This window comes from Schistocerca americana, chromosome 5 (assembly GCF_021461395.2).
Source record: "Schistocerca americana isolate TAMUIC-IGC-003095 chromosome 5, iqSchAmer2.1, whole genome shotgun sequence".
Taxonomy (NCBI): domain Eukaryota; kingdom Metazoa; phylum Arthropoda; class Insecta; order Orthoptera; family Acrididae; genus Schistocerca; species Schistocerca americana.
This window is the reverse complement of record NC_060123.1, coordinates 447,827,938-448,032,383: the sequence shown is the minus strand read 5'-3', so window position 1 is coordinate 448,032,383 and position 204,446 is coordinate 447,827,938. Positions and strand designations below refer to the sequence as shown.

General features: G+C 40.4%; 1 protein-coding gene across 4 annotated transcripts; it reads left to right on the top strand.

The window, feature by feature from the left end:
* The first annotated feature begins 54,870 nt into the window (after positions 1-54,870).
* LOC124615480 lies at positions 54,871-162,307 on the top strand. Of its 4 annotated transcripts, none has more exons than XM_047143407.1 (14): positions 54,871-54,894; positions 69,119-69,467; positions 75,345-75,508; positions 85,548-85,677; positions 93,087-93,794; positions 107,725-107,939; positions 114,430-114,583; positions 119,962-120,121; positions 120,210-120,406; positions 134,586-134,773; positions 137,871-137,979; positions 141,390-141,505; positions 146,746-146,962; positions 162,089-162,307. In XM_047143407.1, exons 1-14 carry the CDS (start codon positions 54,886-54,888, stop codon positions 162,277-162,279), a joined length of 2,907 nt encoding a protein of 968 aa, XP_046999363.1. In that variant the 5' UTR covers positions 54,871-54,885; the 3' UTR covers positions 162,280-162,307. The 4 variants fall into 4 exon arrangements, with proteins under 4 accessions (XP_046999363.1, XP_046999361.1, XP_046999360.1 ...); XM_047143404.1 differs by lacking the exon at positions 54,871-54,894 and adding an exon at positions 55,045-55,617; XM_047143408.1 differs by lacking the exon at positions 54,871-54,894 and adding an exon at positions 56,778-56,916.
* Positions 162,308-204,446: the final 42,139 nt, after the last annotated feature.

The window sequence follows — 204,446 nt, the reverse complement described above, 5'->3', positions numbered from 1 at the left end:
TAATCTCAATACCTCAATAATACCTCTTCAATACGTCGACACATATAAACCTTATCGCCAATATCATTTCACTTCCATAACAACTCTTTCCTCTAGTCAGTCTCCTCGAACAAGTACAGATAAAATCCTAATGCCAACCTCATCATCCCATACAATCCGAAGACACACTGTCAACACACAACCTCTGTGTAATCCATCTGACCCAAATCTTCTACTCATTATAAATTATAAGATGGATTTTGGTTACCTTGTCCATCATTAAATAAAAGAAATGCATACATGACCTCTAACAGTCTTTAGTTCGAATAACTCTCAGTAATTAAGTACGATTACGGAGTGTGAATGATCATAATATTTCACAGTGTGTACACCACTTCAAGAATTATGGCAAACAGAAGCAAACATGTGGAGTATTTCTTGTGTCAAGTGTCACTTCCTATTTCAATCGCTCACGAAAAATGCAGTGTAATAACTGTCAATGGTCTAAACCTAGTTTTGGTATGTCATGTCGTTAGCTTCCTTCCTATTAGCATAAATTTATACAGCTTCCATAAAACCTCCAGCTCATGTGACTTCTATGAAGTTTCTTGTACTAATGTCGTTTATGTCGAATTACAGCAGTTCATTTTCCTATCTTAAAAATATAAGGCACTGAGCGTAAGCAAAACATGCAATAGCGAGTAAATATACCAGTAGAGAACAGAATGTCAACAAGTGGATGCAGCACAATTCTTACGACGAGGCTCTGCCAAGCGAACAATCTATAATTAATACCATAATGTGACCTAAACTCTATGTTTGTACACAGTATATCAGCATTTCTATATACCAAATTAAAGAGTAGTTATGACAACAAACAGAAATGTATAAATATGCAATCCATACGCATAGCAGCAAACATATATCTTACGTAATAAATAGGTCATTAGCATCATATCAGCATAAGCAAATAAATGTTCATATGTCATCTTAATAAGTAAACATGAAGGCGCAAGCAGATAAATCACAAAGTATAACTTACATACATATCAGCACAACTAATCAGGTGACAATTATAATTAAAATAAATAAGCACAGCAGACACATAATAAAAAAATATGACATCAGTGAAAAAGCATTGCAGCCAAGCGATGCATAATATATACAAATAACAACCCTGTTCATTAATAAAACATTGACAAAAATCAGCAAATGTACGCAAGCACGTCGCTTCACAAGTAAATTCATAGAACATGAAATTAGCACAAAGTATGAATCACGTAATTGCGAGCAGCAAATTACGTCTAAAGTACGTACCTAAGTGGAAATATTTTACCTGAAAAAATAAACTCAATTAATAGTTACCTTTTTAGTTTATTAGTTTCTTCTTGGAAATTACATTCTTTCTGAAATTTTCTCGATAGCAAGTCCTCTTAACGTCGGACACACACAGAATTTACCTGAAGTTCTTAAATATTTTATAGAACCGTATCCTGAAAAATACTGAACGTTAATAACATAATTCATCAAGTCACTATAGCTTTATACTGAATTTAGTCGGAGAAATTAGACTGTGTATTTGTTTACGGCTGTCAGTGCATTCGCACTTAGCGCTCGATCAGCTGTAGGCGCGTGACGTAGGAAGTAATTGTTTGCGGTCAACGACTGCCTTGTGCGGCGCGCAGACTTGACTGTTGCTTTGAGTATGTGCCGCCGCCAAAACACAGCGCGGTATCCTTGTATTCTCTGCATGTTTACGTAAACTGTTGGTTTCTCGAAAGTGTGTCATTCCACAAAAATTTTAACGTTTGATATATGATGTATTCCCTTAGAGCGTCGTGATTTAAGAGTTTCTACTTCAACAGTGTCATCATGAATAATTTTGCGAATTCTATATGGACCGTTATAAAGCAGAAAAAATTTGCGACACAAGCCTTTTCCTTTGTGAGACAAACGATGAGACTTAATTAACACCTTTTGGCCAACTGACAAAATTTTTAAACGACCAGGATGTTTAGCTGATTTCTCTCTTCTAGCAGCCGCAGATGCAATATTTTGCAGAGCCATGTTCACAACTTCAGAATGCCGCAGTTTCCGTGAAGGCGGAAAAGGAACGATTTCAGATATGCGATTTGTCGGTGTTTTGTTTTTTGATATCAGTATAGGCGGTAAAGAAGTTGAGTCATTAGGAAGTTCATTCAGAATATTTTGAAAAATATGAAGATACTGATCCCACGTTCTGTGATTCTGATGACAATAAAGACGACACAATTTATTGATTTCCTTCATCCATCTCTCTGAAGCGTTAGATTGAGGGTGAAAAAGTGAAATGAAAATTGGTTTAATTTTACGACGCCGTAGAGTACGAAGCCAAATTTTAGAACGAAACTGTGATCCATTATCTGATATAACCTTATCAACATGACCAACTTCTTTAAGAAAATGGTTAATGAAAGCATTAGATACTGAATGAGCTGTTGCTTTGCGTAAAGATGTAAAACACACATATTTTGATGTCAACTCCACTGCTACGAAAATGTACGCAAAACCATTAGTAGAACGAACCACTGGACCAAACAAATCGACTGCAGCCATCTCCGTTAATTTCGCTGGAATGATAGGAAACAACGGTGCTCTGTGAGAAATAGTTGACGGCTTAGCCTTTTGACATAATTTGCATTTGGCCAGAACAGATCGAATACGTTTTTCCATATTACTGAAGTAGCAACTTTTCCGTAATTTATGAAAGCATTATCTGGGACCAAAGTGTGCATAACTGAAATGCGTATACCAAATCAGCTTATTAACCCACTCATCAGGAATACAAACTAACCAAACAGAGTTGTCGACCGATTTTCGTTTAAAAAAAGAACTTTCCAGACAGATCGCAAAAACGAGGTGTGGCCAAATCGTCCAATCTAACAAAGCGTCTAAGAAAATTACAGACACCAAGGAAACTACGAACCTCACGTTTTGTGGTAGGAACAGCATAATTACGAATAGCGTCTAATTTTTCTGGATCAGGAAGAATACCTTCTGTAGAAATAATGTGACCGAGAAAGTTCACCTGAGAACGACCAAATTCAGATTTTTCCAAGTTCACTGTAATGCCAACTCTTGCAAAAATACGTAATAATGAATCCAAAATTTTGTTGTGCTCACTCCAAGAACGTTTAGCAATAAGAATATCGTCAACATATGAAGTAATATTGTCACGAAGATAAACAGGTAAAATTTCGTTTAAGCTACGAATGAATGCTGCTGAAGATACAGTAAGTCCCAACGGTAATTTCCGAAATCACTTTTGGGTAAATTAGTCATATCCGGTTATTCTTTAACGATTCTCTAGATAGATTGACAGTCGAAGAGTTGTTTTGACAGATGCAAAGAATAGTAAAAGAGTAGGCAGCGGTGCAGAAAACTAAAAGGGAAATAGCACCACTACAGCTCGGGGCCCTATGCACGCTACGGCACATATTCACTTAGTGTAGTGAATCCCCTGAGGACTTTAATAGCCGCACATAATTTCCAGTTTGTGACTTAGTGGCCAGTTTCGTGGAAGTGCGTACATAAATTGATCTAACCATGCACATGGATGTATCTCATTCTTAGAATTACGAAAGATCTTAAATTTCCGAACAGTCAAAAAGTGTTTATAGTCAAAGTTTTCGCCTCGTGGCGACAAAGACCTACCACGTCTGTCCCAGTCCCAATGTTGATTATTGTCAAGTTCGCGCGCCTGGCGCTCTCTTGTTGCATCCCGTAAATGAAACAAATTATTTTCTTCAAACCCCTCTGGTATCTGTGATTCTAAATTTCTTTTGCTGTCTTTTCCTACGATATCGCCTTCAATTTGCTTGACTTGCTTTCGTAATGCCTCAACTTCCCTTTTAACGCGTTCATTAAATTTTCCCTGATTTTCAACATGCTTATTTATGTTCTGGTACTCTTCGGTTTCTGCAAATGGCAATGGTGCTGTATCATCTGAATCTCTGTCCCCATTTAAACTAAGACTTGTCAATTTATCTGAAATCTCCTCAACTCTTTCCGTTAAATCACCTATTTGTTCTTTCTGTTTATTTACGTCTTCCGTAAGTGTCGTGACTCGGGTTTCAGTATTAACACATTTGGTAGTTAACTGTTCATATTGTTGTGTTAGGTTATTTAATCTGTCATTTGGTACGGATTCCTTGATTCTCTCAAATATTTCTTCCTTATCTTTTGCACGTTGTAAATTTAACTCTGAAAATTTCTGTACTATCACGCGATCTCTTTCTCCCTGTTCTCTATCCTGTTCCCTTTGTCTAATCTCTACTGCAATTAATCTATTATTGTGAGCATTCAAAATCGGTTGTACTTCTTCTCTGATTTCTTTCTTTCATTCATCTTTCATGTTTTTGAAACATGTCCCTATTCGTGAATCTAACCGTGTTTCCATTGTTTCCATCTCTGTTTTAATTGTTCCTGTTTGTGATCCCAGTGAGCTTAACCGTGTTTCCATTAGTGAGTCTAACCGAGATCCCAAATTTAATATTGCACTCATCAGCTGCTCCATATTAACTTGTTCGAAATTCTTTTCGCCCCTAACATTTCCCGCAAAACCAGTTTCCTTCGTCATAGCTGTAAAGCTATCTGTGTTCGATACTATTCCAGAATCTTCTATCGTTAATCTCGTATTCTGTGAATTTTCTAATTGAGAAAAATTTTGAAATGGTTCCAGACTATTTTCCCGACTTATTAAATTGTTTTCCACTTCATTATTCATCATACTGTCCCCTGTGTTGGCGAGTTCGCCATGTCAACAATTTCGTCATTCTGACTATCCATCATTTTTGCCTTTTTCATCGATCGCGTAATCATTTACAAAACATACAAAACTCGTCACTGTACGAAAATTACACACAATGACTCTTTATCTCCAACAATACCATTTTCACGAAATGTTTCCCTCAAACACGATTAATCGAACAATTGAAATAATTGCCCTAAATTGTCAAACGCGTATACAAGACAATAAAATTAAATTCTGAAATACCATTAGAAGAATGACAACTACCAAATCTACACATGCAATATAGACTACAATTACTAAACTACAAATTACTACATCAATACTACTGTCTACTATTTTTACAATCGGAAGAATTCCAAGGGACGATCCGAAGCAGCGGTCGCCACGTGCATGGGGGCTTATTTATTAAATTTGAAAATCATTTTTATTTTTCGTAGCTGTATGTCCGATTACGCTGTGTCTCGTAAACGGTTGGCCCTGACTAGTATTATTACGCAATCTGACTGCATAGAACAACAACAAAGAATGAAATGAAAATTTTCGTTAACATAATTAATTAATTAAGTCCCCAGCAACTATAAAACCTACGAAACCAAAGCACAAGTATAACTGTTCTGTGTGTGGAAGTATGACTCAACGTACACATCTGGCACGGTTCTTCTTCAATAAGACAAGAAATTTCAAATACCATTTATACTGACGTGATAAAAAAAAATTAGAAATACTATAATTGCGAAAGAAAACCAGAATTACACTCTAATACAAGAACACAAGCCAGATGCTTTGTTGACTGAACCTGTAATGACGCATTATTCAGGGCACTGAAATAATGAGAAAAAAAAAGAAAAGGAGTTTGTTACCTTCATTTATATTGATGAAAAGCACTCTAATCATTACAATATCTCCACACCGACTCGCTACTACCACATCTCAACAAGAACTGACTACTACGACCTCACGACAAGAACTCTTCACTACAACATCTCAGCAAGCACTCACTACTACAAGTTCTCAACAAGCACTCTGCCCTCCGCAACTTCTCAATAATCACTGCCAGTGGAGGCGGCGAAACAAAACTCTCTGGCGCTGTGGCTCAGTGTAGCCACCTTTCACCAGACGTTTTCAATTGGTGAGAGATCTGGAGAATGTGCTGGCCAGGGCAGCAGTCGAATATTTTCTGTATCCAGAAAGGCCCGTACAGGACCTGCAACATGCGGTCGTGCATTATCATGCTGAAATGTAGGGTTTCGAACGGATCGAATGAAGGGTAGAGCCACGGATCGTAACACATCCGAAATGTAACGTCCACTGTTCGAAGTGCCGTCAATGCAAACAAGAGGTAACCGTGACGTGTAACCAGTGGCACCCCATACCATCACGCCGGGTGGTACGCCAGTATGGCGATGACGAATACACGCTTCCAATTTGCGTTCACCGCGATGCCGCCAAACACGGATGCGACCATCATGATGCTGTAAAGAGAAACTGGATTCATCCGAAAAAATGACGTTTTGGCATTCGTGCAACCAGGTTCGTCGTTGAGTACACCATCGCAGGCGCTCCTGTCTGTGATGCAGCGTCAAGGGTAACCGCAGCCATGGTCTCCGAGCTGATAGTCCATGCTGCTCCAAACGTCGTCGAACTGTTCGTGCAGATGGTTGTTGTCTTTCAAACGTCCCCATCTGCTGATTCAGGGATCGAGACGTGGCTGCACGATCCGTTGCAGCCATGCGCATAAGATGCTTGTCATCTCGACTGCTAGCGTTACGAGGGCGTTGGGATCCAGCATTCCGTATTACCCTCCAGAACCCACCGATTCCATATTATGCTAACTTTCATTGGATCTCGACCAACGCGAGCAGCAATGTCGCGATACGATAAACCGCAGTCGCGATAGTTTACAATCCGACCTTTATCAAAGTCGGAAACGCGATTGTACTCATTTCTCCTCCTTACACGAAGCATCACAACAACGTTTCACCAGGCAACGTCGGTCAACTGCTGTTTGTGTATGAGAAATCGGTTGGAAACTTTCCTCATGTCAGCACGTTGTAGGTGTCGCCACTGGCGCCAACCTTGTGTGAATGCTCTGAAAAGCTAATCATATGCATATCACAGCACCTCCTTCCTGTCGGTTAAATTTCGCGTCTGTAGCACGTCATCTTCGTGGTGCAGCAATTTTAATGGCCAATAGTGTAATTCACGTCCGTCTTCCTATCCTTGCACCAATGCCTCTCCACTACTCTCCTGCTGGCAGAAATAAGTTCTTCATGACCTGCAAACACGTGATCATGTGGCTCCTAAGCACTTTATTGCTTAGCTCTGCTAATACTACTACTCGAGGAGCCAACTTGGTTTCTCTGGATGGCAATCCATCCTACATACAAAATTGTGATTGTTTAGTATGCCGCTTATACTCGCCATCCGTCTTCTGCATTCCTTAAGCTCATTACCATCTATTTGCAACACTGCTACTTTCCTACATAAGCCATCTGCGTTCCCATGTTTCTTTCCAGGCTTATTTACAATTTCAAAATCAAACTCCCTCAGTCTTACCACCCACAGAGTCAACCAACTAGAAAGGTCCTTCGATCCCAGCAAACAATCAATGCCTTCTCTGCACGATAGCAATGGAGATACTATCGAAGACAGTGCTGCCAAAGCAGAGTTACTAAACACAGCCTTCCGAAATGCCTTCACAAAAGAAGACGAAGTAAATATTCCAGAATTCGAATCGAGTACAGCTGCCAACAAGCGTAACGTAGAAGTAAATATCCTCGGAGTAGTGAAACAACTTAAATCACTTAATAAAAGCAATTCTTCTGGTCCATACTGTATTCCAATTAGGTTCCTTTCGGAGTATACTGATGCATTAGCCCTATACTTAACAATCATATACAACCGTTCGCTCGACGAAAGATCCGTACCCAAAGAATGGAAAGTTGCACAGGTCACACCAATATTCAAGAAAGGTAGTGGGGGTAATCCACTAAATTACAGGACCATATCGTTAACGTCGATATGCAGCAGGATTTTAGAACATCTATTGTGTTCGAACATTATGATTTAACTCGAAGAAAACGGTCTATTGACACACAGTCAACATGGGTTTAGAAAACATCGTTCCTGTCAAACACAACTACCTCTTTATTCACATGAAGTGTTGAGTGCTCTTGACAAGGGATTTCAGATCCATATCGTATTTTTGGATATCTGGAAGGCTTTTGACACTGTACCACATAATCGGTTTGTAGTGAAATTGCGTGCTGATGGAGTATCGTCTCAGTTACGTGACTGGATTTGTGATTTTCTGACAGAGGTCACAGTTCGTAGTAATTTACGGAAAGTGATAGAGTAAATCAGAAGTGATTTCTGGTGTTCCCCAAGGTAGTGTTATAGGCCCTTTTGCTGTTCCTTATCTATATAAACGATTTGGGAGACAAACTGAGCAGCCGTCTTCGGATGTTTGCAGATGACGCTGTCGTTTATCGACTAATAAAGTCATCAGATCAAAACAAACTGCAAAACGATTTAGAAAAGGTATCTGAATGGTGCGAAAAGTGGCAGTTCACCCAAAATAACGAAAAGTGTGAGGTCATCCACTTGAGTGCTAAAAGGAACTCGTTAAACTTCGGTTACACGATAAATCAGTCTAATCTAAAAGCCGTAAATTCAACTAAATACCTAGGTGTTACAATTACGAACAACTTAAATTGGAAGGAACACATAGAAAATGTTCTGGGGAAGGCTACCCAAAGACTGCGTTTTATTGGTAGGACACATAGAAGATGTAACAAACGTACTAAGGAGACTGCCTACACTACGCTTGTCTGTCCTATTTTAGAATACTGCTGCGCGGCGTGGGATCCTTACCAGATAGGACTGACGGAGTACATCGAAAAAGTTCAAAGAAAGGCAGCACGTTTTGTATTATCGCGAAATATGGGAGAGAGCGTCACAGAAATGATACAGGATTTGGGCTGGACATCATTAAAAGAAAGGCGTTTTTCGTTGCGACCGAATCTTCTCGCGAAATTCCAATGACCAACTTTCTCCTCCGAATGCGAAAATATTTTGTTAACGCCGACCTACATAGGGAAGAACGATCACCAAGATAAAATAAGGGAAATCAGAGCTCGTACGGAAAGATATAGGTGTTCATTCTTTCCGCGCGCTAAACGAGATTGTAGTAATGGAGAATTGTGAAGGTGGTTCGATGAACCCTGTGCCAGACACTTAAATGTGATTTGCAGAGTATCAATGTAGGTGTAGAACGTTTTAACGCTGCATGATCCTTCATCATTCGGAACTTTTTGCCATAGAGATAATACTTGAAGTAGGTGATTCCGTGGATAAGGCTCAAAATCTCCTTTTACGTCGTGGAGTAATTCCTCTCTGCAGTCCGCATGCTTAGCTAGTTGGTAACGTGCTTGCCTCCCCTGCAGCGCGCCTGGGTTCGATTCCCGGGTTGGAGATTTTCTCCGTTCGTGTACCAGGTGTTTTGTTGTCCTCATGATCATTTCATCCTCTTCACCGGCGTACAAGTCGCCCAACGTAGCGTCGACTGAAATAAGACTTGCACTTAGCGGCCGATCTTCCATGGGCGGGGCCTCCCGGCCAACGATGCCATACGCTCATTTCATTTTCCTCTCTGCTGAGTTCAATTCATTTCATTTTCCTCTCTGCTGAGTTCAATTGCCTTAATGCATAGGCTACCGGATGCTCTGCGGTATCTAGGCAGTACAAAGCCAAGTGCATGATTGGACACATCGCATGACAGAATGAATTCCTTGCTGAACTCTGGAATCGCAAAAAACTTGATGTTTAAGCTTCTCTCAGTCTCTCAAAAGCGCGCTGTCTATCCTCTTCAAATTTTAAATCTTTCTTCAGTAATTGCGTCAACGATTTTGCAACGTCAACAGAATCCTTTACTAATCTTCGGTAATAGTTTGCGACTCCAAGGAATGATTGAAAGTCACTCACTGACTCAAGCACAGAAAATTCACGTAATGCTTTAATCAATCCCACGTACGTCTTAACCCCATCTTTATTTACCATGTGACCAAGTTATGCCATTTCATCCAGCATAAAATTACACCTATGCGCACTCAACGCTTCAGTCCGGAACCGCCCTGCTGCTACGATCGCAGGTTCGAATCCCGCCTCGGGCTTGGATGTGTGTGATGTCCTTAGGTTAGTTCGGTTTAAGTAGATCTAAGTCTAGAGGACTTTGAGGCTTAGAGCCATTTGAACCATTTTTTTTCGTACTCACCGTTAAATTCGCTGGCCTCAATCTCAGGAACACTTCCCTTAAACGTTGTATGTGCTGTTCTATATTACTCTTGTAGGCAAACATTGACGTGGTTTCGGTTCTATGAGAACTCCGTCAAACAATCCACGAAACGTCGCAGGTGCGTTCTTACACGGTTATGTAAATAATCATAAAATACGAATGAAATTCATTCAAAATTGAATGTGTATAGTTGTTTATACATTTGTACTAAAATCTGATATAGAAATCCAGTACGAGGATGGTTACATCTAAAACACCGACGTAGCAAAGCACAGGGAATGAGAGACGGCAACTACGGAGTCCAGAGATCATCTACTTGCGCTGCGATCGCTGCGATCTGTACGCTACAAGACTGACTGAAGGCTATCCAGTACAATGAAGTGATTATTGTAAAACTGCAATATCGACACATGTTTGTCGAAAAGTATGGTTCCTAACGTATTCAACGTTATGAGGTAGTTAGTTCGTTCTTGACCATTACACACTGCAGATCGTCCTAGCGATAGGATTTGGGTCAAGAATTTTAAGTTCTGGAGCGGTAAGCCTAACTACGCATATGAAGGTATGGTTAGCACGATCTAGGAACGAATTTGCTAGTTGTAAATTTTTATCTGATTCCAGGAGAACAGGCTCCTTTTGTTTATAATCGGGAATGCTGGTGCATGATAGCTCTTTCTATAGTTAGGAAGATCTTTGTAAGCATTGATGCGAATAAGCAGACAAATACAAAAAGTTTAGCTTCTGCAGTTCTTATTAATTTTCGGTGTTTTTGGAGTTTTGATTGGTATTGTGGATTCGGTCAGACAGAGGAGCCGATGTACTTCCTTTAAAGTAAAGCTAGTGGAACTGTTGGTCCACGCAAAGGAAAATGAGTGTGAGGTTTCTTTTGATTTGACGGTTGATGGCGGTTTCCTATTACTAGAGCAAGGTGACATCTCAGAGTTGTGTAAGTGGTTATTGTATTTAATTTAACAGTCCCTAGCAATGAGTAAATTAGGAAACTTTTTGATGAAAGACTGCAGAAAGTTTTGAAAAGTGTTACAGCGATGACCTTCCCTACCTATGATAATAATTTTCCCTTGAAATTTGGAACCACATCAAGAGACTGCATGTCTGCTACAATTTGGCGACTGGTAAAGTGACGAGTGACCGTTTATTTTGAGTTTATTTGTGGGATTCGCGATCTGTCAACGCCCGAAGAGGCTTAGCTTAGTCCATGAATTGTCCTAAGGTTAGTGTACAGTGGCGGTGACAGTTAGGATTTTTGTTTCTCTTTCAATTTCAATAGAGGGGATTAAATTGATTTCCTGACACTTGGCCACTGTCTTTTGTAAAACACAGACAAAATTAAGTACAAACACAAAAAAGAAATACCTTATAGGAATCAAAAACCCCAAATCATTATTCTTACTTCAACCCATAAGATTTAATGACACACTACAAAAACATTTGTGTGACTTCTTTAGTTAAAACTAACGGACTCACATGGAGAAAATCGAATATCTTGAGAGATACCAAAACAAGATTTTTTTACGATTATTAATCCTGAATAAGGAAACAAACGAAATTTCATCATTTTTTAAAAACGTTCTCGGTGTTCATTGATATTATTGGTCCCAATAAACTGAAGTACCGAAATGTACTCGTATCATCGCTAAGATAAACAAAGAGCAAAGAGATAATTTTCATTCACAGAAGCTCAGTCTTTCTACGAAGCTACCTAATATTATATTACGAAAAGTAATCAGTTTACTACATCGGTCCCAAAAAGGCATAGAGTTTATAGGAAAAGAGATTGAATTTCTTTGTTTATTAACAACAGAGATTAATAACTTACGATGTGGTCATTTAAACTCACTCAAATACTGAATACTCACTAATAAGGGGGATTTATTTTAAAGTTTTTATGTGATTTTTGAAGTGAGAAAAACTGTTGTAGATTTTGCAATAAATTGATAGTGACTGTTAGTTGTTACCGTAATTTCATTTGGCGTAGGCTAATCATTCGCTGAGTAGACATTTTTGAGAATTTAAAACTATTCGTCTACTTGGGATACTTTGCATTCTGTAGTGACAATTCCACTGAATATTAATAAGCGTAACGAATTCTGAACGTGCAATTGTAACAGCAAGAATAACGAGAAACAACAGATTAAGAATCCTCGACTAAATCCATATCAGAAACTACAAATTGTTCTACTATGTAACCTATCAGGCGCCCTTGAACACATTATTTATTAAAGCATTTTTTTCCTTGTGCACATGTTGCGTGTTATGCAACTGAATGGAGTGTAATTATTGTTCGATAATATTACTCTCCTCAATAATCCTCAGCTGCTGATCGATAGAATCTTTTAGAATGGGATAAAGTACCTCGGAACTCTGCATGATTTAAAGTAAACTAATGATTCACTTCCTGTTGGCATCCAGTGATGTGTAATACGCGTAGCTGGCAACAGCCGAAATAATAAATCCCTAAACTCCAAAAGTAACTCTTCCAATGCTTCCTTAATGCTTTCGTTTAGGTGCTTCACCTTTTCTCGTAATGCAGTTTCACTGGCGTTTGGCGATTGTCCGTTGCATACCATTCTTCCTCCTCTACGGTATCCATATTATTGATCAACTCCCCCTTCATTAACCGTAAATCCTCGATGCTACAATTATCCACGAATACAGGTATCATTTTCTCACCATTTACCTCTCGTGCGTGTACAACAGTTGTGTTTACTAAGTAACCTGCCTGATTCAATACTTCATTTATTCCAATGATTCCATCACATATAAAATTCCTACCATTAATATAGACCCGTTATTAACCCAAATCAATTTCCCAGCACCTTTAGGTACATAATTGTGTGTATCAAGTCTTAGTGTGATTGTTAGCAGTTTAAATGGTTTGTCTTTCGTGATGGACTCACCTTGTGACATTGCTACATTGGCAGGGGTTTCACCTAAATGAAACATTTTCCCATCAAGCTCTACCATATGCTGCCAAAGATCGATATGAGCACAATAGTGACACAAGAAATTCAATCCCAGTATTATGTCACAGCCCTCACTCACATGTGGCACAGTCTCTACACATTTCTTAAATTGAAACACACCCAGGCAAAAGTCTACATCCACCGATCCAAATGGTTTGACACATTTACCCCCAATCCAATTAATCTACACCATGGCGGGTTCCATTGCTTATGTTCCATCAGTTTATCACTGGCAACAGACACATGCGACTCTGTGCCAAACAATATCCTGCAATTCCTCTTTCCTACTATTCCTCTAATTATGTGATTTTTGAAGTGAGAAAAACTGTTGTAGATTTTGCAATAAATTGATAGTGACTGTTAGTTGTTACCGTAATTTCATTTGGCGTAGGCTAATCATTCGTTGAGTAGACATTTTTGAGAATTTAAAACTATTCGACTACTTGGGATACTTTGCATTCTGTAGTGACAATTCCACTGAATATTAATAAGCGTAACGAATTCTGAACGTGCAATTGTAACAACAAGAATAACGAGAAACAACAGATTAAGAATCCTCGACTAAATCCATATCAGAAACCACAAATTGTTCTACTATGTAACCTATCAGGCGCCCTTGAACACATTATTTATTAAAGTATTTTTTTCCTTGTGCACGTGTTGCGTGTTATGCAACTGAATGGAGTGTAATTATTGTTCGATAATATTACTCTCCTCAATAATCTCATCCTTCAGCTGCTGATCGATAGAATCTTCTAGAATGGGATAAAGTACCTCGGAACTCTGCATGATTTACAGTAAACTAATGATTCTGCTTCGTATATCTCTGGACTAAATCCTTAAATTCGTCAAACATTATAGTTCTCTTGATAGTCTCTGTACACCTATCATTACTTTTTCTTTTCCTGCTAATCTCAATTTTGCTATTCTTAAAAGTTCTATGTGAGACCATCCTTCCATCTCAGTAAATTCTTAAGATTTTCTATATATGCATGCACATTCTCAGTTGATTTCCTAGAGAACGGAGCAACTGAACTTGCGAGCTGACGATTTTGTATGTCGCTATGGCGATTGCGACTCGACTAGACCACGTAACTATGTATAGTATGCTGTCAAATACACTACCCCTTCCAGTAATATGCTAACTGCCTCTGATTGTGACACACGTTATGTCTTCGACTGCAGAAGCCTTGCCCTTCTCAACATTAATTTTGAAACGCCAATATTCCCAAGACAGACGAAATACAATACACTGAAGAGCCAAAGAAACTACTACACCTGGCTAATAGCGTGTAGTGCCCCTGCGAGCACGCAGAAGTGCCGCAGCACGACTTGACATGGACTCGACTAATGTCTGAAGTAGTGCTGGAGGGAATCCTGCAGGGCTCTCCATAAATCCATAAAAGTATGAGGGGGTGGAGCACGTTGAAGTCTCTTAGAGATGCTCAGTAATGTTCATGTTTGGGGATTTTAGTGGCCAGCGGAAGTGTTTAAACTCAGAAGAGTGTCCCTGGAGCCACTCTGCACCAATTCTGGACGTGTAGGGTGTCGCATTGTGCTGCTGTATTCCTTAAGTCCGTCGGAATGCACAATGGACATGAATGGATGCAGGTGATCAGACATGATGCTTACATACGCGTCACCTGTAAGAGTCGTATCTAGACATATCAGGGGTCCCAAATCACTCCAACTGCACATTTGCCCCACCATTACAGAGTCTCTACCAACCTGAACAGTCCACTGCTGATATGCAGAGTCCATGGGTTGATGAGGTTGTCTACATACCAGTGCCCATCCATCCGCTCGAACCAAATTGAAACGAGACTCGTCCAACCAAGCAACATGTTTCCAGTCATCAACAGTTCAATGTCGGTGTTGACGGACCCAGGCGAGGTGTAAAGCTTTGTGTCGTGCAGTCGTCACAGGTACACGAGCGGGCTTTGGGATCCGAAAGCCCATATCGATGATGTTTTGTTGAATGGTTCGCACGCTAACACTTGTTGATGGCCCAGCACTGAAATCTACACCAATTCGCGGACGGGTTGCACTTCTGTCACAATGAACGATTTTCTTCAGTCGTTGTTGGTCCCGTTCCTGCAGGATATTCTTCCTGCCGCAGCGATGTCGGAGATTTGATGTTTTACCGGATTTCTGATACTGACGGTACAATCGTGAAATGGTCAAAGGGGGAAATCCCCACTTCATCGATACCTCAGAGATATTGTGTCCCATCGCTCGGGCGCCGACTGTAACACCACGTTCAGACTCACTTACACCATAATAACCTGCCATTGTGTGAGCAGTAACCGATCTAACAACTGCGCCAGACACTTGTATTATGTAGGCGATGCCGACCGCAGCGCCGTATTCTGCCTGTTTACATATCTCTGTATTTGAATACGCATGTCTATACCGGTTTCTTCGGCGCTTCAGTGTATATTAACCTAGTTTCTACGTTCAATCACTAACCATTTCGAATTTCTGAACTGCCTAGTCATATGCTCTTAGCGTTTATATGTGAAACATGCCACTGATACTGATTCTACGCACGGTGCTGAGTGACGTTCTGAGTTACGCTGCCTACTTCTAACACTTACTAGCCCATCATGACTCCCATTACCTCTGAAGTGTGACAAATCTCACTGTTTAGTTGCAACAAAATTCACGTTACAGAAAGCACGACAGTCAAGCCTCTTTTTCACGACCAAACATTGAACGACAATTAAATTTTCTAGATTCACCATACCGCAGGCTTTAGATTCAGATTGCTCTAGAAAGGTGACATCAGTGGCCTGACACCAGTGAAATAGGACTGGAGTCAGTAAATTTGTTTTTTGTTTTAAAATCCCTTTACTGTGGCTCTCCCCTGGAACACATTTCAAGCAGCGGCAGTGTAGCTGAGGCATCCAGTTGGCTCCCTTGTGTGTGCGCGATGTCCTGAATTGCAGACAGAATGCAGCGTGGCTGAGTGATGTCATAACTTCGGCGACGTCCTTCGACCCCGGCAGCCAAGGCAGCGGCGGCTGATGTCTCCTGCACTGTGGTTGTCGTGACCCACCGAAGGGGCGCTGTAGTCAACGCGGTATGTCCCAAGGCTCTGAGGGCCGCGCGGTGGCAGTGGCTCTGCGTCTCGTGTCTCAGGGCAAGCTGTTCTAATGCAAAGTCGAACTGCAAATCCTATACAGCATTCCAGGTGGCGCCCAAGTGTCACAGCCCTGTGACAACAGTGCTGCGATACTAATACAAGAACATCTCACAACAGAAGTGGTAAATGTAAATGTCATGTGACTAGGGCCTCCCGTCGGGTAGACCGTTCGGCGGGTCTTTCGATCTTACACCACTTCGGTGACTTGCGCGTCAAAACAAAAGTGTTTAGGTTAGGTATTTATATGCTTGGGCTGTGCTTGCTTGGATTTTGCTATGCCTTGCGACACATAATATACACTAAACATTTCTGCGGTTTGCTGGCGTACAAAGGCTTCCACCTTCTTCCACTTAGGTGCTTCTGTGTCAACTACGAGTATTTCCACATGTCACCTGGCCGGCTCACCTCGCAACACGCGACAGCTGCGCTATGTTTTGTAAGGGGAAACGTGCACGCTTGCCTGCGGCTGGTTCGGCTGTGATCTGCTTCTGCCTTTGTGCTTCTCTGTCTGAATATTGTATGCTTATGCCACAGCTTTTTCCAGCCCTCGAAACGCTTCTGAAACTCGTTCCTAAGGTAGCTTTATGTCCTCTCAGCGATGTGTTTTTAATCTCATCTCTTTTACTTACTTACTTACACGTCAAGTTCCGTAGGACAAAATTGAGGAGCAAATCTCTAAGGTCAGGCAGCGTGTCAGTGCATGAAATGACTACGTAAAAGTAATAACAGATAAAAAATAAAATGTTTATGAACCCGAAAAAAATCAATCCATAAGTTTAAGTAAACGCTATCAACAATACAAGACGAGTCAGCTTAATTTTTCAAGGAACTCCTCGACAGAATAGAAGGAGTAACCCATGAGTAAACTCTTCAGTTTCGATTTGAAAGTGCGTGGATTACTGAAAACATTTTTTAATTCGAGTGGTAGCTTATTGAAAATGGATGCTGCAGTATACTGCACACCTTTCTGCACAAGAGTTAAGGAAGTCCGATCCAAATGCAGGTTTGATTTCTGCCGAGTATTAAGTGAGTGAAAGTTGCTTATTCTTGGGAATAAGCTAATATTGTTAACATGAAATGACAGTAAGGAATATATATATATATATATATATATATATATATATATCTTGAGAGGCCAATGTCGAAATACCCAGACTCGTGAACAGGGGCCGACAAGAGGTTCGTGAACTTACACCACTTATTGCCCGAACCGCCCGTTTCTGAGCCAAAAATACGCTTTTAGAATGATTGCTCTCTAAGGCTTTCTTTAATTTTTGGTCCACAAAAAGTCACCATGGGTCTGTGTCTGGGGAATAGAGAGACTGGAGTATCATTACTGTAACTTTCTGGCTTGTTTGGCATGAAATCCGCGTTTAGTTTTCGGATTCGTTGAACTTCTAAGTAGTACTCCTTTTTGATCATTTGACCTTGTGACGAGACCTCATGGTGCGCTATGCTGTTGCAATCGAAGAACACAGAGAGCATAGCTTCACATTTATCTGCACATGTCCGAGCTTCTTTCGGTTCTGGCGATCCAGAGTGATTCCATGGTGCAATGGAGCCTTAGTTTCGACTTCACATCCATAAATACACATTTCATCGTCTGCTATGACACGTTTCAGTAGTTCAGCGCTAATGTAGACTTTATCAAGTGATTCACTCTGTTGGAGTGCAAGCAGATGAAACGCTGGATGTTTCTTGTAAGTCAGAAATGAATATTGTTCCCAGCTTTTGTTCACAAGTTGGTCTCACAGAAATATTTATTGGGTTTCAAAATGTTTCTACAGACATTATTGCTCAGGGTTTATCAGAAATAATTGTACTCTATGCGCTTGATGTTTGGGTAGTCATTGACAAAATAGTGAGTCAAACGTATGATGTAGCCCCAGTAATGGCAGAAGACATGGAATTGTCCAAAATTTTGTTAAACAAAAATGTGAATGAGCTATATTTTTGCACTGTTACGCTCATAAGCTTAATGGAGTGCTGTTACATTGTTATAAATATATCAAAGAAGTTAGGTTTTTCATTTAAAATCTTGTGCCAGTACATTCATTTTTTAGCAAGTCCTCAAAGAGAACACAATTATTAGTAAATGAAGGTTTCAGATTGCTCAAACTTGTACTACTCTCTTAAATTTCAATTCATGAGCTGTTCAGACAATAGATCTTAAATACTATGAGTTGAAAGACCTTCCCAAAATATCACCACAAATGACGAAGACTGGGATGCAGAGTCGTTCAGCAATGTTTTTAGTTTGGTTAGCATTGTTAATACATCTTAATTCCTTTTCCTGCTTTACTTTGTGAAGAAATTTTTGTATTTGTTGACCATCTCTATATCCTGTCTCAGGTTTTTTGGTTAGTGTTTGTTTAATGATTTTTCTGATGTTTCGCCAGCAGAAGTGGCTTGCATTGTCAAAAGCTTTATTCTTCATCGCTGGTGATTTTATGACGATTCTGAAGATGACAGATATTGTAGGTAATTATAACACATTTACTGGAATTTCGAATTGGTGATATATTGAAACATGTAAGAATTAATAGGCTGCTTGCATAAGTTTGCTATTTATAATTCGTGTAATATATTTTAGTCTTCTAACGATAATACAGTTTATCCAGTTGTACATATGATTTATTTATTTACAGATGGAGTACTTCAGAACGATATTGACACGACGCCACAACAGGAAACGGGTCCAAAAGATCGTGAATTTCGGAATGGTAATTACTGCCAACCCCTGTCTATGATTATAGACAATATATAGACTGGAAAAAAGTAAACAATTTTGGCCAGTGTTATGCAATAACTTGCTTACGTATTGAGGTAAATCGTGAATTTCATTTTGAATTATTTGAAATTTCTTCTAATAATTTCCGGGTATGCAGCCGGATCCCGTCGACATTCTGCCACGATATTTCGGCCCAGAGACGTCCGGCCATCATCAGGTGAGTACACAACTACTGAAGAGCCCGCAGACGCAGACGCACAAGACCGAGGGCTGAACCCTCTGCTGGGGGCGAAGTACTAGCGCTTTATGCGCTTCACCTTCTTAAATGATGGGGTGAAGATGTGGGATAACATGGTGGGTGTTTTTTGTTACTTGACGTTTGTGCTGGTAGATTTTTCTTTTCTTTTTTTTTTTATAGAAAAAGAAAGATTAAAGGACAGTGAGAGGGACAGTGAGAGAAAGGGAAAACGAAAGGCCTAAGTGACTGGCCGGTGGTTATGGTGAGTCTCCGCTACGCCTGATGGTTGCCTAGTGTGTGTTCATTTCTGAACTTGGCCCTGTGATTTCATTTTTTTCCTGACAAATATGTCACCGGGAAGCTTCTTCTCTCTCCTACCCGACCGGGCCTCTTCCCACACCCACGATTCTATGACGTCGACCAGGTTGTCCCATTGGGGGGGGGGGGGCGTAAATATTGGGTAAGAGTTGATGATGGCTAACTCTTCGTCCGTGGCTGCTTCCGCTAGTATGGTACGCCATCTATATGTCCGTAGGTCGAGCGGTTGATGGGGGAGGGGAGGCTTAGACTGGCCGGGTGGGGTGTAGGGGTATGGGAGGTGTGATTGGGGGTACGACCCGCTCTTCAGTGACGAGGCAGTGTACTTGAGGATTTCCTGCACATCGTCCATTCTTGGGAATGGTAGCCGCACCTTCCTCCTCTTCTTTGGTTGCTCGGCTTGCGAGCAGTCAGGAGGCGCGGTAGCACCCTTGCTTGTGGCTGCCACCTTGGAGGGGGGCAGCCCGGGCGGCACTTCTTCTGTTTCCATGGGCGCCACCTCCTGCATTGCTGCAGGAGGGGGAGCGGTGGTTTGCGTGGCCGCGTCGACCCCCATCGGACGACTCACGGCGGGGGTGGCGGCGGGATCTGGCGGCTGCTTCTTGATAGCCCGCAGCTCGTCGCGCAGCTGCTGGAGCTGGCGATGCACAGCTGCGAGCTCGTCCTTCAGTGCGGCCCTTTCGGCCGCGAAGACGGCTTGGAAGCCGGCCATAGCTTCGTCGGTGATGGCCTCAAGGCGGCGCGGCTCGCACCCCTCGCCGAAGCGGGGGGCCGGGGCGGCCGTCGAGGCGCCTGACGTCGCCGCAGGGCGTGGTGCGGCGGGTAGACGGCGTGACTCGCGGAGGTAGCCGCAGCTACGCGAGTTGGCGGCGTGTGGTCCGCCGCAGTTCGCGCAGACGCAGGCTACCCCACGAGGCTTCGTGCAGCTGCGGGTGTCGTGAGCCGCCGCGCACTTCAAGCACGCGACGGCGTTCTTACACCCGCGCGCGGTGTGCCCCAGCCGCTGACAGTTGTAGCACTGGAGCATCGTCCTGTCCCGCTGCGTTCGCCTACGCCTTGGCTGCCATTGGCGGCCGCCGGTGAACCCCATCGCGTGGATGAGGGCCTCCAATGCGGCGGCAATCTGCTTCCCAGCCATGGCGTTGCGTGCGCGGAGACGATGTGAGTCGCAGCGAGTCGAGCGGGCTGAAGAGCCCAGGTGCAGTCGCGGTATTTATGCCGAATCTCGCGCATGCGAAATGTACTGGCATCCTACAGCGCATGCGTCAGGTGTTGACATGCGCAGCATAGCCGAGTTGTACGTGCTGCCCTCGGTGGTGAAAATAAAGGTTCATCTCGCATGCGCTGTAGGATGCCAGTACATTTCGCATGCGCGAGATTCGGCATAAATACCGCGACTGCACCTGGGCTCTTCAGTAGTTGTGTACCCACCTGATGATGGCCGGACGTCTCTGGGCCGAAATATCGTGGCAGAATGTCGACGGGATCCGGCTGCATATCCGGAAATTATTAGAAGAAGAAATACGCCGGGAAAGTTTCAAAAGTCACATATTTGAAACTTGTAGAATAATTAGTAATTGCAAATACCTACTTCAAACAAATAATTTGTTCGCTTTTCATGCATGACATATCAGATTGTAAATAATAAAATCATGTTAGCAGGTCCTACATATGACTTAATTACTTACAGAAACTGAAGATCAAGTTGGTGATGTGGAGACACCCCAGGGTGTAGAGCAAGCTGTTCTTTATCATGGAGTTGAAAATGGTAATTATTCTCAACCTCATCTTTCTCATTATCAATAAGAATACTATTGATTTAGGGAGAAATTATGATACTTAATTTTACAAATATACTTTCACGTTGTCAGTTTAGATCATCAACCAAAACCTCGAGCAGCCAGTTGAGTGTGTTGATTTGGTATGGGACCAATTCCTGTGTCTGCACCTCCTGTAAGGAACATTGTTCATGGAGAAGTTCCAAGAATTACGGTTCTACTTGATGCCACATAAATTGAATTTGACTTTTTTGAAAACGATTTCAACAGGGATATGGTGAAGCTTGTGAAACAAGAAAAAACAGGTATGCTGCAAATACCATTGTAAAACTGAGGCATACCAATCAGATCAAGGAACACAGTTTGTGGTCACGTAGGAAACCCGTTACCTTGGCAGACGTTTATAAATTTTTTCCATAGTAATTCAGAAGTGTATGGTGAAGAAGTCATCCATAGCAAATTACTGGTCTACAGCTGCCATTCTTCACTCCACACTTTCAGCTAGACTGATGTTCCGAGAACGTTTCAAGTCCGTTTTGGCAATGCTGCGTATAATTAATAATGAAACACACATACCACATGTTCAGCCAAATCATGGTCTTTTGCATAAAATCAGGCTATATTTTGATTATCCTGTGCAGAGCTTCAGAGCCTGACTAGTGCCAAGTGAGAATTTGATCATAGATGAAGGAGTGTGTGCCTTTAGAGGCAGGATACATCTTAGAGTTTAAGTCTAAATGAGGAACAAACTGTTCTTTGTGTGTGCCTCACACTCTGGTTATGTTGTCAACATGGATATTTTCACTGGCAAAGGTGATGACTTCACAATTATTCCATTGTTTGAACGCCTACTTTCACTCTACTTATCTAGTGGCCACGCTGTTTACATGGACCAGTTTTATACTAGCCCTAAAGTCATAGACTTTTCATGGAGCAAAGACGCTTTAGGTGTTGGCGCTGTTATGCTAAACAGGAAAGAAATGCCTAAGAGTCTGAAAACAGCTGTACTGAAGAAAGGTGAAATGACATTCAGACACAGACCGTAAGTGGCTCATAAGTGGAAGGACACCAGGGACGTAGTAGTGTTGTCTTCAAAACAGGGATCAAAAGTAACTGAAGTAACTATCAGCGCCAGAGGTTGCAATGTAGACAAAATCAAGCCTGCTGTAGTCCTTGATTATAATATAAACAAGACAGGTGTTGATCAAAGTGATCAACTTGTTGGTTACTATCCCTTCAAAAAGAGAAGTATGAAATGGTGGAAAAAGCTTTTCTTCCATCTTTTCATTCGAGGTACAGTAAACAGTTATATTACGTATAAAATGTCACATAGGCAACCTGGTTCTCTACATTAATTCATGTCTGTTTTTGGAGAAATACTGGCCGTGATGCCAAGAGAGGAACAAGTAGGAGCGAACCCTTTGACTGAAGGCAAGAGACTAACTGGGCGACATTTTGGAAGAAAAATTCCTCCAACTAACAACAAAGTGAGGCCGTGCAGATCTTGTAAAGTGCGTGGTGACAAAGCTAAAAAGAAACTGGAAAGTGGAAAAGGAAAGAAACAACATACGGTTCTCCAACACGTGATATTGTGCTGTGCATGCCAGAATGTTTTGAACTATTTCACATGAAAGCCAATTTTGTATAGAAAAAATTTATAAAAAATAGTAATCTAATTTAGTTGTAGATTGTGATTTTTTTAAATAAATACCTTTCAGTATGATTTTATAAAACATAATCAAGAGCAATATTCTTTCTACATACAGTAAATCCTACTATAAAACTTTTTTGTTTTCCTCGTTTCAGCTAGAGACTTGTGATAACAGTGTAAATTTAAGTGAAGTTAGTAACCATAATGTGTTACTTCATTTTGAACTTTGAAGTACTGCGGTTATCTGTAACTATTCCTGAATTACAATCTTTTTGAAAAGGACACAAAAACTGTCTGATGTGCTAGAATATCGTACTAAGTCCCAGGCCTCCGCTGCAGTCCTTGTGTGTTTTTTTTAGGGTGGTTGGCGTTGACAGTTAGCATTGTGGGTTGAAGAGAAGTTTTTTCTGGGTTGACATCTGATCTGTGTGTATGTGTGTGTGTGTGTGTGTGTGTGTGTGTGTGTGTGTGTGTGTGTATGCATCTGTAATATACTGTAAAATCGTTTCTCAAAAAGAATATTGGAAAAGAATGAACAAAACGCTAAAACTTTATATGTATCGCTGTTTCACCCCACCTGTCTCTCTTTTATCTTATTCGTATGGTCTCTATGCAACAATGCGAGGGCTGATGTTGAATCATTGTGCAGCCTATATAAAACAAGATCCCTAAAATTACTCAGCAGAGTTTTGGAATCTTGTCGCTCTTCCATACAATCCTATTTCTCTGCGGACATAAGGAACCTGTGTAGGGACTGCATATGCATATGTACAAACAGCTGTCTGTTTGAACTGTGAAACAGACAAAAAAGCTCACAAATCCCACATTGGTCAAGACTGGAATGGTGGAGATATATTCTAATGATGGTTCGATGAACCCTCTACCAGGAACTTAATTATGAATTGCAGAGCAGTCATGTAGATGAGACCATGTCGCCTCTTACAGTTACGACACCTAAGTTTAGCGTACATATTGAGACTACTGATACAATCACATTACTTGATTGGTTGTTTTCTGCTGCCTTCTTCCACACATTAGAATCCTTGCTGTTCTAATGATGCAGACACATGAAGTATTATAATTAGGGGTGAAAACAGTAGAACAGTCACACATCAATCTGTATTTCATTGCAGATATGGGTAGATTTCAGCTACGGTATAGCTCTCATCAGCATGTTTAATAGTGAGTCATAAAGATCCAGAAAGCTTGTAGTGGCCATGTTGTTAATACCACCTGATGATATCTGTAGCTCAATTCCCACTCAGTATGGAGAGCTTAGGGTCATTTTAACAACATGTGCACATACAAGGTTTCTGGGTCCATATGACTCGCTACTAAACGCACTGATGTTGGCTATACTGTAGCAGAAATCTAGTTAGATCTACAATAAAATACAGACTGACATGCAATTCTCTGCTCTATTCATCACTCATTATAATCAATTCACAGTCGCTCAGCACAACTGTTCCTAACGGAATCAGACCTGAGGATAATAGCAGGCTCTATGTGTTGTAGTCGCATTATGCCATTGGTAACATGCCGCTGTAAACAGCAGCCTAGTTATTTTTCATCTGCATTGTGCATTTTGGTAAATGACTTCGATTTTCAGGTATTTTACTGTATTGGAGGACTTTGCTGTTGACAGTAGTATGTTAAAACATTTCATTTTCTGGAAATACCCTTGAGAATGAGAGAGTTTTGTAATAAAAATATATTACTGTTGTTAATACTGCTTACTTTCTCCTCTTCTGTGTGCTTCTGCTGATACCGACTTGTCTGCCTTATCACATTCTCTACTTCTGTGATGTAGGTGTGGGTAGATGAAGGGTGTGGGTTGGCGGTGTATGGTGATGATGGGGGGGGGGGGGGGGGGGGGGGCTCTCCAGCAGAGGCTGAGGCAGGGGTGACTGCTACAAGCATATTTTTTAGTTTATTCTTAATGAAATGCATTTTTCTACCATTTTCTATCCAATTCTCTAGGCAGTGGGCTCTTTGTCTATGGAGTGGCGTGTGAGCACTGAGACAATTACACTTGAATCTCCACATCTTTTTAGGTAAAAGTGCAGTTCCTTTATCACTCCTCTCCTATAGTGACTTTAATCGCTTCTAGAGAGGAAAGAGGATTTGGGGGGGGGGGGGGACATGAGAGCGGGTTGCTTATTTTTTTATTGGCTCAGGAGGAAGTGGAGGGATTTCCTGCCTTTTTAACACACACAGAGCTTTTATCACGAACGGAGTTTTGAGTATAGGTGGAAGGTGGCTCGCATGGTCGTGTATGGACACGAAAAGGGTTTCACGGCATGTTTCTTAGTTTGATTTATTTTTTCACAGTCCATTTCCTCTGCCATTCATGTTCTAAGCTGGCGAGATTCTTCAGAGTGCAGTAACTCCTTGGGATGCTACACCGCACTCCACCAACTTGGCATGCTGACACCACTTGCTGCCCTGCTTGCAGCTTGGCACGAGGCAAGGCAATGTAGCGGTGCGGGATACGGTGTCCAATGTGCAGTGATCCAATTTTCGTCCAAAGTGCTGGGCAAGTTCATCCGTTTGTTTGGAAGGGGAGGCCGACAGTGTCTGAATGTCTGAAACCTTTCCGCCAGTCGGCTATTGCTAAATCAGGGTGCACGCTCTGCAACCTTTCTCAAACGATTTTAAAGAAAATATTTCGTAAAAAAATCATTTTTGCTTTACTTGTAGCTTTATATGTTAGGTTCGTGGTGGCGTGCCCATCATTTCGTTAATGGTCATAATTATTGTGATATTTACTTGGAAGTAAGACTCTGCGCGTAATTCGAAAAAGTTGTAATGAAAAATTGAGGTCGCTAAGATTTTGCGTTTAGTGCATATTACATAATATATTGCTCTGTATTAAATTTAGCTAACATATTGAAATTTTTTTAGACTTGGCAGGCGGTCTCTATCTGTCACCAATTTTAAGAAAATTGATCTGACATAGCACACTCACTTGCGATCGCACCGTGTCAAAGATAAAGCCAGAGTGAAATATTTAGGGGGGGGGGGGGGGGGTGCTCAACATCGAGGTCATCAGCGGTGAAATATTTATAACGTTTGTCACATTTCATATTTCCTAAACTATTTGAGGTATCGAAATGAGATTTTGACAAATAATAACACACAAAGAGAAGAGTATTTTACGATTTGGTTATTATACAAAACTGCATTATCTACCGTTTTATTCCACTAACTACAGACTTTTTCGATGTAAGAATGCAATTTTTAAGAGCCATCAATAGTTGATGAAACGATAAATGCTAAGATGAAATTAGAATTAAATCAATAAAATTAGCTGCTGATGGGCGTTGATATACATCAACGGGAACAGTTGAAAATGAGTGCCCCAACCGGGACTCAAAACTGGGATCTCCTGCTTACATGGCAGACACTCTATCCATCTGAGCCACTGAGGGCACAGAGGATAGTGGGGCTGTAGGAATTTATTGCTGGCACACTTCCTGTGAGACAAACATTCTCAACTTATAGTCTACACACTACATTCGTAGTGCCCCTGCCATTATAATTCAACGTGGCAGCCAGAGAAAGGCGTAGGTTTTATTCAAAATTCGCCATTCATGATGCTCCTCTGAAAGTCATAAACGGTTAAAAAGCCAGGCGAAAATAAATTGCTGCATTTTTGGGGAAATTCGTTTTAGATACTAACCAAAGCAGAGGTCGACAGTAGATCTTTCTGAGTGGGCACCATGCAAGTGTGGACGTGTAGGGCCCCCACTTAACATTTAGAGAAAATGTGAGCGTGCACTTCAGTTTAGAACGGCACTACCCCTCCAGTGCTCGGCATTTCCGCTACAGCGCCAGCCCTTAACCCCCCCCCCCCCCACCCTCCCTCCCCCCCACCCCCTCACAGCCAACTATCGCTCTCGCCACGCGTGCCCTGCCATCTGCACATCTAGTTGCCAAGGTATTCTGCGCGCACTATAGTTCGCGATAGGTCGTGGTCTCACTGTGGCACGATAGTGGAGAGTGGAAGTCGGCAGAGACAGGGTGGGTGGCTGGCGGAGTGTTGATTGTGCTATTTGTTTATTGTGGTACATCAGTGTATTTTCTTTAAGAATGTTCTGCACTAATTGTTCATTGATGTATTCACATTTGTCTTAGAATGATAACTTAGTTATTTGTAGCAAATAGCAATGGTAGGTGCGAGTGCTTGCAGTAAATGTCATGCCGTCATCATTATACAGGGTGTTACAAAAAGGTACGGCCAAACTTTCAGGAAACATTCCTCACACACAAAGAAAGAAAATATGTTATGTGGACATGTGTCCGGAAACACTTACTTTCCATGTTAGAGCTCATTTTATTACTTCTCTTCAAATCACATTAATCATGGAATGGAAACACACAGCAACAGAACATACCAGCGTAAACACTTTGTTACAGGAAATGTTCAAAATGTCCTCCGTTAGCGAGGATACATGCATCCACCCTCCGTCGCATGGAATCCCTGATGCGCTGATGCAGCCCTGGAGAATGGTGTATCGTATCACAGCCGTCCACAATACGAGCACGAAGAGTCTCTACATTTGGTACCGGGGTTGCGTAGACAAGAGCTTTCAAATGCCCCCATAAATGAAAGTCAAGAGGGTTGAGGTCAGGGGAGCGTGGAGGCCATGGAATTGGTCCGCCTCTACCAATCCATCGGTCACCGAATCTGTTGAGAAGCGTACGAACACTTCGACTGAAATGTGCAGGAGCTCCATCGTGCATGAACCACATGTTGTGTCGTACTTGTAAAGGCACATGTTCTAGCAGCACAGGTAGAGTATCCCGTATGAAATCACAACGTGCTCCATTGAGCGTAGATGGAAGAACGAAACTAAAATGAGCTCTAACTTGGAAATTAAGCGTTTCCGGACACATGTCCATATAATATCTTTTCTTTATTTGTGTGTGAGGAATGTTTCCTGAAAGTTTGGCCGTACCTTTTTGTAACACCCTGTATAGTAGTTCAGTCACACATAGTCAGAGTATTTTACCTCTCAATGAATGGTAATTACAGTCATTTTCTGAGTACATGTCTAGGCTGTGGCTAAGCCATATCCCTGCAATATCCTTTCTTTCACGAGTGCTAGATCTGCAAGGTTCGCAGGAGAGCTTCTGTAAAGTTTGGAAGGTATGGCGGAAGTAAAGCTGTGAAGACAGGGCGTGAGTCGTGCTTGGGTAGCTCAGGTGGTAGAGCACTTGCCCACGAAAGTCAAAGGTCCCGAGTTCGAGTCTTGGTACGGCACACAGTTTTAATCTGCCAGGAAGTTTCATATCAGCGCACACTCCACTGCAGATCAAAATCTCTTTCCGCAGTTTCTAAGTAAGCTAACTCTGCTACTGATGATCCCTCACTACAGCGCACAGAACACGAATAGCAAGGCTCAGAGAGAAAGAGTGGGGAAGGGTTTTTGGCCTTTTTTAAGACATGTAATTGATGCTGTGACCTGGTCCTAGATTGTTATCTGTTCTGGTGTTGGTACAGTGTATGGATGACCTTCAATTTTCTGCCTTCACAGCTATCCGAGGTACATGGCCCAGCCACATACCAGGAAGATGGGAGGAGTGAGGATCTTGGTAGACTTATCAGTAACATTGAGATAAGATCATTGTCTGTCCCAGTTCCCTCTGTGATGCTTTCCTCTCAGTATCTACCATTTTGGCATGTGAACGACTATTGAAACGAGGAAAATTATTACAATCTTCCGCATCAAAACAATTTCAGAAGACAGAGTGTTTCAGCCTTCTGTCTACGATCTTATGTTTCCGTACCAGTATTGTTCTTGAGCGTCTGAACAGATGATTTTGGCCTGTTCACTGACCTTACATAAGGCGAAGACTACTTGTTGTTGTGGTCCTCAGTCCAGAGACTGGTTTATGCAGCTTCCATGCTACTCTATCCTGTGCAAGAATCTCCCAGTACCCACTGCAACCTACACCCTTCTGAATCTGTTTAGTGTACTCATCTCTTGGTCTTCCTCTACGATTTTTACCCTCCATGCTGCCCTCCAATACTAAATTGGTGATCCCTTGAAGCCACAGAATATGTCCTACCAAGCGATCCTTTCTCCTAGTCAAGTTGTGCCACAAATTTCACTTCTCCCCAGTTCTGCTCAATACCTCCTCATTAGTTATGTGATCTACCCATAAAATCTTCAGCATTCTTCTGTAGCGCCACATTTCGAAAGATTCTGTTCTCTTCTTGTCTAAACTATTTATCATCGACGTTTCACTTCCATACATGGCTACACTCCATACAAATACGTTCAGTATCGCCTTCCTGACACCTAAATCTATACTCAATGTTAACAAATTTCTCTTCTTCAGAAACGCTTTCCTTGCCATTGCCAGTCTACATTTTATATCCTCTCTACATCGACCATCATCAGTTATTTTGCTCCCCAAATAGCATAACTCATTTACTACTTTATGCGTCTCATTTCCTAATCTAATTTCCTCAGCATCACCCGATTTAATTCGACTTCATTCCATTATCCTCGTTTTGCTTTTGTTGATGTTCATCTTATATCCTCCTTTCAAGACACTGTCCATTCCGTTCAACTGCTCTTCCAAGTCCTTTGCTGTCTCTGACAGAATTACAATGTTATCGGCGAACCTCAAAGTTTTTATTTCTTCTCCATGGATTTTAATACCTAATCCAAATTTTTCTTTTGTTTCCTTCACTGCTTGCTCAATATACAGATTTAATAACATCGGGGAGAGGCTACAGCCCTGTCTCACTTCCTTCCGAACCACTGCTTCTCTTTCATGCCCCTCGACTCGTATAACTGCCATCTGGTTTCTGTACAAATTGTAAACAGCCTTTCGCTCCCTGTATTTTACCCCTGCCACCTCTGAAATTTGAATGAGAGTATTCCAGTCAACATTGTCAAAAGCTTTCTCTAAGTCTACAAATGCTAGAAACGTAGGTTTGCTTTGCCTTAATCTTTCTTCTAAGATAAGTCATAAGGTCAGTATTGCCTCACGTGTTCCAACATTTGTACCGAATCCAAACTGATCTTCCACGAGGTCGGCTTCTACCAGTTTTTCCATTCATCTGTAAAGAATTCGCTTTAGTGTTTTGCGTCCATGGCTTATTACACTGATAGTTCGGTAATTTTCACATCTGTCAACACTTGCTTTCTTTGGGATTGGAATTATTATATTCTTTTCGAAGTCTGAGGGTATTTCGCCTGTCTCATACATCTTGCTCACCAGATGGTAGAGTTTTGTCAGGGCTGGCTCTCCCAACGCTATCAGTAGTTCTAATTGAATGTTGTCTACTTCCGGGGCCTTGTTTCGACTTAGGTCTTTCAGTGCTCTATCAAATGTTCATGCTGTATCATATATCCTATTACTTCTTCATCTACATCCTCTTCCATTTCCATAATATTGTCCTCAAGTACATCCCCCTTGTATAGACCCTCTATATACTCCTTCCACCTTTCTGCTTTCCCTTGTTTGCTTAGAACTTGGTTTCCATGTGAGCTCTTGATATTCATACAAGTGGTTCTCTTTTCTCAAAAGGTCTCTTTAATTTTCCTGTAGGCAGTATCTATCTTACCCCTAGTGATATACACCTCTAAATCCTTACATTTGTCCTCCAGCCATCCCTGCTTAGCCATTTTGCACTTCCTGTCGATCTCATTTTTGAGGCGTTTGTATTCCTTTTTGCCTGCTTTATTTACTGCACTTTTGTATTTCTCCTTTCATCAGTTAAATTCAATATCTCTTCTGTTACCCAAGTATTTCTGTTAGCCCTTGTCTTTTTACCTACGTGACCCTCTGCTGCCTTCACTATTTCATCTCAATGCTACCCATTCTTCTTCTACTGTATTTCTTTCCCCCATTCTTGTCAATGGTTCCCTAATGCTCTCCCTGAAACTCTCTAAAACCTCTTGTTCTGTCAGTTTATCCAGGTCCCTTCTCCTTAATTTCCCACCTAAGGTTTTTTATTGCATCAGCTGACACAATTTTATTTCCGAATTCATTGAACTCTTTTTGCTTTGATTTGCTTACGCTCATTTAGATTTTGTTTAACTTCTGTGTTATAACAAGGCATTTACTTTCCTTTAATCTGTTATGTAGCTTTTTTGTGTTAGTAGCTGCTTTCTGACACGAAGTCCGCCCCCGGTAGCTGAGTGGTCAGCGTGACAGACTGTCAATCCTAAGGGCCCGGGTTCGATTCCCGGCGGGGTCGGACATTTTCTCCGCTCCGGGACTGGGTGTTGTGTTGTCCTAATCATCATCATTTCATCCTCATCGACGCGCAGGTCGCCGAAGTGGCGTCAACTCGAAAGACCTGCACCAGGCGAACGGTCTACCCGACGGGAGGCCCTAGCCACACGACATTTCATTTCCTAACACGAATATTGAACCAACCGTCACACCATTGCTCAAGACATACTGATGTAAGGTGTTATGATACCTCCGCTGGGGGCGACCTTCGGCGACTCACAGCGCCAGAGGTTCAGGAGTAAGCCGGACCCCGTGTGGTGAACACCTAAGGCGCACACAGTGGAGCCATTCTGCAACCACAGCATTTAGGACTTAGAGGGCCAGAGGCCGTTAATGATTACACTCCCGTGACACCCCAAGCTGCCCATAGAGAAGACTCGCTGCAAAAGGAACATGATACCATTCAGAGAGAGACTACACTCAAATGTCATGACAACAAGCGCGCCGAGATAACGACAGAGGTGGAAGCTCGAGCCTCCACAGCAACTGAGAGGCTCATATGGAGCAGAGAATGCGAAAGAAATTGAAGAGTGACTGAGAAGCACTGTGAGATGCGCCACGGAAATACGAGTATAGTGTACTCCCACATGCCCGTAGTAGAAAATATTGTTGTTCTGTTCACAGTCGAGAAATGTGCAAAAGTAAGACGTTTTCGGAGAATCGCAGGTGTTTCCATGCGTATCGAAGTATCGAGAAAAACTGATGAAGTCTCACTCGAAAGCAGTGGACACTGCAGACAACACCGAACGCTTAAGCTGCTTAGACGACGAAAGCGAGGTTGCGGTAGCCTAGGAGCACAATGTCGCTCAGTAGAGTACTGTACAGCAGTAGCAGAATGGACAGTTGTAGGTGGCAGTTAACAACACGTTGAATTCTGCAAATAGATTGTCTGTCGTAGTAATTAGCGGGCAACACGCAGCGCAAGGCTGAGAGCAGCTGCTCGCAGCTGAAAACATGAGGCTTGCCGTAGCGCGGGATTATCATGCAGCCCACACAGGGGCATTACCGTTTCTAGGTACGCTTTTGTATGTTTGTTGTGTATACTTAATTGTAATATTATGTGTACATTTTTTCGTGTTATTTTACCATAACTCAATCATAAGAAGAGAATGAAATACGTGTTGACGGTGAGGACCAAACATGCAACAATATTTAATGAGTTTTCAGTTGCAGTGTACTGAGACGCACAAAAGGTACCTCACGGTCAGCGGAGAAGACGTTTACCTTTCCAAATTAGTGCACGAAACGTCGATTGAAATATGTTAAGGTTATTTTTTATGTTAGAATTTAAGGGTAGGTTAAAATAACTACAGTGGATAAGTCACACACATAGTCCGCAGATGACGAAGAGATTGATGAAATGCATGATGAGATAAAAGAAATTATTCAGATAGTTAAGGGAGACAAATTTAATTGTCACGGGTGACTGGAGCTCGATAGTAGGAAAAAGAAAAGAAGGAAACATAGTAGGTGAATATGGAATGGGATTAAAGAATGACAGAGGAAGCCGCCTGGTAGAATTTTGCACAGAGCATAACTTAATCATAGCTAACGTTTGGTTCAAGAATCATAAAAGAAGGTTGTATACATGGAAGAAGCCTGGACATACTGGAAGGTCTCAGATGAGTTATATAATGGTAAGACAGAGATTCAGGAAGCAGGTTTTAAATTGTAAGACATTTCTGGGGGCAGGTGTGGACTCTGACCACGATCTATTGGTTATGAACTGTAGATTAAAACCGAAGAAACTGCAAAAAGGTGGGACTTTAAGGAGGTGGGACCTGGATCAACTGACTAAACCAGAGGTTGTACAGTGTTTCAGGAAGAGCATAAGGGAACGATTGACAAGAAGGGGGGAAAGAAATACAGCAGAAGAAGAATGGGTAGCTTTGAGAGATGAAATAGTGAAGGTAGCAGAGGATCAAGTAGGTAAAAAGACGAGGGCTAGTAGAAATCCCTGGGTAACAGAAGAGATATTGAATTTAATTGATGAAAGGAGAAATTATAAAAATGTAGTAAATGGAGCAGGCAAAAAGGAATACAAGCGTCTCAAAAGTGAGATCGACAGGAAGTGCAAAATGGCTAAGCAGGGATGGCTAGTGGACAAATGTAAGGATGTAGAGGCACATATCGCTAGGGGTAAGATAGATACTGCCTACAGGAAAATTAAAGAGACCTTTGGAGAAAAGAGAACCACTTGCATGAATATCAAGAGCTCAGAGGGAAACCAAGTTCTAAGCAAATAAGGGAAGCAGAAAGGTGGAAGGAGTATATAGAGGGTCTACACAAGGGCGATGTACTTGAGGACAATGTTATGGAAATGGAAGAGGATGTAGATGAAGATGAAATGGGAGATATGATACTGCGTGAAGAGTTTGACAGAGCACTGAAAGACGTAAGTCAAAACAAGGCCCTGGGAGTAGACAACATTCCATTAGAACTACTGACAGCCTTGGGAGAGCCTGGCCTGACAAATTCTACCATCTGATGTGCAAGATGTATGAGACAGGCGAAATATCCTCAGACTTCAAGATGCATATAATAATTTCAATCCCAAAGAAAGCAGGTGTTGACAGATGTGAAAATTACCGAACTATCAGTTTAATAAGCCATGGCTGCAAAATACTAACACGAATTCTCTACGGACGAATGGAAAAACTGGTAGAAGCCGACCTCGGGGAAGATCAGTTTGGATTCCGTAGAAATATTGGAACACGCGAGGCAATACTGACCCTACGACTTATCTTAGAAAATAGATTAAGGAAAGGCAAACCTACATTTCTAGCATTTGTAGACTTAGAGAAAGCTTTTGACAACGTTAACTGGAATACCCTCTTTCAAATTCGGAAGGTGGCAGAGGTAAAACACAGGGAACGAAAGTCTATTTACAATTTCTACAGAAACCAGATGGCAGTTATAAGAGTCGAGGGGCATGAAAGAGAAGCAGCGGTTGGGAAGGGATTGAGACAGGGTTGTAGCCTATCCCCGATGTTATTTAATCTATATATTGAGCAAGCAGTGAAGGAAACAAAAGAAAAATTCGGAGTAGGAATTAAAATCCATGGAGAGGAAATAAAAACTTTGACGTTTGCCGATGACATTGTAATTCTGTCAGAGACAGCAAAGGACCTGGAAGAGCAGCTGAACGGAATGGACAGTGTCTTGAAAGGAGGATATAAGATGAACATCAACAAAAGCAAAACGAGGATAATGGAATGTAGTTGAATTAAATCGGTTGATGCTGAGGGAATTAGATTAGGAAATGAGACGCCTAAAGTAGTAAAGGAGTTTTGCTATTTGGGGAGCAAAATAACTGATGATGGTCGAAGTAGAGAGGATATAAAATGTAGACTGGCAATGGCAAGGAAAGCGTTTCTGAAGAAGAGAAATTTGTTAACATCGATTATAGATTTAGGTGTCAGGAAGTCGTTTCTGAAAGTATTTGTATGGAGTGTAGCCATGTATGGAAGTGAAACATGGACGATAAATAGCTTAGACAAGAAGAGAATAGAAGCTTTCGAAATGTAGTGCTACAGAAGAATGCTGAAGATTAGATGGGTGGATCACATAACTAATGAGGAGGTATTGAATAGAATTGGAGAGAAGAGTTTGTGGCACAACTTGACTAGAAGAAGGGGTCGGTTGGTAGGGCATATTCTGAGACGTCAAGGGATCACCAATTTAGTATTGGAGGGAAGTGTGGAGGGTAAAAATCATAGAGGAAGACCAAGAGATGAATACACTAAACAGATTCAGAAGGATGTAGGTTGCAGTAGGTACTGGGAGATAAAGAAGCTTGCACAGGATAGAGTAGCATGGAGAGCTGCATCAAACCAGGCTCTGGACTGAAGACAACAACAACAACACACATAGTTTGTTTTTGTGTTGTTGACGTCATTCGAGTTCGTTTGTACGGTTCACATAGTTGACCCGATTGAATTTTTATTTTTATTTTCTTAGACATTCGAGTCCTTTCATGCGGCTCCCACAACTGACACTATGCAATCTAGTAAAAAAGATGGAGACCTCCCAAAGATCGGCACCGTTAGTAAAAATGTTAAGGCGCTACCCACCCAGTCCTATTATCCCATGGCAATCCAGTAACGTATGCCATCAAAAACTTATTGTGTTGCATGACTAAGTGTTTGGACGGACACCCATTCTGTAGCGATTTTACAGAGCTTGATGATGAATAATAATAAGTCTTAGTGTCTTGTATGTTTCCTGTGTTGGCATTTCTGACGTATAACTCTTTGTTAACCCCTTAACGAGGAGTGTCGCTAATTCACATGATACCAATGTGAGTCTCATAGATGGAAGGCTGTTTCCGAGCGCCAGTTTCAGTAGGTACAGATTCTCCGGGAGGCTATCAACGCTTCTGACATGTGCTGCAACCTTGTGAGCGTTTGCGTTACAGCTAGAGTGACATAAAGTTTGATTATCTTCAAAGAAGAAATTTATTCAGGTATTAACGGGATAGACATCATTGTGGTGTACAGTTCATTTTTGTTTCACTTGTCTTAACTCTTTGTGTCGTGTAGATCTATATTATTCTCATTCAAGAAACTGGTATAGGAATGGTTATTCAAATACAGAGATATGTAAACATGCAGAATACAGCGCTGCTGTCGGCAACGCCCAATATAAGACAACTGTCTGGCGCAGTCGTTAGATCGGTTACTGCTCTTACAATGGCAGGTTTTTAATATGTGAGTATGAACATGGTGTTACTGTATAGTCGCCGTACAAGCGAGGGGACACAGCATCTCCGTGGTAGCAATGAAGTGGGGATATTCCCGTACGACCACTTCACGAGTGAATATCAGGACCCCGGTAAAACATCAAACGTCCGACATCGCTGCGGCCGGCAAAAGATCCTGCAAGAACGGGACCAACGACAACTGAAGAGAATCGTTCAACGTGACAGAAGAACAACTCTTCCGCAAATTGCTGCAGATTTCAATGCTTGGCCATCAACAAGGGTCAGCGTGCGAACCATTCAGAAACATCATCGATATGGGCTTTCGGAGCGAAAGGCTCGCTCGTGTAACCCTGCTGACTGCACGACACTAAGCTTTATGCCTCGCCTGGGCTCGTCAACGCCGACATGGACTGTTGAGGACTGGAAACATGTCGTCTGGTCGGACGAGCCTCGTTTCAAATTGTATCGAGAGGATGGACGTGTACGGGTATGGAGACAACCTCACGAATCCATGGACTCTGCGTTGCAGCCGGGGACTGTTCAAGCTGGTGGAGGCTCTGTAATGGTGTGGGGCGTGTGCAGTTGGAGTGATATGGGACCCCTGATACATCTAGATACGAGTCTGACAAGTCATCCGTAGGTAGGCATCCTGTCTGATCACCTGCATCCGTTCATGTCCAGTGTTTATTCCACGGACTTGGGCAATACCAGTAGGGCAATGCAACACCCCACACGTCCAGGATTGCTAAAGAGTGGCTCCAGGAACACTCTTCTGAGTTTAAACACTTCTTCCGCTGACCATCAAACTCCCCAGTCATGAGCACTATTGAGCGGATCTGGGATGCCTTGCAACATTCTGTTCAGAAGATATATCCACCCCTCGTACTCCTACGGATTTATGGACAGCACTGCAGGATTCATTGTGTCAGTTCCCTCCAGCACTACTTTAGACATTAGTCGAGTCCATGTCACGTCGTGTTGCGGCACTTCTGCGCGCTTGCGGGGGCCCTACACGATATTAGGCAGGTGTAGCAGTTTCTTTGGATCTTCAGTGTACATCTCTTTGGTGAGTAGTATTATTGTGTATGGTTTGTTTTTGATTTCACAATTCTTGATTACATATTTAATTTGGATGTGTCTCATATATGCCTGTGACGTTATCACCCCATTACGTGTGATTTGTGTTCGTTATGTATCGTTTACTTGTTGTGATCTTTGTTTGTTTGTGCATGACCTGTATCTTTTCATCAAAGTCAACCGTTTGTGTAAATAGTCGACTGAGTTTGACACGCTAGGACACAACTAAAAAAGTGAAACTAAAGCACTGTGAAAGAGGTCAGCCTGCTTAAAAATATGTTTTCCAGACAGGAAGGATGTTCCTTATAAATCACGAACGCCAGCAGGCTATAAGATGAAGTACAAACGTGATATATTCAGGCTTCGTGCAGAGTGTGCCGTTACGAAGAAGTTTCACGACAGCTTAGGAATGCAGAAGGACATCGAAACAATGAGCGACCAGTGCTGGGAACAACCTCGACAGTGAAATCGTGAGAAAGACCCCAGTGCCCGAGTCACATGCCATCCCACACAAAATAGGAAATTTCCACCCTGTACAGAGAGCCGTGGTCATGAAATGGCGGTCAGTCATTGAGCAGCATGCAAATTTAGTTCACAGATGACAGTGTCAAGAGGAGTAGCTGAACTGAGTTATGGATGAGGAGTGAAGAGAGGAGTCGGTGAGACAGCACGGAAGCTAGAGGACATGGCTCTTCCTTCCACCACCAACATTCGCCTTCCGACAGCGTGGTAACGTTGCTCCGGCTACGGCAACGCATGGCGGCGACCTGTAAATGCGGGCGCCGTTCCGGACTCCCGCTGCACAGCTGTGGGCCACCGTGCAGAGCGGCTGACTCGCGCCGCACACTCCCAGACGACGCGCCGTCCCAAGCCACCACATGCCGCCATCATCACCACATGACAAACGTCCGTGAAGAATGTTGAGATGAATCATTTCTCCCTCCCACTCCTTAGTAACTGAATTGTGTCCACTCTCAACCAAATCGGATCTGGGATTTGCAATTTTTTTGTTTTGTTTTGTGTGCGAAAGTTACTGAAATACGAGAGTCACTCCATTCCGACTACGTTAACGAAACATGAAGGGGCGCCAGACACTCACCACGTGGCGTAGGACAAAGGGCACACGTTTTCAAGCTAGGAAGACATAAATTCTGAGTCGAATTTTACACAGGAGAACTGAAAGAGCTACTGTCGGACGAAGTGGAAAAGTGAGCATGAATGTATGCACTTTAGTGCCGTACTGCAAGCTTCTGTGACCAACCAACACGTCTCGCACATTATGCCCGACTGTATAAGAAAAACCCTACAGTCTGATAACACGGAAAACATTGCATAAACCGTAATTCAAGGAGCGCACATCAGTACAATGACCTATAAGGTTCCCTCTGGGCCGCAGGGCAGACGCAGACGCACAAGACTGAGGGATTGTACCCTCTGCAGTTGGCGAAGTTATAGCGTAACTAAGACGCTTCTTCTTCTTACTTGAAGATTGGTGTGGAATGTCATGGCGGTTGGATGTTCGCTTGACCTTTTTTTTTTTTTTTTTTTTTTTTTTTTTTTTTTTTTTTTTTTTTTTTTTTTTTTTTTTTGCACGTCGGCGCTCATGCTTACCGAACTTCATCTCCTGGAAGCAGCACCTTCGGCCTCAGGCAGTCACACTAGCACTGACTACTGCCCCTTGTCCACTATCCATCCACGGAGGGCGGTTGGCGCCCGCCCGCGAAAAACGGGCGCGCACCTGAACCGGCCAATCATATGGCCGGAATTTCACAGGGAGGCGACCTCGCGACGTTAAAGTTGAGAAGAAATATCAGTTACAAGGTTGGTAAGGCAGGTTGGGGAACTGAGAGCAGGAGAAACTTTGGCCACTATTGAACTTTTAAACGCCACCACGTGCTACCCTGGCGATCGGAAAAAGGATAGGAAACGGGGAGCCATCATGGCTGCTAGGAAGACTGCTGCCCTCGCCCATAAATAAATGAAATTCCTGGCGCCAAGCTCCTCTCGCAGATCAGTGTGAGACAAGCTGTAAATATCGTCAAATAAATCAGGCAACCCATAGAAATGATTAATACTACCTGAATTATTAGTTTACCGAATACCAGAATGCGTGGATTAGAAATATGAAATGCGAGCACTGAATGGTGAATGAAGTGCACGTCTTTCAACTTGTTTTCCCCAAGGCTATTATTCATTCAAATGTGTAAGTCTTTTTTTTTTTAGCAGTCAAGTAACTTGTGGTATTCAAGATGGTCAGTAACATCACACTCACTCACACACACACATACACACACCACACACGCACAGTGCTTCTCCTGAGTTTAAATCATCCAGTTCCCCATAGTTTAGTTCTTCCCAGTTTTGCTACACTGGGAAATGATGGGAAGTTTGTATCCTTATTTTTAAAAAAGACACCACACCAAGAGGAGGGGCCTCTGTGCTACCCCATGCCCTATTTGCAGTAACAGACCTAGTGCTAAGTTCATGTGATATTTAGGCACAGGTATTGTATGTCAACACACTTTTAATAGAATCTAAATGCACTCCTCATAATGGAAAGGGTGTGTGCGATACAGATGTGTCTGCCTGTTGTAAAAATTGAACACTTTATGCAGATATGTGAGTATGCATATGGTAAAAAAAAATTGAAGTCTAAAGTCCCAATTATTACAGAAAATATGTGTGCAATACAGATGTAGCTGCATTTGGAAACACTTATGTATGACAGGTTAGCCGGTCGTGGTGGCCGAGCTGTTCTAGGCGCTTCAGTCCGGCACTGCACAACTGCTACGCTCACAGGTTCGAATCCTGACTCGGCCAAGGATGCGTGTGATGTCCTTAGGTTAGTTAGGTTTAAGTAGTTCTAAGTTCTAGGGGACTGATGACCTCAGATGTTATGTCCCATAGGGCTCAGAGCCATTTGAACCATATGACAGGTTAGAATGAAAGAAAATGAACGACTTGAGTTTAATAAACTAGATTTATTAGTTTGTCAAAATAGATTGCTGATCTGTGTGTCCCAAATGTTACATTAGCTCATATTCAAATAATATATATATATATATATATATATATATATATATATATATATATATATATATATATATTTCAACATAGAAAAAACCATGTGCCTCACATGTTACATTTATATATTTGTTTCAACACAGGAAAAAACAAGATATATATATATATATATATATATATATATATAATATGTTTCACCATATGGTTTCCTCTAATTTTGAGGTACTTTTAATCTTCCATAGCTTGAAATAGTCATAGGACAGTTTGTAGAGTTTTAGTACAGTTAAAATACACACTTTATGCACAACACTTGACATGGAATATTTATTTACAATTCCCGATTGAGATATAGCACTGAAGTAAATAAGATCTAATTCTTCACGTTTTCGTGACGACCTGATGACATCTTTGAGGTGTTAGGTACTCTGCTGGATATCAGCATCGTTCTTACATTATGTTTCGATAACGTAATTCATTATCTTCATCCAGTTCTACCTGAAACTGATGCTCGACTGGAATCAGGTCTACTTGAGGATCAATCTCAGATAGAACCTGATGTTATTGAAATATAGTGCAGAAACTGCTGCTCGACTGGAACAGGTCAACTTGAGGATCAATCTCAGATAGAACCTGATGTTATCGAAATATAGTGCAAGAGCGATGTTTATGTCTGGTAGACTGTGGAAGACACCATCCAGGTTCATCCCCAATGTGAAACATATCATCAGCTTGGGATGGTAACCATTTCCCAGAACTGGCAGACAAAGCGGCAGGTCACTGTGCACACCATCAAACTAACAGGGTGCGTTAGATCCGGCTCTAAAATGTAACTCGTTACAGAATATTCCAGTATATGTTTGATTTTTTTACCCAGCCTTGCTATTCCCTTATCAGACAGCCTTTGAAGCCCTTTAACTGGTAGAGGCTGTTGTGGGGGATGCCCTCATAAGTTGTTTACATCTAAGTACAGATGTAACTTAAATCATCACTTGCACTGAATGGTTCATGCATTTGTAGGTTATTTGCCTTGATGTGGCTATACACACGTTGCCAATGTCCCCTTGAAACCCTTGTTCCAGAAACAACAATATGTCAATGTTGGTGAAGAGTTCCATATTGACACATGTCTTTTTTTTAAAGCTCAAGCAATCTGCATGAGTATCTCAAATATATGAATCAAAGTGATAAATGCTAGTATCATACAAATATACAATTTGTTACTCTGCTGCAAAAGGTATATGCCATTTGGTGAGAGTGGTATGAATAACAGTAGGGTCAACCTCACAGGCTGACATAGGAGTGGAAAGATATTCAATGTCAGTGTATATGATAAAATATATAGTGTAGGCATTTCTGCACACACCAGGTCCTTTGTAGAGCAATCCAGCAGATACTTTGTTACTCACTCACTCATTTGAAAGAGCAAAAGTGTCACTACTTGGTAGGAGAGAAGGTAGGGCATACCTTTGATCCAGCATTAGTGTTGTTTCTCAACCTCTAAGATTAAAAACAAATCGACATGTGGAGCACAACACCCAACAACTTTATAAACCTAAATGGGTCCATCGACTTTGTGTGTAACAACACCATCATCTGAACTGCATTCCCTCAGGCTATATACATGCATAGAAATGTAGGGGCTCCAGTTCTCAAATTTACTGATTTCCCAAGGGCTTGGGAATTCAGTACCTTCATGTTTGTAACACACACCTAATATCAACATGGTATTGTTCTGGACGATAGGCATGTTTCTTATAATCTCTTTTGTACGCCACAAATTACTACAGAAAGCAGTACTGGTCTTTATTTCGGACATTAATAAGAGCCTTTTGAACAGCTTTATCCTTTAGTAGGCAGATATCCAAGAATACCCCCAGCCCCCCCCCCCTTTTTGTACTAGTCTATGAACATGTGAAAGTCTAATGCATAACTCTGTGGCAAGCTTTACTTGAATCTCTTTGTTGTAATCCAGAGAGCCAGGTCTGTATTGACTTCAGGGTAAAACCATCAAACCACTTAGAGACTGAGGTGCCTTACGATATCTCGCCATTTTCACCTCGCTTACCTATAAACACACTCTTAGAGGCACCCTCCTTATGTAGGAGAGTGAACTGACAGCATATCACAGTGCTGCCCTTAATGGCAGGACACCGCAGATCATTTAAGACCTTTGAAAGTTCCCTTTCTAGATGCATTACTGATGGGGTAAATAAGCTCCAGTCTCTAAGTGTACGTTGAATCACTACAGATGATAATTCTGGATGGCATTCCTGTAAACCCTCATCTTCATTGTCTGAATGGCCAGAGAGGCTGCTGCTGGATGATAGCTGATTACCATTAACAACACAAAGACCCCATCCTGATGGCCCAAGTGCCACCTTGTGGCAGTGATGATGCTGATATGGATGATGCTGCTCCCACTTGCGATGGGCTGGCTGTGTGCTACATCATGGCCACCATTAGCACAGGCGTGGCCACTTTTGGCTGAGGAAGTTGAGATGTTGCTGCCAGTGCTGCTGCTACTGCTCACAAGGGGCTGGCCATGTGATTTGCCGCGGCCTTTGCCATCAGTGCAGATGACATTCCAGGTGTTGGTGATAGGGGTGACAGCTCCAATTTGTCAAGCACTTCTTAAACAGCACAGAACAACAGTCTATAAGTACCAGAAAATTTACACACACACAAGTACAGATAATGGATAGACGTGTACTTATATAGAAATTCTGCCTTGCCCGACTGAGTCAAGAGTGAATATCCTTCCTCAAACCTGTCATTTAGGTCATTCAAGAGCTCATCATCTTCAAGTTAGGTCACCTTATTGGGGCAAGGGTGATATGGTTGTGTGTGTGTGTGTGTGTGTGTGTGTGTGTGTGTGTGTGTGTGTGTGAGTGATATGGTTGCTACCTCCACAGCACTGAACATTTCTGAGAAGAAAAAAAAACAATGCAACAAACTATGGGTCCCATAAAATTTACACATAATCACACACAAATAAGAGAAATACTTATGTAGAGACTCTGTGTTGTCATCATCATTGTCATCATTACCATCAGTTCACTAGGAAATATCCACCAACTTATTAGTAAACCCATGCCACACCTTGTTGTATCTATCTAACTAGAACAAACAAAACAACAACAATGTTTTGTTAAGTATACATGGAAACATCTGAACTCAGCATGTACTGGTTGGCGATACATTGATCAATTCTGAAACAGCAGCTAAGCAAAAAGGAAAAAAAAAAAAATACAGACACTAACACAACTACATACAAAGTGTAGTGAGTATAAGTGCAGATAGTTTATATGTGGTATCTTAATATGTACACACATCAGTGTATTGTTTTTTTTTCTCTGTATTGAATAGTCTTCCCACAAACACATCACCACTAAGTGAACTACACCAGTCGGTATGGACCACTTGTTTTGCTTCCAAATAGTGACCCTTCAACAACTCACCTTCTGCCCATGGATATATAAGCATTAGGAAGTACTAACAACCTAAATACATAATACTTCTAATAGCTAAAATTATAAGTCAGCAAATGAAGTAAATACTGACATAATGTTGTTCAGTACACCGTCCTCAGTCACTAATAAAAATGTCTACTCTTATATTTGTTCCACTCTGTATATGAGATACAACCTTAAGAAGCGGCACCACCATTTAGGATAGGGAAAGTTAGTTTTGTGCAATATTCTGAGCACAAGTTACAGCCAGGTGTGAGCCGGATTGCAGTGAGTTACACATACCAACAGTTGCAAAGTAGAATACAGGGCCATCACATTGCTGAAAGAGTGTACATAGCGGTTTTGCATGTCACGAATCACAGGCAGAAGGGGCCCACTGGCCAACCTTGCATGATATGAGTATGTGACGTGAAGTTGCACATCTGGCAAAACAGAGGCACACAGCCGCGTATAAATAGGTGCGGGTTTCTAACGAGATTCATTCAAAACAGCAGGACGTGTCACACCAGCAGCTACACGCAGCAGCAGATGGGGCGCCAGCGTTCCAGTCCATGGCAGGTCGCTGGTTCGAACCTCTGAGGCCGACACGGCGCCCGTAGCCAGCCAGCAGCAGGCCACTCCACAGCTCACTACCGTGGGCATGTGTCCTGGCTTCCAACACATGCCAGAGGCATCCCGAGGCGACAGCCGCAGATTCGGACGCTGGATCACTGGCGCTTGTTGTTGCCGTGATCTCAGCCAAGCCGGTGAGAAGCGCGCAGTTGACCGCCTGCTGCTCACACCAAGCAGCACTGTGTCGGCAGGGATGCAGACCACTGAGTTAACTGACGGCATTCTGACAGCACCACACCTCCACTGGCGTACAAGGCCGACACGCAGTGCGTGCACGGGTCGCTGAGGCAGCCATTCTGCACCAAGCCATTTCACAGACAGCAAAGTGGTATCCTCAGCATTGCGGGACCTGGTGACACAGACCAAGGGGAACATGGCACTGTAGCTGGAAACACTAAATCACTTGGAAAGCTTGGACAATTCTTAATACAGTGCGTTCTACTTCTTCCCGCTACATTTAGTCATCCTGATACATTCAGTGGCAGACGTTGCCACTGCACTTAAATGGTGTAGCTGCCAACTCAATGCAAGAGGTGACGTTTACCTACCCCCTTCTGATACCATCATAGCTGTGAACAATATGGCAGCTGCAGTATTATACTGCTTTATTATGGGTGCCAAGGCTGGTACAAACATGACCTTCGAATACTAGGAGCACACATGTGCACTGAGCCTGTTTGGCCATCTTAAATAGGCGCAGCCTGTGGAGCAATGATGGGGTAGATTTCAGTCAGTACTGTTCCAGCATCCATCAGGAGCGGATGCAAGTAATGGTGGCTCTTAGGGTAGAGTGCTAGGGGTGTATTGGTGAAGTAAGATGACGTGAAATACAGTTTTAAAGTAATTTATTTATAATCTAATTAAATAGCACCTTTATGTTATCCAACAATTCGTCTTCTTCTTCTTCAATCTAAGGCAGTACAGTGAAGGACATCTAAATCCTTATAGATCACTAACAGAGGCGTTCTTGTAAATATCATGTTTCCAGAAAGATCTATCACTGCCTTCCATGTAAAAAAGTGAGTCTGTATATTCGAAATTTCGAATATACATCTTATGTCTTCATCCCAGTCGATGCCATGATAATATTGACTTAACCATAACACACATTTAAACGTTTTGAGACAGTTAATATCTTTGAAAGCCTTACCTGGAGCTGCTATTGTTGAGAGCATTGTGGCAACGCGCTCTGCGTTTGTTAAGACGATACATGGGACATCTTTGATAATGAAATGTCCATGTTCATCGAGGAATCCTTTGACAGCAGTTATAATGTTAGCACTTTGAGGTACCATAATGAAATGGTTTAGTTAGGATACTATACTTGTTACGGTAATTTATACAACTCTCTACACAATTCTGGTAGGTGGGCTGTAGTTGATGATTGGTCCTGCAGTATTAGTGCGAAAGCTGCTGTGTTTTCTGGAAAGTTTTTAGAGTCTTCAACATCAATATGAACATCAACAGGACTACGCATCTTGACACTTTTTGTTCGTAGCAATCTATAACGACAGATAGAGCCAGCGCCTTAAATTCCCTTTGACTGAGCATTTATTCTTCGTTTTCTTCACTCTCAAAGCGTATGGGACGAAATGTAGAATACATATTAAGAAGCAGGCTGTGTACATTATTAGACCAATCTTGCTGTAGCCTGTCATTTTGGTGAAATTAAGAATTTAAGTAAACTCTGTCGTTTGTTAAATTACAATTGTTGAATTCACTTGAATCACATTTGACGTTCACTTCCCTGTCAGTTTGAAATTCAAGGATGACAAATCGATATGTTCCTAATGGAACTTATGTTTTTATAGTCCATCATTGTCTACATGAGCTTGGAAGTAGAGGATATTCAAACATCTCCCATGATCTGAAAGTTAAGAGCAGTGGAACTGCAGTTATGAGTGTTTTTAAATGTTTCAGACATTCTTCATCAGTTACAGAGGCATGACGCACTTTCCAAATTGATCTCACAAGCACAGCCTTGTTCTCTTCTTCACTGACACCTTGGATACATGCGTTACCATCTGTTTGACTTCTTACGAATGCAAGTACCTGCTTCATGTTAAGTAGAATCCTGCTCATATGCTCAAGGCTCCCAATAAGCAGTTTGGGAGGTATGCATGCAATATATCGCTTGCGCTCATCTGCTGATGGTGGTTTTTCCATAGATAATCCAGTATTTTCTAATCTGTGCAATCCGATTTTGATTCTAAATTGTATGTTTTTAAGGTTGATGTGATACCCACATTTCATCCGCAGCAAATCTCAGAACCTTTCAGCTCGTATTTTATTTCATAAAATAGGAAAGCAAGTGTGTTACATGTAAGATGAAGGGCTGCTGACATGGGACTCCCATCTTTTCGTTAATTTATCTTCCAAATGTAAGAAACTCCAGCTTGGAATGGTCAAAGCATGCTAGTGTTCGTTCATAATGCTGACCTCGTTATTGTTGTCTAACATTGATGAAGTAAAAGGTTTGTGTAAGAAGTATTCCTAACGAATTATTCGTCCATCAAACTTGACTGGAGTGGTTATACAGAGTGATGACATTGTTCTTGCGCAGTTTCCAGCTTAGTGATGTAAGGAAAGGACGGTTCGTTGGTGTAATGTTGTGTTTAGATTGTAAAGTGCCGCTGCCAGTGTGTGTTGGTTTTATTCTGTACGCCCATCCTGCTTTCACGTGACGGTGCATCACAATCTCTTCACCGTGAAAATCGTCGTCCTGGTCCACAATCCTCAACTCAAGAATATCTAATGTCTGAACAGTCGCTGGACTATAAATCGTGTTGCTTGGTCTATCCACAATTTTATATTCTTGCCTGACTCACTTTATTCTTGAGAAATCAATTGTTTGAAATATTGCACTTGACTCAATTTGTGTCAACTGGTAGTATATCCACTGAATGAGCTGACCCGTGAAATTAATTTGAACTGTTCTGCAAAAATTGATCCTTTGAGAAAACTAGTAGCAATCGTATTGAATTTTTCTTTGTAAAGTCTCTCAGTACTCAGTCATTCTTATTTCAGTTTTAAATGTTTAATAAAATAAAACCTTGTCCGTTGTAGACTGTATTGTGCTTTATTAAAAACGTGCTATTAGCATATTTCAGCCTTGAGCCATTATCAAACACATTTGCTATGTCACGAATTACATAAGTGTGTTAATGTTTGCATGTAACTTGCAATCTGGTACATCCATTTTAAATATTCGTTTAAATCATGAATGTCATATGCGGTGTCAGGTACTTACACAGCTTTACTACTTCCCAGATGTAGACTGCAGTTGGATACTCGGATAGTAGGAATGGTGTTCCACATTTCTACACCTGTCAGTGCAGTACTCCAATCCAGTTTGCTTAGGTCAACTGGTGGGAATTAATTCACTCTTAGTACCGACAGTAGACCATTTACAGCCAAAGTGTATGACCTCGGCAGCCAGAGATAGTAGTATGTGTGTGTGAGCTGTGTTTATGCGAATGTGTGTGAGTATGTTGTCTAATTCAGAAGAATGCCTTGTTACTGAAAGCTTACTTGTTTCATAGTCTTTTTATCGTGCCTGTCTGTGACTCAGTATCTCCAATGTATGGTGAATAGCAATCTATCCTCCTCATAATATGGTCAACGCACCAAAAGTTGGGAATATCATAGAGTTTACTACAATGACTTCTTACAGCACTCCCATTGAGGTTTGTACAATACCGTATTAACAAAATAAACGTAATTCTTTCTGAAAACAAGAACGACTTTGGTTTACAAAATATTATTACAAAACAAGACCGGCTCTCTCCTAAGTGTACATCTTGAAACAAAAACAGTGAAAATCTTATCTCATGATGATGATTACCAGTGGGTTGTATTGTTTGGGTGAGGAGACCAGACAGCAAGTGTGGTGTCACCGCCAGACACCACACTTGCTAGGTGGTAGCTTTTAAATCGGCCGCGGTCCATTAGTATACGCCGGACCCGCGTGTCGCCACTATCAGTGATAGCAGACCGAGCGCCGCCACACGGCAGGTCTAGAGAGACTTACTAGCACTCGCCCCAGTTGTACGGACGACTTAGCTAGCGATGCAACACTGACGAAGCCTCGCTTATTTGCAGAGAAGATAGTTAGAATAGCTTTCAGCTAAGTCAAGGCTACGACCTAGCATGGCGCCATAGCAATTGATATTTATCGTATGAAGCATGTCTCATCAAGAACGATGTATACAAATGATGGATTAAAGTTAAGTATTCCAGAAGCTACGTACTTTTCTTTATAGCATTCATTACGTATCCTGTTTCCGACCTCACGCCATCCTGCGTGAGCTAGTAGCGTGCATTTCGGCCTTCTCTAGCTATATAACAGCAAGGTCATTAGTCTGATCGCATTAGGGAAGGACGGGGAAGGAAGTCAGCCGTGCCCTTTCAAAGGAACCATCCCAGCAGTTGCCTGGAGCTATTTAGAGAAATCACGGAAAACCTATGTCAGGATGGCCGGAAGTGGGATTGAACAGTCGTCCTTCCGAATGCGAGTCCAGTGTGCTAGCCACTGCATCACCTCGCTCGGTTATTATCAGTCTGTGGTAGTGTGTCCTTCCCAAACACATACGATTTATCCCACTTGGCGAGGCATGCACCGGATGAGATCATCATGTTTGTCTTGAAGTATGAGGTCGTCTCGTCAATGGCAGCTTCGGCGAGGTCCTGACGATTGTCAGCTGGATTCGGACACTGTGCAATGGCCTCCAACAGATTTCATGCATGCTCAGTTGCATTCGTGTCTGAGGACTGCGCTTGCCAAAGCAGCCGGTTGATGTTGCATCTTTGAAGATACCAAGACACTGCCAGAGCATGCTGTGATGTTGCATTTTCATCGATAGGATGAAGTTGTTAACGACTTCACGTCTGTAGAGCCTTACAATCTTTTGTAGGGCCTCTTGAAGGTATCAGGGACCAGTCAAATTGCTGTAGGTGGTAAGTAGAGGGGTCTGCCGTCCCATCATTATTATCACCCTGAACTTTACACTTCTGCCTTCAAAAGGATGAACTTCCTGACGATCCTGGTGCTGTCTAGGCATCTCCAAACCCTAAAAGTCTAATGTCTGGTCGCAAACCAATCCTGCTACCGTCAGAAAAATGGTATTATTCCATGCTGCAATGATGATGTGCAAGAGCCCAGACCCTTCGATTGCGTCGGTTATGTTGGTTCAGCCAAAAACTTTTCATTGGCCTTCTGTAACAAAGACCACGCCGATGCATCTTCTAAACACTGTTTGATCTGCAGTACGAATCTCTGTTAGCCAGGAGAAGTCATTTCCAATATTCCTGGCAGTTGATGTTGGGCGCCTGCAAGCCAACAGTTGGATGAAACGATCCTGCATTGGTGTTGTCATATGAAGACAACACTCCGTGGCCTATCGTTCACATTTGCTGCCTCTCTGTACTTTCTCCACACCTTAGATGCACCACTCTCAGTCACATGTAACTGACCAGCAGCATCTTGATATGTATGACCTGCCAAAAATAAAGCCACTATCCTGACTCTATCAAGGTATTGTACGCCTCTATATGGCATATTACTGCAGTGCTGAACAGAAACTGAATGAAGCTGTTGTTGATACTAGACTGCTCACAGTGTTCCACTGTGGCAGCAGTATGAGTGGGAAATGTACACAAAGCATGCCAGTAGTAAACTCAGGCCGGTATATGGGCTGTAACTGGATAATGCATGAAGTGCCTTTCTCAATGAGACCTCTAGTATTGTAAACTTATATGTACACACTGAGGTGACAGAAGTCATGGAATGCCTTCTAATATCATGTCAGACCTCTTTTGCCCAATGTAGCGCATCAACTTGACATGGCACGGACCCAACAAGTCGCTGGAAATCCCCTGCAGAAATATTGAGCCATGCTGCCTCTTTAGCTGTCCATGATTGCGGTGGTGTCGCTGGTGCAGAATTTTGTGCAGGAACTAACGTCTTGATTATGCCCGATGAATTATATCAGTATTAAAAACTACTTTCCTACCCCTAGGCTTCATTACATCAACCTCTTCTAAAGCTGCTGTGGCTGTTACAGTCTCTTAAATCTATAAGGGAACTCCATATATACTTCACGTGACATCTCAGTAGGCAATCCTCACAAAAACGCATCTAATTATCATTTATCTCCCTCCTGCAAAATAACTTTATTGGTATCATTATCTGTCAATTCATATGAGTTAATGTTTATGTTCCTTATGCAGTCCACAAAACTCTCCACAGATTCTTCCTCTCACTGAGTTATCCCGTTAAGTTACTTTCGATTGCACCTAGACATGTTCTTTCTTCTGAAATGTTCCACTAGGATTGAGCACTTCACAACTTTTTGTCACACATTATATATAATCTGGCATCACCTGCCAATTTTAGTTGAGCTGTACTTAACAAATGCTCACCATTCCAATTCCCTAACTTTTTGGCTGTATGTTTATTATACAAAAAAAGCCCTTCCCAGATTTACATTAGAATGGAGTCACTATCGATGTGGTGCTTGCATCTAGGACAAGTGCAGATATCTCCCTTCTTTCCTCCCTTAGCTTGCTTGAATCCCTACGTAAATCCTGATTATCATTTCACATTTGAGATAAATGAATCAGCAAGTTTCCTGGGTTGACGTTTTCTCACTAACTGCCACTTTGCATATCTATTACTATAAGAACTGTAAACTATACTCCAGAAAAAAAGGAAAAAGGAAACATAGGAAGCTACTGTACAGGTCCACACAGAATAAAACACTGAAAGTCACCACTTACTTGCACATTTTCATAGAACGTCGCTATTGTACTGCCCTACAACTACTATCATTATTTTTATTCCAAGCCTCCAACAGATCTTCTGACACCACTTGTAAAGGTGTGTGCTAGGTGTGGGTGAGTGGTTCTCTCATGGAGGTGGCGCTTTGGTAAAGAAGATTTGTTGACATCTGGGTTGGATAGGTGTAGCTTAAGTGTCCACAGGAGGTGGTTGTCAGAGATTGGCATCCCAAATTGGGATGGCAGGAGAGGAGGTGCAGGTATCAGAGCTTCTGTCGATAAGGCATGGTGGTGACGTTGTTAGCGGTGCATCATTTGGCCCTGTGGTGCACCAAGAGGCTTCCTTATGCTCTCATAAATGTGATTGAATGGTGCAGCATTTGTCTCCAGCATTGGATGGCAGTGAACTGGGATTGGACCTGGGGCCAGTGACAGATGCGGATGCAGGCACTGAGGCCCTAGTGGCCGGAGCTGATGGGACGCTAGCTTGACCCCTGGCCCATCCAGACTGCAGCTGGCCCCTAGCAGGAGGTCACGATGAAGTGGTCCATGAATATTGTCCATCTCATGGCGGAAGATAGCATACAGCAGACGTTGATTCGAAGACCAGATATGTCTGGATGGACACCCTGCTTTTATAGAATGCAAGACCGGTCTTGTAGTGGTTGAGGTCACATATGTGGCCTGTCACGTGACGTCGAAATGCCTCGAAATGCTGTCATTGGTCCAGCCCCTGTGTCGTGATTGGATACCAACTGGCATAATGTTGCTCAGCTTTCAGGCATTGGCGAGCATTCAGAGTTTGACATTGGGCCCGATCTTGTGCTTGCACCGCTACAATAGGCAAACTTCTCATGTTAGCAGATGGTGACACAGTCCCCTCCCCCCCCCCCCCCCCCCCACCAACGTCAAGGTCAAAACTTTCTTCCCGAGAAACCTTGACGGTGAGGTGATGTAATGTTCTGTCCCGTTGACAGCCTTTGTGAATTCCACCACTAAAAATGTTAAGAATATTTTGACGTCAGGTGCGGATGATCTCAAAATCTTACTTGAACTGTTCGGTACTGGATTAATCGAATGGTCGTTGTGTTGGCGTGTTGGCGTGTTGGCGTGTCGTCTAGTGTAAACACATCTCCATTTGACTGTGACGTTGCCCTCTTGTCCTGTGCGCTCCGTTGACATCTAGTGTGAATCGATCATTCACTGCACCACATCTCATATAGATTACTTGGACTTTTAAGATGTACCATCGTAGCAGCTATGATGCAAAGAGTGACTGTGATAATGATATATTCAAAGTTTTATAGAATATATTACAGTCACCTTGTTTACATATAGCTTCCACAACGGAATTTCGTAAACCCATTTCCCAATACTGCTTTTGGGTGGTCATGCAAACACTCCAAAAACGTTTCTGGAAATCCGCTTCTAGTTGCCAGTTTCTGATTCTGCACTCGGTTTTCGCTCCCATGTAAACGCAACCGATTTTGGAACGTGCTTGAGCTGTCATATTGGTTTTAAAAATTTATAGCTAATATGGACAGAGTGATTTTTTGTACAGTGAAGGATAAGCTGAAATATTTTTTTTCTTCATTGTGATTTTCAAACCTTTACATAAAGGTAGGCCGGCAGCGGCCTATCGATGCCACTCTTCGGCCATAGAAAAACATACATTAAACAGGAAGATATAAAAACAAATGTACATGGAGGATAAAAACAGGTGATATACATATTAAAATAAAGGAAGGCGTTCATGGACGCACTGGTTATGTAAAAAACGTTCAGCACTATACACAAACGGAGACACAGAGTTGCACACGTGAACGTAAGAGCACTGAAGGAGAGACACAGATGATCTGATGAGAAGAGAAACACTAGCACAGTGGCGACGAACTTCGGCACACTAAAACACACTGTTTGCATGAAAATTTTTTCCCTGCCATAGGGAAGAGGAGACGGAAGGAGGGAGGGGGTTGGATGCCAGTGGGAGAGAGGAAGGGAGGAGGAGGGGAGAGGGTATGGGGATGTGGAAGCCCAGGAAGAGGGGAGGGGAGGAGTAGAGGAGAGGGGAAGAAGTGAGAAAGGAGAGAGGGGAAAAGAGGGAGCCCTGGGAGAAAAAACAGAAACCACGTTGGGCAAGGGTATGGACTGTGATAAGATGGAGAGCAGGTGGGATGCAGGCGTACAGGTGCGGCAGAGGACGGGGGTGGGAAAGGATGGGAGAGACAAGCGGGTGAAGGGGATCAAGTTTACGGAAGGTGTAAAGGATCCGTATCTGGAGGTGTGAGAAAGGAATTAAGTCATAGAGGATCTGCATGGGGGATGGGAGGGGGATGTGATAGGTGAGGCGGAGTGCATGGCATTCCAGGATTTGAAGGGTTTTCTAGAAGGTAGGAGGGATGGAGATCCAGGCGTGATGGACATAACAGAGGATGGGGCAGATGAGGGATTTATAGGTGTGGAGGATTGTGGAGGGCTCCAGACCCCATGTGCAGCCAGAAAGGAGCTTGAGGAGGTGGAGTCAGGAGCGTGCCTTGGCTTGGATCGTCCGGTGATGGGGGGTCCAGGATAGGCGAAGGTCAAGGGTGATGCCAAGGTACTTGAGGGTGGGGGTGAGGTTGATAGGACGGCTGTAGACAGTGAGATAAAAATCTAGGAGATGGAAGGAAGGGGTAGTGTTGCCTACAATGATTGCCTGGGTTTTGGAAGGATTGACCTTGAGCAGCCACTGGTTATACAAAATGGTGAACCGGTCAAGATGGGATTGGAGAAGATGCTGAGCATTGCAGGGTCAGGGTGAGGGCAAGGAAGGCGGTGTCGTTGGCATATTGGAGAAGGTGTAAGTGCGGTGTAGGCAGTGGCATCTCCACCATGGAAAGACGGTAGAAGAGAGGGGAGAGGACGGAAGCTTGGGGCACACTGGCGGAGGGGTGGAAAGTGTAGGAATCCGTGTTATGGATGGTGACATAGGAAGGACGGTGAGAAAGGAAGGAGGCGATCAGATGGACGTAGTTAATAGGAAGGGTGGAGGTTTGGAGCTTGAAGAGGAGACCGGAATGCCATACACGGTCGTAGGCAGACTCAAGGTCGAGAGACAGGAAGATGGCGGAGCGACGGGAATTTAATTGTTCGGAGAGGAGGTTAGTTAGGTGAAGGAGAAGGTTATCGGTACACAAGGATGGCCGAAAGCCACATTGGGCAGAGGGAAGGAGGCGGTGCTGGTGGAGATGCTGGTGGATGGGTCAGGTGAGGATGGATTCCAGGAACTTGCTGAAGACCGAGGTAAGGCTGATGGGACGATAGGAGGAGACAGCGGATGGCGGTTTGTCAGGTTTGAGGAACATCAGGATCCGGGAGGTTTTCCACAGGTCAGGGTAGAAGCAGGTCGACAACACCACATGTCTGGCCAGGGTGGAGAGGAAGGAGGCGGGAGCTTCACGGAGGTGACGGTAGGTAACATGGTTGTGACCGGGAGCAGTGTTGCGTTTCGCGCGTTGTGTAGCTATGATATCTTAAGTGGTGATCGGGATGTTGAGTTCAGTGTGTGTAATGTTGTCCAAGTACTGGAAGCCAGGAGCGTGTGGAGGGGCATAGGTGTCAGTTCGATCACGGTCATCAGGGAAGAGCGAGTAACAAAGTTGAAATATTAGACTAAAGCTATTTACAGCTCGTCTAACTGAAGAGAAATAGCGAGTGTGCTAACTAAATCAGAAACTGTAACAGCTGTTTTTCAGGCGCCATATCCATCTGGGCTGGCATGACCGCTTCAGACCTCAACATGCAAACACGACAGCGAAAAACAGTTTCCGAAATTCCGTTTTCTTCTTCCGGAAGATGTGTCGCATGTAAACCTTGTGATTGTAAATATCGCATCTCGGTTTGATTCGAAATGGTCGATCGCCATATCGATGGAGACAACAAAATACGTCACAGAAATATACAATATGGTGGATAGGTGAGGTGGGTAGGATGATAAGGGTTCCGCCTAACATTTTGCATCGTTTTCTACATTACAGTGAACTTAGCACGTAATAAATATCATATAGAGACTACGAATGTCACAGGTTTTCAAGCAGCATGTTTCTTGCACTGACATAGCTTTGTATTATAGTAATTGATGTATGAAATTGTCTGTTTTCCTTATCGCAACCAATTGGCATTAAGGACAGTGACAGCTCTGTGTGCGTGTTTATTTCTATTAGTGAACGATTTTCGAAAGTTGTGTCATAAGCATTTTGTCCAGTGATTAGCATAGAGGAAGTAAACAATTCTGTCATAAATCGGTGGTAGCTATTCGCATAGTGTTAGGGATACAGTACCATTGTCACAGTGAAATGCAGGAAAGTATTTATATAGCGAGAACGAATTTTGTTTCAAAAGCTGTAGATTCTGTTGAGAAGAATGTTTCCACACGTGTTATACGGATGGGCACTGTTGTGAAGATAGTAACTGTTTGCGAAAAGAACGAAAGTGTCAATTTCGTAGTCAAAGGGAACGAAGATGAATCACACGAGTGTGTTGTGTGGAGCAGTGAGAAAAGTAACTTCATCCCATTGTTAGATGTTTTATGGCAAGCGTTTTGTGGTGTTCCATCACCCTTGGACCGCGTTCGCATAGCAGACAATTCACGACTCTGTCATGAACTAGCGAGAGTTGATGTTGGAATGGTTGTGAATCTTCTTCCTACCCATGAAAATTCAACTGACTTTCCTGTACCGTCTATCGTAAGATACAAAGGTCCCGTACCAGAGATGGGGAGTGGATATTATTTTGGCCTCGAAATATTGGTAAATCATAATGCAACGCCTGAAGTTACTTCAGTAGCATTATTTTGCAGTAAATTTGTTCATTGTTATTGTCGCAGTTATGTAGTCGTACGAATTCTACTGAAATATTCGTCGAATTTGTAGAGAACTTCGTAAACTGAATAACTGTAATGTATATTGTTTTTTATAATTACTTTTTTGTGGGAGCTTTTGTGAGAGGTAGGGTAGTGCTTACGTTAGTGAAAGACGATAATAGCGATTGCCAAATTGAAAATCCAGAAACGTAGTTTGTTTTCTTATCCAAAAAAAAAAAAATGGTGTGTGTCTTTGTTATCCCCAAAAACACGATCTCGCGCGAAATTGATTGTAGTGGAGCTGCTAGTGCTTACAGTAACAACTTTCGGACAATACTTTCGAAGTGTCGTAGCTAACAGTAGAATTTGAGAACATTGTTGCAGTCAGTGTCTCGGAAAGGCCTCTATTGTTGATTTCCACTTCTTGCTTACAGACTTTTCATATGATGCACAAAACAGTTGTATTGACGTAGAACATATAAAATGAAATATTTGCACCGTTGAGGTTAAATAATCTTGAAATATATTATTTCATAGTGTACAATTGTGTAGACAGTGAGTGTTATTTGGTATTACAAAGTTGAGTATTATTTTTGGCTAGGTACATGTGATACTCTTATTTTGCCACAGTAATATTGCACTATGAGGGAAAATGTGCTATAGACAGTTTGAGTAATGTTGTTAACGAACACTGCCTTTTTTATATAGAAAAGCGTTGTTGCCAGATGTGCTATTTTTTATTTAAGAAGAGATATTAAAATAATCAAATGAGATGGTGAGTTTGATGTGACAGTTTGTTATAAGCAGAATCAATTTCCCACTTACATGGGGAACTTAGACAATGTAATTATTTGCTTCATAGACCATTTTCATGATAAATGTTGATGGTGTGTAATGAGTACAAGGACTGCTCATATGTATAAAAGAAAGTAACACTTGCCCATCTAAAGGTCAATTGACTACATACGACTGTTGATGGAATTGTTTATAATGAGGAAGTTGTAAGGAAGAAATATGTTTAATTTGGTTTAAAATTCAAATTTCTTTTAGTGTTGTATCAAACATTTGCTAGGTACATGTGATACTCTTATTTTGCCACAGTAATATTGCACTATGAGGGAAAATGTGCTATAGACAGTTTGAGTAATGTTGTTAACGAACACTGCCTTTTTTATATAGAAAAGCGTTGTTGCCAGATGTGCTATTTTTTATTTAAGAAGAGATATTAAAATAATCAAATGAGATGGTGAGTTTGATGTGACAGTTTGTTATAAGCAGAATCAATTTCCCACTTACATGGGGAACTTAGACAATGTAATTATTTGCTTCATAGACCATTTTCATGATAAATGTTGATGGTGTGTAATGAGTACAAGGACTGCTCATATGTATAAAAGAAAGTAACACTTGCCCATCTAAAGGTCAATTGACTACATACGACTGTTGATGGAATTGTTTATAATGAGGAAGTTGTAAGGAAGAAATATGTTTAATTTGGTTTAAAATTCAAATTTCTTTTAGTGTTGTATCAAACATTTTGTAATGTTAATATTAATTTACTGCATCCATCTGTTGATGGAATTGTTTCTAGTGTGGAAGTTGTAAAGAAGAAATATGTTTAATTTGGTTTAAAATTCAAATTTCTCTTAGTTCTGTATCAAAAATTTTGTAATGTTGAAATTAATTTTTGAAACAGCTTGTAGATACCCACTCTCCCTTTCATGTGTGGTATTGACTATTGTTGTCAATCTCAAACTGGAAAAAGGTTGTTGGCAGCTTATCAGAGGATACAGCTGTGCTTTGTGGCTCCCAGTATTCAACATAGCTTCAGTATGTGCCTACGAGATTTTAGTGTTTGGCTCCCCCCCTCCCCCCACATGCAGTTGTAGTTAATAGAGTGCTGGAATGAGGATTGCTAAATGATTTACTATTATTCTTATAGAAATAGAACGTGAACTTCATAGATTTCTTCTTTGCATGTGTGATTAAGTGTCAGACCATGAATCAAAAGGTCTGTGATTCAGACCCTGATTTTAATCAATCGTGTATCACCTCTGGCAATGTTGGTTATGTGCTAAATGCCAAGTTACGCCATGGTTCTGAGTCCAGGTTAGTCTGAAGGTCGCCCTATAAGTTAATGGGGAAGCCAGTTCAGAGATCAGAGGAAGGTGACTTTTAAGTTTAAGGCTAGTACTTTGTCTATCTTTGCATGCCACTTGGCATGATTGAGAAGAATAAATCACCCCCCCCCCCCCACCCGGATTATTATTATTATTCCCCCCCCCCCCCCCCCCCCCCCAAGAATGATTGTCTATCGAAGTCACAGGGTCCAAACGATACATGTCGAACGTGCGATCTTAAGTTGATTATGTGACTCTGGTGGCAGGTGTTATGAGTATGTTTACAGTGGTCGCTAGTGCAATGACAAAAGAAGAGCATTACATAACTATTTGTAATTACAAAGGAGACGGCTTACCTTACTTGTCGTTGGTGTTGTCATTGTGTGAAACTCCTTGTGATGTGTACGCTACGGGAACAATTCTGTTTTTTCCATAGCCTTGGTAGACTCTGCCAATATCGTGCAAGAATATGGGTAGTGTGTCACATGTGTTAACTTTTCCCTGCAAACACAAGTTGTGGAAGTAGAGGTCCTGAAACAAGTACAGTTCGTCTCTTTGTCCTAGATGCCTTTTACTTTTAATGGAAGACCTCACAGATTTCCATAGCTGATCGATGTTCTGAGTGTGCACACTGGGGTCACCCGAAGAAGTGGACTCTACAGAGTGGTTGACGAACTCGTGGTTGAATCCTTCTGCTTTGAGTGTCTTGTAGGACTGAAACCCGTCTGTAATGACTTTACTACCAGGGAGTATGAAGTGCTTTATCAGACACACTAAAGGGACCTTGTCTCTGGGCAATACTCTGACAACAAAACACTTCCGGGACTCTCTTTCGATTCCACCGAATAACCAAATGTGATCGATTTCACTCTTTGAAGCTCGTTTTCTCTGGTTCTTCCTTCTTGCTATGAGAGATTTGTCCACTTCAACTACTTTACTCGGTCCACCAATTGGTACACTGTCATTTGTCAGTACCACATAACACAGTTCTCTACAAAACCCAAAATAGTTGCACACGGTATTAGCAGATAAGTCATTTTTTGATGCTGTTGCTTGTAAGGTGTAGTCTTGAATCCAGCAAGATAGAAGAATTACGCTGGTGTGGATGGATAAGTTGGAAGAGTCGAACTATGTATTCTTCCTGATACTCATTCGTTTTCCCCACTGTCCGCAATGAAATTGTAATGCTATTTCAGCATTGAAACTCTTCTTACGAAGTTTTACACCATTTGCACCACCACAGTCTACACAGTCCCTCCTTTCCTTGTCCGGTAGTACTCCATATTTGCGACAAAAAGTCAAACAATTTTCTACACTGGATAAGCTTGGAATTAGATTTTTCCATGTGCGAGAATCCGTCGAAGAAACGTCAAACACCAGATATCCTACTCACTACCGACATAAATCGTCTGCGTTTCCCTACCAACTCACAAATAATTCACGGAGGTACGTAATTTAGAGCAACTAAGGGAATGATGGAAAACAGATTATAATGACAATCACAAATAATTGAACATAATGTCCGCCACCAGAGTCACATAATAGTTTTAGGATCGCACGTTCGATATGTATCGTTTGGACCCCACAACTTTGATAGGCAGTCATTCTCGGAAATTACCCATTTTTTTAGATGAGGGGAGTTGTTTGAGCATTGTTTATTCTTTGAACCGTGGTGTATATGTTGCATAGGTGGATTTTATGAGGTTTTTATTTAGATGGTTTTTTGTGTGTGTGTGTGTGTTTTGGTTGCAGGGTCTCATTTAGTTTTTTCCAGATGGTGGCCCAAATTATGTTGTTTACTTGAGCTATGTAGGCCTAGTAGAAATGGTGTGTGTATTGTAGATCACAGTGCTTTCATTCTCCTTTGGACAGTGATGTGACTTTTTTTTTTAAATGACGGATATTATTACAGACTGAACTCTAATGTAACCCAAGGTCAGGTTTAGTCTGGAATGTGACTTGTCAGTTTGATTTACATTTGTGAAGTCGGCTAATGTGTCCTGACACTCTGTTTATCTTTTCTTTCTGTAGTTATATTTACATCTATGGTGAAAATGCTTGTGTTAACGGGGGTCTGAAATATTCAAATGTTCCATCTGTTTGAAGGTATTAACAGAACTGATGCAGCTGATATCACTAGTTCTTTCCCTTTCCTTTCCATTCCTTTCTCCCTCCTTCACCCTCAGTTTGCATAAAAAGTGCATACTTCAAAATCTTGTATCCCTGCGGAGGTCCTGTTTGTCAGTTTTTGTTTTGCTAATGTTTTTGTGTTGTGGATGTCAGTTGTGACGTTGTGTTGTTAGTTTCATTAGTGATCATTTCTTCAAGCTTAATTCTGATGTTCCAGTAACGTCATCAATCTATGGGCATGATGTCACGCTGCTTACGAATCCCAGATTTTACTACTTGCAGACTAGATATAGCCTATTTATTTCAGAAGGGAATTTCAAATGAACATTAATTTCACTAATTTTTTTGTGTCTTATTACACAAGTTTACTGCCTTTCTTTGTCTAGTGAAGGTTTCGAAACAATTTTCTCCTTCTGCGTTTAATAATTCTCAGAAATATATGGCAACATATCTATCTTTTTGAATACTTTTTAAATGTGAAAAATACTTTGATACTGCTGCACTGACTCTCGACCATACTGTCACCTTCCAATGTAACCTAGACCACACACTACACTACAGATTGTGCCGCCACTGCAACTGGTATTCCAAAAACTAATGTACATACAAAAGAAATATTAATTATTCTGTTCTTGTATGTGCGCACACACACACACGAGGTGACACATCACACTATCATTACTTTATGGAACAAAACTGATATCTGGCATTGATTTGAAGCTACCATTGCCAGATAATAGCTTTGTCTTGTGTCGTAATGTTGCTGTGGAGTGCGTGAGAAGATAACAAAACACTCACAAAAAAATTTTCTGCTGATATCCCCAAAGTACAATCTGGGGATGGATAACAATAGATCTAAAAGATCTGGCACAATAACATTGGATCATGTGTCCTTTGTCCTTGTCTGATGACTCAGATGATGACAATTCGTATGATGGTATGGATGTTGGTCTCTGCCTGAGGGAACTGCTGAGTCCCACAAGTCACCCTCTTCCATTGCAAACTCCTCATCACAGATGAACAAGAAAGGGAGGAAAGAGAAAAGTCATACCTCTATGGTGGCTCCCATCATTTCAAGACTTGTGGAGAAACACTTCTAACTCAGGGAAGACCAATGTAGGTGTCGCCAGGTGACACTTTTTAAAAACTAGAATAAATTTCTTTATTTCAGTCTATGATAACAAAATTAAGTCCTTAGACTGCTAGTTTTGGTCTGCAATGCCCTTTTTCAGATCTGTTTTAAACATTTCCTAACATAATGAAGCTGCAGTGGCATTGTCAAAAGATAAAACACAAACAGTGACCATTTCCAGTTCTGTTTTTAAACATTTCCTAGTATAATGAAGCCATAGTGGCACTATCAAAAGATAAACACAAACTCAGCTTAGTATTGTGTGGTTCTTGTGATGATGCCACTGTGGCTTTGTTATATTAGGAAGTAAAACAGATCTGAAAAGGGTCATTGCTGACTGAAACTGGTAGTCTAAGAACTTAAGAATTTTGTGATCGTAGACAGAAATAAAGAAATTAATTCTACACTTTTCTCAATCACAGTTCTATTTGCGACCATGTCATAGCGTGTGAAACTTTTTTAAACTACCTGATGCCCCAGAGCTGTGTGACTACAGCCACCACAAAAAGTATGGTATTAGATGGGACAGAGGTAAAGGAGAAGTGGCTAATTTTGTAATCAGTGCGTATGACTCATCACCACTGCCACTCACAGTGAAATACAGAGGTGATGATGCTACAGTATGGGGGTGTTTTTTATGGTTCGGGTGTGGTCCCCGTGCTTAAGAAAACACAATCTGAAGGATATGAGTCAGAATTGAGGTTGTAGCAGGCTGTCGCTATGAAATGAATCTATAAGGATCAGGATTGCCAGAATTGAGGCTATATCAAGCCATTAGATTTACTGGCTTACATATAAAACGGTTGAAAGTGCCAAGTGGTATACACACAGTATCCCCCCTGCGGGTCCGGGGATTAGAATAGGCCCGAGGTATTCCTGCCTGTCATAAGAGGCGACTAAAAGGAGTCCCGCCCCCTCAAGGGGGTCGTTAGCGCCTGCGTCCGGAGACGGACGGTTCCACGACCTCTATTTGCCGTCATTTTGCTTTTTCACTTCTCGTTTCTTCCTTCCTTTGGTTGGTTCCTTTCTTTGCTCTTCTCCACCTCACTGTCTTCCTTACTAGTTCCCCTGCAAAATCTCCTTGCCTTCTTCTCCTTGCCTTCTCATTGCATTCTCTCATTGCCTTCTTCTCCTTGCCTTCTCTGGTCTCCGCCTCGGCATTTGAGACAGTCTGTCCTCTCTCTCTCTCTCTCCCTCTCTCTCTCCTTTTTCCTCTTCTTCCTTCCTCCCTGTGCGCACCTGAAGGCCGACCCACGCGTTCGCACGCGTAGCCGGTGACGGGGTAACGCGTAATTCCCCGCCCTGGGTAGACATGTAAGGCACGCGCGTACCCCCTGGTAAAGGCAAGGCCCGGGGAGGGGTGATTGCCTGAGCTGATACCTTCTGACCATGCCGATTGGTCCCTTCGTCTGTTTCTCGGGAGGTGTGACCTGAGGTGTAAACATTCACCTAAGGCGGGAGTGCCCTCTGAGAGGGTCCCCACAAGGAAGGAGCGCGCCATCGGAGACACTGGCAATCATGGGGGATTCCTCCGAAATGGATTTCACTCCATCTCTCTCGACTTCTGCCCAAAAACGGAAACATGACCAGCCACCAGTGACAAAAGTACTACCGCCTGCCCCACAGTTCCTCGTCGTTTCTCGATCTGAGGACGGAAAGGATTTTTCCTCTGTCAACCCTTTCGTTATCCAGAAGGGCGTAGATGCCATAGCCGGATCTGTCAAACCTTGTACCAGGTTGCGTAACGGTACCTTATTACTAGAAACTGAGAGCGCCTTTCAGGCACAAAAACTGCTTCGGGCCACACTCCTGTACACGTTCCCTGTCCAGGTGGAGGCTCACCGAACTTTGAATTCGTCTCGTGGTGTAGTCTATACTAGCTCCCTCGACGGATTGACTGACGAGGAGATTCAATCTCTCCTCGCTGAGCAGGGCGTGACGGCTGTCCATAGGGTCATGAAAAAGGTCAACAATGACCTTGTACTGACCCGGACACTTTTCTTGACCTTCAATAGTGTTAAGCTGCCATCGCGCATCAAGGCGGGCTACGAGGTTATTTCTGTTCGCCCCTATGTCCCGACACCTACGCGCTGCTACCAGTGTCAGCGTTTCAATCACACTTGACAGTCTTGTTCCAATGCGGCTAAATGTGTCACTTGTGGCAGGGATGCCCATGAGGGTGACTGTCCACCTCCGTTTCCTCGTTGTGTGAACTGTCAGGGTGACCATGCCGCATCCTCCCGCGACTGTCCTGTCTATAAGGAAGAACGCTGTATCCAAGAAATTCGGGTCAAAGAGAAAGTGTCCACCTCGGCTGCTCGCAAGCTATTGGCTAGTAGGAAGCCCACACTGCTCCCAGCAGGGAAATACAGTACTGTCCTCGCCTCTCCTCGGACTACCAGGGAGGTGGCAACCCAGACATGCGATCTGACCTTCAGCACCACGGTCGTCCGTTCGGCCAGTGCTAAGATCGCGCGGTCGACGTCATCTCTTCCTCCCATCACCCCACGGACACCAGCCCCTTCATCAGCTTCTGCTAAGACGACGACCCAGAAGTCAGATGCACGGGCCTTCAAGAAGGAACCGTCCCGTGCAGACTTCCTACGTACCTCGACCTCCCAGCCTTCGACCGGTACTTCCACCAAACGTCCTTCCAAGAAGGCTCATAGAAAGCACAGTTCTCCTTCTCCGCCAAGGCATATTTCTTCTCCTGCGCCACCCAGCGGTTGCCGCCCCAGGCCGTCATCCGTTTCGCCTGGCCGCACCGCTGGTAGCCGAACATCTGGCCGTTCACCGGCGGAGGAAGCTCCCCCTCCCGGCCATCTTCCCAAGATGGCCGATGAACCTATAGACCCAATGGACGATGACTGACCGCCTACTGATAGCGGCGGCAGTGCTCGCTCGAAGCCAGGCCCTCAGCGGCCTTCGAGGTGACCCCTTCTTTCATCTTCCTTTTCTTCTTACGATGGCACTTATTCACTGGAATATTCGCAGCATTCGCTCCAACCGAGAGGACTTGAAGTTGCTGCTCCGCTTGCACCGTCCGCTCGTCGTAGCCCTCCAGGAAACAAAGCTACGCCCATGCGATCAAATTGCCTTGGCACACTACACCTCTGTGCATTTTGACCTACCCCCTGTGGTAGGTACCCCGGCTCATGGAGGGGTTATGTTGCTAGTCCGGGATGATATTTACTACGATCCCATCACATTGCACACCGGCCTGCAAGCAGTTGCCATCCGCATTACTCTCCCCACTTTTACATTTTCCATTTGTACCGTTTACACTCCATCGTCATCTGCCGTTACCAGGGCAGACATGATGCAACTTATTGCTCAGCTACCTGCACCATTTTTGTTAACTGGAGACTTCAATGCCCACCATCCCCTTTGGGGCTCTCCAGCATCCTGCCCGAGGGGCTCCCTGTTAGCAGACCTTTTCAACCAGCTCAATCTTGGTTGCCTCAATACTGGTGCCCCTACTTTTCTTTCGGACACATCTCACACCTATTCCCATTTAGACCTCTCTATATGTACTCCCCAACTTGCACGCCGGTTTGAGTGGTATGCACTTTCTGATACATATTCGAGCGACCACTTCCCGTGTGTTATCCATCTCCTGCAGCATACCCCCTCTCCGTGCTCCTCTAGTTGGACCATCTCCAAGGCAGACTGGGGGCTCTTCTCTTCCAGGGCGACCTTTCAGGATCAAACCTTCACAAGCTGCGATCGTCAGGTCGCACACCTCACGGAAGTCATTCTCGCTGCTGCTGAATATTCCATCCCTCACCCTACTTCTTCTCCACGTCGCGTACCGGTCCCCTGGTGGACCGCAGCATGTAGAGACGCTTTACGTGCTCGTCGACGTGCTTTACGCACCTTTAAACGCCACCCTACAGTGGCGAATTGTATCAATTATAAACGATTACGTGCTCAGTGTCGTCGTATTATTAAAGAAAGCAAGAAAGCCAGCTGGGCTGCTTTCACAGGCACCTTCAACAGTTTTACTCCTTCTTCTGTTGTCTGGGATAGCCTGCGCCGGCTATCTGGCACTAAGGTCCACTCACCAGTTTCTGGCTTGACGGTCGCGAATGACGTCCTTGTGGCCCCTGAGGATGTCTCCAATGCCTTCGGCCGCTTTTTCGCAGAGGTTTCGAGCTCCGCTCATTACCACCCTACCTTCCTCCCCCGCAAACAGTCAGAGGAGGCTAGGCCACCTAACTTCCGCTCCTCGAATCGTGAAAGTTATAATGCCCCATTCACCATGCGGGAACTCGAAAATGCACTTGGCCGATCACGGTCCTCCGCTCCAGGGCCTGATTCTATTCATATTCAGATGCTGAAGAACCTTTCTCCTGCGGGTAAAGGTTTTCTTCTTCGTACTTACAATCGCATCTGGATTGAGGGACATGTTCCCGCATGCTGGCGCGAGTCTATTGTTGTCCCGATTCCTAAGCCGGTTAAGGACAAGCACTTGCCTTCCAGTTATCGACCCATCTCGCTTACCAGCTGTGTCTGTAAAGTGATGGAGCGAATGGTTAACTCTCGGTTGGTTTGGCTGCTCGAGTCTCGACGCCTACTTACCAATGTACAATGTGGATTTCGTAGGTGCCGCTCTGCTGTTGACCATCTGGTTACCTTGTCGACCTTCATTATGAATAACTTCTTGCGGAAGCGCCCGACCGCGGCTGTGTTCTTTGATTTGGAGAAGGCTTACGACACCTGTTGGAGGGCGGGCATTCTCCGCACCATGCATACATGGGGCCTTCGCGGTCGCCTCCCTGTTTTTATTCGTTCCTTTTTAATGGATCGACAGTTCAGGGTACGTGTGGGTTCTGTCCTGTCAGACACCTTTCGCCAGGAGAATGGGGTGCCACAGGGCTCAGTTTTGAGCGTCGCTCTCTTCGCCATCGAGATCAAACCAATAATGGATTGCCTCCCAGCTGATGTATCAGGCTCCCTTTTCGTGGACGATTTTACCATCTATTGCAGCGCGCAGTGTACACGTGTCCTGGAGCGCTGTCTTCAGCGTTCTCTTGACCGTCTTTACTCCTGGAGTGTCGCCAATGGCTTCCGTTTTTCTGCCGAGAAGACGGTCTGTATTAACTTCTGGCGCTACAAAGAGTTTCTCCCACCGTCCTTACGACTCGGTCCCGTTGCTCTCCTAATCGTGGAGACAACAAAATTTTTAGGTCTTACGTTTGACAGGAAACTTAGCTGGTCTCCACATGTGTTATATTTGGCTGCCCGTTGTACCCGTTCTTTAAATGTTCTCAGTGGTATGTCGTGGGGAGCGGATCAAACCGTCCTGCTTCGTCTATATCGGTCGATCGTCCGCTCCAAGCTGGATTATGGGAGCTTCGTATACTCCTCTGCACGGCCATCCATCTTGCGCCGCCTCAACTCCATACAACATCGGGGTTTACGACTTACGATCGGAGCGTTTTATACTAGTCCCGTAGAGAGTCTTCATGCTGACGCTGGCGAATTGCCACTCACCTACCGGCGCGATATACTGCTTTGTCGGTATGCCTGTCGGCTACTGTCAATGCCCGACCACCCGTCTTATCGTTCCTTTTTTGACGACTCTCTCGACCATCAGTACGGGTTGTATGTCTCTGTCCTGCTACCCCCTGGAGTTCGCTTTCGTCGCCTCTTTCAACACCTTAATTTTTCACCCCCTGCAAGCTTTCGAGTGGGCGAGAGCCACACGTCACCTTGGCTCCAGGCTCAGGTCCGCGTTCACCTTGACCTCAGCTCGCTCCCAAAAGAGGTTACCCCCAGTTCGGTCTACCACTCCCGTTTTGTTGAACTTCGTTCGAAGTTCATCAATATGACCTTCATTTATACAGATGGCTCCAAGACCAATGACGGGGTCAGGTGTTCTTTTATTGTCGGGGCACAAAGTTTCAAATACCGGCTCCATGGCCATTGTTCGGTCTTCACAGCTGAGCTCTTTGCCCTCTACCAGGCTGTTCTTTACATCTGCCGCCACCGACATTCTGCTTGTGTCATCTGCTCCGATTCCCTGAGTGCCATCCAGAGCCTCAGTGATCCGTATCCGGTTCACCCTTTCATGCACCGGGTCCAACGCTCTCTTCAGCAGCTGGTGGACGTCGGTTCTCCGGTTAGCTTTATGTGGGTCCCTGGCCATGTCAGTATCCCTGGGAACGAAGCTGCAGATGCCGCGGCCAAGGCTGCGGTCCTCCAGCCTCGGACACCTTCTTGTTGTGTCCCTTCATCAGATTGTAGCAGGGTCATTTGTCGGCGCATTTTATCGCTGTGGCATGCCGATTGGGCTGCACTTACAGACAACAAGCTTTGGGCCTTGAAACCTCTTCCCGCGGCTTGGACGTCCTCCTCCCGCCCTTCTCGGCGGGAGGAGGTCGTTTTGGCCCGGTTACGCATTGGACACTGCCGATTCAGCCATCGCCATCTGCTGACGGCTGCGCCGGCGCCGTTCTGCCCATGTGGGCAATTGCTGACAGTCCGCCACATTTTAATGTCCTGTCCGGATTTTAACACACTGCGTCTAGATCTTAACCTGCCATGTACTTTGGATGCCATTTTAGCGGATGGCCCACGAGCAGCTGCTCGTGTTCTTCGTTTTATCAATTTGACAAACCTCTCTAAGGACATTTGATGATGCTGTTTTTTAATCCTATGCCTGTCAGTCTGTCTTTTATCGTGTTTTGCCTTTTAGTTGTTGTTTTAAACTTGTGCCTCGCGGTGCATTCTTAACGTAGTCAGGGCGCTAATGACCATTGACGTTGTGCGCCCTAAAAAAAAAAAAAAACCAGTACATTTATATAGTTGAGTGATGCATAGAATGTTAAACATGTTTTTACTTGGTGCAGATGAAAGTGCAGTAACAAAAGCACACAGGAAGAATAGAGCAAAAGAGGATATTTTTGAACAGATTCAGTTAAATAGTGAAACTGGACCAATAGATCGAGGTATTGCTGAGGAGGAGGTGGCATTGGCCATCAAGGTGGTGGTTGCAGGCGTAAATGGAAAGATGCACTAAACATGAATTGGTTGCAGCATGCTGTACATGTCTAGTGGAACTATATTTTTAAGGAAGAGTAACATGAATGGAGATGAAAGTCATCAAGCTTGCTTCATGTACTCAAATGCTCAGTGGTTCTGATATTGTAATTGATGGGGTTTTATATGATTTCCCTAAATCACTTAAGGTGACTGCGATGACTATTTTCCTCTTCAGTATTAAACGTAGCTGTGGTGATTCATTATACTCATATTGACTTCCAAGCTATGTTGGTCTCATGGTGAGGTGCACTGAAGAAATGCACATCTTTGCAGAAAGGTGTAAAAGTATGAAAAATACACAAGGAATAGCTTTAAATGGCGAATAAGGAGAAAAGATTGCCAAAAATAGCAGTTATGTTATGGGAAATGCAAATTCTACTGTGCAGTTTGTTTAGCAAGTGGGTGGTCTGTCACTCTGAGCAACAATTTCATGGGGTTGGAAAGAAAGGTGATGAGTTTTATCAAATTAATAACTTCTGTTCTTCATAGTAATTCGACAAAGTTGTGCTCTTAATGTGAGAATAAGCAGAAAGGGTGCTGAAATATTCATCACGCATCAAGTAAACAAATCAGTATGTAATGTTGATTGGCTGCATGATTGAGCATAAATTGTGACTTACCTCTTGGCTTCAAGCATTTTTCACTACTTCCTATCCTGCACTGTACTCTGTAAACAAACTAGTGATACTGTAGTGACAGAACTTAACGTTATCTGAATAATTAATTTATTAGTAGTATCTTGGCACTGCCCCTAAACTTTTCATCAAATTAAGGAATTTTATTTTTTCAGATACAGTTTGCAAATGCTTAAAAATATTCCATATCCTATGTATGTAGTATCTTGACATGAAAGAATACACCTCCTTTAGTTGTAGTTTGGTGTAGACTGCATTGTTTCCATGTATTTCTATTTCTGGAATATTTACGTAACAGTTGATTGGAAAGTATTCTACAGTTGTAAGGAACTACCTTTTCAACTAATATTTTTTCCCCTTATGCACACACTTGTTTCATTGCAGGGCAATAACCGAGGAAATTGCGATGGTACGCTACGTGGAAAGACGTACTTCTCCTGCCAGAAGTACAAAGGTGTTTTTGCAACACTGAACAGAATATATCCAGGAAACATAGAAAAGACTTTAGGTGGAATGAACACACATTCGGATGCAGTGAAACTGAGTGAAATATTTACTGATCGGAATTACACTTATGAATCCTTGTTATCAATGCCGTCCAGTGACTATAAACACTATAATGCAAGAAACTCCAACTATAAAACTACCCTTGTGCTTCATCTGAGAGAAGAGAGCAGTACAAGTATGTCCAGAAATATACCACCTAAGGTGGAAAACAAAGAAAAGTTGCCAGGTAAGATCCCTGGTTACTGGTATGCAGTTAGTAGGTTTGAGTCACTGGAAGTGTCAGATTCCACCCACCTGCTTCGACCCATGAAATAATGGTGTTGTGGTGTGTGTCATCACTGTGGCGCAGTGCTTTTGTGTTGGTTTGTGTTTGTAGAAGTTGTGTTGTAGAATTTGGTGGTGTGCTTTTGTGGTGGATTTTGAGGTTTTAAGTTGTTTGTGTTATGTTTTGTGTTTGGCTCTGGGTAATCATTGTGTTAACTTGCTGTCGGAAGAGTTAGTGTCATATGTGTTCTATGGAAGGGAATGTAATAACATTACTTTTTTATGTTAGTGATGGATATGACTGATAAATTCAACAGTTGTCTCTCCGTGTTGTATTGGGCGAAGACGGGACTGCGGTTAACTTCTTACAGCTGTTTGGATTGATTTCTGATTATGTGAGGTACCATGCTTGTGGTGAGAGTATGAAGTTGACCAGAGACTTGGCCTCTTGTACCAGGACCGTATACACGTGGACATGTCAGTATAAGATTTGGAGATCGATTCAGTGTGGAATTTGGCTTGAGAGATCTTGGTTGGCCATAAGTGAGATTGTTTTGCTGACTTATTGTTTTTTTATCAGTTCTCTAAATTTTTGTGCCCATGAGACTGAAGTGACTGTGAGAAGTGTCTTCTTTTCGTAGGGAAATATTTTTGGAGTATGTTAAGTATAGATGGAAGTTGGGGGCATAGGTTGGTAGTGGAAATAAACGGGTCACAGTTTGGGTAGAAGAAGTATGGGAGAAGTAGTTTGCAGGTTGGTTTGTGGGAGGGGGGGGGGGGGGGGGAGCTGTGTTTTTCGGGTATAGTGAGGTCGTACTAAGAGGGAACTTGTTTGGTTGATTGAAGAATACATTGTGGTTGGAGTACCGTGATATTGGATGAATTTTTGTTATTTTGGGGTCTGGGGTATAGAGGGTATGAGAATATGGTTGTAAATAGCAGTTTTGAATTTAATGATTGTGACGCCTAGGATTGCACAAATGCGATACACCATTTTTTTGGGGGGGGGGGGGGGCATTAAATCTATGGTAGGGAAGGGGGAAGAAGCACTCTTCCAATTTGCAATGTCAGTTAGATTAGTATTGCTGATGGAATAGTGCCTTTGAGAATTATTGTGTTTTTTGGGTCTTTTTAGGACAGTGTTGAGGATGTACAGTCCAAGGCTCGTGAGTTGAGGAGATGGGATTTTTGGGAGAGGGGGGGGGGGGGGTTATTGTTGGTGTGGTTTGTGTGGTAATGGAGCAGGTTTTGGGTGTGTGGAGTGTGGGTTTGAGAGTTATTTTCTTTTCTTTTTTGAGGACTGCTTTTCTGTAAGATGTGAAAATTATTAGGCTTTGTTTGTTCTATTCCAATATGGATTTTGTGCTATGGAGTGGTATTGAGTGGTTTCTTTCTTCTTCTTCTTCAACTTATTTTTTTTTGGGTTGGGGGTGGGGGTGGGGGGGGGGGGGTGCTCGGGACAACTTTTTCTGGCCAAAAAACCAAGAAATTTTGGCACTTTTTTCAGGGTTTCACCCATTACTCAGAAACTTTGTATCCTACTGAAAGTCTTACCCTTATGAAAATGGAAGAGCATTAAATTGTGCGTTGAATGACCTACTTAAATCTCAAAATCAGCGCAGCCATTTGGCCACAATCAATTGTCAGTGTTTCCTTCATTTTTACCAGCTTAACTAGAAAGTCCCCTCTAATGCCTGTAACTCAAAAATGGCTACTCCAAATGAAAAATGTCAAGCTATCAGAGTTGAAGAGCATGAAATTTCATGTTTCAAAAACATCTAGTTTCTTCAGTTTTATGCGCTAGTAAGTGTTCATAACTTGAAAGTCAGAATATTTCCACTTTTTCTTTTTAATTCAGAGTTATTCAATTAAATGAAATTCCTAATACAGAATACATAAATCTGCCCCTCAATTGACATGACTGAGCAGGTGGCGCAGTGATTAGCATACTGCACTCACATTCAGAGCGATGATTCAAACCCATGTCCGTCCTTCCTGATTTAGGTATTGTATGATTTCTCTAAATCACACCAGGCAAATGTTGGGATGGATGCTTTGAAAGGGCACGGCCGACTTCCTTCCCCATCCAAAGTCCACGGCCGACTTGCTTCCCCATTCTTCCCTAATCTGATGGCGCAGGTGACCTCGCTGTTTGGTCCCCTCCCCTAAATAAATCAATCAACCAACTACTGAGATGTTGTAAACGGCTGTGGCTGCCATTCCCTCTGTTGTTTTGTTATTGTTTCCACTGTTACGACTTCCAGTCTTCCTGTGTTGTGTGACAGACACGTTCAAAACTCCTTGTGTCTTGGAAAATTCTTGTTCTTCATTTGAGGTTACTTTTATTTTCTGTCAGTACATTTTAAATGAGTGTTCCAAATTATTTGGAGGTGTGTTTTATATGTGACAACAATTTGGCAGGTGGTGATGTGGTTAAAGTGAAACAGAAAGGACTGGAAACGCTAGTACAATCCAGTAAGGATAGAAAATTGCAGCACATCGTAAATTATCAACTGGTCTGGGTGAAGTTGAAGTGCACAGTGCTTGTCAGAAGTAGTGCAGTAACCCAAAACTGATTCGATCGTCTTTTGCAAAAGGCCCTGCACCATCAACATCAAATCTTCGATCATACAAGAAGGTATTTGATTTTAATAAACACTGATTTTATTGTGGAGAGGAAATTGATGCTAATGGGAGAAACTTTGTAGACTTCTTTACACAAAGCAAAATATTGTTCTTAAAGTTATGAAACTTGAATTAACAGATACTGTTGTGGGATTGCTGAGAGGCGAGGTGATGACTGGGCTCACGAGTTATTGGAATGTATCCACAATACTCAATGTCATAGGTTTTGTCAAGGGTCTTTAACTGGCCAGTCAGGGGAGGAGGAAAACGAGGAAGTCCTGGATCCACACACAGATGAAGCAATGGAAATGATGTCTTTCTACAACGAACATTCAGAAGAGTGTCAGTTTATTTTGCAGGAGTTAAAGGACCAAATCACGAATGGCTGGTAGTTTTTGAGTTGCAGGTGTTGGAGTCAGTTTCTTGATGTTTTGGCCACAAAAAGTTGTCCCGAGGGGTTTAGAGGTTGCAAACTTGGATTCAACATACTCTCAACTGCATACAAAAGATAAAATAAAATCTTCTACCTCGCCCCCCCCCCCCCCCCCCCCCCCCCCCCAAAGCAAAAAATACCCCATTACTGGACTAATAAGTTATGTGAATTTTGCGGTACCAAGACTTTTGACTTGTGTTTGGGTTCTAGGTGTTGAGGGCTTTGTTTGTGCTATGTTGGTCAAATGAAGTCACTGTTGCCATGTTTTGAAGTTGCAGTTGCATGTAGTGATTTTTTGGTATAGCGGGCTTCGTTTGAGCCATGTGGGTCAAGTGTAGTTTGCGATGCCTCGTTTGGTGTTTTTGGTATCGAAAGCATCATTTGAGCTATTAGGGAAAGTTAAATCTGTAACTCCCATGGTTTGTCGTGTTTGTAGTGTTACGTCGTAGTTTCAGAATTTTTTTGTTTGATTTTCTGGATAATAAGTGTTTTCAGGTGGTTCTGTTTTATGTATTGTTGTATGTTTAAATTGTCACCATGCTAAACCCCCTAGCAGTTGTCCCATTAGTTTGTCTTTGGGAATGAAATATTTGTGTGTTTTTATTCTTGGTCACATGTCTATGCAGTCATGTTTTGGTTACTGTATTAGATGTTCTAGAAATAGGACTGTCTGCCTTGTTGATGACATCATGGGTCAAAGCAGACAGAAGGAATCGGATACTTCTGTAATGTCATAGGTCTTAGATGTTATAATAAATTGATTGTGTACTGATTTGTACTAAAAGTTTCAATTTTGTGTTGAATAATGACTTCAGTCTCATTACCTAATTGCAGGACTACTAACGATAAATTGGTACATCTCTCTGGGCCATTCCATGTCAAGTGGTCTAATTTCAGAAAAAGTTCGTACATGACCATCATGGATTTTGTTGAAATTTTGTGTGAACATTTGCACAGGTACCCAATGAACATCAGTACAAAGTTTTGCTTTTGAAAATTGAATACTTGCAGAGATTTATTCATTTGTTTGACCCCATAGTGCGGCAATCAACAGTGCACCCATGAGTTTTTGGTGACTTTGAGACATGATATGCCCTTGAAAGGAACAAAACTAGGCCATTTTGTACATTTTTTTGCACTCTCTTAAAGGGGGGGGGGGGGGGAGATTTCCTGAGTGATTTTGCATTTGTATAATTTGTAGCAAATAAAATAGCTGCTTGAAAAAATGTAAAGTTTAGCTTTTCATATCTCTGAAAATAAATGCGGTATAAGCCGAAACTTTGCACTGACTAATACAAGGTTTTAGAATATAAAATTTCATATTCCTACTGCTTTTCAATAGTTTACATACTGAGGGCAAAAACGATGGTTTTTCAAAAAATGCCATAATGTCTAATTTTGCTCCACTTTCACAAAAAATGTCTTCTCTGCAAACTCTATTAAACCATTTTCTTAAGAAAGACCATTTTTTAAGCCGCCTAAAAAAACTAGGCCTATATTTGGTTTTGCAGTGCAAGCAAATAAGGCCCTAAAAGTTGGCATTGGAAATGGGCACATATTCTGTTTATACTCAAATTAAATCCGACACCTTTTATAACATTTTGCAGTTGTTAAGTATTCTCTGTGGAACATAATATCAAAAGTCATGATGGCTAGGAAATGAGCTTTAGTCACAAAAACTAAAAACTGCAAGTAAGTAGTCTCTCTCTCTCTCTCTCTCTCTCTTAAGTTGTCTCCACAGCATCCAGCTCTACAAAATTCTCTTTATAAAAAATGAAATGGAATGAGTATTCTCATAAAAAGAATAGTTTTCTCTTTTTTATGGCTTTAATAATGTGAGGTAGTCACATTTTAAAAGATTTTTTAAGCTCTGTGTTAACGAAAATGCTCTCAAAAGATCCCCATCAGTGTTATCATCTGGCCAGCAGTATAGGATTCCCCATGACATTCTACACCAAATTAATGAAACCTGTAAAATTAGATTGAGCTTAGGATCCTTAAGAGGTCTCTTCTACCTTCGGCCTGTAACATTTACAGAATTTTTTTGTCAGTGTGGGATCCTATGTTACGAAACACTGATCAGGGTTGGTTATGCGTGATAAAAAGCAACTTATCCATGGCTGCTGTACCACAGCTATTTGGCATGGGGCCTATGGTGATGGGGATGCTGATTTTCTCACTTTAAAAGGAACCAGTAGTGGTGGGACAATAACGCCTTTATACAATTTTTCATCAGTACACTAAAAGTTCCGCATGAACCGCAAACTGCGTTAACACAGAGTGCACTATAACTGAAACAAGAATTAAACTATCGAATGAACAGAATTACACAATAAAAATATGTGCTGATAATGCTGTATAACATGAATCCATTCCAAAAAATGGCAGGAAACCTAGAGAGAATTTGACTCCCCCCCCCCCCCCCCCCCTTTTTCCCCTTTTTTGTGTTACATTGGCATGTGAGCATATTTCATTTTGGGTATGAGGGAATAAAATTTAACATCCCATTGACAATGAAGTTATTAGAGACAGAGCACAGACTCAGATCAGGGAAAGAAAAAGGCCATATGCTTTCAAAGGAATCGTCCTGCACTTGGTTTAAGTGATTTAGGTAAATCTAAAACTGATCTAAGTTTTTAATTTTTTAATTTCGTGTATAAAATAATATTTTTAGAAACTTCTTTTTATTTTAAAATGCCGTATTCTGTTGTTACTTTGTGCAGAACTGAATAATTACACGCATTAAATTGTATTTCTGCAATGAAGATTATGTATTTGCAGGCGTGGAGTCAAGCAACCACAATGTTGGTTCAGGTAACCCATTCTTGAAAGTTGGTGATAGAGTTGTATGGGTAACGGATTCTGGTCCTGAGGTTGGAATTGTTCGCTGGCTTGGAGATCATACAGAAGATAATTTGACCAATGTGATTGTTGGTGTTGAATTTGTGAGTACAAAACCAACAAAGTAAATTTTCTTCTGGTATTTTATGTGATTACTTCTGCAAAACTTGTCATGAGATGTGTAGGGAATGTAAAAGAGGGTGTCACAAGCTGCTCATAAATAGCTGAACAGAAAGCAGCGGAAAATATAGTTTTGTGGCAGTAAGTTTAAGTAAGTGTGTGAAATTCTGACTGGAATATAAGCACAGACTGCACAAGGTGTATGCTAGAACACTGATCAAAATTCAGAAATTTTGCTAAATATTCACCATAAAAACGTAGTTCTGTGGCAAAAAGTTTAGAATGAAAGTTATAATGCATTGCAATTTGTTATATGCATAACCTGTGATCACTGACTGTTCTCACAATCATTACTTAAACTTTTCAGTAACTGTAACAGAAGTATTTCTCATGGCACCTCCTCTCACAATGAAACATCATCCAGCTTAATCTATACCTTGAGCTGCACTACACATTAGTCTTCCACTTCAACCTTCATTCAGAAACGCAGTAAAATTATATTGAACATCAAACTTTTGCAGGATTTAAAGTTTTTATGTATTTTTACCTTATTTATCTTTATGTAGGCATTGCCACCTTTACTTGTGCACATATATACAAGCATACTTCCACTTTTGTCATAAGAAGCTCTTGAGTTCAGTACTTAAATGCTTTATGACTTCCAAGTAGGTAGGTCATGACAGTACATAAATAGGCTTCTTAAAACAAGCACTGGAACTTAAGTGGCACCAGTGATATAGCAACTAGCCTATGTATCTCTGCGTGTAGTTTCTAAAAGCCAAATGTGTATTTTGGAATAAATTTATCATTTGAATTTTTATGTTTTTGCAAACTAATATGAATGCTACAGTAACAGACATGCTCCCTGCAGTGAACAGTTTTATCAAACATAAATGCCAGATGCAAATTTCTAACCTGCTTATGAGGTGCTTTTGAAAAGTCCGTGCAAGAACTTTTTACGTGTTTGGGGTAAACCTTTTTTATTTTTCGACATAGTCTCCTTTTAGAATTATACACTTCGTCCAACGCTGTTCTACTTTGTTGATCCCTTCTGAATAATAGGAATTGTCCAAGTCTGCAAAACAGCTATTAGTTGGTGCAATCACCTCCTCGTTTGAATAAAATCTTTGTCCCGCCAGCCATTTCTTCAAATTGAGAAACAAATAGTAGTCCGAGGGAGTCAAGTCTGGAGAATAGGGGCGGATGTGAAATGAGTTGGAATCCTGTTTCGATTGATTTTGCTACCATAACTGCTGAGGTGTGTGCTGGTGCATTGTCATAATGGAAAAGGACTTTTTTGCGGTCAAATCACTGTCGTTTTTCTTGCAGCTGTTTTCAAACGGTCCAGTAATGATGAGTAATATGCACCTGTAATAGTTTTAACCTTCCCCAGATAGTCGATGAGGATTATCCCTTGCGGATCCCAAAAGACAGTCGCCATAACCTTTCCAGCCGGAGGAATGGTCTTCACCTTTTTTTGTGCAGATTGTCCCTTGGTAAGCCATTGTTTAGATTGTTCTTTGGTCTCAGGAGTATAGTAATGTATCCATGTGTCTTCCACAGTGACAAAAGAACGCTTAAAAGTCATGTGGATTCTTCCTGAACAGCTGCAAACCATCCTTTCAATACTTAACACGATTCCGTTTTTGGTCAATTGTGAGCAATCACGGAACCCGTCTTGCGGATAGCTTTTTCATCTCCAAATGTTTATGCAAAATATTATGCACCAGTTCACTCGAGATGCCCACAGCACTAGCAATCTCACGCTCCTTAACTCTTCTGTCATCCATCGCCATATCATGGATTTTATTAATGGTTTATGGAGTCATAACTTCCACAGGGTGTCCAGAATGTTCAGCGTCACTTGTGCCCATATGGCCACTCCGAAAACTGTTGTAATCAGAGGTGCAGAGTGACCGTAATGTTTATCAAGCTTCTTTTTAGTCTCCTGAGGTGTTCTGCCTTTCATAAAGTAATGTTTAATCACCACAAGAAATTCTTTTTCATCATTTTTTGACAGTCACATGACGTGCTTGATTCACACGAATGCCAAACACAAAGAAATAGACCAATATGGCTGAAACTGTGTGCGTTCTTTCCAAAGATGCTACTAACTAAACATGACCTCGATACGCGCCGGTGGTGCCATCTCTCGGAGTTTTCAAACGCCCCACGTTTATGTTGTTCCCTGGTCCAACAGCTAAACTTGCCCAGTGGGGCATGTTTCTACAATGTTCTGTTATGTGAACCTGTCACTCATTCACAAAGCCACTGGTGTGGATACTGGCTGTTACTCGAATTAACTCTCATCAAATCTGCGCTTTATTTTCGTGTGGCTGACTGGAGAGTTTTCCGAGTAGACTGCAGTGTTTTCCAGTGAATGGCATATAAAAATTTAAAATGATGGCAAATCCTTGACATATGTTCTCTTCCATTAGTGGGGTAACATTATCTCTTATGTATGCAAGTGAATGGTGGTATATATCTAAAAACAAAGATGATTTGACTTACCAAATGAAAGTGCTGGCAGGTCGACAGACACACAAGCAACCACAAACATATACACAAAATTCAAGCTTTCGCAACAAACTGTTGCCTCATCAGGAAAGAGGGAAGGAGAGGGAAAGACGAAAGGAAGTGGGTTTTAAGGGAGAGGGTAAGGAGTCATTCCAATCCCGGGAGCGGAAAGACTTACCTTAGGGGGGAAAAAAGGACGGGTATACACTCGCGCGCGCCCACACACACACACACACACACACACACATGTGGATGGATATGTGTGTGTGCGCGCGAGTGTATACCCGTCCTTTTTTCCCCCTAAGGTAAGTCTTTCCGCTCCCGGGATTGGAATGACTCCTTACCCTCTCCCTTAAAACCCACTTCCTTTCGTCTTTCCCTCTCCTTCCCTCTTTCCTGATGAGGCAACAGTTTGTTGCGAAAGCTTGAATTTTGTGTGTATGTTTGTGGTTGTTTGTGTGTCTGTCGACCTGCCAGCACTTTCATTTGGTAAGCCAAATCATCTTTGTTTTTAGATATATATTTCCTACGTGGAATGTTTCCCTCTATTACAACCATATCAAGTGAATGGTGGGTGACACTTATGCACTCTTATGGGATGGGCTTGGCGGGATTAAATGAAGTGTTCATGAAAGAGGTGGGAGAGAGTAGGAACAGTGGATAGGAATGTGGCAGCCAGGAAAGTTCATTATTCGGTCCACTTTTTGTTGAGTTTCGTTTGCGTAACACAGATCTACGTTAGCGTGAGTGTCTTCTTTTCATGTAAGAGTGTATTTCAAGCTTTCCCTTTAATTGTCTGAACACATGTTATCAACTGCACTTGTATTTTAGTTCTCTACTACTTCTGGTCACTGATCCCCCCCACAGTTTCCTTATGTAGTTACTGACCAAAGTGGAAGGATAGTCAGACACTGAACTCTGAGGATGGTGGTTCAATTCCACCTCTGACTGTTTAGGTTTTCCGTGATTTTAAGTATTTGTCAGCAAGATGTAGTGTTATTTATAATGTCAGCTTGTGCAGATGCCATGTTACTGGTTTGGGTAGTGAAGGTAGGAGCTGTTCCAGACCTGTGGCGACTGTCCCTGCATCCACATCACATTTGTGACTCCTTACCAAAGTGAATGGTGTGAATAAGTTCATAGAATATAAGGTATTCATTTGGAAAATATTGGGTGGCATATTGCTGACAGTATGGGGACTTACGAACATAGCTTCAGGATGCACAAGGAAGCCAGAGCGTTTACCAACTAAATAACGACCTCTCGATAAATATGTCATTTAGTGGACCACGTACCATTTCTACAGCGCAAATAGTAAGTTCCCAAAACTGACAAATTGGTCCCAGTTTTGAAAGAGAAGAGAAACGTTTTGATCAGGCGCTGGGCTTTACAAAAGATTGGTTGTTATGTATTGCTTGGAAGCAGAAAAAGTGAAAAAAAAGATTTGTTAACAGAAAAGATTTCAAAGAAGGGCTGCAATATTTCCAAGCCATTGAAAATTACAGAAATAGTGGGAGGTCTGTTATGTACGTTAACAAGATTTGTGCGCACACACACACACACACACACACACACCAGTCTTGGAGTAGTGATAACAAGAACTATTACTGAGTTGCTGGTGGTGATACGAGGTTTATGTCAAAAGCGTTATTAATATTTGAGCCTGGGAAAAAGTATTGTGGTGATGCTTATCACCACACTAAAAAAAATCATAGGGAGAAGAAGAATGGACAACTCTCAGTTACATTTTAACTACACAGATTTAGTTCTTGTTATTAGATACAGTTTTATCTGAGCCCTGTCTTTGAATTTGGTATATGTCAGTTGTAGGATGTTATCGTCTGTTCAGCCCTTTGTAGACACCTCTGTTGCAATCATCCAGACAGGATAGGCATGCAGTGTATAGAAAACAATTGAGCAGACTGAAGACATGGTTTTTGAACTTATTAATCTGACTTGATCAGTTACGTCACTGTATTGATAGTTAGTTCCTGATGTGATGTGTGTTCCTCCACTGCTATTAAAATCAAACCAGTAATAACGATATAAACATGTTTATAATCTCTGGACAAGGAGATGAACAAATTTGATGGGGGAGGGTGTGGAGTGGAGAAAGCAAGCTCCGCCCATGTTCTCTGGATACATTGACTGCTGAGGGTAGAGAGGTGGTGCAGGGGAACAAGCTGCACTTACGTCACACAGTGCTGGTGCTACACTTTTGCTTACTTATTAATTTATGCTCCAAGTGACCGGATACAAAACCTCTTTGGTTTTGTTCTGTCCCTTAACCTTCTCCAAGGATTGGAAAGAGTATGTGGAATTGCCTTTGAAGAGACAAGATCTGCTTCATCACTCACCAAGAGGTGCAATAATTTGACACAACACAACACGACATGACATGATAAACACTTTGCTAAGTTCTGTATCAGATTACTGAGGCTGGCAGCAGCTGGACACACAACATGAGTGGGCCAATGTTGACTGCCTTCTGCCATTCAGAACTAGGGAGCCATTGTACATCTGTCTGAGGACAGACTGTGTGAATGACAAAATTTCTATAGCAAACATTATGTCCTCTGTCCATCCACAAATTTAAGACACTTTAGCAGCAGCTTGAACTAGTGACAGTAAACAACAGATATACATTTGACGTCTCAATTGCGAGCAGGCAGCGTTAATACTGGACGTATAGCAGTAGTGTATCAAAGTTGTGTCACAAGTTGCAGTGGAATAAGGAACTGAACATCTCTTAAATCAAGTGTTCAAGGCATTCTCCATAACGCTTTGGAGAAAAGTCTATGCAAATTTTGTCCCACCTAGATTGCTGAAGAGAGAAGACAATGAGTGGACATCTTCCATGACTTGGTTGAAATGAAAAACACAGACAATTCTTTCTGGAGAAAATCATTGCGGGAACAAGACTTATTCTTGTTGAAATGAGCCTACCATAAAATGACAGAGTGTGCAATAGGTCTCTGATGGTTCGCACCAAAGAAGGTATGACTGTGATGTGCAAGTTAAACAGAATACCAAAGAGGGACATTTCTGACAGTTTCAAATGGTTCTATGAGCATTCCTTGAGGTGAGGGAGGGGGGGGGGGGGGGAGATTGTTTAGAACATGTGAGGCATTAAAACCACCATCTTAACTTTTCTCTATTTTTTATTACCCCAGTCTCGAAACTTTTTTCGACTGATGGAGTACATCTTTCAAATTTTGTGATACTACTTACAGAAGGTCGTCAACAGTATCAAGAAAGTGTCACATGTCCAAAATTTCATTTAGTAGTTGCTGTTGTCAATCTCTTGTTCATATCACTTGACTGTTATAATTACTTGTGATTAATTTGTAAGATTTTGTCACATTTCCATTCACAACCTAATCTTGAATGCTTACAAATTTGTATGGTTGTCAAGTTTTTTTGTTTTTTACCCCTTAACATAAAACCCCTCCCTCCATGAACCATGGACCTTGGCGTTGGTGGGGAGTCTTGTGTGCCTCAGCGATACAGATAGCCGTACCGTAGATGCAACCACAACGAAAGGGTATCTGTTGAGAGGCCAGACAAATGTGTGGTTCTTGAAGAGGGGCAGCAGCCTTTACAGTAGTTGCAGGGGCAACAGTCTGGATGATTGACTGACCTGGCCTTGTAACACTAACCGTAACGACCTTGCTGTGCTGGTACTGCGAATGGCTGAAAGCAAGGGGAAACTACAGCCGTAATTTTTACCAAGGGCATGCGGCTTTGCTGTATGGTTAAATGATGATGGCGTCCTCTTGGGTAAAATATTATGGAGGTAAAATAGTCCCCCATTCGCATCTCTGGGCGGGGACTGCTCAAGAGGACGTAGTTACCAGGAGGAAAGAAACTGGCATTCTACGGATCGGAGCATGGAATGTCAGATCCCTTAATCGGGCAGGTAGGTTAGAAAATTTAAAAAAGGAAATGGATAGATTAAAGTTAGATATAGTGGGAATTAGTGAAGTTTGGTGGCAGGGTGAACAAGACTTTTGGTCAGGTGAACACAGGGTTATAAATACAAAATCAAATAGGGGTAATGCAGGAGTGGGTTTAATAATGAATAAAAAAAATAGGAGTGTGGATAAGCTACTACAAACAGCTTAATGAACACATTATTGTCACCCAGATAGACACGAAACCCACATTTACTACAGTAGTACAAGTTTATGTGCCAACTAGCTCTGCAGATGACGAAGAAATTGATGAAATGTATGATGAAGTAAAAGAAATTATTCAGATAGTGAAGGGAGACGAAAATTTAATTGTCATGGGTGACTGGGATTCAATAGTAGGGAAAGGAAGAGAAGGAAACATAGTAGGTGAATGTTGATTGAGGGGAAGAAATGAAAGAGGAAGCCGTCTGGTAGAAATTTGCACAGAGCGTAACTTAATCATGGCTAACACTTCGTGTAAGAATCATGAAAGAAGGTGGTATACATGGAAGAAGCCTGGAGATACTAGAAGGTATCAGATAGATTATATAATGGTAAGACAGAGATTTAGGAACCAGGTTTTAAATTGTAAGACATTTCCAGGGGCAGATGTGGACTCGGACCACAATCTTTTGGTTATGAACTGTAGATTAAAACTGAAGAAACTGCAAAAAGGTGGGAATTTAAGGAGATGGGACCTGGATAAACTGGCAGAACCAGAGGTTGTACAGTGTTTCAGGAAGAGCATAAGGGAACAATTGATAGGAATGGGGGAGAGAAATACAGTAGAAGAAGAATGGGTAGCTTTGAGGGATGAAATAGTGAAGGCAGCAGAGGGTCAAGTAGGTAAAAATACAAGGGCTAGTAGAAATACTTGGGTAACAGAAGAAATATTGAATTTAATTGATGAAAGGAGAAAATATAAAGATGCAGTTGATGAAGCAGGCAAAAAGGAATACAAACGTCTCAAAAATGAGATCGACAGGAAGTGCAAAATGGCTAAGCAGGGATGGCTAGACGACAAATGTAAGGATGTAGAGGCTTATCTTACCAGGGGTAAGATAGGTACTGCCTACAGGAAAATTAAGGAGACCTTTGGAGAAAGGAGAACCACTTGTATGAATATCAAGAGCTCAGATGGAAACCCAGTTATAAGCAGAGAAGGGAAAGCAGAAAGGTGGAAGGAGTATATAGAGGGTCTATACAAGGGCGATGTACTGGAAGATAGTATTATGGAAATGGAAGAGGGTGTAGATGAAGATGAAATGGGAGATATGATACTGCGTGAAGAGTTTGACAAAGCACTGAAAGACCTGAGTGGAAACAAGGCCCCAGGGGTAGACAATATTCCATTAGAACTACTGACGGCCTTGGGAGAGCCAGTCCTGACAAATCTCTACCATCTGGTGAGCAAGATGTATGAGACAGGCAAAATACCCTCAGACTTCAAGAAGAATATAATAATTCCAATCCCAAAGAAAGCAGGTGTTGACAGATGTGAAAATTACCGAACTATCAGTTTAATAAGTCACAGCTGCAAAATTCTAACGCGAATTATTTACAGACGAATGGAAAAGCTGGTAGAAACCAACCTCGGGGAAGATCAGTTTGGATTCCGTAAAAATATTGGAACACGTGAGGCAATACTGACGCTACAACTTATCTTAGAAGCTAGATTAAGGAAAGGCAAACCCACATTTCTAGCATTTGTAGACTTAGAGAAAGCTTATGACCAGGTTTATTGGAATACTCTCTTTCAAATTCTAAAGGTGGCAGGGTTAAAATACAGGGAGCGAAAGGCTATTTACAGTTTGTACAGATACCAGATGGCAGTTATAAGAGTCGAGGGACATGAAAGGGAAGCAGCGGTTGGAAGGGAGTGAGACAGGGTTGTAGCCTCTTCCCGATGTTATTCAATCTGTATATTGAGAAAGCAGTAAAGGAAACAAAAGAAAAATTCGGAGTAGGTATTAAAATCCGTGGGGAAGAAATAAAAACTTTGAGGTTTGCCAATGACATTGTAATTCTGTCGGAGACAGCAAAGGACTTGGAAGAGCAGTTGCATGGAATGGACATTGTTTTGAAAGGAGGATATAAGATGAACATCGACAAAAGCAAAACGAGGATAATGGAATGTAGTCGAATGAAGTCGGTTGATACTGAGGGAATTAGATTAGGAAATGAGACACTTAAAGTAGTAAAGGAGTTTTGCTATTTGGGGAGCAAGATAACTGATGATGGTCGAAGTAGAGGGGATATAAAATGTAGACTGGCAATGGCAAGGAAAGCATTTATGAAGAAGAGAAATTTGTTAACATCGAGTATAGATTTAAGTGTAAGGAAGTCGTTTCTGAAAGTATTTGTATGGAGTGTAGCCATGTATGGAAGTGAAACGTGGACAGTAAATAGTTTAGACAAGAAGAGAATAGAAGCTTTCGAAATGTGGTGCTGCAGAAGAATGCCGAAGATTAGATGGGTGGATCACATAACTAATTAGGTGGTATTGAATAGAATTGGAGAGAAGAGGAATTTATGGCACAACTTGACTAGAAGAAGGGATTGGTTGGTAGGGCATATTCTGAGGCATCAAGGGATCGCCAATTTAGTGTTGGAGGGCAGCGTGGAGGGTAAAAATCGTAGAGGGAGACCAAGAGATGAATACACAAGCAGATTCAGAAAGATGTAGGTTGCAGTAGATGGGAGATGAAGAAGCTCGCACAGGATAGAGTAGCGTGGAGAGCTGCATCAAACCAGGCTCTGGACTGAAGACCACGACACCAATGACAACAACAACAACAACATAAAACCCCAATTTATCTCATTTTTATTATTTTGACAGAAACTTGAAATCCCAAGTATACTTGGGCCACTTTCAGGGGGGGGGGGGCTGCTTATATCCATTTCAGCACTGATAGGTAGTGTTCAGCCACTAGAGGGCATGTAGTACTGCATTTTTAGCCTGGCTGTCACGTTTTGGTTGAAGTTGTTGCCACTAAATATTGCCCTTACTATGTGCAGCTTTGCTATCAGACACACTCCTGTATTGTTGGTTTGGCAATGCTTTCAAAAAAAGAATGGCTATAATGATCCTGAGTTTGGCAGTGAATTTAGTGGCTCAGAAAGTGAAGAAGAATGTGATGTTACTTCTCTAGAGACTGAAAGTGATGACATTTTTTCAGTTGAGTGGCAAGTGCTTGGCAGTGGTATGAAAAAAATACATGCACCGCTCTCCAGCCAGCTCCTCCAAGATATGTGTTCACGGGAAACCATTGTGAAATACATGGTTAGACTTCATAGCTACACGGAAATCTAAGTGACTTCAAGTTTCAGGATATTTTAGTCAGAGTCCAGTGCATGAGTATATTTGGTATTTTATTATTGGTGGCCTTCAAAATTTAGTAATTCATCGTTTTGAGCTTCAATAGCTGTCTTTATATGTCTATATGTAATTTCATTCATTATAGGATCTTTTTTGGAACATAATTTGGAAAAAAATTAATTTACCAGGTGAATGTACCCTTTAACACATTCTGAGAAACTCTTCTTCACACAGGAAAATCCAGTTGGAAGTGGAACTGGTTGCTACAATAATAAGCAACATTTCCAAACAGAGCCATCACATGGTGCATTTTTGCCTCTTCTGGAGCTTATGAAAGCAGATGACTTCTTTTCAAAACCACAAGGTAAGGGATTGGAATATTGGTGTTGTTGAAGTAAACAATATGTTCATTAAGAAATGTTTCAAATAATTTATGACTACATTGTATACAAAATCCTCCTGCATTGTCGTTTTACCTTTACAGTACATTACCAAATGTTGATTTTTTTTTTATTTTTAACTTGACTTCACTAAGCTGTTTTTAAGCAACATACATACAAGATATCTGCTACCAGGAAAAAAGTGGTTAATGTACTTATATAGGTGTGGACTAGCCATTGATTTTCTTGATGAACAACTATAAATAATCTTTATCAGCATAACAGTACATCTTGATTTGTTCACACAGTGAGCTCCTTAATCTATATGAACTTCTAAAAAAAGTATTGCGGCATCCTCTTTAAATGTGTACTTTACGCTTTCTTGAAATGGAACCTCCTTCTCAGTGATCTCTTGACCACATCTCAGGGCAGTTCGATAGTGTGTTTGCTGCCTCTTTACTTATTACAAGAACAACACGGCTTGTGTGCACTGTTTGATTGCTCAACACGCCTTGCAGGGTCATTTCAAGCTTAGACTGTACATGCGTTGTCACTGTATGGCAACAAGGACTCTGAGCATTCAACTGGTAAAATGAAACATTGACGATCAGCAAAATAGTAGTCACTCAGTCAACATCAGTGAGTGAGTGTTGCTTAACAATTATGGGTCATAGGGTCCTTGAATAGAATGCAATAGAATCGCACACTGCCTTTTTGAAGGCAACTGGGAGAGCTGATTCAAGCTAAATATTATGCAGCCATTGCCATGTGATAAATTTTACATCAAGGGAGCTGTTAAAAACAACAATTATCATCCTGCACCAAGATGCACAAAGAATCTGTAAAGGGATCACCTGGAATTGAGTTAACATCAGTGATTTTTGATTCCATTCACTGATGTGTGCAGGATTTGTGTCACAACTGATGATTGTTGAAGTCAGTGGCTGTGACCAGGTACATATTCACATGTGTGGCATACAGTTCCACAGGTTCGAGAGGGAAGTTGGTCAGTAATGCTTTGGCCTTGTTTGTGCAGATGTCAGAACACGTATTACTTCCATCTAGGATAAACAGTTGAAGGTTGTGTAGTGTTGGGACATGGTCCTTCTACCCTGCTGTCAATACTACAATGATGTGCTCATCTCTCAAGATGACGGTGCATGAACACACCATACGACCTCAAGGACATTTTCATCCGTAAGGCATAATTCAACCAAATGGAATGGCCTGTGTTATTTGCAGACAAGCATCCAATTCAGCATGCTTGGGACTAGATGAAACTTGAAATGTGTCATTGCTGAAACCCTGCTCACACACCTGACAACCCCAGGAGGGCTGATAAATCCCTCCTTTCCTTGTATTTAAAGTCATTCAGGTTCTGGCGCAGTGGTTAGACACTGGACTCGCATTCGGGAGGACGACGGTTCAATCCCGCGTCCGGCCATCCTGATTTAGGTTTTCCGTGATTTTCCTAAATCACTCCAGGCAAATGCCGGGATGGTTCCTCTGAAAGGGCACGGCCGACTTCCTTCCCCATCCTTCCCTAATCCGATGAGACCGATGACCACGCTGTCTGGTCTCCTTCCCCAAAACCAACCAACCATTCAGGTTCACAGATGTTGCACCTCTTGATGTGGTGTTACGGTTACCTAACTTCCTGTATTGGCCTCAGTTGATGTGGAGATGCTTGCCTCAAGCTGCTGTGGAGAGAATTATTTTCACAGCAAGATTAGCCTCTGATGATGTGGAGATGAATTGTTCTGAGGCTGCTGTGGAGAAAATTTTCTTGCATCAGGTCTGGCCAATGCGTTGCTGACCTGTGGTGGTGGTGGTGGTGGTGGTGGTGGTGGTGGAGGTTGACCTGGCTTATCATAGAAGTCATAAGCAGTCTGTCACATTCTGTCCTGCACCAGTGGGGGGTGCCTGTTTCTTTTTGCAGAAGATGAGTTGAATACAGACTAAGAAGGCACAGAGTTTCAGAGCTTGGTTCTGCACCCTCTGCAGTGCCATGATTTGTGAGTCAGCGCCCTTTCGCAACACAACAGCTATGTACTTTTGCTATAGCTAGATAAATTTTATATACACTCTTCTTCATTATCACTTATTCTGCTGTACAAATAACAAAACCCATCTGTTACTTATAGTGTCTCACTTCCTAATTGTATTCACTCAACATCAACCGATTCAATTAGACTACATTTCATTACCCTTATTTTACTTTTTTTGGTGTTCGTCTTATACCCTCTTTTCAAGATACCATTCTTTCCATTCAGCTGCTCTCCAAAAGCCATTTGCCATTTCTGACAGTTGAAATGTTATCAGGAAATCTCAAAGTTTTTATTTCTTCTCCAGAACTTAAATTTCCATTTCTTATTTCTTCTTCATTTCCTCCACAGTGTGCTCAATATACAAATTGAATATCATTAGGAATAGGCTCCATCCCTGTCTCACTTCCTTCTCAACTAATGCTACTCTTTCATGTACTTTGACACTTACATCTGCAGTCTGGTTTCTGTACAAGTTGTATACAAGGGCTGTTCAAAAAGTAAGGTGACTTTTCAAATTGTGCGGGCAACGTACATTCGACTATCGATCTTTTTTATGTTGCTTCCACCAATCTACTAGTAGACTCAGCAGAGTAGCAAGGTGTTTTGCTACATATCGCAGCACCAGTGTCATTCATTATCGGCCTAATAGGAACCTCTTGATATTGGGCTTTCATGAGGCCATATAAGCTACGGGGAACAGCTCAGTAAGAATTAAGACTCATGTTAGTCTCCTGCAACAAGCAACTTTTCTTTGGGAGGCTGTTAGTATTCATCTCAAAACCTTTTGAGGTGTCAGCACTGCTCCTGTGATACAATGAGGCAGACAACAAACATTACAGCTTTTGAACACAATCCTGCTTGTCCAAAATGACTGCAGCATTGCCCATTTCCACAACTAAAATTATTTTAATATTGCTTACACTGGGATGAACTTGGGTTCTCAAATTGATGTTGCGTTTGCAGCCTGACCATGGATACGTGTAAACTCTTCCCATGGAAAACTCTGGACAGTTGTAATGTAAAAGAATTTGTCTTTTACGCGGGAATCACACTGTAGATCTATCAGTTCCACCTGCATATGCACAGGGCCATTGAACAGCAACTGGAACTGTAATGGCAAATGGCCTCAAATGTAGCTCAGAAACAGATGTTAGAGTGGTAGTGTCTTGAAAACTTTCAGAAAATTGTTCCTGTAATTCTTTCAAAGCTGCAATGAATTCATCAAATTTTGCATTTTCTTTAACTCCAGAGAGTTTAGGGAAGTGGACTGCATTCTTTGTCAGAAGTTGTCCCTTCCACAATGTGCTTTTCTTTTTAAATGCATCAAATTTCCCAATCAAATTGGAAATAATTTTTCTTCTCACTTTGCAGCATCTTACTTGGAGAGTTCAAGTCCACGAAAAATGTGAGGTCCGTAGGCTGTTTCAGATCTAATTTCAATTCCTGCCTTTCATTTTCATTCAGAAATCCAGCAATAGTGGGCCTGAAATTGAAAAATCGTTTCAGGCATGCCCTCTACTTAACAAGTGAGCTTTGAAATAATATATAGTGTCTCCATACCCCATTCAGTTCCACCATAAATTGTTGAAACTGGTGATGTAATTATGCGTAAGACCTCAGAAAATTTATTGTACGTACTGCCAGTTTCATCGTGTGCTCTATGCCCATAAATTTAGCACAGAGAGCTTCTTGATGTGCAAAACAATAAATTGTCTGTCAATCATAATAATTGGTTCATATTTCATCAACTGAATCTCTAAATTCTTTGAGTATGATGTAATGCCGTGCGATAGTAACTTTGCAGTGCCCATCAGTTATGTGATTACATAATTGGTATCGAGAATTCTGAACCTTCCCTTAAAAAAAGAACTATGATAACTTTTATTTATAAAAGCATGTGGCCCAGGATCATTAGACTTGCTCCTTTTTGAGCAACAGCTACTGGACTTTTGAACTACCTTTACACTACAAGCAAATAGTGAGGGATAAACAGTGCTGCCACTGCAAAAGAAATCTCACATGCTTTGCTAAATAAACTGTTGTACTGTACATATTAGTTCAGAGATGGATCAAGCGTACCTTAGATGTAGTAAATGAAGCTGAGATGTACCAAGTAGAGCGGAGACGGACCGGGACTATACGCATGCAGCATATTGTACACGCATTGAGTTTGAAGTTTTGCATGCCATGGCCAACACTAAGAGTGAACATAAATATGAGGCAGATTTATACTACAGTTTCATTACAGATGAAACTGAATTTGACACATCTAGTGAAGGTGAAAGCATGCTGCCCTTGGCAATCACAATATATCAAATTGGAATGTAGTGATTTTTTTGTGAGATAACAAAAAGTATACCATGGGGGGGGGGGGGGGGGGGGGGGTGCATTGCGTAGAAGGAATGATTGGATCCAAAATGCAACTTTTCCTTCCTCCCAGCCACAAAGAATACCTGGTATGACAGTAAGAGATAATTTGTTTATGTATATACTGTTGATAGAAAGTGCCTTTTATCACTATTTTCTCCATTTTCTTTTCATACCGGGAGAAAGGCAGCTGTAAAGCTATTAGAGTGTACATACCTTGCTGTGGATGTGCACTCGTATATCTGCATTATCTTCATCATCACAATGAGAGAACAGATCAGACATGAATTTCCTTGCGGTACCTATCTTCACACTTTCAGATATTTGAACTGTGCATGCCATTAGCTATTAAAGTATGAATAGGGCCAATTAGTTTGGTTCCAGAGAACAGACACAAAAGTTGGTTTGCAAGTGTGTAATGTCATGAGTGCTATCGCTTTCAGCAGATTGTATCGTTATTCCTTGTGTGGTATTTGTTGTACCTTACTCAGAGTGTCCCAGAGAAATAGTCAGTATTCAGGGATATGAGAAACAATCATTCGAAGCCAAAGCTCTATCAATCACATGTCTAAAATGCATACTCTAAGAGCTATTAACACTTCTTCATCTTTGATACTATGAGCTCTGTGCTTTCCATGTTTTGAGAGGAGGTAGTCCGGATCAAAACAGGGAAAAATGGGCTCTAAAAAGCACACCTTATGAGCTATGAACACTTGTTCATTGGAAGAGATGTGTTTCACAGTAGCAAAGACAGACAAATGCTCATAGCTCTTAAGGCATGCATTTTAGACCTCACTGGTCATTTTTTTCTTGTTTTGGTCCATACTACAACCTCTCAAACTATGGAAGGCAAAGAACATGCAGTGGATGAGAGATGCGGTTCACAGTATTGAAGGTAAAGTGCTCATAGTTCCTAAGATATGCATTTTAGAGCTGATATTTACTAGACATTTTTGCTTTTGAATGATCACTCATGCCAGATCCCTGAATATTAACCATTCCTCCTGAGATACTCTGTATGTATTGTAACTAACCGGTTACTACGGGTTATTCCTTATTATTGGGAATGGAAATACTTATTGCTTATGAAATCAGCGTGAGAAGAATAGGGTCGCCACCGACTCAAACCATACAACTAATCAAAGATTTGGTCGAGTCGGAAAATAAATTAATTTGATCACAGACCAAAAACTCACAAAAATGCATACGTTGTGAGGTCGCTCACATCGGATACAATGTAATTAATAGTATTGCCCGTGCGCTGTTCACGACAATCAAACATTTAAAATAACATAGAAAACGCTTGAACACTGCATAAGATCAGCTCCCAGCAACACACCTGAAAATATGACTTAATCTAAAGCATTTGTTATAAAATACCAGAGGAGACTAATCACTGGACCTGTGCATAAGGAAACGCATTGGATGTGCTAATGGGAAAGCTACGAGGTGAGTGGCTTAGGCGCAAAAACGTAATTTCAGAACACAAGAGAAAATTGTAGATAAAATCATTTATTCCTAAACTAAGGATGTGAGGCATGTACACGATTCCTGATAACACGTGTTTTGTGGAGGCACAATTTCTAGGTATAGTGCCAAATTCCAACAATATCACATCATACAATCATGTTAACATTTTCTAAAACAAACATGCGATCGGACAGTTAGTGATGCCGGTAGCCCAACAACTATAATGTTCTACCACGTGGTTGGCTCCCCACGGACAAAAGACACGGAAAGTAAGGGAAATTTACGAGAAGGCAAGGCTCTAAATATTTAGAAAGGTGAAAGCTTATACAGGCACAGCTGAAGGCAAACAGACATTCATACAGAAGCGAGTGCTCACTTCTTATCGACACCTTTGTGTGGAGCTCTTCCGGCGGATCCAAGTCTGCTACAGAAATTTGCTAAAAGAAAAATCTGCCAAAGTTTTGCATTCCTTGCTGCGACAAGGCAAAGCAATCTTCCAGATTTGAAAAGCGAGACCAAAGGCTAACAGCTCTCCCCTCGCCAAGTAACAACGCGCCACGCGGTCAGTCTAACTCACCCTTCTTCGACTGGAGCACAGCTGTGGACGCTTCCCGTACCGGCGGCAGACTGCCTCCCGCTTCTCCAGCCTCTTCCACGCTCCGCGTGTACCAGAAAACCCCAAGATGCCATTTCCGCCACCAACCTAACGCAGGTGGATTTCTCACAAGTAGCGGAAACCTCTTTGCCGACTTGACCACTACGAGAGTTGGCTATTCTGTGCAACTGCTGCTGAATCTGTAAGACTATCGCAGACTTTCTGCAGCAGACTACGCCACCGTCTAGCAACGTGACACACAACCACATTCATTCAATCACACTACTATGAGAGTAAAGAGAATAGAGAAACGAGGAAAAGAAAGAGAAATGGTAATGAAAATGGGCTACCGGACTAATGAAAGGTGGCTACAGAACCCTTTCAGTATTATGTCCCTTTCCCCTTGACCACTCCAAATAACTTCTGTCCAGGATCAACATATCAAGCAAACAATGTTTAGCTATTTCTTGTAATTTTCTTTGTTATGAAGATATGAACAATAGTATATCTTTTCTGAATACTACCCTATATATTTTATTTGGCTGTCCATTTCTTCACCTCGAGACCTGATGAACGTATCTTAATGAACCTTTCATGTAAACATGACTTAATTACAAAATGTAATATAGAATTGTCTTTGGCTCACCTGTACTAGTCCACAGTGCAGACACAGATAATAATGTAACATGTCTACTTGCTGAAGTTCACATTAAACAAATAGGAATAATGTACAAGGAAAATGCTCACTAGTCCACACACACACACACACACACACACACACACACACACACACACACACACACACACACAGAGAGAGAGAGAGAGAGAGAGAGAGAGAGAGAGAGAGAGAGAGAGAATAACTTTTAAGCATAAAACAAAGTAGGTACATTACTTATTATAATTCTCTTTTCAGAACCTTCTAAGGAAAGAATCTCTGGTTTGACATCATGTGGAGAGCATAGTCACCTGAAGTTGGCTTCTCATGGGAATGCAAGATATCAGCCATCATCTGCGTCCACAGCTGATGCAGGGTCAAAAGGACATGTTTCGGAAACACACATGTGGAATAATTCTGTTGCTGAGATATCAGAGGTGTTTGGAAATTTGCCCACAGACTCTATGAGCAAAGAAAATAAACTAACAAAATGCAAAAGTGATAACTTGTGTAAATCTGAATATGTATTCTCTGAAGGCAATGGTTATCATGTCAATTCTGTCAAAATTGATAATAGTGAGCAGAACTATTGCAAAGATCCAAAGAATAACAATGTGAGTAAGAAAACAGTTCTTGTAAATTACCCGGAGAGTGCCCCATCGAGAGGTGTTTTAGATGAATCGCCACGGAAAGTGAATGATTATTTTACAAAACATATTAAACCGAGTGAATTAAAAATAAAACATTCTCATTCGAGAGATATCCAACCCAGGAATAGCAGTGAGCCATTTGATGTGGTGGATGAATCATGGAGTGCTGGTGTCGGAAGTCCATATTCAACTAATAATTTTAAAGATGACCAAAAAACGAACAGGACAGAGCTTTTAAAATCGTGTAGGGTTATTGATTTCAAGGAAAGTGACTTAGATAACTTTAGAGATGGAAAAGCTGCTGTGCAGTTAAATGGTAAGATTATTATCATGCATATATAATTTTTTTAATATTGTGTAAGTAATTGCATTGATCATTCATTGTTATAGTTGCAGAGATTGCTTGTGAAAAGTGTGTTTATGTTTGCAATTCTTATTTTTGTCTTTGCTCTTCACATAAAAAACTAACTTTCAGACATAAAAAAGAGCAGAGATTAGTTTTATGTTTTACATCAATCTGTGAAATGATTTATTCTTGACTAACTGAAACTCATCCTAGTGTGAAACATATATGAATACACCGTCCAAATATTTGCTGTCTTGACTTTTTTGTTCTTTCATAGAACAGTAATTCTTATAGTGAAGGAAGAAGATTTATGTAACTTCCAGCAAAAAGCAATTTGATTTCCTTCCAATGATTTTTTCTGTTTATTATTTTTAAACTTTGCTGTATCACGTCTTAGGAAGCAAATTTAAAGATGCTATTTTACTTATTTACAGTAATAAGTTATGAAATAGATAACCGATTTCTTGTCATTGTCTTTGTTTGTATTTGAACAGAAGTTAACACATTGGACAGTGCTCATTGATTCTATAAATTACAAGCAATTTGTTGCCCATGTGACAGTGTTGTTATTTTCCTTGACCACAAGAATTTCTGCCTTGGTGATTAGGCGGTTAAATTGTTGTTATTTTGATTTCTTTCTCATCAGTTTTATATTTACTTTCTCATACTGTACTACCAGCATTGGAGAACATAAGCTAGGCACCTCATTTCTCTTTCTTGAGGAATGGGCATTGTGATGAGGCAGTAGTTGAGGCTTTTGTATCAGCATGTAATAACAACTAATGCTTTCAGTCTTCCTGTGATGATTAATTGTGTCAAAAATTAAGTTGAGGAAACTAATAAATTATGGGCCACAATTGGTGGCCAGCATTTAACTTCAGGAGGCGAACTGTGTAATACTGCAAATAGGCTCATATAAAAATAGAAGTTATTCACTTTTTAACAGTCTGAACCAATAGTCCTTTCCTCAGGGCGTAGAGAAGGGTAGGTTGGGAAAGGTTAGAAAGAAAGGACAGGTCACTCAGACCCAAGGACGAGAGGGACCCACTGTAGTGAGGATGAGAATAGAAAAAGATGAAGGGTGAGGTGTCAGAGGCATCCCAAGGAAAGAACTTGGTTCCAAAAGTTAGGAGTATTGTTTCTTAACAGTACTGGAAATTTTGGCACCTGAGAGTAAATGCTGGTCAGCCTTTCAATCTCTCTGCAATTTTAACAAATTTCTGAAGTGAAGTTAATTTTACATTTTATAGTTACCATCTAGTCTTCAGCTGCAGTTATTTAGTGATGTCTTATTTCTTAAAATTCGTTTCTACTATTTTAGGTAGCATCTTAGCGTGGATAATTTTTTATCAGATCATTGGGCTGCACCTCATGTCAGTAAGAATAACAGGAACAACCTGTTTTAGTAATTTATGTATTGTTTTTGTACCCCTTCCCCCTCCTGGAGATATTCCTCCTATTCTGTTGGATCTGGAACCAATAGAGGTTTGTCTTGTTAACAGGGCATTGTCAGATCTTGTACTGGGTGTTTACATGACAGTTGTTTGCAGGATTGACACATCACACAGAACACTCCTGTCTCAGAAGCTGTGCAGTGGCTTGGGCTTTTCAGGTGTACTGTGCCTCTGTTTGGGGAAATACCACAGTTGCCAGAGTACTGGGAGCAACAGTGTTCTAATGATGGGTCACTGTCACCTACTGCGTATTTTAACAGCACAGAAGTTCACTTCTGTGGATCTTTGTTGTCCAGAGGCTGTGATAATGAGTGGGTGACATGTAGGGAAGGTATAGCACTGATAAGTAGAGGCTCTTCTTGGAATGGTGTGCCGTACAGACCAATTGTGATTTACTGTGTTGAACATCATGCTGTCCATATATTGAAAGTATGACAGAGTATCCTCCATTAACAGCCACATTGAGACAGTGTGTGGTCTTGTGTAGTTGATGTGCATTCTCTCTTATGGCTATCACAAAGTCAGTTGATACGGTGACAGTGGTTTTGTTTCTAGTTGTGACAGAGATGGGTAGTTTTCTCGGTGTTGAGTGTCTGTGCAACGCTGGTAAATGTTTAACCAGGCTAAACTCTTCCATCTATGTCATTTCCCAATGTGCCTAATGAGGCTGTTGGAGAACCTATGGTTGGAAGACCTCTTATTAATCCACGGTATGCAAGTGATCCATGGATAGTAGCAGGGCACATTATAACACATGGAGGCGATGAAGGAGCACATGGGATGTGTAACATGAAATGAGACTCAAAAGATGGCTCACCTGAGTACTGAGTCCGTGGTGGTGGTGACCGCTACTTCTTTTAAAGTGAACTTGAATTCCTCCTAAGTATACTGTTGACATTGATCTATCTAAAAACAGAATGCTTTTTCAATGTACATCTAGACACATGGGCCAGTTGAAATAGAATCATTGTCGGACTGCTGTGCTGATGAGTGGCATTGGCTGGATTCTTGATATGGGAAATTTGTGTTGGTATAAGATGTAATTTTGTTCTGTATAAGAGCAAGTGAAACTTTGCATGCCATAAGTTATGGCCGGCATTTTATTTTCTATTTGCAATAATTTACTTGTGCCATCAAAAAAATTTCTGAATGATTTGCAGATGTTTGCTATGAACTGTGCTTGTTTTGTGGGAGGTGACTGATCGTGTACTGTGTTGAGTTGCTTCAGTAGCCAAAACTAAATTTTTATTGTGATTGAAAGTAGTGAGGCAAGAGACTAATTTAATATAATTTTTTATTGTAAGAAATATTTTTTGAATATCTTAAGATTCCAAAAAATTAGCCACTTCCATCTATTAATGACCAACAGATAATGACCTACATATGGTATAAATTTTATTATATTAGGTTGGTGCATAAGTTTATAGCATATTACCATAAGTTTAATACACACAATTGATACACATAACAGAGACTTCAGTCATCAATATAGATTCTCCTCTGTCACGTACAACAGTCTGCTAACACTGGGGTAACTTTTCTATCCTGTGACTATGCAAATCGTGTGGTTTTGAGGTGAAGAACTCAAGAGTCATGTTCAGAGCGCATTTTCATACAGAAAGGGAGTTCCTTGGTGATTGTTCGATAGAGAGCTGAAAAGATGAATATCTGAGGGTTCAAAATCAGATGAATATGGTTGGTGCAGAGTGACTTCCCAACCCAATTCCTCTGCAGTGTTTTTTGTCAGTCTAGCAGGATGTGGGTGGGCGTTATTGTGGAATAGCATCACTTCATGCAGTCTTCCTGGTTGTTTGTGGATTGCATCTGCAAGACTTCTCGGTTGTTGACAATAAATGTATAAATGTCAACAGTGATGTTTAGAGCTCGTGGAAGCAACCCGTAGTGCACCACACCATCACTGGTGGCCTTTTTTTTTAGCATAAGGCTTTCTATGGGGAGCTTCTGCTCTGTTTGAGCTTAATCATTCCTTTTTCCTTACATTAGCATAAAGACACCATTTTTCATCACCAGTAATGATGCGGGATAGGAATGGTTGGTGTTGTTCATGAGCCATTTGATGACGAATGAGCAGAGATGCACATATGGCCACCTGCTGGTTTTTGCGATTTTGGCGTAGAGCATGTGGTACGCATACACTAGAGTTTTGAATCTTCCCCACTGCATGCAAAAAGTCGTACAATGGTGGAATGATCACAGTTATTCAAATTTGCCAGTTCTAGAGTACATTGACATGGATAATTGTGGATTAATATGTTTAAATGATCTTCATCAAATCTCGAAGGTCTTCCTTAATGTGGTGAGTCACTAATGGCAATATGATCCTCCCTAAAATGAGAAAACCATTTTCTTGCCATGATCTGTCCAATGGCACTATTCCCTGAATGGTGCAAATTTTTCTGGGTTCCTCTAGGGCTGTCACTCTCTACTGAATTCAAAGCAGAAAAATGTCAGTAATTTTTCCACTTGGCACTTCATTTTTGCCATCCACAGCTCCACTTGCTATCTCCAAAAGACAATATAATGCTCCGTAAACTCAAATAGCAGCAGTGAACTATGAATAAAAAACGACAATTGATAAATAAACCCCCAGCAACTGGATTACCAACATGCAAAACAAAAATGTTATGAACTTGTGCAGCAACCTCATATTAATTTACTTTGCTGAGGAATGATTCCAAGTCCTTGAGAATGTTGGAGCAGTGAGTTTGACTGTTTGCTTTGAAGTGCTGTTGGCCTGGTTTTAGACTCTTAATTTATTACGTGGTTCAGGTATTCAGCTATTGGTAGGAAAGAAGGTATATTTCTGTAAATAACACTAGAGACCATTTTTCTCCAGCATGCAAAGTTCTCTCTTTAGATGTCTCGTGTGACTTTCCTCGGGAAGTTTAGGTTATGTCTCCTAAATAATAGACACCCCCAGAAGCATTTTAAGCTGATTGTTCTAAATAGGGCTGAAAAAATTTTGTCATACTATTTCCAAAATCATATAAGTACATTTATAGAGCTTGAAAGATGAATTTAAACCATTGCTCCTTTTCAGTCCTCATTAAACAGATAGTTCCAAATAGGTAACTTTCAAGTATATTTTTGTGAAATGCTTTCCTTCTGAAAATCTAAACCATCAATTTTTCTGCTTCTGGAATCTGGATCACAGGATTCACAATGACTAACAACTTTAGATTATGTTAGCTTTCTTATAACTGGTAATCACTGGAATTTGTCCTGTTGAAGGATGTCCTACAAATGATGCATAAGAAGTAACGCTGCCATTTTCTGGATAGGCATTGGAACTATGCCAGGTACTTTTTGACACAGATGTGGTGGAAATGAGCTTCTGTTTAAGAGTCATTGTTGGCAGAATAAGACTGTACCATTCTTGTGACTTGAGTTTTGTGATGACAAGGATATCATTGAAAATCATGCCTTAAGTCACACTTACGAGAATGAACTTCACCTACTTCATGTTCACTTGTATTCCTAATTTTTTAAGCTGTTGTGGTACCGAGCATATCCTGTAATTAGACCACTTTAAAAGCCTCATTGTTCAGGTTTAGGCAAAGCACAATGTCTGTATCATCTTAGGGCATTAGTGACCATCCCTTCACTTTGAACAGTACGCCTGCAGGAAAACCAGAAGTATCAGTGTAAGATCGAAAGAAATGTCTCCTACAGGTGAGAGTATTAAAATCCTAATGGTAAACTGCCAAAGCATTCGTAACAAAGTGCAACAGTTGGAAGCACTAATGAAAAGCAGTGAAGCTCAGATAATACTAAGTACAGAAAGCTGGTTGAATTGATAGCAGTGAGATTTTTGGTGAAAATTTAAGTGTATATCGAAAGGATAGGCAAATGGGGAAATGGAGATGGTGTATTAGTTGAAGTAGACAAGCAGCTCAAATCCCCCGAGGTAGAAATTGAATCTGTATGTGAGATTGTTTGGACAAGACTCAGTAACAGGGGTGGGCGTAAAATAATTGGATCCTTCTGTCACCCACCTGACTCATCCCCTGATGTAATCGAAACTTCAGAGAAAACCTCAGTTCACTTCTACATTAAGTTCCCCAGTCATACTGTAATCATCAGTAGAGATTGGGAAAATTACAATTTTGTTAGTGGTGTGCGTGATAAGAAATCCTGTGAAACTTTACTAAATGCATTCTCTGAAAACTGCCTAGAATAAATAGTTAGGAACCCCACTCATGATGGAAATATATTGGATCTAATGGCAACAAATAGACCTGACTTCTCTGAGGGTGTTCACATCGAAACTGGTATCAGTGACCTTGATGCAGTCGTGCCAACAATGATTATGAAAGTAGAAAGGACAACTAAAACAAGCAGAAAGATGTATATGTTCGGCAGACTTGATAAAAAATCGGTAGTGTTTTATCTGTATGAAGAACTTGAAACATTCAGCAGAGGTCAGGAGCTTGTAGAGAAACTCTGGCACAAATCTAAAAGAATAGATGACCACGCACTGGATAGATATGTATCTAGTAGTACAGTTCATAATGGTAGGAAACCTCCATGGTATATAATCACTGTAAAGAAACTACTAAAGAAACAGAGATTACTGCATAATAGGTGCAAAACAAAATGTCGGTCTATAGAATGAAACTTCTTCAGCTGCCAAGAGAGCAATGTGTGAAGCCTTCAGTTACTACCATAGCAGAATATTGTCAAGTGACATTTCACAAAATCCAAAGAAATTCTGGTTGTATGTAAAGGCTGCTAGTGTCACACCAAAGTTAGTGTCCAGTCCCTAGCGAATGAGACAGGAACTGAAATGGAGGGTAGCAAAGCAAAAGTTAAAATGCTTAACTCCGTTTTCAGAAGTTCCTTTACAATGGAGAACCCAGGTGAAAAGCCCCAATTTAATCCTTGTACCAATGAAAAGAAGAATGAAATAAGTATTAGTGTCAATGGTGTTGAGAAACAGCTGAATTCTTTAAAATTGAACAAAGTGCCAGCCCCCAATGGAATCCCTATCAGATTATATACTGAATTTGTGGCTGAGTTAGCCCTTCTTCTTACTGTAATCTGTTGTAGATTCCTCAGACAAAAAACTGCCCAGTTCTTGGAAAAAGGCACAGGTCACACCCGTCTACAAGAAGGGTAGTAGAAGTAGTCCATAAAACAACCATCCGACATCCTTGACATCGATTTGTCATAGAATCTTGGAACATATTCTGAGCTCAAAAAGAATGACCTCCTCCATGCCAACTAGCATGATTTTCGAAAACATTGATCATGTAAAACCAGCTTGCACTTTTCTCACATGACATACTGAAAGCTTTGGATCAAGGCAACCAAAAAGCATTTGATGCAGTACAACATCTGTGCTTATTGTCAAAAGTACGATCATATGGGTTATCAAGTGAAATTTGTGACTGTGTTTAGGATTTTTTGACAGGGAGGACAGAGCATACTATCTTGGATGGAGAGTCGTCGACAGATGTAGAAGTAATTGTTGGTGTGCCCCAGGGAAGTGTGTTGGGACACCTGCTGTTCACCTTGTATATTAATGACCTAGCAGACAGTATTAATATTAAAATCAGGCTTTTTGCAGATGATTCAGTTATCTATAATGGAGTACAATCTGAGAGAAGCTGCATAAATATTCAGTGAGATCTTGATATGATTCCAACATGGTGCAGAGATTGGCATCTTGCTCCAAATGTAGAGAAATGTATAATTTTGCACTTCACAAGACGGGGGGGGGGGGGGGGGGGGGGGGAGAGACAGAATTTGTAGGGATATAAAATTGATTGAGCACATAGGTTCAGTTGTGGGTGAAGCAGGTGGCAGACTTCAGTTTATATATACTGGGGAAATGCCATCAGTCTCCAAAAGAGATTGCTTAGGAATCACCCATGCGACCCATCCTAGAATATTGCCCAAGTGTGTGGAACTTTTATCAGATATGACTGACAGTGGATACTTAACTTGTACAAAGAAGGGCAGCAAGAATGGTCACAGGTTTGTTTAATCCGTAGGAGAGGGTCACATAGATAATGACAGAACTGAAGTGGTAGACTTTTGAAGACAGACTTAAACTATCCCGAGAAAGTCTGTTAACGAAGTTTCAAGAACTGACTTTAAATGATTGCTCTAGGGGTATACTATAACCACTTACGTAACACTCGCACACGGATCGTGGGGATAAGATTACAATAATTGTTGCAGTCACAGAGGCACTCAGACAGTCATTCTTCCCGCGCTTCATACGTGAATGGAACGAGAAGAAATCCTAAGAACTGTTACAGTGGGATGTAAGATATAGATATTAAGAATTTCACCTCCTGAAGGCCACCCATTGTGTCTCTATTTTATCAAGACTGAAATAGTTTGATAATGGGGTGCAAATGTCTGTGTCGAATACCACTGGAGTCGACTAGAAGGTTTTAGTTTCTGAATAATTAATAAACTTCCGTATTCAAAGGTAACAAGTAACCACACTGTAACTCAGATATACTGTAATTAATTACCTGGGAGTACAGATTAAAAAAAAAAATGGTGGTAAGAGCTACCTTTCACTTCAGTAAGTATTGGAAACTGAATCAATGAATGAGTAGTTGGAGCATGGAGGTTGGAGCACCATAATTGGTTGTTGTCATTGATTGACTAACTTTACACATGCTATTGTTGCTGTTTAAGGTATTCCTATAACTGTAGTTTTGATTCTTGTTGGCTATTCTGCCACAATTTTGAAACTTCAGGAATCAGTCTTGAAGTTAAGAGTTCTCACCTTTAATACCAACACAGTTTTCAAATGAGGAACTTCACTACTACTTTTGTGTTGATGCAGACAAGTTATTAATACATTTATTTCATTGTTGATAATGAGCTGCTACAGCTGAAATCAGTTAACACATATCATAGGTTATGAACAAATTGAAAATAGAAAATGTTAGAGAATATGTGATTCATTTGTGAAACTTTCAACTAGAGCAAATTTTCTCCACTTTTGACAGCACCAGTTTCATCAAATTATCATTGACAAACAGTAACTTTTAACTGATTCTTCTGTCAAATCTTGGTAAGGCAACATAATTATAACTGAAAAGCAAAATATTTTATATATTTACAGAATTAATTTATTTAGTTAACCAGCTTACAGAGTTTATCTTGTAAGGTGAAAGCAGGTTAACTAAATAAATTCATTCTATAGAATGTACATGTTATTGTGCTTTCGATTTATAGAGCAACTGTATTTGTAATGTAAGTAGTAAAATTTATTCAGAAGTGAACCACACACTAATAGATAATCGAGAGAGAGAAAAAGCAAACACTCTTATACCTTGAGGTTTAGGTTATCATTTAAAGCACAGTTCAGTGATATGACTGAAAATATCAATTCGCTCACCTAAACGTCTATAATTTTATCATAACTTAAGTTGGGTTGCTTATTGTGTTCTAAAAATTATTACCAAAGCAATCATCAGTCATTGAAGTCACCAGTCTATGAAAGGTGAATAACACTAGTTAACAAATTTAAAATTTTTTTCTGCATCTGGTTTGTGAATGGGTGGATTTGCCTAATTTTTGGGGTGCTGAATACACTGGCAAAATCAGTTTTTCTCTATGAGATCACATTTCCTAGATACACAGCAGAATAAAAAAATGGTAACAGAGGAAATTGTCACAATTAAGTCAAACAAAAGTACACATTCAGAACATTTGAAATCAATACTATTTTGTATGTATATATGGGCATGATGCCAATAAAAGGTCCAAATTAGTTCAGAAGCTATTTCACCGTTAATCGTCTCTGGTTTTTGAAAAATACGATGACGGCGCTCTTCTTTTGTTTGCCGTTTCATCACTTTCCCTAACAAGATCCCAGCAGTAGTCGCCCATCATTGAAGGGTTCCAATGGTCTTAATAATTGTGTTCCATGGTAAGAATGTCTTAGTGAAAGCGGTCACCATTCTCATCGCTTACGGCTCCCAAATTTTCTGAAATGAAATCAAAGTGAGAATGTAAAAAGTGAATTTTAAGTGAAATTCTGCATCCCATGTTCTTATAGTTGTCCAACAAATCATTCACAATGGTAACATAGCTTTTCTTTTCTGTTGCCCAAAACACCCTTCACAATTGCTGTAAAACAAGACCAAGCAGCTAATTGGATACCTGTGAGTTTGGTATCAAAGGTTGGAAATTTCAGTAATTTTCCTGTTTGTGGTCCAACAAATATACCCCTTTCAGCTTTGCCTTACTTAATTTTGGAAACTTTTCTTTTAAGTGATTGAAGGCCTCGCCTTCTTTAGATATGAAGGGGAGGCAAAATGATTTTATCGGGCTCAACCAATGGGGTATTGTTCACATTTATGTTTCCAGGAACATATGACTTCCTTATAGGCCATTCCTTGATTGTATAGTGGTTCTTGGTGTCCCCAAATGCAAAAAAAAAAGCAGAAGTATTTCGTGAATCTAGCCTGTAAACCTGTAAGGAGTGTAACAACTTTTAAATCACAGCAAAGCTGCCATTCATGATCCTTATATTTGATTGCCTCTAGTAGCAAAGCCATGGTTTCATAAGTTTCTTTCATGTCTACTGCATATGCCAAAGGTACCGATGGAAATGCATTGCTTGTATCTCTCCTTTGCAAATAAAAAACAAACAATTAAACATCAAAACAGAAGAACAGCAGAAAGCGAAATACTGAATACGAAAAATAAAAAAAAACTTTGAAAACTCAAAAATGGTATGTGCCAGAACATTTTGAAAGGTATATTCAGATTCTACATACCAAAATACACACTAGTTGATGTATCACATCCCAGATGCAAAATGGCTGTTGACTAGTGTAATGTTTCTGATCATAATTTGTGATTTAAAGCATCATGTTGATGACTCCAGATGTGTTTGTCACATTATTTCATCTAATTTAATGAACCACTAGAGAACGAAAGCAAATAATCTTACTTGGTAAGCTAAATCAGAGTCTTTGAATCTGAGATATAATTTTTTACATTCAGAAGAGAGCTGATGTATAGTACTACACACTGCATTGACATCTCGGAATCTGAGAGATCATTTTTTACATTCAGTGTAGAGCTTTTATGTAGTACTACATATTTCAGGGACATAGAAATATAAAAAAAAATCTAGGACAAATATTTAAGATCATAATTAATCTGGAATAAAATGGCAATACAGTTCTAACTACAGGAAATTGTTGCATAATTTGTGTATTTATGATGTTGGCATACTCTATATCTCAGTGCATTAGGTTTTATTTTATACTTCCAACCCGTTTCCCTCTTAACATTTTCTACCTATCTGACACACAGAAGCAAATATACTTTTGACTGACACTCTTCTCTTGAGCCTTTGATTTTAATCTTTCTTTCAGCTTAAAGCTACCAACTTTCAAGCTTTAGACCATGCATTTCAGAAGCTAATGAATGAGATTGTCAACAAAACACATAAGAGGTTATCAGCTTGTAAGCATTTGTCTTATTCTTAATTCAGTTATATTGGTGCAGAGAGTGCAAAATTTTGTGCAAAGCATGCTCTGAACTGCAGGATGTCATTCTGAAATAGTGCCTTGCTGGCTGCACGTTACATCTCTAAATTTAGACCAAGTGTTTCAAAATAACCTCAGCAGGTCAGGCCCGTAGTCCTAAACACACCTTGCTAGTGACAGTGACTGTTACCACAATATAAGCTGGAAAGTGGTATTAGCAGTGAAGTTTGCATGTGCAACTCTGTTACTGCTCTGCATTTAAACTCATGGTAATGTTTAACTTGTGTTGTGGAAAATTTTCCACATAATTTGTTGTAGTAGTATATGCTTTGCTTTCCTAAAAGGTAACATATAGTTAATAGATATGTGGGCTCTGTTATCATAGAAACTGATTTTTTGGCTGTGGGATATTAATTAGTGATATTGTTTTATTTTGTGTTTAGTGAAAGCCTAAACATCATAAATATATTTCTTTTTAAATGATGCATGTTTCTACATTCTATATCATTCTGGAGCACCTGTGGGAATATACTTATCCTCAAGGTAATATCAGTAATGTGAGCATCGACAATAATAATTTTATGCATTAGTGATATATCTTCACTAACATATTTTTCTTCAATAATGTTCATTTTTTGCAGTAACCCATTTACCAGATAGTTAGAAACATAAACATTTTAATTTGGTTACATTTATATACTCTCCAAAATAACTTGTGGAAATGGAAGTCTTAGAATTTTCATAAAAAAATAAATAAATAAATAAATAGAGAGAGAGAAAGAGTGTCTATCTTAATCCTCATTTGATCTTGTACTGATTGATCTGTGCTACTTCTTTCCTTTTGGGGGAATTTACCTATTGTTTTATTTTTTTGGGTTTCTGTGTTACTCAAGAAGTTCTGTAGTCAAAACTTAGTTTGCCAGTTCTTTATACCTATCTAATATATTATGTCATTATTTTGGTTTGTGTGATTTGGGCAAAGAAGCATTCACTGGAAAATGGCAGTTACTCATGGGAATTTGCAGCAGAATGCCAAGTGATAGAAAGTTTTTGTTAATAACATTTTATTATTTATGGCAACCTTGTACATATTTGCACTTTAGTAATATACTTTCACTAAACTGTTAAACATATTCCATAGCATCTTATCACAAGTGTAAATTGCTACATATCATTTGAAAGACAGTTGTACTGTTTGTCAGAAATTCATTAAAAATTGTCAATGTTGCTAAACTCTGTAACTATCATTTTGTGCTGTGTATCAATGCTATGGTTTACAGTATCAATATATGTTGTTTTTGTAAATGATTTCTCAATTTCTAGCATGTAGTAGCTTGCTTGGACTAATTTTTATATGGTAATTCATTTGGCCTTGGATCTTGTTATCCATACTTCAAAAACTTGTTTTTTAGCTGGAGTTAAAATGCTTTCACGTATTCTGCCATGTCCTTTTATAGTTCATTGGTGCATCTGAAGAGACATTGAGTGATGATCTCTGTAAAACTAACGAATTGAGAAGTGTATCATTTTAGCTTGAGTTGTTCATGTGCAACTTGGGGTCTTCCATGTGATACTACTCACTGTGTCATCCATACTTAATTAGTACCGTTTAGTATTGCTGGGATAATGACATATAAATACAGTAAAGAATGAATATTGATAAATTTGAAATATGAGTGATCAAAAATGTAATAGTACCTAAAGCTGGTTGTTTTACAAATTTAGAAAAACATGCCTGTGAGAGGTAAGATGCCCATGTGTTTCGAAATGAGAATGATTATTTTCAACAAATGGAAATGCTGCACAAAAAGAATACTGGTATAACATTTCATGTACTGAGATAAAGATACTTTTTTTGCATCCATTCGTGTAAAGTATGTCTTCCAGACAATTTGATTATCGGTTTCTCCCTCTTGAGATTTAGACCATTCCTTCTGCAATGAATGAAAATTATATACAATGATTTGTTAATGTACATTTACCTTTTTGTGCATATTTATTGTAGTTTGGACTAGGGCTAATGTGACAACCAGTTAATTTGTGGAAAAGGAAGAACATGATAGTATCTGTGTGCTGGTGAAAAGCTGTTGTTAAGCGAACTGATATTTGTTTCAACAATTGCCAAGTTTTAGTTACAAGATATGAAAGGAAACAATACCTAATGAAGGTGGTGTATTATATTAACATTAATATGTTCCGTTATTAGCTACATGACATATATTATATAACTGCAGAAATTTCTATCGAAATCAATGTGTTTCTATTTGTGCTAGATGTCAGGTTGTTGTACTAAACGATGTATATTCTCTTTGCGTCTATTACTTTCAATTCAGTTGTAATTACCTGACAGTGGAAGACATAATTTATTGTTCTTTGTAACAGTAATGTAGGTTAACACATTTTATTTGGTTGGTGGTTTCATTTGCTTCACATGTATGTGATGATATTTGATTAACAGTGAGCAGTTTTCTGTCTGATAGAAATAGAGAATTGTCAACAATTTTAATGTAGATGAAGCTTTTACTTTTTCAAGATATTTTGTTATTGAAACTCATAGCATAATTTATGATGGCACCAAGGTGATTTGAGTCACATTCAGTATTGCAGCTGTTAGTGATTGCATTCTAAGGAAGTGTGAACTGTAATTTTGGTACCAACCCCTTTTCTATCGTTATCATCAGCTTCGTGATGATGTAAATTACAGTGGTATGTTATGAAACATGAGTATAAGAGATAGAAAGGAATGGTTACAGTACAATCAGAATTTTTTCACTAAAGTTCAGATTATTTCTGCATTTTTAGTGAGCTGTATTATTGATCTTATTTTATAGTCGTACCAACAGTACAACTTTGTACATCTATTGAGTACATTCGGGGTGTGAAAATTGTGCAGATCATCCTTCGTAAGTTCTCATAAGAACTGAAATTTATATAAGTTTTTCTGTTACACAGATTTTCCTGACCATATCTTGCCAAGAAGATTTAGTCCTACAAATGATGTAACTGCTTTCCTTGATGACTCTGAGCAGTCTGTAGTACCAACTGATCTAGAAGTTGGATCAGTTGTGGAAGTGAGAGTTAAATTGAAGCCTCATTATGGTGTTATTCGATGGATTGGTACTGTAGCTGAGGATAAGAAAAGAAGAAAAATTGCTGGCATTGAAATGGTATGTTTTTAAAATTGAGAACCAGAAGCATTAATCACACACATTTTTTACTGTAACAGAAGTAACCTGTTTTTGACAGTATAATGTAATTGTATAGATAAAAAATCCACTGACCAAGTGGCGGCAAGGGAACACACATGTAGAAAATTTTTTTGCACATGCAAGCTCTCAGAGCCAGTGGCTTCTTCTTATGGCAGAAGGGTTGAAGGGGAAGGAAGAGGGGTGACTGAAAAGAACTGGAGAGGTTTAAGAACAGGAGTAGAGTTTGGAAAAGTCACCCAGAACCCCAGATCGGGGGAGACTTACCGGATGGGACAAGAAGGAAAGACTGGTTGTTGGGGGACTGCACTGGACAAGATTTGAAAACCTGAGATGTTACAGGTGAAAGACAGGGTAATATGCAAGACAGAGATTACTGCTAAAAAAAAAAGCTAAGTGCATTGTATGTAAAAGGGGGGGGGGGCGGCAGCAAAAAATAAACAGGTCAGAAAATGAAAGATGTAGAAAACTAAAATGTGGTGGAGAAAGGAGTAGGCACTGTGAAGAAATGCTGAGATGGAAGAAATTAATGTAAATGAAGGCCGGGTAAATGAAGGCCGGGTGGGTTGTGGGAACCCAGAACATGTTGTAGCACTAGTTCCCATTGCGGAGATCTGAGAGACTGGTGTCTTCGTGAAGAATCCAGATGGTATGCATGATGAAACAGGCACTGAGGTCACGGCTGTCATGTTGTAGAGCATGCTCTGCAACAGGATATTGTGTGTTGCTGGTATAAACCCTCTGCCTATGCCAATTCATCCTGACTGATAACAGTGTTTACATAAAAGCTAGTATATGACGTGTCATTTCACAGTTGTCTCTCTGTTTGATAGTATATGTGATTGGAGGGTGCTTAGGGCAAGTCTTACCATGGGAACAGTCACAGGGGTCCTTTTTTAAAACCTCAGGGCCCTCACAAGGACTGACACCTCAGTCCGTAGAACTTCTTACCCAACTCAAACCATGCACTTCTTCCTTTTACCTTCTTCCTAAAATCCACAAACCTTGTCATCCTAGCCATCCTATAATTACTGGTTTCAAAGCACCCGCCGGATGTATATCTGCTGTAGTTGATCAACACCTGCAACCCTTAATAGAAAGACTTCTCTCCTGTATTAAAATCAACAACCATTTCCTAGATTGTCTGAAATCCGTGCCCGTCTCACTCCCTCAACACACCGTTGATACCGCCTCCCTCTATACTGATCATTTCCTCAGTCAGTGCCTATCTGATTCCAAACCTGTGTAATGACCCACCAGCCTAGTTCAAAAGCAGGTTTCCTGGTCCATCACATGCAATCCTGGTACTGTTGATCCCTCCAAAACAAGAAGTTCGGAGCACACTACTTTTTGTTCGGTATTGTCTTGGTCTTGAACGTATTAATCAGCTACTTTCATGAGGCCATGACTTCCTAAAGTAATGCCCTGCGGTGACGTCCATTCTGTCTGAGATCTTGCCCACCACATCTAGAATAGCTTTTCGTTGCTCTCCTAATCACCACAATATCTTTGTCAGACCCTGTGCTCCTTCTCACCCATCTCCTTATCTGTGGCTCTCATGTTTTCAAATCTCGTCCAGTGCAGTCCCCAATAATGTTCTGGCGTACTGGGTGACTTCTCCGAACTCTGCCTTTTTCCGAAACCTCTCCAGTCCTTTTCCTTCACCCTTCTACCAGAAGGAGCCACCAGCACTGAAATTGTGCATATGTAAACTTTTTTTTTTTTTACGTGTGATGAGTAGATTTTTTTATCTGTCCAGTTACATTAGAATTTTTACTCTATGTGTTATCAATTATTATTAGTTACACTTTTCACCGAGCCTTGGTGATATAACTTTGTCTTTTAAATCAGAAACAAAGATCAAAATGGCAGTGTAAATTTGCAGCAAGTAGAGAATTTCTTAAAGATGTTCATGAGATACTTGGAATTAGCCTATGAAAATGCATGACATCTCCATCAAATAGTATCTGAGTGGTTTACCTGATCATCCCTGAAGGAATTAACTATTGGAAGAAACAGTTCTACTCCCGGAGGCATTAAATAAGTAACAGAAATAAAATGAATAAGAGATCTATTCATCGTCCATCTAAAAAGAAATTTGTTACACACATTTGCTTCAGGTGAAAATTTATGTTAATGGAAATTAATGAATACCCATTTTAAATGCCCCACAAATGGAATGGTAGGAGGCTATTATTGAATTTTTATTATAGATTTTAATTATCTGGAATGTGTTACTGAGCACTGTGGTCGAGATTGTTAAATTTCTATATTATATAACCATGGAAGTTTTCCACATAAATATTGAGTGTCGTCCAATTTTTAATTTTTATGAATTGTTTCCACATAAAATTTTTTTAAACTAATGATGATCATGCCTATAGTTTAGCTATCATCTAAAAGCAATTGTTACTCATGTCACATTAGGTAATTAAAAGAAAAATGTTCCTTTACCTACAAAGAAGCTGGAAAATTAAAAGCACATCCATAAAAATCCAATATAAGTGAAAAAAAATGTGGAGCATATTGATATTTAATTAGTGGTAGTTCCCACAAAGTTAATTATTTTTCAGAACAATTTATGTATTTAGGTCGTGAAGAAGCAAGATACATTATTTTTGTGCATGTTCATTTAATCATTACTCATTGCTGAAGTACTTGCAGCTGAAGGTAAATGCAATTCCTTACAAATTAAAACTGTTGCAAACAAGAAAATGAAATCGTACACAGTCTTCTTCTCTGGCTGTTGAGGCAGGCCTGAACTGCTTTTCTTATCTGGCTGTTGAGACAGGCCTGAACTGCTTTTTCAGAAATGTGTTGCATTTGAAATATTGGTGCACAGGTAGAGTTTTTATTTTCTAATAGCTTTATCTCTGCGGAGATGTTAGATACAGTTTAGTGTTGAATGATGTTTTGCAGTTGCACAACAGTGATTCGCTCCCATTCAGAAGGACCAGTGCAAAATGTCATTGTGGCCACTCTTAGTTGTGTTTGTTGTGATTTAAAAAAAAAAAAAAAAAAAAAAAAAAAAAAAAAAAAAAAAAAAAAAAAAAAAAAAAAAATACTAAGCTGGTCTGTTTGTCACAGTCTAGTTCATCTTCCATGGTTGTGCTCATGGTTAATGTGTGTGAAGTTTTGTTTTCACCCAGACAAGTTTCAGCAATTTTGTGCTAGCTTTAGTGGGTTTATTTGTTTATTTTCATTCTGCGAAGTTGTTATATGTTAACCTCTAAAGAAACTTTTTGTACAAAATTTTTATATTTGGAAAATGGACGATTACTGTCCAATGTTATATGTCAGTTTTCCTTACAGCAGAGAACTGAGATATATGTATCAGTGAGTTGAGGCATTCTATATTGTTCATTTATGATATGTATAAAGGTTCTTGTTTGATGATAAATGTCAAAATAGAGTTGATGTGTGCATTTGTTTATATGAAGGTATTGATTTTTTATGCTGGTAGCTTGAGATCTACTATGTACGCTAGTGGCCATTAAAATTGCTACACCAAGAAGAAATGCAAATGATAATCGGGTATTCATTGGACAAATATATTATACTAGAACTGACATGTAATTACCTTTTCACACAATTTGGGTGCATAGATTCTGAGATATCAGTACCCAGAACCACCACCTCTGGCTGTAATAACAGCCTTGATACGCCTGGGCATTGAGTCAAACAGAGCTTGGATGGCGTGTGCAGATACTGCTGCCCATGCAGCTTCAACACGATACCGCAGTTTATCAAGAGTAGTGACTGGTGTATTGTGACGAGCCAGTTGCTCAGCCACCACTGACCAGATGTTTTCAGTTGGTGAGAGAACTGGAGAATGTGCTGGCCAGGGCAGCAGTCGAACATTTTCTGTATCCAGAAAGGCCCGTACAGGACCTGCAACATGCGGTCGTGCATTATCCTGCTGAAATGTAGTGTTTCGCAGGGATCGAATGAAGGGTAGAACCACGGGTCGTAACACATCTGAAATGTAACGTCCCCTGTTCAAAGTGCCGTCAATGCGAACAAGAGGTGATCTGACATGTAACCAATGGCACCCCATACCATCACGCCAGGTGATACGCCAGTATGGTGATGACGAATACACGCTTCCAATGTGCGTTCACAGAGATGTCGCCAAACATGGATGCGTCCATCATGCTGCTGTAAACGGAACCTGGATTCATCCGAAAAAATAACGTTTTGCCATTCGTGCACCCAGGTTCGTCGTTGAGTACACCATCGCAGGCGTTCCTGTCTGTGATGCAGTGTCAAGGGTAACCGCAGCCATGGTATCCGAGCTGATAGTCCATGCTGCTGCAAACGTCGTTGAGCTGTTCGTGCAGATGGTTGTTGTCTTGCAAACATCCCCATCTGGTGACTCAGGGATCGAGACGTGGCTGCACGATCCATTTCAGCCATGCGGATAAGATGCCTGTCATCTTGACCGCTAGTGATACGAGGCCATTGGGATCCAGCACGGCGTTCCGTATTACCCTCTTGAACCCACCAATTACATATTCTGCTAACATCAATAGATCTCGACCAACGCGAGCAACAATGTCGTAATACGCTAAACCGCAATTGCGATGGGCTACAATCCAACCTTTATCAAAGTCAGAAACGTGATGGTATGCGTTTCTCCTCCTTACACGAGGCATCACAACAACGTTTCATCAGGCAACGCCGGTCATCTGCTGTTTGTGTATGGGAAATCGGTTGGAAACTTTCCTCATGTCAGCATGTTGTGGGTGTCGCCACCGGTGCCAACCTTGTGTGAATGCTCTGAAAAGCTAAACATTTGCATATCACAGCATCTTCTTCCTGTCGGTTAAATTTTGCGTCTGTAGCATGTCATCTTCATGGTGTAGCAATTTTAATGGCCAGTAGTGTAATTTACAGCTTGTCATCTGCAAACAACAGAACATTTTTTATTCTACGTTGGTTATGCGTTTCTGACTGAAAATGGGTAGATATTGGGTTATTTAGCATGTTACTTACAGTTTTTGGTGTTGTTGTTTTTTTTCCTTTGTTCATGTCGCGGTAAAACACCCATTTCTTCTGCTGTTGTCATTAAACATGCATTTTCTATTGGTTGTATACCCTGTTGTCAAGTACTCTTACTTACTAGTCTCCTTATTTGTTGACCTGAAGAATGGATATGCAGAGAATTTGCGTTTCTTCCAACATGTTGTTGTCATCTTCTTGTGGCTTGTGCACATTTTCTCCCTCTCTCTGTCTCTAATGAGTTTCGCTCTTTATTTTTGAGATATTAACTGCAAACTGACAATCTGACTGCTGGTTTCATACATAGATTAACTTGCAGGAAACATGTTTCTATATAGGCTAGGAACATAAACGCTCCTAGCAAATATGTGTTATTTAGAGGTCGTGGGTGACAAAGAGAGAAAATTGTTTTAGTGTGGTGGGACAGAATCTCTTTCTTCACCTTGTGAAAAAATAACTTGAAAGTGAATGCAAAAGGTAATGCGAATAAAATAGTTTTGGAGGTTTAGATGTGTCACAAATGACATTAAAAAAATTCTTCTATACAGAGAGCTGGCCGTTTTCACGAATTGGACTGTGGACAGTAGTAGTGAAATTCCTCCCCATTTCTTCTGTCTATAGCTAACTCCACATGGCTTTGTTTGTGGTATTTTCTTGTCAGCGGTAGATATGGCCTTTAAATAATAAAAGTTCCATTTTGTTCTTGTTTTGTAGAAATTTCACTCAGCATCTCGTTTTTTCACATTACTGCCATTACACCATTATTATCTTCATTGTATTCATATTTGTCAACACCTAAATTCTCACTTTTAGATAGTTCATTATCTGTTCTGATTAATTTACGTTATACAGCTGTTCACATTTTGCATCACTCAGCCTTCTCTTATTAATAGCGTTATATGAGTAAACAGGCCACGGATAACAGTGACCAAAAGTGGGCAACCTACAAAGAGACTGGAACTGCTACTGATGCAGTTAAAAAAAAATTAACTAAATTTTTGAGTGTGTAGAAATAAACAAGCAGGGGACTGCTTGTTAATGATGAGCTGTTAAGTTCATGTTTGAGCAGAACTTTTTGCTCCCTATACCAAACTGGTGATACCTCAAAGGTCTCATTTTTTTCACCAAAAAATATGCCTTTTTTATGAGATGCAGACAAACTACAAATGAGGTGACAAAAATTGCAGGAACCATTTAACACTGATTTTGAGAAAGGTTTGCTCATTTTTTTCACCAGCAGCCAACATGTAAACCAAGTGATAACAAATTTGTATTAATTTATCATAAAATGTATATGGAGCCTTTAACTGGATTGAGTTTACAAGTGTTAAATTTGCAAACCTTTTTGAAGTGTTCGTACTTTTATCTTGACTATGTTATTGTTTGTGAATTTGTTTCAAAGTGAAGACATTGGTAGTGTTAACTGGGATTTTGTCATCATGTGTTACAGGAAGAAGACCATGTTGGTTATTCAGATGGAAGTTTCAATGGCCGCAGATACTTTCAGTGTAGACCAGGAAAGGCTATGTTTGTGCCACTGAATAGTTGTCAGAAAGATGGGAGGTTTCAGGAACCACATGTGTCAGTTGACTCGAGAATAAAAAGTAAGTTCTGTTGTTAAGTTCATTCAACATTTCAGGAAATTCTTGAAATCACTGAAACGGAAAGGCTAGACAGTACGTCCCTTCATCTCTTTAGGTGCTGCTCTCAGTACTGCTGATAATGACACTTAAAATAGAAAATGTTCTTGTAGCATTGAAAACAATAACATATTTCTTCATGGACAAATGACTATTGGTCTGGGGAGGTAGGAAGGGGGGAGGGAAGACCACTCGGCCCCTATGGTATGGGGGACCAACATGTTACAAATATGGAGTATACTTCCTAGGAGGCATATCAGTGATGTGGCTTCTTGTAGAATCAATCTTTGGAGTTGATGATGGAAAAGGTAATTGACGTGTCAGTTAAAATGTGTACTTGGAACAATTTTATTTGTATGCAATACATCCATTTCTTAATATTTGTGTCACCTCGTCTATAGATGGTCAGTTACGACAACTTCCTTTCCATATCCAGCTAGTCACACTGAATGGCTTGTACTACCTGTTCATTGAATTTGTTATTGAGGCCTCTGAACTCAATGTTTGACTAAGGCAATGAGTATGATTCTGATAACCTATGTGTAGCATCACATTCTATGTTGCGATACTTAATGTTGACAGTAGCAAAACTTGGTTTCAACTTTAAGAAGCAGTAGAATCTGGTGATACAGATAGTTGATAGTGTGGAGAAAGTCAGCCACATTTTGGGTTTGGTTTATTAATTGTAAATACACTGTTACTAGTTTTAAACTTATACATTGATCCTCAGACAGCTTTTCTCAGAACACACAGTACTTTGGTTTACAGGTGAGTTATTGTAGGATAAATAAAAATTCACAATTTCAAAACTGATGAAGATTGTACTACAGTCTCGTGTTAGAATGCTACTTGGATGAAATTGATCACCTGGAACATTTGTTTTCGGCCCCCCCCCCCCCCCCCCCCCCCCCCCCCGTTTTGTTTTTCAAAGAATAACACTTATGTTATTGTTGCTGTCCATTTTTTCACATACACTCATTGCTATTCACTTAGATTCAAATTCATACACGTTTTATAGGTGAATAAGGTTTTGATTCTCTTAAATCAGATGAAAACAAATACGGAGTAGTTAACAAGGTAAATGAATGTGTCAAATACTGTGATACAGCTGAATGATATGGTACTTTAGAAAAAGGTGTATAATACTTCAAAGTTAAATTCAAGTAGGTACTTAAATGTAAGGCATTGGAATGAGAAAAAATTAATTGGAATTTAGGGATTTACAACATTACTGACTTACTTTTTATAGCTTTGATATAAAATGTGGTTATGAAAGTGTGTAAGATCTCAAGTACAGCTGAAATAGTACTCTCAGAACTATTCTACAAATTTATTATATATCTGATGCCATAAAACTTATTGACTGTACTGTCATTTCCTAACTTGGTTTGCAAACCCCCAGGGGGTTCGGGTTCACCAGAACTCTCTTTTTTTTTTTTTTTTCCCCCTCTCCCCATAATGGTAGGTTTCAGGGTTACGCCTATTACTGTTTCCATAGATTCTGCTGTTAATAAAAAAATGTTCCTTGTTACATAGTGTAACATAGGGAATTTATCATGTTATTACAACAATAAATTAATATTTACCACAAATGCCTGATTTACAATTGTGTAACAACACTAGGAATGCATTTGATTTTGTTACAATGTAAATTTAGTCTTCCAGCTTCTTTGTGCTCTAACAATACTAACAACAGTACCATGATCCCACTAATGTATGGTTACATGGCAGGCAAGCCTTCGGTTTTCAACAGCCTACTTCTTCTGCCCTTATGGCAAATTCAGTAAGTTGTCAGTTGTAGATCAGAATTGTTTCCGTTCATATTAAAATGAATAATTGGTTGAAAAGTGGAAGTTTGGAAGGAAAACAGGGTTTAACAAAATCAAAAGTTAGTGTCGTGTCAATAGGTCATTCTGCTTATAGGGATGTGTGTCAACCTAACAAAAGTGAACTGGGTGTAAAGGAAAGTAAGTACAAACATAATTACATTAGGTTTGGAGTTTCGCCTATAGGTGAGAAGTGCTGTTAAAGACCATAGTGTGTTGTTTGTTGTGACATTCTTGGTAACACTATTCTGAAACCTTCTCTACTCGAACACCATTGATGAAGTAAACACCCCACATATATAAACAAATGTGCTGTCTTTTCTTTACATGAAAAGCTAATGAGTGCACCTGGTGTTCTTCCCTGTCCCTTGCTGCCATTTCCCTAATGGGTACCATTATAGGCCATACAGTTGAACTGCCGAAAATTATTACATCTCTATCCTTTTGTGTATGCCTCCTCTTGACATAGGCCAAAGCTCTTGAATAGTGAAAATCGAAACAGACAACTATATTGTACTCCAAACGTCGTTTATTCAAAACCTACTACCAGTTTCTATGCAAGAATGTCTCATTTTCAGGCTTCAAGTGTAATCTACCGTGAACGTACAAACCACAATGACAAAGGGCTACGAAGTCTTCAAATGGAAACAGTACAACCTAGTAAGCATGTAATGACAGCATGTGCATCCAATAAAGTCGAGTGTAGCGAGGCCAGAATCAACTGGATTCCGTAACAAGCCCATCAATGGTCAGACGACAACTAAGATTATGCTTTTTCACGATGAAATTGGTAGCATGTTTCGAATAAACGTTTGAATTGCAATACAGCTGCTGGTTTCAATTTTCATTATTCAAGTACTTAATGTCTAGTTGCTATCCCACTGTCCTCAATGGATTACAAGGACAAAACAGGTTTCCCAAATTTGGTGCAGTGAATTCCAGGGCTCAGTTTCACTTTCAGTGAAAGACAGCACCTCAAACTTGTAAGTTAGGGGGATTGGTATAACATCCTGAGTCCTCCCTGGTCCCCATCTACCTTCTACAGGACATGTAGATCTACCATTGACATTCCAGTCACAGTCAAGTGGACAAGTACTTTCTGCAGAGGAGACATATCCACAGGAGAGAATAGTAGTTGAGTTATCTTTGGTGCCACAAGTACATGACTCTTGGGAGCTCTTCCAATACACCAATTTGCAGTATCTGCCAAGCGTTTTGTAGTCATGGCAATTTCCAGCTGCTTAAGAACATAAACTAACTCATCCGATGTTCAAGAACAACATTCACAGCGGGCCTCCATTGTGGCTGGTGCAATGTATTCCAGGACGGTGAAAAAATTCTTTAGTTAATCCTGCTGACTATCTTTCAATCTGTTGAGCTAAAAACTACTAGTTCCCAATAAGAATTGAAGCAAATAACCCAAAATGAGATTTCTGTTACGGCAATTGAAAAACCTTTATTAAAAATTAATAGTTTCCTAATACCCTGTGATGTTATATATAGTTGTTAACAAACTCAAAAATAAAGTTAATTTAGGATAAATTGCTTCAATATCTGCTACAGTAACAGCAACACAGTGAAAAACTTGAAAATGCAAAATGTTGCTGATCATACCTGGTAAATCACTTGTATGTGTTGAGGATATTGGAAGTCCTGTTACAATACATTGGGGCACACCCATTGTTACACTTATTTCTGCTAAACATTCACTGTCCAGTACAACATACTGGCTTCTATTAGTCAAATCTTCTTTGAAGCAGTCACTGGTCAGCAAAGGCACTGGATATGTTTGTATTTTTATTAGTAGTCTACCTTGTGGTACAAAGTCAAATGCCTTTTGGACACCTAGGAAGATACAATCTTCCTGTTCATCTGCAACTGCATTTGAAAAATACCATTTATGAATAAAGCAACTATGTATCACTTGAGTAAAACACTACGGTTGCAGGTTCAAATCCTGCCTCGGGCATGGATGTGTGTGATGTCCTTAGGTTAGTTAGGTTTAATTAGTTCTAAGTTCTAGGCGACTGATGATTTCAGAAGTTTAAGTCGCATAGTGCTCAAAGCCATTTGAACTTAAAAGAAGGAGCAGTGTTTTATAACAGCATCATATGAGTTTTGTTTTAACAGTTAAATGAGCAATTTTTTATTCTCGAGTCAGAAACACAAATTTACGGTAGCCATATGAGATAAATCTTGGTGCAGGATGTAGGGCACAAAGGGCACTGAAGCATGTGGCTTGTGGTTTGTCCTTGTCCACAATCACAGGACATATCTTCTGTTATGAAGCCCAATCTCTTGAGGTTGTCTCTGGATCGTCCAACTCCTGATCGTAATCTGTTTAATGATTTCCACACCAGCCACCTTTCATTGTGCCCAGGTGGTGGTTGATCAGCTTCTGGCATCCATCCGTGCAGGTGAGGCATCGTCTTCTTCCATAACTCCAGCCTTACCTTCTCTGGTGAAATGGTGAGCTTCTCGGATGTCCTTGGGAAGCTCTTTCAGGAGCTCAGCCATTGCTGTGGTGGATTATGTCTGTGCAGTGGATCGGTGCTGTTATGTTTCACTTTCAGTCTCTCCTTGTTGGCAGCACTGCTCTGCGTACCCATGGTGGCACTATTCCAGTCAGGTAGTAGAGCCTATCAGTTGGAATAGATCTTAGCAATCTTTGATCAACCTGCAGGTTTCATTGAGAGCAATGTCTACTTGTCTGGCATGAGATGACCTATACCAGACTGGGGAATCGTATTTGGCGTAGAAAAGCACAGTGCCATAGCAGAAGAGCGAATAGTTTGTGGATGTGAGCCCCACTGTGTCCCAGATAGTTTGCGAATTAGGTTTGTTCGAGTGGAGATTTTCATTTTGGTGTTCTTGCAGTGAGTTTCGAAAGTCAAAGTTCTGTCGAGAGTGACTCCCAAGTATTTAGGGGTGTGATGATGCTAGAGTTGGATGCCTGACCAATATGTAGCTCACGATTAACTTCCCTGTTCCTTAATTGAAAGGCACACACTTGTGTCTTCGAAGGGTTTGATCTGAATTGGTTCTGAATATTGTAGTTTGACAGTGTTCTAATTGCAGTTGTCAAGTTTCTTTCCACTGTTTCAAAGCATGAACTCTTCGTAGCAAGGGCTAGGTCATCTGCATATAAGAATCTCCTTGCGCCCGAGGTCAATAGTTGGTCATTGGTATGATTGGTGAAGAGAAGTGGAGCCAAGACACTTCCCTGAGGTAGACCATTTTTCTGAACTCTCCAGTGACTGTGGTATCCTTGAAATTCAACAAAAAACCTGCTGTTTTGGAGGAGGGTGCTGATTAGTCTGATGTGGGCGTTCTTGATCATATTGTTTAAATTTGCGTGGAGTAACCGATGATGGACAGTATCGTACCCTGCTGTGAGATCCATGAAGACCACACCCATTATGTGTTGGGCAATTGTGTGTTACATTTCCATGCACAGTATTGTGTCTGTTCTCATTTGTGTTGCTGGAATTTTATAAAGTGATGTATGTGTTACAGGCTTTGGTCAGATTGATTGCCCTGTTATCCCTGGAGTTGTCCCACCACTAAGGTGGAAGGGCGATACAGAGTCATTTTGTGGCAAGTTCAGGGGCATCCAGGGTCATCATAATTCGTGCTACTTAGATGCTACTCTTTTCAGTATGTTTACTTTTACCAGGTATGAATTTCTTCACTATTTAACTTGGTTACTTCGCACGCTTATTTATTCCGTAATACACTAGATCATGTCTGAATTTTTTTTCCAGCGCCTTTGACAGTCTGTTGTTCAGACCTCCAACAGAGAATGATATCAAACAGTATGATGAAGTGCAGCGAGTTTTGAGGGAAGAAATCGTTAATCCCCTGCGGCAGAATCTCTATGTAAGAGCCGACAGAGTAATGAAGTTGCGGACTTTGCTTGAGAATTTAAGTTCAGTTACAGGGTTAACAAGTGAAGAGAAAGGTATGATGTTAATGTGTCTCCTCTTTTTTTGCTAACAACTACAATACTAAATGCTACGTAGATTTTTTTATTGGATGTAGATCTGCTTTGCACAACTCTGTATTGTGCCTCCTTTTCCTAACACATCTTGACAGAATGCCTATGCTTTTATTTCATTTCCATTTACATTACAAGCCATCTTCTGTCATTCTCCTTAATTAGTTTCTTATTTCATACTCCTAATACTTGTACTGTTTTGAACTGTTAATTTTTCTGTGCTGTCTGTGCTATATATTGAAAGTGTTGGTTTTCACCAGATAGAGTTCAGTTGTTTGAGATTGGTGGGCTTGGGGGAGGCAACTAGCGAAAATTGAGGTCTGGAGAATTACAGGAACAAAGCCACATACTCCACACCCACCTCCACCCTACCCCAAGTCCCTTACTTATCTTGCCCTCCACCTACATCCTCTTTCTATTATCTCCTCTTCCTCACTTTTGTCATTCTCTCCCAATCCCATCCTCCAAATCATTGCATTTCACCATTGTGTAATGAACAAATTCACCAGTGTTGGGGCCATGTTGCGTTCTTGTCCCGTGCCCCTGCTGCCTCCCTTGTAGCAATCACAACTATCAGCCATCCCCTTACCCAATCCTCCTCCTCCTCCCCCCCACCCCCACCCCCCAGCAAAGCATTTCTGAGAAAGAAATCTGTTGACATCTGATATAAATTAAAGTATTGTTTGGAATTTAGCCTTACATGAAAGTGAAACTTGGATGATAGACAGTTTGGGCAAGAAGGGGTTTGAAGCTTTTGAAATGTATTGTTACAGTATGATGCTGAAGATTAGATGGGTAGGTTGAGTTACTAATGAACAGGTATTGAATCAAATTGTGGAGTAAAGAGCTTTCTGACACAATTTGAATAAAAGAAGAGATAGTTGATGGAATAAATCTTGAGACTTAGAAGCATAGTTAATTTAAGAGTAAAGGGAAGTTTATATACTACAGAGGTAAAAAAAAAAAAAAAAAAAAACGGAGGGAGGCAACGGCTTTGAATATGTTTTCTTTCATATCCTATCCTCTATATCCAGCCACTTGCCTGGTTGGGAAAATTTGGTACCTTTCCCATTTTGCAGACAAACAACCATTATTGCGGTGGGGGGTCACCACTTCCAAAAGCATTTTAAAGGTACTACAAGCTCTGGTGTATCTGAGACGGATGTGAGAGTAAGCCCAATATTTACCTAGGTGGATGTGGAAAACTGCCTAAAAGCCACACACAGGTTGATTGGCACACTGCCCTCCCTCGTTGACTTCCTAGGTTTATTTGATCTGGAGCCAATGTGCATCCCTGTGTCCTTGAAGCATTAACATGCTTGGGTTTCAGGCATGTGAGAATTGAAACATTCAGCAGAGTAAAATGAAAGTGTGTTGTAGTATTAGTGCAGAGATGAAGGGACTTTCATAGAATAGACTTAAATGTGGAGAGAGTTGTCACAACACTCTTTTGACTAGACCACAACAAAAACGCCATGCATTTCTTTACTTGTGTTGAACAAAATATGGGCTGACATTGATGAAAATTGCAATACAAAAAAGGATACTTGTGTCTGAAATGAAGTTTGATACCACAGATCAGGTGCATGAGAATGCCCAATTAATTAAGATTACAGAACTGTACACAATTTAAAACTTCAAGAAATCAGTATGGTGTGAAATGTCCACAACTGTGATACATCACTGAACAGAATCAGAGAGGTCGACAGAGATTTATTCCTATTTTGTATGCAAGTCCACAAGACATGGTCAGGTTGCTGAATGACCATAATGACGAAGTTGCTCACTGTTCATATCCCGAAAATGATCAGTAAGCAAATATGCCAGGTTAAAGTGCGAGTCAGGAAAGTAATGATATATAATGTGACAGCTCAATAAATTTCTAACAGAATTTACAAAATGTATATTTTTGTATAAAAGTAACTGTGATATTAGAACTTCTTTTAGTTTTGAAAAGTACACGTTTGAACCACTTCTCTACTTTCTTTCTATTTCTACACAGTGTGATCTCTTTTTCTTTTTCTTTTTTTTACTCAAATTAATTACAGGAAAACTATTTGGAGCATTGCTCTCGTAACTGATAAACATAGTTCATTAGACATTGTATACATGAAAATGAAATAAAATGTTAATCTTGTTATACAACCAATCATCATTAACCTTATTGAAAAATATTGTGCAATATGTTGAAACTTTTCACACTTGCTCCCCCACTCATGTGATTTCCCTTTTCATACCACACCAAGTATTGATACAGTTCAGTAACTGCATTGTGCTATAGGCCCTTAAACTTTACTCACAAAACAATATTAACCTATTTTTTTCCTTTTTGTAATATGTTCCCAATATTCTTACTGCTAGCACCATATTATGTCCTTGGGATGCTGCTGTAAGTTCTCCATGTTGCTTCTTCCATTCTTGTATGTCCATGACTTGTTCAATAAGACTGTGGTTAATTGATCAGTAGCCTATACATTTATCAAAATCGACCAAGTATTCCCTACCAACCAACTCACTTTCAGTAGGACAGACAAACTCTTTAGGTTTTATTACATTCTTACATTCCCATTAAAATACTAGGAGGAGGAAAACAAGTTATGTTAAGGAAAAAGGTAATCACTCACTGTATAAACTCTGATTAAAATTACTCGGTGATTAACAAATGGCAGTGGTGGGTGTCGACAAGGGATCTCAGATCGATTCCATATTCCTAGATTTCCAGAAGGCTTTTGATACCGTTCCTCACAAGCGACTATTAACCAAATTGCGTGCATATGGAGTATTGTCTCAGTTGTGTGACTGGATTCATGATTTCCTCTCAGAGAAGTCCCAGTTCGTAGTGACAGACGGTAAATCACCGAGTAGAGCAGAAGTGATATCTGGCGTTCTGCATGTAGTGTCATAGGCCCTCTGCTGTTCCTAATTTACATAAATAATCTAGGTGATAATCTGGGCAGCCCCCTTAGATTGTTTGCAGATGATGCTGTAATTTACCGTCTAGTAAAATCATCAGACGATCAATTCCAATTGCAAAGTGATCTAGAGAGAATTTCTGTATGGTGCGAAAAGTGGCAATTGGCACTAAACAAAAAAAAGAGTGTGAGGTCATCCACATGGGTACTGAAATAAATCTGATAAATTTTGGTTATACGATAAATCGCACAAATCTAAGGGCTGTCAATTTGATTAAATACCTAATATAATAGAGGGAAACATTCCACGTGGGAAAAATATATATAAAAACAAAGATGATGTTGTGACTTACCAAACGAAAGCGCTGGCAGGTCGATAGACACGCAAACAAACACAAACATACACACAAAATTCAAGCTTTCGCAACGAACTGTTGCCTCATCAGGAAAAAGGGAAGGAGAGGGAAAGACGAAAGGATGTGGGTTTTAAGGGAGAGGGTAAGGAGTCATTCCAATCCCGGGAGCGGAAAGACTTACCTTAGGGGGGAAAAAAGGACGGGTATACACTCTCGCGCGCGCACACACACACACACACACACACACACACACACACACACACACACACATACAGACATATGTGGATGGATATGTGTGTGTGCGCGCGAGTGTATACCTGTCCTTTTTTCCCCCTAAGGTAAGTCTTTCCGCTCCCGGGATTGGAATGACTCCTTACCCTCTCCCTTAAAACCCACATCCTTTCATCTTTCCCTCTCCTTCCCTCTTTCCTGATGAGGCAACAGTTTGTTGTGAAAGCTTGAATTTTGTGTGTATGTTTGTGTTTGTTTGTGTGTCTATCGACCTGCCAGCACTTTCTTTTGGTAAATCACATCATCTTTGTTTTTAGATATATGATTAAACACCTAGGAATTACAAATATGAGCAACTTAAATTGGAAAGACCACATAGATAATATTGTGGGGAAGGCGATCAAAAGACTGCGCTTTGTTGGCAGGACACTTAGAACATGTGACAAACCCACTAAAGAGACAGCCTACATTACACTTGTCCGTCTGCTGCTGGATATTGCTGCGTGGTGTGGGATCCTTACCAGGTAGGATTGATGGACGACATCGAAAACGTGCAAAGAAGGGCAGCTCATTTCGTGTTAGTGCGTAATAGGGGTGAGAGTGTCACTGATATGATACGCGAGTTGGGGTGGCAGTCATTGAAACAAAGGCGGTTTTCTTTGCGGCGAGATCTATTTACGTAATTTCAATCACCAAATTTCTTTTCCGAATGCTAAAATATTTTGTTGACACCCATCTATGTAGGGAGAAATGATCATCATAATGAAATGAGAGAAATCAGAGCTTGAACGGAAAGATGTAGGTGTTCCTTTTTCCCATGCACCATTCGAGAGTGGAATGGTAGAGAAATTGTATGAAAATGGTTTGATGAACCCTCTGCCAGGCACTTAAGTGTGAATTGCAGAGTAACCATGTAGATGTAGAGTAATAGGCTGTTGTGGGTCAAGTCCTGTTCCACTAGTGAAGAATTGTCGCATCAGCTAAAGACGTTTGCGATGTAAGTAAGGCAGGGGAGTCCAATATGAACAGACCTTCTGTGTGTACCGCATCTGTTCCTAGAGAGAGGGCATAGGAGGAAGGATGTAGCCTAGTGCGTGGAAGCGGGGAGAATGCTGACTACTTTCTGGGCATCTAGTACGCAGTCTATGGCCCCAGGACAAATGAGATTATGGAGTCTCTTAGGAGAAAAACAAATTATGTTTTTTGATTGTAATGTAATAAAGCTCATGTGGTACTGTTAGACAGAGACTTCCCATAGAGAAAGAATGTGTTAGTGTCATGTTAATGGACTTAATTGCATATGCAGTTATGCAGTAAACATCTGGAAACAGATGGTCAAAAGTGAAAATACATGTTCAGTCATCATGTGATAATTTGGTATAAGTCGTTAGTCGGAAAGCTTTAGCTTTTAACCAACTAAAATGACCAAAATCCAAATGGATACTTTTTTTTTTTTTTTTTGCTGTATATGGTGACAGTGTTTTTGGAGAAAAATTGGAAAGAATAGCATGAATGACTTAGAATTTGCTAAATAAATAAGGAGAATTTGCTAAATAAACAAAGAGCACATATACCAAGAAGATAAGAATTGCTACGGGGGCAACAAGAAAAGAAGCAACAATACAGAGCCATACAGTTAGTTGTGAATTTAAATTGTTAGCGAATATCATCAATATTGCAGAGTTATTTGACATGGAAAAGGGATAAATCCCATTCAAATTACTGACTAAGAAGAATTTCAACAGAGATCTTATCTGCGAGACGCCGAAATCATTGTTACTGTAGCATGTTCGCGCTACAGATACAGCAGAATACAACAACCCAGGGCTATCTTTGGCTACTGAAGGTATATAGTCGCCTTATCACAGTCTACAAGCACCAATGGCATGCTGTCATTAGCTGGCAGAAGCAGCAACCATTTGACGAGATATTACACGCGGTGAGCAGTGAATTTTGTCATAGTGTATGTGTGAGTGGATTTTTTCTTATGCCTATTGCATCACAAAGCATGGCTTCGGAAGCAAACGAGCAAAATACTTTAGTTGCTAAAGCAAGAGCTAGCTGATAATAATAAACAGTTAATGGAAAGCGTTAATCAAACATTAGAAGAAACTAGTACTCTCATAACAGGTTTAAATGATTAATTGAAAGAAAATAATGGCAATAATAAAAAAAATTGTTTGTCACCTTAAACACTAAATTTGAGACTTCGAGCACAAATTTCAAAATGTTGTCTTTGACGTTAAGGAGTTCAGGGAAATGCAAAATAGGATATGATACAAGAAGCTATTTCTAGTAAGGTAACTGAAGCACTAAAAGAGTACTTAACATCTCAAATAATAAAGCAGGGAACAAAGTTAACAGATACTGACACAAAGGTTAACAGTCTCACAGAAAACTTACCTGATGAAGTATGTCAAGTATTAACTACAGAGTGCAAGTAATATTTTCATAACGTTAGAGATAAGTTCGACAAAGTACAGCTTGAAATTTCTGATGCGAATATGCAGGTACACACACTTAACTCTTTTGGAAGCTCAGCTTCAAAACTTTTGTAAAAGATACCATTAGTTTACAGAATAGCTCGACCACCTTGGAAGGTAAGACTACACATTGCTAAGAAGAATTAAAAAAGCTTTGGAGTGCAATTACAGACACTGAAAATAACATGCAAAACAAGCAAATTGGATATGGTCGTTGTTTACCTGTGGATCTGGTAGATGATTTGCAATTCAGCAGTGGCTTAAGTTTGCCAAAACAGTTCGCCTAAGTTTAAGCCCAAAGGAAAGTTGTCTCCATCTATTTCTTAAGAGTATTTAATCATCACTCAGTAAGTGGAGTGATCACACGAAGATAGATTTCACGTTAGGACGTTTATCCAGAGACGCAGCAGAATGCAGTACTGCTCATTCTGATGATTTTAAATCATGGGAGATTTCCAGGACAAGTTTAAGTGGAAATACTGGTCATCCAGTACCCAGTAGAAGCTAACATTACAGCTTTTAGATCCAAAGTACTAAAATAGTTCATGGGTACACAAGAAATATATCAAATTGCATTAACTGAAGCGAAGTATTTAGATGCTGTATTGGATGAAACTTAGTTATAAAGTGTTGATATGTAGGCTGCCACACTGTCCTAAAAGAAATATGGTGTATAGAATTGTTGAATGTAGGAGATTTACTATCCTATATTGAAGGCTTGACACTAAATACAGACAAGAATGAAATGCAGCAAGACCAGGAGAGAAACAGTAATAATAGAAACTGGAAACCATGTAAAAGTTCAGGTACATTTAGTAAAAGAAGGAAAATAATTACAGCAGTTACACGCTAACAGTACGAACAAAATAAAATCAGATGAAAATAACCAGATTAAGTTGTCTCACATGTTTGTATTTCAAAAGTAACATGATGACACAGGGTAATGCGCCACATACAGATGTTATAAATACTAACCAAGATACGATGCAAAGTAGCTATCCTATGATTACCATGGAAAACGGAGAGAATCCTGGGTCCAGGGCCAAGACCCAGGATATTACTGAACACTATGCAACCCGTTTGTAGAAAAATACATAGTTTTCAGCAGAAAAATATCAATCAAGAAGTGTTTATTAGAGGAGGAACTACATAATAATGAGGAAATGTTTAAGCCTATGGTATCTAGAGTTCTGTGTGGGAATAATGTAGAGCTATATGTAGATTCTGGTAGTGAAATTTCTCTAATATCCGAAGAGTTGTTTACAACATGCAAAATGAAGGAAAATTGCTGATATTACCCATAACTGGAGTGTATATAGGTAAAATAGCTGGAAATAAAGGTAAGCTAATTAAACAAGAATCGCAATATGAATTGGATGTCTTTCTTTCCCAAATGTTATTAATAGTATCTAACATAAATATGCAATTATTGCTAGGTTTAGATTCGTTATTGAAACATCATGTAATAGTTGACTTTTCCAGTAGAACTTTAAGATGTAGTCTGGGCGACTGTAGGGTAGAAGTACCGTTTCAGCCAAGTTCACTGTAAATACAGAAATCTTCCATTCAAATAAAATATACTTACTAACTAGCACTAACATATTAGTGGAACAGAGTACTGAAGTAGTTCTTGATCAATCCAGAAAAGATATTCAGATAAAAGTGTTCCAGTCAAATTCATTGACAGATACCCAGAAACAAGAGGTTAAGTGCATATAGCAATGTCTTTTTGGACAAACCAGCTGAAGTTAGCAGTTACATTCACAGGTTTAAAATGAAAAAAGGCAGAACCTTTCTTCTATAAACCATATCCAGTACCAATTAATCTCAAGAATGATGTCTAGGAGGAGATTAATGAAATGATAGACCAACATATAATCAAGTGTAGTATTAGTGCATATAATAATCCTCTTTAGCAATAAAGAAAACTACAGGTGGTGTCCATCTTGGTCTCGATGCAAGGACTTTTAAACAAAGCGAAACAGAAAGAGACAGGCCTGTCAGTGTAGGTGAGTTATTAGCTAAGTTTGCAAAAGCTAAGTATTTTACCTCGATGGATTAAACATATGGTTACTGGCAAATAAAATTAAGTGAGGAATATTAACAGTATACCACATTTTTATATGATGGTTGATAGTACCAATTTCAAGTACTCCAACTTGGACTGAATATTGCAGTATTAGTTTTTATTAGAACACCAGAGCAAGCGTTAGGGAGAGAGTTGCTTCAGGAACTCTTTATATATGTTGACAATATCCTTTTGGTTTCAACCGATTGGGAAGAACATTGTAAGCCTTTGATTAAAACCCTAAGCAAGTTGAGAGAAAAAGGGTATCACTACCAAAATATCAGTCACATTTTGGTTGAGGAAAGCTGAAGTTCCTAGGACGTCTTGTAGGAGTGAACGGTATTAAACTTGACCCTGAAAGAATTAGAGCAATCAAGGAGTGTCCAGAACCAAGAAACGTGAAACAGCTACGTTCGTTTCTACGTTTAGCCAGATTTTGTAGAAAGTATGTATGTGGTCAAGAAATTAATGAACCACGTCTTCTAGCACTATTTAAGCAAAGAGTGGTGTGGCTGTGGCTCAATGATGCATCCAGAGATTTCCAAGGTATAAAGGATGTATTGGTTAAGACTCCCATTTTAAAACATCCATTGATGAGTGAACCTTTTAAACTAACTATTGACACCTCAGAATACGGGATAGCTGCAGAGTTATTTCAGAACGACTGGAAACAAAGAATTATTTGTCATTGTATGGAGTATACAAAAATTTGAAACATTAATTTGGGGATCCAAGTTGATAGTCTATACAGATCATCAGGTACGGATTCTTAATGGAGAGTAGATTATTACGCCACAGGTTAATGCACTGTGCACTTTTTCTTCAAAAATTTGATAGTGAGATCAAGTACATTAAAGGATGTCAGAATCGTACCAGACACATACCTAGGTTACCGTTAGGAATAAACGAAATCAGACAAATGAGAGGACCTGGCATTAATTTTGTTGTAAATTTCTTAAGTATAAGTTATATACAAGACGAAGTGTGTATCGTCGCTAGAAGTATAAAGCAAGAAGTCAGTGTATACGTGTATTTCAGAACGACATTTCAGTGATATCAACAGACAGATTTACGCTTGTTTGAGAGGCATTCATGGAAAATAATAGATCAAGTATTATTTTGACAAGAACACCAAAACAATTCTACATGGAAACTGTGTACTCTCTAAAGTGTTGAGTTACAGTTAATAGCATTCAGATGCAATGGAAATTGACATTTTGGAATGTGTAAGTTTATAGCACATATTATAGTTTATTATTTTTAAGGTTTGAGTAAAAAAGCCACACAAGTGATATGAACTTGCCAGACCTGTCAGAAAGTAAAAAGGAATAATAAGGGCATAGGTTATAACATGTATCCATTTATACCAAAAGGATTGCATGATTTAACAGCATCGGGTTTTGATGGGCCTTTGCCAACCAGTAGAGGTGGAGTTACATATATTTTTGTAGTGGTTGGATGTTGGCCCAGATATGTAACATTATATCCAGTGAAACATGCCAGCTCAGATACAGTAATCCACTCTGTGCGTAATTATTTTACCGATTTTGGAGAAACCAGAGAGATTTTTAACTGATAATGGCCCACAATTTATTAGCCAAAACTTAAAGAATTCTTAGCATTGGAAGGAATACGTTACATAATCACATGTAAGTGTAACCCAAAATCCAACCCTTGTGAGATGAACAACAACAAGGAGACAGCTTAGACAATGTTGTAAAAGAAAATTTACAATGAGTAGTAGATAAATGGCTGCATAAATACGAGGGTTGGAACTTCAATAGTGGCAACTATTTATTTAGAGCTTGTACAAAATAGATACGTGTTTCAAAGTTTTACTGACCTTCAAAGTAGTCATCAGCATTGTGTATAACCCTTTGCTGGCTATGTGGAAGTCATAGGATACTCTTAGCAGTGCCAGTTGTGTTGACAGTTTGAGTGGCGCGGTCTATTGTCCGACGAATTTGTAGCAGTTCTGAAGCAAATGCTGTGAAGTGTTTCCTTCAGTTTAGAAATAGAGTTGAATTTACGAGGGCTTAGTCAGGGGAGTGCAGTAGGTGGTGTAGCACTTACCAGCCCCATCAGTCAAATAAATCAGTAAAAGCTTGCACTGTACATGCTTGAGCATTGTCCTGCAGAAAGTATCATCACTTCTGTCTCTTTGCTGTTCATTTTTGGAACACAACCTACGACTAGCTTAGAGACAGAAGTGATGACACTTTCTGCAGGACCTGACCACCATTTTGCTATAGACCGCTCCGCTTGAACTGTCAACACACCTGGCACTGCTAAGAGTATCCTGTAACTTCCACATCACTGGCAATGGGCTATACACAATGCTGGTGACTACTCTGAAGGTCAGTAAAACTTTGAAACACGTATCTACGAGGGGCGTTAGAAAAGCCCATGCAAAAATAAAAACTACTTATGTGTAGGGGTAAACCTCTTATTTTTTGACATAGTCTCCTTTTAGACTTACACTTCGTCCAACGATGTTCTAATGTGCTGATCCCTTCCGAATAATAGGAATTGTCCAAGTCTGCGAAATAGCTATTAGTTGCTGCAATCAACTCCTCGTTTGAATAAAATCTTTGTCCTGCCAGCCATTTCTTCAAATTGGGTAACAAATAGTAGTCCGAGGGAGAATAGGTTAGTCTGGAGAATAGGGGGGATGTGAAACGAGTTCTAATCATATTTCCATTAATTTTGCGACCACAACTGCTGAGGTGTGTGCTGGTGCATTGTCGTGATGGAAAAGGACTTTTTTGCGGTCCAATCACTGGCATTTTTCTTGCAGCTTAGTTTTCAAACGGTCCAATAACGATGAATAATATGCACCTGTAATAATTTTAGCCTTTTCCAGATAGTCTATGAGGATTATCCCTTGCGAATCCCAAAAGACAGTCACCATAACCTTTCCACCTGGAGGAATGGTCTTCCGCCTTTTTTTGTGCGGATTCTCCCTTGGTAAGCCATTGTTTAGATTGTTCTTTGGTCTCAGGAGTGTGTGTCTACCACAGTGACGAAACGACGCTTAAAGTCCCGCGGATTCTTCCTTGCAACACTTCACACGATTCCATTTTTGGTCAATCGTGAGCACTCACGGAAACCATATTGAGGATAGCTTTCTCAATGTTTATGCAAAATATTATGCGCCAGCTCATTTGAGATACCCACAGCACTAGCAATCTCACGCACCTTAACTCTTCTGTCATCCGTCTCCATATCGTGGATTTTATCAATGATTTCCGGAGTCATAATCCCCACAAGGCGTCCAGAACATTCAGCATCACTTGTGCCCATATGGCCACTCCGAAAATTTTGGAACCACTTATAAACTGTTCTAATCAAAGCTGCAGAGTCACCGTAATGTTTATCGAGCTTGTCTTTAGTCTCCTGAGGCATTTTGCCTTTCATAAAGTATTGTTTAATCACCACACACAAATCTTTTTTATCCATTTTTTGACAATCACTTGACTTTCTTGATTCACACGAATGCCAAACACAAAGAAATAGACCAATATGGCTGAAACTTGGTGTGCTTTCTTTCCAAAGATGCCACTAACTAAACAAGACCTCAATAAACGGCGGTGGTGCCATCTCTCGGACTTTGCACGGACTTTTCAAATGCCCCTCGTATTTTGTACAAGCTGTAAATAAATAGTTGCCACTATTAAAGTTCCAACGCTCGTATAATGAAAAAGCTAGGACAGCTAACTTTGATGTGGACGACTTGGTACTAATTAAGGAAGTGCACCGTAGGTCAAATCTGAAGAAAGAGAGACAAAAGTTTTTCCCTTGATATAGTGGTCCTTACAAAGTTTTAAATGTATCACATCCCACAGCAGTTTTCTTTTTTGATCCAGAAACCATCCAAGAAAAAGGATTATATAATATTGATATGTTAAAGCACTATAAGATACCATTAAATTAAACCTAAGAAAGAAACAAAGTAGCAACAAAGATCGTTCTTAATGGTGATAGTGTGGCAAAGTATTCCTACAGTGTAAGATTGCTGTAGTAACTGTGATACATTAAGATATCTTAATCGCACATTATAGGCAAATAGTAGCAAAAACTTAAGTGTTCAACCACATACTTGACACACATTACAGAAAATTGAAAGTGGTTTACGTGACTGAATCTTTGGAAATACACTATACCACTAACAGGTGTACGATACGTGTGTCTGGAAGATTTTCATTACCATTTGTGTTGTCATTACCATTTGTGTTGTCACTAGAACTGCTACCAGAATTTAATGAAATAATAAGTTTTTCAGTATAATTCTTCGCTGCTCATTCATTCTTCCATGCTTCCATGTTTTTGTGTGTACTGCATTATTATTCCAATCTGACAGTGACATTTGGTTTATCTTTCCTCTTCTGCTAATGTACATTTTTTGTTGTTCGTTGCCACATAAGTTTTTAACTTGAGCCCATATGAGGATAACGGAACTGAAGTGACAGTAGTATGGTGGCCATTTAAGGACCCTCTAGCCATATTCTTTGGCCAGTTCATCTGAAACACATAGAGGAGGTGGTTTATTTTGAGCCACGAGATCCAACAAATCACCCTTTCTACAGTTGTCTGATACAGTATTCATGTAATCAGTCGATAATTGTGTTTTCTGGAAGCTATCGTGGGCGCCTTATAAGGACAGTTCAATGATATGAGCCATTGCCATAACTGTTACTGAAGGACTGCTAAAGTTTTTCAAAAGCAAGTCGTTAAACCACTGCTGAGATATGCCTCTGTTCATTTCTTCATGATAATCAGATATTTTTGATCTAAACAACAAAATGCAGTTTTGCATGAACGTTGCTGATTTACCTCTATGGGGAAGAATGTCTGCTATCTTTTTCCAAAGGGTTGTGACATGGTTCCAGTTACTGTATCATCTGTCCAGCCTATACTCATTGAGTGGCTTACATTTACCCAGGTTTCATTGAGCCAAACAATGTAGTCAAAAGTTTTCTTTTGATATTGCCCTCAAAAATCCATGGTGTTATGTAACAGTATCACCTCTCACCATTATTATCGAGAGCTACGTGTTCCTTTCTCGTATTGTAATTATAAATATGACATCAAATGGGATCTCCCTAAAAATCTGCGACATTTGTTGATTGCTTCTCAAATTGTCTCCTCCTCCTCCTCCTCCTCCTCCTCTTCTTCTTCTTCTTCTTCTTCTTCTTCTTCTTCTTCATTTTGCCCCCCTGGTGTGGCTGGATGAGATGGTCTGGCCTCACCTTCTTCTGCTCCATACTGTACTTTCCTATTCTCACAGCAGTGTTTTTGTGAATTTCTAATGCAGTGTTCATAAGCCTGCTCTCTCAATGCAATGCCCTGACCATGTAAAGATGTGTCCCGCACAGCATGCGTCCTCAGATGTACTCTTACCTTCCGATGTTGAAATATTGTGAAAAAAATATAGTTACACAAATGTAACACTCCTCAGTTGACAGCACTGCACATTTTCACCGTACAACTGCTATACTACCAGTGTAGGTTTGAGTATAGAGCATATCTGAGTGTAGTTTTTATATATACCTTGTGAATAGTCAAAGCCTCTACTACGCAGTGAGTTTTTACCTTTATGCTTGGTTCATTCTGTGAAAAGTCAATTGGTGATCATTTTTGTTTGGTGGCAATTCAACGCAACTTGCATCAGCAAATCTTTGTTGCAAGTAGTGTCATATTCAGGTCTATCTGTTTTTTTATTTTCTGTTTTACTTCAATGTAAATTTTACAGATTTTATGTCTGTAACAATGGAATGGCCCTCTTGCACTTTTTGCAACCTCCTGTCAGTGTTTGTGAAGTTATTCTTTCTGCGAAGCACAAGATGCGGTTAGATTTCATTTAAGATGCATTAGCTTCTTACATCACACCCTCAGTTACATGCAAAAAAAAAAAATTATTTTTGGAAGAAACATCCAGTTTTGCAACCATTCCTGGTTGTTTCTTTTTATTGTCTTCCACAGTTTTGCAATGCTCATTTTATCATTTCTATTGTAATTTTTATTTTGTACCGTTCTCCTTAATTAATATACATAATAGCCCTAAGTAGTGAAGTTGTTGTTACTTTGCTCCAGATCCAGAAGAATTTTTGACTTCTCTGGTTGCCCAGATATTAAAAGCAGAGCCATTTTTAAAGTTAAGTTCTGGTCAGGAAGCATACCACTACCAACTGTTTGTTGAGAAGGATGAGCAACTTGTTCTGCCCTCCGTTCAGCAGCTTTTCGACCAGAGCTTTTTAACCAGTGATATAAAACTTAAAGAGGTAAGTTTCTTGTCCTAATTTTTCCTTTAACCTCATATCATGTTAGCTGTAGAGCAATCAGTAAAGAAGCTTTCCATATCATACCTGCTTGCTTGCATTAGGTTGCTTGAACCACATACACATCTCCATTGCATTCTTTTATGGCTCCCATATTACTCTTTCACATGTGCTTTTCCCTCAGACTTTGATAGGTCTCTGCTGAAATATTAGTGACTGATGTCCCTCTGGTGTAGGTTCTCCCCCACCATCACCCGCCCCACCAATCGCCACCTCCCACCACACCTCCATTCTACAGGTTGCTGTTGAAGACTATGAATAACTTGAAACATCTCAGTGGGAGGAAATGTGGAAATAGTTGGGTCAAATCCACTACTATTATATGTGTGTTCCTTTGGTGCAAGGCAAGTTTGATGATGGGCTGAGCATCTCATAACTCTTTGCCCTTCTTGGAAAACATTGATTCCTGGCTACCATGAGGTTCCATTCTAAGCCTCCTGTGAGCCACCCTGAAACTTTCTTGGTAAATATTCATCACGTGTCTTTAAAACAAAACTGGCCACAGACTCACACATTACATTAAACATCATTAGTGACCCACAAGTGAAGTGACATTTTTCCTAACTGCTCAAGCCACAGAGACATAGAGGATTCGAGTAAAACGGTTGTAGAGGAAAAAAATTTTGTAGAAATGAATGTTCCCTCACAGTGCCGGAACAAATATCCGATCTGGCTGGTTATCAGGTTGAGGATAAAAGCGTCTCAGTTGCTTGTTCGTTTGTCTGAGACATTTTTATTATTCTTATAGGTGGCAAAATGAAGCAGATTTAGTGCCTAAAAAGTTAGAGTAGTCCTTGAAAATGGAGCTGTAGCTCTGAAACTTGTTAGACTTTAACAGAAAAATAAAATACTCAGAGTAAGAAGGCAAACTGCTACTAAAAGTGTCCCTTACCTATCTTCATACAAGTCTTGTACAGCGGATTCAACATACAAGCATTCATTTAATTCCTTTTTAAATGAGTACCATAACTCCCATGTAGTTGAACTAATGACTCAAATAGAGAGAGATACATGGACCCTTCATTGCTCTAGACATGTACCAGCTGGTCATGTCTCTGATCAGCATTTACATGCTACCCTCATGGCTTTAAAGCAAATGAGTTCTGGCCATGCAGGGGCTAACCTGCTCTGTCTCATAGTGTCCTTCAGATGATCCACTGTATGAATATAACAAAGAGTTAGTTCAATACACATTGTTCTCCTGTCAAAAATGCAGTAAAAAGATATTGTGCTGGGCATGAGGGCACATTGAAATCCACAGTAAAGAAATGACAGATATTTGCAGCCAATCAGGATTGTGTGACATCTCTATATCTTCATCTGTATTCTGCAAACAGCTGGAAAGTGCATGGAATAGAGTTCTTCCCATTATACCACGTGTTGGGGTTTCATCCTGTCCCATTCTTGTATGAAAACAAGGACGACTTCTGAAATGCGTCTTTGTGCACTTTGACGTGACTAATCATGTCTTTGGTGTCTGTATGGGGCAGATATGTTGGGGGCTGTATTATTTTCCTAAATTCCTCATTTAGTACTTATTCATGAAATTATTTAATAGCCCAGTGTGTCTGGTGCACTCCATTTGACATCATGGGCTTTCAGTGTTAAGTTATGAACACCCTTCCATTAGTCTGATAATCTTTTTCTACACAATAAATGATTTCAGACTTGTTCCACACTTTCCCCAAAATACGACATCATTTTTCAATGGTGAGTGAGTATAAGCAAAATATATGGTCCTGTGATCATCATATGATAGAAGGTTTCTTAGTATTTGTGTTGTGAAACATGTATTTCTGAGTATACTGTTTATGCAGCCTACATGTATATGCATATTTCGTGGTGTTCTCTCATGATTGAAACAAACCAGTGAGACTATGTGCTGCTGCACTGCTTTGTATGAATTCAGTGTTCTCAATTAGTTCTGATATGGTTTCCGTCACTCTTGCGCAGTATACTAGAATGGTGTGCATGGATGTTTTATAAGCAGTCTCCATTGTAGACATCATTTTTCCACTATCCTACTAATCAAATGATGTCTGCTGTCCAATTTACCTAAGACTGAGTCTTACGTACTCATCCCGTTTCATAGCCCTGCAAATTTGTACATCCAGGTATTTGTACGAGTTGAGTTGACTGATTCCAATTGTGACTCTTTGATATTGTAGTTGTAGGATACTACTTTTCTGCATTTTGTGAAGTGCACAAATTTACATTTTCTTAAAACTTTTTTTTTTAAGCAAGTAGCTAATTTTTGCATCACTTTGAAATCTTTTGAAGATCTGATTGAATATTTGTGCAGCTCTTTTTAAGATAGGTCTTCCTTATAGAAAACTACATCATCTGCAAAACATCTGAAGGTACTAGTAACGTTGTCTACCAGGTCATTTATACCTTTATGTTCACAGACATCGTTGTTGAGGTGGACTGGCTCAAAATAAAAGGGAATAAACTTCGGATGGTTAAAGAAGTGACCTGACTGTGGTGTTCAAACAGCCTGTCTCTCAGATCAATCAAAGTAATTTTCTCTCAATTTTTATAGGGCACTTTTGTTTAACCTATGGCTCCTACTAAGATATGAAGAGCCTCCAGGGTGTGGTGCTTGGGGTATCACTGAAACAATGTGCTACATTTAATATTTTGCTAGGATCTTTAATAATTTTCAACAAATGTATCTGATTATTTAATATAAATTTGTTTTGTGTTTTTATGTTTGTGGTTTTTTTCACTGTGCTATAATGGTTTCATTATCGTATGATACTCAGTTTAGTAATTAAACTTTGTTAATTGGCATTAGAAATTAATTAACTGACCATTTTGTTGAATGCCCAAAATCCAACATTGATACCTGGCAGTGTTAATTTCTTTAGGTAATTCGTACAGTGTGATAAGATATTGTAACCTCAACAGATTGTAAATGTTAAATTTTAATAAATTTTGAGAGAAAAGGATAAAATCATATTGGAATGTTTCAGCATGTTTTTAAATGTTACCTTTATTGTAAAATTAATGGTTCTGTTTTTTTTCCCACCCACTTTAGGTGCCTTCATGTTTAATTATACAAATGCCTAGGTTTGGAAAGTCATTCAAAATGTACCCTCGTATATTACCATCACAGTTACTGGATGTCACTGATATTATTGAGGACTGTAAGTAAATATTGATATTCCTGTAGGTTGTGCAGAAAGTCTTTGCATGAGTGCTATTAGTAATAGATTGTGAAATTTAATATAAAATTCATTATTAGTTTTTGGATTGTTTGAATTTATAGCATTGCTCACTATTCAGCAGAATTAGATGTTCTTAGAAAATTATGTTTGTGTTCAGACTGAAAATTCTATGACTATTGAACTGAATATCAGCTTGTTTGATTCTTGACACACTAAACTTCTGCAGATGAGTACTCCATCTACTATCTGAATAAGGTTGCATTTTTACAGTTAGGCGAAGGAGCACTGATTGCTACTTTTCCAGCAACGACTCCTCCCCCCCCCCCCCCCCCCCCCCACACACACACACACACACACACACACACACACACACACACACGTACAGGTATCTGAAGACTGTCATTAGTGGATATAACTTTGAAACAGACCAATACCCTTTGTCTTCACATTTTATAAGCAGGCTACACACTTGTACATGAAACAAGAACATTCAAATGGAAATGTTTTTTTGTTTATCATTTATTGCTTCAAAAATAATCTCCAGAAATGTTTTTATATTTTGGTTGCGTATCTCTCTGGCCTTGCTCAGACGGACTCTAGACTTCACTGTCAATATTCGGTATACTATTATATTAGTCCTGATAGTAAGTCTATTTGAATAATTGATCCATAGGGCATGGGTGATAGATCTACTTTTGTGCAATGACACATTTATAAAAGGATTAACAGTGGATTGTGTGGAATGCCTTTGGTAAATTTAACTTGAACATATTCTGTATCCCTGCTCAGATGTGTATCATTAATAACAACGTACAAGTCTTAAAGAGAAGAGAAGGGAATGATTGTTGGCTTTCAATTCTGGTCTTCTTATGGAAATAGAATATGGCAAGCAGAGTTCTGACAGAATATAAATAATTTGGGGGGAAAAAGAAATGAATAGAAACAAACTTTAATTCATAAACACAAGGAAAAACATCAACAGTTCTGACTCCAGCAGAATGACTAGTAGTAATGGAGACAACTCAGCTGATAAGTAGAAATGATGAACTGTTGACAGGTGTGTGTGTGTGTGTGTGTGTGTGTGTGTGTGTGTGTGTGATAGAGAGAGAGAGAGAGAGAGAGAGAGAGAGAGAGAGAGAGAGATGTTTGTTTGAAGTTACATTGTACTGGCAGTTTTTCAAAGAGTTCACTTTGACATTGGCATCTTACTTAGCTCACATTTCTCATGAATCTCTCACCCAGCACAGACTCTCAAGCAACTAGAAAAATGTGCGGGTGACATCTGTATATAAGAAGAGTAAAAGAATGAACACACAAAATTACAGACTAGTATCTTTAACATTGGTTTGCTGCAAACTCATTATCCTTGAAGATATTCTCAGTAAGAATATAAGAAATTTTTTTGACACCAAGAAGCTTATGTCCACGAATTAATATGGTTTTAGAAAGCATTGCTCGTGCAAAACTCGGCTTGCCCTTTACTCACAAGAGGTCCTGAAAACCATGGATGAAGGGCAGCAGGTATATTCCATATTCCTAGATTTCCGTAAAGAATTTGATATGGTGCCACACTGCTGAATATCAACAAAGTATACGGAATAGGTTCACTGGTATGTGAGTGGTTCAAAGACTTCTTAAGTAACAAAACCCAGCATGTTTTCCACGACAGTGAGTGTTCATCAGACACAAGGCTATCATTAGGCGTGCCCCAGGGTAAGTGTGATAGGACCATTGTTGTTTTCTGTGTACGTGAATAATTTGGTAGACATGGTAAGCAGCATTCTGTGGCTGTTTGCTGATGATGCTTTGGTGTGTAGTAAGATGTCATCACCAAGTGACTGTAGAAGGATACAAGACTTGGGCAAAAGTTCTAGTTGATGTGATAAATGGAAACAAGCTCTATATTTAGAAAAAGTAAGTTAATGCAGATGAGTAGGTAAAACAAACCCATAATGTTTGAGTACAGTGTTGCTTGACACAGTCACATGGATCAAATGTCTATGTATAACATTACAAAGGATTATGAAATGGAATGAACATGTAAGGAGTGTAGTAGGGAAGGTGAACAGGCGACTTTGGTCTGTGGGGAGAATTTTAGGAAACGGTAGTTCTCTGTAAAGGAGACCGCATATGGGACACTAGTGTGACCTGCTCTTGAGTCCTGCTCGAGTGTTTGGGATCTATACCAGGTTGAATTAAAGGAAGATATTGAAGCAATTAGGAGGCAGGCCGTTAGATTTGTTACCAGTAGGCTCAAACAACACGCAAGTGTTACGGCGGTGCTTTGGGAACTCCAATGGGAATCCTTGGAGGGAACACGATGTACTTTTCGAGGAATACTATTGAGAAAATTTAGAAAACCAGCATTTGAAGCTGACTGCAGAACGATTATACTACCACCAACATACATTGCACATAATGGCCACAAATATAATGAGAAATGAGGGCTCGTACGGAGGCATATACACAGTTTTTTTCCCCCAGATCTATATGCCAGTGCAACAGAAAAGAAAATTACTGGTTGTGGTACAGGATACCCTCCGCCACATGCTTTTTGGTGACTTGTGGAGTATCTATGTAGTTGCAGCAGCAGTTTGGCTTGTAGGTTGGGGTGATGGGTTGTGGGAGGTGGGCTGAGAGGAGAGATTGGAGAAGGGTCGCTGATAGGTCAGAGGCAGGCAGCAAGTGTGTAGGATAGGAATGGAGGAGGGAGAGGCAGTAGGTGCTCAGTATAGGAATGCGATACACAGGTGCTGGTGCCAGTGAAAACATGGAACGCATGGTAACGAGGACATAGAGGAGTGATTGAGAGGGGGTGGTGGGACAGAGGGAGGGGAAACTGTTGAGTAGAGGGTGTGGGTGCTGAGAGTTAGTGGAGATTGAGGCTACGAGGCTTATGAGAGTGAAGGATGAACACAGAAGTAATTTACACATATGTAAATACACACATACCCATCACTTTATCCTTTAACCATCAGTTATCTGACTTCTCAATCATTTCTTACAGTCCATCAAGAAATTTCTATGAAATAGTCATTTTAGATCACATCAGCACACACACACACACACACCCTTACCCCCACCCTCCTGTCCCTCCCATGTCTGACTCTCTGGTGTTCAAATGCTAAGAGGCCTTTTAAGTTCAGTGTTGAAGTTATTATAATTTTCCTGAGGTTTTCATGAACCAATTCCGTTGAATCCCAAAATCCTTTCTAACATTAGATCATATTTTGTTTCCTACCTCTTCCTTGTTTGACTGATGTAATGGTGATTCTCTAGTGACCTTGATGCTAGCAAAAATCACGTTATAATATTCCTTTCTTTATAGTAAGTTTAGAAGAAATTTCTGCAGAATTATTCTTTTGTAACTTGTTTCTTCATATTTATAGCTCCCCGCCAGTGCACAGTCTGTGGTAAACTAGCAGAGTATGAATGCAGAGAATGTTTTGGTCAGTTTGGCACAGGATTGGATAGTATTGCCTTCTGTGAAGAGTGCTTGGGAACTGTAAGTTAATACTTTGACCTTTATCATTAATACTTTTGAAATTTCTGGTACTGCAGAACTGTACAATCATGAATCAACTGTATTTGCTGTAAACATCCAGTTTGCCTTTTTTCTGTTGTGTCTGTCATACTTGTTCTTCCTGAGAGACATGTTTCTAATTTTTGTAGTTTTATACTTTACCATTGATGCTTTCAGTTACTCATTGTGATATTTTAGAGAAGAAGAAAATTTATTGTCACTCCAGACTTTTCTTCTAAGGACCCTTCATCAGACTTAAATATTTTCAGTGGTAGCATCCATATATTTTCAAGTTTGTCTTCTTGCTGTATATTTATCAAATACTCAGAATTTCTTGTAATTCAGGCACAACAGTCCCCAAAATGAAAATTACTTTTTGAAAAATTGCTTAGCTTTTCTTTTTATTGTTTTGGTAGAAAACAGTGTCAGTCAAGGATTTTTTTTAGAAAACAGAAGTGCATTTTGTTTTGGTAGATTTAAAATATCATAATGTTTCCTCTCTTTCTTGTCTATATAATTAGTGAATGTTTGTTAAATACCTTCCTCAGTAATTAATCTTGTGAAGGAATTAATTGTGTGAATAGTAGAATACTGTTTATTGCTTTGTTCTTACATTTAGTGTTTATTAATAAGGGTAATGGTTCAGAGATAAATGGTCATTATCAGGGTAGCTTCAGTTTCTGTGACCACATTCGACCAGCGATAAACTGGTGTTTGTGTGCTGTTTGAATGTGTATTGTTTGAATAACTATGTATCAGATCGTTGATTGAAAATGTTCACAATTAAATAATTTGTTGTAGGTTTGGTGGAACACAGACACTTCCATTTTTATTGCATGTCGTCCTATCCCCTCCCCTTCCCAGGCCCTCAACGGCCTTCGAGGTGACCCCTTCTTTCATCTTCCTTTTCTTCTCACGATGGCACTTATTCACTGGAATATTCGCAGCATTCGCTCCAACCGAGAGGACTTGAAGTTGCTGCTCCGCTTGCACTGTCCGCTCGTCGTAGCCCTCCAGGAAACGAAGCTACGCCCATGCGATCACATTGCCTTGGCACACTACACCTCTGTGCGTTTTGACCTACCCCCTGTGGTAGGTATTCCGGCTCATGGAGGGGTTATGTTGCTGGTCCGGGATGATATTTACTACGACCCCATCACATTGCACACCGGCCTGCAGGCAGTAGCCGTCCGAATTACTCTCCCCACTTTTACATTTTCTATTTGTACCGTTTACACTCCATCGTCGTCTGCCGTTACCAGGGCAGACATGATTCAACTTATTGCTCAGCTATCTGCACCATTTTTGTTAACTGGAGACTTCAATGCCCACCATCCCATTTGGGGCTCTCCAGCATCGTGCCCGAGGGGCTCCCTGTTAGCAGACCTTTTCAACCAGCTCAATCTTGTCTGCCTCAATACTGGCGCCCCTACTTTTTCGGACACATTTCATACCTATTCCCATTTAGACCTCTCTATATGTACTACCCAACTTGCATGCCGGTTTGAGTGGTATGCCCTTTCTGATACATATTCGAGCGACTTCTTCCCGTGTGTCATCCATCTCCTGCATCATACACCCTCTCCATGCTCAGCTAGTTGGAACATCTCCAAAGCCGACTGGGGGCTCTTCTCTTCCAGGGCGACCTTTCAGGATCAAACCTTCACAAGCTGCGATAGTCAGGTCGCACACCTCACGGAAGTCATTTTCACTGCTGCTGAATATTCCATCCCTCACACTACTTCTTCTGCACGTCGCGCACTGGTCCCCTGGTGGACCGCAACATGTAGAGACGCTTTACATGTTCGTCGATGTGCTTTACGCACCTTTAAATGCCACCCTACAGTGGCGAATTGTATCATTTATAAATGATTACGTGCGCAGTGCCGTCATATTATTAAAGAAAGCAAGAAAGTCAGCCGGGCTGCTTTCACAGGCACCTACAACAGTTTTACTCCTTCTTTTGTTATCTGGGGTAGCCTGCGCCGTCTATCTGGCACTAAGGTCCACTCACCAGTTTCTGGCTTGACGGTCGCGAATGACGTCCTTGTGGCCCCTGAGGATATCTCCAATGCCTTCGGCCGCTTTTTCGCAGAGGTTTCGAGCTCCGCTCATTACCACCCTGCCTTCCTCCCCCGAAAACAGGCAGAGGAGGCTAGGCCACCTAACTTCCGCTCCTCGAATCGTGAAAGTTATAATGCCCCTTTCACCATGCGGGAACTCGAAAATGCACTTGCCCGGTCACGGTCCTCCGCTCCAGGGCCTGATTCTATTCATATTCAGATGCTGAAGAACCTTTCTCCTGCGGGTAAAGGTTTCCTTCTTCGTACTTATAATCGCATCTGGATTGAGGGACATGTTCCCGCATGCTGGCGCGAGTCTATTGTTGTACCGATTCCTAAGCCGGGGAAGGACAAGCACTTGCCTTCCAGTTATCGACCCATCTCGCTTACCAGCTGTGTCTGTAAGGTGATGGAGCGAATGGTTAACTCTCGTTTGGTTTGGCTGCTCGAATCTCGGCGCCTACTTAACCAATGTACAATGTGGATTTCGTAGGCGCCGCTCTGCTGTTGACCATCTGGTTACCTTGTCGACCTTCATTATGAATAACTTCTTGCGGAAGCGCCTGACCGCGGCTGTGTTCTTTGATTTGGAGAAGGCTTACGACACCTGTTGGAGGGCGGGCATTCTCCGCACCATGCATACATGGGGCCTTCGCGGTCGCCTCCCTCTTTTTATTCGTTCCTTTTTAATGGATCGACAGTTCAGGGTACGTGTGGGTTCTGTCCTGTCGGACACCTTTCGCCAGGAGAATGGGGTGCCACAGGGCTCAGTTTTGAGCGTCGCTCTTCGCCATAGCGATCAATCCAATAATGGATTGCCTCCCCGCTGATGTATCAGGCTCCCTTTTCGTGGACGATTTTACCAGCTATTGCAGCGCGCAGCGTACATGTTTCCTGAAGCGCTGTCTTCAGCGTTCTCTTGACCATCTTTACTCCTGGAGTGTCGCCAATGGCTTCTGTTTTTCTGCCGAGAAGACGGTCTGTATTAACTTCTGGCACTACAAAGAGTTTCTCCCACCATCCTTATGACTCGGTCCCGTTGCTCTCCCATTCGTGGAGACAACAAAATTTTTAGGTCTTACATTTGACAGGAAACTTAGCCGGTCTCCACATGTGTCTTATTTGGCTGCCCGTTGTACCCGTTCACTAAATGTCCTCCGTGTTCTCAGTGGTATGTTGTGGGGAGCGGATCAAACCGTCCTACTTTGCCTATATCGGTCGATAGTCCGCTCAAAGCTGGATTATGGGAGCTTCGTATACTCCTCTGCACGGCCGTCCATCTTACGCTGTCTCAACTCCATACAACATCGGGGTTTACGTCTTGTGATCGGAGCATTTTATACTAGTCCTGTCGAGAGTCTTCATGCTGAAGCCGGTGAATTGCCACTGCCCTACCGGCGCGATATACTGCTTTGTCGGTATGCCTGTCGGCTACTGTCAATGCCCGACCACCCGTCTTATCGTTCCTTTTTTGACGACTCCCTCGATCGTCAATACGGGTTGTATGTCTGCCCTGCTACCCCCTGGAGTTCGCTTTCGTCGCCTCCTTCAACACCTTGATTTTTCACTCCCTGCAACCTTTCGAGTGGGCGAGAGCCACACGCCACCTTGGCTCCAGGCTAAGGTTCGCGTTCACCTTGACCTCAGCTTGCTCCCAAAGGAGGTTACCCCCGGTTCGGTATACCGCTCCCGTTTTGTCGAACTTCGTTTGAAGTTCATTAATATGACCTTCATTTATACAGATGGCTCTAAGACCAATGACGGGGTCGGTTGTTCATTTATTGTCGGGGCACAAAGTTTCAAATACTGGCTCCATGGCCATTGTTCGGTCTTCACAGCTGAGCTCTTTGCCCTCTACCAGGCTGTTCTTTACATCTGCCACCACCGACATTCTGCTTATGTCATCTGCTCCGATACCCTGAGCGCCATCCAGAGCCTCAGTGATCCGTATCCGGTTCACCCTTTCGTGCACCGGATCCAATGCTCTCTTCAGCAGCTGGTGGACGTCGGTTCTCCGGTTAGTTTTATGTGGGTTCCTGGCCATGTCGGTATCCCTGGGAACGAAGCTGCAGATGCCGCGGCCAAGGCTGCGGTCTTCCAGCCTCGGACACCTTCTTGTTGTGTCCCTTCATCAGATTGTAGCAGGGTCATTTGTCGGCGCATTTTATCGCTGTGGCATGCCGATTGGGGTGCACTTACGGACAACAAGCTTCGGGCCTTGAAACCTCTTCCCGCAGCTTGGACGTCCTCCTCACGTCCCTCTCGGCGGGAGGAGGTAGTTTTGGCCCGGTTACGAATTGGACGCTGCCGATTCAGCCATCGCCATCTGCTGACGGCTGCACCGGCGCCGTTCTGCCCACGTGGGCACTTGCTGACGGTCCGCCACATTTTAACGTCCTGTCCGGATTTTACTACACTGCGTCTTGATCTTGGCCTGCCATGCACTCTCGATGCCATTTTAGCGGTTGACCCACGAGCAGCTGCTCGCGTTCTTCGTTTTATCAAATTAACCAACCTGTCTAAGGACATTTAATTATGCTGTTTTTTTAATCCTATGCCTGTCGATCTTCTATCGTGTTTTCCCTTTTAGTTGCTGTTTTAAACTTGTGCCTCGTGGTGCATATGAATATCTTCTAGCAATAATTTGGTAATTAGTCAAAATTGGTTATCATACTGCTTGTGTGCTCTGTGACTGAGACACATAATATATGATAATTTTCTTAAAAAAGCTATAAAGGCAGATATCCCAAGTTTTTCAATAAGTTGAAATTTTAATCTCATCCTGGAGTTTGTTACCCTCCTTTCTAACTTTTGTGTCGGTTACCTCAGGAAGAAACTATTAGTTCCAAAAGTTAGGAGTAGTTTTTCACTTTGAACCATATCAGTTGTAGAGTTTCAGCACCTGAGGGTAAATACTGGCCAGCCATTCTGTCTCTCGTAAATTCAAAGTACTTACAATTTTATTTATCAATATCTGGATTGAGTGTCCCCTGCATGACATGGAAAAGAATGATGTTATTTGTTCTTAATACTCGGGTCTGCAAGAGTATTAACTGTGGATACTCTCTCCCTATTCTCCTATCCTTATCATTGAAGTGTGGTTATGTTTATCATTGAATTGGTAAACAGTGTATTGAAAACATTTTTGTGTATTTACAGGCTCATAGCCATCAACGAAGAAATAATCACGCGTGGCGCCGACTGTCAGTGCCTGTGGAGTTTTCCGTTTTGCAAGACCACTGCCATATACCCCGACTTTACATGGAACTATTTGCAGTTGTTTGCATTGAAACATCTCATTACGTAGCATTTGTTAAGTGTGGTAGTGGATCTGAGGCTCCTTGGTGTTTCTTTGACTCAATGGCTGATAGAAAAGGTATATACATACATTTAATTTTGTAACATTTGTTCATGATTAAAAATGTCAGCTGTATCATAAAAATGCTATTATTCTTTGTTTTGTGGAACCATCCAATACATTTTGGCCCCATTAAGGAACTCCATTGAGGGTCCTTAGGTCTAAGTTATGGTCAAGAAAGAGTGGTATAATCGTAACCATAGTTGTAAATAGAAACTAACTTACATTTCAGTAGACATAAAGCTCAAGCACTCCATCATTTTTCTGAATTATGCTAACATAAGGCACAGACAACATATAAACTAAACTTAAAAGTTTTGTCTCTGAAGTAACTGAAGGATTTTAGTGTTGGCACAATTCAAAGTACAGTGTGTGATACATTTTATGTCTCCATGATAAATTTTATTAATATAGTTCTGTTCTACTTGCTTGTTTTCTGTTTTCTTTTTCTAATCATGATTAAATTCATGAATCGGGGAGGGTAACTTCATGTTGGAAAATGTCATAGAGCAATCGAGTGTCTGCTGGAAGGCAGCCGGGTGCCTATGGGTGTCGTGGTGGGCAAGTAACTGATATGCGGGCAGTCAGGCAGCTGCACCGTAGCCGACGCAGCTTTTCTGCCAAGGCCGAATGCCTGTGGACGGCGTTGGCCAAGTGATGTGGGCATGCACGGAATGTCTGTTCGGCAAGTAGCCTGTAACACCTGCACCTGTCTGCAGATCAGCTGATGGGTGTCAGCAGTGTGCACATTCCATATGGGGCAATGTTGGTGCAGCTTGGTTTAGAGTATGAACCTTTCCTATAGGAAAAGTTTTGTTTTGGCATCGACAGCTATCTCTCTCTGTTGGTACAATAGAGGGCTGCGCAATGCCTTTCAGAAAGGTACAAAATTTTTATATGGGATGAAAGCATATTGATACAAAAATCTTTTGAGTTATATTCCATGTGAAATCAACTAGCAAAGAAATAAATTTGAACTTTGACAGTTTAGAGGGTGGTTGTTTTTTTTAAGTAGTTTGTTCTACCTGTCAAAATAGGTAAAATATAAAATTAAAAATTGTATGGAAATTTCATTTTTGAGTTATTAATGTTTAAAGTGTAGTGGTTCTTTTTTAAAGTTTCACAAAGCAAGTGATTTTTGTGATGTTTTGAAACATTAAAATGGCTGTATCTCAAAAACTTTTGGCCTTATGTGAAATTTGTGCCATTTTATTCAGTTTCTTATGAGCCGTAAAAATATATGCTATTTGACCATATTCATAAAAACTATATATTTTTACAAACCATAGTTCTTAAATTCTCAAAATTTAAAAATCTTAAATTTTTTGTGTTGGAGAAATGTGTTATCATATATTATTTGTTAATGAGTGTGATATATAATCTCACGATGCTATTACAACGGGTAGATATTGAAATAAATTTTTCTGTTACTGCAGTTTGCTTTACACCTATATCACAACTGCCCAAGTTCAAAATAATGTGCAACTAACCAACTGCAGAAGTTCACAATAATGTGCAGCCCAGCCCCCTACTCCATGCTTCGTAAATGAATTTATTTATTGCCCTAATGTACATTTTTTTGTAGTTGCATTAATTTGTGCACTTGAAGAAGTGATAGAAAACATAACCAGCAAACAGTGGATTAATGTGACAAATTAACAGAGGAATTTGAGAAGTTTTTTTAAGCATACTTCACTACTGCAGAATGAGCTGCTATTGTATGTGATTTTACTGAAAATTATTCCTTTATACTTCAAGATGAATTCAAAGGATTCCTTTGCATTCCACAGCCTGAGTGCAGACGTGTGTTTTTAATAATCAAAATGATGAAAAAATATTATTACCTACAAAAGTTTCTTTTCATCTTAGGCAGCTTGATACACAACACAAAGCTTGGACACATTTAAAAAAAAAAAAAAAATACTTCAGTGATGAATCAACAACATGATATAAGAATCGGAAAAAAACTTTACTAACTTATGACAAGATTAAAGATTTTATCTGAGTGGAGTAAAACTAATATCCCATCAGTCACTTTTTCTGTGTGGCAAATGATGAACATGCAGTAGAAGAAAGGAAGTTTTATGAAGCCATCACAGTCACAGGGACTCAGAAGGCTGGCACTTATTCCTATGACCAAAGCCAAAGTTGAAGCAAGAGGATTTTGATGTTCATAAAATGCATGTGGTTCCATATGCAGATGACATGCCTATGAACAAATTACTGTTCTTTTTGCTGGTACTTATGACAGCAAAAGGTTGATGAATTGTGTGCTCTAAAGAAGTAGTAGTAAACATTTTATTTATGCTTTTAGTGGACCAGTTCATTTTCTCATACAAAAGAAGACCAAGTAGGATGACTATTCCAAAGTTACATCCCACAGCTGCCGCTAGAAGAATGTATAGATCAATGATTGTCAAACTGTGACCCAGTTCAGTCATTCTTGGGGCCTGCAGTTCTCAGCCATATTTTACTAGTGCGACCGGAAAGTTCAGTAAATGATCTCAGAAAATAAAGGAAACAAGATTTACAAGCAAAATACCTTTCTGGCCTTCAAAGTTATCACCATTAGTTACAACATCCTTTTGTCATCCTTTGCAAAGCTGTTGGAAACTGTCAGCAAATGTTTCTTGTGAAATTGCTTGAAACACCTTTGTCATGTGCAAGTATATGAAGAGTAAGTTTTTCCTGGCCAAATAGAAGGCAGGGCAAGAAAAAGAAGTTTACCAACGCCAAATCTGGAGAATAAAGAGAGAATTGAAGAACAGTCACTTTGCATTGAGCACACAGATGTTACAGATATCAACAGTGCCTGAATGCCATCCTCATAGTGATTCCACAAGAAGCTTTGCTGATAGTTTGCGACAACTTTACAACCGATGTCATAAGTGTCTTGTAGTTAATGATTATTACACTACTGGCCATTAAAATTGCTGCACCATAAAGATGACGTGCTACAGACCCAAAATTTAACCAACATGAAAAAGATGCTGTGATATGCAGATGATTAGCTTTTCAGAGCATTTACACATGGTTGGCGCCAGTGGCGACACCTACAACGTGCTGACATGAGGAAAGTTTCCAATCGATTTCTCATCCACGAACAGCAGTTGTCCAGCACTGCCTGGTGAAACGTTGTTGTGATGCCTCGTTTCCAACTTTGATAAAGGTCGAATTGTAGCCTATCGCGATTCGCAGTTTATCGTATCACGACATTGCTGCTCGCGTTGGTCGAGATCCAATGACTGTTAGCAGAATATGGAATCGGTGGGTCCAGGAGGGTAAATACGGAACGCCGTGCTGGATTCTAATGGCCTGGTATCACTAGCAGTCGAGATGACAGGCATCTTATCCACATGGCTGTAACAGATCGTGCAGCCACGTCTCAATCCATGAGTCAACAGATGGAGACGTTTGCAAGACAGCAACCATCTGCATGAACAGTTTGACGATGTTTGCAGCAGCATGGACTATCAGCTCGGAGACTATGGCTGCGGTTACCCTTGACGCTGCATCACAGACAGGAGCGCCTGCGATGGTGTACTCGACGACGAACCTGGGTGCACGAATGGCAAAACGTCATTTTTTCAGGTGAATCCAGGTTCTGTATACAGCATCATGCTGGTCGCATCCGTGTTTGGCGACATTGCGGTGAACGCACATTGTAAGCGCGTATTCGTCATTGCCATACTGGCGTATCACCCAGCGTGATGGTATGGGGTGCCATTGGTTACACGTCTGATCACCTCTTGTTCGCATTGACAGCACTTTGAACAGTGGACGTTACATTTCAGATGTGTTACGACCCGTGGCTCTACCCTTCATTCGATCCCTGTGAAACTCTACATTTCAGCAGGATAATGCACAACCACATGTTGCAGGTCCTGTACGGACCTTTCTGGATACAGAAAATGTTCGACTGCTGCCCTGGCCAGCACATTCTCCAGATTTCTCACCAACTGAAAACGTCTGGTCAGTGGTGGCCAAGCAACTGGCTCATCACAATACGCCAGTCACTACTCGATGAACTGTGGTATCGTGTTGAAGCTGCATGGGCAGAGCTGTACCTGTACACGCCATCCAAGCTCTGTTTGACTCAATGCCCAGGCGTATCAAGGCCGTTATTACGACCAGAGGTGGTTGTTCTGCGTACTGATTTCTCAGGATCTATGCACCCAAATTGCGTGAAAATGTAATCACATGTCAGTTCTAGTATAATATATTTGTCCAATGAATACCCGTTTATCATCTGCATTTCTTCTTGGTGTAGCAATTTTAATGGACAGTAGTGTACTTTGAGGCCAATAAAGGTATTTTGTTTGTGACTATTGCTTCTTGTGTTTCCTGAGATCATTCACCGAACTTTTCTGATGCACTGTATATAATAATAAGCCTATATAATTGGAGTCAAGGACAACGGTGGTCGAGGACTGATGATGGTAGAATTTAGGTTTGTTCTGTGCAACTACATCACACGTTCTCCAACAGCTAATGAGCATTCAGTAGTGTATGGAGTGCTCTTTTGTAACTGTTATAATAATGAGAAAGTTAATTTTGTATCTGTTATAATAATGAGAAAGTTAAATGTGACTGAAGTGAGTTATTTAATGAATTTTTACTCCATTTGTTGAGAGTTGTCATAGCTGATTGTGATGGTGACAAATTCTACATAAGCCAGCAAGAGACATAATTTGCAGAATATGTGCTTTCTTCAAGCACAAAGGATGGGTATGCACATACCACAGCTGTTGCTTGTGACAGTGAACAATGCAATTCCCATTTGTGGCCCGATCCACATGAACCGCTGTCATTTGTGAATCATACTATAACAACTAACAACCTAATTCAAAAACATTAACTGACATTGAGATAGTTAAGAGTGTAGTTTTTTTGCTAAGCAATAAACAACTATCGGGAGACACTAATATTTTAAAGTGTGCTTAATTTTAACTGACATTGATGAATTCGGCATGAGTTAAGTAAAGTTGGCTGCTTACTACAAGGGTAATGGGGTAAGAAGTGAGGCCACTGCAGAGTTAAACAGTGCGTATGAGAGAGAATATTTTATTGTTTGTCTTCCAGTACAGACAATTCACAGGCATGTGCGACTTTTAACGATCAGCTGATAAGGCATAAAATTTGGCACAGATGTAACATAGATCCATGATGATGTACATTATAGAGACGATCACCTTAAAATATGGTGCATATTTGTCGGAAGGAATATGAAATTAAATTAAGGCTGTTGTAGTATAACAGAATGGGTAGAAGAAAAATAAGCTAAGCTGCAACCACTGTGCTGCATTCTATGTAGACATGAAAACTAACAAGTCATCTGCCCGCATGAATGGCCAGTGACAAACTGTGGCCAAGAAACAAGTGGACCACCGTGTTTGCGGAACACGCTGCCAAAGATGATATCCTTCGTTTCAATGACTGCTTCACTGCCTGTGCTATACGGGTCTTTCCCTCCAACACCGGCTTTTCTGAATTGCACAGCTGGGAACTTTTCCTGCAAATACGTCCTATGTTCTTGTAACCCTCCTGGCCACAACGTTCGTTAGTTGCTGTCCTCACCCATCCACCCCTTCCCTGCTCCCATTCCAGCACTACACAGCCATTATTCCACCACCACACCCAGTCTTTCTTTATTTATTTTATTGTATTTTTTATTTATTTCTCTCTATTCTCTTCTTCCCCCCCCCCCCCCCCCCCCCATCGCCACCTCTCCCTTGCCTGCCGCCCAACCTACAGCAGTTCACTGTCCGCCATCCCCACGATACTATCCCACCCCCTCCCCACCCCAGCCTCCTCCTTTCCCCTACCCAGTCGCCACATCCATCATGCACTGGTGCTGCTGCTCGCATGTGGTTTCAGTTGCCTGAGACTGTAGTCGTGTGTGAGATTTGAGTGTGTGTGTGTGTGTGTGTGTGTGTGTGTGTGTGTGTGTGTGCGTGTGTATTGTTGACTAAGGCCATTGACCGAAAGCTTTAAGTGTAAAATCTTTTTGTTGTGCATATCTGCGATTCAGCATCTCTGCTACACTATGTGATCAAAAATATCCGGACACCCCTAAAAACATATGTTTTTCATATTAAGAGCACTGTGTTTCTACCTGCTGCAACAAACGACCTCGGTATGCATTATACATTGTGAGAGAGCAGAATGGGGCACTCCGCGGAACTCACTACCTTCGAATGTGGTCAGGTGACTGGGTGTCACTTGTGTGATACGTCTGTACTTCAGATTTCCACACTCCTAAACATCCCTGTTTGCGATCTGATAGTGAAGTGGAAACATGAAGGGACACGTACAACACAAAAGCGTGCAGACCGACCCCATCTGTTAACTGACACAGACTGCCGACAGTTGAAGAGGCTCGTAAAGTGTAATAGGCAGACATCTATCCAGACCATCACACAGCAATTTCAAACTGCATCAGGATCCACTGCAAGTACTATGACAGTTAGGAGGGAGGTGAGAAAACTTGGATTTCGTGGTCGGGCAGCTGCTCATAAGCCACACATCATGAAAGTAAATGCCAAATGATGCCTTGCTTTGTATAAGGAGTGTAAGCATTGGACAATTGAACAGTGGAAAAACGTTGTGTGATGTGACTTATCACGATATACAATGTGGCAATCCAACGACAAGGTGTGGGTATGACGACAGTCCGGTGGACGTCATCTGCCAGCGTATTTAGTGCCAACAGTAAAATTCGGAGGCGGTGGCTTTATGGTGTGGTCGTGTTTTTGATGGAGGGGGCTTGCATCCCGTGTTGTTTTGCGTGGCACACTCACAGCAGAGGCTTTCATTGATGTTTTAAGCATCTTCTTGTTTACCACTGTTGAAGATCAATTTGGGGATAGCAATTACATCTTTCAACACGATTGAGCACCTGTTCATAATGCACGGCCTGTGGTGGAGTGGTTACATGACAATGTAATGTACTGGCCTGCACAGAGTCCTGACCTGCATCCTATAGAATACCTTTGGGATGTTTTGGCAGGCCTACTTCGTGCCAGGCGTCACAGACCCGCATTGATACCTCTCCTCGGTGCAGCACTCCATGAAGAATGGGCTGCCTTTCCCCAAGAAATCTTCCAGCATCTGATTGAATGTATGCCTGCGAGAGTGGATGCTGTCATCAAGGCTAAGGGTGGGCCAACACCATACTGAATTCGAGCATTATTGATGGAACGCACCACTAACTTGTAAGAATTGAGGGAAAATCCATAGGAAGTGTTCCGAATGGTGCTGACTTTTAAAGATCAGTACTTGGGAGCAGGTGACATACTTTTCTCCCCTTTACTATAGCTAGTCTGTCAGGAGTTCATAACATACCAATTTATGAAGATGATCTGTTAACGAATTTTCTTCCTGCACTCGACTAGATCAGAAAAGACCTATATCGAGGTGGTGATCGAAGGTGATTAGAAGACAATAGGGAGCAACATGAGTAGACACTGCTAAGCACTAAGTAGTGTAGAGAATGCCTCTGTCCCTCGCAAGATGCCAAATGACCACAACAGTGATGAAGCAGTACTAACTTCTTTCCTCAGTTTTGTCGCAAAACGCCATCTGAGCTTGTAAAGGCCAAACGGCGGATCCTGCCAGGTGGTGTCAAAGTAAAAAGAGGCGGCAACGACCTCTATGCCCTTTCCGCTTGACCTCCGGCACTGGAAATGTACCACAAGCTGTGCAGCTTTTTCTGGTTTCCCGTTTGCCAGCGTCACTTGACCTTCCCAACGTTTCACTCCATTTCACCAAACATTTTTGTACACCCGTTTAGCTGAGTTAATAATAAGATAGGTAGATATGCGGCCCAAGTTGCTGCCCCATGATGTCAGTATTGGTTTTTGATCAAGAAAGTTTGACAACCACTGATATAGAGACCTTCAGATAAAGACATGAGTTTCACAGATTATGTTGGAAAAGAATCTGTTGTTATAACTATTACATGTCGTGCTTGAGAGGTCTAGGTTGTGTCGTTTAAAAGGAGACTACAGTTTATAATCTTAGACTAATAAGATTGTAATTTAGTTACAGTAATGTTTTTCTTGTTGAACACAAGTAAAAAGTTTCTAATTGCAAGGCATTCAAACAAAAAAATTGTTAAATAAAGCAGCTACACCAATAGTTACTTAATAATAGTAATTTATTTGTGAAGTGAAGGTATAGAACATGTGTTACGGTGTTTGTTAAAGTATTTTCAAAGTTAACATTCTAATGCTGTATAAATTGGAAGTCACTTAAAAAAAAAAAAAAACTTTTTTGGGATTTTGCCATTTAAGTTTTCCATTGCAACTTAGTAATAAGTTTGAAGTCCTACATACTGCGTGCTGGCTACTGAACTTACCAGTAAAATAAGATATCTTTTAATATGTTCCCACGGGAATACTTTCACACATCAACAAAATGTGTATAAATAAGCATTTTTATGAATATATTAAAGTAGTACATTTTTTAAAGCTCATAAGGAACTGAGTAAAATGATATGCATTGTAGATCTGTAAGTCAAATAGTTCTTGAGACATGGCTATGGGTTTCAGAAAGTGACAAAGCCATGCAGCTTTGAACACTTAAGAAGTTAATAACTCAAAAACAAAAGGTGCAAAAAAAATTAATTTTGGACTTTTCAAAGCAAACAACTACTACCACCAATGTACAAAAATTATCAAATTCTGAAAAATCTTTTACATGTAAATAACCAGACCATCGGTTGATTTCACATGGACTTGGCCAGAATAAGATGATGCCTGAAGTCATGCTGGGGGAAAGGGGGAATATATTTACTCATTGACGCAAATTTATAGGATATGGAATGTGTGTGTACCTAATTTTTGCTACAATATTATAAATACTAGGAGAAAAATAAACTCCTTATTGCCACAATATTATAAATACTAGGAGCAAAATAAAACCCATATAAGTTGTTATATAAACAACTATAGACCGATTAAAATCACGTGATAGTTGACACTTCACACGTTACAGCTGTTTTCTTCCAAACACAGTGCTCAGTGTCACACCTGAACCTTTCGCCGTTGCCAAACTGCCACAACAATTAGTTCACTTCCAATTTCTTGTCCGGCTTTCTTTCTTGATGTATTTGGATCCCAAATCTTCATATCATTCTTTTTTCGATTGGAATCCACTCATGTTGCCTATAATATACAATCAAGTGCCAGCCAGGCGTGCTCAACGGTTCATAACGCGGCACCCCGTGTAGCGAGTGTGAGGATACTTTCAGGTAAACAGTGACAGCGAGAACTTACGGTTTGCTTTTACCGCTAAAACTGAACTTTTGCTGCAGAAAATTGCTATGAAAACAAACACATTATGAAACCTTTGTCTTTAGTTTGCTCTTGGAGGTTAGCCTTAAATGTCGTGAACAAAGCAATTGTTGATGGCCGTTTTCTCAGGTATATTACCTATCGCGAGGTTGTGGTTAGAGTGTGAATGAGCTTAAATTAAGCGCTATAAAACAAATCATCTGCCGCACCTTGTCATTGGTCACTGAAAATTGGCTATCGACAGGGCAACTCCCATTTCCGTCATACCTCACAACACCGCTTCCAACATTGTTCTGTGTTACACCTAACAGCGTTTGTGAAGTGAGTCATCATGTTTGTGTGTCGCCTGACGTATGGACAGGTGCAGCCAGGCCATAGCGTACACAATCATACTCCACAGGCAAAGCTCAGGAGGCAAGGAGTGACAGAGCAGATCATACATATGCTGAACATATTAAATTATGCTGTGTGGTGGGCTGCCTACACCGTCTGTGTCTGCCCATGTGTGAGCTGAAGGGGAGCTTGAGGTATGTGTGTCCAGTGGGATAGCTTTGCAACAGCCAGCCAGTAATTTGACTGGTGTATCAAAGAACAGGATGGCACAGTAATGAAACACCTCTACAGCAGGCTGTTGCAAAGCTATCCCACTGGACACACATACCTGCAAGCTTTCCTTCAGCTCACACATGGGCAGCCACACACAGTATAGGCAGCCCGCCACACAGCCCAATTTCATGTGTTCAGCACATGCGTGATCTGCTCTGTCACCCCTTGCCTCCTGAGCCCTGACTGTGGAGTATGATTGTGTACTCTATGGCCTGGCTGCACGACTGTCCATACATCAGGTGACACACAAACATGATGGCTCACTTCACAAACGCTGTTAGGTGTAACACAGAGCAATGTCAGAAGTGGTGTTGTGAGGTATGTTGGAAATTGGGAGATACCCTGTCGACAGCTAATTTTCAATGACCAATGGCTGAAGGCGTTAGGATAACACCATCACAGTCATACACGAGAATCACTTTAGAGCGGTCCATTCACCCCATCAACAGAACAGGCTCTGCTAACAGTATACTACGCCTTCCACGTCACTGGCAATGGGTTCTACACAATTCTGGTGACTGCTTTGAAGGACAGTAACAGGTGCAAACATGTAACTCTTTTGTATCGGTTGTGAATAAATTGTTGCCACTATTTAAGTTCCAACCCTCTTATGAGGCTTACTCAGGTATGCAGGGCTCTGTCTGAGTGGGCTTGTTTTTTCCTAGCTGCTTGTGGGACCGAGATGGAACTCTTGAAATCATCATCTCCTCCTCCCTGTGGGAAGGGTGTTCCACCTGGGAGTATTCACACCCGATCCTCCAAACAAATGAGGGAGGCTAGCCCTCCTGGTAACCTGCGTCAGTTGAATTATAGTAACAGGGCTCAAGGATTCATAAATCAAAATGTATTTTTGGTCATTAACAGGAAGGAAGTGACGTTTGAAAAAGTGTCCTCTTTCTATATCCATAAAGGCTTGGAAGGACTTGCTGGAAGCCTGAAGTCTATTAAACTGCTGCAGAACAGTTCCCTACTAGTCAAGACTTAACAGGGAAAAACAGGCGGAACTACTTACAAAGACGGAAAAATTGGGTGAATGTGATGTAACTGTTGAACTGCACAACTTCCTTAATTCTAGCAAGGTTATGCTCACATGCCATGACATTATGGACATTGACATAGCCAAAATTAAACTGTAACGGGCATTACCAGGGATAGTGAACGTAGAGCAAAGGATGTGTAGGAATAATGGAGAAATTGAGAAGACCACCATCTTCATTGTGACCTTTAATTCTTCAACATTGCCTGACCACATCATGGCAGGCTTCCTCCGACTTAGTGTTAGATCTTATGTACCTAACCTTATGCGGTCTACAAATTTCCAGCATTTTGGTCACACAATGCTGAGTTGTGGGGATGAAGCGACCTGTGGGAAATATGGAATGGCAGCCCATGAAGCTGGGATTGACTGTCCACCTCCAGCAGTGTGCGTTAACTGCTCTAGGAACCACACAGCCTGGAGCTGAGACAGCCCTGTTATTGCAGAGGAGCGAAAAATCCAGAAACTAAATCTCCTATGCAGAAGCCAAAAAGGAATATAAGCTGATGAAATCTCTTGTGTTTACCATTTCTTATGCTTCCATCGCACAGAAACCTGTTCCTAAGGTCAGCACTTTGACACAGATGTCGTCCAGTGTACAACCATCCATCCCCAGCACCTTTACTTGCACCTGTACAAGCCAAGGCAAAATGAGTAAGGATAAAGCAGCCGCCACAGAAAAGACCACCAACAGTTCCGTAGTGAATGTCAAGAAGGCACACAATAAATGGAGTGCCTCCCAATGCCACCTTTCTCCCTCCTCCTCAAGGGACAGGGTGCAGGGAAAGGTTCACAACATTTGGGTCAAAAGCTGTCCTGAGCTCCGTCAGACATCATTCTTTCATGTCTGACTGATGTGGAGGACCTCATGGAGTTAGAGGCCTTGGATCCAGGCAGCCCCTTCACTCCCCCATGCTCTACAAGTGCTTCACCTCCACAGTGCAAAGATAGGGGTAAATTAAAACCACATTGATGAAATGGCTCCCATCCTATATGGAACTTGCAGGGGTGTGGGATTCATGTGTAGAAACTCTGTCTCTTATCTCAGGGTAGACCACTGTGTCTGTGTCTCCAAGAGTCTCATTTCCATCAGTCGTAGACCCCTAAGCTACGAAACGTATGTCCACCACTAAAAGGACGACATGAGTGGTGAGAGGGCTGGAGGAGGCGTAGTTATTTTCATCAGCATCGGCTACCACTCCTCGCCGCCCTCACTTACGACGACTTTACGAGGAGTTAATGTATCAGTGTACGTGTGTCATCCATTGACAATATGTTCCCTTTACTTGCCCCCACATGATGCACTAGATGAAGAGTCCCTAACTGACCTTATTACACAGCCCCCCCCCCCTTTCATCCTCTGTGATGAGTTTAATGCACACAATGTGCTTTGGGGCTCTGCAGCTACCTGCCCCAAGGGTAGAGCCATTGAGAGGCTTCTCGTGTCGTCATGTGCATACTTGCTAAATGCGGGACAGAGCACTTACTTCTGCACAGCAGCTGGGTCATTCTCTACCTCTGATCTCTCAGTTTGCTCTCTAGCTCTTGCTCACTCTCCTCAATGGGAAGTGGTTGATGACTTGCATAGAAGTGATCACTTTGCGATCTGGATTCACCTACCAGATGGGATGGAACCAAAAATGAAACCACTGTGATCGGTGCTCGGTAAAGCTGACGGGACACTTTATAGTGTTGGCCCAGTTCGAACATTAAGCGTATGTCGAGGCATAGGTGGATCATATTACCAAAATGATCCACCACGCTGCTGCAGCACCCATTCCACAGTCCACGGAGAACAGTAGAAGCAACCTGTCCTTTGGTGGAGTGCCAAATGCCGCTCTGCAGTCAGGACCAGGCATGCGGCTCTGTGTAGGTTCAACTGGCGGCCACTTTCTTCTCTGGCTTTTTGCGGGTACCCTCAGTTTTCCTATTTTTGTTACCTGTGTTTTACATGCTGTTTTATCTTCCTGTTTTGTGTATTTTACTACACTCGTGTCAGTTAGTTTTCGCATGGGCACTAAAGACCTTGCTGTTGTGCACCCATACAAACATGTCCATGTCCGTCTTATATTATAGGACAAAAATGTGAAATTTCTGTGAGAAATTCTCATTTGTGTCTGACAATGGTTCTAGATTTTAAACTAGTTATGTTGAAATGAAACAGTGGATAATTCAGGATGGAATAACGATAATATTATGAAAACTGATATATTGTTACTCAACATTTAGTGAGATGTTGAGTTGTAGACAGGTACAACAAAAAGACTACCAAACATGCGAGCTTTCAGCCAGAAGGCCTCCTTCGGAAATAGCCAACATACACATGAACACAGTTTACACACACGTAACCACTGTCTCTGGCTGCTGGCGCCAGACCTAGCAGTCAGAGACAGTGGTTATGTCCCCACCCCTACCCCCAGTGATGTATGCTTTTCGGTCAATGGCAATCACTGTAGACGAACTATATGAACTCAAGTATATTGTACGATTGCTAATGAATTTCTATGTCATTTATACCAACCTGTATTGCAGATGCTCATACAGGAAGTCACAACATTTTTTAACCATTTCAAATACCTAGTGTGAAAATATATTACTGTTTATAGAATCTGCAACACCAAAAAGTTGATCACAGCTAAATCCGAAAGTAAATAAAAATCTATTGGCAAAAAAATAACTAAGATCGCAGGGAGATGAAGTACATGCAGGCACTGCAGCACCCTGTCTTGTGCGATTACTCAGCTGTAGGCCAAGCTGTTAGTAAAGTAGAATAGTAAAACAAGTGCTTGTGTGCTTCATCATCACAAAAGGAGATGGCATCAGTTTCCTTAAGAGTTAAGGAAACAAAATAGTTTACAAAAATGGGTTTGTCACAATTTTATCTTCAGAGTGTAATATAATTCTTTTGAATTTATCATTTTTTAACAGTTGAGGATCGAGAGCAAGTTTTTAACCTATGTCTGATTTTTTTCTGGGTGCTAATTGTTCCTTTTTTCTGTTGAACCTAAATTTTCGCATATTATAAGTTAGTTTTTTGGAATTATGCTTGACATTGATAAAAATTTTTGGAAGTTAGACCCTAGGTTTTGTGGGAGGTAGCTTACGTGAGCTTATCGCACCAAGATTGATATGAAAGCACTGCCAGCCTCCCTCCCCCAATTCCTTCAGCACAAAAATATGATTTGCATGCGTGCAGAAGTAAAGTGGTGTGCTGAATGGTTCATGAAGTTGGCATTCAGCTTAATGTAAGGTGAAGCAGAACATAAATTAAACCAAAAGACATGTCATCATTATGGTGGCACTATTGATAATGTAGCATTGACTTCACAAGCCACAATGTCAAAAAAAAATTTACCTCAGCAGAAAGGGGGGTGGGGGTGGGGGGGTGTCATTCTCTGGCAGATAGCATCAAGCAATTGGTGTGGTCTTCAGTCTGAAGACTGGTTTAGTGCAGCTCTCCACACTAGTCCATTCTGCGCAAGCTGCTTCATCTCTGTACAGCCACACAACTTGCTATGTTTGAAATTGCTTGTAGTCAAATATTGGTCTCTCCCTGAGAGGTTTTTACACCACATGCTTTCCTCCATTACCAAACTCACAATTCCTTGATGCTTCAGGATGTGTTCTATCAGCTGATTTCTTCTTTCAGACAAGTTGTCCATAAATTTATTTTATCCACAGTTTGATTCAGTAGCTCCCCATTATTTATTCGATCTGTCCATCTAATCTTAAACTGTCCTCTGTAACACCACAGTTTAGAAAATTCTATTATCTAAATATTTAAACTATCACCTACATTTCACTTTTGTAAAAAGTTACACTGAAGGAAAATACCTCCAGAAAAGAGTTCCTAACATTAAATTTGTGTTCTTTGTTAACAATTTTCTCTTTTTCAGAAATGTTGCTCTTGGTATTGTTAGTTTGTATTTTAGATCCTGTCTGCTTTTGTTGCCAAGTAGAAATTGTTCTCTTTTGACTCCGTAAATAGTTTGAAACATTTAGTTTTAACCAGAACTTACTGATGAGAATACAAATATAGGCCAGTAATTACTCTATATACCTGTGCTTGCTGTCATATTTCTTTCACTAAGGATGGTGAATGAATGAACCTGTGTAGTGTCTGTGCACTTTTTGCAGTTGGAGAAAACAGCTCCGAGTCTTATTTGTTCTTTGTTTTTATTTGTGTATGCTACCATTTTCTTGCAGGTGAACAAAATGGGTATAATATTCCTGAAATGGTTCTTTGTCCAAAACTTCCATACTGGTTGTCGGATGAAGGGACACGTTCACTTCAAGAAATAAAAGACGATCGCCTTCTACCTGAACATGCAAAACGCTTGTTATGTGATGCCTATATGTGTATGTACCAAAGTCCTGATGTAATGATGTACAGATAAGAATGGGATTAAAAATCACACTCCTGTATGTATATTTATTCTAATTGATAATTAGATCAAACTTTTGCCTGTTTTGTATTTAAAGAGACTATAACACTGTAAATATTTTTCAACATTCCTCATTGACTGTACTGCAGTTTAAAATGTAACTGTTATCAGTTGTTACAAAGTGCTTGAAATGTTAAACAGTCTTAATGAAGCTATTTTATGAATCATTTAGTTATCTGTCAGTTTTTTAAAGTATTAATGTCACTTACAGTATTCCAGGAATAACTCAATAGGAGACTTATTTTCTGAGTTGTAATTTTTTTTACCATGACTCGATGAATAAATAAGAGTGTGTGTGTGTGTGTGTGTGTGTGTGTGTGTGTGTGTGTGTGTGTGTGTGTGTGTGGGCGCGCGAGAGAGAGAGGGAGAGAGAGCGCGAGAGAATTGCCTCATAAAATTTGTAATTATTTGTTTGTTATATGCAAGTATTATGTTACAGAAAAATTATGGTATATTTAATTTCATAACTCATTTCATCACATTAAATGTGAGAATTTCAAATCCTTTGTGTTACTTGTATCTCTTTTTGTGTACATGTTGTGAACAACCAGTACCTGAATTACATTTGCTAAAAGGCTGCATATTCAGTTTCCTTTATAAATTATAGTTTACTTTACAATAGTAGCTACTTTTCAGGTGTTACTATTGTTGATTGTTCCATGCAGTACAGAGGAGCAGTGAACATGTCTTGGTATGCCATGAATCCAGATCGACCATTCCATGATAGCTTAGTTTGTGTTATTTTAATCGGTCCTTTCTTTTAATCAACCTGTGTCTTAAACGTCTCTTCTCTCCAGTCTTATTCAGGACCTCCTCATTAGTTATTAGATTTACACATGTAATCTTTAGCATTTTTCTGTAGCATCATATTTTGAAAATTTCTGTTCTTTTTGTGTCTGAACTGACTATTGTCCACATATCAGTTCCATACAAGGGTGCATTCCATACAAATAACATCAGGAAAGGCTACCTGACACTTAAATTAATATTAGATGTTTACAAATTTGTCTTTCTTTCCTCTTCCTCTCTCATCTGTCACTAGTTATTTTGCTGCCCAAATAGCGAAACACAGTAACTACTTTTAGTGTCTCATTTCCTAATCTAATACCCTCAGCATTGCCTGATTAAATTCAACTGCATTCCATTACCTTTGTATTATTATTTTGATATTTGTCTTATAATTTCTTTTCAAGACACTACAAATTGTGTTCAACTGCTGCTCCAAATCATTTGCTATTTCTGATAGAATTACAATGTTATCAGCAAACCTTAACATTCTTATTTATTCTTCCTGAACTTCAATTCTCTTTCCTATCTTCACCTTGGCTTCCTTTATGGCTTGCTCAATGTGTATGTTGAACAATATTGGGGAGATGCTACAATCCTGTCACTCCCTTCTCAACCACCACCTCCCCTTCGTGTCCCTCAGTTCTTACAATGGCAGTCAGGCATCAATAATTTTTTTACTCTCTCTTGTAGTTACTGCATTCGTATAAATAATGATAGTTATTTCACTTTGACATGGTAATCGGAGGTTATTGGGAAAAAGTGCGTTCATTCCTGACTATTCTCATTTCATTTATAAGTGTAGGTGTCAGTCAGTACAACATTGGTGGCAATACTTTTATTGAGCTGGATTGCAAGACAATTTTCTCAGGTAATTGAGTATGTGCACTTCTAATGGCTGATTGTGGATGCCATTTTGCTGGAAATCACACAAGATCCCCAACATATAAGTGGATGCATCCTTAATTATTTCATCAGTAATTTAGTAGATGCCTTCTTAACAACAAACATATCATTCTTTTGTACATATACACAGTCTAGTCACATTAATGCGACCACCACCTATGTTTGATGTCAACTTGTGGTAACCACTCCCAAGCAGCAGTTGGCAGCACTAGCAGTGGAGGGTATATAAAATGTGCCGGATGGACTCAGAAAGCAGTGCAGTTATTGTAATGTGGAAATAGCTATTTATCTCAACAAGGTTATGATCATGGGCTTTTGGGCCAAGGATGGGCATTTCATAAACTGCTAAGTTCATGTGCTGCCATGGTTAAAGTGTGCTGAGTGTGGCAAAATGGCGCTATCCTAACCAGTGCCTATACAGCTGTGGTGTGGGCCATAGATGGCTGACACAACTGTTCATCTGACCAGCAATATCTCCATGTTGCTGCGTATGTGTTTCCACAGCAGGTGCCTGTTTCATGCAACCTTGCTGATTGCTGTTCATCAGCAACAAAGGTTGGAATTCTCATGCAAATACTGCAGGTGGATGTCCAATGAGTGGCACATGTGGCCTTTTCAGACGAATCATGTTTTATGCTCCATTGGAAAGATGGCTGTTGGTGTATACTGTGTCAAATATTTGGAAGCAAACATTCTGCAACAATCATCAGTAGGGCCCAGGCCAGAGGAGGGAGCATTATGGTCGAGGGCATGTTGTCATATCATTCTGTGGGTGATATTGTCATTTTGGAAGGCACAAGGGATCAATACAAGTATGCATCTATTCTTGGGGACTGTGTACCCAAACATGTGGTTTGTGTTTCCTCAGTACAGTGGCATCTACCAGCAGGAGAATGTGTCGTTCAAAGAGCTCCATGATGAATTCGCGATACTCCCCTAACCACCAAATTGTTCAGATTGACAATCTTTGGGAACAACTCCATTGGATCGAACACACCATGGTTCCTCAACCAAGAAACCTAGTGCAGCTGACCCTGGTATTGGAGTCAGCGTAGCTCCACATCCCTGTCAGTATCTTCCAGTACTTCACTGACAGTCTTCCTGCATGTCTGGCAGGGTGGTTAGTCAAGCTTTTGACAAGTGATCACATTAATGCGACTGGACAGTATCGTTCTAAGTACCGATGAAGGGCATTTATGGCATCCAAGAAGAGACTTTGGGCACTGTAAATTTGTTTGCACTGTTAGGTTGTGTACAGAAGATACTTAGTGCTTCATGGATTAATTTGTTTCTGCTGGAATTCAAAGTTTTACATGAAGTTAAGAGAGATCTCTTACAGTGGAAAGACACTGATTGCTTAATAAGTAAAATTATGATGAAAATGTCGATCTAAGTTGTGGAATATTGTCATTTTGTGTGTATATATATATATATATATATATATATATATATATATAATAGAGGGAAACATTCCACGTAGGAAATATATATCTAAAAACAAAGATGATGTGACTTACCAAATGAAAGTGCTGGCAGGTCGACAGACACACAAACAAACACAAACATACACACAAAATTCAAGCTTTCGCAACAAACTGTTGCCTCATCAGGAAAGAGGGAAGGAGAGGGAAAGACGAAAGGATGTGGGTTTTAAGGGAGAGGGTAAGGAGTCATTCCAATCCTGGGAGCGGAAAGACTTACCTTAGGGGGAAAAAAGGACGGGTATACACTCGCGCACACACACACACACACACACATATCCATCCACACATATACAGACACAAGCAGACATATTTAAAGACCAAATATGTCTGCTTGTGTCTGTATGTGTGGATGGATATGTGCGTGTGTGCGAGTGTATACCTGTCCTTTTTTTCCCCCTAAGGTAAGTCTTTCCGCTCCCGGGATTGGAATGACTCCTTACCCTCTCCCTTAAAACCCACTTCCTTTCGTCTTCCCCTCTCCTTCCCTCTTTCCTGATGAGGCAACAGTTTGTTGCGAAAGCTTGAATTTTGTGTGTATGTTTGTGTTTGTTTGTGTGTCTATCGACCTGCCAGCGCTTTTGTTCGGTAAGTCACCTCATCTTTGTTTTTTATATATATATATATATAATGGAAGGAAACATTCCACGTGGGAAAAATTATATATATATATATATATATATATATATATATATATATATATATATATATTTGCCTTTACAAATGTCTGCTTGTGTCTGTGTATGTGTGGATGGATATGTGTGTGTGTGCGAGTGTATACCTGTCCTTTTTTCCCCCTAAGGTAAGTCTTTCCGCTCCCGGGATTGGAATGACTCCTTACCCTCTCCCTTAAAACCCATATCCTTTTGTCTTTCCTTCTCCTTCCCTCTTTCCTGACGAGGCAACCATTGGTTGCGAAAGCTAGAATTTTGTGTGTATGTTTGTGTTTGTTTGTGTGTCTATCGACCTGCCAGCGCTTTTGTTTGGTAAGTTTCATCATCTTTCTTTATATATATATATATATATATAATGGAAGGAAACATTCCACGTGGGAAAAATTATATATAAAAACAAAGATGAGGTGACTTACCGAACAAAAGCGCTGGCAGGATATATATATATATATATATATATATATATATAAAATAGAGGGAAACATTCCACGTGGGAAAAATATGTCTAAAAAGAAAGATGATGAAACTTACCAAACAAAAGCGCTGGCAGGTCGATAGACACACAAACAAACACACAAAATTCTAGCTTTCGCAACCAATGGTTGCCTCGTCAGGAAAGAGGGAAGGAGAAGGAAAGACAAAAGGATATGGGTTTTAAGGGAGAGGGTAAGGAGTCATTCCAATCCCGGGAGCGGAAAGACTTACCTTAGGGGGGACCTTTTTTCCCCCCTAAGGTAAGTCTTTCCGCTCCCGGGATTGGAATGACTCCTTACCCTCTCCCTTAAAACCCATATCCTTTTGTCTTTCCTTCTCCTTCCCTCTTTCCTGACGAGGCAACCATTGGTTGCGAAAGCTAGAATTTTGTGTGTTTGTTTGTGTGTCTATCGACCTGCCAGCGCTTTTGTTTGGTAAGTTTCATCATCTTTCTTTTTAGACATATATATATATATATATATATATATATGATTATAATAGAGGGAAACATTCCACGTAGGAAAAATATATCTAAAAACAAAGATGATGTGACTTACCAAATGAAAGTGCTGGCAGGTCGACAGACACACAAACATACACACAAAATTCAAGCTTTCGCAACAAACTGTTGCCTCATCAGGAAAGAGGGAAGGAGAGGGAAAGACGAAAGGATGTGGGTTTTAAGGGAGAGGGTAAGGAGTCATTCCAATCCCGTCTGTATGTGTGTCTGTATATGTGTGGATGGATATGTGTGTGTGTGCGAATGTATACCCGTCCTTTTTTCCCCCTAAGGTAAGTCTTTCCGCTCCCGGGATTGGAATGACTCCTTACCCTCTCCCTTAAAACCCACATCCTTTCGTCTTTCCCTCTCCTTCCCTCTTTCCTGATGAGGCAACAGTTTGTTGCGAAAGCTTGAATTTTGTGTGTATGTTTGTGTTTGTTTGTGTGTCTGTCGACCTGCCAGCACTTTCATTTGGTAAGTCACATCATCTTCACTTCTGTTACATGTATAGGAGGATAGGAGGTGATAGGGAAGACCTACAAGGCACAGTAATATATGAAACTATCTGATGCAACCTGTATAATTGGTCCTAGATACATGTAATTTGGAGGGAAGATTCAGTGTGTCACGTAGGTGTCCCTTAATGAAGTTTTTCTCAAAATTCAAAACCTAATGGGCAAGTGAGGTTTCAGAGTTACGTTCATATTGAAGTCAAGAAGTAAACTATTGCTCCCAGAAACAAAATTTTAAAGGAACATCTGATCTACAGAATGGTCAGAAACAGTCTGAAAAGCTTTTAAGGGCGTTGCAAGGTTGGTTACACTGAGAAATAATTGTTAAAAAAATTCAATATGTTGCGCCGTTTCTGAGTTAATTAGCATTGAAGTTAGCCACTGAGGCTGTTGCACGCCCAAATTCAAGCTGCCAGCCAGATGCGATTCGTGTCCGTTGTTCGCATAGTGTAGGTGATAATGTGGTACTGTTCAGACTGTGGCTCAGGTTCGATCCTTTCTACCATCCCACATCCAATTTTTGTTTCACTCCCTTGTTTGGTTTTAGGAAACCAAACAAAACCGTGTGGTGACACTGTCTCTGGCAGGCCGCTTGAATTTGCACACACGATGGCCTGATTGACTAACTTTCAATGCCAGTTAATTCGGAAACTGAGCAAAGTATTGAAATTATATATATATATATATATATATATATATATATATATATATATATATATATATATATATATTTATTTATTTATTTTACAGTTATCTCTCAGCACAACATACCCTGCAACAGTTTTACAAGTTTTTTTAGACTTTCTGAACACCCTGTATAATGTAGACGCCCAGTTAGAAAGTACAGGATGTCCCACATAAAATTAGTATGCCTCACATTCTGGTTAATAATTTCTACTAGTCGAATTGCTTATGAAGTGGCAACACTGTCTCGAAAGGTGACTCTGGTGCATTTAATCAGAAAGTTGAGTGCAGCTGTGTGTTCTTGCATCAGTTGTTGTGAGGAGCTTGTATTATTGAGTTGTTACAGAAATGGTGCAATTTGCATTAGAACAGCGAATTGTTATTGTAGAGTGTTACAAGATAGGTGATATCAAGGAATGTAAAGAAATGTTTCAAGCAAAGTATCTGGGTAGGAAACTTCCCACAACCAGCAGTGTCCAAGACTTGTACAAGTAATGGAGGGTCATGTAATATTTTGTGTAATATAATATCTTCTATAGACACCTTTTATTAACCTGACACATTCCACATCATTACAAAGCGTCATATTCATGATCTATGGAACAAGTACTAATCTAATCTGTATGAACAGTTCAGAATGTCCAGATGAATAGGTGGCCAACACTGAGAACCCTTGAAAATGCAGACAGAATTCACATGGACAGTACAAGAAGTCCCTGCAAGTCAGTCAGGAGGTTATCACAGCAGGCTGGTGTATCTCGTATATTGTGGCATCGTGTACGAAAAGATATGAAATTAAAAGCATATCATGTGAGCATGGGGCAAGAGTTGAAATTTGAGGATCAGGAAAAAAAGAGAGTTCGTTATTATAACTAACTGTTAACTTCAATTGCTAATGGTTATTTTGACCACTTGCTTTATCTTGATGTCCGATGAGGCCTGGTTTCATTTGCCAGGTTATGTAAACTCCCAGAACTGCATTTATTGGATGCAGGACAACCCACATATTCTGCATGAAGGACCTCTCCAATCAGAGAAGATAATTGTTTGGTGTGCATTTCCCAGCAAGGGCATTATTGGCACAGCATATTTCAATTACACCTTACACGGTGCTAAATATCTAGAGATCTTTGACGCTTTCTGTGAACAATTAACAAATGCAGAAAAGCTGTATGCAGTATACCAGCAAGATGGAGCAACTGCTCACACATTCAACCAAAGTATGCCCCACATCACCAACGTGTTCCCTGAAGACAGACTTGTCAGTAGAGACCTCTGGCTCCCAAGGTCCCTGATGTAACATCGTGTTCATCTTCATCTACATGGATACTCTGCAAATCACATTTAAGTGCCTGGCAGAGGGTTCATTGAACCACCTTCACAATTCTCCATTATTCCAATCTCGTATAGTGCGCGGAAAGAACAAACACCTATATCTTCCTGTACGAGCTCTGATTGCCCTTATTTTATCATGGTGATCATTTCTCCATACGTAGGTCAATGCCAACAAAATATTTTTGCATTCGGAGGAGAAAGTTGGTGATTGGAATTTCGTGAGAAGATTCCGTCGCAACGAAAAACGCCTTTATTTTAATGATGTCCAGCCCAAATCCTGTATCATTTCTGTGACATTCTCTCCCATATTTCCTGATAATACAAAATGTGCTGCCCTTCTTTGAACTTTTTTGATGTACTCCGTCAGTCCTATCTGGTAAGGATCCCAGACCGCCCAGCAGTATTCTAAAAGCAGACAGACAAGCATAGTGTAGGCAGTCTCCTTAGGAGATCTGTTACATTTTCTAAGTGTCCTGCCAATAAAATGCCATCTTTGGTTAGTCTTTCCCACGTTTTCTATGTGTTCCTTCCCTTCCAATTTAAGTTGTTCGTAATTGTAGTACCTAGGTATTTAGTTGAATTTACGGCTTTTAGATTAGACTGATTTATCATGTAACCAAAGTTTAACAAATTCCTTTTAGCACTCATGTTGATGACCTCACACTTTTCGTTATTTAGGGTCAACTGCCAGTTTTCGCACCAGTCAGGTATCTTTCCTAAATTGTTTTGCAATTTGTTTTCATCCTCAGATAAATGCAGCGTCATCTGCAAAAAACCTTTGTCAGCTGCTCAGATAGTGTCCCAAATCATTTATATAGATAAGGAACAGCAAAGGGCCTATAACACTACCTTGGGGAACGCCAGAAATCACTTCTGTTTTACTCGATGACTTTCCGTTAATTACTACGAACTGTGACCTCTGACAGAAAATCACAAATCCAGTCGCATAACTGTGACAATATTCCGTAAGCACGCAATTTCACTACAAACTGCTTGTGTGGTACTGTGTCAAAAGCCTTCCAGAAATCCAAAAATACGATATCGATCTGAAATCTCTTGTCAATAGCACTCAACACTTCATGTCAATAAAGAGCTAGTTGTGTTTCACAGGAACGATTTTTTTCTAAACCCATGTTGACTGTGTGTCAACAGACCATTTTCTTCGAGGTAATTCATGATTTTCAAACACAATATATGTTCCAAAATCCTGCTGCATATCGACGTTAACGATATGGTCCTGTAATTTAGTGGATTACTCCCACTACCTTTCTTGAATATTGGTGTGGCCTGTGCAACTTTCCATTCTTTGGGTACGGATCTTTCGTCGAGCGAACGGTTGTATATGATTGTTAAGTATAGAGCTAATGCATCAGTATACTCCGAAAGGAACCTAATTGGAATACAGTATGGACCAGAAGAATTGCTTTTATTAAGTGCTTTAAATTGCTTCACTACTATGGGGATATTTACTTCTACGTTACTCATGTTGGCAGATGTTCTCAATTCGAAATTTGGAAAATTTCTTTGTCTTCTTTTGTGAAGGCATTTCGGAAGGCTGTGTTTAGTAACTGTGCTTTGGCAGCACTGTCTTCGATAGTATCTCCATTGGTATCGCGCAGAGACGGCATTGATTGTTTCTTGTCGCTAAGATACTTCACATCGACCAGAATCTCTTTGGATTTTCTGTCAGGTTTCGAGACAAAGTTTCGTTGTGGAAAGTGTTATAAGCATCTCACATTGAATTCCACACTAAATTTCGATCTTCTGTAAAAGATCGCCATTCTTGGGGACTTTGTGCTTGTTTAAATTTGGCATGTTTGTTGCATTGTTTCTGCAATAGTGTTCTAAGCCATTTTGTGTGCCTAGGAGGATCAGCTCTGTTTGTATAAATCTCTCAGTTGCTGCCGATACTATTTCTTTGAATTCAAGCAACATCTGCTGTTCACTTATATTATTAATTTGGAATGAAAGGAGATTGTCTCTCAGGAAGGTGTCAAGTGAATTTTTATCTGCTTTTTTGAATAGGTATTTTTTTTTTTTTTTTTTTTTTTTTTTTTTTTTTTTTTTTTTGCTTGTTTTAATTTATGGAGCACAGTACAAAGCAAAGTGTATGCTGACAATACTTGCACAATATATGGTCTTAATTAAACATTTCTAGAAAAATTAACATCATCACACCTGCAGAATTACGGCGTGTTGCTGGTAATATCATCACAGAAAGTCAATGACGCCTGGATGCCCATGGTCACAACTTCCAGTAACTCTTAGAAACAGGAAACTACATTTTTTTTTAATGTTACTATTATCTTTTTTCCCTTAGTTTGTTCATTGTTACTTGAATCTCGCACATGAGACATACTGATTTTGTGTGGGACACACATTTTAATGTTGGCCACTGCAATTGTTACATTCAAAAAGTAATTATTTGATGACTTAGTAAAAACCAAATAAATGTGGTTTAGCGCAACAAAAGGCAATAAATGAGATTAGTTGACCATTGCAAACAGGTCAGCAACAAATATTGAATAAACATTTGAGTGAAGGAAGAGAAGGTCTACAAAATGGAAGATTTTGATGTACTGCTTCTGCACCTAAGCATGTAGCAGCGATCTACGAGAATATCTCTGTGGCAGCCGACCCACAAAGTGGCCCATTAGCTGACTACGTGACCACTGCATAGCAGCTACTCAAGACGTAGTATCGGTCATGCGTGACGCAGCAGCGTTGTACAATGTGCCCAGTTATGATAACTGTTATCAGTCCCAAGATTTTTCTTCTCCCTCTCACCCCCACCCCTCACTAGCCCACTTTTTTTTCTTTTATTTTAGGTAATCCATTTACGAGGTGTGGGTGATATGTGTTACTGATCTTTACATTGGGGCCTAAATGAAGGAAATAGGTTTTTATTGTATTACTGTTACTATTATTGTATGCCGATCACCTCGTAAAAAATCGAGACCTGAATGTCAAAAATTTTGGAACAAATTTGACGAGTTGTCGAATAGCATTAAAGCTGAAGGAGAACAGTTATAGAAATTAAGAGGAGAACAGTGAATTGAAACGACACGGGCGGAAGGGTGTGGGGAATGTGGAGAACAAAAAGTAGCATTGAAACCACTAAGACAGATTTAATTTAGCATAAATATGCAAGGTAACCTAAGGAAAGACCTGAGTCGAAACAAAGGCCCGGGAGTAGACAACATTCCATTAGAACTACTGTCGGCCTTGGGAGAGCCAGTCCTGACAAACCTCTACCATCTGGTGAGCAAGATGTACGAGACAGGCGAAATACCCTCAGACTTCAAGAAGAATATAATAATTCCAATCCCAAAGAAAGCAGGTGTTGACAGATGTGAAAATTACCGAACTGTCATTTTAATAAGTCACAGCTGCAAAATACTAACGCGAATTATTTACAAACGAATGGAAAAGCTGGTCGAAACCAACCTCGGGGAAGATCAGTTTGGATTCCGAAAAATACTGGAACACATGAGGCAATACTGACCCTACAACTTATCTTAGAAGCTAGATTAAGGAAAGGCAAACCCACATTTCTAGCATTTGTAGACTTAGAGAAAGCTTATGACCATGTTTACTGGAATACTCTCTTTCAAATTCTAAAGGTGGCAGGGGTAAAATACAGGGAGCGAAAGGCTATTTACAATTTGTACAGAAAGCAGATGGCAGTTATAAGAGTCAAGGGGCACGAAAGGCAAGTGTTGGTTGGGAAGGGAGTAAGACAGGGTTGTAGCCTCTCCCCGATGTTCAATCTGTATATTGAGCAAGCAGTAAAGGAAACAAAAGAAAAATTCGGAGTAGGTAGTAAAATCCATGGAGAAGAAATAAAATCTTTGAGGTTCGCCGATGACATTGTAATTCTGTCAGAGACAGCAAAGGACTTAGAAGAGCAGTTGAATAGAATGGACAGTGTCTTCAAAGGAAGATATAAGATGAACATCAACAGAAGCAGAACAAGGATAATGGAATGTAGTCGAATTAAGTCGGGTGATGCTGAGGGAATTAGATTAGGAAATGAGACACTTAAAGTAGTAAAGGAGTTTTGGTATTTGGGGAGCAAAATAACTGATGATGGTCGAAGTAGAGAGGATATAAAATGTAGACTGGCAATGGCAAGGAAAGCGTTTCTGAAGAAGAGAAATTTGTTAACATCGAGTATAGATTTAAGTGTCAGTAAGTCGTTTCTGAAAGTATTTGTTTGGAGTGTAGCTATGTATGGAAGTGAAACATGGACAATAAATAGTTTGGACAAGAAGAGAATAGAAGCTTTCGAAATGTGGTGCTACAGAAGAATGTTGAAGATTAGGTGGGTAGATCACATAACTAATGAGGAGGTACTGAATAGGATTGGGGAGAAGAGAAGTTTGTGGCACAACTCGACAAGAAGAAGGGATCGGTTGGAAGGACATGTCCTGAGGCATCAAGGGATCACAAATTTAGCATTGGAGGGCAGTGTGGAGGGTAAAAATCATAGAGGGAGACCAAGAGATGAATACACTAAGCAGATTCAGAAGGATGTAGGTTGCAGTAGGTACTGGGAGATGAAGGAGCTTGCACAGGATAGATTAGCATGGAGAGCTGCATCAAACCAGTCTCAGGACTGAAGACCACAACAACAACAACAACAACAACCTAAGGATTTACATCTGTAAAGAGGTAGACAATAAAATAAAAAATATAGAGGAAGTAGTCACTCAGGAACTCAGAGATGTACATATCCAAATATGAGGTACACGAAACTGAGTAGGAGTGTTGGACAAAGTAGAGGATTGGTTAATGTTGCTAGTAAGACAAATGGACTAATTTAGAAGAACGACTACAAGAGTTTGTGGAAGTAAAAGTACAAGAAAAACTAGATTCTGCGAACACTACACCTAATTCTGTGGGTGATATAGTAGGAAGTCGAAATGAATTTAAAAACTGTTGGAGCTATTAGAAAGGACAAAACATGAACTTAGAAAAATATCAGTTACACTCAATACTGGGATAGCAAGTGATTGGTTAGAAGAATTTCAATTAGGAAAGGGCATGGACTTACTGAATCAGTCTCCTAATTTCAGGCCTGACGGCGCAGTGCATCATATGTATATTTTAATGGTACTCTCACGATCATTACCTAAGAAATGGGAGGACTGTAAGAGAATAAAAAATTGAAAAGGAAATATTAGTCACCTAGGATGCAAGAGAAATTAATGCAAGAATTGCTATCTGTTAAGTACTATAATGGTTTTTAGGATAGGTATAAGAAGTACACTGAATGGCATTTAACAATTTCTAAATATTTAGAAAACTCAATATGAGGATCAGCCCAGTGAAGATATTAGTACGCATATTACCACATCATGCAAGAAAGGAAATTTGATGCAGAGGATGGACAACTGTTAGGTATTTATTAAGCTGCATGGAAGGGTTAAACACAGTAAATAAAGAACGTAATGCAAATGTCGACATAGAGAACCGGTTAATACTAATAATGAAAGTAATTTTTTTCTAACAACTTTGCAAGAAAGGGGGGAACTAAGTTATGCCATGTAGGTAACAATCAAATATCATTCATAGAGCATAGAAGGAATAGTACACAGTCGTAACTATCGGCATTGAACATAGATAACAATGATACTAATAATGAAATACGTATAAATGCATGTAGAACCAGTAATTGAGTAACCTGCTACATGGGGATTGGACTATCAGGATAGCGTAAAGTGTGGAACATCTTGGGACTGGGGCCAAAATCCAGGAGATGACACTACAATCTTAGGCCCATGCATAGAAAAGTTCATAGCCTTTACCCAAATATACCTGCATGAGGGTGGTTGCTGATGAAAATGAGGAGACTGAAGAAAAACTATAAAAACCAATAATAATTTGCAAATTATATGGAAATAACATAGATACACTATGTGATCAAAAGTATCTGGACACCCCTAAAAGATATACCTTTCATATTGGGTGCATTGTCCTGCCACCTACTGCCAGGTACTCCAACTCGGTGACCTCAGTAGCTATTAGACATCGTGAGAGAGCAGAATGGGGTGATCTGCAGAACTCATGGACTGCGAATGTGGACAGTTGGTTGGGTGTCACTTGTCATACGTCTGTACGGGAGATTTCCATGCTCCTAAACATCCCTGTTTTCAATCTGATAGTGAAGTGGAAATGTGAAGGATGCATACAGTACAAAAGTGTACAGGTTGACCCCATCTGTTGACTGACAGAAACTGCCGACATTGAATAGGGTCGTAATGTGTAATAAGCAGACATCTGTGCAGACCATCACACAGCAATTTCAAACTGCATCAGGATTCACTGCAAGTACTATGACAGTTAGGCGGGAGGTGAGAAAACTTGGATTTCATGGTTGGGCGGCTGCTAAATAGCATACATCACGAAAGTAAATGCCAAACGACGCCTCGCTTGGTGTAAGGAGTGGAAACATTGGATGATCGAACAGTGGAAAAATGTTGTGTAGAGTGACTTACCGCGGTACACAATGAGGCGATTCGATTGCAGGGTGCGGGTATGGCGAATGCCCGGTGTACGTCATCTGCCAGCGTGTGTAGTGCCAACAGTAAAATTCAGAAGTGGTGGCGTTATGGTGTGGTCGTGTTTTTGGACGGGGCTTGCACCTCTTGTTGTTTTGCATGGCACTATCACAGCACAGGCTTACATTGATGTTTTAAGCACTTTCTTGCTTCCAACTGTTGAAGAGTGATTCGGGGATGGCAATTGCATCTTTCAACACGATCGAGCACCTGTTCATAATGCACGGCCTGTGGCAGAGTGGTTACATGACAATAACATCCCTGTAATGGACTGGCCTGCACAGAGCCCTTACAGGAACCCTATAGATCACTTTTGGGATGCAGACTTCGTGCTGGGCCTCACTGACTGAAATCAGTACCTCTCCCCAGTGCAGCACTGCGTGAAGAATGAACTGCCATTTCCCAAGAAACCTTCCAGCACCTGACTGAATGTATGCCTGCATGAGTGGTAGCTGTCATCAAGGCTGAGGGTGGGCCAACACCATATGGAATTCCAGCATTACTGATGGAGGGTGCTACGAATTTGTAAAGTTATTTTCAACCAGGTGTCCGGATACTTTTGATCTCATAGTGTATTTATTTAGACTCACGCAGTGAGATTTCACTGATCTCAAGGAATTTTTACAAACAGTGAGTAGTAAATAACTGTGTACTGTATTACCTGTTCCTAGTGTGAATGTCTTACGTATAACTGGCAGTAAAGGTAAGTTGATTACAAGAAGTGTGTGCCTATAAGTGTAGTGAAGTTTCTGTTTATGCGAACCTTGTTCATAGTACCAAATGCTAATTTACAAATATTATTTCTTGTTGATTGGTTATCAAAGTTTGAAGTAACTTTAGATTTTGATGGAGAAATAATGGTTTGGAAAACTGACTGTTGTCAAAGAGTAGTACTGTTTAAGATGAATTCAAGGAAGGTAAACAAGACATATTGGCAACCAACAAATGTTCAATTGCAAATATGAAATTAAATACAGAATGGCATACAATTGATATGCAGAATGATAACAATCAAATCTGTATAAATAATAATAAATTGCCGCATCTATGAAAGGTCATCATCTAAGAACAGCCTGAGTGTTTTATTTCATTTATTTTTTGTTCTGTCACAACAAAATTTTTGAAAAATCCTATGGAAAAGACTGAAATTAACACCAATTGTTGCATGTATGATACATTATCAATTAAGAATGGCTCTACAGATTTGGGTGATTTTTGTCTTTTTTGTGTTCAGGACATAGAATGTATAAAAAAATTTTTTGGGGGGAAATGCACCAGTAAATTGTGAAAGAAAAATATACAATGTGAAAGAAAATCACTTGAGAATGGCTTGACTGATTGATATTTCTTTTTTAATGGTAATGGTATTTTTGGTATGAAAAAGGAAAGCGTGCGCGCACACACACACACACACACACACACACACACACACACACACACACGTGCACACGTATAATGTATGAAGGGGAACCGTTGTAACCAAAAATCTCAGTCTTTGTTCAGGCCAAAGATTGGTTGGATGCAGAGCTCCATGTTATTCTACCCTGTGCGAGCCCCATCACCTCCAGATAACTACTGCAACCTACATCTTTCTGAATCTGCTTACTGTATTCATCTCTTGGTCTCTCTCTATGATTTTTACCCATCACACTTCCCTTAAATACTGGATCACTGATTTCTTGATATCTCGGAATGTGTCCTGTGAGCTGACCCCTGCTTTTGATCAAGTTGTGCCACAAATTTCTTGTCTTCCCAGTTCTGTTCAGAGTTCCTCATTAGTTACGTGATGACCCATCTGATCTTCAGCATTCTTCTGTAGCACCACATTACGAAAGCTTCTATTCTCTTTTTTATCTAAACTTTATTTCCATGTTTCACTTCCATACATGACTACACTCCAGACAAATACTTTCAGAAAAGGCTTCCTAACATTTAAATCTATATTTGATGTCAACAAATTTCTCTTCTTCTGAAATTATTTTCTTGTCATTTCCAGTCTTCATTTTATATTCTCTTTACTTTGGCCATCATCAGTTATTTTGCTGCCCAATAGCAAATCTCATCTTATACTTCAAGTACCTCATTGCCTAATCTAATTCTCTCAGCATCACCTGATTTAATTCGAGTGCATTTCATTATCCTTGTTTTGCTTTTGTTGATGTTTATCTTATATTATCCTTTTAAGACTCTGTCCATTCCATTCAACTGCTCTACGAAGTCCTTTCCTGTCTCTGACAGAATTACAATGTCATTGGCAAACCTCAAGGTTTTTATTTCTTTTCCCTGGACTTTAATTCCTACTCCAAATTCTTCTTTGGTTTCCTTTACTGCTTGTTCAACTCACAGATCGAATGACATCGGGGACACACTACAACCCTGTCCCACTCCATTCCTAACCACTGCTTCCCTTTCATGCTTCTCAACTCCTACTGCTGCTGTCTGGTTTCTGTACTAGTTGTAAATAGCTCTTCACTCCCTGTGTTTTACCGCAGATACATTCAGAATTTCAGAGGGGTATTCCATTCAACATCATCAAAAGGTTTCTCTAAGTCTACAAATGCTATAAATATAGGTTTGCCTCTCAGCAACCAATCTTCTAAGATAAGTCATTGGGTCAGTATCGCTAATGTGGTCCTACATTTCTCCAGAATCCAAACTTATCTTCCCTGAGGTCTGCTTCTACAAGCTTTTCCATTCTTCTGTAAAGAATTTGTGTTACTATCTTGAAACCATGTCGTATTGAACCGATAGTTTCACACCTGTCAGCAACTGCCTTCTTTGAAATTGGAATTATTACATTCTTCTTAAAGTCGGAGGGTATTTCACCTTTCTCATACATCTTGCATACCAGATGGAAGAGTTCTGTCATGGCTGGCTCTCCTGAGGCTCTCAGTAGTTCTGATGGAATGTTGTCTACTGCCAGGGCTTTGTTTTGACTCAAATCTTTCAGAGCTTTATCAAATTCTTCTCATGGTATCATATCTTCCATCTCATATTCCTCTATGTCCACTTCCCCGTCTATAATACAGTTTCAAGTTCATCTCACTTGTATAGACCCTCTATATACTACTACCACCTTTCAGCCTTCCATCCTTTGCTTAATGCTGATTTTCCATCTAAGCTCTTGATATTCATACAGCTGCTTCTCTTTTTCCCAAAGGCCTCTTTAATTTTTCTGTAGGCATTATGTATCTTTTCCCTAGTGAAAGATGATTCTAAATCCTGACATTTGTCCTCTAGCCATTCCATTTGGTGATTTTGCACTTCCTGTCAATCTCATTTTTTAGGCCTTTGTGTTCCCTTTCACACATTTCATTTGCTGCATTTTTAAATTTCTAATTTTCACCAGTTAATCCAATATGTCGTGTTATCGAAGGATTCCTATTAGGTTTGGTCTTTTTTACCTATTTGATCTTCTGCTGCCTTCTATTTCAGCTCTTAAAGCTACCCTTTCATCTTTTACTGACTTCCTTTCCCCTGTTCTAGTCAACCACTGCCTGGTTCACTCTGTGAAGCTCTCAACAACCTCTAGTTCTTTCAACTTATCCATGTCCCATTTCCTTATTTCCCTACCTTTTTCAAATTTCTTCAGTTTTAATCTGCTGTTCATAACCAATAAATTGTGGATCAGAGTCCACATCTGCCCCTGAAATGTCTTGCAATTGAAAATCTGGTTCCTAAGTCTCCATGTAACCATTATATAATCAAATTGAAACCCTCCGTTGTCTCCAGGTTTCTTTCACAATTACAACCTTTTTTTTATGATTCTTAAAGCAAGTGTTAGTGATGATAAATTATGCTCTGTGCAAAACTCTACCAGGCGGCTTTCTTTTTCATTCCATTCCTCCGGTCCATATTCACCTATTATTTTTCCTTTCCTACTTTTCCTGCTATTGAATTCCAGTCCTCCATCACAATTAAATTTTTGTCTTCTTTAAGGGTATACGGAACGCCCTATGCTTACAATGTTAAATTGAGCTAAAAGTTAGGAACATTTTCTCATTTGTTATTTGGACGATACTCTTGATTTTTTCACAGAACGCAGAGATATGTTCTGCTTTTATGCTGAATTATTAATTTTGAAAAAATAATGTATAGTTTTTCAGATATTTTATTTTTTGTAAATGTTAAAAAAGTTATACATTTTAACAAGTATTTTAAAATTTACATCCATTAATACAAAATAATTCCACATATCTTTTAATTCAGATATATTAGAAGGTCTTACAGAACAACTACAGAAAATTTCATCTTTTTAATATAAATAGGCCCTGAGAAAATGTACCTTATACACAAAAAAACTAAAGTTATGGGAATTTAGCTTCAAAGTTTTTACTTCAGTACAAGCCTGCTCCATAGCTTGTATCATCAGTATCGTCCAACAGCTTCCTCTTGATGGCTCTGCTATGCTGTCTAGCCAACTTTGAATATACTTTTATGGCATTATCTGAAGACCTGAGCCGTTCCTTGTCCAAACAAAGCATAGCTGCGGCAGTTCATAGTCCTACACAGAGCCCCAACTTCTGCAGAACTTTGCACTTTGTTATATTGCCCTGATTGAATGAAGAAACAGCATCATAAACGCCAAAGTGAAGTGTGTTTATACCCACAAACACAGTTTTAGGTAGTCTATTCCATATCACGTGGTTCACACACTCATTTGGATTTTGAGTCCGGCCATGAAGACATTTCTTTAGTAGACTAATACCTGCGAGGTCTCGGAATATTGGTTTTATTTCATCCATTATGGCAGGTGGCAGGTGATTGTATTGTTTCTTAGTTACCTTGCCTCTGTTACACTTGCACCAACTATCGTCTCCTTTTGGACATAGCCCATGTTGGGGATTCTCATTGTTTGAAGCTGTATGAAAAAACAGATCCCAGACTGCTCTTCTCATTAATTCTGCATCTGCTGTATTCTGTCTTATTGCTAGACCATAGCACTTCTGAATATGATCTATTGTAGCATCTGTCAGTCTATTTTTCCCATCTAAAGTTTTTCCATCGCTCAATTTCTTGCCTTTCATGCTAGCCTTGAGCTGTCGAAGTCTTGATCCCATCCTTTTCTGAACATGGCCAACACACTCCAGTTTGGAAATTTTCCCATCGTTACCATAGGGTCTCAGTTCCTCAATTTCTTTGAAAGCCTTTGAGTCACCATCTCCAAGATAATTTATGTATCTAACGTTGTACCATTTTACTGAGCGTTGATAAATACTTCTTACACCAGCAACTTCCATACCACCACTTGACCCATAATAATTTGCCATGCACTCCTCTTCATGTTTATTTTCATTTTCTCCTTGCATCTGCAAAGCTTGGAAAGTATTGCCACATCAACTACCTTACCAGTGTCCACACTTGTAGCTGTTACTACACCATTCAGAGATCTGTGGCCTTTCTTCTGCCAGCTTCCATCAAAAGCTATGGACAAGTCTCTGCTATTATTATTTTCAACAACTGCTTCCTCAACAGCATCTTTCATGTTTCCTGTGCCACATCTTCTACAGCAGAGCCTATTGCAATTATGTGTTTGTTAAATTTTGAAGGTGGAGGAGGGAGGTTCATCACACCACACAACATGGCACCTGCAGCCCTGCCCTTTCCTATACACCGTAATCCATAAACCAGTCTAATGTTTATATCATATAGTTTACCTGTGTCTGCAGTAACATGTGAGGAATTGAAGAAAGTAACACTGTGTTTGCAACAACTGCACATCAACTCTAATTCACAAGCAAGTCCTACATGTAAATTTGTTTTCAATGAAACACCACATTTTCCACATTGTTTGCAGCACACATTGTTCTCCAAAACATCTGATAATAAAGAGACATTAATTACCTCATATTTTGTAGTCCCAGCATTTAGTTTCTTGTATTCTTCTTCAATTCCAGCTAGTTTTCTTCTTGAAGCACTTTCCGGTGTAGTGGCAGCAGCATCACTCAATGTATCACTACCAGTGTTGAGGTTAGTCGCTACTGGGACATCAGGTACTGATGAAGATGAAGCAGACGAATTTTTAGTACACTTTACTTTCTTGCACCAATGTACACGCTTTCTAAATACCTTCACACTAGGTCTTGGCATGTTGAAGGAAAGAAAACTCAATGACTTCTCCACATACGACTTTCACAACAATGACATGGATGTTCTCACAAAGGAAACAATACAAATGGAGCAGAATCTATTGTCAACTGTCTAGCAGTGTACCCAACAGAAAAGCTAACACTCTTGTGCTCAATTATATCTCTGGCAAGGCTGTCTATATCAGGTATATTTCGCGTCTCATATACAAGGTGCGGAACATCGTATGTCGAAATTATTTTAAAAAATTCTTTAAAATATTTCTATTCATTTCATCCAAATATTTTATACATGTTATTAAATGGGAGAGTCTAAATTTTTCGAAAATGCATTTACCCAAAAATCGATTTTTTCATTGAAAAACTCATTCCGTATACCCTTAACTATCTGTTTATATTAGCTTACCCGCATTCCTCTTTTCTTACTCATTATTAAACCCAATCCTGCAGTACCCCTCTTTGACTTTGTATTTATAGTCCTGTGTTCACCTTATCAGAAGTCCTGTTCCTCCTGCCACTAAAATTCACTAATGCCCACTACATCTAAGTTCAACCTATCCATTTGTCTTTTTAAACTTTCTAATCTACTGGCCCAATTAAGGGATCTAACCTTCCATGCTCACATCTGTAGAATGCTAGTTTTGCTTCTCCTGATGATATCCTGAGTAGTCCCCCCACAGAGATCTGAATGGGGGGACTATTTTATCTCTGGAATATTTTACCCAAGAGGACACCATCATCATATAACCATGCGGTAGAGCTGCATGTCCTCAGGAAAAATTAAAGTTGTAGTTTTCCCCTTGCATTCAGCCATTCTCAGTACCAGCACAGCAAGGCCGTTTTGATTGGTGTTCCAAGGCCAGATCAGTGAGTCATCCAGACCGTTGCCCTCCAACTACTGAAAAGGCTGCTGCCCCTCCTCAAGAAACACACATTTGTCTGGCCACTCAAGTCACTCCATCGATGGCATGGTCCATGGTTCATGGGGGTATAGGTCAGTATTCTCTGATAAATTGGGAGTAGCAGATGATTACGTTTGCCAGTTACTTAAAAAATGAGTCCTTCCTTTTGTAAACCCTATCCCGTACCTTTAAGTTTACAACCTGCAGTACAAGAAGAAATAAATAAAATTATAGAAAACCAAGTAATTGAGTGTAGTGTAAGTGTCTATGACACACTGTTGTTAGTTGTTAAAAAAACACAGTGTCCGCCTGGTCTTAGACACACCTACCCTGACTAATTGTGTATGTACTGAAACAGAGACCTGATGAATTGCTCCGTAAGTTTGAACAAGCCAAATATTTCGGTCCAGGTCCAGTGGGTTTGGCAACTGGATGCTGACAAGCAAATTTACACTTTAAACTCAAAATGTTATACATGTTCTTGTTTGATGGAAAGTAATATCAGTTCAGAACATTATATTTTTGCCTGAATGTTTCAGTTTCAGTGTTTATTGGGTGCTTTAGAAGCAGCTTTGGGGAAAGTTTTTATCTGTGTGAAAGATATCTTTGTATGTAATATGTGGGAAGAGCATTGTGCCTTATAAACAAAAAGTTTTATGAAAAAGGTATTACCATTAAATTAGTATCAAAATCTTGCTTTGGCAGGAAGTAACCAAAATTCTTGGGACATTTGTTTGGGGTGCATAACATTAAAATGGGAGCATAAAAGATTGTCCAGAACATAAAAGAATGACATTCATTCCTCAAATTAGCCGGAATTTATCGTTCATATGTGCAGTTTCAGGTAATGAACGATCCTCAATTGTTATCATTTTTAAAACAAAGAGCTAAATGGAAATGGGCTAAAGGGGCAACAGAAGCATTTAAGAATGTTAAAGAAACAATTTTGGTAAACATTTTTGGAATACAGTGATCAATTAATTGCACAGCAGCAAGGAGAGCTCCACCTACCAACCCAAGGGAGCCAATGGGTCTGATGATGGTTTTATAGAAAAAACCAAAACCGGTTACTCATTAAAACAGACATAACGTGATCAAGACTGAACTTTAATCTAAATATGTTAAAGAAACACTTGTGAAAACACATATGCTATCATCCAATGAAGATGTAGAAGCTGGATAAGTTAGCCACAGATGTGTCAGAATACAGTATCACATGCAAATTATTTCAAGGAGAGTGAAATTTTGAAACTGGAGATCATAAGACCATTGCTTTTTCAAGCCTCGACAAACGTGAATTAAGTTATGCAGCTACAGCGGAGGAGTCATTGGTATTGTTTGGAATACAAAATTTCAGATGTTAATTTGGAGGATCAAAAATAGTTATATACACTGACCCTCAAGCATTGGCATTTTTCATGGTAAGTAGACCATCACATAATCGTCTAATGTCAAATCTCAGACACGCGAAATTGAGTAAATGTGTTAGAAGATACTAGAGAACTGATTAATGTAATTAGTGACCCAAACGTTTTGACTAGTTTTGGAGAAACAACTACAGGAACTAGTTGATACAAAAGCACAAGAGAATGTTGAGTTTATTGGCACAAGCACCAATTCTTTGGACGATATAGTACACCAGAAGGCATTAATCTGCTAAGTTCAAACCAGATACTCCTCTGCGCCCACTGACCTCTTTGAAGTAATTTGGGGAGTGTTACCCAAAGATCGGGCACATTTGACTAAAATTAATTTTATTCTGAAATATTTAAAACAGAAAAGAGTTCCAAATAACATTATAAGTTTATAACTCTGTGTCGATTTGAAATGCCATTTAAATGAGAATATTTTTGTCCTAGGAAACTTACTAAAGTCTGTGTTGATAGGATAACTATTTTTGAAACAATATTCAAGATGCAAAAAATACAGTGATGGCAAATTGAGCTTTGAAAGTAGCATATCTGGAGGCAGTGTAAGTACATGCTGTTAACACTAATGCGTGTTTAAGACTAATGCGTGATTTTACTTTAAGCCTTATGACCATAATTATGTGTACTTTATGGATTATGTGAGGGAATCTTCATGTTATAATTATGTCGTATTTAAACTGTCACATCATTTATTATTAATTGAATGAGGAAACTTTATTAGTATCGTATTCTGCTGTATCAGGCATCCTATGTTGCATAGATGCGCTGTATTACTAAAAAGAAGTGTACTAATTAACATAGAAGTAAGTGGGAAAGATGTATAATGCATTTGCTCTCCTGGCACAGGAGAAGGGTATCCTATATTGTATTGATGGCATCTAAAGATCATTACTCATGTTTGCCTCATGTTACCAGTCACAGAGCTTGGATAGAGACATTTATTTATTTAAAAGTTTTTTTATAAGAATTTCAGGCAACTGTTAACAGGATATACTTGGCATTGCTAGACATTAAACCTAGCGTTCACTTCATTAGGACTGAACATTGAAGTGTATTATAAGTGTTGATACAAATATGTTCCATTGTATTTGTTATTAATTTGAATACATTGCTGACTACTGAATGCTTTAAAGCCATATTACCTTTTATTTAATGCTTGGTTAAAGCTATGTTACACACAAAGTGAACAACGCATTCAGCTGTTGCAGATCAGCTGAAATAAGCTAGTAAAATATTATATAGTTAATTTTCTGTAATGATATTAGACATGTCATGTTTACAGGTTTATAGAAATAGAACAGATTTCTTAGAAATATGTCACTGATAAATACAAACAATTTTTTGTAATAATGTTTTATAGATAATTAGTATTAATACACAATGATGAAATGTATTAATAGCGTACATTAATTTAGGTAACAGTATTGTATACATTAGGAAAGTCTACAGAGCTAAGCAATTTTGACATATTACTGAAAATACGAAAACACTTGTACCTTTATGCAAAATGAAAACTAATTTTTTAGATCACATATGTTGACCGTACTGCAGAAAATATTTAGACATACAAACATAGTGAAAACTCGTTTAAATCGTATTTGTACCAATACAATTAGATCACTTCTGAATTTTCAGTACATTTGTTTCCACATGAGGAAGAAAGTGTTTTATTCCCTTTGCAACTTTATATTAGTTCTATGGATTTGCCTGCAAGTACTTCTTCGCTTTATACCAACGTCCAGAGATGAGATTTTCCTTCGGTCTTTTTGGAGGTGCTCACTTTGTGCTAAGTGACAGTCTGTTATAAAATAAGCTTGCTGGATTTTTTCAATCTTTTGTTGCTGTAGATATGGTGGTTATTGCTAGTTCTTATGTTGTGGTCATATAAATCTCTGTTTAGAGATGCTGTGCAATTTACCACTAAAAGAAGTATTGTCTCATATATGTACAAACATGGCACAGACAATATTTTAAATTCTTTGAATTTGTTTTTGCTGCATTCCTGCGGTGTTACTTTAGTTATCATCTGATGGCTTTCTTTTGAAGTTTTCAGTGCTTTGAATGTGTATGTCTCCTTATCCCCCCCATAATGGTATACAGTACACTATGTGTGGAAAGATAAGTCTTCAGTATGTTTTTAGCAAGGTTTCTGTGTCCACCATATAGCACATCCTTTTCATTAGGAATCTCCAAATTTTCACTGGCTCTCTTTTCCAAATCCTCCACTAAGTCAGTACAGAAAGTTGTGTCATCAACATATGTAATAACTTCTTCATTTGCTATAGTTGGCATATCATTTATACACAAGATAAAGAGCAAATGTCCATCTGTCTGTACTACTGAATTTATGTTTTGTTTTGACACACTGTTATCTGTTTTCAACAAAGGTTTTTATAATGCCTGCAGCTTTACCTCTTAAGCCATAGCAGTCCAGATTTTCAATCAGAATTTTAAGATAGGACACAATCAGAAACTTTTGAAAGATCTAAATATTCACAAGATACTTGACTTTCATGATCTGTGGCCTCAGTTATGTGTGTTATGAAGTTTGCCACTGCAGTCTTTGTGGATCTTCCCTTTCCAAATCCATATTGTACTTCGTTTAAGATGTTTCGTTCATGCACATAATTCTGCTTTTACTAGTTTAGATAGAACAGTTGTGATCATTAAAGATCTTTAGTTACCTGTATCTCCCGTCTCCACTTCTTTAAGGATACAGGGTACTTTTCTGGCTCAATATTATGTAAAACCCTCCCATGAACCATGGACCTTGTCGTTGGTTGGGAGGCTTGCGTGCCTCAGCGGTACAGATGGCCGTACTGTTGGTGCAACCACAACGCCGGGGTATCTGTTGAGAGGCCAGACAAACGTGTGGTTCCTGAAGAGGAACAGCAGCCTTTTCAGTAGTTGCAGGGGCAACAGTCTGGATGATTGACTGATCTGGCCTTGTAACACTAACCAAAACGGCCTTGCTGTGCTGGTACTGTGAATGGCTGAAAGCAAGAGGAAACTACAGCCGTGATTTTTCCCGAGGGCATGCAGCTTTACTGTATGGTTAAGTGATGGTGGCGTCCTCTTGGGTAAAATATTCCGGAGGTAAAATAGTCCCCTCTTCAGATCTCCGGGCGGGGACTACTCAGGAGGACGTCATTATCAGGAGAAAGAAAACTGGCGTTCTACGGATCGGAGCGTGGAATGTCGGATCCCTTAATTGGGCAGGTAGGTTAGAAAATTTAAAAAGGGAAATGGATAGGTTAAAGTTAGATATAGTGGGAATTAGTGAAGTTTGGTGGCAGGATGAACGAGACTTTTGGTCAGGTGAATACAGGGTTATAAATACAAAATCAAATGGGTGTAATGCAGGAGTAGGTTTAATAATGAATAAAAAAAAATAGGAGTGCGAGTAAGCTACTACAAACAGCATAGTGAATGCATTATTGTGGCCAAGATAGATACGAAGCCCACGCCTACCACAGTGGTACAAGTTTATATGCCAAGTAGCTCTGCAGATGACGAAGAAATTGATGAAATGTATGATGAGATAAAAGAAATTATTCAGATAGTGAAGGGAGACTAAAGTTTAATAGACATTGGTGACTGGAACTCGAGAGTAGGAAAAGGAAGAGAAGGAAACATAGTAGGTGAATATGGATTGGGGGTAAGAAATGAAAGAGGAAGCTGCCTGGTAGAATTTTGCACAGAGCATAACTTAATCATAGCTAACACTTGGTTCAAGAATCATAAAAGAAGGTTGTATACATGGAAGAATCCTGGAAATACTAGAAGGTATCAGGTAGATTATATAATGGTAAGACAGAGATTTAGGAACCAGGTTTTAAATTGTAAGACATTTCCAGGGGCAGATGTGGACTCTGACCACAATCTATTGGTTATGAACTGTAGATTAGAACTGAAGAAACTGCAAAAAGGTGGGAATTTAAGGAGATGGGACCTGGATAAACTGGCAGAACTAGAGGTTGTACAGTGTTTCAGGGAGAGCATAAGGGAACAATTGACAGGAATGGGGGAAAGAAATACAGTAGAAGAAGAAAGGGTAGCTTTGAGGGATGAAATAGTGAAGGCAGCAGAGGATCAAATAGATAAAAAGATGAGGGCTAGTAGAAACCCTTGGGTAACAGAAGAAATATTGAATTTAATTGATGAAAGGAGAAAAAATAAAAATGCAGTAAATGAAGCTCGCAAAAAGGAATACAAACGTCTCAAAAATGAGATCGACAGGAAGTGCAAAATGGCTAAGCAGGGATGACTAGAGGACAAATGTAAGGATGTAGAGGCTTATCTCACTAGGGGTAAGATAGTACTGCCTACAGGAAAATTAAAGAGACCTTTGGAGAAAGGAGAACCACTTGTATGAATATCAAGAGCTCAGATGGAAACCCAGTTCCATGCAAAGAAGGGAAAGCAGAAAGGTGGAAGGAGTATATAGAGGGTCTATACAAGGGCGATGTTCTTGAGGACAATATTATGGGAAATGGGAGAGGATGTAGATGAAGATGAAATGGGAGATACGATACTGCGTGAAGAGTTTGACAGAGCACTGAAAGACCTAAGTCGAAACAAGGCCCCGGGAGTAGACAATATTCCATTGGAACTACTGACGGCCTTGGGAGAGCCAGTCCTGACAAAACTCTACCATCTGGTGAGCAAGATGTATGAGACAGACAAAATTCCCTCAGACTTCAAGAAGAGTGTAATAATTCCAATCCCAAAGAAAGCAGGTGTTGACAGATGTGAAAATTATCAAACTATCAGTTTAATAAGTCACAGCTGCAAAATACTAACCCGAATTCTTTACAGACGAATGGAAAAACTGGTAGAAGACAACCTCCTGGAAAATCAGTTTGGATTCCGTAGAAATGTCGGAATACGTGAGACAATACCGTCCTTACGACTTATCTTAGAAGAAAGGTTAAGGAAAGGCAAACCTACGTTTCTAGCATTAGAGAAAGCTTTTGACAATGTTGACTGGAGTACTGTCTAAAGGTGGCAGGGGTAAAATACAGGGAGCGAAAGGCTATTTACAATTTGTACAGATATCAGATGGCAGTTATAAGAGTCGAGGGACATGAAAGGGAAGCAGCGGTCGGGAAGGGAGCGAGACAGGGTTGTAACCTCTCCGTGATGTTATTCAATCTGTATATTGAGCAAGCAGTAAAGGAAACAAAAGAAAAATTCAGAGTAGATATTAAAATCCATGGAGAAGAAATAAAAACTTTGAGGTTCCCTGATGACATTGTAATTCTGTGAGAGACAGTAATGGACTTGGAAGTGCAGTTGAACGGAATGGACAGTGTCTTGAAAGGAGGATAATGGAATGTAGTCGAATTAAGTCGGGCGATGCTGAGGGAATTAGATTAGGAAACGAGACACTTAAAGTAGTAAAGGAGTTATGCTATTTGGGGAGCAAAATAACTGATGATGGTCGAAGTAGAGAGGATATAAAATGTAAACTGGCAATGGCAAGGAAAACATTTCTGAAGAAGAAAAATTTGTTAACATCGAGTATAGATTTAAATGTCAGGAAGTCGTTTCTGAAAGTATTTGTATGGAGTGTAGCCATGTATGGAAGCGAAACATGGACGATAAATAGCTTGGACAGGAAGAGAATAGAAGCTTTCGAAATGTGGTGCTACAGAAGAATGCTGTAGATTAGATGGGTAGATCACATAACTAATGAGGAGGTATTGAACAGAATTGGGGAGAAGAGGAGTTTGTGGCACAACTTGACAAGAAGAAGGGACCAGTTGGTAGGACATGTTCTGAGCCATCAAGGGATCACAAATTTAGTATTGGAGGGCAGTGTGGAGGGTAAAAATTGTAGAGGGAGACCAAGAGATGAATATACTAAGCAGTTTCAGAAGGACGTAGGTTTGCAGCAAGTACTGGGAGATGAAGAAGCTTGCAGAGGATAGAATAGCATGGAGAGCTGCATCAAACCAGTCTCTGGACTGAAGACCACAACAACATTATGTAAAAATCAACACTTATTTCTTTCAGGCACTGTTTATAATGTATATGTTTTACAAATTTTTTGTTGATATCAGGTAATGCAGCACACTTTCTAAACAAATTCCAAGTATTTTGAATATTTTTGAACCTGCTTAGGGTTATTAAAAAAATTACAAAGTAATTGATGCAATTTTTTCCAAAATGCTTCCTCAAATTGAGGTACCATTTAATCCAGTGTTATAGATTTGGAGGAGACCTGTTTAATTCCACCCATTATGTATATCACAAGGATAAAAAATATCACATCATACATTTTAATTTTTATAATTTTATTCCTACTAAAAATGTTATTTTTTCTCTAATTTAGTTGATTGTGCAGTAAAGCTTAGACCTAATACATAAGTATGGACTATTGCAAGTTACAGAAAAAAATTAGAGCAGTGCTTTATAAACCTTGGGAAATATTTGTACCTTAATTCTGAACAAAACAACTTGCGGGAAATTGCGAATGAAGATATGAGTCCAATTAAACTGTGCCTCAGAACATTCCTGAAGCATAGTCTTCATCCTGCAGCATGTCATCATCTTCAAGCTCCCTCTTGGCATTTCTTTTAGCACTTCTTGCTTCTTTGGTAACTTAAAGAGCGAATCTTTCAGCTTCATGAACCCATTGTCTGTCACAAGCAAGCAATTAATCTTCCATATTAGTGCCACATTTTATGCCTAAATTTCTCAGGACTTCCAACTTTCCTATCACTCCATCACTGAAACATATCACTGCATCTAGTACACCAACTTTTAATGTATTTAGTCCTACAAAAACATTCTTGGGTAATCTTTTCCATGTGAAATGGTTGAAACTTTCAATTGTATTCTGAGTGCCTCCATGAAGACATTTACTAAGCAAAACAGGGTCACTCAAGTATTGGTTTTATTTCATTCATAACAGGCTCAGGAAGAGAATGCTTATGATGGTGTGTTTGACCACTTTCTTTTGCTATTTGGTAACCAGACAAAGAATCTGCTCCTTTAGGGCAAAGTCTATAAACAGGGTGGTCATCTGTGGAGAACTTACGAAAATGGGTGGCCCATACACCTTTTCTCATTGCTGTAACATCATCCAGAGATGCAGTTCGTCTAATGGCCAGTCCATAATAACTCTGAAGGAGGTCTATTTTAGTTTGTGTCAATCTCCCTTGGCCAGACAGAGATTTTTCATCAGAGATTTTCATCAGATAACAACTTTCCTTTCATTTCTCTTTATAGCTTCCTCAATCTAGCATCCATCCTTTTTTGCACATGTCCACAACACTCCAGTTTTGTTACCAAGGTATCACCATAAACATTGAACTCATTAATTTTATTGAAAGCTTTAGAGTCCCCATTGCCTAGGTACTTCGTATGTCTAACGTTATAAATGGGCACCGACCTCTGAAATATTTTTAGAGCTCCATCACACTCCATGCCTCCATTGTAACCATCATACTTCTTAGAACAATGATGTTCAATATGTCCTTCAGTGTTACCATGGCAGGTGTGGCAGTACTTAGATAAGCACTCAACATCAACAAATTTTCCATCCTCCAGAGAAGTAGCACTTACAACACCATTCAAGGAACGATGTCCATGATGTTGCCATGTTCCATCAACTGCAGCAGCAACGTCCCTGGTTACATAAATATTTACAGTTTCTTGTAATGCACATTTCTTGTAGGCACAACCGTCAAAGCACCTAAAAGTATTTTTATGTACTTGCTGAACCTACTGGGAGGAGTAGGAAGGTCCATGAACCACAAAACGTTTGAGCAGCCTTTTTTTTCCTTTTCCTATTGCATACACAAACTTCAAATTCACATTGTATGAATTATGCAAATGTTTGAAGTCATTTTCGAGGTACATTTATTGCCAGATCTATGCAGAACAACTAATTTTGACACTAAACCCTTCGTGCTTCTCTGTTGTTCAGTTATTTCCAGACAGCCTACACAACCGCATTGTTTACATTTCGCCACTTCCTTTATCAAAGAAGGTAAGATGCCCACAACGACAACAACAACAACAACAAATGTACTACAAAAAGTGTCATTGTTAACACAAAAATCTGAATCACCAGGAGGTGTGCCATGTGTGAGTATCTTCCTTGAAGAACTGGTACATAGGTTACTTTCAACAGTGTGGCTTGCTTTGTTCGTGAACTGGTTACCATGGAATTTCCTTTTATTGAATTTCTTGATGCGTGGCATGGTTTGTATTTATTGCACACTAAAGGATATGTACTTCCACAAATATATGTAGCTCTTGGGCAAGAAACATTCAGTAACACATGAACAAACTGCTTCAGTGAAACAAAAGTAAATACTACCAAAGATAATCATTTACAGACACTAGAAACCTGTATGTACAAACATATACACTGTATACCTAAAAACAAAGATGATGTGACTTACCAAATGAAAGCGCTGGCACGTTGATAGACACACAAACACAAACATACACACAAAATTCAAGCTTTCGCAACAAACTGTTGCCTCATCAGGAAAGAGGGAAGGAGAGGGAAAGACGAAAGGATGTGGGTTTTAAGGGAGAGGGTAAGGAGTCATTCCAATCCCGGGAGCGGAAAGACTTACCTTAGGGGGAAAAAAGGACAGGTATACACTCGCGCACACACACTCGTATCCATCTGCACATACACAGACACAAGCAGACAAATGTCTGTGTGTGTGCGAATGTATACCTGTCCTTTTTTCCCCCTAAGGTAAGTCTTTCCGCTCCGGGGATTGGAATGACTCCTTACCCTCTCCCTTAAAACCCACATCCTTTCGTCTTTCCCTCTCCTTTCCTGATGAGGCAACAGTTTGTTGCGAAAGCTTGAATTTTGTGTGTATGTTTGTGTCTGTGTGTCTATCGACGTGCCAGCGCTTTCGTTTGGTAAGTCACATCATCTTTGTTTTTAGGTATATTTTTCCCATGTGGAATGTTTCCCTCTATTAATTCATATACAATGTATCATACGTATAATTGCTGGAAACAAAGTTCACAGTTCTTTTCGAAGTAATACTGGTTTCTGTAATAGAAATAAAGGGGGCATGGCAGCATACATGACTGTAAATTTAAAATTTGGTATATATAGGTCATTTTTCATTTGAAATCCTATAATGTATTATATCAATATCAGGAAAGACTATAGAATTTAATAAAGTCATAAAAAAAAAAAAAAAAAAATTTCACCATTTATAAAATACCCTGTATCCTTAAATAGTATTTATTTATTGGTCCTGTAAATCTAGGACTGTACAATGTACAAAAGTTATTGGACCATTCATTAATTATAACACATATTCCTTGATTTTTTTTTCCAGACATAATTTTAACAAAAGATAGATAAAATATGACTAACTTGCTCCTTATCCCCACTCAATCGCCACTGCTATCATGCACTGGTGCTGGTGCTTGCAGTGTGGTTTCAGGTGCCTGAGACTGCAGTCACACATGCGCATGCGTGTGTGTGTGTGTGTGTGTGTGTGTGTGTGTGTGTGTGTGTGTGTGTGTGTGTGTGTGTGTGCGCGCGCACCTATTGTTGACAAAGGCCAATGGCCAATAGCTTTAATTGTGAAAGTCTTCTCGTTGTGCCTATATGTGACTCAGCATCTCCGCAATATGGTGAGTAGCAACTTTCCTTCTCATGATATTGTTACATTCCATCCTGGATTTAACATTTATTAAAGTAATGCATATGTTAGTCACATCACAAAAACAGGGGGAGAATGGAAACGGATATCATTTACTAGCTTAGCATAGACATGACCGACTAACATATAATTACATGTAAAGCATTACTCCAGAGAGAGAATTGTCTGGCAGCTGAATTGGAGCATTTAGTTCTTTTGAGATGAGTGCAGCAATGTTATCAATGACAAATAAATGTAGGAAGAAACCATAAGAGCAGGCTTTTATTAGGTACTGGCTAAATATCTGGCATTGCCCTGGTATGTATTTATTTCAATTCTAGTAGTCAATCTCCTCCATGCCCCTATCCCTGTCAATCTCCTCTGCTCCCTTCTCTGTCCACATCCTCCTCTCCTTTCTCTTTACCCACCACATCCAACCCTCACTCTCTGTCCATCTCCCACTTTCCTCCTCTCTGTCCATATGCTGCCCCCCCCCCCCCCCCAACCTCTCTATCTGCCCATCTTGTCCTCACCATCTTTCCGTCCATCTCCTCCAACAGGAATTGCTGAAATTGAACAAAGCTCCTGTGCACGATGGGATCCCTATCGGCTACTATCTACTATACTGCATTTGTGGCTGATTTAGATCCACGTCTAACTTCAATCCATCATAAATTTCTTAAACACAAATCTGTGCTCAGTAGTTGGAAGAAAGTACGGGTCCCATCCGTTCTCAAGTAGGGTGGTAGACGTGATCCACTAAACTACTACCCAATATCCTTGACCTCAATTTGATGTAGAATCTTAGAACATATTCTGAGCTCAAACATAATGTGATATCTCAAAACACAATGACCTCCTCTGTGCCACCCAGCATGGATTCTGAAGACATCAATCATGTGAAACTCAATTCGCACTTTTCTCACATGAAATACTGAAAGGTAATAATGGCAGTCAGGCGGATGCAGTGTTTCTTGAGTTCCGAAAATAATTGGACTCGGTACCATTTCTACACTTATTGTCAAAAGTATGATTGTATGGTGTATCAAGTTAATATTTGTGATTAGTAGAGGATTTTTTTGTAGGGAGCACACAGCAATTATCTTGAATGGAGTACCAACAACAGATATAGAAGTAACTTACGATGTGCGCCAGGGAAGTGTATTGGCAACCTTGCTGTTTGTGTTGTATATTAATGACCTTGCAGACACTAATTAATAGTAAAATCAGGCTTTTTGCGGATGATGCAGTTATCAATAATGAAGTACTATCTGAAATAAGCTGCATAAATATTCAGTCAGATTTTGATAAGATCAAAGTGGTGCAAATATTGGCAACCTGCTTTAAATGCTCAGAGAAGCAGAATTGTGCAATTCACAGAACTGAAAAATCTAATATCCTATAACTAATATTGATGAGTCACAGCTGGAATTGTTAACTCATACAAACAGCTGGGCATAACACTTCATAGGAATATAAACTGGAGTGATCACATAGGCTCAATCGTGGATAAAGCAGGTGGTAGAATTTCTTTATTTGTAGAATATTGTGGAAATATAAGCCGTCTACAAAGGAGATTGCTTACAGATTGTTTGTGCGGCCCATTCTAGAAAATTGCTCAATTTTGTGTGAACCATACTAAATAGGTAGGATAGTGAATACAGAGAAGAGCAGCGTGAATGGCCACAGGTTTGTGTGACCCATGGGAGAGTGTCATAGAGATGCTGAAGAAACTGAATTGGCAGACTCTTAAAGATAGATTGCAAGAAAGCCACTTTCAAAGTTTCAAGAACTAGCTTCAAATGATGACTTTAGGGATACATTACAACCCAATTTGTATCGATCTCATAGGGATCATGAGAACCAGATTAGATTACTTGCTGCACTCCCAGACGCATTTAAACAGTCATTCTTCCCATACACTAATGGAACGGAAAAATACCCTAATAACACTTCACAGTGGTTTGCAGAGTAGAGATATACTTGGACAAAGGTACATATTTGCATCATTCACAGAAGGAAGCTCATGATCATAAGCACTCCATTTTCTGTCAAGAAGTGGAGAGCTTACACGAGAAGAAGCAAGTGATGAGTTGCTGCTGCAACACTGCACCAGTAGTTGTCTGACTGCCATTGACTACTAACATGAGTGGTGCATCCAATATAGGAATTGCCAGGAGTGCAGCTTTTGCTAGGGTTTGCTTCAACACATTAAAAATGGAACTCACCCTGTGCCCAGTGCATAGGTGAACTCCCTTAATCTTGAGTACAGTAAAAGGTGCTGTTAGAGGTTCTTGCAGCTAGGCTGAGTGGAGCAGATATCACTGGTGAAAATTCAGAGTCCACAAGAAATGGCACAGCTCCTTGGTTGTTTCTGGCTGTGGGAAATTTGACGTGGCTTCAACTTATTCTGGTAGCAAGCAGTTGCCCACAGGCAAAGTCAGATTGCCCAAAAAGGTGATCTGAGGTTTGCTGAAAACACACTTAACAGGGTTTAACACCATACTGTGTTGTTCAAGGCATTTGGAAATCTCCACCAAGTGTTGCTGGTGCTGTTCTGTTTGTCTGGAAACTCGAGGTTATGATCCAAGTATGTGAAGCACATTGCCAGTCTCTGCAGCATAGTCAGTGAACCTGTGCCACCGTTCTGCAAACCAAATGTCATGTTACGAATTTTGAATAAGATGAAAGGAGTGATTACAGCAGTCTTTGGAATGTCTTCATTTTCCACAGGAATTTGCATGAAAGCCCTGCACAATCCAGAATATAGTAACATCATTGCAAATAGTTGTAGTCCCATAACAGAGGCACTGGATATCTGACCGGAATTGTTCTTGGATGCAGTGCATGATAATCACCACATGGATACCATGTGTCACCCTTTCTGCATATATATGGTCACAGTCAGTGTGCTCCCTGCCGCCGTTGGATAAGCAGCTGAGCAGCAAGTCGTATACTCCTAGCTCACTCGTTTGTTACATAGTTTAATTCTTAATTTCTTTGCGTGTTTTTGGTACTTGCATTGTTTAATTCATAAATTTCGGGCGTATTATAGTATTTGAGAGTTGTAGCATTGCGTTTTAGTACCTGAATAGTGTAAATTCGCGTAGTCGTTTGTCTACTGTTTTTGTTTTGAACGGCCAGTGTCGGTTGGTCACAGTCAGTGTGCTCCCTGCCGCCGTTGATAAGCAGCTGAGCAGCAAGTCGTATACTCCTAGCTCACTCATTTGTTACATAGTTTAATTCTTAATTTCTTTGCGTGTTTTTGGTACTTGCATTGTTTAATTCATAAATTTCGGGCGTATTATAGTATTTGAGAGTGTAGCATTGCGTTTTAGTACCTGAATAGCGTAATTTCGCTTAGTCTCCTTCCGCCGCCGAGCAGTGTCAGCAGTGCGCAAGTAGCAGCATTACTGCATTTACTAGGCAATCTTGTATTTTAATAACCGTTTAAATTTTGTCGATTTGTTTGCGCTCTCTGTAGATTAGTTCAGACGTTCTTTGTAAAACAGTTTTTAGCATGGATAGGGACTGCAACTGCTGTGTTCGGATGCAGGCTGAGTTGGCATCCCTTCGCTCCCAGCTTCAGACAGTGTTGGCTTCGGTCACACAGCTTGAGGCTGTTGCCAATGGGCATCACTGTGGGGGTCCGGATGGGGGTTTGTCGGGGACGGCCAGCTCGTCCCACGCATCCCCTGATCGGACTACGACTGTGGTTGCCCGGGATACTGCCCGCATTGAGGCTGATCCCTCACCTGTGGTAGAGTGGGAGGTCGTCTCAAGGTGTGGCAGGGGGCGAAAGACATTCCGGAGGGCTGAACGGAAAGCCTCTCCAGTTTGTCTGACGAACCGGTTTCAGGCTCTGTCTCAGGCTGATACTGATCTTCGGCCTGACATGGCTGCTTGTCCTGTTCCAGAGGTTGCCCCTCAGTCTGCAAGATCCGGGCAGTTGCAGAGGGTGGGCTTACTGGTAGTTGGGAGCTCCAACGTCAGGCGCGTAATGGGGCCCCTTAGGGAAATGGCAGCAAGAGAGGGGAAGAAAACCAATGTGCACTCCGTGTGCATACCGGGGGGAATCATTCCAGATGTGGAAAGGGTCCTTCCGGATGCCATGAAGGGTACAGGGTGCACCCATCTGCAGGTGGTCGCTCATGTCGGCACCAATGATGTGTGTCGCTATGGATCGGAGGAAATCCTCTCTGGCTTCCGGCGGCTATCTGATTTGGTGAAGACTGCCAGTCTCGCTAGCGGGATGAAAGCAGAGCTCACCATCTGCAGCATCGTCGACAGGACTGACTGCGGACCTTTGGTACAGAGCCGAGTGGAGGGTCTGAATCAGAGGCTGAGACGGTTCTGCGACCATGTGGGCTGCAGATTCCTCGACTTGCGCCATAGGGTGGTGGGGTTTCGGGTTCCGCTGGATAGGTCAGGAGTCCACTACACGCAACAAGCGGCTACACGGGTAGCAGGGGTTGTGTGGCGTGGACTGGGCGGTTTTTTAGGTTAGATGGCCTTGGGCAAGTACAGAAAGGGCAACAGCCTCAACGGGTGCGGGGCAAAGTCAGGACATGCGGGGACCAAGCAGCAATCGGTATTGTAATTGTCAACTGTCGAAGCTGCGTTGGTAAAGTACCGGAACTTCAAGCGCTGATAGAACCGAAGCTGAAATCGTTAAAGGTACAGAAAGCTGGCTTAAGCCAGATATAAATTCTGCCGAAATTTTTACAAAGGTACAGACGGTGTTTAGAAAGGATAGATAGCATGCAACCGGTGGTGGAGTGTTCGTCGCTGTTAGTAGTAGTTTATCCTGTAGTGAAGTAGAAGTGGATAGTTCCTGTGAATTATTATGGGTGGAGGTTACACTAAACAACCGAACTAGGTTAATAATTGGCTCCTTTTACCGACCTCCCAACTCAGCAGCATTAGTGGCAGAACAAATAAGAGAAAATTTGGAATACATTTCACATAAATTTTCTCAGCATGTTATAGTCTTAGGTGGAGATTTCAATTTACCAGATATAGACTGGGACACTCAGATGTTTAGGACGGGTGGTAGGGACAGAGCATCGAGTGACATTATACTGAGTGCACTATCCGAAAATTACCTCGAGCAATTAAACAGAGAACCGACTCGTGGAGATAACATCTTGGACCTACTGATAACAAACAGACCCGAACTTTTCGACTCTGTATGTACAGAACAGGGAATCAGTGATCGTAAGGCCGTTGCAGCATCCCTGAATATGGAAGTTAATAGGAATATAAAAAAAGGGAGGAAGGTTTATCTGTTTAGCAAGAGTAATAGAAGGCAGATTTCAGACTACCTAACAGATCAAAACGAAAATTTCTGTTCCGACACTGACAATGTTGAGTGTTTATGGAAAAAGTTCAAGGCAATCGTAAAATGCGTTTTAGACAGGTACGTGCCGAGTAAAACTGTGAGGGACGGGAAAAACACACCGTGGTACAACAACAAAGTTAGGAAACTACTGCGAAAGCAAAGAGAGCTCCACTCCAAGTTTAAACGCAGCCAAAACCTCTCAGACAAACAGAAGCTAAACGATGTCAAAGTTAGCGTAAGGAGGGCCATGCGTGAAGCGTTCAGTGAATTCAAAAGTAAAATTTTATGTACCAACTTGACAGAAAATCCTAGGAAGTTCTGGTCTTACGTTAAATCAGTAAGTGGCTCGAAACAGCATATGCAGACACTACGGGATGATGATGGCATTGAAACAGAGGATGACACGCGTAAAGCTGAAATACTAAACACCTTTTTCCAAAGCTGTTTCACAGAGGAAGACCGCACTGCAGTTCCTTCTCTAAATCCTCGCACAAACGAAAAAATGGCTGACATCGAAATAAGTGTCCAAGGAATAGAAAAGCAACTGGAATCACTCAATAGAGGAAAGTCCACTGGACCTGACGGGATACCAATTCGATTCTACACAGAGTACGCGAAAGAACTTGCCCCCCTTCTAACAGCCGTGTACCGCAAGTCTCTAGAGGAACGGAGGGTTCCAAATGATTGGAAAAGAGCACAGATAGTCCCAGTCTTCAAGAAGGGTCGTCGAGCAGATGCGCAAACTATAGACCTATTTCTCTTACGTCGATCTCTTGTAGAATTTTAGAACATGTTTTTTGCTCGCGTATCATGTCATTTCTGGAAACCCAGAATCTACTATGTAGGAATCAACATGGATTCCGGAAACAGCGATCGTGTGAGACCCAACTCGTCTTATTTGTTCATGAGACCCAGAAAATATTAGATACAGGCTCCCAGGTAGATGCTATTTTTCTTGACTTATGGAAGGCGTTCGATACAGTTCCGCACTGTCGCTTGATAAACAAAGTAAGAGCTTACGGAATATCCGACCAGCTGTGTGGCTGGATTGAAGAGTTTTTAGCAAACAGAACACAGCATGTTGTTATCAATGGAGAGACGTCTACAGACGTTAAAGTAACCTCTGGCGTGCCACAGGGGAGTGTTATGGGACCATTGCTTTTCACAATATATATAAATGGCTTAGTAGATAGTGTCGGAAGTTCCATGCGGCTTTTCGCGGATGATGCTGTAGTATGCAGAGAAGTTGCAGCATTAGAAAATTGTAGCGAAATGCAGGAAGATCTGCAGCGGATAGGCACTTGGTGCAGGGAGTGGCAACTGACCCTTAACATAGACAAATGTAATGTATTGCGAATACATAGAAAGAAGGATCCTTTATTGTATGATTATATGATAGCGGAACAAACACCGGTAGCAGTTACGTCTGTAAAATATCTGGGAGTATGCGTGCGGAACGATGTGAAGTGGAATGATCATATAAAATTAATTGTTGGTAAGGCGGTTACCAGGTTGAGATTCATTGGGAGAGTGCTTAGAAAATGTAGTCCATCAACAAAGGAGGTGGCTTACAAAACACTCGTTCGACCTATACTTGAGTATTGCTCATCAGTGTGGGATCCGTACCAGGTCGGGTTGACGGAAGAGATAGAGAAGATCCAAAGAAGAGCGGCGCGTTTCGTTACCGGGTTATTTGGTAACCGTGATAGCGTTACGGAGATGTTTAATAAACTCAAGTGGCAGACTCTGTAAGAGAGGCGCTCTGCATCGCGGTGTAACTTGCTCGCCAGGTTTCGAGAGGGTGCGTTTCTGGATGAGGTATCGAATATATTGCTTCCCCCTACTTATACCTCCCGAGGAGATCACGAATGTAAAATTAGAGAGATTAGAGCACGCACGGAGGCTTTCAGACAGTCGTTCTTCCCGCGAACCATACGCGACTGGAACAGGAAAGGGAGGTAATGACAGTGGCACGTAAAGTGCCCTCCGCCACACACCGTTGGGTGGCTTGCGGAGTATCGATGTAGATGTAGATGTAGAAGACTGAGGGCTACAAGAAGGATGAATAACACCTTCCCTGAGCACCGAGTTAAACTCTGCCTTAGTTATTATTAGATGATAGGAAACTAAACGCCTAGGATGGCATGAAACTGGCAGGCAATTAGTTGCTTTGAAAAGATGTACAGTGTTCCAGCGTATCTCTCTTGGCACATCAGGTGGCCAGATTGTGGCTAGAAACTGATCGAGCAATTCGGAGAATCACCACTGCATTGGAATCCAACAGGAGGGAGTCCAGTGATGCTGTCAATGAGTCGTGCATTTGCTGTATTAGGTAACAGAAGATAATATGCCAGGACTTTGGCTCGAATTATAGGCTGTTTGACATTGGATGACCCAGCCCCAAGTCCAGTTCAATAAGTTCCATACCATTAAGTGCTTATTGATGAGTTGTAGTGGCAGAAATGCATTCAAAACGAAGTTGGTGACTGGCAATTATACAGGAAAGACCACTTCTAGATTTATCTAAAAGAAATTTCTGTCCTGTCTTCCAGTCACTTAGATTAGATTAATACTAGTTCCATGGATCATGAATACGATATTTCGTAATGATGTGGAACGAGTCAAATTTTCCAATACGTGACATAATTAATTTAATTTAACAACATAATTAAGATAATATAACAACTTTTTTTAATATTTTTTTCCCTTCTTTTTCTTAATTTATATCCAAAAATTCCTCTATAGAGTAGAAGGGGTTGTCATTCAGAAATTCTTTTAATTTCTTCTTAAATACTCGTTGGTTATCTGTCAGACTTTTGATACTATTTGGTAAGTGGCCAAAGACTTTAGTGGCAGTATAATTCACCCCTTTCTGTGCCAAAGTTAGATTTAATCTTGAATAGTGAAGATCATCCTTTCTCCTAGTATTTTAGCTATGCACACTGCTATTACTTTTGAATTGGGTTTGGTTGTTAATAACAAATTTCATAAGAGTGTATATATACTGAGAAGCTACTGTGAATATCCCTAGATCCTTAAATAAATGTCTGCAGGATGATCTTGGGTGGACTCCAGCTATTATTCTGATTACACGCTTTTGTGCAATAAATACTTCATTCTTCAGTGATGAATTACCCCAAAATATGATGCCATATGCAAGCAATGAGTGAAAATAGGCGTAGTAAGCTAATTTACTAAGATATTTATCACCAAAATTTGCAATGACCCTTATTGCATAAGTAGCTGAACGTTTCAGCAGATCATCAATGTGTTTCTTCCAATTTAATCTCTCATCAATGGACACACCTAAAAATTTTGAATATTCTACCTTAGCTATATGGCTCTGATTAAGGTCTATATTTATTAATGGTGTCATACCATTTACTGTACAGAACTGTATGTACTGTGTCTTATCAAAATTCAGTGAGAGTCTGTTTACAAGGAACCACTTAGTAATTTTCTGAAAGACATTATTGACAATTTCATCAGTTAATTCTTGTTTGTCAGGTGTGATTACTATACTTGTATCATCAACAAAGAGAACTAACTTTGCCTCTTCATGAATATAGAATGGCATGTCATTAATATATATTAAGAACAACATAGGACCCAAGACTGACCGTTGAACCCCATTCTTGATAGTTCCCCAGTTTGAGGAATGTGCTGATCTTTGCATATTATGAGAACTGCTAATACAGGGTGAGTCAAAAAGGACTTTGGCATGACATAAAAATTTGTTGAGATAACTTACAGAATCATTATGTGTCATTTTGTAGCAAACAACCTCAAGTTTCACATAAAAGTGTCAAGTGTAATTTTGGTTTGATGCAACTACAATTTGTGATGCGGTAAACATCCCACCAGTAATCAATTTCTTCCCACACTTGTTGCAGAAAATCGGGTGTAACTTGTGCAACAGCAGCATCAATTTGATTTTTCAAGTCAGCTAAGTTGTTTGGTAGGGGAGAAACATGCATGTGTTTCTTATTGAAATCCCAGAGAAAGAAATCCATGAAACAAAAACACATAAGGAGCATGCTCTGCACCAATTAAAGTAGCCATTTTAACGATGCACTCTGCTGGTGCTCATGGTGGCAGAATGAAATAGTGATGCACAAAGTGAATCAAACTTGAAGTTGTTTGGTACAAAATGACACCTCTACCAATTCTTCAAGTTATCTCAATAAATTTCTATATCATTCCAAAGTGTTAAGTCCTTTTTGACTCTCACTGGATGGAGTAAGGCCCATTAAAAAGAAAAAAAAAAAAAAAAAAAACAGGCTGCAACACATACATCACGATGGTATGCCTGAGCTTGCTCAGCTCAGCTAATGATTGTGTTTGTTAACTTGTAACTTGGTTTGCTCACAAACGAAAATTGCATCTTCTACTGGAATCTGCCATTATGGAAAATTACTGATTTCTAGTACCATTACAATGATTGTAAGTACATAAGTGTACTAATAATTTGTTGCAGTTTTACTGGGTACAATAAACTTGATTATTGTTTGCATGGGGCACTAAATCTTGCATCATATGAGGATTGTTATGGAGAAGAGGCTGAATGCTATAAATTAGGCATTATGTCATTTATGTTGACCATATATTTTAATTTACAGCATACTACAAAGTTTTGAGCTTCATTGTAATACTAGTAATCAGACTCAACAACAGTGGATTCGAGTAGAAGATTCAAGTCTCGTTAGTGTGTAAATATTCAATTACTAGTTAACAAGCACAGTTCGTCTGATGAACTGAGAGGGCAAGCGAGCTGAGGCCTACCCCTGTGAAATGAGAATATTCTG

Coding starts and splice junctions, on each gene's coding strand:
- LOC124615480 (XM_047143404.1), top strand. CDS start 55,165: ATGCAGGAAAGTATTTATATAGCGAGAACGAATTTTGTTTCAAAAGCT. Junction 75,509..85,547: donor TGATTGTTGGTGTTGAATTT/GTGAGTACAAAA, acceptor TTCTTCACACAG/GAAAATCCAGTTGGAAGTGG. Junction 134,774..137,870: donor GTGATATAAAACTTAAAGAG/GTAAGTTTCTTG, acceptor CACCCACTTTAG/GTGCCTTCATGTTTAATTAT.